This window comes from Carcharhinus amblyrhynchos, chromosome 15 (assembly GCF_965287045.1).
Source record: "Carcharhinus amblyrhynchos chromosome 15, sCarAmb.v2.hapA, whole genome shotgun sequence".
In the NCBI taxonomy this organism is placed as follows: Eukaryota; Metazoa; Chordata; class Chondrichthyes; order Carcharhiniformes; family Carcharhinidae; genus Carcharhinus; species Carcharhinus amblyrhynchos.
Window position 1 is genome coordinate 43,882,982 of NC_137338.1, and position 288,358 is coordinate 44,171,339.

The 288,358-nt window shown below is 41.5% G+C and overlaps 1 protein-coding gene across 1 annotated transcript; it reads left to right on the forward strand.

The window, feature by feature from the left end:
• The first annotated feature begins 5,339 nt into the window (after positions 1-5,339).
• On the forward strand, positions 5,340-231,402 carry gap43 (growth associated protein 43). The gene is made up of 3 exons (XM_080203899.1): positions 5,340-5,473; positions 83,887-84,481; positions 227,400-231,402. The coding sequence occupies exons 1-3, from the start codon at positions 5,444-5,446 to the stop codon at positions 227,486-227,488; spliced, it is 714 nt and encodes a 237-aa protein (XP_080060025.1). The 5' UTR covers positions 5,340-5,443; the 3' UTR covers positions 227,489-231,402.
• The last annotated feature ends 56,956 nt before the right edge of the window (positions 231,403-288,358 follow it).

Below are 288,358 nucleotides of genomic sequence, written 5' to 3' on the forward strand. Positions count from 1 at the left end.
TCTACTTTTATTTCCACCCAAGAATTCCACTATGCTTTGCAGCAGTGACTCTTTTGACTAAGGAACCCTACACATATTGTGAAATTCTGTGGAAACCAGCATTCTCTCCTTCCTCCCGTCCTATATCAAACAAAAATGTAAACAAAATTGTGTTGAGTGGTTATTTTTCATATCTTGACAATTTGAAACATTTGGTACAATTTGAAAATTGCGTGGAACTCCTTAATGATGCAAGGGGAACTCCTGGGTTCTGGGGAATCTTGATTGAAAAACACATATATAGGGTCCTGAGGGTTCTTTCACTTCTCTTCAGATCAAACTAAATTGTGTCACAGCTTTTGGTCTCCTCAATATTTCTGCTAACCCTCAAGGTTTGAGATTCCTTGGGTAGTTCCAATAGCATCTATTTTAGCTATATGGTTGCACATTGCATGTGTTACCTTGCATTGTTTGGAATCATTGAGCAGAAGTAATCATAGCTTCAATAGATTTAACCGTCATCCTCTGACATTGTACATTCCTCACAAAATCACAGAACTGTTACAGTGTAGAAAGAGGCCATTTATCTCATCATATTTGCACCAGCTATCTGAATGTGCAATTTAACTACTGCCACTTCCTGCCTTTTCCCCATAGTCCTCCACATTGTTCCTTTTCTAATAACTGTCTTACTCCATCTTGAATGTCTCAGTTGAACTGTCTCCACTACACTCACAGGCAGCACATTCCAGACACTAACCGCTCACTGCAAAAAGGTTTTTTTTCCCGTATTGCTTTTGCTTCTTTTGCCAATTACTTTAAATTTGTGCCCTTTCATTCTTGATCCACTCACAACTGGACACAATTTCTCCTTAGCTACTCCACCCAACGCCTTCATGATTTTGTATAGCTCTATGAAATCTCCTCTCAGCCTTCTTTTCTCTGAGGAAAACAGTCTTAACTTCTTCAGTCTATGTTCAGAACTGAAGTTTCTCACCCCTGGAACCATTTTCACAATTTTTTTCTGCACTGTCTCTAATGCCTTTGTCTCTTTCCTAAAGTGCAGTACCCAGAACTGGACGCAATAATTTAGCTGAGGTGTAACTAGTGCCTTATACTAATTCAACATAACCTTTCACTCTTTTACACTATGCCCCTCTGCAAAAATAGGACATTGTATGCTTTTTTAACCACTCTCTCAACCTATATTGCAATGACTTCAATGGCTGATGCATATATACCCCCTGGTCTTCTGCTACTGGGGCGGTACAGGGGGTGAGCATGGTATGGTGTTGCTGGAGGATGGTGGAGTGATGAATGGACTTTTGCACTTATAGAAAAGAAGCCATAATGCTGTTGAGTGCACAAGGCCTGGTGGTGAGGTAGCTAACCTTCTCATCTTAAGCAAATCTGAAATGGATACCTTTGAACTGGAATGTGAGCAGACACTAATCATAAGTTACAGAGAGGCAGGCATCTTTGTGGGAGATAAGAGTCCAATGGACAGAAGTGGGACAGGTGAAAAATGCAAACAATGTAGGGTAGTCTCATCACACATGAGGGTTTCTAAACAGGAGTCCCTCATTATTCAGCAATCACAAATCTACCATGATGCTAATGATATCAGCGTCACCCGACTGCCTAGTGTGGACACTGACTCAATGATGAGTGATAATACTGATCTTCCTTCCTCAGATAAGCCATCCTCCAGAGCCAGAATTGCAATCGGAATGCACATCCAATCTCTTCTCATGCAATTTCACATTCTTCTGGGTCAGTCACATGCCCAAATATAATGTGCAACATTCTGGCCAGTGCCTTTGCAGTTGTAGCTGTTTGCTTTTCCTGTAAAAAAACTGAGAAAATCAGCCAATGGGTCTAACAATTAATATTCCACATTGCATACGACGCATCGTGACAGTTCACATAACAGTTTTAGCAAACAATACATCAAAAATAAATTTTAAAAATTTCATCCTTGTGCATCCCCTTAGTGCCAGTCTTGCGGGTATCCTGATCTGATCCAGTATTCCTACTTGGTGCAATCCCAATGGTTATAGCATGGTGGATGGGAAGCCTTTGAAGTAAATTTTATTTATGAGTCACAAGTAGGCTTACATTAACACTGCAATGAAGTTACTGAGAAATTCCCCTAGTCACTACACTTCGGTGACTGTTTGGGTCAATGCACCTAACCAGCACGTCTCTCTGATTGGGAAGAGACTAGAGTACCCATAGGAAATCCACACAGACAAGGGGAGAACATGCAAACTCCACACAAACAGTTACCCAAGCCAGGAATTGAATCTGGGTCCCTGGCGCTGTGAGGCAGCAGTGCTAATCACTACTATGCCCCCAGTGCTGCCTTGGAGACAACCTTGAGCTCATGGCCTGGAGCACTCAGCTTTGGGCTGCAGGATCTCGACACGGACAGCAGTCTGGGCTGGCTGACCGAGAAGAAATAGCAAGGAAAATGGCAGCTTGACAATGGTGGAAGCACAAATGATGTCTTTCTGAGAAATGATAGGAGATTCATGTTCCACAAAGCCTCTGCCATACCCAGTGAATGCCACCTCTGCACTTCTCATAATCTGCTGGAGCACTGATTGCTGGACAGATGTGAAGGCTGGTATGTACCTTTGAAAACTGAGATATAAGTCTATAATGACAACAGTCAAAACTGCTGGAACAGTCAGGGATTTCCTGACTTCTGTCTGAACTTCTACTGAGACACTGGACATCAGCACAACTCTCTGCCTGTGCTGTGATGAATGCTGAGACAGTGCTCATCACGCATATCATCACTGATCAGTCTGCCAGTGCTATCATTTTCACAATCGAAAGAATGGGGTCCAAGCTCTGTTCATCGTCCTTTGCCATGGTGCAACCAGGCTTTGCATGCTCTTAGCCAGTGACTGTTATTACTTATCAGATCTGCCCAATCATCTCAGTCTGCATGTTTATCACCACTTTCCTTTTATTCACTCCAAAAGGCTCCTCACCTGTGCCCTCAGCAGTAGAATTGATGTATGACCCTCACACTCTGGGAGTTCATATAAATATTGACTTCTCTTGCCCTGTTCTTGCTGTAGACTGTTTATGCTTGATAGCTCACCATTTGTAGATCCCAACTGTAAACTACACTGTAAGGTGACAGTACCAGCATCTGAACTGGTGGTTGCAAGTGTTGGATTGAGTGATGGTTCTTCTTCCTCAGAGCTCTCTTCCTCACCCCCCTTTTGACATGAGGTCATAGGGGTTAAGCAGCTGGCAGTTCCTATCTAAAAGCATAAAAGGAGGGTAGTGGTGAGGGTTGGGGAGGGAAGCAGTGGGTTCATTTTCATAGCATGCACCTTTCAGAATGAGTGGACAAAGTGCATCATTCAACAATTTACCATCTTCCAGGTTGCCCTCAGCAGTACAGGGTGCCATGATTGGCAGGTACGTATGGGTGAGATGCAATACATGGATACCAAGAGTCAGTCCTGAGTGTCAGGGTGTGATACTGGATGAGCGATGGGACAGCAATGTGATGGACAATGTGACAGGCATATGGTGTGATGGGTGAGAGTTCTGTGGTTCCGATGCACTCACCCATCCTGACCACCAGAATGAGGTCACTAATTTTTTGTGGCATTGCTGCCAGATTTGTGGTGCGATACTTTAGCATTCTTTACCCTCACCACCTGTGCCAATCCTTTCACAGAGGTTAGCCTGGAGGAATTTCTGTCTCATGTCAGAATCATAGCCTCCTTCATCGTATGGACCTTTCAACAAAGTGTGTACAGGGCAATATCATAAATTCTGGGATCCCTCTCTTGTTTTGTCAATGCTTCTCTCTCAGTGGCAAATAGGAAATAACTAGCAATCAAAAGCCTGCAATCAGCTCCTGAGATGTCTGAGTATGGAAGCACATGTTTAACTATGATTTGCCCCCCCCCCCACTCTGCTCGCTGATTGGTTCCTTGGGTCATGTGCCCCTTACTCTGCAGATTGATCCTTGAAAGGATAACCACCACTTTTTCATTAATCATTTGGCATTTCTGTGGAGTCCTAGTAACATTTGAGACATTTAAACATAGAACATTACAGTACAGTACAAGCCCTTCGGCCCTCGATGTTGCGCCGACCAGTGGAATGAATCTAATGACCTTCTAACCTAAACTATTCCAATATTATCCATATGCCTATCCAATGACCATTTGAACCCCCTTAAAGTTGGTGAGTCCACATCTGCTGCAGGCAGGGCATTCCACGCCCTTACTACCCTTCTAACCCCCAAATAATAGCACTTACTACATTTTATTGATAAATTGTCATGAATATTTCTGTGCTCTTTCTCAGAACTTCAATGTTCCATGTTCACAAATCTACTATTATTTTTTGTCAGAAAGTAATGAATTAGCTTACACTCAGATTTGTTTTAATATAATTTGTATAGTTCATGTAACACAGTTAATGGGAAATAATTTTCTTCTTCACCTACTGTTTGATTTTTGTGCCCTTATTTGTAACATGGAGTTGGGCTGACTGGATAGTGCAGGATTTTCTGTGTTGTGAATACTATGATGTTTTAAAAAGTGCAGTGTAAAATGCTACTGTGGCCATGCTTTGATTTATAGTCAATCTGCATAAAACCAGTGGAGGGCCCTTTTTTGAGGAATGATATTAGAGGTTATCTGTTGCATTCCTTTTTATTCTTTGTTGTGTATCAGGCATTGATTGCTTTGTTGGAGGCTAAAAATCTGCAGCGTTATAAGGGTTAATGTATGGTGACGTTACTGCATCCAATCACATTTGGTTGTTCAGCAGCTGGGTTGGGAAAAAAAAGCATTCATGAAGCAGAGTGCAAAGAAATGCCCCAGTCCCTGCAATTTACATTATTCATGAGAGGGGTAAAATCAATTTAGCTTATCATAGTAGCCCTACGCAGCACCATAGTTTGGGCGTGGCACATCATTTCATTAATTATAAGATGGATTTAAACATCTTGATACCGTTTCAAAATATATTGCAAATGAAATATTTTGCTTATTTTTATGAGCATACATTTGGTAAAGAAACGTCCATAAATCTACAATTTATGCTTTCTAATATGGTATTCTGACTATGCAGAATGTCCTTGTTATAAATACTGGTGAAGATATTTGAATGCGAACCACAAGATATCGAAAGAAATTCAGTACTTAAATTGTTAATACTCCAGAAACGTGCACACTTAGACAGTGGCCACTGAGGGTACGGAAGAGACGCTTAATATTTAATGAGCTGTCTGGGAGTGGTGGCACGGATGGGTGGGGAGGGAGGGGGAACTGGTAGGAGAGTATGCTGATCAGCAGCAGTTGACTGTGCAGCTGTCGGCAGTGCCTGTGTGAGCAAGAGAGGGAGTGAGAGACAGGGAGAGGAGTGAGAGAGGAGCAAGAAAGAATAGGCAGGAAGAGAAAAGGAAAGGGATACTGGAATCATGTTGTGCTGCATTAGAAGAACTAAACAGGTACATTTTTTTTTCAGTTCTTGGAACAGTTCTGCAGTGATCTTTTCACAAGTTGAAATTGAAATAGTTTGAGAAATATACAATTTAATATAGCGTTTAAGCCAATGATTGACTTAAAATTTTGGGACTCCCAAGATATGAAATATTTGCATGAAAATGTAGGGAGTTGACCATTACTTAACTGCATATCTTCCATTTCACATTTTATTCTACAGTATTTTTATGCCATGATATTTTAAGCTTTGATAAGACCTATCCTAGATTAATGATTTAATACTTTAATGACTAATGAATTGAAAGATTGTTATAATTCATGTTTGGCTCTGAATTCATGACTGATGAATTTTATTTCTACAGCTTAAAAGAGTTAAAATACCTGAAAGCATCAGGTTCAGTACAGCATTTGGATTCAGCCAGTGTTCCATTTGAGAATACCTTTTCATTTGATATTCAACAAGCATAATTCCAGATCTATGGGAATTTAGCCAGTGCCCAGTTTAAATTACATTTTAGTTGAAACAACTATGCGATGGAGCAAATTAACCTAAAAACAGTCACATATTGGTGCATAAAGGTCAAGGCTGCTGGATTTATAAAAAATAGAGTAACAGTTACTACAACAGTGAGCTAGAGTGTTGATAAGGATGAATAGCCATTTAAAAAAATGGCCAGTTGTCAGTTAATTAATCGAGTCTTGCCCACTGGAATTTCAGCTTGTGATAATCGTATGATTTGGCTGCAGAGGTAGAGCTTTGGGAGTGGCACCTCCTATATAAGGCTAGCTAACACAGAACACTGGTCCTTGTGGTGGAGTCTTTCTGAACTCTCCTTTGTGTGCTGAATATATTTTTAAGATGGAGTTTTCAATTATTAATAAAAGAAAAATGCTTTAAATTTGAACATTAAAAACCTTGGTGGATAAATATAAATTGAACATTGATTTTTGCAGTGTGAATAAAATATTTAACAAAAATGTTCCAACCTTTAATATGTTTTTGACACAGGAGGGGGGAAAAAAAAAATTCTGTCATAAAGTAATTTTTTTTGCAGTAAATCTTATGGATAATAAGGTTTTGGAAAAATGCATCTGGTGGATAGGTAACCAATGCCAACTTTATAATGATGATTCGAATGACTGATCACGGCATGAGCAACAACCTTATGTCTCAGTCTAGTTATTGGATTGGTGGATGTAATGGCCACATATGACATCCAATTATTGTATCTTGTTTACAATAATTGTAAGGAAAGTGAAGAGAGATATTGCCGAAAAGCCCAACTTGCGATTTTAAATGGTGTGGATATTCTGATTGTTAAGCTACAAATTAGAACTGTTGTTTTCCGATTTCCCTTTTCAATAAATGTGCATTTATTAGAGAGCATAACAGAAGTTTCATTAATCAATGTAGCCATAATGGTATAATTGAGTTATAGTACAATTTATTTTAAACTGATGGATAAGATGAAATTAAATTTAGACTCTGATGCTGTCAATATAGTTCAAGGTACATCCATTACCTTGCCCCTAAATTTGGATGTTATCAGTGAAATCAAATTTGCTGAGATAGATGCATTACTGTACAGATATCAAATCTCTAAATCTTTCCTTTCAAACCTGAATTGTAAATTGCTGGATGAACCTTTTTACCTAAAGAAAATGAAAATTACAACCAGATAACACAAATTTTAAAAAATGCATAATACTATCTACTAATTAATGGGTCTACCACTAAATGGGAACATAAACATTTTATTGTGCATTGACTTTGCATTCTACATAATTAATAGAAATTATTTGAAAACATGTATTTTGCTAATCATAGAGTATTACCATAAAAAGGCTTTGACTGCAATAGAGAGTGTATGCTGGGTGGCTGGTCTTTCCTTCATGCCTGAATTAATCTTAGTATTTATTAATCATCAATAATGCACAACAGTGCGTTCATTAGTTTCTAATTCAATTCATCCCCTATGGTTTGGCCTGGACTCATTTCAGGTGGTTGAAATGTCCAACACTTAACTGCCCTAAGCATTGCCAATCCATCTTTACAAGAAAGCTTTATTCTGAGTTGAAAATTCCTTTTGATTGCTGTCTCTAAACAGAGAAAAACAATGTTAGGGTGGGGAGTTATATTAGTTTAAAGCAGCCAAATAAAATGATTAGTGAATTTTTAAGCATTCCTAATATCTACAGTTCTCTAGCAGCAATGAAACAAGAAGACTTGATTTAAGCAAAAAAGGTTTAATGATTATTTATTACATAGTTGCAAAATGGGAGCATAACCAGACAATAAAGGGCTAACTTCTGGGCAATCTTAATTATACTACAGGGTAATTGTCATTCCTGTTAAGACTGAGGATGGTGGGAGTGCCCTCTGTATCTGAAGAAAGTGGGTTGCTAGTCCTCTAGAGAATTTACATCATTTCTGAATCATGCTGATGATGTAAACCTTTGTGCTATGTGGTGAGCTTTTGTTACACAATAGACCTAACTTGTTTATTGTAGATGCTATGTTAGAAACTAAAATGAAGTGCTGCTTGTAAGGAAAAAATAAATGAATTATTTTGTCAGCGTAAGCTGTATTCCAGGCCAATGAGAAGTGAAAATATCTGATTTCCAATATATCATAGTATGTTGTTCTGTATGATAGGTCAGGGTGATGTAGATACAATATTTATCATTGGAACCTTTGCTTCAAGGCACTCGATTGCTTAAAGTCCATCAGGATTGGAATCGTTAAACACTTGCAAAGTTGTAAACCTATTTTGATCCTTAGTAGTTATCTAGGAAGCCTTGGTCCACTGGCAGACGGGAGTAATTGTCTCTTTTTTTTCCTCATTTAGCTGAATGGGAGAGGCAGTCTAGTATGTCCCAGCACCGAGATTGAGTCAGACTTTCAACAATTTTAAAATAATAATTTCAAATTTATTTCCTCTTGGTTATTTCTCTTGCAGTTATGTAGCTAACTATTATCAGTGTTTACTTTTGTGATGTATTTCAGCTGCAATCTTCCAAAAATAAACTGACTCATTAACCTTATAGAAAATATAAAGACAATACACACACTATCATGCATCATTGGATGGCCATTCACAAAAGTCAACCTTTCACTAAAAAGGTAGTCATAAAAAGAAAAGCTACTACTACAATAAAATCTGTTTTATGTCTCTGATTTCTAATTATATTGGAAGGCACATCCCAGTTGAGGGCAGACGCCTCCCTGTGGGAGGGCAAGAAAAGTTGGTTGTGTGCCTTTTGGCAGACAGCCAAGACGTACATTATTGGAGATCTGGAAGCATACTGCTTTTTAAGGTGTGTCCCCCAGTCAGTTCTAATAGAGGAAAAATATTAGGAGGACAAAGAGTAATGAAGCTTTAAGATGGTGCACACTCTTAATGGGGGGGTGGAAACGATGTGCATTTCAAAAATGGTTAATAGAAAAACATGTCAATAAATATGTAATGTTAATCTAAAATAAATGGTGTATTTTGATATTGGTACTATTTTAAACTAATGAAATCCATCCCTCCTCCTCCTCCTCCAAAGCTGCCTGTTTCTTATTTCATAAATCTTAGATTTTTTTTTAAATTCAAAATTCCTTGTTCAGATACATTGCTTGAACTGTATTTAAATGTTTGCAGAACAAGATGCACCTCGGCGATTGCAAAAGACTAAATTGCAACATAATGCATTTGGAAGAAAGCCTTAAACTGACATTTGTCTCTCTGTTAAATGCGACTAAGCAATTCTTAGCAGGGTTACGGTCAGGATTTGCTAAATAATTCAAGCTTGTGCCAGGATGAAAACTGTTCCTCTACACTTCCCTACATACATGATTAAGCAAGTTCTATGTCTTTATCACTATTGTAATAAATTTAAGCTTCTAAATTATTTTCTTGATCTCAGGCTCTGCAAATGATACCCTGAGCAGATGCTTCCTGCAATATTTAAAGCAAGCAAATTCTAAATTGCTCATGATGGACCCTACAGACCCCACTGTCATTGAGACTTTTTTCACTACTCTGTCTGATCATGATTTAAACTGTAATACTTGTAAAACACCAGATCACTCATGATGTCACAGATATATCTGATGAATACTTGGTATCTTGTGACTTCCAACTTTAGAGTCCAGAAAGATGCTAAACATTCACCTCTAGTCTATTCCATCTGACTTCAACTCAATCCAACTCCACTCTGCTAGAACAGCCACTGTTCTTTTCTCCCCCATTTACTTGTGATGTGCCTCTTCACAGTTAAGGATTGATCCTTTTTTTGTTTTAGCTGCTAGGGTTCAAACTTGTTCTACACCCACTCAACAAAATGTTGGAAGGAAACTACAGCAAAGAAAATATTTGGGTTAGGCAGACAGTATCTAACTTATTAGAACACGTGCTTCTAGTAAGGAGACACTCATTGGTATTCCAAAAGTAATCTAATTTCTTTCATATATTTGTACAAGTGCAAGAACTCCTCATTGTCACTTTACCTCTTCACATTCTGTTTTATGGTGAAAGTATCTTTTTTGCAAAAGATTTCCAGTATATAAACTATTGCCTTTTGTGTTTTGATTTTGGGGCTGTGCCTGCTAGCTTTGTTTTTGCCCGCAAACTTGAATGCACTGCACTTGTTGCTTTGTTCCATATTATCAGCTGATAATAAGAGACCAAAAATATGCACATTACCTTCAGCATCAAGCAATGAAGGCCTGGTAACATTTGACGCTCTGGTCTTATCATAGAACAGAATCACCTTTGCACAGCTGAATAGTGAATGATGATGGTATTGCAAATTACATAGAAACTCATGATCCATTCTCACTTGTGCTAGCTAAAAATGTGACAGTTGTAATGATGGAATGCAGAAATCAAATTTGTGCAAATGTACTCAGTTTCTTAAATAAATGCTATTAGAAAAATAATTTGATTCCAATTTTCAGTAAGTGAGTTGATGTATGGATTAGGGATTCACCGAAGCTCCAGAAGTAAATCCCAAGGTTATAACTTCTTGGCCTCCCATCCTATTCCAGTTGGGGAAAATCATGTAACCCATTAGCTGCATGTCAGCAGCAAGTCGTTGGCTGGATTGTTTGTGGATCATCCTGCAGGGCTGCCATGATTGAGGAGAGTTGAATCACAGCTAAGGCCTTTCCTCTTCTAACCCAATCAACTTTGTGTGGGGAACACTATCACTTGCCATGTAGGCTACCAATTAAACATTACAGGTTCTGTTTACCTTCAATATGCAAATTGCATCTGTCTGCTTTGGATGGGTATTTTTGCCATCTGCTCAGGAGACTAGGTGAGATCTGAATCCAGCAGCTCCGGGTGGCCTTTGGTCAGGTAAGTAACATGGAACCATTAACTTGAATGGTTTGTCAGGTGGGTAGGGTTTAAATCACTCTTTTTATCTTTGAGTACAGAATAAATTCATCGTGTAAGTTGAACATTACTTTTCTTTGACAACCTTCTCCAATTTGCAACTACTCTTACCAGCCCATCTACAATCATGTATATCATGATCATCTGTCTTGTGCATCCATTGTAACTTGTCTACGAGCACTCTGTGTTGTCCATCATCCAACTACACTTAAGTTGACCCTGCTTTCTGCTGCTCTCCACTTTGCCCTAGTTTTTTAGCTCTGACAAAATGGCCAAAATACTGACTTTTTCAAGATGTCTCCAATTCCTATTACTTTTGTAATTTCAAGCAGCTTTTAATTTGTCTTATAGTCTGCATATTAAATGCTAAGATTTCCAACACTGAGGCAAAAGACATTCCAAGTAACTTCCTGAGTGAAGTGTTTTCATGTTAGATAACACTTGATCAAAAAAATCTGATTCATTTTTGGAAAAATCTGACTTGAGCAAACCCAAGGTACCATTAATTCAACATGATGGATATGTAATGGGTAAGATCAATAATGACACTAGTCAATCCTCAAAATCAAGACATTAAGATGCACTCTTTGTTAAAGTTAATCACTTCATAATCTTTCCCCATGGACACTGCAAAGCATAAAGATAGATCCTCAACAGACCTGAGCTTTGCCAGAATTGTCAGCCTCGTGGAGATGCAGGGTATGATGTGCTTCACTGGAAGAGTGTCGAGTCTCTATATATATATATATATATATATATATATATATAAAAAAAAAATTTTTAGTCACTCAACGTCCAGCTGTTGTTCTGACATGACTGTGCAACATGGAGGTTTCAACATATACCAATTTTCAATTCCTCTTCTCGCCACGTTCTCTACAACAGTTGATGTGAACTCTGAAGCAATATTACCTTTGGGTGATGGTGTAAAACAATACATGAATCAATGTCATCTATTACACTCTGCTGCCAAAGTCAAAATTATCCATTGTCTGTTTGAGATGATCATAGTAGCCTTGGCAGCTGCTGAAAGTACATAATGATATGAAGTCCCTCCTCCAATGCAGGTTGTCTTCCTGGCAAAAGGAAGAGAGCCAGTTAGTTCATAGCATACTGGAGAGTTCTGAACAGCTGCATGTGAGGGTAAAAGAGTTTGTGTAGGTAGTACTTGGCAGACTTTGGAAGTGGCAGCAACAACAACAGGTGTCATTGAAGGTTGCTACAATGAGTGGGTGAGGAGAAAATGAGATGGGTTATGGCAAGATTTTAATTGCGGTAAATTGATGGGAATGGCAGTCTCGCTTCAGATCATTCAACATGACATTCAAGTCCAAGGGGTTAAAGTAAGGCATTGATGTGGTGGGGCACCCTTCTCCCATTCTTTGGAAATGAAATATTCCTCTTCCTCGTTTCCACTATTGAAGGCTCCAGGATGTTGACAGATTAGTTTCAGCTGAGCTCCACAATAAGCACTCATCATCCTCTTTGAGAAGCCAGCAGTAAAGAGATGTTCACTCACAACCTTTCCCTCAATGGACAAGTTGTCTAATAACCAATGTGAGGCAGAGCCTTGAGAAAGGCTTGTGTTGACATCACCATCAAGCATCAAGTTAGTTATAAGAACGCCAATATCTTTAATTTTCTAATTTTTTTATTTGTTATTCCATGGAACTTGTTTAGATCCATTCTAATATTCATGTTACCATCACAATGATGTACAAACTATTTAATCAAAATTAGATAAAAAGTGTAATATTGCCTGTTGACAATCTTTTGCAATAAGGCAACCAGGTTAAATACCAGTCCTGGAAATGAACATGTAATCTCGGCTCACACTTCAGTTCAGTACTTAAGTGGCATTTTACAGGTGTGCTCTGCTTCGTGAAGAGTAGGGAGCTTTCTGAAAATCCTGGCTACCATTCAGCCCTCCAGAAATGTGATTTTTTTTTTTGTTTTAAGTACAGATAGGCTAACTGTTCATCTCACACTGAGACTGTGTGCACATTGATGTTTTATATTACTTTGTGGAATGCAGCTGTCGCTGGCAAGGCCTGCGTTTGTTGCTTCATAATTACCCTACATTTACCTACAAAACAACCTGTGACAGCATTTAAGTATCTTTAGGTTGTCTTGAGGATGTGAAAAGCACCAAATAAATCTTAATACAATGATGAAGCCCTTCCTGGTGTGCGCTCACAGCTCTGACATTTCCAGGGAAGTAATTTTCACTTTAATGCGCAGAGCTGCCAATTATTTGAAATGTTAGAAATGTAAATTAAACAAGTCAAAACTGCCTACGTTCTAAATTTTAGAATATAGTCCCTGGGAGTTGAGCTTTGGTTTCAGGAAGATTTCTCAGACCATCAGGGGATTCTTACCAACTTGTAAGTATGTGGTAAGTATTTGGTAATGTCATTTAAAGATGTATCTATAAACGTGTGTGTTAAAATGATGCACCATCTAGTCATGGTGTGGGGATGATTTTCCCACCTTTCTGCACCTGGTGCAGATTGCACCAATCCAAGAAAATGGCATGCTGGCCTAAAACGAGCAGCTTTGTACCCACCACCAATGTTCTGGCCTTTTTTCTAATGGCGCAAACTGGATTGTGTACATAAAGGGTGTGAGGCCTATTAGCATAGTTAAAGTAGGATTTTAAATGTGCATAGCCATTCAACTTCCAGCATGTGGGATCTTCCAGCCTTGGGGCATGTCTGAGAATGGCACAAATCACTGGTGTGATGTCTACTCTGGGGGCTTGGAGGCCATTGAGCCCCTGGATGGTGGTGGGGGATGGTCACATAGTGCTCACCTGGCGGTGAATGCTGCCAGTGTACCAGAGACTGTACCAAGGGGTGGGGGCCTATTGTACAGGGCTGGATCATGATTTGGAGGGAGAGGTGTGGGCATGTCAGGGGTCTGGCAGGGGATCCATCTGCAGGGCCCCAAATCTCCTGCCCCAATGCTGGCAACCCATGTAGGGGAACATCCTGCCAATGAAGGAGCGTGTCCTGATATCTGTGGGATGGAGGAAAAGTCTCCTCATGCACTGAGATCAAGGCACCCTTGTGAAATGGCATCCAAGTGCCCTGAAGTCAGATGCAGTGGCATGTCTAGGCCTCTTTCTCTCTATCTCTTGCCCCCCCCCCCTCCCCCAACTCCAAAAAAGCGCAATGCAGAGCGTGCTTGAGACTGCCATGGGCTTCACTTTTTGGGGTGGGGGGGGTGGTGGTGGAGGAGGACAACGCCTGTGATTTTTCTCAATGGACATTTTATTTCTAGATAAACAAAATCTAAATAAGACAATGGAACAGGGATGCTCCCAGAGAATCTTTTCAATGAAACAGGAGGGAGGAGAATATCTGGAGTCTCCTGAATAATTCAGGAGGAATGAAGTCTTTGTTTAATTTTGTGGTATCCTTTAAGGGGCTGTTTTCGACTTGCTTCTGGAGGCCTAAACCCAAAATTCCTTTCAATTGCTCAGCCCCCTTTTTAAGTTGTGGCAGGGTGTGTTTCTGCTTAGCAGCAGTGCAAGAATTGAGTTGTCATAGCAACCACAGTAGTGCAGGGAGAGGGTGCAATCAGACAATAGGCGTATGATCAGCTAGCAAACAGAATCAAAACCTCCAAAGTAAAGTTCATTTGCAATGAGACCAGGGTGTATTTGTGGTCTGGTTGCATTTAAAGGATCCGAAAGAGCACCATGGTTCATCTGTCTGATCACAAACGTGCCAATGAGTCGGTCAGGATTTCACCATGGTGACATCAAGATGCTCGGAATACATTTCATTAGTAGACATGGCCAGGTGTTGTCAGTCATGTAAAGAATCTGCTTGCAGGTAACTTGGGTGGGGGAGGAGTCAGGGAAAAGCATACCCTTTACAATAAAAGTATGCATTATAGCAATGAGAGGAGCTTTGCCAAATCAGTAAACTGTAGGATGGTGTTATAACATCAAACTTCTTCCCCTGTGCCGCTGCTGCTGACCCCGCCCTTCCCAACCCCCCCTCCACCCAAACAAACAACCAAATTGTCTTTATGTTCTGAATCGCTGTTCAAGTCCATTGTGATTTGCAATCTGTACCTGAAATTATTTGGGCGTCTGTGAGGCACTGTGGGCTATTAGCAGCAGCAGAATTATAATCTATAACCTCCATAGCCTAGCAAATCCCTCACTTTGCAATCAGCATCATGTCACAAGATCAAGTCTGGCACAATTTAGCACAGCAGTGGTTAGTGCAGTTGCCTCAGTGCTATGGTTCCAGGTTCAATTCCTGGCCTTGGTCACTGGAGTTTACACATTCTCCCCATGTCTACATGGGTTTCCTCTAGGTGCTCCAGTTTCATCCCACAGTCTGAAAGACATGCTGGTTAGGTGCATTGATCCGAACAGATGCCGGAATGTGGCAATCAGGGGAATTCACAGTAACTTTATTACAGTGTTAATATAAACCCTACTTGTGACTAATAAATAAACCTTTAAATATTAAATTAGCAGCGCAGAAGAGCATGCCAGGAGCAGCACCAGGTATAACTACTGAGGTACCAACTTGATGAAGCTACTACAACAAAATGTGCATTTATTTAGTGTCTTTAATGCAATTTCCCAAGTACTTTCACAGGAGCATCATAGCTCAAAATAAAATCATTTCAAAATTGTTAAAATCTGGTACCATTGGCACCAGTACTCTTAGAGTTTCATGTTCAGGTGTACAAGACCAGTTCAGTCAGTACCAGCCATTTCCCAGTTAGAGAAGCTGAGGGGTTTTGGAGGGGGCGGGGGAGGGGGAACTCAATTCTAGAGCTTCAGGCCTATAAATTTAAAATATGGCTGCTAATGGTAGAGCAATTAAAATTGGGGATGGTCATGAGGCTAGAGTTAGTTGAGTGCAAATGTGACGGTTGTGGGGCTGGCGCAGATGAGAGATAGGAAGTGGGGGGGAGTTGGGGGAAGCCATGGAGGAAATTGAAAACAAGGATCAGAGTTTTTAAATGGGAATGTTGCTTAACTGGGAGCTAAAGTTTGTTGGTTGGTGATAGAGGAATGTGGTTCAACTAAGAATATGAGCAGCAGAGTTTTGGATGACCTCAAGTTAACAGAGGATAGAATTTGGGAGGCGAGCCAAGGAGGTGTATTGGAATAGTCACGCCTGATTGAAAAAGGCATGCGTTAGAGTTACAGCAGCAAATGACCTGAGGTAGAGGGGCAAAGTTGAAGGTAGTAATAGGTCTTATTGATAGAGAAGATGTGTGGTTGAAAGCTCAGCTCAGTGACACCAAGGTTCAAACATTTTTCGTTCAGCTGCAGGTATTTGTCAGTGAGTGGACTAGAATCGATATCTGAAAAATAGAATGTAGAGCAGGGATTGAATCAATGGCTTCAACCTTTTCCAATGTTTAATACAGGAAATGTCTCATTATTCAATCCTGGATGTCAGAGGCAGTCTGATAATTTAGTCATGAGATTGAGCCAAAAGTCCACAACATTCCTATGCATAGGAATACATTCAAGCCAATAAAAGTAATGTGCTATAGAAGGAGCTAAGTCACCTCACATCCAATCATTCAAAGCTTACACTTTGTTGCATTCAGTTGTAAATAGTGGTGACAGGAAGCAATCACATCCCTTTAAATTAAGGTTCATGCAAAAGATAGTGGTTAAAAAATAAGGACTCTAACTGAATGCACAATGCATTTGTAACAAGATAACTGACCCAGTGGCACAAAAACAGCTAAATGGGTTTGATGTAATGGTTGTTTCAGAGTCATAATTGCAAAGTGACCAGAGTTGGCAAGTATTCCAGGATACACAATATAGACTGAAAAATGAGGAAGAGTATCACTGATAAAGGTTAGCATAAGGACAGTAGTAAGGATCTCAACTCAACAGATTAGGAAATAGAATCACTTTGACTGGAGATTAGGAATAACGAAGGTGGAAAATGATGATTGGAGTGGTTAATAGGTCATTGAACATTTTTTTGTGGTAGTCAGGAAGTTGAATTTGCTCAATGTTTTCATGCCTTATCAAGAAGCATTCTGGGATAAGCTATTTTAGATTGAGCATTGTATACGTAACAGGGTTAATTAATACATTCAAAATTGATTATATAGATGTGAACCAGCTACAGTTGATTAGGCAGATAGACTGAAAGGTATGGTGGGGAAAAAAATCAAACTTTTTAAAGAAATATTTCAATGTTCAATGAATCTACTTCCAATTTAAAAATAAAATCTGTGATAATCCAACTAATCGTGCTGGTGAACGAAAAGCTTATGTTGTGAAGAATAGTCAGCCTGAGAATTGTAAAGCTTCAGCAAAGGGCATGTAAAAGATTTCTAAAGAAGAAAATAGAATATGGTGATAAAGTAGCCAAGGATGTAAAAACAATTTGTAAACATTAGTCCCCATAAAGGAAAGACAGGAGAAAACATCAAGGGGAATGAAGAAATAGCAGAGACATTGAACAAATATTTAGTGTCTGTCTTCACAGTAAAGTACACAAGTCACGTACCTGAAAGAGTGAAACCAAGAGGCTAACAAGAGTGAGAAACTCAGTCATTAATGTAATCAGGGGAAAAGTATTAAAAACTGAAGAAACTAAAAGCCAACAAATCTCAGTAATTTTCATCAGTGTTTTCTGACCCTTGTTGTTCCTAAGCTCCACCCATGCTAATTCAACATCCTGATCTTCTGAGTCAAAGTCCTTTCTTACTGTTGTAATGGCCTACATCCTAGGGTTCTAAATGAGATAGCTGCAGGGATAGCGGATATATTGGTTATGATTTTCCCAAATGCCATGGTTCCAGAATGAGTGTTCAGAATTGTAATGCTGCTATTCGAGAAGAAGAGAAAACAGCCAGACATCAGTTGTCAGGAAATATTGAATCTATTATTAAGTGACCCTAAGAAAATCATAGAATGATCAGACAGAATCAACATGAGTTGATACAAATTAAATCGTGTTTGGCTTTTTTGAGGATGTAATTGAAGGGTATTCAGTAGATGATGTATACTTGGATTTCCAAAAGACATTTGATAATTTCCCACATAAAAAGTAACAATCAAGGTTCATGGACTTGCAAGTAATATATTAGCTTGGATAGATAATTGGTAATAGACAGGAAACTGAGGAGGAATAAGCAGGACACTTCCAAAGCTGGTAGGGTTATAACTGCTGGTGGGCCACAGCTATTTACAATCTAAATATTAATGACTCAGATGAAGACTCTAAGATGTATCTAAGTTTGCTGATATACAAAGCTATGCTGGAAAGCAAGCTGTGAGAAGGATTCAAAGCGATACATAAAGGGGGAAAAGGTGCTGGATAGAGTATAACATCAAGTATGAAGTTATTAACCTTGGCATTAAGGGTAGAATATTTTTCAAAAGGTGTGAAACCTCAATATTCATGGTCAGGGGAATTTGTGTCTCCTCGTAAAAGAAACACAATTAGCATGCAGGTGCAGAACTGGGAAGGCAAATGGGATGTTGGCCTTTAATGCAAGGGAGTGAGATTACAAGAATACCTTGCTAACATTGCATAGAGCTTTCAGAGTTCTGTGCATAATTTTGGGGCAGGATTTTCTGGTTGTACTTAACCCAAGACTGCAAAATCCCACCCCAAAGTCAACAGACCTCTGCATGTTCCACTCCTGCCCACCTCAATTTCCATGGGAGGCAGAATGGCAAAATTCTGCTCTTGGCCTCTGTTTTTGAGGAAGGATCATTAGAATTCACAGAATCCTTAGTGCCATTTGGCCTGTTGGATTTGCAGTGACCTGAGTCATACCCAGACCCTATTTTTGTAACCCCACATATCCATAGTAAGGTGCAATTTAGCATGGCTAATCCACCTAACCTGCAGACCTTTGGACTGTGGGAGGAAACTGGAGCACCCACAATGACAATGTACAAACTCTATGCATCACCCAGTGCTGGAATCAAATCTGGGTTCCTGATACTATGAGGAGCAGTGCTAACCGCTGCCACCATTCTGTCCCTATATAGGATATGCTTGCATTGGATGTGGCACAGCAAATTCTCTAGATTGGCTCTTGTAATGAAAAACTTAATATCCCAGGAGTTTACAAAGATGAGAATAGGTTTCAATGAAATATGCCAAAGGGGTTTCACATTGATGTGGAGACACAGAGAAGTTGTTTCCTCTAACTAGATAGTCTAGAACACAATGTCAGTCACATTAAGAGAACAATTTACGATTGAAATGAGGAACAACTCCTTCACTCAGGATTGTGAATCTTTAGAAGCTTTAGAATCTTTGAAATTCCCTATCTGCTATCCCAGAGGGTTTTGGATGCTCCTTTGAGAATATCCAAGGCTGAGTTAGATAGATTTTTGCTCTCCTGGGGAATCGAGATATGGGGAATGGGTGAGAAAATTCCATTTTTCTTATGGCAGATTTGCCATGATCCCATTTCAAATGTTGGAAGAAGTTCAATGGGCCAGCTCCTACTTATTTTTGTCCTTGTGACAAGAGGTTGCATGAATTTGCCCATCCTTGATGATGGAGCCCAATAAATTGAATGAGTTGCAACACTGGAATCTATCCAACAAAGCATAAAGTTATCCAGGTTTATCCTGCCTGGAAGAAGTGTGATAATTCCAAATTGAACAACGACCACATCAATGTAAAATGGATCATCAAAGGAAGAGAAGATATTGTTGGCGTTGTTACCAAGTAGAGAATGGTGACATATTTCCAACGCAAAATGCTGGAAAATCTCAGCAGGTCTGACAGCATCAGTGGAGAGAGAATAAAGCCAAATGTTTTGAGTCTGGATGACCCTTCATCAGAGCTAAGAGCAAAGAAAATCAGATGAGATATATGCTGAGGGGTGGGGAGTTGTGGGTGGAGGTAGTGCTGTGATCAGACAAAGGAATATAAATGATGAAGGCAGCTGAGATAAGTGCTGAAAATGTCCGGTAAGTGATCAGATTGTCTTACCAGTCACACACAGGTGCAGATTGTTAAGGGACTATCTGAGGAATGTAGCAGTTGCCCTGAGGTTGGTGTTGGGGGTGTGGGTTTGAATTCAAGATGGAGAGCGAGAACAGAGAAGTGGAAAATAAGTGAGAATGAAGGGTCATAATGGATGAATGAGATGAAAAGAAGAAATAAAATAAATGAATGGAAATGGGATGAAGGTGGAGGGGAGAATTCATGCTCTGAAGTTATTGAACTCAACATTCAGTTTGGAAGGCTGTATGGTAGGACCCAGACCTTCCTGTTGCTTGCCACGTCAACACAACACCCTGCTCTCTTGTTCACATTCCTCCTTGGCCTGTTGCAATGCTCCAGTGAACCCCAATGCAAACTGGAGGAACAGCACCTCATCTTGTGATTGGGCACTTTACAGCCATTTCACTTCTTCTATTTTCCACTTTTCCATTATTGTCTCAACGTCTCAACTCCCCACCTCCCCTTCAGGGCAGCTGCAATATTTCTCAGGTAGTCTCAACAATCTGTACCTCTGATCAGCCATTCACACATTCTTAACGCTTAATGGACACTCTCAGCCTTCATCGTTTACATTCCCATTGTCCTATTATAGTCCCTCCCCCTGCTGGCCCTCATAGCATAAATCTTGTCTGATTTTCTTTGCTCTGATGGGTCATCCAGACTCAATGTTAGCTCTATTACCTCTCCTCAGATGTTGTCAGACCTGCTGAGATTTTCTAGCATTTCCATTTGTGTTTCAGATTCCTGCTCCCACAGTATTTTGCCTTTATCGACATATTTCCAAGTTAGTGGTGTGTGACTAAGGGGAAATTCCAGGTGGTGATCCCACTGTTTGCCACAATTGTCCTTCTGAATCATAGAATCTGTACCCACCTTATAGTTGGTACACACTGCTGCCCCAATGTGTTGGTGGGGTGGAGGAAATGGATGTTTGTGGATGGGATGCCAATTGAGTGGGCTGTTTTTGTCCTGGATGACATTGAGCTTCTAATGTTGGAGTTACACTCACCAAGGAAGTGGAAAATATTCCATCCAACTGATTTTTTTTGTCTTGTAGATGTTGGGCAGGCTTTGGGGAGTCAGGAGGGAGTCATTTGCCACAGGATTCCTAGCCTTTGACCTGCTATGGTAGGTGCAGAACATACGGCCAGTCCAGTTTACTTTGATCAATGTTAAGTCGTCCCCCGCCCCCGGCCAGGATATTTGGTACTGGAGAATTCAGCGAGGGCACTGCCAATGAATGTCTAGGGGAGGTGGCTGGATTCTCATTTTGGAGTTGGTCATTGCCTAGCACTTGTGTGGCCCGCTTGTTACTTTGAATGAATTAAAGATATACTTTCTAGCATCTCGAGTTGAATGCTCCTGTTTTAATACAATGATATCACTTACATTAATAAAAATCATTTCAAGCTCTCCAAGATGCCCCAAAGTGATTAACTGCCAAAATAAGTGCAATAGGCTCGACAAACAATCTTAAACATTGCAGTGACATTGTAATTACTTCGAGATTCTAGAGAGCATGTGTAAATGAACTCTCATAATTTTAACATTATTTCTTCCACAGTATAGGTCTTTCATGCACAATGAAGTATAGAATTGGGAACAATGGGAGTCAATAAAATCGTCATTATTTTGGTCTGCTCTATTGCTACAGAATTGACGTGGATGTTGCATGTTTATTTCCTAGGCTGTCAGACAGGTGATGAGGAATTTATTTTATACCAGACTTTAACCACACTGGAGCTGAACAAATTACTTTGCACACTTGACATTTAAGTGGTGAACTTTTCATTTTGTGCTGCTAATTTGCCATCCTAAAGACCTGCTCTTTTTAAATCCTGTCTTTAGAGGTAAACCCTCTTAAAGAAATTCTGTCGAGAGTGAATCATGGTGGCTCCTGCATGAATTAAACAAGTTCACAGTTTGGAAAAGTGGCTTTCAATTTCTTTCTATGCTGTTTTCTAAAGTTTGTCTCAAGGGGGGAAAAAGAGTGGGTGTGTGGGGAGGTGTGAATGTTTGAATTGTTTGTAAACTTTGTTTTCATGTGTTTGTATGTTAATATGTGTAAACATGGGGTCATAACTTCCTCAGTGGTAATTAGCATTGGATTGACATTGTTTCCAATTATTTATGTGAATTTTCTTTTGCGCCTGTCTCGCCTGGTCTTCCAACTCAGGCTGGACATGATCCAGGCAGCGCAGCAGCCCTCGCAGCCCGGCTCCACTTTACAGCATTAGCTGCGATTAAACCAGGTAGTTTAAATGTTCATTGAAATTGACAGACCAAGGAGTAGGTAAATGGATAGGATTTGCAAGGTGGGGAGTATCAGAGGCCAGACAAGGTTGGGATGGGGTGTTGAGCGGACTAGGATATCAGAGGTCAGACATTGGTGCCGGAAGCATGGGGAATGTCATGGGGTGGCAAGTGGAAGAAATCCCATGTGTGGGGAGCAGGGGGGAGAAAGTAGTTGGATGTGGGGAAACCAAGTGTGGGAGGATTCCCATTTGGGAGAAGTGATCAGTGACCAGAGGGGTCAGGGATGGGGAGAGGCCCTGCAGTGGGCTGGTACTGAACAACAGTTACCTAGCAATTAGTTTTTTTTGAATAACTATGAATTGCACCTAGAACAATCAGAAGTTTGTGATTTTAAATCATTTTCAGATATTTCTGAATGCAGGGAAGTTTACACGTCTGGGCAATCACCTTGCAGATCCTTACCTTTGTTCCCTGGAGAGGGGATTCCCTAGTGCATCTTTTGAGGCATGTATTTTCATACGTGGTCTGAGCGTATGCATATCTTGGGGGAGGGGGCAAGGAAGTGCTGTGTATTTGTATGTGTGCAAGGATTGTGTATATTTGTGCCTGTGTGCATTTGTGAACATGTCTAATGCTGTTTTGTATGTTAGTGGGATATATGTCTTCAATATACAGGAATATATGTGAGATGAGTGTTGAGAAGTCTTCCTCTGTCATATCTGTGAGGACTGTTCAATAGGGCTGTTCAATACTGCCTTGCCTCCTAGACTTGGCTGTTATTTGGGGTGAGGTATAGTAGGGATTGACTCTAAAATCATCATGCTATGAAGATTGAAATAGGACACTCAATATTTTATGTTCAGGGAGAGTATAGAATACAAATAAGATGTTATTTGGTCTTGGCAATGGGTTTTATTGGCGGAAGCCATTTGTTAAATATTTCATGGCAGGAAAATTGAAACGCAATAGGGACTCTCTGAAACTCCATTTGAAGGGAAATTCCAAAGAGCTCAGCAGAAGTCTGCCTGTTCAAGGAAACATTAAACGTTTCTTATCTTCATTCAGACAGGCTGCCTTCCTGTCAGACTGACTCAACCCCAATCCCCCCACCCCCTTTACCCAAATTCCAAAGAATAGCCTTTTAGTCTGCATACAAGTACCTTTTTTGCTGGGATCTCTCTGAATCATTGCCATTTTCAATATATAAACTTAACAATCGTGAGTACTCACTCTGAACCTTTAAGCACTGAATTCCACTTTGCACATATTTTACATTTGCAAAATTTGTTCATGATGATGTAGCATAACTTCTATGGAATTATAATATTTTAAGTTTTCATTCCTAAATTTTTCAGACCTTTTTTATTTTGGGGACCATAAAGGTAATTTGAACCCCCAAGATTAATAATTGCCACATTTTCCTGTGAAAAAGATGAAACATTCAAAAATCTGGAGTCTGGCCCTAATCCACCTCCAACTGTCCAATTTCCAGTTTCAGTGGAGGCCATTTGACTGAGAGAGGGGTTGCAGATGACTAATCCTCCACACATGATGGGATTCCTCTGCAATTGGACATCCCTTGCAACTGGATCATCCTTAGATTGAACTGTTCAATGTTAAACTCCTGCCTCAATCTCATCTGAAACCACCCTCCCTTGCTCACCAACTGTGGCCAATATCTGCCTATTTCCATCTTGCCCCCTATTCTGGAACCTAGCTGCTGTCTCACCTGACAGTTAACTAGCCTCTCAGTCTGGCTGACTGTGACTGAGAAACCCATATAAAAGCTTGAAACAAGTTTTATTAAATTTGATGGAATTTCCACAAAATTTGTATATCCAGTTTTCTCAGCCACTAAATCTGACACATGACTGGTTCCTGTCTCACACTTGTTATCAGGACCCATATAGCTGTCAACGTTACTGCAGAAAGTAAGAAATGCTGTCAGAAAATGAGAGAAAAAATATTTCAGCAACTGTCAAACACCTTCTCAAATGAAACATGAGCTTTTTGTGAATTGGTCTGTTTCTTTGAATATTTACAATAAGAAGTCTCAACGCCAGGTTAAAGTCCAACAGGTTTATTTGGTATCACAGGCTTTCGTGGTGCTGCTCCTTCATCAGGTGATCAACTGATGAAGGAGCAGCACTCCAAGCTTGTAATTCCAAATAAACCTGTTGGACTTTAACCTGGTGTTTTGAGACTTCCTACTGTGCCCATCCCAGCCCAATGCTTGCATCTCCACATCTATAATATTTAGGCAGCCTGATCATATTTATATACAATAGAGATTTGTATATAGATTAGAATTTATTTGCAAGATGTAGAAGAAACATGGAATAGTCCAAGCATTCTTAAACTATTGGTGGTTTTATACCAAAAGTGCAAATCTCAACTCCACACACAGTCAACCTTGTTACAAGGCTGGCTTGAAAAGGAGTAAAATGCTTCCCAATATAGTTGAGGTTTTTTTTTTGTAAGGTTCAGGTTGACACCTCCAAGCATAGCAGAAGTTGGTTCACACTGCATCTGATCTATTTTAGCCTGGTCATATTTGTTGCTAACAGACAGAGAATGGCAAACCTCCAGTACTGAGATTTTTCATTCTTCACTTGTGGAAACAAATGACTGGTTGCTACACAATCTTTACCCACACTAATTGTCACATTCTATTTCATCTAAATGACTGCCTAATTTGTTAATCCAGATACTAAGTGCTGGCAATATATTTGACAGTGGGATTAGTTACAGCAAGGCTTGATCATCATCTATAATGTACTATGCCCAGAGTGATGGGCAGGAGCCTTGGCTGAATCTATTGTGATGTAGAGATGCTGGCATTGGACTGGGGTAATCACAGTAAAAAGTCTCAACACCAAGTTAAAGTCCAACCAGTTTATTTGATAGTAATCCCACAAGCTTTAGGAAACAGTGTTCCTTTGTCAGGTGTGTGGAAGGTTCTGATCAGAGAAGAGCATATTAAAAATCAGCTTATAGAATACTGATTTAGAATGCAAGTCTTTGCAGCTAACCTGCTATTCAAGTCTTAAAGATGAAGACAATGTGAGTGGAGATGTGTATTGTCTCCAGACAGGACAGTAAGTGAGATTTTACAAGCCCAGGCAAGTCATGGGGGTTACAGTTAGTGCAACGTGAATCCAAGATCCCAGTTGAGGCTGTCCTGTGTGCAGAGCTTGGCTATCAGTCTCTGTTCAGCGACTCTGTACTGTGTTGTGAAGGTTGCCTTGGAGAACACTTACCTGAAACTGAGACTGAATGCCCATGACCACTGAAGTGCTTGCCAACAGGAAGGGAAGATGACCTCCTGACTCACAGGAAGTTCTCCAAGATGACCTTCACGACACATGACAGCGCAGAGTCACTGAGCAGAGACTGATAGCCAAGTTCTGCACGCATGAGGACAGCCTCAACTGGGATCTTGGATTCATGTTGCACTATCTGTAACCCCCATGACTTACCTGGGCTTGTAAAGTCTCACTGTCCTGTCTGGAGACAATACACAAGTCTTTAACCTATGCTAATGCTACCTCCACTCACATTGTCTGCATCTTTAAGACTTGAATAGCAGCAGGTTAGCTGCAAAGACTTGCATTCTAATCAGTATTCTGTAAACTGTGTGTGACTTCATGATTTTTCAATAAACCAGTTCTATCTCCAAAGGGGGAAAGCCCAGTGGCAGAAGTTGGCTAACTCAATACAGACACAACCTATGACTTTGAGTGTATCTTGTTTTAGCACAGTGCACTTGCTAATTGAGCCATTGAAAAACCTGCTTTACACCTTTTTTAAAATGAAATAAAACTTAACACTTCCTAATAATAATGGTAAACTACTTCCATTGACTTCAATGGGAAAGCGAACTTTCATGAGATGTAAAAGGGGGGTTGGCCACATTGCCCACTTTAACTCCCTTGCCAAAGTTGATTTGTTATGGTGATATTCCAGTTGAAATATGATGAGGGTAAGTATTAAAGAACCATGAGGTTTAAATCTTCTCCCTTGCCTTGAGAAATCCTACTTAAAATTCAGTAGCCAATTTAAATATAGATCGTAATAATCGCATAGGGAAAAGGGGCTGATGGGTATGGGGTGTGATGTAACTGAGTTGGAGCACATCTCCAGTCTATAATAAACTTTTGTTGGATTGTCTTTGAATGGAATATAAGATAAGCTACTGATGCACTGAAGTCAGACAAATTTCACCCCCAACAACTCTACAAAATTTCTTATCAATTTACTGCCTTACAGTTACTGATTATTGCAGTGACAAGCAGATTTAAGAAGCACTTCACATCAGTATGTGGCTCAGAATGATAGATTAGAAATGCGTAAGCAACTATGTATACAGATTTAGTCAGTTATCTGACACTAAATAGCACTCTAGACTTTGAGTCAGAAGGTTGTGGTTCAAGTCCCAACCCAGACTTGGTACAAAGATCTAGGTCAAGACTCCAATGCAGCACTGAGAGCTCCACTGTCAGAAGTTATGTTTCAAATGAACAGTTAAGCCAAGACCTTATTTGTGTTCTCAAGTCGGGGTAAGATATACCATGGTACCGTTTTGAAAAAGAGCTATGTAGTCATTATCACATTAGTAGTTTGTGGGAGCTTGCACTACCCAAATGAGCTGCCATTCTTGATTACAGTTCAATACGTTCAAGGCTGAGATGCACAGATTTTTAAGTACAGCACAGAATAATCATTCAACATGTACATAAGGAAAAGGTCAGCACATGTGACAAATGGTTTGGATTATCAATTGCAATTAAGCGTCAGGGACCCAGGTTTGATTCCCAGTTTGGATGACCATGTGGAGTTTGCACATTCTCCCCATGTCTGCATGGGTTTCCTCCCACAGTTTGAAACGTGTTAGGTGTTTTGGCTATGCTGAAGTCTCCCTTGGTGTGCCCGAATAGGTGCCAGATCATGGCAACTAGGAGATTTTCACTACCTTAATGGCAGTATTAATGTAAGCCTGCTTGTGACACACAATTAATATTTGTTTATTTGGCACCTCCCTTTGCACAGATAATGAGAATATTACAAAGAGTGGGAAATAACAGGATTCAGCCATGAACATATGACACTTTGAAGCAGACCCATGCCACAGTATAGCAAGGGCCAATCTGCGCAGCGTTAAGGAGACAGTGTGGGGTCAAATTCTACCAATCAGTGCCTAAAACTGCACTCCAAATCAGCACTCCAAATCCTTCACACATTCAAAGGAGACCTCAGAAAAAAGGGTGCATCAAGAAGTGGCATTACAGTGTATATTCTCACAGGATAACAGAAGCAGAGCTATACAGCCTCGCAGGAAAAGTGCAGATAAATCAGAGCCCAGGTATCTAAACTTCCCCTCAGGCCTCCACTTGGAAGAAGCAATCACAGTATGGCTGAATTTAAAATACAGACAGAGCGTGAGAAGGTAAAATCCAATACCAGTGTCTTATGCTTAAAGGAAAATACAATGGGATGAGGAAAGAATTGGCTAAGATGGAATAAGAGCAAAAATTTAATGGTGGGACAATTGAACAGTGGCAGTCTTTCACAGTGCTCAACAAAAGTACATATTGGTGTAAGGAAAGACTGTAGAAAAAGATAATCAGTCATGGATATCTAAGCAAATAAAGGAGGGTATCAAATTGAAAGGAAATGCATACAAAGTAGAAAAGTAGAGGATTGGGAAATCTTTGAAGGTCAACAGAGCCTCGATAAAGCTGTTAAAGTAAGATGGACTAAGTAAACTAGCTCAAGTAGCAGAAGTTTCTAATATAGAACAAGAGTGGCTAAAGTAAACAATAATCTCCTTGGAGGATGAGAAGGGGGATGAAAATTAGGAAATGGCTGAGGTATTGAACAGCTATTTAATGTCAATCTTCACAGTGGAAGACACATATAACATGCCAGAAGAAGGCTAATGGCAGGTGAGGACGTAGAAACAATCATTATCACTAAAGAGGCAGTATTGGGCAAATTAATGGGGCTGAAGGTAGACAAGTCTCCTGGACCTGATGGAATGCATCCCAGGGTACTAAAAGAAATAGTGGGAGAAATGGCAAATGCACTAGTGGTAATTTACCAAAATTCACTGGACTCTGGGGTGGTTCCCACAGATTGGAAAACAGAAAATGTGTTGCCACTGTTTCAAAAAAAAGTAGGTAGACAAAAGGCAGGTAACTATAAGCCAGGTAGCTGTTTCTGTAGTAGGAAAAATGCTTGAATCCATCACCAAGGAAGAGATAGTGAGACATCTGGAGATAAATTGTCCCTTCGGTAAGATGCAGCATGGATTCATGAAGGCAGGTCATGTTTTACTAATTTCGTGGAATTCTTTGTGAACATTTACATGGGCAGTGGACAATGGGGAACCTGTGGACGTGATGTATCTGGATTTCCAGAAGGTATTTGACAAGTTGCTGCACCAAAGGCTGCTGCATAAGATAAAGATGCACGGTGTTATGAACTATTAGTACGGATAGAGGATTGGTTAACCAACAGAAAACAGTGGGGGTAAATGAATGTTTTCTGATTGACGATCAGTGACTAGCGATATGCCTCAGGAATCAGTGTTGGGACCGCAATTGTTTACGATTTAGACCGATGGTTTGGAGTTGGGTACCAAGTGTAGTGCATCAAAATTTGCAGATGACACAAAGATGAGTGGCAGAGCAAATTGTGCAGAGGATCTGAAAGTCTGTAAGGGGATATAGATAGCCTAAGTGAATGGACAAGGATCTGGCAGATGGAATACAATGTTGGTAAATGTGATGTCATCCATTTTGGTAGGAATAACAGCAAAATGGACTATTATTTAAATAGTCAAAAATTACAGCATGCTGCTATGCGGAGGGACCTGGTGTCCTTGTGCATGAATCAGTGTTAGTTTGCAAGTGTAGCAGGTAATGAAGAAGGCAAATGGAATTTTGTCCTTCATTGCTCGAGGGATGGAGTCTAAAAACAGCAAGGTTATGAGGTGCTGGTGAGGCCACATCTGGAGTACTGTGAAGTCCTTTTCTCCTTCCTTGAGAAAGGATATACCGAGGGGGTACACAGGCAATTCATTAGGTTGATTCCAGAGTTGAGTATTGACTAATGAGGAGAGACTGAGTAGACTGGGGCTATACTCATCAGAATTCAGAAGAATGAGGGGAGATCATATAGAACCATATAAGATTATGAAGGGAATGGATAAGATAGATGCAGTGAAGTTGTTGCCACTGGCAGATGAAACTAGAGTAAAAATCTCTCAACACCAGGTTAAAGTCTAACAGGTTTATTTGTAGCAAACACCACTAGATTTTGGAATTAGCTGTTCTTTTGTCAGGTGGGTGGGAGTTCTGATCATAAACAGGGCGTATAAAGACACAAACTCAATTTACATGAGTAATGATTGGAATATGAGTCTTTACAGCTAATCAAGTCTTAAAGGTACAGATAATGTGAGTGGAGAGAGCATTAAGCACAGGTTAAAAAGATGTGTATTGTTTCTGGACAGGAAAGTGAGATTTTGCAAGTCCAGGCAAGCTGTGGGGGTTACATATGGTGTGACATGAGCCCAAGAAACTAAAACCAGGAGTCATAACTTCAAAAGAAGGGGAAGCAGATTTAGGACTGAGTTGAGGAGGAACTTATTCATACACAAGGTTGTGAATCTGGAATTCTCTGCCCAGAGAAGCAGTTGAGGCTACTTTGAATGCTTTTAAGGGAAGGATAGATATATTTTGGAACAGTAAAAGAAATAAGGGTTTTAGTGAGCAGGCGGATAAGTCGAACTAAGTCTGCAAAAAGATAAGCCACAATTTTATTGAATGGTGGACCTTCCACTAGGAGTTCCATTTCCATACCTTTCAAATATGAATTTGCAAAGTAGCTGCTAGCCTTCCCTCCCTCAGAGGAAGAGATACTGAGAAAGATAAAGCTAAAGATGCTCACGTGTTTGGCCTTGCAACAAAACTACCCTCACTCATTCATCTCCAGCCACACTGGAGATGCCACTCGAGCCACACCATCAGCTAGAAAATGTAATTCATTTTCCACTGAGGAGAAGAATTGTCAAGACATGCACAAATGGAATATCTTGGAATATCCTCCTGATGAGGTAAACCCTGGAAGACTAAATACAAACAGGTAGGAACCTATATCAGCACCTCACTAACCAAGAGAACGAAAGCAAACCTTGGGGTTTCCAGCTGGAAATTAACAATGTTTCCTTAATCCCAAAATACCAAAGAAAAACAGAACACTATTAGTTCCAAAGGAGATTTTCCTCACCCACTATCATACCCCACTACCTCCATGCCAAACTGCAACCCACCATCCTTCTGTGGTGTTACTCATATTATCTGTAGTTAAAGTAAAGGGTACTATACAATGTAAATCTCCATTCGAATATAACCTAGAATAATGGATAAATACTGCACAACCCTGATGCCATTCAAACATTCCAGCATGTGCCCCAGTAGAATGATGGAGATCCATTATCAGCCTACAAACGTAGGACCTGAGGGATTTGAATGTTACATGGCCAGAAGCAGAATGTGCAGAATCCCTTACTCCCTGCTCCTCCAGTACCACATGGAAAGACCACACTTGAATGTAAAGTAACACATCTTAAACTAAGGTCCTCTTCACTCCACTGCCAGGGCATACCGATGGATGAATTTCGTTAGAAATAAATGGATATCCTGGCTTTGAAAGGGTGATAGGTGACTTGTGCCTCAGTATTCATGTCAGGATAAAAGATAGCATCACAAAATCAGGATTATAATCACAAGGGGAGTTCAGGATTAATGATGAACTGCGGGATAATATAGCCATCCACAGAGCTTGAATAGCCTTGATGGGATTGTTGAACAACATCAGAAATCCATCCATAGTTTCATCGAGGTCTCTTCACCTCCATTGTGTTGTCACTAAGAAGCCCCAGTGATCTGATGTCACATGTCCGGCCACCCCAGCCTTTCTCAATGTCTTGACCTCGTTCAAAAGAACTGTAAATGGGGTGGATAATGAACCCCAGATCTTGACTGGATACAGCATGCCTGTTCAAACTTGAAACGCCAAGCCTTCAAATCAAGGTTATGAAAGCAAGGCAGCCAGTTCTCAGATCCAACTGGGAATTTATCCTTGGCTCCTGTTGGGTGTTTAGATGCACAGACACTCTTGCTGTGCCCTCGTTTTTCCAGATCAACCATTCAGCAGGACTAAAGGTGAGCCCCCACCAAGGAAACTGTCCTGTCACCTAACAAGATTATTTCTTCCACTTCATCATTCATCTTTTGATGAGCTGCAAGGTATCCAATGTAATTTGCTGGCGTGTCATCCACAACTTTGCTCACAATGGCAGAAATCATCTCAATTCCTACAACATCACCAGAGCTTGATTTCTGCTCACCAGTTGAACTGCTGTTGTTCACAATGTCCTGGCAGTCTCTGAACCCTTTTAAACAAATGAGGATTTTCTTGATGTTGCTTGGCTCTCCATCACCCAAAGTTGGCCAGGAATTTCCAGACAAACAGCATGGCGTATATACTTCAAGATTAGATTATTAAGGGTTGTGCATCAAGATAACAAAGGACTAAAAGATGAGTAGCAGCCTTCCCCATGCTTACATTGTGACTGATTTTTAATCTGTAAGGGAATCAAGGGTTATGTGGATAGTGGGGAAAGTAGAATTGAGGATTATAATATCAGTTCTGACTTGAATCTTGGAACAGACTCAATGGGCTGAACGGCCTACTTCTGAATTTCAAAATCTTAATGTGAGTAAAATCAAAACTTATAAAATCAGCGAGCACTCCACTTTTTCCTTACACAAAAGACCAAAGAATAATCATGCTCTTTGGGCTCTCAATACTATTTTAAAAGCCATAAGATAAATGTCTTGCAGTCTATCTGTTAATCAAAAGGATTAAAATTGATATTTACTGCAGATATTCACCATGTATTGTGTTCTAATCAGGTTTTCAACCATTCACTCCTCCAACTATAGTCTTTTTTTTGTAAACACCCTACCATCTGTTACTTCAGATCTATGAACTGGCTTGAACTGAATACATTGGATTACCACTTCAGCTCTTGATGTCATTTAGTGACTTTGAGAATTGCATTATAGGGTCATAATTTGATAGACTAAAAGCTTTAGATCATGTGGTAAAATAATTTCATTCTGTTCAACAAATTATTTCCTTTCCTAGATGGGACCAATGGTTTACAATTTCCTTGCCTATTTCAAAATTTACAGTTCAAGTCATAATAGGTGCTATTTTCTTTGTGCTTTCATCATACTGACATGGGCTTATTTCTAGCTTTGCACATCTTTGTTAGAATTTGGTGATCTTAAAGTTTTGCTAAAATCCAAGTGGCCTGCAGTTGAAATGACAACAGGTTGTGAGGATGCAATATGCTGAAACCTACAAATAATATTAAATTTTACACTCCTGGATGTTAGTATTGCACTAGTGCTCAGATATAGTTCCCTGACTGAGCACAATTTTGCAAAAAAAAGTCACAACAGAGTGATCTGTGCTGGTCCATCAAGTGTGTTCTGCACCACAGTGTCCCCCACAGAATCAGGGTGGGGGGGGGAGCAGCTAACACACCAGTGAGCCCCGTTGCAAAGCGCTCAGGCAATGTTTCACGAGCAGACCAATCCCTCGGTGCACTGGAGAACCCCTCCCCAGTGGCGGCATGTTCCCACACCACCTCCCTGACACAGGTTGCAGGCATTGGGGCCCTCCAGTGGGTCCCCTGTCATGACTCCATTCATGACCCACTCCCTTGACACTGCCTCATTACTGCAGGGCTGTCAAGTGGGCACTGTGGGATGTGCCCAATGAGCATTAACTGGCCATGGCCCTGCCACCCGCAGGTTTCAATTATTTCCAACCCACTCCCCGGCATGACCATCATGCCTGATCTCCTCTTGTGGAGACCTGTACTGATTCACACCATTCTCGTGCTGCGCCCAATGGTTGGAAGATCCTGCTACCTGGGAGAATCTGGGGTCAAACAGGTTATGCAATTTTAAATGCAACTTTTAAATATGCTAATCGGGTTTGGGTCCTTGTGCCATCCAGTTTGCACCATTAGAGACCAAGAAGATTGCAAACTGATAAAAGCAAATTACTATGGATGCTGTAATCTGAAACAAACAGAAAATGCTGGAAAATCTCAGCAGGTCTGACAGCATCTGGGGAGAGAGAATCGAGTCGATGTTTTAAATCTGGATGACCCTTTGTCGGAGCTCAGATGCAGCTCTGACGAAGGGTCATCCAGATTCAACATTGGCTTTATCCTCCCCGGATGTTGTCACAATTGCGAACTTTGGCACCGGGTGCAGAACTAATATTTAGGCCCATGTTATTTTGCAGATAGGAGCAATTCATGCCAGGCACAGTGAGATCAGAAAATTAGCCCCTATAATGGGAATGTATTTAGCCCCTAAATTTAGATTAAAAATTCAAGGACTTCAAAGGCTTGAGGAAAAGGAGAGATTAGAGGGAACTTTGGCCAAAGAGAGTTTTTAAAATTTTTATTTGTCACATGTAGGCTTACATTAACACTGCAATAAAGTTACTGTGAAAATCCCCTAGTTGCCGTACACCGAGGGAGAATTTGGCATGGTCAATGCACCTTACCAGCACATCTCTTGGACTGTGGGAAGAAACTGGACTGCCTGGAGGAAACCCCCACACGGTGATCCAAGCCCAGGTCTCTGGCGTTGAGGCAACAATGCTAATCACGGAGCGATCGTGCTGCCTGGGTAGGGAGGTTTGCGGGGGTCCTGAAGTAGGAGCAAAAAATGGTTCAAGACGTTGGTTCCAGAGACCACGCAATTGATGGACATAGCGTGGTTATAAGGCTAGAACATTGCAAAGATGGGAACAAATGAGATCTTTTTATATATTACAATCATCGAGAGTTAAATGGCTTAGCACTGATTTAATGTCATGCTTGATTTCATTTTGGAATTAAGGAATATAATGAGGCAGTTGTCATATTCTTTCTCAATAAACAGTAAAAGTCCATCACTTTGACAAATAGATCAGGAATTTTCAGAAGTAATTATATCCCTTCCTGTTGAATATTGTTTGAGTTTGCTGCCTTTAAGTTGGTGACCCTGATTTTAATTAGAGGTTAGTTTTTTTTAAAAGCTTGTTTATTAGTGTCACAATTAGGCTTACATTTAACACTGCAATAAAGTTACAGTGAAAAGATAAGCTGAGGTGTGAGGCAGAGAGCAGAATTTTCACCAAGAATGGAGGTGAGTGATGTGTAACTTTGCACTGTCTGCCATTGGTTGGTTTGTTGTCAGCATCCTGTCTCACACGCACACTTCCCCCATAGTTGGGGATTGGGGCAGCAGGTCTAACCTTCTCGCAAGCAGTGGCAGCCAGTTGAGTAAGCCAAAGTCAATTAAGACCAATTATCAGAGGTTAACTGGGCATTGGCAGCATATTAGCTGTGTGGAGGCAATTCTGATGGCTGACTGGGGAGGGGGGTAAACCATTATTCCAGGCAGTCTCTCTGTCCCACCTTGCCTATCTGATCATGGGTGCAGCATAAGGGTGCCTGAAAAAAATGTTGCTGTTTACTGAGATCGTCCAGCAGCTGTGGTCATTTTTCATTTTTCTCTCTTTTTTAGAAGTTGCTGAGAGGGCACCTAAAGAAAAATAGAGGCACCTTCTATCCCTCCTGCCCTCTGCAACAGCAGACTGCAGTTCTTTCCATGGTGGAGAGTTTCTAATTGGACCTCCAGCTTTTGAGAACTTGCCTGTCATCCCTAATTGATCAATGGAGGCAAAATCACTGCTGGTTGACTGCTTCTGATGCAGTGCAGAGTCACATCCTCCATTTGATCCTGACATCAGATTCCTAAACTGAAACACATACTCCTGCTCTGAAATGCATTTGAGCAGGTGAAAATCCAAACTGGCCCAGCTACTGTCATCTGCTTCATGGCAGGTATGTAGCTATGACAACTAGTTCCCCACCTGTCTGCTTTCCATTTACCTGAGACCTGCATTGTTAAGTGCACTTGTAATTAAATCTTAATTGTTGTCATACCAAAATAAACTGAGTAGGAATTTTTAGCTGCAAGTCATGATTGTTTGAAACATCTGTCCAACTGTATCACAGCATGAATCATCTTTGAATATTTAGACCTTGAAGACTTTTAGAACATTTTTCAGTCTTTATTTGTTTAAGTTGATTCATTTGAGTAGCCAATCACCAAACTCTGAATTAAATTTATTGATTTTGGTGTGGTACAATTATTCTTAACTAAGCATGTTTCTGATTGGCCAGCTTAGATACTTAGCTAAGAGCTTCACTTCAGCTATCATTTTAATCAGTATAACTGTCGCTTGAGATCTTATTCCAGATTCTTTTGCTTCATAAGTTTCTTCTGACACGAGTTGAGAGTTCCTTAGTTTGCATATTCTTTCCTCTCCTCTGGGTGAGCCCTGCATCATGCAACATGCCAGCCAGATTTAGGTGCTCAATGAGTGACCCTGTATCAGACTAATGTTTGTCACCAGCTGATAACTGAAAACTTTATTTCCTTCAATGACTGAGAGAAAGTACTTCATTTTTGTTAAGCACTTCATATAGCTACAAGGATGAAATCAGGAATTCACACTGAGGTGAAGTTTTTTTTACCTCTTCCTTTTAACATTAGATAAAACTTAACAATTTGGAATCGCTCTGAACAGGCAGATTAAAACATTTAACATATCTGAGCAGGGTTTCATGAGAGAGGGGAACTGAAGTTGGTCAGTATTAGTAGGGAAGTGGTATTGGGGAAATTGAGATTGAAGAGTGATGAATCTCAGGGCCCGATGATCTACATCCCAGAGTACTTAAAGAAGTGGCCCTAGAAATCGAGGATGCATTGGTCATCTTTCAAGATTCTACAGACTCCCTATTGGTAAAACTTTACTGTTGTAAGAAAAAAGTTAGCTACTTTATCTAAGATGAATGTGTTCTTTTTAAGGGTAATATTTTTAAGATAGTCACAAATACTGACTGATGCCAGAAAATTGTCACTTTCAAAGGAAAAACATAAAATTGATGTAATTTCAGATATTGCCTGGCTTCTCCTAAGAAGAAAACAAAACAAAAGGATACTTGCTACCTTAAGTTTGAAAAATGCTGTCATGGCCCTGTAAGCTTGACGTTGGGTGTGTAAGCCTCCTGAAAGACATAAGTAATTGCTTGATCCCCTGTGTATTTGGAAAATCATATTTAAGGTTGCTGCAGTATTGGCCTGGATTTTGGCCCAGAGGTGAGCTCCAAGGAGGAGACGCTGGTTTGAAATCAGGAAGAAGGGTTTCCTGAATGTCTTGTCTTGTGATCTTTAATTGCAGGGTTCCTTTAAGAAACTTCTGTCAATTTCCTGCCCATAGCTTGATTTGACAAGCTGGAGGCCTCTCAAATTAAAATCTGCAATGCCACAACTGTGAAGATCTGGGTGGAGGGGGGGGTGTTGTGGTCTGAATGTCTGGCCAGGGTGGGTCCAATATTGGTTGGAGTGGGAACAGATCATTGGTGGAAGGGAATATATGTGGTGTTATGGAAGGTCTGATTTTGGGGTCAGAGCAGACAGCTCACGGAGATTAGGGCACATTGGACCTGGAAATGAGCTATAAGAACTGCTGTAAATCCATTACCTTTTGCTTCAGCCTTTTCACCTTCCCTCCCAATGCTGACATTGTGTTTTTTTTTAAATTTAAAAAAAACACAAAGGTGGAATTTTACAAGTTTTTTTTTTCCTAAAATGTCAAGCTAGTCTGAAAATGGGGAGAGTTCTAGTTCTACTTCCCTTGGGTGTGAAAATTCGCCCAAATCTTATGCACTGAAAAGATGGGCTAGTCAGAGGCTGTGGGTGGGGCTTAACTCACCAGAGTCTTTTGAGGGAGAGAGTGCGCATGTGCAGACATCAAGCTGCACATGTGAATTAACAGTAACAAGGGTCTGGCAGACAGCTGTCAGGCCCCTGCTACTGCAGGCAGCCTCAGCTAATTCCCAGCCTTCTACAATCTCGGGGCCCATGGCCCAAGATGCCATCCCTGCCATCCAGACTGGCACTGTTCCCCCTTCTCGCACTGATCACATGCAGAATGGCAGTGGGCATTGCCATGTGTCAGGGTGGCACTACCAGTCTAGCACTGCCCAAGGGGCACTCATGCTTTGCACTTGGCCTCTCTGGAGGGCCTCAAGGGCCTCTGGTTCCAGTGACGAGGCCAAAACAACTATTGCCTGGTCGTGGTGTGCAGGTGTTTTCCTCGCCAGACAGAATTTCTCCTGGCAAGGCCATAAAGACAAGCGAGTCCAGATGATTGAGGGCTGGGATCACTAAATACATAGAAATTAACATTTCCACAAATTAAATTAACCAGCTTCTCACCCAGTTCTGATGAGAGGCTGACCATGTGGAAATCCAGGTATCATAAAATCGTGATTGGTGTCATTAACATTATCCACTTCATGCCCATTTTTAAAAAAAATTTTAAGTATTTTCCCACCGCAAAATGGCGTGAAACAGCTGTAAAATTTCACCACAAAGGTAAAATTTTAGCTTTCAGAGAAGTCTGGTGGATGGGAAAGTTGGCATCATTCCTGCAGAATGGTAGGGTGGGTAAGCACATGCAATCTTCCCTTTTAGCTTATTTATTAATTATACATCAGTGAGGAGCTTGGTGAATCTTGTGATGGGCAGGAAGTCACCAGTCCCACTATTATGTCATAGGACCGAATGTTCTGGCTCCATTTTTAAAGGACACCCAGGCACATATTCATTCTTTGCAAGACTGGAGTTCTGTGTTTACTCCTCCCAGAGTCCTTGTGGCTGCAGCTTGTAGTGAAAAAGCTGGCAGATGTGAGCAATTGCAGGATATTTGAGGGAACCTCCAGCATCAACTTTCGCTCATTTCTAGATAAGAGCACGTACAAACTGTGGTCAAGCCAGTGTTCATCATGACAGTTGTCCAGCTCTGGACTTTTTGAAGGCCTTGTTGCTTCTTGCTGCTCATGCCCTTGCTCCTCTTGACACTGACATTTGGTGATGGACACCCCTCATCTGTGCGCTATTACCAAGGTAGAGTTGCCTGTATCATCAATGCCTCAGTTTGATGTGAGTGGTTGGCGAGAAATATTAACAGGGTTCCCTCCATCTCAAAGCTAGCAAGTTGGTACTAAGCCATTCACTTGGTCTCTGTCAGGACATGGCATCTTCAACTCAACTCAACCCAACCCTCCCAGGTAAAGGACATCCTGGAGGACCAGAAGTGGGTATTTTCTCCTGTTCATACACAAGTGTATGGAGACATTGCTTTGTCCAGAGTAGAGCCATGGACTTGCCAGAATTGTGAACCTCAACCAAATTAAGTTCCCCTCCAGCAAATAATTAGAACGGTCTGTTTTGCAAGTGGTGTGCATTTGGTTAGCTTTACTTATGACTGGCAGGTCAGTTGGCACTGTATTTAACATTAACTGCTAAATATCTCATGCCTGTTGCACAAGCTGTGCTAAAACTGGGTACAGAAGACCTCTCCACAGGAGAGGGGTAAGTGGGGGTATGATGGAGACAGGAATTGGGGGGGGGGGAGGCAGGAAGGTGAGAGGGGAGGCTAAGATGGAGATATGATTAGAGTGAGGGTGAGAGAGAAGGATGGGGTGGGATCAACAAATAGTGAAAGACTATCCAGAAGGCTCAGACACCATTCTGGGTCTGAAGCCAAGCTACTGGGGACATATTTCAGTGGGAGGAATATAGGGGGTGATTGTGGGAGTTTGGAAGCTGGTTGCACTTACAAATGTGCTGATCACTGCAAACATGGTGTTCAATGATGCAGTTGGAAAAAAATCAATATTGAGGTCTCTCGAGGCATGTGGAAGGAGTTCAGTGCAATAATTTTGGGCTGATTGAAAGGGCACACTATTAATATCCTGCTCAAACCATGGAGAACATGGTTCAGCTGAGTGCTAGACTTGTGTTTTGCACAATGAACAAGCTTTGCTTCTTTACTAATGGTGCACACTCATGAGAATCCATTGTGTTTTAGTGCTACAGTGCAGTTGGTCTGAATGACAACCTGCTCTTCATCAAGGAATATGAAAAGGGATCAAAAGCACCATAGCTGCAGCTCAAGAGCTAAATGGAAACTACAAGCCTCAGTATTCCCAATGGCTTGAAAGACACCATGCTACAGTCATGATCAAAGTACAAGGATTGATTATTGATAGTTGTCTAGGTTACTGTGGACATATTACAATGGCCCGACTGATCATTATAGCACAGAGCCTATTGAGCCTGATGATGCAGACCCTCATTGTAAATGTGCAGTTACACCTGAACCACTCATTGCGGTCTGATTCCTGACTTTGTGATGGAAATAGAGGGACATCATTCAAGCAGAATGACCAATGATTGCTCAATTCACAGGTACAAGGAAGAGTGAAGGCTGCAGGCAGTGCTACCTTGTGAATAACTGATTAGAGTGAGGTGAAAAAGAGCATGATGTTTGACACAGCTTGGGAAGACCATCACCTTGAGGAGCAAAGCCAGCAATGCCTCATGAACACCCAGATGCTGGTGAAGAGGAGCAAAATCCATGATATTTGGCATGACAAAGGGTCTGTGGAAGATGAATTGAGGACAATGTGACAGATGCTTTTATTGTCCAGGGTTGTGGTAACTCACATTGCCACACTTGTGAAGAAAACACGCCACATAGGCTTGGAGGGCACTCAAATTCAGCTGCTTTGTAGGTGTCAACCACACTGAATTGTTTTGCCAGCAGATCATTCCAGTGATCCACTGGGGACTTCTGCAGAATCTCACAATTGGCAACATACATGTTGCGGAGGTGACATATGCCTTACTTGATAAAGCTAACCATTGTGTCCCATGTGGATGACTTGACAGGCTGCCAATTATGGTTTCCCATGACTGCAAGGCCCCATTAATTGCACACAAGGACATGAGAGCTCTTTGGCAGCAGATAGCAATTTACTAATAGGAAAGGAGTTTGCTCTTTGAACATCCAACTGACTTGTGATCTCAAAGCAAATCATGCATAATTATGCTATACGCTTGGGCAGCTCACAGCTCTTATTTTGACCCACTTTAGAGGTCTCTCAGATCTTGTGTAATGGTAATGAATTCCATGAACCCTCTGGCTGAAGCAGTTTGTCCTCATCAGTTCTAAAGAGTCATCCCTTCACTCTGAGGCTGTGTCATCAAATTCTAGTCTCTCCTACTAAAGGAAACATCTTTCTCACACTGACTCTATCCAGATCTTCCAGTATTCTGTTGGGCAGAAGACGACAAATGCTACATCCATGATCAGGAGATTTCTGACCTTTCCTAAGATGTCCAAGCTAAGAAAAAGTGTTGGTGCATCCCTTGCATTGGAGACTGAAGAGAAGAGAAAATTTGTCTTAGGTTGTCACAGGCACATCTGGCATAATTGCATCCTCATTTAGCTAACGTGAATCCTCACCCTCTGCAAAAACATCTCTTAACATGCTCATCCTTGGTTTGATTTATTGTCATGTCCCATGTTAGTATACAGTGAAAAGTATTGTTTTGTCTGTATAGAGCACAAGAAACATTCTGTTCAAAGAGAAAAGGAGAAAGTGCAGAATGTAGTGTTAGTCATAGCCAGGGTGTAGAGAAAGATCAACTCAGTGCAGGGTAGGCCCATTCAAAAGTCTGGTAGCAGCAGGGAAGAAGCTGTGCAAGTCAGTTGGTACGTGACCTCAGACTTTCGTATCTTTTTCCTGACGCAAGGTGTTGGGGTACATGGAATCCTCGCTTTATGCTGGCTGCTTTGCTGAGGCAGTGGGAAGTGTAGACAGTCAATGGATGGAGGCTATTTGCAGGACAGATTGGGCTACTTTCACGACTTGTAGTTCCTTGCAATCTTGGGCACAGCAGGAGCCATACCAACCTGTGATACAATCAGAAAAAATGCTTTCCATGATGTGTCTGTAAAAGCTGGTGAGAGTTGTAGTTGACATGCCAGATTTCCTTGGTCTTCTGAGAAACTGAGAGTTGCGGGGGGGGGGAGAAAGAGAAACCAGGACAGGTTGTTGGTGATCTGGACACCTAAAAACTCAAAGCTCTTGATCCTTTCTACTTCATCCCTGTTCGTGTAGACAGGGACATGTTCTCTTCCACACTTCCTGAAATCAATGACACTCTCCTTCATTTTTGTTGACATTGAGGAGACATCTTCATTGGTGTGGAGGCAGGTCACTGAGTGTATTTAAAACAGAGAGGGTCCTTATCAGTAAGGAGATCAAAGATTATGGGGAAAAGGTGGGAGAATAGATTTGAGAAACCCATCAGCAAATGTTGAACAGTAGAGCAGATTTATTGGGCAGAATGGTCCGATTTATCTTACGACCTTGTGATGGGATCATCCTTGGCATGGTAGCCTTAGCTGCTGTGGAATATAATAAGACTAGAAACCACTCCCCTGCCAAGTGAAATTGCAATCTGTCAGAAGGGTCTATGCACACCAGTTTCTGATGGGGAGAAAGGAAAAGGAAAATCTCTGCTGCAAGACTGAAACACCGCAATAATTCAAAAGCTTGTCAGGTGCCTTGGGGGCATGAAGATTAAAGTGACCTGAGTGCTTCAGAATTTTCACAGCCAACAAGCAGGAATGCAGCTATTGATCACCAGGACTGTCTGACGTTGCCAAACCAGGGATGACCTTCAGAGCTAGAAGAGGCAATCAAACCACAAGACCCAGACCCCCATCCGGCAGAGTGGCAAGATCATCCTCCACCACCACCACCACCACCACCCACCCCCCACTTATTCCCAGTCTGAGCCCACCCAACCCCCAGGATCCTTCAGGGACCCTTCCTCTGCAGCCTGGCAACAGCAGAGGTCCAAATAGCCATTGGACCTACCTCCTTGAGCCCCCTTGGGGCCCAAGGTTCCAGACCAGGGTGCAGTGCATTATTGGCACTGCCAGTGTACATTGCCTGCAGGGAGATTGAATGGGGGTGGGTCTGAGGAGGGCTGGATAGGGTTTTTGAGGGGAGGGAGGTGTTGAGTGGAGATTGAGAGGGAAGGGAGAGTAATTAGGGTTTCTGCATGAATGGTGACCTGTGATTTGAGTTGTGGAGGCAAGATTGCCTTTCTTTTCTGAAGGGTTGGTTGTGCTCCCCTGAATCTTCTAGATCCAGCATGTCATGTCCCCACTTGTGGGTAACACATGTAAAGCTCTACCCAGTGCTGTTCCTGCAGGCTGGGTCAATGGCAGGAAGCTGGTGAACTGGCTGGTCAAATCCAATGACATTCAAGTTAATGGATTTGCATAATTCAGGTTGCCATCAGTTCTGGGCAGGAACACAATTTGGACGGGCAGGGCGAGAACCCTCATGCACATTGGGACTCCCAGTTTTTGTCCAACGTCCCATTCACTGGGACATTGGGATTCCTGTGGGCCACCTGAAGAGTTCGAAGAATGGGGCCCTTTTGACTCTACAAGGGAAAATTCTACCCAGAATGTAAGTAACTGGACTGCGTGGAGCAGAAGTTCCAGGTTTCATTTCTTAGCACCCTATGCCTGGTCTCATGATTTTTTGATTTATAGAAGGGGGGGAAAAAATCGTTACAGTTCTCCTCTTTAATTGTTTTTCACTGACCCCTACTCAAATACACTAGCACCTGGATATGAAGTGAAGATGTGACCAGTTTTGGTTATAATGCCCTTCACAGTTGTGAATTGCTGACATTGACACAATTAAGCTATCATCTGAAGAATGAGATACTTAGACAAGATAGCAGAGAGTGTGTTTTGCACTGTGGAATTGCCCCACAGCAGGATTTGCTGTCACCAGGAGATGAAAAACTGTCCACTGAACGTTATTACCGTACTCGAGCTCAAAAGAGCAGTTTGTTCACTTGACACATAATCCAGGAATACACATCCTGGGATGGGCACAATTTAGCAACACACAAACTTGGATGCTTTTGGCATTAAACACATTGTAATGGCTGGGCATGGGAAATGGGGCCACAGATGGAGACATAGATGTTTTCTATCTATGTACAAGTACAGAATTGCTTTGATTTTTGTCAGTTAATTTCCAATCCACATTGACCCTAATTAACCAGCTTTGGGTCACATAGAATCAAATTTAAAATGTTTCAACTTTGGCCACATCTGGTCTCCGATTTCAATCTGTTGCTCATTCTATTTCATTTGTTCTTTTATTTAATTGCATTGGAAGAAAAACTTTTCACTCCGCAGCTAGAATTGTGGACCCTTCAATCTCCTGTCACTTGAGGTTATATATAGAGCAGCTGAGGAGTCCCCTTGGAATCGGAAAATACACTTTTTAAAAAAAAAGTTTTAAAAAGCAAGAAGTTGAATGTTTCTGCGTTATATCCTGCTTTATCTGATTGTAGCTAAATTCAAATTGCAGCCAAATGATATTTTAACAAATAAAATGATATGACAGTGCAAATGAGAGGAGATAGAAAGCAAATATATACCTGTGAAAGAAAAATAACTTGTATTTATATGGTACTTCATGTACAATTAAATACTTTTGCTAAATCAAATCCACAGTATCAAATGACTTCCCACTGTGTTGAAGTGAGTCTAAGGCAGGATTTGGGGTGGCACGGTGGCACCGTGCCTCTCAGCACCAGGGACCCAGGTTCAGTTCCCGGCTTGGGTCACTGTTTGTGCAGAGTTTGCACATTTCCCCCATGTCTGCATGGATTTCCTCCAGATACTCCAGTTCCCTCCCACAGTCCAAAGGTGTGTGGATTAGGTTGATTAGCCATGCTAAATTGACCCTAGTTCTGGGGGGATTGGCAGGGTGAATATGTGGAATCACAGGAACTGGGTGGGGGGGTTGTCAGTGGGCTCGATGGGCCAAATGGCCTCCTTACTGTAGGGATTTCATGATTTTTGTCTCCTCTCCACCCTTCCCCAAACCAGTGGGATATTATGGTCCTGCTCAAGTTTTTGGCAAATTTTAAATGGCTTACTGCATCTGCTGGGGAAGACGCACTATGGAGGCCATAAAACCCTGACCCAAGTATGGTCAATAGTGTAAATGAAGGCAATCACACTGGATAATCATGACCCACAAATATCAAGTTCCATCATGGCCAGTGAATCTGCTTTCAATGCTGTTTTGTGGGATATATATTAGTGCAAGTTATTGGGAGAATTCCTTTGGTCCTCTTCCAATAGTTGAATTATTTAACACCTACCTGCACTGGCAGGAGATTACTCAGTTCCATTGCTCACCTGAAAGATGGATTGATGTCCAGATACTGAATGCTGTGTCAAAAATGATTTTTTAAAAAATGTTGTATTCACCATTTTTTTTTTGGTTTTGTTTCAGGGAGGTTCCAGCAGCTCCTAGGATTGTTTTATTATAAAGGCAAAATATTACAGATGCTGGAATCTGAAACAAAAACACAATGCTGGAAAATCCCAATAGTCTGACAGCATCTAGGAAGATTCTTTTTATTACTTTTCCCCAAGGAAAAATCATTTAAGGATTTTCAGTAGGTTTGGTACTGCCAAACCAAATTTGGTTTGAATTGAAGGATCCTACTTGCTGCTACGGGAGATGAGTATTAATGTGGTGGCTCCTGGTGAACATCTGAAATAAGGATGCTAACCTCAGAGTATTCTTATAAATACATAGGTAGCCCTACAAAGTGTTTTATTACAGGTGGCAGTTGACTGCATTATAGCAAAAAAAATTAAACAAAAAGTTTACAATTAGCACCCCTGGACATCTTTCCAAGTGATTTACTTGGGTGTCGTCGTCTTTTAGTCAACCCTGATTTATCCTTAGTCTCAGTGAAGTGCTAGAAGGGATCCCTTCACTCTAACCTTGAGTATTCAGCCAGCAAAAATTAATCAATGCTGAGAAAAATAAAGATGTGTTGTTTCTACTACCTATAGCTACATTGACATGAGTAAAGGGACCAATTAGCTAAGTCAGGTTGCCAGTTTAAAAGGGATGAATCACCAGGAGATCCTGACTGGCAGTGAGAAACTTCTGTTTACACATACTCGCACACTGTGATGTTGATCGCACTCTGGCTTCCAGTTGGGGCAGTTCAAAGACAAAGCAGCAACAGTGAGAACCCAAACTATCTGATAAGAACAGCTCAATGATCTGATCTCAATCTCACTTGCCAGCATGTGACTTTTCCTTGTCCATAGGGTAACATGCCTACCCAGTGATTTGTTGTTTTTGCCAGGAATTAAATACAATTCATTCTCTCCTCCGCCTCCAACTGAATATTCAGAGGAAACACAACATATGTTCTGCTATCAAACAGCTCAGAGCTGAGCTTGGGTCCCTCCCTAGACTGGAAAAATGAATAAATTGTTCAGCTTCTATCCCTTCAGTCACGAGTTTTTATAAATTATTCTAAAGAATGTGAGTGTCACTAGCAAAGCAAGCAATTGTTGTTCATCCCTAATTTTACCCTTGAGGGTGATGTGAGCCACCTCCTAGAACCACAGCAGTCAATCTGAAAGCTGACGGCAAGAGCTTCTGGCAAATTTGTTTCAATCCATATGCACAAAGAAGCTTTCTATACCTCTTCACATGCATGCTATCTTTGGTTTTGCATTGAGGGGTGGAAAACAACCTCTATTCAAATATTAATTTTTGCTCATTTCAAGGACCAATGGATTACAAATTAAGGTTTGCTCTTTACTTCTACTGACAAGAAGGTTCTCGCACAATGGCCCATTCTATTCAAAATATTTTAAACAGATTCTCTTTTTTATTTATATCAAGTAGTCCATCTCTGCTGTTATGTCCAATTTTGTACAATATATGTGTTCATACTGAGAATCAAATTACCCTAAATACAATCACTACAATAGCAGCTGAGGCTTTCCCTGAAAAGTGCACTCCCTCCCCCACTGTGTCTTCAATAAGTCGCCAAGAACTCTGACAACCTGCAAATGAATAGAACTCCCAGCAGATCCTAGCCTTTTGCAAAGGTTTCCATCTGTGATCCTGAAGATGTGCAGATATCTTTCTTTCTCAATTTGGCCATTTTTCTCTAAGTTAATTCTCTTCTGACAATATTGGATCCTTGGCCAAAGACAATCAATCAACAGCACCACAATTGAAGCGCCTGTCCTCAATCTTTGTTTAAAAATGCTGCGGGGAGATAGTCAAGCTTTCCTCTTATAGGTCAGATTATATTCACGTCACATTCATTGATTTTCTTTAAATCTATGAGGGCATGACATTTTAAAATATCACAGTTCATACTATGGGCCTTTTTAAAGGTTGTTTTGGTCACAATAAATGCCTGGGCATTTTAATGTCCATGTTTATTATAATTTAGGTACTATTATGTACAAAATGGTGTTTCTATGCACTTACTAAAGCTTTACTACAAATATTGTTTTCCTTTTTGCGGGGAGGGGGGGGGGAAAAGCTGCCTTTTTGGCTTTCAGCTCATCTTTTACAAGGATCAGTGATTTTTGAATTTGCCTTTTGAGTTCTTTAAATAGACACAATTGTGCTTTTTCTATAAACAGTGAAATACTTTTAGATTTAACATACCTCTAATCATGTATTAGGAATGCATTTTGCACATGGACAAGCCATGAAATGAAACTCAATCAATTATTTCTACTGTATGGTTTGATTTTTTTTAAAGAAACAAACGTGCAGCACATCAGTACTGTTAGGAGGAAAACACCACAACAAATTAGTTGGAAAAGTGGATTTATTATGTTGGTTTATAGCTTGGAAACAGGGCCTTTTTAGCTCAACTTGTTCATGCTGCCCAGTTTTTAAGCATTAAGCAAATCCCAATTGCCCATATCCCTCTTACAAGTAATACCCATCTTACCCATGTTACTGTCTAAATGCTTTTTAAAAGACAATTGTACCTGCCTCTACTACTACCTCTGGCAGCTTGTTCCAGAGACTCACCACCCTCTGGAAAATATTGCTCCTTATGACCCTTTTTGTATTTCTTCCCTCTCACCTTAAACTTGTCCCCTCTGGTTTTAGACTCCCTGACCTTTGGGAAGGAATGTTGACTATCTACCTTTTTTTATCTATGCCCCTCATTTATATAGACCTCTAAGACCACCCCTAAGCCTTTCATGCCCCAGGGGTGAAAAAAGTCCCTGGGTACAAAATAAGGAGGAAATAGAGTGATATGGACTGAGTAAAACCAGAGGATTTTTTTCCCAAGTTAGAGCATCATGATCAGCACAGGCTTGGAGGGCCAAAGAGTCAGGTCCCATGCTATATTTTTCTTTGTTATCCAGCATCTCCTTACAACTCAAAGCATCAAGCCCTGGGAGCATCCTAGTAAATCTTTTCTGTACTTAATTTTTCTCCTAGTTTTAATATCCTTTCTATAATAAGGTGACCTTAATTGCACACAGTATTCCAAGTGTGGTCTTACTGATGTCTTGTACAGCTTCACTAAGACATCCCAACTCCTGTATTCAATGTTCTGACCAATGAAACCAAGCATGCCGAAATGCTGCCTTCACCACTGTCCCCCCCGTGATTCCACTTTCAAGCAGCTATGAACCTGTACCCCTAGAATTATAGAATCCTTGGTTCTATGACTCTCCCCAACACCCATTAACTGAGTAAGACCTGCTGCTATTAGATCTACCAAATGCATCACTTCACATTTAACTCCATCTACCATTCATCAGCCCACTGGCCCAATTGATCAAGATCCTTTTTGCAATCCTAGATAACCTTCTTCACTGTCCCACTATGCCACCATCTTGGTGTCATCTGCAAACTTACTAACTGCCTACTATATTCTCATCCAAATCATCATTAATATAAATGACAAATAAGTGAATCCAGTACCAATTCCAGAGGCATATTGCTGATCACAGGCCTCCAGTTTGAAAAACAACCCTCCTACAGCCACCTTCTGTCATGAAGCCAATTTTTTTTATCCAATTGGCTACCTAACCCTGGATCCCATGAGATTTAACGTTATGCAACCTTCCATGCTGTACGTGATTATACAATCTTTGACAACTAGAAATGTTGTGTGAATATACTTTTGTACCATTTTACAGCATTAAAAATGAATTCCTTGGATACCATGAAAGTGACTTTAGTAGTTTGCTATTTTTTAAAAAAGGTTTTTCAAGTTCAAATTGAATCTTGGTGAAGCTGGAGCTGTCAGAATTCATGGTGACTGTTGCACAAATTTAGGAAACAGCTCAGAGATCCTGATAAATTTTACATTCTAAGGTCTGAAATGCTGCACGTTCCCACCATCGTGAGGGAACAGCCATATTGCCATCAGCCTTATGGTGAGGAGGGTGTGCAGGAGGAGGAGCAAGGGAGTAGACCATTTAGACAGCCCTCTTTCAGGCAAGACCATCCTTGAGAAACTCGCTCAACTGCTACTGCAACAACAGTAACTGCAAACCCTGTCACTGAAATTCACAACACACTGGATTTGAGGTGTGGTATTCCTTGATTGGTTGTAAGCTCTGTACTGCCAAGATTGTGTGGCAGCCACTGCTAGACTATAGGCAGTTCCCAAAGAAGAAGTGGGGAGCCTGAACGTCAAGGTAAGTAAGGTTTTGGATGGATCTGGCTGGCCTCTAAGTGGCATGAGGACCCATGCAGTAAAAATTGCCAGGCTACCCACATTGCCTCTACATTCCCCCTACTGTGGGTAAAATAGCAGTGGAGGTGGAATGAAACCCTTAAATAGCCAAGAAATCAGACAGGTAAAACCTCAATATGCCCAAGGTAAGGTGGGCTACACTTTGTAATATGGGAAGGCATTGAATACACAAGGGTAAAATCTAATGTTTCCTTGGCCATGGTACAAAAAATAGCCACTACACAGTAAACATTCCAAACTAAATTTATAAATTCAATCTTGTCATGTTACTCACAAGTCAACTCACAGTTGATTGCCATAGTGCTTTGCTATCGTCCCTTTGCATATCTTAATCATAGTGCTACTCTGGCAGCTAGTGCAGCACTGACTCAGTGGAGAAGACTGCAGATGGCCTTGGAGCAGCACTAGAAGCCTAGCCGTTGACGACTATCTCACCTGGACAGCAGCAATATGGGCTGGCTGAGAAGTGTATGGGTGCTGCCAAAGTGACGGGCGCTGCCAAAGTGACGGGTGTAGGTAGGTGGATGCTGACTTCCTAAGAGGGGACAGCAGACTTATGGCATATGGAGCCACTGCCATGGCCCATGGTGTTATCTGTCCCATTATCTTTTGGAGGATCGATTGTTGGACTGCTGTGAAGTCCTGTTGCTCATTGTAATCCATGGTGACAGCAGCCTAAGCTTGTGTGGTACCAAGCTGACAGTACGATGGCAGTCTGAGCCTCTGCAACACAGATTTGGGTGACTGCTCCTTGTGCAGCAGTGGAAGCTAACACATCAGCTACCATATGCTGCATGGTTGTTGGATCCACAAATGTGCAAACTTTCACACTGGAAATAATGAGTTCCAAGTCAATTCTGGACTCCGTGCTCCTTGAGATTGATCACAGTTTTACTGGCAGGATTACCAATGCACCAAACATTTTGGTATGAAGATCCACCCATAAGTGGTGTTCTGATGGTTGCCCCATTGAAGTGCTCAGCAGTGAAAGCCATGGGTGACTTTGCCCTCTTCTCTGGCAACCTATTCATGCCCATTTGTCTCACCACATCCAAATGCCATTTCTAATTTCTCCTTGAAGATATAAAGTGTCAAAATCTGAGCTGGTGGCAGAGAGCGAATTAAAAAAAAAAATGTTGCCATGTCGTCTTCAGTCTCTTGGTATTCCTCCACTTTTCTGTGCAAGTTGGGAATCTAGGATAAATGAAAGGGAAAAGGCTCAAGAATATGTTTGTAGTGGCAAGGGGGGGGAAAGGTAAATGCTTACATTATCTGCATCTTGTAAATGAGGAAGATTCTCCTATCTCTGCTGTTATAAATAACTTGAGCTCAATCCCTTCCATCAGGATATCAAAGCGGAGATGCATGGCTTGCTGTTTCCCTCAGGTGGTCCTTCTCTATTGTTCCTCAAGTCAGCAAAACACTTTTTTTTTCTATTAATCTAAGCAGAGGGAATGATGTGGATGACTGATTTAACCAGAGCTAGCAAGTTGTAGTATTGACACTACCTGTCTCACCCAACCTCCAGCTATTTCCAACTCTCCAGTGATGTATATAGTCAATAAATGATGCAGTCAGTGCTGGCTACACATTACAATCATTCAATTGATCAAGCAGAACAAAGTTGCTGTGTGACCTGTAGCATTTACATTGAAGAGGTGCAAGCTAATCATACATCAGAATCTTCATGCATGTTTTTGGCCTTAGTATTTGCAGGAGACTAAACTATCACTCTAAAATTATTCGGCTCTGAATATTTCATAGAATCATAGAAACTCTACTGTGCAGAAGGACGCCAATTGGCCCATCGTGTCTGCACTGACAACAATCTCACCTAGTTCTTATCCTGGTAACCCCACAAATTTACCCTGTTAATCCCTCTAACCTGTGCATCCGAAGCACTAAAAGGCAATTTAGCATGGTCAATGCACTTAACCTGCTCATCTTTGGACTGTGGGAGGAAACTGGAGCACGCAGAGGAAACCCACATAGACATGGGGAGAACATGCAAATTCCACATCAACAGTGGTTAATGTGCAGCTTCAGTCAGCAGTTAAAGCAAATGCAATGTTAACATTCATGTTGAGAAGGCTAGAATACAAGAGCAGGGATTTACTTCTAAGGCTGTATGAGGCTCTGGTCAGACCCCATTTGGAGTATTGAGTGGTTTTGGGCCCTATATCTAAGGAAGGATGTGCTGGCCTTGGAAAGGATCCAGGGGTGGTTCATAAGAATGATCCCTGGAATGAAGAGCTTGTCATATGAGGAGTGGTTTAGGACTTTGGGTCTGTACTCGGAGTTTAGAAGAATGAGGGGGGATCTTATTGAAACTAAGAAAATCCTGCGAGGCTTGGGTAGAGTGGATGTGGATAAGATGTTTCCAGAAGTCGAGGAAAAACTAGAACCAGAGGGCACAACCTCAGGCTAAAGGGCTGATCCTTTAAAACAGATAAGGAAGAATTTCTTCAGCCAGTGTGGTGAATCTGTGGAACAAGGCCACAGAAGGCTGTGGAGGCCAGATCATTGAGTGTTGTTAAGACATAGGTTCTTGATTGATAAGGGGATCAGGGGTTATGGGGAAAAGGCAGGAGATGGGGGATGAGGAAAAAAATTAGCTATAATTGAATGGTGGAGCAAACTCGATGGGCCAAGTTGCCTAATTCTGCTCTCATGTCTTATGGTGACCCAAGCTGCAAATCGAACCAAGGTTCCTGGAGCTATAAGCAGCAGTGCTAACCACTGCCACCCATTTCTGCTGGCATTTTTCACAAATTCTACTGAAGGCAATAAAATAGTAAAGTTACATGAACAAATCAAATGGATGTGGAAACCAGTCCCGTTTTCAGCAATCCGCTTCTTTTGTAGATGGGTTTTCTTGTTAGCGTAACCTGTGCCCTTACCCATTTCTGCCTGCTACATATATTGATCTTTTAGGTCCTGTGAATGGTTATAACTGCATGTTACCAGACAGATCTCTGCCCAACCATGCTCACAAGGAAAAGTAACCATCATTCTCTGTAGGAATCAAGCAATTGACAAGAGCATTTACATACAGCATTCTGCTTCTGGCAGCATATCTGATATAAGTCAACATTTAATCAGCCTCCAGCTCCAAAATACTGAAGAAGCCAAAGGGCAGTAAATTGAATCTCCATGAAATAATTCCTTTTTAGTTTTAAGAGGGTTTGCGGCATATATGTCTGGTTACTGATTGTCACAATAATGGTCATTGAATTCTCTATATACCAAGCTAACATGAATAGGAATGACCATAATGCTTAAAGGTATAAGGTGTGACAGCAACCTTTGCGCCTTTCAATCATGTGGGAAGCAATTTTATTTGGCTCCATGCTTTCTCTCAGATTCAGTGGCATTCTCTCCCTTGCCCAATATGAAGGGTACACCTTTCCTGCTCAATGTCAAACCAAATGATGATGTGATGCGAGTTGTAGCAGTGCTGTTCTCAAATATAGCATTTACCCAATCAACTGAGTCAGTTAGCCGTTGTATGTGCTTGTATGCACCCACTTAAATGAAATTGTTACAATAGACGGAAACCACTTTGCATTATTGTCATGAAGAATTCCATATTCTGTGGTGAGAACTGAAGACCGTACATAAGTCAATTTCTTCACTGACAATTTATGACAGACAGTAAATTCCACTTGGGACTACTGTGATTTATTGCCTCAGATAACCATTGATCCAACACATGTTCAAGGATAGTTAACAAGATAAAATTGCTGAGATTTCTATGTAATAACATACATATATTAAAGTGGAAAATGATCATTTGGAAATGCAAAACCATTCCATCCACTGTCTGTGACACGTCTACACTCGCATTTCAGTCAGGCTCTCAGCAGGTTGAGAGCTGGATGCTGCTGCATTTCTTTACTTGTTTAGTTATCCAGTGAGCTGTTCTTTAATAGTGTCTAAAGCTATAGTTTAATGCAATGATGTGGCACACATGGCAATTCCCATGAGTATTTGCCAAATTAAAAATGCAATGATATTCAAGCTGTGTAGCAGGTTAAACAACATGGACCAGAAAGACACAGATGAGCAAACTAGAACTAATCAAAATGGATGGATCGTATTTAGGAGAGACAGTGGTGCAGTGGTAACGTCATTAGCCCGGGCCTCTGGATTACTAGTTTAATGTTCTGGGGTCATGGGTGCACATCCTACAACAGCAGAAATTTAAATGAATAACTTGGGATCTAAAGCTAGTCTCAGTGATGGTGACCAGGACCATTTTATTGTTGCAAAAACCCATTTGGTTCGCTAAGAGGGAAATCTGGAAACCTTACCTGGTCTGGTTTTTGTGACTCCAGGCCCACAACAACTTCTGCTGCCCTCAATGGTAGTGGTCATAGGTTTGGGAAGTGTTGTTTAAAGCGCCTTGGTGAGTTCCTGCAAAGCATTTTGTAATGGTACACATTGTCACTATGTGGCATTGTTGGAGAGAGTGAATATTTGTGGAAGGAGTGCCAATCAAACAGGCTGCTTTTGCCCTGGATGGTTTCAGCTTTTTGAATGTTGTTGAAGTTGCACTCATCCAGGAAAGTGGAGAGTACTTAATCATGGTCCTGAGTCTTGCCTTGTAGCTGGTAAAAAGGCTTTAGAGACTCAGGAGATATGTTAGTTGCTGCAAGATTCCAAGAGAGATTTTCTGGTTCCATCTGCCACAGGAATTGTAACAGGTAGGACAGAATGTCTGTAGATCATTTTAAAGCTCTATTGGGCTCAGGCAGGAATTCCCAGTCTTAGGGGACACAACCTGAAAATCCCACCCTAAGCCTCTGACCTATCCTTGTAACCACAATATTTTTATGGCTAGTTCAGTTTCTAGTCAATGGTAACACTCAGGATATTGAGTGGAGCATTCAGCAATATTAATGCCATGTCATTGCTTGGCACTTGTGTACCATGTATATTATATCCCACCTGTCAGCCTAATCTGGATATTGTCCAGGTCTTGCAGCGTTTGGACACGGATTGCTTCAGCATGACAATCACATGAATCACAAATGGGGCTGAACGTTGTGTAATCAACAAACATTACTACTTTCTAAAGGTCAGAAGTGGCAATGTCATTGAAGCAGTTGATAGTTAGTCATAGGACACTACCTTGAGGAACTCCTGCCATGATACCCTGGAACTGAGAAAACCACAAGCATCTTCCTTTTGTGCTGGAATGACTCCAACCAGCAGTGGGCTTTCCCTCTCACTATCATTGATACCAGTTTTACTGAGCACCAAATTTTCCATTACATAAAAACATAAGGACTAGGAGCAGCCATTGGCCACCTGGCTCCTTAAGCCTATTGTGTCATTCAATAAGATTATGGCTGTTTTTTTTTTACTTTTGTGCATTCAGCTCCACTTACTTACCCACCCACTTACCATAATGCTTAATTCCTTTACTGTTCAAAAATTTATCTATCCTTGCCTTTAAAACATCCAATGAGGTAGCCTCAACTGCTTCACTGGGCAGGGAATTCCACAGATTCACAACCCTTTGTGTGAAGAAGTTCCTCCTCAACTCAGCCCTAAATCTGCTCCCCTTATTTTGAGGCTATGCCCTCTAGTTCTAGCTTCACCCACCAGTGGAAACAACTTCCCTGCTATTTTATTTATTCCCTTCATAATCTTATGTTTCTATAAGATCTCCTCATTCTTCTGAATTCTGATGAGTATAGCCCCAATCTACTCAGTCTTTCCTCAGAAGCCAACGCGCTCACCGCTGGAATTCTCAGTGGTAGGCATGGATGTGATTTAGCGAATCCTGCCCCATGTTTTTTCAGAACTTCAGTCCTAGAGCAATAACAATGATGGAAATCCTGTTTTTATTCGGAGAAGTTTCTACCAAGGTTACAGCAGATCAGGAGAGATTCTGAGAGAATTCCCAGTGTATGAGTTATGTTGCCCAGCATACTTGCTTCCTTCACTGTGCACCACCCTGCTGCATACATTTGCCTGGGTTTTAAAATTCTGTTTTTTTTTTCAAAATGTGCCCATGGTCTCGCCCTTCTGTCTATACTTCTGTAATCTCTTTCAAACAAAGCCCTCCTGAGTCCTTGTTTTTCCCTCTCCCTGCCTGTGCCACCCCCAAGCATTCCTGATTTTGAGCATTCCATCATTGGCAGCCATATTTTCAGCTGCTTGGGTCCCAAACCTCTCCACCTCTTCCTCGTTCTCTTGTCTTCTGAAACACACCTGAAAATGCCTGTCTCTGACCAAGCATTTGAAGTGCCTTGGGATATTTAAAATAGCTTGGTCTTTTATCTGTCCTGATTTGAGATCCCAAAATGGCGTGGCCACAGTGTTGTAGAGCAGTTAAGCGGTGTTCCCTTCCTCAAATCATGATATGCAAAATTAAAAATGCTTTGCATGATTATAGCGGCAAACTTTCTCATTCTGCCCGCTACAAGAATCAAAGCAAGCAAGGGGCAGACCATGGAATGGTCCAGTTGGATTTTCCAGTTTCAGGATGAATGCGGCTAGAAAATGTTGCCCCAATAGCTCCTAATACGGGGAAGTAGTTGACTGGAGACATGAGGTTTTAGTGGAGATTTGTCAACCTAGTTATGTCAGTCCTTAATTCAGCAACTCCTGTTTGAGTTCCATGTGATTTTTACTTCTAATACAAGTGCTGCATGTTATGGAGAAAACTCTCCCCACAATGTGGCATTGCAATTGACTGATGGGGCAAATTATAGCAATCAACTTTCAGAGGCCTGAACTAAGCTTAACTTTGTATATCGAAGCGCTAACATTGTTTAATTGCACTTATTTTTCCCAATCTGTTGATTTCATTGAATAAAGTTTATGTTGTGGAGTTGTGCCCTACAGGATCTAACTTTACTTTGCCAAAACACATACTGTATAAAACTCGAACAGCTGACATTAGGCACATTTTCATCCCATTTGTCTGGATAGATGTGAATCTAGATTCCGGATGTAATAGGACTGTAGTGAAATTAACAGGAACAGCTGCAAAACCTGTTAGTTAAACTACCTTCACCTTCAGGAATAAAAATAGTCATTTGACTTGTCCTTGGTGTCACATATCATTTTGAATAGTCAATTTAAAAGCACAGTAATATGTTTAGTGGCCTGGATTTTGTGATCCAGTGCCAAGGTGGTGACACTTGCAGTTGACCTCGAAGAAAGCTGCCATCGAAGATCTGACAGTCTGTGCTGACAGTTTCACCTGTACCATGTTTATTTAATTCTGACATCTAACAATAGGGGATCTTTGATTTTCAACAACAGTGATGTTATTAAGCAAGCTAAGTAGCTAATCATATTGAAGAATTCTCTCAGACTTCAAACAAGGTGGTGTATCCTTTATTTTCAATTATTTAGCAGAGTGAAATATGTAGGTTAGGATATAATCACGAGATTAAAATAGAAGCTGAAATATCAAACTATATAAAATTATTTTAATAATCAAAGTTTGACAGTCCTCAAACATAATTAGTTTCCAAGAACAGTGAGGCTGTTGAGCAATAGTTATAACAGCATGGTGTGACCTATATTTATCAGTGTCACAAAGTAGGCTTACATTAACACTGCGATGAAGTTACTGTGAAAATCCTCTGGTTGCCACACTCGGGCACCTTTTTGGGTACACGGAGGGAGAATTTAGCATGGCCAATGTGCCTAACCAACATGTCTTTCAGACTGTGGGAGGAAACTGGAGCACCCAGAGGGAACCCACGTGGACACGGAGAGAACATACAGACTCCGCACAAACAGTGACCTAAGCCAGACATTGATCCTAGATCCCTGGTGCTGTGAGGCAGCAGTGCTAACCACTGTGCCACCCATTACACCTAAGGCAAAACTTTATCAAGTGTTTTTACAGCAAGATCGATCATGCAATAGTACAAGTTCACATCAATTCATGTGATTTCTAAGATTCCCACTAGTAGGGACTTCAGTGTGTCCTGTGAAGCATTAGGGTCCGGCTTTCCATGTTTAACATTCATGCAGTCACCAGAGGTTGCTGTCAGTTATCAAGTGTAATGATGTTGAATCTTATCATCAAGGCCAGAGTAAATCAATACTACATTACTACAAATTGTACATCATATAGCTTAGTTTCCAAAAAGCATAGCCATTTCCAATCAAATCCACATTGTATATTTCAAAGTCTTTAGCAGCAAGTCTGTTTTCATTACATATGAATTTAAAGGGTAATGAATGCACAATCAATATTAAGGTTCTGCTTACTTAAAGTGAAGTCAAACATTAAAATATTCTGATTTCTTTGGAGTCATTAATTAAAGCCTGAATGATCTGTTTGGGCTATAATTGGATTACACCCTGTGTTGGATTTTCAGATTATGAAACACACTACCAGCCTACATTCATTGCCTTGGAGGTAGACATGCAGATTTGATGCCGTCTCCTTGTTTAACTGATTGTAGCATTTATCGGAGTTAGAGACCCGTGCTGCTGATTGGCTGAGCATTTGTCTGGGTCACAAAAGTTTAAATATGCGCGTTCTGATTGACAGCACTCCAAGACAGTACTTCCTTACGGTGAACAGAAGTCCCAATTACTTCCAATCATAAAAACTAGAAGCAGGATGAGGCCATTCAGCCCTTTTTGGGCCTGCTCCGACTTTCATTTTGATCATAGCCAATCATCGAATTCAATATTTAGCCCTAAGAGCTATATATAATTTCTTCTTGAAATTCGATTTTAACATTTTGGCGTCAATGATATTCTGTGACAGTGAATTCCGCACATCCATCACCCTCTTGATGAAGAAATTGCTCCTCACCTCAGTTCTAAAAGATTTTCCCTTTATCCTCAAATGATGACCCCTAGTTCTGGACTCCCCCACCATTAGGAACATTTCTTTCTGAATCTACCCTGTCTGTTCCTGTTAAAATTTGGTAAATTTCTGAGAGTTCCTCTTTTCTAAAATCTAGTGAAAATAATCCTAACTGACTTGGGGTCTCCTCATATATGACAGACCTGCCATCCAGGAATCAGCCTGCTAAATCTTTGCACTCCCTCTGTAGCAAGGGCATCCTTCCTCAGATAAGGACACTAAAATTGTGCATAATACTCCAGTGGACTCTCCAATGCCCTGTATAATTGCAGCAAAACATCCCTATACACAAATCCTTTCAATATGAAGACCAACATACCATTGTCGTGTTTACTGTCTGCTATACCTGTCCACTTACACTGTGACTGATGCACAAGGATGCCAAGGTCTCAATCAAATGTGAAACGGCAGTGAACCTGCTGGAGTCAGCAGTTACATGTGTGCCAACTCGGGGTGGTGAGCACTCCATTTGCTATCCTGAACATTCAGGCCCTCCACTCCAGCAGTATTTCATACCCTTCACTGAGACTCGTGTCTTAACAATACTTAATAATCTATGCATCTTTGTATATATTACACTTACCAAGTATTCATTACATAACAGGTGCCGAAAGGATCATTGCTTTCATTCTGCTAAATGTTAGCTGGTCTTTGGAAACAATCACTTTTATCTCCTACAGTGCAACTTTCAGCTTTACTTCATTAATTGGAGTGCAGTATTGCCTTTTATTTCTGAGTGTAAGTTTGAGTGGCAAGTAAACGGGTGCTAATTCATGATTGTCATTGATTTTAATAGCAGGGTGCGGAAATATATGATAACACTTTGTGGTTTGTCCAAGGATAATAATAGTGCAGCACAAATAGCCCAAGAAATGTTGGTGTGGAGTCAAATGTAATGTAACTTATGCTGTCATTTCCGGTAGCTTCAGCAATAGAAAAACATTGTGGTAAATATGTCAGTACAATACTGGAAGTTTTTAAGAAACTGCAGGTTGTCAGTTCAATTTTACAAATGAATTTAAATGATCTCTTCATGGCTGAATATATTTTGGAATCCATCTGGTCATTTGTCCAGTTTTGGACTTGGGATGTGATTGCCAAATTCAGACTGTTGCCCCTGATGACTGTCAACAGCATTGTCCACTATTTTAATCAAGTTCTCCTTCAGGAGACATGTCAGGAAGGATTTGATTCCAGAATGTGAAGCTGCAATGTGAGAAATCCCATGTACAAATTGTCCCTAAATTAGTCTCCCCTCAATCTGGTTTCCAAGGTAGAGTGCCATAAGCGTAGACAAGGGTGATGGGTGGAAGAGGGAACTCGCAATGTTAAAATAGCAATGCGGGCTTGTTGGGCCGAAGGGCCTGTTTCCCATGCTGTTGTTCTTTGTTCTTTGCAGTTTGCACCATTTTGCGTACAAAGAACAAACTCTGTGGCCCACTTTTTCTTGTGTTTTTATTCAGTGGTACTTGAGAGAGAAACATCCTGTTCTTGCAGAGTTCAGGATAATCCTGAAGCCAACTATTTTATCAAACATAGGATGTTACTGAATTCAATAATGTTTTTTGATTTTAAGGATCTCCAACCTCATTGGAAGTTTGAAAACAAATAAAGCAGCTGCTGTTTGCATACCCATGATTAACCATAATTGTTGGCAGAATTATATAACTGTACGTGCGAAGTGCCATGATGTCTAATTTGCTCTTCTCCTAGTGATCATTTTAAGAAATCAGGTATTGCAACAGCTTTGGAGACCATCTTTCTTATCACAAGATTCACATCTTAGACTGAACAAACTAATTCTGACAGTAAGGCACTTTGTTATAAAAATATAAAGGACAAAACTCCTTCATATTAAAACTTTTCATCCGTAAAACACTGATATCATTGCTAGGCCTGCCACAAATGCAAGTTTAACAGCATGGTTATTGTCGTAGTCACTAGCCTGGATTTTCACTGAGTTGCAATGACTCAGGAGCCCTTTCTGGCGTTCCTGACTGTTCTGGCTGCCTAATTATCAGGAGTGCCTTTAAAGAGTGGTTTCTGTCAAAAGCCCACTTCTGGCTCTTCCTATCTTGGCTGACTTCAATATGGAGAAAGGTATCTCTTACTCCCCTGTAATTTTCACGGGATCAGGCTGGGTTTTAAAGAGTTATAATTCATTGCCCCTCAGGAATTGTGAATGTTAACCTGTATGAGGAATCCTCTTGAAAGATAAGTTCAAAAGGTCTTCCTTCTGCTCCCCATGCCAAACCTTGTCCTTCATCCAATCCTTTTATGTCCCCTCTGTTGAGCTAATGCACTTCTATGTCCAGTGACCCACTATACACTGTCTAGAACCAATAAATCCTATAGCGACAGTAGGGCGTGTTTAAAACAACCTTTTGAAAAACTAATTCGCTCAAAAGAGGAAGTTGGTTGAAAAAAGTCATTTTACTGCATGCTAATAAGTGACAATCATCCAGACCCTTTGAAATGTCAAAAATTATAAACTCTTGAAACCCCTTAACATTGTGAATTTTACAATATTTATTTACACAACAGAGATCAGTTAGTCTGAGCTGTTTTCTCTGGGGCACAAGTGCTTCAGCAAGAATACTGTTGTCTGGTCCCTCAGCCAAGCAAGCGTAATGACACTCCAACTTTCTTTCCATTACATCTGACCATGAATCCCACCCACTCTTACTGCCTGACATTAGCATGTGTTGGAAGGATTTATGGATTAGTAATTAACTTGTTTGGCCACAACACCTTCCTTGGACATCAAATCCTGGGATAGGACTCAAAACCAGAATTTCTGGTAGAGTAATGGTATTAGTAGAGTGAGGGGTATGCTAAGTTCTAAGAGTTATAAATTGTGGTTGAATATGTTCCTGTTGCTGCTGACAGCCCCTGACACATCACACATGCCTAGTTTGAGCTATTCAATTTGTTCATAAATCTATCCTGTTCAGCATGGCGGTGCTGTATAAAATGTTGCAGAATGTCCTCGGTGTGGAGATGGAATTCATCTCCACAGGACTCGGCACTCTTTCCAATACTCTTAGGAGATGTGTCTGATAGGCCAGTTGGCAAGGGCATGGTCAAAGAACAGGCCAAGTCTAGCAGCTATGTTATATTGATCGACATCAATGTCACCCACCCAGAGAATATTCCGTGTTCTTGTTATTCTTTAATGCTTCCATCAAATGGTGTTCAGCATGGAGCAATAATTCATCAATTAGGGAAGCTGGTAATCAGCAGGAGGTTTTCTTGCCCAGATTTGACCTGATGCCATGCAATGTCGTGAGATCTGGAGGATGCTCAGTGTCACTGGACAATATATCCGCTCTACTAGTGGCACAGGACGTACTGTGATGTTGGCTGTAAGTTATGATTTGGTGTGACTGACTATCAGATGTTACTTTGGGACAAGATCTCTAAGGGCCAGTTCTCCAAACAATGGCACAAGTCTCCACATGTTTGCAGGATCGATGGGGATTTGTCATCTGAATCTGATGACTAGGTTCAAACTTTATTTACTCTATTTATTATAATTATACCTTGTCACAGCTGTTTGCTACCACTGAGTGGGTTTCTAGGTCATTAGGTCAAAAATCAGCTACATTACTGTGGATCTGCAGTCATATATAGACCAGAAGTGCATCAGTCTATGTAGCAGATGGATTTTTATGACAATCTGCTAGTTACATGTATAGCTTTTTATTCCACATTTATTTAATTAAGTCAATTGAAATTCTCCAGCTGCCACAGTTAGATTTGAACTTGGATCTCCAGATGATTAACCCAGGCTTTTGGATTACTAATCCAGTAACATCAGCATTCCTGATATTTGTAATGGTGAACCATTTGTAGCAAAGGCAGAGAGAAGAATGAGTGTTTTTAGTAAACCAAGGGGTTGCTTGTTCTGCAATGTGCTAAAGCTGAGTGAAACCAAGACAAGGATATGAAAATAATAAGAATTGGTGAGCAGACAATCATCTGTATTTTTGAAAGCTGAGAATTTAATTTTGGTACTCAAGGTTTTCCGATCAATTTGATTCTCTGTAATAATCTTTGCTTTGCTTTAATTGTTTATTTAAGGTGGTATTTTACAGGTGATTTATTAGAATAATTTAATTCATTTGAATATGTCATTTATTTTGATTCTCCTCCCTTTTCTCTGGCTTCATTCTCTAAGAAAAACAACATCAATTGATTTTATGATTTACAAATTCTGGAGAGACCTCAAAACAGAAGTTGTTCAATTGAGTTAGAGTTAAATAACTATAAAATGAATGGTGATATGCATTCAAAGAAGGACAGTGTGCGATGTGCTCTTTTTGTTTTCTGAGCATTTGTTTCCATGCATGCATGGCCACAGAAACTTCTGTGACCTTTTTTCTACTGTAATAAGAACATAAGAACATAAGAAATAGGAGCAAGAGTAGGCCATCTAGCCCTTCGAGCCTGCCCCGCCATTCAAAAAGATCATGGCTGATCTGTCGTGGCTCAGTTCCACATTCCCGCCCTATCCCCATAACCCTTAATCCCCTCTCTTATCAAAAACCCATCAACCCGCTTCTTAAAAATATTTAGCGAGGTAGCCTCCACCACTTCAACGGGCAGAGAATTCCAGAGATTCACCACCCTTTGAGTGAAGAAATTCTTCCTCAACTCCGTTCTATACCGCCCCCCCCCCCCCCCCCCCCCCAGCTTTATCTTGAGGCTGTGCCCCCTAGTCCTACTGTCCTTTCTGAGCGGGAAGAGTCTCTCCACCTCTATCCTATCAATCCCATTCATCATCTTATACGTCTCAATGAGATCTACCCTCATTCTTCTAAACTCTAACGAGTACAAGCCTAGTTTATTCAGCCTCTCCTCATAGCTCAACCTCCTCAACTCTGGCATCAGCCTAGTAAACCTCCTCTGCACTCCCTCCAAGGCCAAAATATCCTTGCGTAAGTACAACGCCCAAAACTGCACACAGTACTCCAGCTGCGGCCTCACCAATGCCCTATACAGCCGCAGCAAGACCTCCCTACTTTTATATTCAATCCCCCTCGCTATGTGGGCCAGTTCTGGTCCCCACATTACAGGAAGGACGTTGAGGCTTTGGAGAGGGTGCAGAGGAGGTTTACCAGGATGTTGCCTGGTATGGAGGGGAGGTCATATGAGGAGAGACTGAGGGATTTGGGGTTGTTTTCGCTGGAAAGAAGGAGGCTAAGAGGGGATCTTATTGAAACATATAAGATGATTAGAGGTTTAGATAGGGTGGATAGTGATGGCCTTTTTCCTTGGATGGAGAATGCTAGCACGAGGGGGCATGGCTTTAAATTAAGGGGTGGTAGTTATAGGACAGATGTCAGGGGTAGGTTCTTTACCCAGAGGGTGGTGAGGGATTGGAATGCCCTGCCTGCTGCGGTTGTAAATGCGCCTAGTTTGGGGGCGTTTAAGAGATCTATGGATAGGTTTATGGACGAAAAGGGATTGGTTTAGATTAGTGGGTCAGTTTTTTTTAAAAAAACTGGTCGGCGCAACATCGTGGGCCGAAGGGCCTGTTCTGCGCTGTAATGTTCTATGTTCTATGAAGGCCAGCATCGCATTCGCCTTCCTGACCACCTGCTGCACCTGCAAGCTGGGTTTTTGCGACTCGTGCACAAGGACCCCGAGGTCCCTCTGCACCGTCGCCTGCTGCAGTTTTTCTCCACGTAAGTAATAATCCTTCCTACCATTATTCCTACCAAAGTGGACCACCTCGCACTAGCCAACATTAAATTCCATTTGCCATTTCCTGGCCCATTCGCCCAGCCTATCTAGATCCTTCTGTAGACTCTCCACACCCTCCGCGCAATTTGCCGTTCCACCAATCTTGATGTCATCAGCAAATTTCGACACCATACACTCGGTTCCCTCCTCCAGATCATCTATATAAATGGTAAATAGCTGAGGCCCCAGCACCGACCCCTGGGGCACTCCACTAGTCACCAACCGCCAATCCGAATAGCACCCATTAACCCCCACTCTCTGCCTCCTATTTGACAACCAATCCTCTATCCACGCTAACACCCTACCCCCAACTCCATGTCCCCTGACCTTCTGCAATAACCTCTTGTGAGGTACCTTGTCAAACGCCTTCTGAAAATCAAGAAAGACCACATCGACCGGCTCTCCTCTTTCCACTGCCCTAGACACATCCTCATAGAGCTCCAGTAAATTTGTCAGACATGACTTCCCTTTAACGAAACCGTGCTGCATCTGCTCTATCAAGCAATTCCCCTCAAGATGCCTTGCTATTTCCTCCTTGATGACGGATTCTAACATTTTACCTACAACAGACGTTAAACTAACCGGCCTATAATTCCCTGCCTTTTGCCTGCCACCCTTCTTAAACAACGGCGTAACATTAGCCGTTTTCCAATCTTCCGGCACTTCCCCGGAATCCAGCGACGTCTGGAAAATAACCACCAAGGCATCCTCTATCACCTCCGCCATTTCTTTCAGACCCTCGGATGCATTCCATCTGGTCCTGGCGACTTGTCCACAATCAGCCCCTCCGGTCTGTCGAGCACCGCCTCTCTAGTAACAGTAATGTCATTGAGACCCTCCTGTCCTACCACCTTTCCATCTCTAACACCCGGCAAATTATTCACGTCCTCCTCCGTGAAGACCGAAACAAAAAAGTTATTCAAGACCTCAGCCATTTCCCCATCCTCTACCACTAAGTCCCCCTTCTCATCCTCTAAGGGTCCAACGTTCACCTTAGCCAGCCTCTTCCTTTTTATATATTTATAAAAACTCTTGCTACCCTTTTTTTATGTTAAGTGCTTCATAGTTTAGTATCTGCCATTCTGTAATTGGATTGTAAATACAAATGACCATCTTTACTAATCAGCTATACCATTGTGATAAAAGCTAACCTAAACTGTTGTAAATGCCACTTGTATGTAATAGATAATCTGTTCACTTACATAGCTTTGTTCACTGAACCATGCTTGGTGTATTGGATCTTAGCACCACCCCGCCACCTCTCCCCGCCCCCCCCCCCCCCACCCTCTCCGTTATCCATTGGTTTGCCACAGGCTATCCTGTTAGGCTTGATCAAAGAAAGCATTTCAGTACCATATTCTAATTTTCAAAGACATCACTACATTCCAACCAAACGTGCATAAAAAAGACTAACTGATAGCTTTGTGTCAGTACCTTTCTGTACTATTTAAAATCATCTTGTTAATTTCAATAGTTTGTGAATTTTAACTGTTTCTTTTACCACTTCTATTAAAATTCTGTTGTACTTAAATGCCACAAATAATATGAAGCTAATCTTATAGCTTTCTCTTCTATCTAAAATTAACCTTTGGAAATTACTCAATATATCTAGGATTACACATACTGTTCTCTTGTAATTTAAACATACTTCTGATTGTGCAAGCAGACAGAGCTGGTCAATAAAACACTGTTTGCTGTGCCTAGTGGCTACATGCTATTTACCCAAGTACACATTCTGTAATCTTGATCTTTTTAGTTTGTAATAACGTTTTATACATTGTTTTGGCATGCTGATATGATGTTTTCCATTTATTTGGACACTACTTCATCAGCAGCAAGCAAGAGAAGAAAACAAAAATATATAGTTCCATTAATAAAATGAGAGCAAGGAGATTTAGGAACTAAATCAGGAAGCAATTGTTTTACACAATGGGGCAATGTTGGATTTTTGGATGGATTCCAGTTCACTGATAATTCATTTTAACTCTTCAGTATAGAACGAGACTTGAAACACACGATAAGGCAATACTCTTCAGATAGTGAATTCAAGGAAGTTTTATCCAAAGAAAAATAGTACAGAGTTGTAATATAGAATTATGTAATTATAATACACAACTGGTCAAGTCAAAATATGTTAGAGTCATAGATCGATACCATTAAGCATTCTCGTGAGTACATTCTTTGTCTTTCGACACAAAACTAATTTCAAGTACAGCACCCAAAGAACATAAGCATATTCATCTTGTGCAAAAGACCTCCACTGCTTTCCATGGGTGATTATTTCCATGCAAATGTGCATCCTCCTCTTCCTTTTGAATGAGTATCTTCAGTCAGATTATGGATAACTAATGGAGTCCTGGAGGTGGGATTTTTAATCCTTAGAGAAGGTTCAATACCCCCCTCCTTAATGGGAGCTTGTCACCCATTGACTGACACATTCTTTAATTTGAGTGGTCTTGGTTGTTATGCATAATTAATCTGAAAAATCGGACAATGAACTTGTCCGGTATGTTCTCTTAATCTTACTTCAGATATGTGACTTTTATATTTTGTCTAACCTTTTGGTTTCTATATTTATAATCTGACCCAGGTGCATTCTTCTGTAGTCATTGTGCGTCTCCACCTTAACTTGAGTTTTATAAGAAGACTCCCTGCTGGTGTAAGATAACATTAGTGGGAATTCCCATTGACAATGGCAGGACCAAAGAATCTTGGTTCTAGGCAACAATGCCCCACCTCCCGCCAACGGGAAACACGCCTGGGAGGTCGGACAATTCCGGCCCCAATCTCTTTAGGAACGTGCCTAACAGTAACCTGTCTAAGTTTTTAAAGGCCAATCTTGTGATTAAAACTATTAATTAATTATTTAATTATAACTGAGGTTCATTCTTAGTTTTATTTGGGCTGGACTCCAATTTATTCAATGAGTTGATGGATCAAGAGCTCAGTTGGCCTTCTGTTGTTTCCAGTGTTATTTACATTCTAATAATGCAGATTTGTCTTATTTGTTTCCAAACTACAAAAGTGATTCTAGCGAGTTAAGCTTACTTCAAAGGCAATATGACACAGCTAAATGTATATACCAATGAAAGGTGAACTATCAATGCCAGTTCTCTCACTGATCAAACGTTAAATCTGATATTACAAGGCATACTGCTTATAATTTTGATATTAATGGCTTATTTTTCAGTGCATTGTAAAACATTGTATTTTGTAAGGTATATGTGGTAATTATGCTGAAATTAAGGGAAGCTTTTTGATACTTGTTAAAAGACAGAACAGGAAAATTCTGTACAGTATGTCAAGGGAACCATTGTGGACAGGACTATGCAAAGCTCTGCTGACCTCGGGTGGACTTTTCTGCCCCTTGGGGGCAACTGTGGCTAGAAAATCCTGCCCTTTTTTAAGAGGTGTATTAATGCCATCAGGCCTTCGATAGAACGTAGAACATAGAACAGTATAGCCCCTCCGGCCCTCAGTGTTGTGCCAAGCTACGTCCAAACCCAAGATCAAGCTGTACCACACCCTATCATTCTGGTATGCTCCATGTGCCTATACAATACCTGTTTGAAAGTTCCTGTGGTGTCCAACTCCACTGTTGAAGCAGGCAGTGTATTCCACACTCCAACCACAGTGAAGAATCTACCTTGGACGTCCCTCTATATCTCCCACCATGAGCCTTTTTGTAGTTATGCCCCCTAGTAACAGGTACATCAACCCAAGGAAATAGCCTCTGCACGTCCATTCTATCTATCCCTCTCAAAATCTTATAAACCTCCTAAGTCACCTCTCATCCTACTCCGCTGTAAACAGAAAAGCCCCAGCTCCCTCAACCTTTTCTCATAAGACCTACCCTCCAAACCAGGCAGCATCCTGGCAGATCTCCTCTGTGCACTCTCCAATGCTTCGACATCCTCCTTTATAGTGAGGTGACCAGAACTGAACACAATACTCCAAAAGTTGTCTCATCAACATCCTGTATAGTTGCAGCATATTCCCACAGCTCTTAAACTCAACCCCCTGTTAATAAATGCTAACACACTATAAGCCTCCTTCACAGCTCTATCAACTTGAGTGGCAACCTTCAGAGATCTGTGGATATAAACCCCAAGATCTCTCTGTTCCTACACATTTCCTCAGATCCCTGCCGTTGACCCTGTAATCTGCATTCAAGTTTGTCCTACCAAGATGAATCACCTCACACTTATCAGGGTTAAACTCCATCTGCCATTTCTCAGCCCAGCTCTGCATCCTATCAATGTCTCTTTGCAGCCTATAACAGCCTTCCACCTCATCCATTACTCCACCAATCTTGGTGTTATCAGCAAATTTACTAACCCACCCTTCAGCCCCCTCTTCCAAGTCACTGATAAAAATCACAAATAGCAGAGGACCTGGCACTGATCCCTGTGGTACACTGCTGGTAACTGGCCTCCAGTCTGAGAATTTTCCTTCCACCACCATCACCCTCTGTCTTCTATGAGATAGCCAGTTACTTATCCAGTTGGCCAAATTTCCTTCTATCCCACACTTCCTTATCTGCTTCATGAGCCTACCATGAGGAACCCTATCAAACACTTAGTAAAATCCATGTATACGACATCAACTGCTCTACCTTCATCTACACACTTAGTTACCACCTCCAAAGAATTCAATCAAATTTGTGAGGCAAGACTTACCCCTCTCAGTGTGCTGATTATCCCAGATTAAACTGCATCTTTCCAAATGGTCATAAATCCTACTTCTCAGGACCCTTTCCATTTAACTTAGCGACCACTGAAGACAGACTAACTGGCCTATAATTACCAGGGTCGTTCCTATTTCTGTTCTTGAGAGGGGAACAACATTTGCCACTTTACAGTCCTCTGGCACTATCCCTGTGGACAGTGAGGACCCAAAGATCAAAGCTAAAGGCTCCCCAATCTCATCCCTTGCCTCCCAAAGTATTCTAGGATGTTTCCCATCTGGCCCAGGGGACTTAGCAACCCTCAGGTTTTTCAACATTGCTAATACATCTTCCCTCAGAGCATCTACGTCCTCCACCCTATCAGCCTGTATCATGCACTCATCCTCAAAAACATGGCCCCTCTCCTTAGTGAACACTGAAGAAAAGTATTCATTCAATGCCTCACCTACCTCTTCTGAATCCATGCACAAGTTCCCACTACTATCCTTGACTGGCCCTAACCTCACCCTGGTCATTCTTCTTTTTCTCATGTAAGAGTAAAAAGCCTTGGAGTTTTCCTTTATCTGACCCGCCAAGGACTTCTCATGCCCCCTCCTAGCTCTCCTAAGCCCTTTTCTTTAACTCATTCCTAGCTACCTTGTAACCTTCAAGTGGCCCGACTGAACCTTGTTTGTTTTTTTCATCTTTACATACACTTCCTTTGAGGCTCACTATCTTAAAAATGATCTGTTACCAGTTTGTTTAACTCATTATCAGTATAACAATATTTAAACTAATTACCATCAAGGAATCACATTATTTTTAAGACAACTTCCATTGGTCATGAAAGCTCAGGAACTCCATTACCATAATTTAAAGATGCTTTATAAATGCAAGTTGCTGTTGTTCCAGATCAGCTATGATCTAATCAAATAGTGGAAGAAGCTCAAGGAACTGAATGGTGGCAAACCATAGATGCTTAAATAGGCTCTCTTAGCGCTCACTTTAGGCCGATAAGACTTGCCCAATTCACAGGATATACCAGCACTGCTAAGCCCTTTTATACTATCTCGTTGCAAAGAACATTAAACATGATCTTATGTCTGATAGCTCCTTTTATTTTAGTTGTTGGCAGGCTATTTGAATAATGTCCAAATAACACAAAAGATCTCCCCATTCTGATTTGAGAGTTGTAAGTTAGTCTTATTGATCTAGGATTATTTCAATTTGATGTGATTTCTAAAGTATTTTAGAAAAAGAAAACTCCAACTGATGCAGACTGGATTTTTGTCTTGTCTAACCTTTATTCATTTCTGATGGCCAAAATTAGGTGATCATTCTCTTGATTCTTTCTAGTTATCAGAAATTTATCAACTGAGGTTCTTTTATGTACATAGTGATTTAAGATCTTGATACTTGGCACCTGTTGCTTCTGTAAGTATACTATTTTATGGGAGTTAGCTCTCCTTGTGCTATTATATATTTAGGGCCATTTAACTACTGCCTTGTAATCTATGCTGAATATTTCTTAATACTAACAACCAGTATGTGTAGTATGCTGTGGCTTTTTTAGAAGCTAAAATGTTTAATCGTTCACTTGTAAACAATGTTTACCTCAATCAAAAAATATAGTTACTGGAAGCTACTGTTGTTCATAAGGGAAAAAAAAACAAAGGATATGAAAGTCTTGATGGTGTTGTTTTGGTTAAAGGGTTATGTACGACACCGTTCTATTGTTAGCTTTGTAAAAATGACTCGGTCTCACCAATGAAATTTGAATATTGTGCATTTGCAGCATTTGTATGCTATGAAATGAAATCTCAGATATTTAAGGATGGTAATTAGTAGTGTAAATAAGCTTTTAACCTGATAACTATTAATTACCATGCAACGTTACTGATACTGAAAAGTAGCCAATATAAGTGTGGAGTCTCATTCTGTCAACTCTTGAATTTTTCGTGGAAATTTAGAATTTGTTGGATTTTATTTTATTTTTGCTGTCTCATCTCTCTAACTTTTCTTTCTGTTTATTTTCACTTGCCTGATTTGACATTGAATTTGAATTTGTCCCCTTTAATTTACCCTACTATATTTTCTCTGTTTGTTTCCCAATCCTTAAATCTGGTGGCACAGTCGTTAGCACTGCTACCCCACAGCCCTGTTTAAATAAGTTTAAAGCACTTTTGTAGTAAGAACTTACCTTGTAGAACTGTTTAAATCATTTAAAAGCATTTTTGCGGGCTTTTTGTATTTACCGCTTTAAGAATTCTAAGGGAGTGGATAGCAGGGAGTTGTGGGGGAGCAGGCTTTAAAACAGCGCCAGGTTTAAAAGGAGGCCTGGTGTAGACAGCGGGAAGCGGAGTGAGCTGTTAGGGTTTAGGATCAAAAGGCTAGGGAGAAAAAGGGCCAGGTAAGTTTGTGTGGAAATTTTCAACACTACTACAGTGAATAATGGAGGGGCATGTGATGTGCTGTTTCTGAATGATGTGGGAGCTGGTGGACCCCAGGGTCCTTCCCAGTAACCATGTCTGCAGTAAGTGCAGGTTGCTGGAGGAGCTCCAGCTCAAGATAGATGAGCTGGCCTCTGAGCCTCAGTGTCTGAAGCTCATCAGGGGGAGAGAGGGTGCCATTGTCAATGGGGTGCAAGAGACATCCAACCCCCCCCCCCCCCGCCCCCCTAGACTGGCTAACTCTAAGGGTCAGGAACAAGAGGGGGCTGCTGAGAGGAGGAAGGAGGGTGGGGACCGGAGGAAGGAAGGTGGGGACCTCAGCCTCTCAATCTGCATAACAGGTTTGAGGTTCTTGCTTCCAGTGTGAACGAGAATGAGGGAGGTGAGGTTGGTGAGCAAACTGCACACAGTACAGTGATGCAGACGCAGGATATAGGCAAAGAGAAGGTGATAAGGAACGTAGTAGTAATTGGGGATAGTGGGGTTAAGGGTATTGACACTGTCCTTTGTCACAATGACAAAGTGCACAGAAGGGTGTGTTGTCTGCCTGGTGCTCGGGTCCAGGATGTCACATCTGGGCTGCAGAGGAACCTGGAATGGGAGGGTGAGAATCCGGTCGTTGTGGTACATGTGGGTGCCAACGACGTAGGCAAAATGCAAACTGAGGATCTGGGGAGGCAGTATGAAAAGCTGGGAATGGAATTAAAAAGTAGAACCGACAAGGTGGTTATCTCTGGGCTACTGCCTGAACCGAGTGCAGACGGGCGTAGGGTTGATAAGATTAAGGAAGTGAATGGGTGGCTCAGGGATTGGTGTGGGAGGAATGGGTTTGAATTTATGGGGCATTGGCATCAGTATTGGGGTAGGCGGGACCTGTTCGGGTGGGATGGGGTTGGTCTGAACCGTGCTGGAACCAGAGTCCTGGCGAATCGTGTAAATAGGACTGTAGGTAGGGCTTTAAACTAATTGGAGGGGGGGGGGGTGCGGAGAGGGAGGGAGGGTGTGAGGGTAGGTGACGTTACGGGGCCTAAAGTTAAGGAGAGGGTACAAGTAAAGGAAGAGGCCGAGGATGTCTCAATAATAAAGGGAGTAGGGGGCGGGAGTATGGTTGGTGGCGTTCTGGCAAATAGGGTACAGGTGAAGGCTGGGATGAAGGCACTTTATCTGAATGCACGAAGCATTCGGAATAAAGTGGATGAGCTGGTGGTGCAGATCAGCACAAATGGATATGATCTGGTGGCCATTACAGAGATGTGACTGCAAGGTGACAGGGACTGGGAGCTGAATGTCCAGGGGTATCAAGTGTTTAGGAAGGATAGGCGGGAGGGAAAAGGGGGGGTGCGTGGCTTTGCTGATTAAGGATAGCATCAGGGTGGTAGCAAGGGATGATATAGGAACCAAAGAGCAGAAAGTGGAATCGTTGTGGGTGGAGATTAGGAACAGCAAAGGGAGGAAGACGCTGGTGGGTGTCGTCTATAGGCCCCCAAATAATAATCTGGAGGTGGGGCGGACTGTTAACGCGCAAATAAATGCAACGTGTAGGAATGGAATGGCGATAATTTAATTATGGGGGATTTCAATCTACATATTGATTTGGCTGACCCATGTCGGACGCGATGGGCTCGAGGAGGAGTTCTTGGAACGCTGCCGGGATAGTTTCCTTGAACAGTGTATGTTGGAGCCGACGAGGGAGCAAGCTATCTTGGATCTGGTGTTACGTAACGAGGCGGGTAGAATTAGGGACCTTGAGGTGAAGGATCCTCTTGGGGAGAGTGATCATTGTATGGTGGAGTTCCTGGTGCAGATGGAGGAGGAGAAAGTGGGTTCCCGGACACGCATCCTTTGTTTGAACAGAGGGGAGTACAGTAGGATGAGAGAAGAATTGGCGAATGTGGACTGGGGGAGCGCGTTGGAAGGTAGGTCTGCTGAGGAGCAGTGGAGGATCTTTAAGGAGATCTTTCCTGGTGCTCAGCAGAAATGTATTCTGATGGTTAAAAAGGACCGTAGGAGGAGAGGTAACAAGCCGTGGATAACGAAGGAGGTGAAGGAAAGTGTTAAATTCAAAGCGGAGGCGTTTAGAGTAGCTAAGAGTAGTGGGCGAGAAGAGGATTGGGAGAGGTTTAAAAGTCAACAAAGATTGACAAAAGTTGATAAAGAAGGGTAGGAGAAACTATGAAGCTGGGCGAGTGCTTAATATAAAAAAGGATAGCAAGAGTTTTTATAAATATATAAAAAGGAAGAGGCTGGCTAGGGTGAACGTTGGACCCCTAGAGGATGAGAGGGGGGCCTTAGTGGTAGGGGATGGGGAAATGGCTGAGGTCTTGAATAACTTTTTTGTTTCGGTCTTCACGGAGGAGGACGTGAATAATTTGCTGGGTGTTAGCGACGGAAAGATGGTAGGACAGGAGGGGTCTCGATTACATTATTGTTACTAGAGAGACGGTGCTCGACAGACTGGAGGGACTGATTGTGGACAAGTCCCCAGGACCGGATGGAATGCATCCGAGGGTTCTGAAAGAAATGGTGGAGATGATAGTGGATGCCTTGGTGGTTATTTTCCAAACGTCGCTGGATTCTGGGGAAGTGCCGGAAGATTGGAAAACAGCTAATGTTACGCCGTTGTTTAAGAAGGGTGGCAGGGAATTATAGGCCGGTTAGTTTAACGTCTGTTGTAGGTAAAATGTTAGAATCCGTCATCAAGGAGGAAATAGCGAGGCATCTTGAGGGGAATTGCTTGATAGAGCAGACGCAGCATAGTTTCGTTAAGGGAAAGTCGTGTCTGACAAATTTATTGGAGTTCTATGAGGATGTGTCTAGGGCGATGGATAGAGGAGAGCCGGTGGATGTGGTGTTTCTTGATTTTCAGAAGGCGTTTGACAAGGTACCTCAAGAGGTTATTGCAGAAGGTCAGGGGGCATGGAGTTGGGGGTAGGGTGTTAGCGTGGATAGAGGATTGCCTCCTATTTGACAGCCAAAGAGTGGGGGTCAATGGGTGCTATTCGGATTGGTGGTTGGTGACTAGTGGAGTGCCCTAGGGGTCGGTGCTGGGGCCTCAGCTATTTACCATTTATATAGATGATCTGGAGGAGGGAACCAAGTATATGGTGTCGAAATTTGCTGATGACACCAAGATTGGTGGAACGGCAAATTGCGCGGAGGGTGTGGAGAGTCTGCAGAAGGATCTAGATAGGCTGGGCGAATGGGCCAGGAACTGGCAAATGGAATTTAATGTTGGCAAGTGCGAGGTGGTCCACTTTGGTAGGAATAATGGTAGGAAGGACTATTACTTACATGGCGAAAAACTGCAGCAGGCGACGGTGCAGAGGGACCTCGGAGTCCTTGTGCATGAGTCGCAAAAACCCAGCCTGCAGGTGCAGCAGGTGGTCAGGAAGGCGAATGGGATGCTGGCCTTCATAGCGAGGGGGATTGAATATAAAAGTAGGGAGGTCTTGCTGCAGCTGTATAGGGCACTAGTGAGGCCGCAGCTGGAGTACTGTGTGCAGTTTTGGGCGCCGCACTTATGCAAGGATGTTTTGGCCTTGGAAAGAGTGCAGAGGAGGTTTAATAGGCTGATACCAGAGTTGAGGGGGTTGAGCTATGAGGAGAGGCTGAATAAACTAGGCTTGTACTCGTTAGAGTTTAGAAGAATGAGGGGAGATCTCATTGAGACATATAAGATGATGAATGGGATGGATAGGATAGAGGTGGAGAGGCTCTTCCCACTCAGAAAGGACAGTAGGACTAGAGGGCACAGCCTCAAGATAAAGGTGGGGCGGTTTAGAACGGAGTTGAGGAGGAACTTCTTCACTCAAAGGGTGGTGAATCTCTGGAACTCTCTGCCCGTTGATGTGGTGGAGGCTGCCTCGCTAAATATTTTTAAGATGCGGGTTGATGGGTTTTTGATAAGCGAGGGGATTAGGGGTTATGGGGAGAGGGCTGGAATGTGGAACTGAGCCACGACAGATCAGCCATGATCTTATTGAATGGCGGGGCAGGCTCGAAGGGCTAGATGGCCTACTCCTGCTCCTATTTCTTATGTTCTTATGTTCACCAGGGACTCGGGTTTGATTCCTGGCTTGGGTCACTGTGTGCAGAGTTTGCATGTTCTCCCTGTGTCTGCCTGGGTTTCCTCCAGGTACAGTTTCCCCCCACCATGATCTGAAAGATGTGCCGGTTGGGTGTATTGGCCATGCTAAATTCTCCCTCCAGTGTACCGAACGGGCATCGAAGTATGGTGACGAGGATATTTTCGCTGCAACTTCATTGCAGTGTTAATGTAAGCCTACTTGTGACACAAACTTTAAAAAATCTAATTGATTACCTTGTTCACTGAGATCCAGGTACTCTGTAGCCCTCGCTTGTTATTTTCAGCTTAACGCTTCTGGCAACTTTGAACAAATTGATTTGAGGTGTAGGACAAACTGACTTCTAATGAATGTCAGTTCCTATGAGTAGCCTCCCATTTTGGAAAAATTGGTCACTGTTTGCATCCTGAAATAACAATCAGAATGTACATTCAAATCTATTTTGCCCACAGAATACTTCCATTTAGAAGTGGAGACACCAGTTTAAGTAGAAATGTTTCGCTATTGAGTTGGTAAGATTTCAAGATCAAATATTTTGCCACTTAATTTTTTTTCTACATAATAATGCTTCAGCACTAGTCTAAATGCATTAAGTTTTACTGATTAAAAATATTGTTCTATGTTAAGATGGAAATTACTATTTTTGAGACTGGAGCAATAATGAGATCCTTGACGATGAGCATAAAATAGTTAATGATGTAATTACCAGTGCCTCTTGTATGGAAATGAAATAGTGGTACAAAATTCAAGTAAGTTGAGAAAATAACATGAGGAATAATTGCCTTTATTTTCCATTCCAATGTGGGAAATACAGAAGAAGATAGTGACTGCTATCCTGATATTTAATGAGGATGAGCATTCTTTTATGGTAATGAAATGCATATGCTCTGTAATGCCCCTCTTGTGTTTATCGTTTCTTTAAAATTATAAAATGGGTATTTTTAAATCTAATATGTAAACTTTACTGTAGCAGCATAACCTTCTGACAATAGACATTCTTGTAGTGTCACTTAATGATATAATCTAGTTAATACTAAGCCAGTTGACGCTTGTAACAAATGAGCACTTCATTTTAAATGAGTTAACTACTATGTTAAGAATGCAGGCAGGAAGTTGAGGCAAATTAAACTATGGAATAAATTTAGTGCACAGAGGAAGTAAAAAACACAAAGGGACATCAAGATGGGATTAGATTTGAAAGCCTGGTGTGAAAATTGAAATCATCACTCGAGATCAATAGCAGTGATGGCACAATTATATTAGCATCATGTTGCAGATACAATTGATGAACTTTTGGAGCGGGATATGTAGGTTGTAAAATTTGCCTCCATAGCACAGGTAGTTTTGGTACTATGGGTTTAGTAGAAAGCTTGCAAAAATGGTGTTTCTGCCCACTTCTGACATGGTTCATACTGAACATCATCTTGCATTAGTTTGAGCATGAGTAGGTGGAGTGGGCAGATTTTAATATCAGTTGATGTCTAACACTGATTTGATGCCTATTATCATTTTGGACCTTGATGTTCTATTTAATGTCCTCTGTTAACTATGCACAGCAGAATATGCATTAGCGGAAAAAGGCATCCAACCCTCACCAACAACCATTTTTATTGTGGTGCTATGTGTGGGGAAGGCATTGGTTGCTACTGCAAGGATGTACCACTTTCTGTCATTTGGGCTATAGTAGCAGATCCCCTTGAGCTGCAGCAGATCCCCTTGAGCTGCAGCAGAAGCAGCAAAGAAAATGAGCAGCTTTCCAATGGAGGAAGAGGGTGAGAATAGACTCAAAGCTTTGCACAAAGCCCTATGCCAAGTCTTTTTAGGTAGGTTTTTTTATGATTGGCGAATGGCAGGCAGCTCCGGCCTCTGCACAGGTTATTCATGCAAATGTCCGAACATCAGGATGCTTCCCATGTGCTCGATAGCTATCTGTGCAGGGAGCATTGTGAGTTGCAGTGGCTTGAGCTCCGGATTTCAGAGCATGGGCAGCATCTGGTATCACTGCATCATGCAGTGGTCAAGGGTGCTGTGAGTTGCAGAGCACTTGAAGAAGGGAGGGTGAATAGTCAGCAGTCATGGTCCATGTCAATATCAATGACACGGATAGAAAGAGAGATGTGATCCTACAGTTGAACTTGTGGAGTTAGGTAAGAAATTAAAAACGAGAGCTCTCAAGTAGTAATCTCCAGATTACTCTCACTGCCATGTGCAAGTGAATATAGAAACAAAGATAAAACGGAAGAATGCATGGCTGGAAAGATGGTGTAGGAGGGAGGGCTTTAGATTCCTGTGATATTGGGATTAGGTCAATTAGCAATAAAGCCAAAGGGGTTAAAACTAAATATAGCTAGGACCAATTACCTTGTGGAGCATTATTGCTATTGGGGACAGTTTAAACTAACTTGGCAAGGGCATGGGAACTGGGAGGTAATACCAGAGAGGCAAGAATACTGGGAGGAAAGACCGCACTAGAGTAGGAAATAGGTTGGACCCATCTATTAACCTTCCGCCTTAGTAAGGTATCAGGAGTAATTGGTGCATATATGTGAACGTATGGACTGTCGTGATGAAGTTGGTGAATCGCAGGTGCTGATAGCCAAGTAAGATGTCGTGGTGATAATGGAGACCTGCCTCAAAGCAGGACCGGGCTGAGTATTAAATACAACTTGGATATGAGTTGTTCAGGAAGGATGGAAAATGAAGGCATTAAGAGCGGAGGCAGTATAGAAAGTTGAACATTCTTTTGTTTCAGTTATCTAGGTGTTTGCACAGGGGCAGGTAAATTCATTTTAGTGTAGACTACGTCTGATTGGATTGACGGAGTCAACAGGAGATGATTTTTCATTAAGCCTGCATTTTAAGCTGGGAAAATATTAACATTATCGTTCACCATATGGAATGTGAGCTTGGCTTAAGTTTGGTTTGGAATTCATGCGAGGAAAAGAAACCATAAATTTGCCTAGCTCCATGTTAGAAATTCGGAGCTTTTTGGCAGTAGGCAGGTTGTAGTTAGCTTGGAAGCAGTTGACTTGGCCAGTCAGCTTGGATCCGACAATTAGAAGTCATCTGCCAGGTACTACAATAAGCTGTGGGACCAACAACTGTATAGAAGCTGTAGGAGCATTGAGATCCATTCAGAATCGGCAGTGTTCTTGATGTTTAAATCCCTGGATAGGAAGCTGATGTTTGGGCTCAGAACATAATTCCTTTCTAACCAACATGATTAGGAGGGGTATCTAGGCAAAAACTAATGGAAAGATTCCCATGAAATTCCATGCCTTGGACAATAGCTGGGAAACTGAGGAGAAATCATAACTACTTGTGGAGGACTGTGGCATGCTATTAGGTTGGTCCCAGGAAAAGCAAATGGACTTTCAAGAATTTTGTGATGTGTAAGAAAGCTGGTGGGGAGGGAGGAACAAATGGAACTGAGTCTTTATAAAATAGTGCTGCTGGTGGTGCTTGTATTGTTTAATTTATTTTTGTGTACAATAAATTTTGCTTTTGTCTAAGTGTGAAATTTAGTGTTTTGATTCTGTCAGTCAATTACCGGATGCTTGGATTATTCTTTAAACATGAATGGTCATGAACAGGATTGTGACACCTGCATCATTTAGTGTGGGATAATCACAATCCTGTACCTGATTATTGAGAGTTTCAAATTTTTCCCCCTCACTCTTATGCCAGGTTGCTACAATTATAAGAATGATCTGAGTTTTGTAATCGCTGTTACAAAAAATCGCTCCATTTTATAAATGGATTTGAGTCTGATCCAGAAGAGCATAGCCTTTTAAATCTTCCAATGTAATGACCTTACCATGAAAACATAACTTCTCAGTTCATCATTTCCACATTGCTTTGAATATGAATCATAAAAGGTATGGAACTGATATTGAAAATTGAAACCCCAACAGTGTTTTTATTCTCCATGGAAGTGAAGATGTGAAACTACTGACTGCACCGCTGTTTAACCAATGCAACTGTCAGTGAATAAAAAACTGAAGATCCTTTTGCAGCTACACAACAGGTCAACTGTGTCTCTAAAGCATAGTGATTCCAATCTAAGAATAGCATAAAATAAACATTAATTATGTTACATTAAATGAGCATAAATAAGACTGAAGTCTGCGACAATCATTTCCACATACATACTTGCTAGAAAAAGGCACCTCTTAATTTAGATCAGAAAAAACTTTAAAATTATATAGTCTGATAACTGATGAAGGTGATTGATTCTTAGTTTTGTGCTGGGCAAACACAAATTAAAGCTTACAATGTCATCTGAATCAGACTTGACCAGATATGTTGACGTGGAACTGAACTGAACCAGCCATATAAATACTGTGGCTACAAGGGCAGGTGAGAAGTTGGGAATGCTGTAGTGAGTAAGTTGCCTCCTGACTCCCCAAAAATTTGTCCACCAGCTACAAGGCATAAATCGGGAGTGGGATGAAATGCTCTCGACTTGCCTGGATGAGTACAACTCTATCAACACTCAAGAAGCTTGACACCATCCAGCTCAAAGCACTTTGGCACCCCCTTGCCTTCTGGAAATCTAAGTACTCTACTTGAATTTCCAGAATGCATTTGACAAAGTGCTGCATAGAAGACTATTGCACAACTTCGGAGCTCATGGTGTAGGGATAACGTATATTACCATGGATAGAAGATTGGCTGGCTGGCAGAAAACACAGACCATAAAAGGGTATTTCTCTGATTTGTCGGATGTGAAGAGTGGAGTCCCACAGGGGTCTATACCAGGGCCTCAGCTTTTTACAATTTAAATTAATTACTTTTGAGGGAAGCCAAGGTAGCTAAATTTGCAGGTGACAAAGATAGATAGGAAAGGATGTTGTGCTGAGGACGTAAGGAGATTGCAGGCAAATATAGATTGAGTGAGCAAAAATCTGGCTGATGGAGTATAATTGGGAAAAAGCAGAATGTTCATTTTTGACAGGGTGAATTAAAGTGGAGTATTACTTAAATGAAGCACAGCTGCAGAATTGAGGTGCAGAGTAATCTGGAATTACAAGTCAATTAATGACCGTGAAACGATTGTCCATGGTTGTTTAAAAACCCATCTGGTTTACTAATGTCCTTTTTTGGAAGTAAATCTGCTATCCTTGCTTGGTCTGGCCTACATTTGACTCTAGACCCACAGCAATGTGATTAACTCTTAACTATCCACTGAAATGGCCAAGAAAGCCATTCAATTCAAGGGCAATTTGAGATGAGTAATAAATGCTGGCCTTGCCTGCAACGGCCAAACCCCGTGAAAGAATTAAGAAAGAGTTGTGCTTCACTAGTTGGTGAGACCAGGGGTGGGATGTTCTGGTTGCGCTCGCCCAAACCTGGAAAATCACGCCAATGGATCTTTTGCATGGTCCTCTCCCCTCCTGCTACAATTCCCATGGCAGGTGGACGTGAAAATTCCAGCGCACACTTCAAATACTGTGCGGTTTTGGTCTCCTCATTTAAGGAAGGATGGAAATGCAATAGAGGCTGTTCAGAGCATTTCCTAGATTGATAGCTGGAATGAGTGGGTGGTCTTAAGAGGAAAGGTTGGACAGACTATGGTTGTTATCGTTGGAGTTTCGAAGAGTGAGGTGTGACTTAATTGAAGTATATTAGATCCTGGATGGTCTTGGCAAGGTGTGCATGGAAGGGATGTGGGTGAGTTCAGAATGAGAGGGCACTGTTTTAAAATTAGGACTTGCTCTTTTAGGACAGATGAGGTGATTTTTTGAGGATTCTGTGACTTTGGAACTTCCTGCCTCAGAAATGGGTAAAGGTGGATTCTTGAATATTTTTAAGACCAAGGTAGGTGGGATTCTTAAACACAGAAAATAGGAGCAGGAGTTGGTCATTCAGCCCTCCAGGCCTGACCTGCCATTCAGTGACTGATTCTCTCTCGGCATTATCCCTCCACCAACTCCCCATGTTCCTTGATGTTTCGAGTCTGGAAATGTATCTGTTTACTCCTTGAATATATTCAGTGAGTTGGCCTTCACAACCTTCTGTGGTAGAGAATGCCAAATTCACCATTCACTGATAGAAGGAATCTCTCCTTTGCTCATCTCTTCTATCCAGCTAGAGGAAAAAATATCCCTACATCCTGTTTGTTCAACCCTGTAAGAATTTTATATGTTTCAATTAGATCACCTCTCTCTTCTGAATTCCAGTGAATACTTGCCTGGTTGACCACATTTCTTGTATGCAAATCTTGTCATTCCAGCAATCAGTTTGGTGAACCTTCACTATACTCTCTCTGTGGCAAGTATATTCTTTCTTGGGTAAGGAAACCAAAACTATACACAACATGCCAGATGTGGTCTGACCAGGGCCCTGTATAATAAGGCATCCTTGCTCTGTACTCAAGTCTTCTTGCAATGAAGACCAACAAACCATTTGCCTTTCTAACTGAATGCTATACCTGTGTGCTTGATTTCAGTGACTGGTGTACATGGACATCTAGATCCCTTTGTACATCATTTGTCAATCTCTCACCACTTAAATAACATAAGAACATAAGAAGTAGGTGCAGGAGTAGGCCATCTAGCCCTTTGAGCCTGCCCCGCCATTCAATAAGATCATGGCTGATTTGAAGTGGCTCAGTTCCACATTCCCGCTTTCTCCCCAAAACCCTTAATTCCCTTGCCTACCACAAACCTATCTACCCGTGTCTTAAATATATTTAGCGAGGTAGCCTCCACCACTTCGGGCAGAGAATTCCAGAGATTCACCACCCTTTTTGAGTGAAGAAGTTCGTCCTCAACTCCATTCAAAACTGTGCCCCCCCCCCCGAGGCTGGGCCCTCTAGTCCTGTTGTCCTTTCTGAGCAGGAAGAATCTCTCTACCTCTACCCTATCCATCCCCTTCATTATCTTGTATGTCTCTGTAAGATCCCCCCTCATCCTTCTAAACTCCAAGTACAGACCCAGTCTATTCAGTCTCTCTTCATAGTCCAACACCCTCATCTCCGGTATCAGCCTAGTGAGCCTCCTCTGCACTCCCTCCAAGGCCAAAATATCCTTGTGCAAGTGCAGCGACCAAAACTGCACACACTACTCCAGCTGCGGCCTCACCAATGCCCTGTACAGTTGCAGCAAGACCTCCCCTGCTTTTATATTCTATCCCCCTTGCTATAAAGGCCAGCATCCCATTCGCCACCTTGATCACCTGCTGCACCTGCAGGCTGGGTTTTTGCGACTCATGCACAAGGACCCCCAGGTCCCTCTGCACCGTAGCATGCTGCAGCTTTTCGCCCTTTTAAATAGTAATCCCTCCTACTATTATTCCTGCCAAAGTGGATAACCTCACACTTGCTAACATTGTACTGCATCTGCCAGGTCCTTGCCCACTCGCTCAGCCTATCCAGATCCCTCTGCAGACTTTCCACACCCTCTGCACAATTTGCTTTTCCACTCCTCTGTGTCATCAGCAAATTTCGACACCCTACACTCAGCCCCCTCCTCCAGATCATATATATAAATGGCAAATAGCTGAGGCCCCAGCACCGATCCCTGCGGCACTCCACTAGTCACCAACCGTCAACCAGAATAGCACCCATTGATACCAACTCTCTGCCTCCTATTAGACAACCAATCCTCTATCCATGCTAACACCTTACCCCCAACTCCATGCCCCCTAACCTTCTGAAGCAAGCTTTTGTGCGGCACCTTATCAAACGCCTTTTGAAAATCGAGAAACACCACATCCACCGGTTCCCCTCCGTCTACCGCACTAGTCACATCCTCATAAAATTCCAATAAATTAGTCAAACACGACTTCCCCTTAATGAATCCGTGCTGCATCTGCTCGTTCAAACCATTCTTTTCTAGGTGCCTCGCTATTTCTTGTTTGACAGATTCAAGCATTTTTCCAACAACAGACGTTAAACTAACCAACCTATAATTCCCTGCCTTTTGCCTGCTACCTTTTTTAAACAGCGGCATAACATTAGCCGTTTTCCAATCTTCCGGCACTTCCCCGGAATCCAGCAAAGTTTGGTAAATAATCATTAAGGCATCCACTATCACCTCTGCCATTTCCTTCAGAACTGTGGAATGCATTCCATCTGGTCCTAGGGACTTGTCCACCATCAGTCCTGCTAGTCGATCAAGCACTACCTCTCTAGTGACAGTAACCGCATTCAGGTCCTCAACTCCTGCCATCCTTCTATCTTTAATATCCAGCAAACTATTTGCGGCCTCCTCCATGAAGACCAAGGCATTCTGCCTTTCTATTCTGCCTTTGTATTTTTCCTACAAGTAGATAGCTTCACATTATACTGCATCTGCCATGTATTTGCCCGCTCGCTAAACTTGGCTAAATCACCTTGAAGCTTCTTAACATCCTGCTCACCATTCACATTCCCATCCATTCAGTTCTCTATTTGCTTGCTAAGCAAGGCAGCTGGAAAATGAAAGCATCTATGAAAAAGCTGGGGGTTCTATGTACTTACATGTGAAATACATTTTCTCAGCTCATCCTAAATAAGATGTGAAGGGATCCATTTATAACTTATGAATAGTTCTACTGAAGTTGATGCAATATGTAAGCACACCTTGTTTTTACTGGAAATATGGAGGCGAAGGAAAAATCTGATAGAGGTCTACAAAATCACGAAAGGCTTGGTTAGGAGGAAACTCGGGCTTTTTCCCAGGGTGGAAGTGTCAGGTGGGAGCACAAGTTCAAGGTGACTGGGGGAAGTTTTTAATGCAGAGTGTGATGGGTGCCTGGAACGAGAAGAGGTGGTAGAAGCAGGTATAGTAGCAACATTTAAGAGGCATCTGGATGGCGACATGAATAGGGGAATACAGATAAAGTAAGGGCAGAAGGGTTTTTAGTTTTAGTAACAGCATCACAATGGGCTTGGGAGGCCTGTTCCTGTCTGTTCTGTACTGTACTGTACTTTTTTTTAATCTCAATCTCCTACAGCAGTCTTGGCATCTCACGGTTTTAGTGCCTCAGTCTCTTGAGTTATACTAACACACTTCAAGTGACGCTCAGCAAATGTACATTGCATTTGTTAAAATGGAAATATATCTACAATCTATTTCTTTTCTGGCACTTAAGCTATTAATGCTTCTATTTACCGATTTTTTTTTTTAAAAAAAGAAATTGATAGTGACTTAAATTTTCTCGACAGGATTGCAAAGTAGGATAAACAGTGGCTTGAAAACAGACAAAATCTGAAGCATAAAAATGTGCTGGGAACAATGCTAAGGGTATATAACACCAGTGACCCAAAGAATGTTTCTGCTATGACTTCATGGCTCTGTTTTCCTGTCACTTTGATTTCTAGGCCGAGAAGAATGATGAGGCCAATGCGAAAGCTGAGCAAGAGACTACCAAACCTGAAGACAAGGCCCACAAGGCTGCCACCAAAATCCAGGCTAGCTTCCGTGGCCATATAACACGGAAAAAGCTCAAGGGGGAGAAGAAAGGAGAGTCAGCTGTGGCAGCGAAGGTGGAGGGTGCAGAAAAAAAGGACGACGCTAAAAAAACAGAGGCTATTAAGGAGGAGGAGGCAACGGCAACAGAACCAGCCGCATCTGGTTCTGAAGGGAAAACAGAAGAGGCAGCAAAGCCGGTAAGCAATCCTGAAGCAACCCCCTCCGATGCTGAGAAGGCCTCAGAGGCAAAGGAAGCTCCCACGGAAAACTCGGAAAAAGCAACGCCAGCAGCGAAAGATGAAAAGCCCGCAAATGGTGAAAAGGATGTCAAGGAAACAGGAAGCGCCGCAAGTACTGCCACTGAAAGTACCCCATCTTCAAATGTAACCTCCAGCCAGGAAAAGGAGAAGAAAGCAGTGGAAGCACCTGCTGCAGAGGCCAGTGAAGCCGCAACAAAGGCCCAAACTGAGACAGCTGCGAGTAGCACAGCACCAGAGAAAACAGGTAAGGAATGTACATAGTTTTTTAAAAACAAACACCTTTTAATATCCAAACTGTTTCTGCAACTAGAGTGGTGAAATATAGGTCTTCTTGCCATTTTACCCTATTTATGTTGGTTCACGTTAAAATTATAAATGACCCAGCAATTTTAAATGCCTTTGAAATTTTCAATGTAGAAACACGCAAGTGAATTTCTTGATTCTACTGCTAATATTTTCATCAATAATAATTCTTTCTTCAAGAAGCCAATCATCAGAACTAAACGAATTATAAAATTGTACAAAAGCTGCTGACTGTTCAACATTGAATAATGATTATAAATTTAAATTGCCAACCCTACATCATGGTAAGTGTATCCATACAACAGTCTTCTTGAATTTTTTGAGTCCACCTCAACTGTGGAGTATGTGAGAAGGAGGTGTGTATGTATATAAACTCCCATACTGTAACAACACTATTGGCTTTAATTAAGGATTCCTAGTCCTGTGCCTCTTGCTTCCAGTCTACTGTATAGAGCAGATCAGTATTGAAATGCAAAAGCTGTCATTTATTTTGAAATGTTTTCACAAAATGTCCAACACTAGTAAAAACAATGCAAAAATCAGCTAAGGGACAAGCATTGATATGTTATTATCAAGACCACCAGCTTGTTTGAACAGTAAACAATGCCTTAAAGGTTGTCCATGAATCACTTATGATACTTCAGAAGCTGGTTGAAATATGCTCCTATGAGAATCTGAAAACCTCCTGTCAGTGAAGATCTCTAACATTTAGCCATTATGTTGTTCCTATTTCTTGTGACCATACTATTAATCACACAGTACTTTCTCATTTCCTCATGCAATATCAGCCATGCTTCAGCAACTGAAGCATGGAAAACAAATTTGTGTGTACAGTATTCCAGGAATAACAAAGATTTGGGGTATCCAATTAGATTGGGCCTTCGGCAGATACGTGAGTAAATACAGCAGAGTAAATTCAATGAGGAAAATCAACATTTGCAATTCACCCTGGCTGTTTAGCATTCTCCATGTAATTTGGTACCATTTGAAATCCAAAACTGCTTTTGTAATTTTTGATACTGAGCTGGCAAATGACAGAAGTGTGCATCGCTTCTAAATTCAGATACCATTTGTGGAATCCTATCATTTTAGCATGTATTTTGTTCCTTAAAAATACATTGGGCTTAAGCAGACTTCCATACTTAAAATTGTTTGTCAGAAATTCCAAAGAACTCCACCTTGTTCAGACTGCGTCCTTGAATTAAGGAGACAGACAATTGCAAAAGGAACATCTCTGGCAAGAGATAGTAATACAATCTGATCTGAGGCCAGTAACCATCTAGCTGCAGGTTGAGACTATAAATCTCTGCCAAGGCAAAACATATTCTGCCAACTGTTAAACCAAGATGTGCACTTGCACATAATTTTTGAAAAATGCAATTAAATTCCACATGTGAGCAGGAAAGGAGGACAGTGGTGCTGTGGTGAATAAAATTATGGTGGATTTGAAGAATTTTAGCATTGGTGCACTCTGTAAATGAACTTTTAAGCATTTTGCTACATGAGTGGACAGTGGGAGATTTGTTTTTGATGATAACTGATTCTGTGCAGCTGGTTTTCTGAGTTGAGAATAATTGACCACCTGTTTTTTTTAAAGACTGTTACCAGCTGTCACTGAGAAATAGGTACTTTTTGTTTTAATGTTTTAGTGACATTGCACACAAGCATTTTTTTGAGGTTTTAAGGTTCTTATTTCTGAATAAAGCTGTTTTTTCAGAGCCACTTTAAGAGATCAGAAAGGTCTAACAGAATTACTCTATCAAATGATGATTTTAAAATGAGTGGAAGTATATTGTCAGAGCAAACAGCACAAAGTAATGCAACAATTCTTTAGTTAAAAAACTGTTCTACAAAGGCTGCAGTCTGAGCTAGCAATAGTCGTCTTCAAAGGTCATAGCAACAACAAAAAGATAGCTTTTGCAAGCTCTGCATATAAATTTATCACTGTTCCTTCACTGTCGCTGGGATAAAATCCTGGAACTCCCTCCCAATAAGCACTGTCGATGTACCTGCATCTCAGACTGCAGTGGTTCATGAAGGGAGCTTACCACCACCTTCTCGAGGGCAGCTAGGGTTGGGTAATAAATGCTGCTCTCGACAGCGATGCTCACATCCTATGCATGTTACTTGCCAGGCGGGGTCAATTAGCTCAGATGGTTGATTTATGATGTGGGGAGACACCACATGCGTAGTTTCTCCCATACTTGCTGAGAGATGCTGCACGTTCTCAACTTTGCCTCTCACCTGTGATGTAGTGACCCTCAGGTGAAATCACCACCAGTCAGCTCTCTCTCCAAAAGGAGGAGAGCACCCTATGGACCTCTGTGACTTTGCCAACTTTGGTTATTTGTCAGGATCCTCGATTTATTTATTTTCATAGAATCCCTACAGTGTAGAAGGAGGCCATCGAGCCTGCACCAACAACAATCCCATCCTATCTCCCAATCCCACGTATCTATCTTGCTAATCCCCCCCGCAACTAGGGTCAATTTAGCACAGCCAATCAACCTAACCCACACATTGTTTGGACTGTGGGAGGAAACCGGAGCACCCTGAGGAAACCCAGGCAAACACGGGGAGAATGTACAAACTCCACACAGACTGTGACCCAAGCTGAGAATTGAACCCGGGTCCCTGGTGTTGTGAGGTAGCAGTGTTTGCCACCTTGCCACCCCCCTCTAGTTTTGTAAAATTAGCTGTCCTTAAAACTCCCAAATGAGATACTGGGTAGAATCTGCCCACCAGGGAAGAAAGGCATGAAGGCAAAATTTAACTTCACAACATCGGGTAAACTTTAGCATTTAAATTCTCTGAATTTTAAAGGCGAGTCTAGCTTCCTAATGCTACATGTTGGGAAATCTTTTTATGTATTTGCATGATCATTTACAAGCCGGCTCACCAGAATCAAGTTACGCCTCTGGATTCTGTAGCAGGCTATGATTGTGTTTGGGTGTCAGTTTCCAAGGTGACCAAGGGAAGGAGGATGGAGTCTTTAGGACAAGAGTGAGGGAGGCTGAACATGGGAGGCAGGGTCAGCAGAGAAGGATGGAGCTTGGACCCGAAAAAGGCGCAAAGGTAAGCAGGGCAGAGTGAAGGGTATATGGGGAGGGAACCAGGAAGAGAGGCAGGCTGTCACAGGCAGGGAGGGGGAGCCTGGGAGGAAATGATGACATGGGAAGTAGAGAAAGACCTGACATGTTGGGTGGGAGGGAGTTTATGGCAGGGATGGTGGGAGTCAAGGTGGGTTTGGAGCTGTCTATGGTGGGTCCTGGAGGTTGAACTAATCATACTGAACAGTGGATGGAACAGTCACAGTGAGAAGGGTATGTGGGATACTGTAGGGTGACAGGTCCAGAGTCATGGTCAGGTAGCAGATTGTCCCCCATGAGGCTAAGTAATGGACAAAACAGGTGGCATGGTGAACAGGAATAGTCAGGATCAGGATAGGCATGGGTTAAGGATGATGGGGAGAAATTGATAAGTGACTGGAGTGTAGAATATGGGAAGAGATTGATAGGTGACAGATGAGTGTAGAAAGTGGTGGAGTGGGTCTGGATAGTTAAAATTTAAAATGTTTTGGTAAGACCCAATTATTCTGAAAGCGCAATTCCTCAAGTGGGAGAAGGGATGTCTTTTGAGGGTAGAGGTAAGGGTGAGCACAACTGGCTGAGTGTAAAGGGACACCCTGTAATCATGAGTCAAATAGATGAGGACCATGCTCAGTTCTGTTTGCCTCTGTGGTGAAGTCTATATGGCAGCCTGATCTCCTCATATTGAGATCCCAATAGGAACTGCAGTAAAATCTTTACTAAAGGACAGTTCAAGTTGACCGAAGGTGAGTTCAAGGATGTGGATGGCAAGAGTTGCAGATCGAGGAAGTGAGGCAGGGCTTAGCTCCTTTTGTGCCTAGTGGGTTGGGGGTGGTGATGAGATGTCAACAAACGTCCTAATTTATTTCTCGGGTGTCCCAGATCTTAGTTAGAAATTGATTGATATACTAGTTGAGTATACTTGGGGCAGGGAAGGCTTTGTCATTATCGGGTGGAGAAATCCAAACATTGATACCTTCTATGTGTAGAAATTCCTACACACCTCAGTCCTAGATAGCGTAGCTCTTACTCTGAGATGGTGTCCCCTTGTTCTGGACATGGAGAACATCTAGGACTGGGATGTGTAAGAATTTCTACACACATACAAGATATCGGTGTAGGGCAGTGGAGGCTTTGCCATTAACTATACTCAACTAGTAGGTCCTGCAGAGCCCCTTCAAAATCTTTTTGCTTCATGTAGGTAGTTGGTCAGTCTTCTGCACTCAAGAATCCACGGCCATTCTTCTCACTTTCATCTGATAAAATCCCACAGTCTGAGATAAATCTGGTGAACCTTTGTTGTGATCCCTTAATGGGAGGTCTATCATTGCCAAGCTAATAAGACAAATAGGACACTTCTTAAGTCCTATATTCAATCCCTTTTGCAATCAAGAGCAATTTGTTGTCTTGTTATTTGCTGTCTGCACCTACATGTTGGCTGTCTATACTTTTTTTATCACAACCCTGCGGACAGATGCTGGTTTTCTATTCCTTAGATCTCAGTGGCCAGCCTCATGTTTTTAACCCTTGTACTCAATCAGTCCTGTTTTTGGCCATTTGCTTAGTCTGTCTAACTCTCCTTGAGGCCCCTTTGCATCCTCCTCAAATCTCGCATCAGGACACCAGCAGGACATGCAATGACATGGCTGTAAATGCTGAGGGGACAGCATTTTGAGGGCTCAAGACTGTGATCAATACCTGCTGGGTTGCCTGGTGCCACAAACACATAAATGATGGCTAATAGTTAAATATACTGCTGCGGGATTCTCAATACTGACAGGACTGATGATGTGGGACAATAAATTGTATATTGGTATTACCACACCATTGGAATCTGATGGTGAATGAAATTCAATGCCTTTAAATCCCAAGACCAGTGTGGCAACTGGTAACATAATGAGAATATAACAAACTTAAACACTGTGCAATTAAACCGTTGTAAACTATGTACAACAATTGGACGTTTCTTTGTAGCCCCATTACCCAGAGCTGAGGTGGAGGCAGCCAACTGATTGCTATGCCTGTGACTTTGATCCTGGAAGGCATCCCTCATGGTGTGAGGCCTAGAGGGCTCCAGCCTGCTGAGGGTCACGTGCACAGATGCAGATCTACCTTCCTCGGGCTGACCTGCAGGAGGCAATGGGGTCATTGGTAGTGGGGAAGTGAAGGAAAAGAACAACATCCTTTTTTGAGTTTTTCTTGGATGATATTCCACCCACCACCTCCCCCCCCCCCCCCCCCCACAAAGAGTGCCTGGCTGGCACTTCTCTATATGGGTGCCCAAATGCAGCTCTCTGACTCCTTCAGGAGAAGGGGCACCTGGAGGGACACTGAGGTACTTTGTGCCCCTCTTTCCTTGCCATTAATACCCTGCACCCATGGTTGGAAAGAGGGAATGCAAGTCCAAGCAAACATCTGGCAGCCACAGTGTGTTCTGTTGACTTGGGCCTCCAAGACATTTGCCACGCTTTCTATGGAGACAGCTCAGAGCTCATATACTGGAGTCATGACAGCAGACAGATCATGGATGGACTCCTCCATCAAAACTAGGGACCAAGGGACTTAACCTTCCATACGGTAAGTAGTCTCAACACCAGGTTGAATCCCTCACCTGATGAAGGAACAGTGCTCCGAAACCTTGTGCTACCAAATAAACATGTTGGACATTAACCTGATGTTGTGAGACTGCTTACTGTGCCTACCTCAATCCAATACAGGCAACTCCACATCATGGCTACCATATAGCCTACAAGAATATTTGTGACAGCTTGTTGCAGACTTTAGCACGCTATTTGAAAATGTATATTTGGTGAAAACATACTAAAAATGGATATTGAAAGATATGTGCAGCTTTGTTTATTTCAGGCATTCATTGGCCCAGTATAAGAATGAGGGGAGATCTCATTGAGACGTATAAGATGATGAATGGGATGGATAGGATAGAGGTGGAGAGACTCTTCCCGCTCAGAAAGGACAGTAGGACTAGGGGGCAGAGCCTCAAGATAAAGGGGGGGCGGTTTAGAACGGAGTTGAGGAGGAACTTCTTCACTCAAAGGGTGGTGAATCTCTGGAATTCTCTGCCCGTTGAAGTGGTGGAGGCTGCCTCGCTAAATATTTTTAAGACGCGGGTTGATGGGTTTTTGATAAGAGAGGGGATTAAGGGTTATGGGGAGAGGGCTGGAATGTGGAACTGAGCCACGACAGATCAGCCATGATCTTATTGAATGGCAGGGCAGGCTCGAAGGGCTAGATGGCCTACTCCTGCTCCTATTTCTTATGTTCTTATAACTCATCTTACTGTTGACAACAGCTCAGTAACCTGATTTGGCAGTGCTTGTATCCTGTATATGATCTTTAAATTACCAATTTGATAAATCTGACAATATTATGTTGAAATGTTTTTGCATTATATTAATATATAGTAAAACATACCTTTAAAAGAAGAACAATTTACTCTCAATGATAAAGTATCAAAATGTAATTAACAGAATGGTGAAATATACATCTTGGGTACTGAATTGCTGGTGTTTAGTATGTTGTTTCTCATTTTAGTGTGAAATCTCTTATTATTAAGGTTAACAAGCATATGCATGTTTGAGTGTCTTAATCAACATGTTACAGAAGTTGAATTTGAATTCAGTCATTAATATTTTATCCTTCAATTGGAATTTACTTTTTGCCTGTTTTAATCAGCCCACTAAAATTATTTAGTCGATATCAAAGAATGAAAAAGGACAAATTCATGCATTTGTTGAGGAAAAATAACAAACATCTTGGTAGAAATTATTCACAGTTTTTTCTTTTAACACAGCAGGAAGAATGTACTGCAGGAGTGCTATTTTTCTTAAATTGTCTTGCTATGCATAAAATTCACAGTTTAGTGATATTGAATTTCTATCTTAAATTGCAATTGTTCCCTTTGGTGACCAGTTCCATAACTTGAGATTCTGGATAATATAACAATATTTGTAAATTTAAAAGAAGTGAGGAGACAAGAAAGGTATGTATTTTCATGGTGATAGTAAACCATTACATACAAGCAATAGTTCATCTTGTGAATATTTGATGCTGATTATTTTTGAATAGAAGCCAGACCTTTTTCTAACTTAAATATATTTTGTAATCTCTAATTCCCAGCAATGAGTGTAATCATTTTGTACTAAGTTTCATGTTCAGATGTCTGAACATTGACATTGTTTGAAATATTTGTTTCTCTTTGAATATTGGAAACTGTTGCAAAGATATAATGTTGAAAGTAAAATAAGAGGCTTTAAAGAAAGGAATTACATACTAGTTGGGACCGGGTCGATAAAGGAGGCAAAGAGGTCTGTCTGACCTTGAATCATGGTTTGTGCTGACACTGGGGCGGTCTGATTGGAATTGCATAGTTATTCTTACCTGGTAAATTCCCAATTAATCCTCTAACAAAGGGATAGTGCAGAGGACTGGCAGACAGCAACTCTTCAAGAAGCTAGAAGTTGTCCGGGGAACTAGAGGTCACATAGTCGATCACCAATGGGAACAAAGATGCAAGAACCTTCCTAAAAGACTGAGATTAACAAAAAACTGGAAATAAAAAAAAGAATGATCAGCATCTACTTATAAAAGGAAGATTGCTTATCCAACCTATTTCAAGTAATAATAGAAACAATAGATAACAACATTCAGATGTTTGAAATATATGGATCCTTGATGAAGAAACCCTTCAATATTTGCCACCCAATATATCCATGACTCATGTCAGAGGCTAGGGTGCAGAATGGATTGCAGGAAGGCTACAAAACCAAAAACAAATGACAAGGTAAGGGAAATTCCTCTGACTGATGGAATTGGAGATTTACTTAAGAATCCAATCTGGGATCATTGCTGCATTCGTCAAAATGATTTTGGATTCCAAATTAGAGGTATGGTCATAAAAATTTGCAGATCTTGCCAAATTAAGTGGCATAGCTAATCATAAGTAAAACTCAAACAATATAAAGAAAGACATAAACAAGCTTGACATCTTTCTCTGAAAGTTGGTTGTTCTGGATGCTATACAATGGAACCAGGCTACAATTCCATTGAATGGACAAATGGGCCTCTATTCATCCATTGGGTTCATCAAACACCATCACATTAGAAATGCACATAATTCTTTTCAAGTGCTCGTTATTGAAAGACTCATCATCATAGTTATTACCGGAAGTAGCACTATTCCAGAAATAGCAAAACACCTTGGGTCAAAACTAATTAAAGCTTTGCTTGAGATAGTTGAACGACTCTGTTTAAATACCTCCTGAAGCATATATTTAAGTACTTGTATCACAGGGAGGGAGGGCATTAGCATAAATGTCTGAAGTCAGAATTAACAGCAGCTTTTGCATAGCATTTAGTAGTTATAGAAATCTACAACTACTTCCAGAACAAAAGACTGCAGTGACCAAGAATCCCTTGTTTGTTTTGTTCCAGAGGTGTATGACTAATCTGTTTTGGTAATCTTAGTTGAGGCGTGAATGGGACCATGGGATCTTGTTTGTCCAGGTGAACAGGCAGACAGAACCTCTGTTTCATTCAAAAGCTATCAGCTCCAACATTGCAGCACTCTCTCTAAATCGTACACAGTGTGGGCCAAGATTACCTCCTGATTCAAACTTGAGTGCTACCAATTGCACCAAGTTCATGTTTCTAAATTATGTATGTTTTTGCATTTCCATATTTTTGCATTAATTTTCTTTGACAATATTCTCTTTTCACATTCTTCAGGCATAGTAGTGTATAAAAATTATAACACAAACAGGTCATTCATCCCAATCGGTTTGTTTTGATGTTTATTCTCCACTTGAGCACAGTGTTAATCCCATGTGCCCATCCTGTTCCCATGCCATTTGATCTAAATGCTAAATATTGACGATCTCTACTTCAAACATAGCACATTGCAACATTACAATCCTTTCATAAGTGTTTGTCCTTTTTTTGTTTTGCTGTTTTGTTATTCTGGTTATTGATAATGGTAATGCCTATATCATTGGATCCATGGGGTGTAGATGAATTTGATTTAATTGATTGTCACATGTATTAACATACAGTGAAAAGTATTGTTTCTTGCATGCTATACAAGCAAAACATACTGTTCATAGACAAAGAAATGAGAGAGAGCGGAATGTGGTATTACAATCATAACTAGGATGTAGAGAAAGATCAATTTAATGCAAAGTAAGTTCATTCAAAAATCTGACAGCAGCAGGGAAGAAGCTGTTCTTGAATCAGTTGGCACGTGACCTCAGACTTTTGTATCTTTTTCCAACAGAAGAAGATGGAAGAGAGAATGTCCTTAATTATGCTGGCTGCTTTGCCGAGGTAGCGGGAAGTATAGACCGAGTCAATGGATGGGAGGGTGGTTTGCGTGATAGATTATACTACATTCATGACCTTTTGTAGTTCCTTGTGTTCTTGGGCAGAGCAGGAGCCATACCAAATTGTGGTGAAAGAATGCTTTCTACGGTGCATCTGCAAAAGTTGGACAGAGTCCTAGCTGGCGTGCCAAATTTCCTCAGTCTTATGAGAAAATAGAGGCACTGTAAAAGTAGAATGCATTTCATAGAAAGCAAGTTTAGCCATCCTTGGCTGAATCTGGTTGGAAAAAGAACATTATTGGCCCTTGCATTCTGAAAACGTTAGGCTGAAATTTAATTACTTCAGATTCAAACTGGACAACAAAGACCTGTGTTTTAAAGGAGGATGCATCCTTCATTTTCATGTCCCACAATAAGTACGCATGAGTTCATAGGCTCCTTTATCACTGAGATTATTCATTCAGCTGCCTCTGCTGCTTCACCGCTTCACCCCTTCCCCTTGTCTACTAAGTCAAATCAATCCTCGGGCTTTTCTCTGAGCCATCCATTATTCTGCGTCCTTTTCCAGTCAGCGCAATCATCTCCCGTTGGTTCTCTTAATCCAATGAGATGTTGTTTATACCTTGACCAATACTGTAACTGCCTGCTATGAGAGACACTCAGCTGATGTAAACAAAAGAATGTTCTACCCCATAGCCCATTTCTATGACAACAGTGTTTCAGCTTGGGGTCTCAAATATCTTAACCTCCTATCTATATGTTGCATTACCAAAATTAAAAGTTAATTCTAAAACATGAACTTTGAACTGTGTTTTAACAATTGTAACCAGTGGAGAAAATTCTGACTTTCTGTATAAATTAAAATGAATAATATTTCAAATGCCTTCAACTTGGTGACCTCAGAATTCACTGGGGTTTTCAATGTTCTTGCACTATCTGATGTTCATTTTTATGCAAATATTAAGACTTTCAGGAAATTCTGATTTGAAATATTACTGCAGGAAGTCAATGGGCTATATGACTTTTAGAATAAAAGCAGATAATTCAAATTTTGATTTTGAAACAAAATAAATAGGAATTTTAATTCATAACTGACTTTTTTACAGCAAACCTAAAGGATTGTGTTTTGTGTATGTGTAATATTCCATCAGGACCACATACCTATGGTGATCAAATAAGTCATGTAATCTTGAAAGAAAATTATACCGGAAGTTTAAATGCATATTATCCATACATAACTGATTTTTTATAACAAACCTGAAGGGTTTTATATGGCGTATATCATGGCTATTTAACTGTGGTGATTAAGTAAATCAAATGCCATCACGACACATTGTAAGGAAGATATTTTTAGTCGTATTTTTAGACTCCACTGGTGTGACGTGTATAATTGTGTGCTAGCTATATATCAATATCCTTGATTACTATCAAACTTTTTTGTTTTGAATTTTAACTTGCAGAATAGAGGAAATGACATTGAACAGCTACCAGCTTGATAGAGAGGGTGTTTCAGTGCTGTCTTTAATAGGAGTGAGAGTTTGGGGAGGTATGATTTTTGTAGTGATGGGTACATAGGGCTGGGTTTAGGACTAGATGCCATGGAGTGTGGGAATAATAATCAAATGGTATTTAAGGTTAAAGAAAGTTATTCTGTAAAATAGGGAATAAGTTTGAAACTTTTTTGATATTCAGTTTCTTTATCTCAAAGGACATCAGTGCTAGGTAATAACCTATTTTCATATCATTAACCTAAAGCTTATGTCAAACACATTCTGGTCAAGTGCAAGTTAAAGGCAAAGCTTCTTCTCTCGCTATTACCAGAATCATGCCTTAAATTCAACCTCGAGCAATACACGCAGTGTGATTTATTTACTCTCCATGGGAATCGTTTTCTGACGACTTTGAATGAACCCTTCTGAGCTGTAGTTTCATCTAATTTAAAATTTACATCTGTCAGTTTGCAAATCCTTTAATTATCTTGGGCTGTGTTGAATTCAAACTCACATCCCAAAGTGGTCAGGCAATGTTCTTGTCATCCAGTCCCAAAAGTTGTGTCTCAAATTTCAGACCAGCACATTCCAACCACAACATCTTGTTGTGGTGCGATTTTATATTTAATTATCATTCCAGTATTGCACATTCAATTTGAAATGGCAGATGTATTTCTTTGATTTGCATTGGGTGCTTCTTCTAAGTTGAGGTGAATGTTGACCCATGTTTCAGGATTTGCAGCCTAAAACAAGCCATCGTACCTGTGGAATAAGTGATATCCTGCTGATTTACATCATTTCTAAATATAAACTTCAGAAACATTAATTCAGGATTATGAACTAAAGTGACAAGACACTAGAGATGGTCAGGTTGTGTTGTTTAACTTTGTATGTGGCTGTGAATGTCTGGTAACTAAGTAGATCAATGGCAAATGCTGTAAATGTCTAGTGTTACTGTATTCATATCAACCATTTTGCGAGTCCTGTGTATGGTTCGATGTTACAGCTTTGACCTTGTAAATCCAATGCCTCCCAGAAGATACAGTAAGAAGTCTCAGAACACCAGGTTAAAGTCCAACAGGTGCACCTCATCCTCCTGGGAGTTGTATGTTGGCTAATCTTTGCATTGTTACTAGTTTTCCTTGTACAGTCCCCAAATTATCTCCTTCCTTACTTGGTGTAAAGTAAAATTATTCCAATGTTTAGAAGTTACTTGTAGTCCAATAGAAATTGTCAAATATGATTGGAAGTTTTCTTGGGAAAATTCTGAACAACTTTTGCACGTCAATGTTTCATTGTTAAATTTGAGAACTTTCTCCATCTTGAAGGTGTTTTCCTATAAATTCTTTAACAAGGAAATATTTAAACTGTGAAAAATACGATGAGAACAATACAGCACAGAAACAGGCCCTTTGGCCCACCAAGCCTGCACCAATACCGTTTCACTCCTTCTGTTGACCACCTTATCCATCAGTGTCGCCACTTTCAGGGATCTGTGGACCTGTACATCCCTCTTTGTGTCAATGCTCCTAAAGGTTCTGCCATTTTACCGTATAAGTCATTACCTGAATTTGATCTTCCAAAATGCATCACCTCACATTTGTCTGGATTAAACTCCATCTGCCATTTCTCTGCAATCTATCTATATCCTGCTGCATCCTTTTACAATCCTTGTCACTGTCTGGAATTCCATCAACTTTGTGTCATCCACCAACTTACTAATCAGATCACCTACACTAACCTCCAGATCATAAAATATATACAAACAACAAGACAAACATACTTAGTCATAATTAACATTCTAATTATGTTCATGAGATTGTCAAGCTGTTTATAAGTGAAGAGAACCTCATCTTTAAGTGGTACTGTAATTGAACCTTGCACATCCTATAAAATCACTTGTTTTATTTCCATGCAACTATTTTCCCTCCATTATGACTCCCCTTGAAGTATATATTCCATATGCAGCAATTGCTCTTTGATATCCTTACAAAGTGACCATGATTCTTGTGTGGATTTTGATTGCAAGTAGCAGTGGATATTCAATTGAAGAGGCATTATAGCAGATTCTGTTCCTGTCGTCAACTGGTGTCCAAGCATGTTTTGGTTACTGAGCTCACACCTTCCCCAATCCTTTCAACTTCCCATTCTTCATTTAAGGCCATTCTTAAAACCTGCCTCTTCAGAAGAACACACTTCACCCAATCTCTCCTTTGGCGTGGCATCTCCTGCTCCTGTAACCAACTCGGTCTCTTGTGATGTATCTTGGGAACATTCTTTTCCATTAAAGTACTATGTAAATATTTGTCTGAGGCTAATAATGTTTAAGGGTATCCAGATCAGCTGGATGGGCTAAGATGTAATAAAATCATTTAATGCTGAATTTAATGTATAATATGTATACACAGAATGGATGTCTGGGAAGGGATTTGCACAGTAGATGGTCTCAGAACACCAGGCTAAAGTCCAACAGGTTTATTTGATACCACAAGCTTTTGGAGCACTGCTCCTTTATCAGGTGAGTGCTTTGTTTCACAAACAGCATATATTAGATACAAACTCAAGTACAAGATAATGGTTGGAATGCCAGTGGCCTGAGGCATGGTACATTGGCAAGACCATGCAGAACACCATGACTATGGATAAATGGACATCTCTCGACAATCACCAGGCAGGAGTGTTCCCTTTGTTGTGGAACACTTCAGTAGTCAGGGCATTCAGCCTCTGATCTTCGGGTAAGCATTCTCCAAGGTGACCTTCATGACACATGACAACGCAGAATCACCAAGCAAAACTGATAGCCAAGTTCCCCGCACGTAAGGACAGCCTCAACCAGGATCTTGGGTTCATGTCACACTATCTTTAATCCCCATGACTTGCCTGAGCTTGCAAAATATCTCTAATTGTCTTGGCTGGAGATAATTCACACCTCTTTAACCTGTGCTAACCCTCTCTCCACTCATATATTGTCTGCACCTGTAAAGACTTGATTACCTGTTAAGGCTTGCATTCCAACCATTATCTTATAATTGAGTTTGTGTTTATATATGCCCTTTTGTGAAACAGATACTACACTCATCTGATGAAGGGGAAGTGCTTTGAAAACTTGTGCTACCAAATAAACCTGTTGGACTGTAACCTGGTGTTGAGACTACCTACTATACTTCAGTCCAATGTTGGCAACTCCACATCAAGGAAAGGGATTTAATTTGGGTTAAAATTCATCAAACATATCTGGTTAATACAAACTGTTATCATCAAGGCTGATCACGGACAGTTATAGCTGTAGAGCATTTGGTTGCAAATGAATGATTTTTATTTAAATAACACCTTCAGAGTTATGTTTTTGAGTCTAACATAGGCTATTAAACAACAAAGAAAAATAAGTTTTGCACTCATTAGCATGAGACAATTCCTCCATCTGGAATACACGGATGTTGGATGTGATGGAATTAGGTTGAATGTGATGCCTTCTACAGCTGAATAACCTGTCAGGATCAATTGTTGAGGCAGATCCATGAAGGGTTGCTACGTGGGCGTGGTGTCAGGACTGCAAGTGCTCATGAACTCGTACCCTAGTATGGGACAGTTATAGTGATCATGGGGGACTTCAAAATGCAGGTGGACTTGGAAAATCAGGTTGATGATGGGTGCCAAGAAAAGGAATTTGTGGGATGACTATGAAATGGTCATTTTTGCAGCAGCTTGTGGTAGATCCTACTAGGGAACAGGCAATTCTGGATTTGGTGATGTGTAATGAGGCTGATTGGATAAGGGAGCTTAAGGTGAAGGAACCCTTGGGAGGCAGTGACTATTGTATGATAGAATTCACCCTTAGGTTTCAGAGGGAGAAGCTGAAATCCGATATAACAATTGAGTAAAGGCAACTACAGAGGCATGAGGGAGGAGCTAGGCAGAGTTTGATTGGGTGAGGAGCCTAGCAGGAAAGATGGTGGAATAACAATGGCAAAGTTTCTGGGAGCAATTCTGGAGATGCAGCAAAATATTATCCCAAGGAGAAAGAAGGAGCATACTAAGGGGAGGATGAAGCAACAATGGCTGAAAACGGAAGACAGAGACAGCATTAAAGCAAAAGAGAAAGCATATAATGTAATAAAGATTTAATGGGAAGCCAGGGGTTTGGGAAGACTTTGAAAACCAACAGAGGATAACTAAAAAAGAAATAATGTGGGAGAAGGTGAAATATGAGGGTAAGCTAGCCAGGAATATAAAAGATGGCTTGAAAATGCTGCTGGAGAAATCATAATGGGGAACAAAAATGGCGAAGGAATTGAATAGATACTTTGTCAGACTTCAAGGCAGAAGACACCAGCAATATACCAAAAATTCAAGAGATTTAAGGGATTGAGGTGAGTATGGTGGCCATTACTAAGGAGAAGGTGCTAGGGAAACTGAAATGTCTGAAGGTGGATAAATCACCTGTACCAGATGGACCACACCAGAGTTCTGATGGAGAAAGCTGAAGCAATGGTGGCAGTATGAGTACTGATCTTTCAGGAAATACTGAAGTTAGGGGCGGTCCCAGCAGACTGAAAAATCGCTCATGTAACATCCTTGTTTAAAAAGGAAGGGAGGCCAACATGAGACATTACAGGCCAGTTAGCCTTACCTTGGAAGTTGGTAAGAATTTAGAGCCCATTATTAAGGATGATATTTTGGATTACTTGCAAGTGCATAGTAAAATAAGACAAAGTCAACATGGTTTCAAGGTGAGATCATGCCTGAGAAATCTGTTAGAATTCTTTGAGAAAGTAATGAGCAGGTTTGACAAAGGTGAGCCAGTGGATATTATATCCTTAGATTTCCAGAAGTCCTTTGACAAGGTGCCACACAGGATACTGCTGAGTAAGATAAGAACCCATGGTGCTGGAGGTGAGGGACGAGCATGGATACAAGATTGGCTGACTAGTAGAAGGCAAAGAGTGGGGTTAAAGCGGTCCTTTTTCAGTATGGCAGCCGGTGACTAGTGGAGTCCTGCAGGGGTTAGTGTTGGGACCACAGCTTTTCACTCTAAACATCACTGATCTAGATGAAGGAACTGAGGTCATTGTGGCTAAGTTTGCAGATGATACAAAGATAAGTGGAGGGACAGGTAGTATTGAAGAGGTGGGGAGGCTGCAGAAGACTTGGACAAGTTAGGAGAGTGAGCAAAGAAGTGGGAGAATACAACATGGGAAAATGTGAGGTTATGCAATATGGCAGGAAGGGTAGAGGCGTAGATTATTTTCTAAATGGGGAGAGAATTCCGAAATCGTAACTGTAAAGGGACTTGGGAGTCCTAGTTTAGGATTCTCTTTAAGGTTAACTTGCAGGTTGAATTGGTAGTTCAACGTTAGCATTCAAATTCAAATGTTCTCAGTCATTTTGAGAGGACTAGAATACAAAAACAAGGATGTACTGCTGAGGCTTGAGAAGGCTCTGGTGAGACCACATTTTGAATATTGTGAGCAATTTTGGACCCCGTGCCTAAGGAAGGATGTGCTGACCTTGGGGAGGGACCAGAGGAGGTTGATGAGGATGATCCCAAAAATGAAAAGCTTGATATGAGGAGCATCTGAGGACTCTGGGTCTGTTCCTGAGGGAGGATCTCATTGAAACTTAGAGAATAATAAAAGGCCTGGATAGAGTGGAAGATAGTGGGGAAGATGTTTCCATTAGTAGGAGAGTCTAGGTTTTTAAGGCACAGCCTCACATAAAGGGATGACCATTTAGAATTGAGATGAGGAATTTCTTCAACCAGAGGGTGGTGAATCTGTCGAATTCATTGCCATAGAAGACTGTGGAGGCCAGGCCATTGAGTATATTTAAGACAGTTCTTGATTGGTAAAGGGATCAAAGGTTATGGAGAAAAAGTGGGAGAATGGGGTTGAGAAATTTATCAGCCATGATTGACTTTAGGAGCAGACTTAAGGGGCCAAATGGCTTACTACTGCTCCTGTATTTTAAGGTCTTATGGAAGGATGAAAATATATAAAGGACATTGAAATGTTGATTATTCTGGAGTCTTATGCTGTAGGTTGTGAAGAGAATCATTGAACGTTAGTTTTATTTATTAGATGACGGGATGTTGGCAGGAGATCAGTCTTGATTTTCACATTTGCAATCCCAGCAGGTACATCTATCAGGAGCACAATTTAATAAAATCAGTTTTCTGATCCAAGCTTTTACATGAAGGAAGAATGTTATCTGGAATATCTGGTATGTGGTCTTGCATGTGGAGTCTTCAAAGGTACATGATGCATTTCCCCTGAAGCCATGATGGGCACAGGCACCAGTTAGTGTAGAATGAATGCAGCATAGGAAGTACCAGACACGCTTACTGAAATGGCAATGCAAAAACAAGTTATTTGCTTATCATCCACACACATGAATATAAAATTAAACAAACTTCTATGAAGAAAAGGTTAGGAGAAATCAATTGCCTTACTGAATAACTAACTATAAGTAGTCTCTTAACACCAGATTAAAATCCAACAGATTTATTTGGCAGCATGAGGTGATGAAGGGACAGTGATCTGAAAGCTCATCTTATCAAACAAAGAAGGACTGTAGGAGAAGGGATAACCAGCCGTGGTTATCGAAGGAAATAAAGGAGAGTATTAAATTAAAAGCTGATGCGTTCAGAGTGGCTAAAAGTAGTGGGCAATTAGAAGATTGGGAAAAATTTAAAAAGCAACAAAGAATGACTAAAGTTGATAAAGGAAAGATAGACTATGAAGCTAAACTAGCACTAAATATGAAAAAGGACAGTAAAAGTTTTTATAAATATATAGAGAAGAGGAGGCTGGCTAGAGAGAATGTAGGACCCTTAGAGGATGAGAGGGGGGATTTAGCGGTGGGAGGTGAGGAAATGGCTGAGGCCTTAAATAAGTTTTTTTGCCTTGGCCTTCACTAAGGAGGACATGAATAGTTTGCCGGATCTTAAGATAGAAGGATGGTAGGAGTTGAGGGGCTGAATGCGATTACTGTCAGTAGAGAGGTAGTGCTTGATAGACTAATGGGACTGAAGGTCGACAAGTCCCCAGGACCGGATGGAATGCATCCCAGGGACCTGAAGGAAATGGCAGAGGTGATAGTGGATGCCTTAGTAATTATTTACCAAAATTCACTGGATTCCAGGGAAGTGCCAGCAGATTGGAAAATGGCTAATGTTACACCGCCGTTTAAAAAAGGTAGCAGACAAAAGGCAGGGAATTATAGGCCGGTTAGTTTAATATCTGTAGTTGGAAAAATGCTTGAATCCTTCATCAAAGAAGTAATAGCGAGGCACCTAGAAAAGAATGGTTTGATAGAGCAGACGCAGCACGGATTCGTTAAGGGGAAGTCGTGTTTGATGAATTTATTGGATTTCTATGAGGATGAGACTAGTGCGATAGAGGGGAACCGGTAGATGTGGTGTTTTTAGATTTTCAAAAGGCGTTTGATAAGGTGCCTCATAAAAGACTGCTACAGAAGGTTAGGGTGCACGGAGTTGGGGGTAAGGTGTTAGCGTGGATAGAGGTTTGGTTGTCTAATAGGAAGCAAAGAGTTGGTATCAATGGGTGCTAATCTGACGGCTGGTGACTAGTGGAGTGCCGCAGGGATCGGTGCTGGGGCCTTGGCTATTTACCATTTATATAGATGATCTGGAGGAGGGGGCTGAGTGTAGGCTGATGAAATTTGCTGATGACATGAAGATGATTGGAAAAGCAAATTGCATGGAGAGTGTGGAAAGTCTGCAGAGGGACCTGGATAGGCTAAGTGAGTGGGCGAGGACCTGGCAGATGGAGTATAATGTTAGCAAGTGTGAGGTTATCCACTTTGGCAGAAATAATAGTAGGAGGGATTACTATTTGAAGGGCGAAAAGCTGCAGCATGCTACGGTGCAGAGGGACCTGGGGGTCCTTGTGCATGAGTCACAAAAACCCAGTCTGCAGGTGATCAAGAAGGTGAATGGAATGCTGGCCTTTATAGCAAGGGGGATAGAATATAAAAGCAGGGAAGTCTTGTTGCAACTGTACAGGGCACTGGTAAGGCTGCAGCTGGAGTAGTGTATGCAGTTTTGGTCGCCGTATTTGCACAAGGATATTTTGGCCTTGGAGTGCAGAGGAGGTTCACTAGGCTGATACCGGAGATGAGGGGGTTGAGCTATGAAGAGAGACTAAATAGACTGGGTCTGTACTCGTTGGAGTTTAGAAGGATGAGGGGGGATCTTATAGAGACGTATAAGATAATGAAAGGGTTGGATAGGGTTGAGGTAGAGAGGTTCTTCCCGCTTAGAAAGGATAGTAGGACTCAAGGACACAGCCTCAAGATAAGGGGGGGTGGGGGGCAGTTTAGATCTGAGTTGAGAAGGAACTTCTTCACTCAAAGGGTGGTGAATCTCTGGAATTCTCTGCCCGTTGAAGTGGTGGAGGCTACCTCGCTAAATATATTTAAGACATGGGTAGATAGGTTTTTGACAAGGGAATTAAGGGTTATGGGGAGAAAGCAGGAAAGTGGAACTGATCCATTTCAAATCAGCCATGATCTTATTGAATGGCGGGGCAGGCTCTAAGGGCTAGATGGCCTACTCCTGCTCCTATTTCTTATGTTCTTACGCCTGTTGGATTTTAATCTGGTGTTGACATTACTTACTGTGCCTACCCCAGTCTAACTCCGGCAACTTCCCATTGTGAATAACTATTGAGTCTTCAATGACATTGCCCGTGGTGATAGACTTTTGTATAATGACACGGGCATTCTACCAGCTATCAAACATATCAAAATATAGTTGATTTCATGTAACATTGTTAATGGACCAAAAATAAATCTGTCCTTTCCTATCACCATCTCTGCATTATTCCTACTCTCATTCATTCTTTTTGTATCACCCACTCTGTCTTCCAATCTTTCCTTTTTTATTTATTTCTTGCTCTTGATTGCTGACACATTTTTCTACTACGGTAAAGGCAACATTCAGTGTGATTCCTTTTCTTATTGTTACAGTCTTATATTTTGTGTGTTCCTTCTGTCTCTTTCTTTGCATCTATTTCCATAAATTGTACACATTTGTTAATACAGTGAACACACCACATACTTGGTAAATAATTTTTTTTTAAATCAAGAACATGTTTAAAAAGTGGGAGGCAAAATGTACTGAGATGAAGGGAAATGAGAGACTATTGGCGAGGTGCTGAGGGACTCCGCCATTACACCAGTCCTGGTTATGTGCTGTTTCACAGAGCACAGACCTATCATAATAGGTGGTGGTGGCATTGTAATACGCAGTTAGGAGGGACAAGGGCACAAAATATATTCATGGGTATGAAACTTCAATGTCCATCACTGAGTGGCTCTTTAAGACCACCAGTGACTGAATCTGGTTCCACAGCCATTGATAAGGGAACCAATAAGAGGGAAAATCCTACTTGACCTCATCCTCATTAATTAGCCATTGCAGATGCATGAGTCCATGCTAGTATCAGTAGGAGTGACCACTGCAAAGTCTTTATGGAGATAAAGTACCGTCTTCGATACTCTCCACCATGTGTGGTACTATCAGCATGGTAAATGGGAGAGATTTTTAACAGATCTAACAACTCAAAACAGGGCAACTGTGTGGCAACCACAATATGTAACCTCTATATCCCCACTCTACCTTTATCATCAAGACAGGAGATCAACCCTGGCTCAATGAAGGACGTGCCAGGAGCAGCATCTAAAAATAAGGAGTAAACATGAAGTTACAACAAACGGCTACTTGCATGCCAGAGAGAAAAAGCAGCAAACGGTAGGCAGCACTAAGAAATCCCACAACTATTGGATCAGATCTGCACTCTGCACTCTGCAATGCTGCTACAGCCCAGTGTGAACAATGTTGGACAATTAAACAACTAAAAGGAGGATATCCCCATCCTCAATGATGGGGTAGCTTGCACATCAATGCAACAGACCAATACTAGAATTCTCTGGCTATTTAGGCTGGTGGAATTCTCTTGGTCCCAGTGGCAACACATCCCGTGCTGCAGATTTCCTGGTGGGATGTCATGATTTCAATGGGAATTCTCTGAGAAGAATAAGCCTGTATTTCTTTGGAACCCCGCAGACAGCTTTGTCAGGTTTGCCATAGAAATCTCCCAGGGTTTCATTGTTGACATCCAGAGCTGGAGCATATACACCAACCACGGAGGTGAAATGACTCCTTGTTTGTTTGGGATGAAAAATCAAGAGGTGTTTATTTCTTCCAAGAGTAAACTCATGAAACTAGTTCAAAAGTTTCTGCCTGGTGGAAAATCCAAGTCTGATCTTCTAATTTTCCTTTCCAAAAGAAAACCTCGGAGTTCCTTAAACTGTACCTCTCTGGCTTGTCTGGTCTCTCTTAGAATAGCAGTGTTGATGGCAAGCTTGAGTGTTGGATGACCATCTTATAACTAACATTCCTGTGCCAGATCATGACTAGAAGCTTCCAAAACAAAACAATTCTGCTACTGTTGCCATTTCCTAGCCATCGAAGAGCTTGGGTGATGTGCAGGAATCTCTCTGAGTACATGACATCTCTTAACCTGAAGAAACCATTGCACCCCAGCCTTAACACCATGTCTTGAGAGATTCAATGACAATGAAACCAATACAACTGGAGATTTTGTTTTTTGGCAACATTTGTCTGCCAGAACAATGGTTGAGATATTGCAGAAGACACATCTTCCTCCAGCTGTTCTACTGAGGACATAATTGGTATATTTCCTGTTATTTGTTACTATAGGAAATGTGGCAGTCAATTTGTGCTTCCCTTTTTCCTTTTGAACAACTTCAGTGGAAAATAAACTGAATATATACAATGAGCAGCCAATCTGCTGTACCCTTAAGTTTGACTTTATTTATTAGTGTCTCAAGTAGGTTTATATTAACATTGCAATGAAGTTACTATGAAGATCCCCTAGTTGCCACATTCCAGTGTGTATTTGGGTACATTGAGGGAGAATTCAGCATGACCAATGCACTTAACCAGCACATCGTTTGGACTGTGGGTGGGAAACTTGAGCACCTGGAGGAAACCCACACAGACCATGGGGAGAACGTGGAGACTCCACACTGACATTGACCGAAGCCAGCAATCGAACCTGGGTCCCTGCTACTGTGAAGCAGCAGTGCTAACCTGGTTTGATTATCTGGTGTAGTTGAAAGATTCTTCCATAATCTTTACTATTTTGACATGGAAAAATAATAACCCTCTGCTGTCAGGATTTGAGAAGGCTAGAAATTATAAACGACACTGAATTATTCTCAGTTGTATTGACAGGCACGATTTTTGATCAAGACTCAAGGACTCATTGAAAACATCAGCGAGTGATATGAACTGGTGTGTAACTGACTTGAATGGGCATTGATGACCTGTAGCAATTACCTTCCCCTTGCCAGGTTGATGGAAGCACAGACAGCTGTAATGTTGCAAAATGTGCAAATTATTCTGTGGTTGACAACAAAATTGACTAATTGTTGATTCAAAGTTAAGCTTCTGAATTTCTGCAGTGGTAACTAAATTAACAAATAAATTTGCTGAAATACAGAAAGGTTAAAGTCATCTTCTGGGATACAGGGTTTCTTGAAGTTTTTTTAGAAGCTAATACAGACATTCCAATCTGAGGTCTCCCACACATACAAAAGTCTGAGTCCAGGTGCATAGAGCATAGTGTATTTCTTGAAATATATTTTCAGTAATGGGTCCAGACAGTCAGCCACAGAGTGCTGCTTTTGAGTGCTAAACGGTCTTCTAAAACTCCAAAATGGTGGACAGGAAGCTCATAATTATGAGCTGGAGGTGCGCTGCCCAATTTTTAAAAGCCTTGGCCCTCTTTATTTGTAAATTGCCTTGTGCATATTTCAGAACTCTACTGCAAAATTGGCTTGCCCTCGTGCAGCTAACACTGCAGCAGATTGCACATCAGAAGACTGGATCTGTATCTGGCCAATAGACATTTTCCTTTTAGGCTTTAAGCAACAAAATAAGTTTTTAATGTATACTCACCTGAAGTGGACTGATTGGAGTATGAATGTTCCTTCCAATCCACTTTCAAAGAACATGTGCTGCTGCCAAAAGTGGTGAACCCCCTCCCCTTCCCTATCTGTCACTGTTAGTTGACCCACGATTCATTTACCTCTACATCCCTTATAATTGATATCCCTCAGTCATCGTTGATATCTATCATCACTTCCTTCCTGACTCAATTGTCACTGTTTTGCTCCTATGGCATCACTGCATGCTTACTGACATCAGTGATTTAACCTTTGATCCTACATCAAGCAGCTTGCCACTTCTTTGGTAATAAGGCTCACTTTTAGGTGCACATCCAACCTCACCATTCTACAATTGGAGCAATCCCTTAAAAAATACTGATCTTTTATTTGCTCATAAGATATGAGCATCACTGGTTAGGCGAGCAACATGTTTCATTGCTCTTGAGAAAGTGGTGGAGAGCTGCATTCTTGAACCACTGCAGTCTATGTGGTGTAGGCACACCCAGAGTGCTGTTTGTATCAAACTTGTGCTGTGCCACGAACTGAAAAATGTTATTTTTTCCAAGGACTGAAATTAGAGGTGGAAAATCTGTTTAACAACCTGCTGTCAGATTTGAATTCACTTGGATATTAATAACCTGAAGGCCACAAATAACCATGATGAAATCCTTTAATGTTTTGCAATTCTACCACAAGACTGTGTGCACCCAGTGATCAAACTTCCAGCCAACAAGAACTAGAGCGAAAACACCAGCTGTGTTGAAGCAGCTCATCAACTGTCTTTTTCACAGGTAGAGACATATTTCAGATTGGGAGAAGCATCAAGCCAGTGCTTCTGAACAATAACAATACGTTTTAAAAAAAAGTCAGATTTTTGGCAAGTACAAGTCTCTTTTCTACAATCTTGCCCTCCAGCTCCATGGGGCTCTCATGACAGTTCAACAGCCACTTCACCACTTACCTGCTGGGAGTGAAAGCTTCAAGTTCTGTGATTTTTTTTTCAATCTACTACCAGGAAATCTGATGCCAGGAGTCAAATGAGGTTGATGCTTGTATTGAACGTCAGTATCCACCCAGTGCTGCCAGAGGAACTTCCATCATCAAGTTATTGTTTACTCGAGAATTCAGACAAAACTCCAATAATGGGAAGAGGGCGTGTTGATCTCAGAAAGCAAATGATATTCGAAAATAAATAATTGCGCAGAAACACAGAAGAAACAACACAGAATGCACAGAGTTGATTTGAAGTTGGTTTCTTGATGCCAGTGATCCCTGCTCAGCAATCTAGTAACCAGTATCTAAACATTGTTGAGGAGACTAAAAATATTTTTGCTCATGAGGAGCACCCTGACTGATGATAGAATCCCTACAGTACAGAGAGGCCATTCGGCCCATTGAGTCTGCACTGACCACAATCTCTCCCAGGAACTATCCCCATATTCCTACATATTTTACTCATTCATCCTTCTAACCTACACATCTCAGGACACTAAGGGCAATTTTTTAGCATGACCAATCAACCTAACCTGCACATCTTTGGAATGTGAGACAACCTGTGTGAAGAGCACACTGCTCTGTGCTTTTGAGTATATTACAGATGCTTTTCTTGCCAGATTACAGACTCAGACTTGAGCAGTTATTGTGAATCAGAAAAAAAGTGTCACTCCAAGGACTCTGAATCTACATTCACATTTGGTTTTGTCACGCTGATACCAGCTCCTGATACATGGGCCCTGCAAACCAGTGTGTGTGGAACGATGCTAGCTGTTTAAAAACCAGACTTTACTTCTGTGTGAGCCAAGTCCAGTATGCGTGCAGAAGCTTTTCAAATCCTCCACTATGTACTGGAATGCTGAACTCTAGAGTGGGTCTCATAGCCCCATTAAAGAGCAGCCAAAAATTTTCAGTAATTCAGTAACTGCAAAATTCACTAACGCCTGACATTGGAGTGGAATCTGGATTTGCCAGATTGCTGCCCTGTTTATCCATTTATGTGAAAAATCAAGCCTGTCATAGGCTTAATCTGTAATCTTTGTATCTCAATTTCAATTATACTTAAAGTTGCTATGCCAAATATTTCCAAAGACTCCCAATACTTCGTACTCCAAACTTTTTTTTAAATGCGTCCACTTGTTCTTCAAAATTATTTTAGGAAAAGCTACTGGGTGATGATCCAAGCACTGACTGAACAGTACTGAGGAATTCTGGGAAATTAGGCAAGCTCCACATGCTCAGATTGTAGAACAGCTCTGAGCAAAATTATCAACATTCTAGTAGCATCGACCTTCGAGTAAAGATTTTAAGAAGGCAACGTTGCTTTTCTTTTTCTTTCATGTGTTTTAAGGTTTTGAGTTTGTTAGTGTCACGAGTAGGCTTACATTAACACTACAATGAAGTTAGTTTGAAAACCCTCTAGTCGCCTCACCCTGGCACCTGTTTGGATACACTGAGGGAAAATTTAACATGGCAATGCACTTAACAAGCACGGGCATTTATTGCCCATACTAATAGCCCTTGAACTGAGTGGCTTCTTGGGCCATTTCAGAGAACAGTTGGATGTAGAGCACGTTGCTGTGGGTCTGGAGTTGCATGCAAGCCAGACAAGCTAAGAGTGACAGATTGCTTTCTCTCTCTAAAGGGCATCAGTAATTTTTTTTTTAGTAACAGTTAATAGGTTTATGGCCACCATTACTGAGTCTAGCTTTCAAATCCAGAGTTAAGTTTCACCCACTAGAAACCCATGTTCCCAGAGCATTTGCTTTGGCCTCTGGATTACTTGTCCATTACTAGCATGCATCCAACTCCTCATTATCCAGAGGGCACAAAAGTGGATCGGTTTAATCATAATGGATAACATGTCTGAATGCTTTGGATGTATTTAGCCTAAATTGATGGGGCATTCATGAAAGGCATTTTTGAGCAAGCTACCAAAGACTTTACAACATGTGCAATGTACTGGTGTATTCTCTTTTTGAAAAATGCAATCTAAACTCAGCAAATGGAGCAGTGTTTTGAGGTGGTTATACCAGTATCCAAAATAACATTTTCAACCCTTCCCCCTCCCCGAGACTGTCAGAGGTGAATGAATTATACTACTATTTGATTTAGTTTCAAGATTAAAACTCAATCCAATGTAAGCATGTATCTTCCTTCACAGTATTGAATTAAATTTAAGTTTATTTATGTCACAAGTAGGCTTACATTGACATTGCAATGAAGTTACTATGAACATTCCCTAGTCACCACATCCTGACATCTGCTTCAGTACACTGAAGGAAAATTTAGCATGGCCAGTGCACCCAACCAACATGTCTTTCAGACTATGGGAGAAAACCAGAACACCTGGAGGAAACCCACACGGACACAGGAAGAACATGCAGACTCTGGAAAGTAACCCAAACCAGGAATCAAATCTGGGTCCTTGGTGCTGTGAGGCAGCAATGCTTGCCACTGTGCCAGCCACAATTAGTATTATCATTTAGATTGATGTCTGTCTGCATTACTTCCACCTTTTGAATCAGCCATCGTTCAGTTGACACCTATTCTGCCTCTGAATTAGAAATTTGTGAATTCAAGTTCCATTCCAGGACTTGAACACAACAGTCTAGGCCAACGCTCCAGTGAAGTACAGAGGGAGTGTTGTAGAGCTGCCACCTTTCGAATGAAATATGAAACTGAGGTTGCCTCCTTTGTCTTATCAGCTGGTCTGGTGAAGGATTGAAAGTGGTTGGGGCAGGGGTCAGCACTACAGTTAAACCAGGTATTCAAAGTGATTTAATTCATCTAATTTTTCCTGGGTAACGAAACCTGTTATACAGTCAGAACCATCCAAACTTGGTGATTTAAATGGAACTTTTGGATGATTTTGTTTACTCAGCAATTGCCCAATGGAAGTTTGGATTTCCAAGAGCTTGCATGGCAGACTTTTGGAAAGCTTGCCATGCAGGCTTTACTTGGGGAAGTCCAAGAGAGATTCCTCAGTGAATCTTTAGGATACACCCCTGTTCCGCTCTGCCCTTGGTTCATAGGCCCTGGAGGCTGACAGTGACAGCCCAAAATCTTAGACAATCCAGTGCAATCAGGCAGCCTTTTCAGACATAACTTAAACATTGCCAGAGAAGCTTTTACTAATACAGGCATATTACTGTTAATTTATCTAAAAGGTATTTTCATCAGTTTCTAGTCAGTCTGCTGTGTAACATGATTTCACGTAATTGAAAATTACTTTGGGGGGGGGGGGGGTGGCGCAAGAAACTACACAATCATTTGAGTTTAAAGGTAAAATGCTGGAAAATCTCAGCAAAATCATTTAACAGTTTAATTTGCTTACAATGGTTTGTTCCTTAGTTTTTTTGTAAGCTATGCCTAAACATGTTTATTTCTCAGTGTCTTTTCACAGTCCTGCAAATGGATGCAATTAGTGGTAAGTCGCAATGGTATTTCGTTTACCCCGAGACTGTGGTCAGTTTCGGGGGCAGGGCCAGCTTTCGGTAAATTGTTTTTAATTAAATTGGTGCAAAAAAAATCGTCATAACTTGGTTTGTGCTGCATGTAATTCACACTTCAACTTAGTTGATTGGACTGGTTTGACTGATCCCAGGCAAATAGTGTAATCTAACAAACTCCAAACCATTATCTAAAGACAATGTGTAGTGTTTGAAAATTCTGAAAGCATTTTGAGGCTGAAAATATCCCTTCACTTTACTGCAATGCTTCCCTTTAATTATTCTCACCCCTGCCAGTTTCACTTATTATCAACCTTTCGCTCACAACTTGTTTGCTCCCTGTACCTGTCCAAATCTACTGCTGGAGTGTGAATCATTATGCAAGTGAACTGATCCACAAACATGAGTGGTATGGCCACATCATTGTGTTGATGGGATTAGGAACTGCTCTTAAACATTCCCAGCTGATTTGCATCACTTGACGAAAATCAGGCCATAAGCATCAGAAGTGTTAACAGAGTATGCCCCACATTTCTTTGACACAGTGAAATTGCTCTAGATGTTCCTAGTTATAATTAACAACAAATTTCTTTCATAGGTTCTTGTTTGTTATTTCTGCTGTGCCTTGGGGTTATGCCACCTTTTATATAAGAAGTTATGTGCACAAATATTATGGACAGGTGACCGACTACAAGTCTCATTGTGTTCACTTCTTGTGATATATCTGCTAATTGCTGTACTGTTGCTGGCAGTAGTCATTCTGAGAATTGTAGCCATTATGAGGGTGTACAAAGGAAAACGAGAACAATGTCGTAATTTCAAGTTAACTTGTGACAAAATGCAAACTTAGAGGCCAAAGACTGGGGAGATATTCTATATTTTGCACCTTTCATGGAGCAAATGACTTTGAGGCACTTCATTGGCAGTCATTTGCATTAATGTATTCTGTTGAATCTGGGACACAACAATATGCTGGAGTGGAGCAGTCTTGTTTTTTCCAACATTTTATAATGGAAAATTTCTGGAGTTGATGAGCCCTGTGGACTGTTCACTGTATTTTCCATTGCACAGAACAAGATTAATCATTCCCCCACTTAACACAGGTACACTGCAAAAAATTCCACCAGTTCAGCCCTCACGTGGAACATGGATCTTTCTACTGTGATGTGGATTACTTCACGTTTGGTTGACATCACTGGGAAGAAAGAGGGTGTGTCTGTCTGTAGTCAGAAGAATAAAAGCCCAGTATTAAGATGGAGTATTAGCGTGGTTAATGGTAGTGATTTCGATGACCAAGCACGTGGCCTAGATGATTTTAACTTTTGAATCTAATTTAAATTTTCCAACACCGACTTGCACTAAGAAACTGGTGCAAGTGGCACCATGGTCTGTGGGCAAAAGTGTAAAATCCAGCAGGTCAGGTCTATACAGGTCATGAAGGAAATAATTCCCAGCGAGGTTTAATGACTTGGAGTTCAAAACTATAGTCAGCGAGGAGAAGCTCAGAGCACACATGGTTACCTTTTGGATCAGAAGGAATGCCCTGTACAAGGCAGAGGGAGCAGTGTATACATTTGGAGACATGGAAATAATTTTCACCTTCATTCTCCAGGCAGTGAGCTGGTAGAATGATTTATCTGCTCATCAGAGAATTAACCTGTTTTTTTCTCATTTGAGTTTAACACATGGGCAACCCAGTTCACCAGATTGCTATATATGTGAAAATTTACCAACTAAGTAATTGAGGACAAACATATTCTTTTTTTTCTTCTAGTGTATTGCTGATTTGTATGCTGACCCAATAAATATTTTGTGAACAGTCCCCCACACGTAGTGACTAAGTGATGATTTGTGCAAGGTCTGCACGAGCATATCCAGGTTGTTGAGGTCTGCAGCTTAAGTGGAACATTTCTGAGGGCAAGAGGGTATTGATTAGGCAATGAAATGGCAAGAAAGGGACAAATGGAATTGAATGTCCGTAAATTTTTGGGGCTGGAGGGGTGGGAAGTATAACTTTTTTTCCTGGGCTTTGACAGCGAGACCAATAACAAACATTCAAGTGTGTATCAGCTTACAAGGAATTTAACAGTACTCCCTAAAATTTTCTGCGATTTAACTGTGAATGTGTGGACTCCAGAAGTTGCTTCAGTTTGAGGAGTAATGACAAACCAACAGTTTCAGACATCACCAGCACAAACTTCATGCCCACACTTCTGTGATCTCCCAGGACACCGGAAAAATCCATGCATCATTCAGTGTCTGAATCCACCAGTGTAATCCCCATTTGAAACATCAAAATATGCCTAAGGTGCCTAGAATTATTTAGATGGGAAGAGATGTGTCAACATAGACTTCCTGAGGTTTCAATGATTGTTGTGCATCGTGCTGCTGCTTCACTCTTCTTAGAATCCTTACAGTGCAGAAGGAGACTGTTCGGCCCATTTGAGACTGTACCAACAAAGATCCCACTCCAGGCCCTATTTCCATAATCCCACATATCTACACTGTCAATCCCCCTAATACCAAGCGGCAATTTTAACATGGCCAATCCACATATCTTTGGACTGTGGGAGAAAACCGGATCCACCAAGAAAACTGACGCAGACACAAGGGGAACATGCAAACTCCACACAGCCAGTCTGCCAAGGCCAGAATTGATCCTGGGTCTTTGGCCCTGTGAGGCAGCAGTGCTAACCACTGTGTCGCCACTTGGAAGAGAGATCCAATCAGGGGTCCAAGTATTCAAACAAAGAAGAACAGGAGGAGGAGGAACTAGAAATATCTGCGCTTTAGGACTTGATTCTGATTATAAGAATTTAGGAAGTTCTTGTACAGGGGATTGCTCCTTAATTGAGAATACAGACACTTTATTAACAGCCCTATTCCATCAGAAATTTGCCCTCACCTGTAACGTCTGAAATCATATTAAATCCACAAATATTACATTGTTGCCACCTAATGAAAAATGCTTCCAAATCTCTACAAGAACATTCTGCACTCACACTTATAATACAATAAGATTTTCCATGTCAAATGGTGTGTGTGTGTGTGTGTGTGTGTGTGTGTGTGTGTGTGTGTGTGTGTGTGTGTGTGAGAGAGAGAATGACGAGTGTTTACTTCCACAGTACTACTTGGTGACAACGTGTGATGACTACACTCTTAATTCTTGCCTTATGCTGCTGCTTTCTAGTTTGACAGGGTATGAGAGGTGGCTGGCAATTAAATGTATATATGATCCTGTTGGAACTGAGACAGCTCTCGAAAGATCAATCATAGAGGGTGGAGAGGATAATTGCTGGGAGGATATTTCCCCTTATGAGGAAATCTAGAACTAGGGACCACTGTTTAAAAATAAGAGGGGTCTCATTTAAGGTAGAGATGAGAAGGAATTTCTTCTGAGGGTTGTTCATCTTTGAAATTCTCTTGCCCAGAGAGCAGTGGAGGATTGGACATTGAGTATATTCAAGCTGAGTTAGACTCCCTTGTCAATCAAAAATATGTCTATCTTACCGAACGGTGGAACAGGCTCAAGAGGTCATAAGATCTCTTGGCAGTTGAATCATAAAATAGACTAAATTCAGGATGAGCTACTCTGCTACTGCATGGATGAACAAACCTTCTGTGCTTTGTCACGTTGGGAGGCATCAGGATCTAGATGAGTTGAAGTAGGGAAATGTATATATCCCTATGTGTGTCCAACTATCTTAGAAATCATACCTCTTAGTGATTCAAAGTTTGCATTTTGAATTAAGAATACTTATCCAGTATCCCAGCTAAAACCTGATACCTCCCCCTAAATGAAGCTTCACCACCTGGCTTTACGTTGCCCCCCCTTTCCCACTAAGACCATTGTGGTGGCAGGGTAGCTCTTGACGTTATGGTATTATATCTTCCTTTGTCATCTCGCCTGATTCCTGTCACCCCTCATTTAAAATCATCATTCTCTACCAGCCACCCAAGTACCATAAACATTTTCTCAACTAACTATTGCCACTAAACCCCCTCTCAGCCTTTGCACCAAGTGACTTTTCAACCTTCCTTCTCAATTCTTTGTTCTCTCTCCTATGAGTTTATTGTGATCTTATCCTCCCTTAATCATTCCCTTCATGTAAACTCCCCAGCCCATGTTATTGGTCATGCTCTTGACATCACCATCTCATGGATGCTACTCCCTTGATATCAACCACTGAATAAGGCTACTTGTAACCACTTTGTTATATTGCTCTCCATCCCCATCCCCTTTCCGACTCCCAACCCTACTTTATTCTGTTTATCCCAACCATAATTTATCTCCTCCCATGGGGAGGAAAAAACATTCCAAGTTCCCTTTTTAAAATTAATGCTTTGTTCACCAGAAGATTTTTGCCGTTAGATTTGATTTACAGAATGGCAAAGAACTTCAAAATGGCATGGGCAGACAAGTAGCAGATGAATTTCAATGCAAAGAAGTGTGAAGTGACTCTTTGATAGAAAGAACATGGTATGGCAACACAATATAAAGGTACAATTGTAAAGGGGGTGCAGGAGCAGAAGGACCTGGAGAAACAGGAAATGTGCATTAGTCATTGAAGGCGCTAAGACAGGCTGAGAGTGTTGAATAAAGCATATATCCTAAGTTTTTAAATAGGGGCATAAAGTATAAGGCCAAGGAAGTTATGTTGTTTAAAACACTACTTTGGTCTCAGTAGGAGTATAGTGTCCGGTTCTGGGAACCATATTTAGAAAAGATGTGGAGGCATTCGAGAGGGTGCAGAGAAAAATCATGAGAATGGTACCAGGGATGAGGAACTTGTTATGTAGGTAGATTGGAGATGTTTTCCTTGGAGAAGAGAAGGTTGACAGGGGATCTGTTATAAGTGTGCAGAATTGTGAAGAGTGTGTAGCGAGCAAACAGGAAAACTATTCTTTCTGGTGAAAGGATTAAGGATGAGGGCACCAATTTAAGATAATTGGCAAAAGAAGCACAGGGTATATTTTCATGTAGATAGTAGTGATCTGGGCTTTGCTTCCCAAGAGCAGCATTCAAGTGAGAATTGGATCAAAAAATCTAGGTTAGAAGATGGAGGGATCCCTGCAGGGATCTTGGGTTCATGTCACACTATCTGTAACCCCCGTGACTTGCCTGGGTTTGCAAAACCTCACTCACTATACTGTCTGGAGACAATACACATCTCTTTAAACTGTGATCAGTGCTCCTTCCACTCACATTATCAGCCACTTCAGGTCTTGAACAGCAGGTTAGGTGTAAGGATTCGCATTCTAATCAGTAATCTCTAAACTGTCTGTGCTTTATATGCTCTGTCTGAGGCCAGAACTCTCCATTCACCTGACGAAGGGGCTAACCCCGAAAGCTTGTGAGTATATTATCAAATAAATAGGTTGGACTAAAACCTGGTGTTGTCAGACTTTTTACTGTGTTTACGCCAGTCCAACGCCGGCATACCCACATCATTGAGCCTGAGATACAGAGAAGATATTTGTCCCAGAAAATGAGACATTGTACAGATGTGGTTTTCTGTCCCAGTCTTGTCAGTCAAACTGACATTGATAAATCATCACTTAAATCCTAGTATGTTTAATGGGAATTCCTTCCCTTTTCTGGAGGAGAAATTTAATATTCATCAAGATGAAGATGCTGCTACTGAGTGATGGAAAATCTTTCCACGATTTGCACTAATCAGCAACATTTCAAAACACTGTATAATTCTTGCTGGTGTAGGAGATTCAAGTATAGACTTCCATTTTGAAACCAAATTTTAAGTTTTGCTGCAATTCCACTTCTCTTTTATCTCTACCATTATTCCCTCTCTAGGGATCTCAGTATGCTGTTGTCCCTCTCTACATGCCCCAGTATGCAGTGTCACCTCCTCCCATCACAGGTCCTGATGTACCATACCCTGTTTTGCTGCTGTATATGACCCGGGCTCCATTTTGCTGCCATTTCTCCACACTTCTTCCCTGTTCTGGATTCAGTGTGTTACCTTTTTAATGTTTCCCATTTGACTTGTTCTTATATTTGAAGTATTCTTCCATGCTGCTTTCATTCTGTTTCATCACTGAGGAACTCTACGGACTGCCACCACCTGTACCATAACTATATCTGACCTTTCTCTTATACATGCTAGTTCCCTAATCTCTCAAACTTTGGAGACCCAGTCAGTTGAGGGGAGCTGCATATTTAGAATGGCCAGCCCAGTGTTGCTCACCAGTTAGCTCAACATCGGATAGTCCAGAGACTAACACATTCAGATGTAGTGTAAGAGGGTTAGTGTTAGAAATGTCATTTTCATGTGGAGCCCAGAGGAGTCATTCTGCATTTCTTGCCCCACAATTGTTATTCCACCAACTACCTTTTCTAGACCACATCTGCAGTTCACAGAGTTTACTCAGTTGATGTTCCATGATGGATGCTCTTTCCTGTTGGAAGAATGGCAGTGGGTTCATCAGCACTTAATTGGACCCTGGTTTTTATGAAATCACAAAATTCTTGTTTCATTTAGGCCTTTGCAACCTCTGAATATATAAGATGAAGTTTATTGCCTCCTGTTTATTGCCAATCAGTCCCCCACCAGAATGTGAATACTACCTTCCCATCCAATTTTTGCTAAGTGGTCAGAGCTAAAACGAACACCATAGTAAATATCAATCCCAACCAGCATTTAAGTAGAGTACACCTTAAGAAACACAGACCATCTACGAAATTTAATTGCAATACGAAGATGTTATCTTTCAGAACAAAGACAATGAACCTTTTTTTTTACATTTCAAATATTATTTAGTGAGCTATTTGTTTCCAAACCAAAACCTTGCAATTCTTTATAATATTTGATTGCAGTAACTCACTACTAAATGCTTCACATGGGAAATTATTAATAAACATTGTTATTTTGATTTGCATCAAGACTATGTTGGGGGTGACCTTGAGTCCGTGTTTGTTGTCCATGTGAATGCCAGCAGGGACTCAAGATCCTGAAGTTTGAGTTCTGGCTGGCGAGAACAGATTTTTGGATCTTCTCCCACTCCCTGGCCAGTGACTGATTCGAATATATTTTAAATATTGACCCTCCCTTTTATTGACACCATGAAGGCCTCATGACATTACATGGGCATGGTTTGTAACAGGTTCACACAGATCTGCCTAGGGGCACACGGGTAAATATCTCCCCAAGGGGAGAAGGACGTGGCCCAACAGTTGCCTGGCAATGCCCCTTGGCACTCCCACCAACCTGTGCCAAAGGGTGGGCCCCAGTGAGCCTCATGGGAGAGGGAGGGATTCATTTCGATGAGGTGGCAACCGGAAGAGGACATTGGAGCTGGAGATGCTAGCATTGGCCGTTGGGGGCAGGGGAGAGAGGTGGGTGCTGGCTCTCAGGGTGGGGTGGGGGAAGGGACTGATTAATTGGAGGGAGGGGCTGATTCCAGTTGGGAAAGGGGAGCCTCTGAGACCTCCATGATGTGTGGGGTGGGGGAGAGAGAGAGAGAGAAGATTTATATAGGTTCCGATAGGGGCAGCCTTTAAAGATGCAGCGGGATTTTGTCAGTGTGTTGACGCCCCATCCCTATGTATGACTGAGTGAAACACACCCCTTGATTTTTTTTTGACAGTGTATCAAAAGATCTGGAGAGAAAACCATCCAGTTTCTCTGGAGAGAAACATGTTGATTTTCTCGCAGGAAACAACATACTGCCATTTTTTTGGTAATATTTAGCCTTCTGACTTTCCCATTTTATACTTGAAAGTTATAATTTAATGAGGATGTCCTTCTGATTGATTACCTGATGCTACAGAATCGGTTTATACATCAGAGGTTGTCAGCTTCTCCTTTCTTCTAAATTAAGGCCTTTGCGAACATCACAATAGGATAGTTTAATATGTTGTTGGTAATCAAAATTTCAGTTGATTGCATAAAAGCACAGAGATTGATGTTTACAGGGAGGGAACAGAGGAGTGATAGCGCTGGGAAAACCTAACAAGGCTAGGGATGCAAAGGGCCTGCCAAATCTGAAGGTAGAACTTCATTTTCTTTCATCTGGTTCTAATCTGTTAAGTACCCTGCTGGGTGGAACTCTCCCATAAGAAGCTATATAAAACAGCACTTGAGTGGCTGTGCCTCTTAAGCCCATTAAAACGCTGCTGAAACTGAATAAATTTAAATCAGGTTACCAATTACACTAGGAACGTCTGATTTTTAAATAAAGAATCCCCCCACACTGCCCCTGCCACCACTTGCATGGACAGAACACTCTCTCATGCACGCTCCCACCATCATAAAAAGCAAAAGGCTCATGTGAGATGCAATTCCACTTCTCTTTAATCTCTATCAACATTACTTTTCCCTCTCTAGGGGTCCCAATAAACTGTTGTCCCTCTCTACAGGCCCCAGTATGCAGTGTCACCTCCTCCCATCACAAGTCCTGGATTTGGAACATGTTCCCAGGTTTTAAATTTTTATTCACCCCCTCCCTCCGCTTGACCTTCTCCTATGCCCAGACTGTAGAAACTAATATCAAGTTTGCAAATCTTAAACACAGGAACAGGCTTTAGAGCCAACCATCCTGTTCTTCTATCGTCCTCTTTAGAGGAAAGTTGTTCATAGAACTTGTTCATTTCTTGCAGTCAACCCTATTTCATGCTAAGATTATCCATTGCCGAAAGACAAAACAAATAGATGTCTGGCAGCATGATGCTATTTGGGACAATATTTTCTTTGCAAACTGACAGATTCTTAACCCTTGGATTTAATAACTCATTCTGGATGCAGTTAACATTTTTGAAAGTGTTCCGCAAGAATGTTTTTCAATTGTTCGTATGAATGAAGATTGTCAAATTATTGACTGTTATCATGGCACATAAGCAAAATGGAAATACTATAAATGTGTGCACTTTTTGACAAGATGAAATTTCTAACTGTTGAGTACAATAGTTCACCTGTCAGTCAAGTAATACTTGTGAAGAAATTGCAGCTTTCAAGAGCAAGACTAAATGGATCATTTACAACCCATGTCTTGTTAAAACAGTGGAAAGACATTAACAAGTGCATCCAGCAGAAGCTGCAGCATCTTTTTTCCAATGCAAACCATACTGCACTAATTAGCCACGTAACTATGGTGCAATCAAGGAATGATGTGGAGATGCTGGCATTGGACTGAGGTAAACACAGTAAGAAGTCTCAACGCCAGGTTTTAAGTCCAACAGGTTTATTTGCTAGCGCAAGCCACTAGCTTTGAGTGCTGCCCCTTCATCAGGTAAGTAGGAGTTCTGTTCTCAAACAGGTCATATAAAGACACAAACTCAATTTACAAAATAAGTAGTTGGAATGCAAGTCTTACAAGTAAGATCAGATGCCTTCAAACAGACCATTGTCCGCAGCAAACTACCCAGCCTTCAGGAGAACGGTGATCATGACACCACACAACCCTGCCTCAGCAACCTCTGCAAGATGTGCCAGATCATTGACATGGATGTCATCATCTCACGTGAGAACACCAGCTACCGGGTACTTGGTACATATGCTTGTGACTTGGCCAATGTTTGTCTACCTGGTACGCTGCAGGAAAGGATGACCCGAGCCATGGTACGTTGGGGAGACACTATGACAATGAATGAATGAATGAATGAACATGACTTGACAATCACTAGGCAGCAGTGTTCCCTTTTCAATAGGGGAATACTTCAGCGGTCATGGGCATTCAGCCTCTGATCTTCGGGTAAGGTGTTCTCCAATGTGGCCTTCACAGCACATGACAATGTAGAGTTGCTGAGCAGAAACTGATAGCCAAGTTCTGCACATATGAGGATGGCCTCAACTGGGATCATGGGTTTATGTCACACTATCTGTAACCCCCACGACTTGCCTGGGTTTGCAGAATCTCTCTCACTGTCCTGCTGGAGATAATACACACCTCTTTTTAACCTCTTAATCCTCTCTCCACTCATTGTCTGTACCTTTCAAGACTTGATTAGCTGTAAAGACTCGCATTCTAACCATTATTTTGTAAATTGAGTTTGTCTTTATATACCCTGTTTTAGAACAGAATTTTCACTCACCTGATGAAGGGGCAGTACTCCAAAAGCTTGTGGCTTGTGCTACCAAATAAACCTGTTGGACTTTAACCTGGTATTGTGAGACTATGTGCAACCAAAGAAATCAGTGATGGCCATAGTTCTTATTTATAAACTATTTTTCAATAAAATATCCCAGGGCACTTCTCAGGAGCATTCTTAAACAACTGGATCACTTGGGGATGTCACGAAAGATGACCAAAAGCTTAGACAAAAGTCAGTTTAAAGAATCCCCCAAAAAGGAGGAAGGTCAATTTTAGGTAAGTGGTTCCAGAGCTGCAGCTACCAACTGTGGGGAGATTGTAATTGGTGATGGTCAAAAGGCCAGAATTTGATGAACACATATCTGGAAATGGAGACGATGACATACCTAGAGGAACAAAGCCAAAAACAATCGAGGCATTGGTTCTTCTTGACTTTCTGCAGGTGAGTGTGATTGGTGTGATTTAGGACATAGGCAATAGAGTTTTGAATAACTTCAGTTTCATGATCAGGAATGCATTGGAATGATCAAACCTACTGGGCATTAAGGCCCACATTATTACATATGAGGTTCACTTGATTTCACTCTTTTGTTCATCAGTAGCCAGAAAGACGCTTTCTTTTCCTAGCTTGGCACTGTTAGTTGTGGAGTCCCCCAGGATTTATTCATAACCTCCTGCTCTTCACTATATGGTGCCTCTTGGTGACATCATCTTCAGATATGAGATCAGCTTCCAATTGTGAATTAATGACTCTCAATTCTATCCCTCTATTACTTCTCTCAAACTTTCCATCTTGTTTCAGTTGTCAGGTTGTTTGTCTTGCATTCGGTCTTGGATGAATCTGCACCACAATCTCCACTACACATCTTGTCCTTCAGCTATTTCATTCCCCCTCCTCCTAAGTGTCTCAGCAAGATTATGAACAATTTGATTCAGGCTGTGTAATTAGGCCCTGAACTTCAGAATCCCATTCCTCTTGATCATAAAGCCACCTCCTACCTCCAAAGCATTATCCATTTGCCCCTGAAGCAGCCTAGATGCTGTTACAACTTTCTTATCTCCAGCTTCAGCAATTCCACTGACTGCTCTCGTATTACCCACTGTTCGTAAACATCAACTCGCCCAAATCTCCGATACCTATCCCACGTTACATCCTGCTCAGCCATAACTCCAGTCTTTGTTCATCTATGTTAGCCCTCAGTTTCCAGTGCCTTCAATTTTAAATTCCCATTCAGTTGTAAGTCATGAATGGATTTAAACAAGACCTCTCATCACCATAACTACTTCTAGCCCTACAAACCCGCTCCCTTGGCCTCCATATTCCTTGTCCCTGACATTGAATTCTAGTGCGTTCCACCTTTACTTCAACCAGTGATTGTGCCAATAATAAGCCGAGATCCTGATCTCTAGAATTCTCTCTTCGAGAAACTTTTGGTCCTAATATCTCTTTCCTTGACTTGACATTCATTTAGCCTTTATCCTCCTTGAAATGTTGTAGGCAATATATAACTGCAGGCTGTGGTTGCTAATAGGGTTAAAATTACATAGCTCCATGATTAGCAGTGGTGCCTCAATGTTGATAAATTAAGGATATATTGTTTTAGACTGATCTGCAAGTTTCTGATTTGTATCTCTGGAATTCAGACCACTCACCCCCCACCTAGTTTTCTTCCTTTTGAGGTGCTCTTTGAAACTTACCTGTTTGATCAAGCTTTTGGTCATATGACCAGAAACTTCCGTAAGTGGCTTGGTGTCATGCTTTATTTTTGTGAAGTGTGGACATTAATTTGTAATTCCAGCTATGGCCAAACACTTAATTTGCTTTGTTCTGCAAGATTAAAGATGCTGATTTCAAATAAAGCACCATGAGGTTGCTGGAACTTATGAAACTATAGTTAAAAGCAGTTTAAAAGCTGTGATACTGCTATGGAAAAATTAAGTTACAATAATTGTGAAAATTAAAGTTATGACAAACAACTGTCAAGTAATGGAGAATGCTTATTAGCAATCAAGTCCTTCATATTCGGGTAAGTGACTAATCTAAACCTTGCGTTAGTTTCATAAACTCTGTTTCCAGCCTTGGCCAAAGAATGAAAGTAAGATATTTTCAATAAAAAAATTCCAAAGAGCAAGATACAGTGAACTATAATTCTTTATGTTCTCTGTATGAATTGACAGTGAAATTCACTGTCTGCTCTCCTTGCTAGAGGGTAATAAAAGCTCAAAAGATTTGAGTACTCACTATGCATTGCCTAGTTAATGCTCAACAGAAGCATGGTGTGATGTTTTAATACGTTAAGGATGTTATATGTATACAAATTGTTGTTGGCTAGTTCAAAATGCCATTGCCAGCATTTTGTTTTTGAACCATTAAATTGTTTCAGGCTGGCTGTGCCCATAACAATTAACAATAGAAAAGTTGACAAAATATTGGATGAGATGCTGTTGAAAAGAATAAAGCTGTCTGAACAATACACATCCTTATCCCACATCACATCCTGCTCAACCATCATTCCAATCTTTGTTTACCTCTACTAACCCCAAGTTCAGAGTCTTCAATTTAAAATTCCCATTCAGTTCAAATCTATTCATGGCTTCCAAGTTCCCCAGTCTCTCCTCCCTCCAGCCTCTCAACCCCACTCCTCTAGCCCCCTGTCAATTGCAAATCATCACCAATTGGTGACTAATTTGTGCCATGCCACAATTGGCCCCTCTTGCTCAGATTGAGTAGAATCAAGTGTGGAATCTCATCCCTTAAGATCATGGATTGGCTTAGATTTTTAACAAGTTAGATTTTTAATTATCTTTTCTTTCTGCCTCTTTCCTCCCTCTTCCTTAATCCAAATTTACTTTGTATTTATTTCTTTGTTGTACCTGATTTGATTTTGAATTCACCGACTGTAATTCACTTTCCTTCTCAGTCTTCCTTTTTTATTTTTCAATCCTTAATTCTCATTTGGTTAAGGAGAGACTGTTTGTCCCATCAAGATCCCAGCTGTCTCCTTGTCCTTGTCAGTCCATTGCCACTTTGGACTTCCATCAACTTTGTGAGCAAAACATGTGTTAACGAGGCATGCCGCCTTGCTCTAGCAAAATCTGGCTCATTAATCTTATTCCTGGAGCATAATTGGAGTTAGTTTTATGATGTGCTCCATATTTATAGATCAACCACCTATATACATTTCAGATGAGTGTTTGTATCTTACGTGCAATAAAGAACAGATGAGCAGCAGATTTTCACTGGGCACAAATTGTTCACTCGGTAATTTCATTTGTGTAGACGTTAATTTCAACCCAGACATTTCATACACTGGATTGTGGCTGAAAATTAAGTGTTTGTCATTTATCTTTAAAGTATTTGAAAATATTTATCTCAGTGGTCCAGAGAATAATATTGTCTTATAATATTAGCATTTCTTCAAGAGGAAGTTGCATGAAGGCCCTCAGTCTTGTCAGCCGTTTTGACAGGCAAAAGAATATTCATATACACCATCAACCGGTTTAAAAATACTGGCACTTGCAGCAAACAAAGCCGCTTTTATGCCCATTTGCACAGCAGGTTCATTTTTGCACCATTTTGCTTTTTAAAAAAAAGTACCAGGATGTTTCAGCAACAGCATTGAATCATTTTGTGCAGCAGTACTATTATTTTAGTAAATTCTTGTTTTATTTTAAGTTGATGAATAATTTATATTTTATTTTCATTTTATGCAATTAATAACAATTCTGTAAAAGCTGTTCTCAGGGGAAATACAGTGTTCCGAGCCTTAAACTATCTGGCCTTGATTTATTTTTTAAACAGATTTTTCAAGGCAATTAAAGAAAGCTCTTTTAATTCCACTGCTATTTGTGCTCATTCTACCATCTCTCCTTTACAGAGCTTTGGTACCAGTCCTCTTTGGTAAATTAAAACAGTTTGCCAGAGCGGTATAAACAAAAGTACAGGCATACAACACAAATGTTTCATTGTTATCTTAATAAAGTCAAGTATAAAGTATGTACAGTATTACAAAAAACATCCAGCACAGAAGAAAGATTATTTCTAACAATGCTGATCACTGACCAAGTGATAGTATACCAACTGAAATTTTGCAAAAAGCATGTCAGAGTCAAATCTCTGCATGAAACATTATGACATAGAAATCAGGGACACAGCCTGGGAGCAAGAATTGATCTTTATCATACAAGGGGAAGGCTCAATGCTCTCATTATATTGAGGTTTAGGCTTTATTTTCCCCAAGTTTCAGATATCTTCTGGGTATCCCCACAACCAAAGGTTATTTGCATTCTGGGGCACTGCAGGTGATGCAGGCAGGTCTTGTGTGATGATCCTCAAAGAAACTCAACTTTTAACAACAGAAATTCCCCAGTAACCAACAGAAATGACTGAAGGAGAAGATGTCACATGTTTTAAGACTTTTACTGTAACAAGCAAACTAAAATCGCATAGACTAAACATGAACTAACAGACACCTAATGCATTAAATTAAAAGCTACTTTCCTAGAACTAAACAACCAAAATATTCTTCATGACAATTCTTTTACGTTACATCATGCATCCAGCAATGTTGCCTTAAAGATATGCTCTCCCAGCTTTTCAGCAGACTGCATTCTCTCTGCCACACTAGGTCAATCTTGCTTTGAAAGTCATTCATCTGACTATCTCAAAATGGATTTCTAGGCCCATTTTGTTCCTAAAATTGCCAGAAGTCCCATCTCTTCAAACAGAGAATCAATTCTCACTAGCATCTGGCTTGGTGGCTAATGCAGATTTTTTTTTTTCCCAAAACAATGCACAACCTGTTGGTTGATTTTCAATGGTTTTCAGCTACACATCACATAGGCCTGTCTCCAGGCAAAGTTAGTACGATCACTTCCTCCTATTGAGGATATTTAACTGAGAGACAAATAAAGACATCACTGCCATGTAAAGACCCAGATTTGTAAATCTTGTGAGAGAGAGATAATCGGTAAGGGGTTATGACAGAGTTTGGGAAATTGGGTCAGCAATGCCTGGCATTGGAGCATGATTTTCAAGTGAATCTCTAAGGAAAATTTACATACCTTCTGCTCTACATTCTGTGAATAGTTAAAACCCTTTTGGCAACCTACCACAATCCATTTAAAGACCTCTGCTTAGGCTGAATGTAGACCTGATTTTTCTTTTAAATGCAGCCTACCTGATACTGGATTAAAAATAGTGTCTATTTCAGGGGCGAGCCTAGAAATGTTCCGTTTGGCAATGCCTTCCGGTTCAGAATTTACCTGTGTACACTGCCCACTTTATTGGACACTGCCTGTTTTATGCCTATAAAATTAATATGGCTTTATCAAATTTTCTCAAGTTTGAGCCCACTCTTAATGAACAATTGCACCATTGTAGTATATGGTACATAGTTCTTAACATTTTGCGTTTTCCACAAGGTTTGTTTACAGGATATCAAATTCTAATTTAAGTTAATATCTCCTCGGTGTCCCCCGAGATGCATGATAATCCATTAAGTGTGTTTGCATGGCTGTTGTATATATTAATGCAGTATAGTTGCATTCTTCAGGATTAATAAATGTCAGATGCATTGGCCTAGTCTACTACTTTGAGTGTATATTTGAACAAGATTGAAGAGGTGTCGAATATTTGTGAATTAGTCAACCCTGTAAGATTCTGTAACTGGCATTGGCCGAAGTGTTCAGATATTGCCCATTTATACATCTGCCCCATTGTTAAAATCATGCATCTTTATGGAGTATCTGGGAAAGTGGATTAGATAAATAAAAAGAATCAACAGTCACTTGAGTTGTTAGTTTGTGTTAACTCCCCTGCTGCTTTGTGTGCAAGGGAGAATAACACTACTAAAACACTTAGGTAATTTCAAATGTACTGCAAACATACACCTTGCAAGACTTCTAACATGCTCTATGCAACTTTTTGTAGAAGATTGGTATTTTTATCTTTGCAATCTGATATGCTTATATAAAAGTAGGTCAACTGGCTGGGTTTAGTCTATAGAAATTAAATTTAGCAGCTCATACATTGTCAGAATATGAATTATAAGGTAAATACAATAGCTTATTTTGTTTCATAAATCTCACTGCTTACTGAACAGGAAGCCTTTAAGCAATTAGTGCGACACAGCAGTTGGAAGTGGAAATCCAGATATTATTAAGTTTATGGCAAAGCTTGGTCTTTGTATATTTTTCAAATGGTACACAGATGCCTTTTAAATAATTCATTTCCTATAAAGGTTTTGATAGATTATTGTCTTGTTTCATAGTACTACAATTGTCTTCTCCTTTTAGTTTACACATTTTAATACATTATTTTTGTTTGAAATATATTGTTGATTAAAATATGCATTTTATTTCACAGACTTGAACAACAATGAGCAGTAAGCTATCTCCAAAATAATACATAGCTTGGCTACAATTTTGGAATATTCATTTCATCATAATGAGCCTTCCTTCCATTTTCATTTACATCAATAGCTTACATTGATATACTTTTAAAATATATATTAATAAATGGAACAGTGCTCATCATTTAGGAACATAGAACTGTAGGAATAGGAGTAGGCCTTTGAGCTTGTTGAGCCTGCCCCGCCATTCATTTAGGTCATGGCTGGTCATCTACCTCGCCACCATTTTCTCATGCTATTCCTTTGATGTCATTAGTGTCCAAAAGTGTAACAATTTAGGTCTTGAATGTGCTCAATGATTATGTTTCCATGCCCAGAATTCCAAAGGTTCACCAGCCTCTGAAGAAATTTTTCCTTATCTCAGTCCTAAATGGCCTACCCCTTATTTTGAGACTGTGCCCCTCATTAGCCAGGAGAACCATCCTGTCTACGTCTACAAGGTCACACCCTGTAAGCTGTTTTTAAAGTTTCAATGAGATCACTTCTCATTCTTCAAATCTCTTGAGTTTCCTCAGTATTCCTTTACATTCACAGGCATTAGTCTGGCAAACCTCTGCACTCTCTCTATGGCAAATATATCCTTTTAGATACATAGTAGCGGTCTCCCCAAGGCATGATACGATTACAGCAAGCCATCTTTATTGCTGTACTCAAATCCTCTCACAATGAAGGTCAGCATTCCATTTACCTTCCTAATTGCTGGCTGCACCTGCATGCAAGCTTTTAGTGATTCCTCCTCAAGGACATCCAGATCCCTTTGGACATCACCATTCCCCAACCTCTCGCCATTAAAGAGATACTTTGCTTTTCTATTTTTTTTCCCTACCAAATGGATAATTTCGTATATGTTCACACAATATTCCACTTGCTCTTTCCCATTCGTTCAGCCTGTCCATGTCTCCTTGATGCCTCCTTGCAAGTTACGTTCCTGTCTAGTTTATGGGGTTACCAAAGCTTTTCAACCACTTCAATTGATCTATTACAATCTTTAAATTATTTTGTTACCCTCAATTCCTGATGGGATTATGTGCTGTGAGGAATGTAGATTTGCTGTAGACCATGTAATAATATTTTGAATACTAACCATTGCCTGTCTACTGTCCAATTTGTGCAGGTGTCACCTGCCCCGATGCCCTCCCTCCTCCTTCAATTCTCTAGCCACGTTCAGTTGCTCAGTCCATCTATTCGTGTGGTCACTGGCATGAGGTACTAGGAGTAATCCTGTGATTACCGTTTCTCACATCATGCTTTTGAATTTCTTTCCTAACACACTCAGATCTGCTTTTGGACCTCATTCCTCTTCCTACCTGTGACATGGTTCATATAGGTAGAATATAGCCTATATTCTACCCTTATGAACCATGGCCTCTGGCTGTTCACCCTTCCCCAGAAGGATGTCCTGCCTTGACATCCTTGGCCTGGCAAAGTACCATCTTGAAGTCACATCTTAGTGTTGAAACACCTGTCTGTTCCCCAATGCAATACATTTCCCTATTCCTCTTTCTCCCTGCCTCAACTTCTGAATCACTTTTGGTGGCATGGATTTGGCTCTTGCTGTACTCCTCTGAGGCACCAACATCCTCATGAGTATCCAAAATGGAAAATCAGTTAGCAACTCAGCGGACTTTTGTACTACCTGCCTGGTTCTTTTGGACTACTTGATGGTTACCCATTCCTCCTTTGCCTGCATACTCCTAACCTGTAGGGTGACCCCTTTTTAAATGCAAAACACTTGGAAAACAGTGACAGGATTAGACAGAGTCAGCATGGATTTATGAAAGGGAAATACTGTTTGACAAATCTACTGGAATTCTTCGAGGCTGGAACTAGGCTCGGCTCGGGTCACTCTGTGTGGAGTTTGCACATTCTCCTCGTGTCTGCATGGGTTTCCTCCAGGTGCTCCGTTTCCTCCCACAGTCCAAAGATGTGCAGGTTAGGTTGATTGGTCATGTTAAAATGTCCCCTTAGTGTACTAGGATGCTTAGGTTAGAGGGATTAGCGGGTAAAATATGTAGGGATTTAGGGGTAGGGCCTAGGTGGGTTTGTGGTCGGTGTAGACTCGATGGGCCGAAGGGCATCTTTCTGCACTATAGGCTTCTATGATCCTAAGATAGTTGATGAAGGGGAGCCAATGAATGTGGTTTATTTGGACTTGCAGAAGGCTTCGACATAAGAGATTAGCGTGCAGAATTAAAACACATAGGATTGGGGATGGTGTATTGAAATGGATAGAAAACTGGTTGGTAGACAGGAAACAAAATAGGAATAAATGGATTGTTTTCCAAATGGCAGGTAGTGACGAGTGGGGTACCACAGGGATCAGTGCTGGGATGCCAGTTAATCACTACCTATTAATGATTTTAGATGAGATAATTAAATATAACATCTCCAAATTTGCAGATGGCACGAAGCTGGGTGGGAGGATGAGCTGTGAGGAAGATGCAGAGATGCATCAATGTGATTTGGACAAGTTGAGTGAGTGAGCAAATGATTGGCGGATGCAGTATAGTTTGGATAAATGAGGTCATCCATTTGGTGGCAAACTTTGGAAGCAGATTACTATCTGGTCATAAATTAGGAGAAGGGAATGTGCAAGAGACCTGGGTGTCCCCATGCATCAGTCTCTGAAGGTAAGTATGCAGATGCAGTAGGCACTAAAAAAAGGCAAGTGGTGTATTGGCCTTCCTAGCAAGAGGATTTGAGTACAGGAACACGGATATCTTGATGCAATTATACAGGGCCTTGATGAGGTCACACCAGGAATATTGTGTGCAGTTGTAGACTCCCCACCTGAGGAAGAATGTTATTGCTAGGGGTGCAGAAAAGGTGCACCATCTGCCATAGGAGGAGAGATTGAGTTGATTAGGAATGTATTCACTGGAGTTTCAGAAGGATGAGAGGGGGTCTCATTGAAACCTATAAAACCTTGACAGACTAGGCAGACTAGATGCGAAAGGATGTTCCCAATGGCTGGGATGTCCAAAACCAGGGGTCACTGTCTAAAGGTACAGGGTAGACAGTTTAGGACTGAGGTGAGGAGAAATATCTTCACCCAGAGAGTGGTCAGCTTATGGAATTTGTAAATACAAAGCAGTAGAGGCAAAAGTATTGAATGTTTTCAAGAAGCAGTTATATCTAACATTCGAAGAAAAGGTGATCAAAGGATATGAATAGAAAACAGGATCAGACTATTGTTTGGATGATCAGCCATGATAATGAATGGTGGGGCAGTTTCAGAGGGCAGAATGGCCTCTTCCTCACCCTATTTTCTTTATTTCCATGTTTCTACCTCGCAAAATATGCTATTCACAGTTTTCAGCTTCAAGGCTGCATCATAGCAACTCCAACTGCAGCTCCAAAATCCATCTTCCTGCAGCCATAACAACTTCATGCTCACGTAAACCTGGTGTAAAACAGCACTGGCATGACATCATGCCAGCCTTGCTGAATATCCGGTGAGGGTGGAAATCCCAGAGAGTGTGCTTGATGATGACATGTCAATTTTATTAAAATGAGCACTGGTGTTCCGTGGCATGTTTCACTCCACTCCAACCCCGAGGGGCTTGGAAACTTGCTGGCATGAATTTCAGATTTTGAAAACACCCCACCATTCCCTCAGATGAGTGAGAGCTCAATCATCCCCATAGTGTAGCACATGCGTAACTATACAGCTGACCCACCCACCCTGACTCACTCTCGATTCCCCCATACCCCCCCCGCCTTACTAATCCACCTCCAAAATCCTCAATCATCAACTCCCCCATCACCACCTGACCCACCTACCACCCTGCTCATAGTCTGACAATGATTGCTATTTCTCCAAAGATTCAGCCCGTGAATTCCATTATTATGTACAAGGTAATTTTTGGGTCATATGTTGGCCCTAACATTAAATTCCACCTGCTGGTTTGCCATATTCCAACAAACTTGATTCTCCTTGCGTACCTTTGTCAGTGAGAATTCCTGTTGATCTTGCAGACTGCACAACAGTGCACTGTTCTGTCAGCTACATATGTCAAAGAGGAACAGTCAACTGGAATTTGAATTGTGCATTTTTCCACCCCACCCTCCCACGTTATTCCATTGTATTGGTATGAGTTTGAAACTTCTTTTCTTTCAGAGGAGATTTTTAATAATACAACTTTCAATTGCAGACCTAAACCATACAGCACTTGAATATGAAATACCCTTTAACCTAAAGGGCTTGGAATAATATCTGCTCAGCAGCAATAGTGAACTTTGTCTTATAATCTACTGTTAAACTCAAGGAGTTGGTTTGCAGGTACAGCAGGTAAAGAAGAAGGCAAATGGAATTTTGTCCTTCATTGCTAGAGGAATGGAGTTTAAAAACAGCGAGATGATGTTGCAGCTGTAGAAGGTGCTGGTGAGGCTACACCTGGAGTACTGTGTACAGTTTTGGTCTCCTTAGTTGAGAAAGGATATATTGGCACTGGAGGGGGTGCAGAGGAGATTGATTCTGGAGTTGAGAGGGTTGGCTTATGAGGAGAGACTGAGTAGACTGGGGTTGTACTCATTGGAATTCAGAAGAATGAGGGGAGCGCTTATAGAAACATATAAGATTATGAAGGGAATAGATAAGATAGAAGCAGGGAAGTTGCTTCCACTGGTGGGTGAAACTGGAACTAGGGGGCATAGCCTCAAAATAAGGGGAAGCAGATTTAGGACTGAGTTGAGAAATTTTCTTCACAAAAAGGGTTGTGAACCTGTGGAATTCCTAGGCCAGTGAAGCAGTTGAGGCTACTTCATTGTATGCTTTTAAGACAAGGATAGATAAATGTTTGAACAGTAAAAGAATTAAGGGTTATGGTGAATGGGCAGGTAAGTGGATCTGAGTCTATGAAAGGATCAGCCATGATCTTATTGAATGGTGGAGCAGGCTCAAGGGGCCAGATGGCCTACTCCTGCTCCTGTTTTCAACATAATCGTACTTACCTGTGGTAAGAACTTTATGAAAATGTGTCATTCTTTTAGTGGTGCTTCCTGTAATCATTTAATGTCGGCTAACATTGGTAGCTTTTCTTTCACTAAGTCACAAGCTTGAATCCCATTTCAGCCAGCCCTAGTGACTGGATATGAGAGGTGTGGTCACTGAATGATGGTGTTGCTCCAGTGGAATACTTAGGCCAGATTTCTAATTGCTGACACGGTCAGGAATGTATGATTTTAAAAATTATGTTCCTGGAGTGTGTCTCTGGATCTCAATGCCTCTGGGATGTGCTGAGATTTCTGATAGTAGAGCAGGGGTTGGGGAATGTGGAGTCTGCCCCTCTACAATTAATAGCCCATTAAACTGCTTGTGGACTGATTAATGGGCTGGGGAATTTTCAGTTGTGCATGCAATAAATCTGAGCACGGTAGTGAATGTTAATATGGAGAGGAGTGTGAGTCATTTCTACGTGATGACATCTCGGGATTTTGGGAATTTTGGCTGGATTGTATACTTAACTTTTTATTTGGCCATATGGCCATTTCTATGTATGTTTATGCTCCTGGCCTTCAGGGAGCTGAAATTTTTGAAATGTAAATGCTGCATTTGGACCTGATTGATGCTAAGCATCTCCTAGAGGGAGGAGCTTTTCAGCAAGGCAAGCATCATGACTACATTTGCCTTTCCACTTGTGCTCGACAGGCAATTTCCTTCCTTCTTTCCTTACCAACCAACCAACCACTAATTAGCCGAAATAGGGTATCTATATTTCAAAATAGTATTGCTGTCTACAATGAAAACCCAGAAATTATGCAGGCATTGGGTTCCTAACTCCATTTTGAAAATCTAGCCCTGATGTTTAATGCTACTGGAGTGGTGACCCCTTATTACATCTAGCTCATTCTCCCAGCAGAGAATGAGAATCTTACCCACATTAAAAAGGTGATTTGCAAATTACTTGAAGCAGAATCTGCTGTATGTTACATAGCAGAAGTCGATAGTCTTAGTCTTATTCCCGCAGGCACAGAAGAATTAAAGTACATAGGTTAACTCCACATAGAACTCCTGTTTTCCTTTCAGCAGGAACACAAATGTTGTACTGTGTTCTTATAAATATAACAATATGATACTGGAACAGGAACATTGAAGTCACAGCTATTTTTGAAAGCATCAACTAGTATTTATGTAGCCTCTTTAAAGCCATCATAAAATATTCCAAAACTGGTCCATAGAAGTGTTACAAAATAAATTGGACACTGAGCCACTCAAGGAGATGGTAGAGAAAATGACTAAGGATGGGATTTTCTGGCCACCCTCGCCCCAAAATCAGAAATTCCCACCCAAAGTCAATGGACTTCTGCATGGTCCACCAAATTTTCTGTCCCATCCGCTACCATTCCTGTGGCAGGCAGGACGAGAAAATTCCAACCTAAAAGTTTCGTTGTAAAGGTAAGTAGTTTTAAGGAACATCTTAAAAGGAGGAAAGAGATAGAAAATTTTGACAAGTGATTTCCAGAGTTAGGCCCATTGGCAGCTGAAGGTATGGTCACCAATAGTGAAGCAATTAAAATTCATCTTCGAGAAGCCAGGATTGGTAAAATGCAGAGATCTTGAAGGATTGTGGGGCTGGAGGAAGTAACAGAGATAGAAATTTGGCTATGGAAGTACTGGAAAACAAGGATGAGAATTTTAGAATTGAGACATTACTTATTTGGGGACAAATGTAGATCACTGAACAAAGATGTGATCAGTGAATGTGGCTTGCTGTGAGTTAGCACAGAGGCAGCAGAATGTTGGTTTTTCTCCAGCTTAAGGTAGGGTGGAATGTGAAATGGCAGCAATCGTTACCTCTAGACTTAACGATTCTGATGGAACAAAGCCACAAATTGTGATTTCAGAAACTGTTGAGCTGAGATGGAGGAGAAGTCAGGTAATATTCCAGAAATGGACATTTTGTTTTACTGATGACACACTTATGTGGTAGGGAGCTAATACAAGATTTCAGTTTTACACCACAGTTGTGAACTATTTGGTTCAAACTCAGATCATTGCTAGAAAGCAGGGTGGAGTTGTTGGACAGGAGTCCAAAGATGTGCAGGTTAGGTGAATTGGCCATGCTAAATTGTCCCTTGGTGTCGGGGGGAATTTGGCAGGGTAAATGTGTGGGGTTGCGGGGTTGGGGCCTGGGTGAAATGGTTGTCGGTGCAGGCTCGAAGGGGCCTCCTCCTACATGGTAGAGATTGAGTTGGTCACAGAGATGAACGATAATGGTTTGGGACCTGAAGAGGATCTTTTTAAATTTATTTCTTTAAAGGTCCCCTCGTGCAGATTATTGTTCATGAATCCTTTACTCATGGAGTCTTTAAAAATCTGGTTCAACCCCATGAAAATTGCAGAGCAATAGGAGCAGCCTATTTTCCCCCCAATGGAGCCAGCTGGGTCACGTGTGCCAGATGCAGGCTTTTGACTGGAACTAGCATGCACCCTTCAAAGACACTACCAAAAATCTTGCAGCTCAGAATTGGATGGGGAATCCCAAAACTGGGACCAGCCAGCCTCTTCAAGGAGTTCTAAGCCATCTCGACTCAGTGAAAGTCGAGGCCAGTGGGCAAACTAGATTATGATGTGGGTGTGCCAGCGTTGGACTGGCGTAAACACAGTAAAAAGTCTGACAACACCAGGTTTTAGTCCAACCGATTTATTTGATAACACTCACAAGCTTTCGAGGTTTCCCTCTTCGTCAGGTGAATGGAGAGAACTCTCCATTCACCTGACGAAGAGGGAAACCTCGAAAGCTTGTGAGTATCAAATAAATCGGTTGGACTAAAACCTGGTGTTGTCAGACTTTAAACTAGATTAATCAGTAGGTTGCATAAATGGCCCTCCTTTATCTCGAAATTAAAATCAGGCATGTTCACTTGAATAAGACTGAATGCATTTAATACATGCTAAATATTTCACAAGTTATAGAAAATGTTTAATCATTCATATGTTCATAGAATTGTCAATTTCAGTTGGTTTATGCAGAGGGAGCGCATGGCTCTCTCGGTCAGTGTTGTATACAGTGAGCACACACCTCACTTCACTTGCCCTTGCTTTACATTTGTATCACTTCAGTTATACTGGTAGGAAAAATACTACAGGGATGGAAACCTCCCAAGAGGATCCCTCACAGAAGATCCCTAATTCTACCTTCCTCGTTACACAGTACCAGATCTAAGATAACTTGCTCCCTCGTAGGTTCCGTTACATACTTTTCAAGGAAACTATCCCGACAGCATTCCAAGAACTCTTCCTCAAATACATCGTGTCCAATTTGAGTAAACCAATCAATATGAAGATTAAAATCCCCCATAATTATTGCCGTTCCATATCGGCCGATTAGCTTAAAAATGCTAGAATCCATCGTCGAAGAAGAAATAGCAAGACACCTAGAAAAGAATGGTTTTATCAAGCAGACGCAGCATGGATTCGTGAAGGGGAAGTCGTGTTTAACGAATTTACTGGATTTCTATGAAGTTGTGACTAGTGTGATAGACAGAGGGGAACCAGTGGATGTGGTGTTTTTAGATTTCCAGAAGGTGTTCGATAAGGTGCCTCACAAAAGGCTGCTGCAGAAGGTTAGGGTACACAGTTGGGGGTAAAGTGTTAGTGTGGATTGAGGATTGGTTATCTAACAGGAAGCAGAGAGTTGGAATCAATGGGTGCTATTCTGGTTGGCAGTTGGTGACTAGTGGAGTGCCGCAGGGATCAGTGCTGGGCCTCAGCTATTTACCATTTATATAGATGATCTGGAGGAGGGGGCTGAGTGTAAGGTAACAAAATTTGCTGATGACACAAAGACGAGTGGAAAAGCAAATAGCGTGGAGGGCATGGAAAGTCTGCGGAGAGATCTGGATAGGCTGAGTGGGTGAGGGCCTGGCAGCTGGAGTATAACGTTAACAAATGTGATGTTATCCACTTTGGTAGAAATAATAGTAGGAGGGATTATTATATAAAGGATGAAAAGCTGCAGCATGCTACAGTGCAGAGGGACCTGGGGGTCCTTGTGCATGAATCGCAAAAATCCAGTCTGCAGGTGCAGCAGGTGATCAAGAAGGCGAATGGAATGTTGGCCTTTATAGTGAGGGGAATAGAATGTAAAAGTAAGGAGGTCTTGCTGCAACTGTACAAAGCACTGGTGAGGCTGCAACTGGAGTACTGTGTGCAGTTTTGGTCCCCATATTTGCAGAAGGATATATCGGCCTTGGAGGGAGTACAGAGAAGGTTCACCAGGCTGATATCAGAGATGAGGGGGTTAGCTTATGAAGAGAGATTGAATAGACTGGGCCTGTACTCATTGGCGTTTAGAAGGCTGAGGGGGGACCTTGTAGAGACTTACAAGATAATGAAGGAGCTAGATAGGATAGAGGTAGAGAGATTCTTTCCGCTTAGAAAGGAAAACAGAACTAGAGGGCACAGCCTCAAAATAACAGGGGGAGGGGCAGTTTAGAACAGAGTTGAGGTGGAACTTCTTCACTCAAAGGTGAATCTCTGGAATTCTCTGCCCATTGAAGTGGTGGAGGCTGCCTCGCTAAATATATTTAAGTCATGGGCAGGTAGGTTTCTGATAGACAAGGGATTTAGGGTTATGGGGAGAAAGTGGGAAAGTGGAACTGATTCGCTGCAGATCAGCCATGATCTTATTGAATGGTGAGGCAGGCTCGAAGGGCTAGATGGCCTACGCCTGAACCTATTTCTTATGTTCTTATGAAACCAGCAGAATGTGGCAATTCTACATATGGGCAACAGTCAACAAAATGTCTTGTGGGTTGCACTCAAAATCCTGATGGGCTGCATGTGCCACCCCCAGGCTGCAGGTTGCCCATCATTGATCTAGGGTCAATAGCTCACCAGGCCTGGATCAGGTACGTCCAAGAGTACTGAAGAAAGTAAGGATGAAAATTGCAGTATCACTGGCTAAAACTTTCCAATCTTCCTTGGATACAGGTCTGGTGCCATAGGACTGGAAATATTATACCCTGTTTTTAAAAAAAAAGGGGAGCGTAAGTATCAGCCAAGTAACTATGGGCCAGTCATTTTAACTTCAGTCCTGGGGAAGCTTTTAGGAATGATAATCCAGGACAAAATTAACAGTCGTTTGGGCAAATGTGGATCATTTGATGAAAGCCAGCACAGATTTGTTAAAAGAAAATTATCTTTAAAGTAAGTAAAGTTGATGAGTGAGAGCAGGAAACAGCTTGGAGAAAGATGTGAAGGAGTGGGTCTGAGTAGGACTAGAACAAAGAATGTTCCACATATCTCTGAGAATGGCAAGCATAGCTAGGAACCATGTGTGTACCCATAGCAACACCTTTTATTTGGAGGAAATAAGTGGAGTTGAAGTTGTTCAATGTTGGCTTGGGGGGGTGTGGAGTGGAGTGGGGGGGCAGGGGGGAAATCTTCAGCTAGGCGGAAGAGGGTGGTAAGTTGCCAGTATAGTTGCTGTGCTGAGTTGACTGCAGGCAGTACACTTTCAACTATGAATGCTTTCAGCAAATTGCCCTACGAAAGCATAAGGAAAGAGAACAGGCTTCTGGATTATCAAGCCCACTCCCAGCAGGTCATTTAAAATCTATCTAGATTCAATATACAATCCTAGGCTACTTAATCAGCTAAGGAAAAAGTCTGCAATATCTCTCCTCTCTCCAGCCTTCAGGACAGTGAAACAAAATCGTACAAAGGAAAAACAACCACACTTCGAATCTGGTTAGTTGCTTTCAGCAGATGTTAATGTGATGGTCCCAGTAGCACAGGAACTGCCACATTTCATCTTGCAGTATTCAAATGAACTGTTAATTGCATTCACGCACTTTGAATCTCACCGTGAAACTTGTGATATTATGTGCAAGCCATCAATGAAATACAAGTTGTATTTTTGAGGTAATTAATTAGACAGTTCAATTACAGATTTGAAGCACACATTCCTATGGAAACTGGCAAACTAAAGCAATGAAAAAAATTCCAAAGTATATAATTTTTTTTATACCTGTATTGCATTTTCTAACCATCTAGTTTTGGCTGAATTTTAAGTAGCTATGCATTAAAATTACACAAGTCCAAGTGAGACTTTCTGATATGTTGGAGTCACTTCATCAATCTTGCAATTTCATTTGGGAGCCACGCTCAAAGGCAACATTGATCAAAGAATTGGCATTTTAGTGTTGCAGCCCCATTTCTCCCATGCTTTTTTTCAAGTTAGCCCCCAGTTGAATAGGATCTTAATTTGACATGAACACTCTTGTCTCTGGGTTTATTGGTTAGTTTAAACTCTACTGTGGGACTTGAGCAGGTAACTTAGACTAATGTGTCAGTACAATATTAAAGGAGCAATGTGTTGTTAAAGGCACTGTCTTTTCAATGAGATGTAAAACCTAAGAACAATCTGTCCATCTGGGTGGATGCAAAATAACTTGTTACTCTTTGGGAGTTTTCTTGGTGTCCTGGGAAGTATTCCTAAATTAACATTACTTTTGGCAATTTTTTTTTTTTTTGCTCATTTGTTGACTGTGGTTGCTTAAGTATCTTGTGGAGTCTTTATACTGTTTAGGATAATGTACTCATATCGACTACTCGACCCGCCACTATGCCCGAGGGAAAGGATCTCTGTGTAATTGTGTTGTCCAAAAAATGGCTGCTCTGCCTACGAAACAAGACAAACTGATAAATTCATTTAATGTCTTAAATGGGAAAGAAGCCTCAGTTTAACAGTGAAACAATGATGCACTCACATTAGCCCTGAACGCTGATGCAGAATAGATGCAACCTCTATCGTTCTAAATTGGTTATTTTTCTGCTTGATTTGCTTGAAATAATTACAATGATGTTGCATATTGACCCTAAGCAATTAATAGTTTTAACATATTCTGTGATAATTGTAGAATCCCTACAGCATAGCAGGAGGCCATACGGCCCATTTAAGCCTGCACCGATGACAATCCTACCCTATCCCTGTAACCCCACATATTTACCCTGCTAATTCCACACCCCCTACCTGACAAAATTGCACTCAATTTAACATGGCCAATCAACATAAGCAGCGCTTCTTTGGACTGTGGGAGGAAACTGGATCATCCGGAGGAAACACACGGGGCAAACATACAAACTCCACACAGACAGTGACCCAAGTTGGGAATCAAACCCGGGTCCTTGGTGCCACCATGCCGCCCAATCCGTTTCAAATTTGAAAAACCCCAGTTGGAAATGAACAGGAAAATGTAAATTATCAATCAGAGCTAGAAGCCATAGTGTCCAATAAAATTCATTTTAAAGACATGAGAATATGTATTATATTTTAATCTGCACAGATTAATTAGGATGAAAGTCATTGCTTGAGGAAAGGAGCTAAACATAGTGGTGGGTGGAGTGGCCTTGTAGGTAGGTAAAGACCTACCAAATTACACCTAACACCATACAACACCAATTCAAAACCTCAGACAGAAATTAAAATCCTGGAAAACTAAAAGAGAAAAAACGTCAATAAAACATTCTGACCTGAAGAAAATCTCTAAGTGAATGTGGGGAAGGAAATCACTAGAGAAAAGCTCCAAAGAAACTCTTGGGGATTGAAAATCTAAATTAAATACCTCACTGCAACAGAAGAATCTCTTGAATCCTGTGGAAGTCCAGTTTAAATACTCAATGCGCGCAGGGTCAGTGGACAGAGCAAGGGTGAGCTAAAACATTTAAATTCCAGGGCAACAAAAATTCTGGGAAAAATTAAATATTGCAGTGGTCAGAAATTGACGTTTAAATCATAGCTAGGAAGCCTGATACCTGAGCCCTCATCTGGATGCAAGGCAACCGAGCTCACTGAATAAGAGAAAAGGAAGTAATAAAAAATGATAGCAACTGGGTAAGCAGCTTTAATAACCCATAAAATGTTCAAACCCTTGAACATTGTGTTAAAATGGGCAAGACTCTAACCAGTTGATTAAGGCAGCCAGTGCTGAAAAGGTTTAAATGCTGAGATCACAAATACCTCTGTGGAAGTCTGCCAAAACTAACAAGCACAGGAAAGTCTTTTGTGCAGAATCTTGCAGTGGTGCCATCTTGGATTTTCACACATCTCTTAAAACTGCACACGCAATTTGAAAATTTTAATTATGGATCAAAAATCCACTCTTCCGGATCAGTTTCAACTTATACAAAGACCAACCCTAGCTCAAAATAGGGATGCTTTGCTAAAAAATATAACTAGACCACACTTGGAATATTGTGAATAGTTTTGGTTCCCATATTTAAGGAAAGATATACTGGCATTGGAGGTAGTGCAGAGAACGTGCATTAGATTGATCCTGGATATGAAGGGATTTTGTTAAGAGGAGAAATTGGGTAGGTTAGTTCTGCACTCATTAGAGCTTACAAGAGAAGTGACCTTACTGAGATGCGAAAGATTCTCAGCAGGCATGACATGGTAGAAGCTCTCTTGTGGGAGAGTCTGGATCAGATGGCATAATCGGAATAAGGGGGTCACCCATTTAAGACAGAGGTATGGAGTAATTTATTTTCTGAGGGTAGTGAGTCTGTGGAATGCTTTTATCAGAGAGGAATGTAGAGGCTGGATTGTTAAGAATGTTCAAGGCTGAGATATAGATTTTTAGTCAGTAAGGTAACCAAAGGTTATGGGAATAATTTGGGGAAAGTGGAATTGAGGATTAGCATATCGGATCAGTTATGATGTTGTTGAGTGGTGGTGCAGATTCGATGGGCCAAATGGCCTACTTCTCTTACTACTTGTGGTCTCCTGGGGAATTTTTTTGAGTACTAGACTGCATCAGGTAGAGGCAGGAATCAGAAGAGGACTAGATTAATATATTGTTGAACTCTTTGGTGAATTTGCTGATGAATTAATCTTAATGCAATGCCTTAATGAAATCTCAACATCTTAAATGAAATATTAAAAGTCTTTGAGCTTAAAAGAGAACTGGAAAATCTGCTCAACCTACAGAAAGGCAAAATACACTACCCAAGCAAACCGTAGGATGACATCAAAGAGGCAGGGAAACTTCTAGAACCGGTGAAGATGTACCTTTCTGAAAATGCTGTCACGTTTCCCGAACTGAAACAGAGGTAGGAGTGCTGAGCCAGCTGATTATGGTCAAAGGGAAAGTTATAGACCATTCCAATGCTACAAGCAGATAATGATTCGACACGCAGCACCATTTATAGAACTGGAACATATTAAGACTTTACCAGAGGTGAAACCACAATGAATGACAAAGACCAAGCTCTGTGGCAGGTGGAGAAAGGAAAAAGCAGAAGATCAGAAAATATTTATATCAGCTAAAGCAGAAGATTTGAAACACAAGGGCTGAGATCTTCCAAAAAAAAGTCCCCAGTGTGCAGGAAAATGGCTTTTTAGCATGGTTTCCAGAATGAATCAGTGTCCTAGCATGATTCACTCTGCAAATCAGGGGGTGGAGCTTATTTCATAGTATAGCACCGAGCAGGCCACTGTGCACATGCTGACTGGTCATAGTGGAGACTGGCACACACGCGATGGCCCCACATTGCTGGCCAGCCTGATTACTTGGCAGCACCGCAACTCTCACCTCGGCCTACCGATCACCCCCTCCCCAACTGTTGGCCCCTCAGATCTCCCCGGGCCAGCCACAATATTCCTCCCCCAAGCATTGCCAGTTTTCCCCTTGGGCAGTGCCAGTGTGCCCAAGGGGGGGGGGGCATGTGTAGGGGCATCCCCTCTGCCCCTGACCTTCCGGGCATGCCTCAATGGCCTCTGTCCTCACCAGCGGGGTCGGGCCATCTTGTTCCCTGTTAGTGGGGAGCAGGAGTAAACCCTGCTGGAGGGAATCACTCCTGTGGAGGGGAGGAGAGAAGCTACCAGGTCTGGAGAATTCAATCCCAGGCCTGCTAATGAAATGCAAATAGCAATTTCCATATTGAAATCAGTTCGGTGCTGATTTCCGGCAAGGAGCTGATTAAGCTGGAAGTCTTAGGCTTGGAGAGTTGTGGAGGTCATGACACCCAGCGAGAAGCATACGAAACAGCCCCCACTGATGTTTCCTGGTTCACTGCGCTACTTGAGAAATGCAGTGGGCTGGGAGAATCACCCTGAAGATTCAAACTGCTTTTTAACCTTTTCGAAATGCACAATGAACTAAACTGTTGAAGATATGAACACATCTCTGAGGTGTCACAAAGATATGAGGAGGCTTTGAAAGAAACAGGTTGAAAGTTGAGGAAGAATTACTTATGCATCAGAATAGCTGCTAGAAAGCAGAATTGGTGACACTCCTGAACTTTAATCCAATCAGAATAACATGCAGAATTAGATGTGCAGTATGAAAGTACAAATCCAGACTTTAAAAGAAGTTAAGAAAAATTCTAAGAAACAGATTGAAGATCTAATGAATGAATAAAATGAAAGATAGTGAGGAACAGTCAGTGATCATAGATTCCAAAAGGAACTGAACATCCAAGCGAAATTATTAAATTTATATTAGATATGCGAGGATTACTCTTAAATAAAGACAACTGACTTTAACAATAGTTGCAGAGCTGAATGAAAGGATTTGTAAGTCAAAGAAGCAATTGAAAATACAAGAGTAATCAAAGTTTTGGGCACAATTGTGAAACAATTAGAAATGAAGGTTCTATTTTTTGAAATATCAGTTTCCATGTGCAGCTCGCTGAGCCCCACAAAGGAAGAAAAAGAAAACGCACGATGTACGAGTTGAGAGTGTGTTATTTCCGTAAAGAACTGAATAATCCCACAACATCTTTAGCAATAAAAAGCAAATCATCAAAGAACGATTCAACGCCAAGGAATGGAAAAAGATGAAAAGATACCCAGATGCTAGAAGAACCACCAACTCAAAGTTTACTTGCAGTGAAAGAGCCAACCACTTCTCGGCAACAGTAATGAGATATAGATACAGAATACCCTTCTGTAAGTTCAGACTCACTGAATTTGAGTTCGGAGACTTAGTGAGGAGAGGGGGGAGAATGGGATAATGACAATGTAATATAAAGGGTAAACTGGGATGACTTGTAAATATGTTGGATGAGGACTTGGGGAATGTGGAGTGTGTAAGGATCTGGACCATTAAAGGAGTGTTGTGGGACTAAGTGCAGTTCCATCCATGCAAGTGATGCAAGAGAAGACATGACCCACATCTAGGAGTCAGTTTAGTGTTGGCAGAGCCCTGTGTAGAAGCAAGTGTGGAGACTGCTCTTAGCTTGGACGTTTACTGTACCTAATAAATATTTACTGTTGAACTACCTAAGATTATGAATATTTTAGTAAGATCTTCCAAACTATGTCATTTTACAACAGTGCAGAAGGGCATGCCTATGAATCTGAATGGAATTCTAAAAATTATTTGCAGACAAGATTATTAGCAATGATTGGAACGTCTAGAATTGACATGGATTGATGATTAGTGGAGAGGTAGGAGTTAGCGATTAGGGGTATAGGGAATATTCTCTGAATGATGTGTGTGACAAGTAGCGTTCCCCTACTGTAGTGGTGTTCCCAACTTGCAGTGGTGTCACAGCTTTTCACCATAATTGTTAATTGCTTTGAAGAAAGAGTTACATCTCCAAGTTCCTGGATGGTACTAAATTAGGAGAAACAGTATAAATTGTGTGAATAGAAAATGCTTGCATTTTAAGTAGAGCGTTTCATGATTCTGGGTCACAAGAGTGCTTTACAGCTGGTGATGTACTTTTATTCCCTTTTGTCATCTTCCCTGTAATGTAGTAAATGTGGCAGCCAATCTGTCACAGTAAAATCTGAAAGGCAATGTGATAATGACTACACAATTTTTTTAAGCATTGCCTTTGAGAGATAAATATTGTTCAGGACAGTGCGGAGAACTCCCCAGCTGTTCTTTGAAATAGTATCATGGGATCTATTATGCCCACCTGAAAGGGCAAATGGAGTCTCACTGCGCTGGAGTTAGGTCTAGATTTTCTGCTCAAATCTCTGGAGTAGGGCTTCAATGGGACAAAAATGTATAAGGCTGACGGACTGAATGTGCAAAAGTCTTGAAGATGGAGTTCAATATAGGAAAGTCAAATGACATCAATTTTGGTTCTGAAAATGAGAACTTGGAATAGTTTCTTTCTGCTGAAAGGCTGTAAGCTGTAAAGAAGCAAGCTACTCAAAGCTAGTGCACAGATGCAAAAAAAGTATTAAAACAGATGACTGGAATGTTGACTTTTAGCTCAAATTTAAAAGCAAGGACGTGAAGCTGTGCCCTGCTACATTGATCACACATTTTAATCTCATGAAATGGGCAAACCATGTTTAATTCTATGATTCTGCAATCTTATGAATCTGTAATCTATATCCCTATGATTGTGGCCAAGTAAAGAGGTGAGTATTGGAGAAATCAATGCTGGAGTTGAGTAAAGCATGGATAGAGTTTCAGCAGCCGGTTAAAGGGGGAGTTGAGGAGAATTTTTATCACACAGTCAGTAGAAGGGGTCTGGAAATTATTGTCTGAAAGGATGGTAGAGGTAGAAACCCTCCTCATATTTAAGAAATGGGTGATGTGCACTTTAAATGATGTGCCCTTTAGGCTATGGGCTAACTGCTGAAAGTGGGATTAGGCTGTATAGCTCTTTTTTTCAGCTGGCAGATACTACACAATGGGATAAACAGCCTCTGTGCTAATGTTTCTGCATTAAAAGAGATGTAGCTGAGTAATACACAGGGTAAAGATCAGAGGAATCGTTGACTGTGTTATTATTCATGTCCTTTAAATGCTTCACTAGTTAAATGTATCACCAAGTATAGAACAAACATGGCAAAAATAATTTTCACAAATCAGCAAAAACTATATTTGGGAAAATGGTATAGGTGAATGTTTTCTAATGCTTTTCAAGAGAAAAATGATATTGCCAGATCAATGTGGTAATAAATCGAATGCCAGGAGTACCCTTACAGGCTGGGGACTGTGCTGACTAACTGCCAACCATCATGCTTCATGGGGAGGTTCCACTTTTATCTGCAACCTACAAGAGCTGGAGTGACTCCAGGGATGTAACATGGAACAATATAGTCTAGCATTAACTGGCAGTACCTAAGGCTTTCCCCAATTCATTACAGCTCATTTCCAACCACAATCAGCTGATTAATCAGCTAATGGAGACTCTGAAGTTATTAGAAGATTAACACAGTACGATGGCACATCATAGCAGAGATCACACTCAGTGGCACAAAGCAGTGGGATACCTGTTCAAACTTTTTGTTGCCAATGTCAGCTTGCTTGTATTGAATAGAACCATAGAATGTTTGCAATGCAGTCTGTGCCAGCTCTCTGCAGTTTGTCCCACTCCTTGGCCTCCCCACATTGGCCTGGAATGTTTCCCCTTCAGGTGCTTATCCAATTCCCTTTTGAAAGCCACAATTGAATCTACCTTAACCACATTGTTGGGCAGTGCCTGAATCCAAACCATGGACTACCCTTTTGCCAAACATCTTAGATCTGGTTCTCTAGTTCCTTCCTCCAATGAGAAGAGCTGTATACTCTTGTTTTGTCCTCTTATGATTTTGAACACCGCAATTAAAATATCCTCTTAAACCTCCTTTCTTAAGAAGAACAACCCGAGCTTCTCCAATCTAAGTAATTTTAATCATTCACCACAGCATCATTCTCCTGAATATTTTCTGATCCTCTCTAAAGTCTTTACGTCCTTTGTAATGTGCTGGGCCCAGTTGATGTGCGACCAGTGTTTCGTTAAAATGCATCATAACTTATTAGCTTTTCTACTCTGTACCCCTACTTAGAAAATTCAGGAGCCCATGTGCATTTTAACCACTTTTTCTACCTGCTCTTCAATGATATTTGCACATATGCCCATAGGTCTCCGTTTTCCTGTATATGTTTTAGAATTTCCCCCCTCCCCTTAATTTGTATTACCTATACTCATTATTCTGATCAAAATATATCATCTCACACAGCTTTTGCATTAAATATCACCTGCCACTTGTCTGTCCGTTGGTCTACTCTGTTTACTTCCTCTTAAAGTCTATCTCAATCTTCCACATAATTCACAATACCTTCAAGTCTGTGCCATCTGCAAATTTTGAAATTATGCTCTGGATACCCAAATCTAAGTCCTTAGTATATAGAAAAGAGAAGCATTGATCTTCATACCAGCCCACTCTGTACAATCCTTCAGTCCAAAAAACAACCGTTCACTTCTGATATCATCTGTTTCTAGTAACTCAGCCAACTTCCTACCCATTTGTCACTGTCCACATGTGCTACAAATTTCCTGCAAGCCTATTACATAGAAGTTTTTCACACACCTTTTAGTAGTCCATATACACGACATTAACTGCATTATTGTCATTAAATCTTTGTTACTTTTTCGAGTGTCGGTGGCATTTTCAAGGCTATGATGTGGAAATGCTGGCATTGGACTAGGGTGGGCACAGTAAGAATTCTCTCAACACCAGGTTCAAGACCAACATCATCTGATGAAATAACAGCGCTCCGAAAGCTCATGATTCCAAATAAGCCTGTTGGACTTTAACCTGGTGTTGAGACTTCTTACTATTTCCAAGGCTAGTTGTGAAGGAGATACTGAGACTAGAATGCTTTAGTGGAGATTGTTTATTGCTTGTCACAGAATTCCACTTGGTGTAGCTGGCTCTTGAACTCCTAGATTTTCTAAGTAGAAAAACAAAGAAGCTGTGATAAATTTTAATGAAACAGGTCACACCTAAGCTGGAATATTTGTGTCTAAATTTTGGCCCAGCAACTTATGGAAAAATGTGAAAGTTTTTAAAGAAGTGCAGAAAAGATTCACAAGAATGGTACCGGGGTGAGTGTTTCAATAATTTGGATAGATTGGAGAAGCTCAGATTTTGGTTAAAAATTTACTGAGTCATCAAAAAACTCAATCTAGCTAGTTGAACCCAAATTGAATTTAATATATACCTGCTGGATTTCCTTAAACCATAGCTGTCTGGGTGGGTGCCTGTCAATTTTAGCCTGGATCATTGTTGCTGAAAGCTTTCCAACCACAAGTTTAAATTTACTGGCTTACAGTTAATAGGTTAATCTTTGCATTATTTTTTTGAACAAGGGTTTAATATTTGAAATTCTCCAGTCCTTCAGCTCCAATTTTGTTGTTAGTATCATATAGGTCCTGTAGATGGATGCTAAATATCTATTAGTTCAAGTGAACAATGTTAGGTACTATAGATCATTGAATCCAGAAGGAGGCTTTTTGGTCATTGAGTCTGCACCAACCACAGTTCCACTCAGGTCCTGTCCCCATGACCACATGTATTTACCCTGTGAATCCCTCTAACATGAAGGGACAATTTAGCATGGCCAATCAACCTAACCTACACATCTTTGGACCGTGGGAGGAAACTGGACCACCCAGAGGAAACCCATGCTGACATGAGGAGAATATGCAAACTCTAAATAGACAGTCACCCAAGGCTGGAACTGAACCCACAGCATCTCTGATGCTGTGCCATCATGCTGCCCAGTTGATTAACTCATGCTAATTATGTGGGCAGCCATGGTAGCACAGTGGTTAGCATTACTACTTCACAGCACCAAGGACTCCGTTAGATTTCCAGCTTAGGTCACTGTCTGTGTGGAGTTTGCACAGACAGTGAACATAAGAAATAGGAGCAGGAGTAGGCCATCTAGCCCTTCTAGCCTGTCCTGCCATACAATAAGATCATGGCTGATTTGAAGTGGCTCAGTTCCACTTTCCCGCTTTTTCCCCCATAACCCTTAATTCCCTTGTCTGACAAAAACCTATCTACCCGTGACTTAAATATATTTAGCGAGGTAGCCTCCACCACTACAACGGGCAGAGAATTCCAGAAATTCACCACCCTTTGAGTGAAGAAGTTCCTCCTCAACTCCATTCTAAACTGTCCCCCCTTATCTTGAGGCTGTGCCCTCTAGTCCTGCTGTCCTTTCTGAGTGGGAAGAATCTCTCTACCTCTACCCTATCCATCCCTTTCATTATCTTATACGTCTCTATAAGATCCCCCCTCATCCTTCTAAACTCCAACGAGTACAGACCCAGTCTATTTAGTCTCTCTTCATAGTCTAACCCTCTCATCTCCAGTATCAGCCTAGTGAACCTCCTCTGCACTCCCTCCAAGGCCAAAATATTCTTGTGCAAGTGCAGCGACCAAAACTGCACACAGTACTCCAGCTGCGGCCTCACCAGTACCCTGTACAGTTGCAACAAGTCCTCCCTGCTTTTATATTCAATCCCCCTCGCTATAAAGGCCAGCATCCCATTCGCCGCCTTGATCGCCTGCTGGACCTGCTGACAGGGTTTTTGCAACTCATGCACAAGGACCCCCAGGTCCCTCTGCACCGTAGCTTGCTGCAGCTTTTCGCCCTTTAAATAGTAATCCCTCCTACTATTATTCCTGCCAAAGTGGATAACCTCATACTTGCTAACATTGTACTGCATCTGCCAGGTCCTTGCCCACTCGCTCAGCCTATCCAGATCCCTCTGCAGACTTTCCACACCCTCCACACAATTTGCTTTTCCACTCATCTTCGTGTCATCAGCAAATTTCGTCACCCTACACTCAGCCCCTTCCTCCAGATCATCTATATAAATGGTAAATAGCTGAGGCCCCAGCACTGATCAGTGATCCAAGCCGGGAATTGAACCTGGGTCCCTAGCGCTGAGAGGCAGCAATGCTAACCACTATGCCACCATGCTGCCCTAGTGACACCAAAGCTGGAGGATACAAAGCTACAAAAGTTTTGAGACCTTTCAAATATAGAGCCAAAGTGTCTGTATGAGAGAACGATTTGATGACAGAGACCCTTTTGGGAACTATAACAGGCAATTATGGAAGAAGGATGAATCTTGATAACAACAAAGAGCTGGTTAACAGGTACTTGTATCATTATGCATGATAATATTGCCCAAAAATGAAAAACTGTGTCTTTGAGACAACACATGACATGGAAGGATAGGACAACACTGACTAATTAGGAGGAATTGTGTTGGTCACCAGAAGCTTCAGTCCAGTAATGAGTTACAGATTTATTCTTTTGTATGTGTGTTTAGAGCTGAAAGGTTAAAATGCTGCATGGATTCTTCAAATAAGGCATACTGAAGTAAAGTCAGTTACAATCAGAGAGTTTATGGCACAGAAAGAGGCCACTTGGTTCATTGTCTGTCCTAGTCAAAAAGTGTGCCACCCAACCTAATCCCACATTTCTTGACATCTTAAGAAAACTTATTACAACTATGGATGGAAGTGTTGACATTGCTACAATGAGATTTCAGGATCTTGCTTTCATATGGTAAATATAACAGGCTGCTGCACTTGTTTAATTCTTTACTGCTTGTTTCGGATTCAGAGGTAGTAACGCGTTGAAATCTAAAGATGAACAATGCTGTGTAAAATAGCAGGGGTGAATCACTTTCTCATTGATGTGGTACCAAGTTAAACACCTTTTCTGCTAAGTAAGGCTTCAATGTAAAACACCCAAATGAAGTTGGGACATGGACCATGATAAAGAGGTTGTTTGAGGTAAATCTGTTGTGCGTTTTATACAGTTGAGGCATTATTGTAGGTTTTTTAAGGCCTATCATCTCAAGACAATGTTGGATAGAGATTTAGAGGAGAATAAACAAATTATTACCAAACTACATGGACGATTTGCATCTCATTTCAACCAATGACCAGGATTTTATTAAAGGAGGCAGAGGTACTGGATGAGGAATACATAAGACTTGTTGAGGATACCAGTGAAGAATGTGGTATTTGGTTACAGGGGGATGCCATCAGGACCAGTAATTAGTTTTCCATTGGTGAGAGACTTTAATGAAACCATTGTGATGGGCCTCTAAAGTATGAAGTAAAAAAAATGCTACATTTTATAGACGTAGCAACTAAATTAAAGGTAATCTTTAGTAAAGACAAAACGGTGATCATTAAGGTAATGGAAAGATGGTTAGGGATGGGTGCACCAGCTTATTATTAATGGACAATGGAGGGGAATTTTTCACTGGATGCAGGAATATGTGCAAAAATTTAAATATTGTAGCAATGCACATAACAGCAGAAAGTCTTTTTAGCAATGGGATATGTGAGAAATCACACTGACAAAATTCTCTATAACCAAGGAAGAAGTGAATCAATTAAAGTGATTAGTTGGGCAATTCAACTGGTTAGGTACAGAAACTGGAATCCCAGCTCTTTGAATCTCCCCTTTGCTCTCAATTTATCTCTGGCCATTGATCTTCTGGCACGCTTTTTGAATGCTTGTTTTGCTTCCGCTCTTTTGTCTCCTGATGCTCTCTTTTTGCAGTGGCTATGTGCTAAATGAATTGCCCTTTTCAGGAAAAAAGGCAAAGGGAACAAATTGGTGTGGGAGACTTTAATGAGTTGTTCTCATGATTTTCTTGGACACAGTTTACGTAAGATGCCCAAAGAGGGTGAAGCTCGTAATAGTTGGGGGATCCATGGGGATAAAAGAATAAGACAAAAATCCCTCCAATTTAAACACTGATCCAAATGACCTTTATTTAATATTAAGCTTGCATAATCCTTGTAGGTTCTGATTTAGGAAAGCTGATAATTTCTGCACCATGATTTAAATCTGTATGGTACAGTTATGGGAAATGCGCATCATTTACCAGTCAAGATCAACAACTTTCTAACTTGACAACACTCTATAGTCAATTATGGTTTCAGGCCTCTTTCTGTGAAACTGGATAGAGATGTTTATAGTTCAACATTTGTCCTCCATTTCTTGCTTTCATTATTAACCTATAAACAAGAAGAGTCTTTGGAGGGTAACTATTTAAACGTGGGTTCTACAAGATGCATAAAGGAATAATTTAGAATTGTGGCTTCATAATCAATTAGCTTGATTTAAAGAAAAATAAAAATCACTGATGTTTTGAAATGCCAAATTTGGTTTAGACTTGGCATTTATATGTGACTCAATTTTGAAGCCATTACACAGGAAATAAAGTTTTTGCGTGGATATAATTTTTAGTCACACCTTTGTCAGAGCACAAACCTATCACTACTTTTCTCCCTCCAAATCAAGTTACTGCAACAGCTACATTTTGTCTATTCACTTAAAATAGAGTGCTTATCCTTTCCGCAAGGAACACCTCCTTCTTAATGAGTGCACAGAGCTTTCATGCAGGTTGGCAAATGCATAACCTAGGGACCTTGAAGCACATTTATTTCTTTCCAGAAGCAACATATTCTCCAAATGGGATGCTTTTTGAGCCAGCCATGTGATGAACAACAAAGCTGTTATTGTTGCTTCTGCTATCACTTTCATATCTGCACCACTCCACAAGTCTCTTTCTTCCCAACCTGAAAATTCACTGAAATTATTAAATGATGTCTCCCTTCAAATCATAGGGATTACAGCCCATTTCCTAGATGTGGTTGCAATCCTTATGACAGTGCTCAGAAAACCTCGGGGATTGTTAATAATTTTTCTGGCAGATATCAGTTGATTTGTGCATCAAAAATTTAAATAAGATGAATATTTAATTACTTAAAATCATGCAGATAAAGTAGTTTAGAAAACCCCCCCATTGATTAACTAGCTTTGACTATTCCATCCATGAGGGCATTGCCTTAGTGGATTATCTCTTATCTGATGGCAAGAACTCCAGCACCCCATAATAAGCCTCCATCTGCAGCATCTATTAGATTACAGCTGGGCAGCTGTAATCAACATAGTGTGGGAGAGGAAGGGACACACAAGGGGATTTAGTAAATTGCCGAGAAAGGGCAAGGCGATAGCGCTGAGTACCGATGTAGGTAATGATAAGCAAGTGTGATTAGAAGGGATGTGATAGGATCCATATAAAAAAAATCAAGTGATGAGTTAATGAAGAGATAGTGGGTTAAAAGAAAGGATTTGATTTTATTAAAAGATAAAATATAACTCTCGTCCCATTGCCATGGGCCTCTGCATGAAAAGATTTGTCCCTCTCTGCAGTAAGAGAACCCCCAATAAGAGAGATGCACATCCAAAGTCTGAGTAAAATACTTTTCTGCAAACTGAGGCAAGTTACCATAGTGTAGTGTATGATGTATTGACAGTACATAGCCCCAAACCACAATTAATTGACTTCTTTATATAAAGCTAGCCTCAATACAAACTACATTTTAAACTTAAAGGACAGCCAGATGGTTGTTGAAAATTGGCCATTACGTGCCCCCTCAACCTGGCTTCCTTTAGAATTGAGGAGGAACAGACCTTTGCTGGAAACTAATAGATAAAGTTTGATAGAAATCAGAGGGCCGCATCTTTCAAGTGATCAACAGTGATCCAAATTTACTTGGGACAAAAGCTGAAATTAATTAGAATTAAGACATGAACCCCATTCTAAAAACTTAATTATGCAGCCTCAAGTTGCACTAAATATTGAGAGCACATGAGAATTTTAGATTCACTGAATTTGACTCAGAATCTCACAATACAAATATGGGGACTTGGAGATGATGATTCTCTGCCGAACTTGGACAGAGTCATCTTGCTAATTCGGTTGTCTGTCCTGGGGGATTAAGGTAAATGCTACTTTAAAAATTGGTATGCTTCATAAAATATTTTACTGTGACAATAATTGAATTTAAAAACTGGATACATCACTCAAAATAAGATTATGGGTGGAATGTACTCGACTGGACTCTGAACTGCTCCCACCAGTGGGAAAATTGGGATTCTCCCACATTTATCTTTTAAAAATATGCATACTGTGAAACACACCTGCCGGTCCAGAGAATTGGGAGCCCCAATCTTAACAATTGGCTCTAATTAATGTTATAGACTCCAGATGTTAAATAACCTCTTTAAAGTGGCCATGTAAAAAGGATCTGTCATTTTACCAAGAAGATCTGCATGCTTTCTCTCGTAGGGCCCAGGTACTCTGAAACCTCTTTAAATTACTTTCATGGACAGCAGGCTCTTGGATTCGGAGGGGAAATCCCTTTTTAATATTGAAAGAGCTACATCTGCTGCCTGGCCACTTTTGAAGTACTTTGGCAGCAGGGATTGAGTTTTGCCGTGGAGTTCCCCTTTTCCCTTGCAAAGAGCGTCATCTGATATCTTGTCCCTTTTGAAGTGCTTTGCTTGCTAAGTTAAATCAATTACCCACTAACCAGGAGCTTTGTTTTTCTTTCCCTTCATGGTTGAATGCACCTCAAGTGCTTTGTGAACATTGTGGATAGAAAAGAGGAAATGAAACCTCATGGCTAGTGGGTAATTGACCTAACCTGTCAATCAAAGCATTTCAAAGGGGCCTGACAACAGATGTTACTCTTTGCATACCCTAGTCAAATGCCTTGATGTCAATCAAGGGTAGTCATTTTCACCTCACCTCTAGGTTATAATAAAGTTAGAAGCCGAGTGCCTTGACAGAATGCAAATGGTGTTAGTGAGCAGGTCATTGTTGAGTAAGTGTCTCTTTATAGTGTTGTTGATGACCCCTTTCATCAAATTACTGATGATTGAGATTATGCAGATGGGGCAATAATTGGCCAGTTTGGATTTGTCCTGTTTCTTGTGCATAGGACATAACCTGGCCAATTTTCCACATTGCCAGACACATGCCAGCTAAAGGCATGGCAAGTTCTGGAGCACAAGTGTTCTGAACTAATGCTGGGGATGAATTAGAAATGGTTGAGAGTTTCAGGTTTTTAAGTGTCCAGATCACCACTAACCTGTCCTGGTCCCACTGTGCAGACAGAAGTCAAGAAAGCCCACCAATGCCTCTAATTACTCAGGAGACTAAGGAAATATGGCATGTCTGTTACAACTCTCTCCAACTTCTATTGATGCACTGTAGAAAGCATCCTTTCCAGATGTATCACAGCTTGGTATGGCTCCTGGTCTGCCCAAGACTGCAAGAAACTACAAAGGGTTGTGAATGAAGCACAGTCCATCACACAAATCAGCCTTCCATCCATTTCCTGCTGCTTCATAAAAGCAGGCAGCATAATCAAGGATCCCATGCATCTCAGACATATTCTTTTCTACTGTCTTCCACTGGGAAAAAGATACAAAAGTCTGAGAACACGTACCAACCAACTCAAGAACAGCTTCTTCCCTGCTGCCATCAAAACTCTTGAATGGACTTACCTTGTGTTAAGTTGATCTTTCTCTACACTCTAGCTATGACTATGTCACTACATTCTGCATTCTATCCTTTATTTCTCTCTATATATGGTATGCTTTATCTGTATAGTCACAGAATCACAGAATATTACAGTGCCGAAGAGGCCATTCAGCCCATTGAGTTGCACTGACGCGTGAAATTCCCTGACCTGCATGCCTAATCCTACATGATAGCACTTGGCCCATAGCCTTAAATGTTATGGCATGTCAGATACTCATCCAGGTACTTTTTAAAGAATGTGAGGCATCCCACCACTTCCATCCTCCCAGGCAATACAATTCAGGCCATCACCACCCTCTGAAAGGTTTTTCCTCAAATTCACCCCCCCACCCCCTGCCTAAATTCCAATCTCTCACTTTCAACTTGTGACTCCTCATAACTGATCCTTCAACTAAGAAGAACAGTGTTTCCTATTCACCTTGTCCATTCTCCTCGTAATCCTGAACAGCTTGATCAGGTCGCCCCTTCGTCTTCTGAGTTCCAGTGAAAACAAGCCAATCCAGCCTCTCAACTTAATTGTTCCATCCCAGGCAGCATCCTAGTAAATCTTCTCTGCATCCTCTCCAGTGCATTCACGTTCTTCCTATAATGTGGTGACCAGAACTGCATATAGTACTCCAGCTGTGGCTTCACCAAAGTTCTATATAACTCCATCATGACCTCTTTGCTTTTGTAATCTGTACCTCGATTGATAAAGGCGCAAGTGCCACGGTAGCACTGCGATTTCACAGTTCCAGGGACCTGGGTTCGATTTCTTGGCTTGGGCCATTGTATGGAGTTTGCACATTCTCCTTGTGTCTGCGTGGGTTTCCTCCAGGTGTTCCGGTTTCCTCCCACAGTCCGAAGATGTGTGGATTAGGTTGATTGGCCATGCTTAAAAATTGCTCCTTAGTATCCTGAGATGTGTAGGTTAGAGGGATAAGTAGGTAAATACATAGCGATGTGGGGGTAGGGCCTGGGTGGGATTATGGTTGGTGCAGACTCGATGGGCCAAATGGCCTCTTTCTGCACTGTAGGGATTCTATGATTTACCTGCTTTCCACATTCAGAGATATATGAACAAACATGTTAAGGTCTCTTTGTTCTTTGGAACTTCCCAGTGTCAAACCTTTCATAGTGTACTTCCTTGTCAAATTACTCCTTCTAAAATGCATCACTTCATGTTTTTCAGGGTTAAATTCTATCTGCTACTTATCTGAGGATTTGACAATCTCGTTTATATCCTTCTGTAATCCAAGCCACACAACGTCACTGTTAACCACCTGGCCAATCTTTTTTTGTCATCGGCAAACTTTGATCCTACCCCCCACATAGTCATCTATGTCATTTATATAAATGATGAACAACAATGGGCTAGCATGGATCCCATGTGGTGAGCCACTGGTCACGAGCCTCCAGTCATTAAAGCAGCCATTTGTCACCATCCTCTGTCTCCTACTGCTAAGCCAAATATGAATCCAGCTTGTCAGATCACCCTGTATCCCTTGTGCATTAGCCTTCTTAATAAGTCTCCCATGTGGGACTTTGTCAAAGGCTTTGCTGAAATCCATGTAAACTACATCATTCACACACTTTGTTACATCATCAAAAAAAATTCAAATCAAATTTGTTAGGCATGACTTCCTATTGACAAAACTATGCTGACTATCCCTGATCAAATCTTACCTCTCCAAATGGAGAGAGATTCTCCCCTTCAAAGTCTTCTCCAGTAGTTTCCCAACTACAGACATGAGACTCACTGGTCTGTAGTCCCCTGGCTTGTCTCTACAACCTCTGTTAAATAGTGAGACCACGTTAGCTATTCTCCAGTCCTCTGGCACCTTCCCAGTGATGATGTGGAGATGCCAGCGTTGGACTGGGGTAAACACAAGTCTCAACACCAGGTTAAAGTCCAACATGCTCTGTTTGTGATCAGAACTCCCACTCACCTGACAAGGGGCAAACCCCGAAAGCTAGTGACATTTACTACCAAATAAACGTGTTGGACCTTAACCTGGTGTTGTGAGACTTATTGTGATCGCCCCAGTGGCCAGGAAGGAATTAAAAATTTGGATCAGCGCCCCTGCAGTTTCATCCCTCGCTTCCCACAACAGTGTGGGACACAATTCATCCGGACCCGGAGATTTGTCCACTTTTAAGCCCGTCAATACCTTATCTCTCCCTATGACAACCTTGTCACCACCACTACTCCTCCTCCCTTCCCCCTGACTCTTCCCACCCCACACACACACACACACAAACATTTGAATTCCTCGTTTTATTAGATTGTTAGGGAGATCTTTCTCCATGCTTTGAAAATAAGTTCTATTGTTATCCTATGACTCCTGAGAACTGTACATAACGATGAGATGAATGACTATGAGGGATGTAAATTTTGCCTAGGTAACCTGAAGGGGCATCAGTGTCGTGGGAAATGAGGGAATGTGGAGTGGCATGGGGAATATGAAGAATGTGGGCTGATGTGAGGGAATGAGAGGCAGTGGTATGTCATGGGGAAACGGAGGTTGGGTGAGGGTATGGAGGATGAAGGTTGAAATTTAGGGGGCTTTAAAACCATGTTGGAATTTGGACTGTTGTGTTGGAGAGCTGAGGTGGGCCTTCTGAAACCAGTCATCCACACTTCTCACGCAGTCCATCGTGGTTTTGCCAAATACACTAAACTTGACCAGTAGATGAAAAGACAAAAATCCCTCAAAATCACAGATGAATTGGATGTGCATTTCATGAGCTATCATGTATGCAGGTCAGGTTTTCCCAAGCCTAGGTGAAAATTTGGCCCAGAGTTCTTAGTTCTGTCGCTTCATGCCTTTCTCAGAAAATTATCTATCTTTGGACAACACCAGGCCTTTTCAAGTAAAATACTTTTTGCAAAGAAAACTGCTGTAATTAAAGCAAAAGTTATTATGAATTGGAAATTCCTTGAAGCTGCTCCCTCTCTGCTCTTGTTACTTCACATATTGTAAATGGAGTAGTCAACAATGTCTGTAATGTAAGCCTTAGTGGAACAGGGGCAGCTTGAAGATGTATCTGATTAATGGCTAACCTATTCTCTCAAAATCTCTGCATAATTCAGTCTTCAGTTTGCTTGACAAAATAAAACGTTAGTGAAAAGGATTGAAGTAGTCCTGGGTTGAATAAAAAATTATAGCTAAAATATCTAGTGCTAAACTTAATTCTCTTTCAGTGCAGAAAGCTGATTATTTGAACAGTCCTTATTTGTCATTTTAATTTAGAATATCTCAATTATGTAATAGTGGTGCAACATCAAATTAGATATTAGAACGGTAAAGCGATACCAAAAATGGTATTTAATAATACTATAGGAAGCATGTGAAATTTAAAATGGAGTTGCCATTTTGTTGGTACCTTTCATAACCTTAAGATGTTCCAAAGCAGCTCGTAGCCAATGAAGTAATTTTAAAGTGTAGTCACTGTTATAATGTAGGAGCACAGCAACCAATTTGCACACAGTGAAGCCTCTCACAGAGCAGTATGATAACGGTTTATGTTTTGTGGCAGCGTGATATTTAATGACATCTAATGACCAAGCTATTGGGTAGCTTGGTGCCTGCAACCTTTAGCTCAAAACATTTTTTTTGTCCAATTAGTTGCTATATGAGCAAGTGCATAGCATTGAGGGAAACATGACTTCTGGGAGCCTCTGTGAAGGACAAGCAACTGAGTACCTCTAATCAAACCAGTTGAAGGATCGAGAAGTCAGTTGTACATGGATTAAGGCGAGTGAATCCAACAGCAAGTCAGATTTCTTTTTAAAAAAAGGCTTGTTGGTTAGAGGCAGAAATAAAAAGTAAAATCTAAAAATTTTTTAAAAATTTAAATATCCCAACAATTAGTACTGTATCTGAAGGAATGTGACCCTGACGCTACTAGTTTTTAGAGCCAAAGGGATTGATTGTCAGTAATTAACAATTAACTAGTTAGGCTTATGTTTGAAATTAGTACAATTAGTACTGTATCTGAAGGAATGTGACCCTGACGCTACTAGCTTTTAGAGCCAAAGGGATTGATTGTCAGTAATTAACAATTAACTATTTAGGCTTATGTTTGAAATGACGAGACTTAACTTGTCGTAAACTTGTATCCATTGCTCAAATCCAGGAACTTCATGATAGTCAGTTCATTGTAATGGTGAGGGGAAAAAGTGAAAAGCTATTTTCGCAAAGCTAATAGTGCAGTAGTGCATCTTGCACAGTAACCATTGGATATTCACACTGAACATGTGCATCTATTTCTCACTTGAAGTTGTACAATTTACACAAACAACAGAGCTCCATTAGGTTCTCAAAGCAAAATCTTAATTAGAAAACAAAGGGTGGAACTTTCCGCAAAAAAATTATGAAGTAAACCACGCCTGTGTCTCAGGTGCATCCCACATCCCAATCTTCAACTTCAGGCCATGAACTCTCCCCTCAATCATCACCCCATTTCCATTTATTTCATTTATTTTCACCTTACTCATCTATTTTTTTCACTTTTTAAATTATTTTTCCACTTCGATAATCTTTCTCTCCATCTTGTCTCCAACCCTCTCCCCTGTCTTTGCCGCCGCACCCCCCCGCCCCCGCCCCCCACTTTCCAGGGCCAACTGCCACATTCCTTTGGTAGTCCCTCAACAATCTGTACCTTCTGCCACTCCACTAATTCCAATCTCTCAATGGACGCTTTTAGAACCGTTCTCAGCCTTTATCATCACCATTTACGTTTCCTTTGTCCAAGTACAGATCCCCAACCCAACCCTCCATAGTATAAATCTTGTCCAATTTTCTTTGCCTTCAGCTCTAATGAAGAGTCATCCTGACTCGAAGCATTGGCTCTTTTCTCTTTCCACAGATGTAGTCAGACCTGCCGAGTTTCTCCAGCTTTTTCTGTTTTTGTTTCAGGTTCCAGCACCTGTAGTATTTTGCCTTTATCAAGCGATATGGAAGTCTTGCATCTGAAAATAGCTAGAACTGAAGAAAATTAAAATAGTCGTGAAAGGACTGATATAATTTTGTGGGGTTCCAACAGAAGTACGTAACTCTAAGATCACTGGGGGGAAAATAAAAAGCAAAACTGAGTGCATAGCATGTGTTGTTAGAAAAATGTTAATAGTTCAGTAAGTCTTTTACATACTGATCCTTCCATGCCGACACTATATTTAATAAAGCCCACCAAAGCCTCTACTTTCTCAGAAGACTAAGAAAATTTGGCATGTCAGCTTCGACCATCAACAACTTTTACGATGCACCACAGAGAGCATTCTTTCTGGCTGTATCACAGCTTGGTATGGCTCCTGCAATGCCCAAGACTGCAAGGAACTACAAAAAGTCGTGAATGTAGCCCAATTCATCATGCAAACCAGCCTCCCATCCATTGAATCTGTCTACATTCCCTGCTGCCTTGGAAAAGCAGCCGACACAATTAAGGACCCCACACACCCCGGACATTCTCCCTTCCACCTTCTTCCTTCGGGAGAAAGATACAAAAGCCTGAAGTTCTGTACCAATCGACACACGAACAGCTTCTTTCCTATGGCTGTCAGACTTCTGAATGGATCTGACTTATATTAAATTGATTTTTCTCTACATCCTAGCTATGACTGTAACACTACATTCTGCACTCTCTCGTTACCTTCTCTATGAACAGTATGCTCTCTGCATAGTGTGCAAGAAACAATACTTTTTACTGTATGTCAATACATGTGACAATAATAAATCAAATTAGAATAAAGTTTGCTTTTGTTTAAAAATGTGAAATCTTAGGGCATAGTTCTAGTCAATTAAAATTAGCTGCTCAGATTTCTCCTTTAAATTTGAAAGATCCCAGTTGGATTGTAACAGTGAACCCACAACTTTTATATTAATAAAGGGCAATTTAAAAACTGATAATGGTAATATAAATGAAAATGAGGAAATGTTAAATAGGAACTTCCTCTACAATAAATATTGATGCAAAGAGGATAGCATGTCAAACAAGGAAACTAATACTGAATCAGGGACACAGCCTCATTTGAATTAGCAGTCAAATTGACAGTTATAGCATATGAAATACAAAACATCCCTCAATTCCTTTCAGTGTCAATAATTCTAAATATCGAAGATTCAAATTTCTGAGAAGAAAATTCTTATTGCAGTCCAAAATGGCTGACCCCTTATCCTAAGCCAAGTTCTGCAGCTGGGGTAAACAGTCTATCAGCATCATGTTTCATTGCACCTTCGCATTCTTCTAAACTCAAAAGAAACAGGCCCATCTACCTAATCTTTCCCCAAGAATAGCCCTTTCACCCCAGGAATCAATTCACTGAATTTTCATTGTAGCCCTTCAGACCTTTTCTTTCCTTGGGTAAAGAGACTAAAACTGCGCACAGTACTCCAGATATGGGGCAGGATTCTCCAGTAGTTGATGCCAGTGGGATTTCCTGGTCCTGCTAGCAATGTACCCCTGCCCACATATTCCTGGCACCATGAGGTCGCTTCAATGGGAAATCCCAAATGTCAATCTGGATCTTTTTAGAAGATGATTGAATAATACTGGCAAAATTTATGGGCACCAATTTGCTAAATTGATAGAAAAGAACAAAGGTCAAGACTGAGTTGCTGACTGTATGCTGAATTGGCGCAGACATTTCACACAAGTAGCTATTCTTATCCAAAGGGAATGCATTTTTGACTTGCACTGTGATGCTGATTGATTCAATAGAAGATGATTAAGAATTAACCAAGCCTTATTTCCTTAATTACAAACAATTTGCCATGACCCACTTGCAGTAGAAAAGCTACTGAGAATGCAGACATGATGCTGACACATTTAATGCATTAGTATGAACAATAAGAATTCTCAAAGTAATTAACAAGATTTTAGTTTACATTTCTCCAGCCACACCCTAGAAAATGTGTTTAACATGTCAGTTAGACTGCAGAGGCCCTTTTGAAAGCAAATCTGTAGAGATTTGCTCCTGCAGGAAGAACAGAGCTGCTTTCACCTACAGAGGTGAGAAGTGGATTCCATCAACTATCTTACCTCCTGCCAAATATAATCTCTCACTTCTATGCCATCATAAAAGTGCATTAAAGTCCATTTGCCAGCACTTTGCCAAATCCACTTAACAGCTGAGTTAAAGTTTGCTTGTTAAAATTTTAATTAAAACTTGTACATATTAACTGAAGTGTGAATGTATTTTGTGACATTTAAAAACGTGATTTTAGCTATTGCTTATAATAGTATTAGGAAATGAATTACATAATGCTTCTAAAGTTATTTAGTAGCAAGAAAAGGAGCAGCTTAAATTAAGTGGACTAATAACACCTTGCTATTTGCCACCAAAATTTCCCTTTTCATCACTAGTCTATTTAGAGCAGTGAGAAATAAAGTCAAACTTCATGTTGGTGGACAAAGACTTTTGGAACAAAAACTTCACAGAAATGTTTATTCTTAAATTCTGGTCAGGCCCAAGGATGGGGAGCGATCAACGCCTAGCAATAACTTGTTTCCTTGGATTTCCCCACACTTCCCTATAGGCCTCCTTCTGCCTATGCCTCATTCCATTGGAGTTTGTACCAGGATGGGTGATCCTGGTCAAATGAGAAGAATTTTCAAACATGCTGGTTTAAGACTTCAGCAAAACATGCAGCCAACAGCTTGTGTGATTCTTATTGCAGCATCCTGAGGGGTGAGTCTAACTGTTCAGATCAGTAAATAATGTGAAATGTGGTCATATCCTCCTGCTCATCAATCTTGGCATGAGTGTAGAAACTGCCCAACAGGATACAACTATCAATTAATTGACAGTGTATCCAAGGTCAGGTGAAATTCCTTATTTTAAATTTTCATGGCAGTGCCCAAATGAGCATATCTTGCACGCCAACCTTGTAAATGGGTTGATTCCTCAAAGATGTCAGCCTTATCTTTGCTGGGGAGAAGTCCAAAACAAGCCAGGGCTGAACTCCAGATGGGCTCCACTTCTGATAAGAAAACCTATCTCTTTTCATTCAGAATATCAGCTACCTGGTGAACCCTGTGACATGGGAGACCATTTTTTTTTTGGTAACATCAAATAGAAACACTCTGATACCAAAGTATATCTGGACTCCAGCCTGATTCACATGCATCTGTATTTTGCCTAACTTGGAACCAGAGATACTTAGATGTTCAGGGCCAACATATAGGTAAGTATGTTAGACTAGTTTTCTTTTGAAATTTGACATACTCATCCAGAAATGCCTGGAAAACAGGAGTCATGCTGCACATACTCCCTTGAGGGTGGCCAGAACATCCAATTGTATGACTTCAGTGTGAGCAAATTGGGCATAAAGTCATTGGAGTTAGAAACAGATCATGCATCGTTTCTGCTCTCATTTGCTACTGTAAACAAGATATTAGTTTACTAGAGTTTTGTGAGAAATATTTTTTAGATCTCCATATTGTTGTGAGACTGGAGTAAGACTAATGCCCTTTGGCACTGGAATGAGTTTCTACCAGTTTTATTTTATTAGAGGAAAGAAATGGCTGATCAACAATAGCCCCATTCCAAGACCTGGTGCAAAGGGAAGCAATATATTCAATCAATTAGCATTTCTACCATGCTTAATAAAACAACTGAAGAACTGGCATCAAATCAGACACAAATTAATGTCTGTCTTTGTTAAATTTACCATTTGTCATGTGGATTCAAGTAAAACATACTCATGTTACTGCAAACATCAAAAGAGTACGTAAGGGCAGAATTTTCCCAGATATTGGCAAAGGCTGGTAGCAGGTGGGAAAAGCACCGTTGAAGCCACCGGCAGCAATAGCAACTTTATCTAGTGTGATGCAGGTAGGGCAAGCTCTGATCCCAAAACTACTACAGTGAATAATGGAGGGGCATGTGATGTGTGGTTTCTGTATGATGTGGGAGCTGGTGGACCCCAGGGTCCTTCCCAGTGACCATGTCTGCAGTAAGTGCAGGTTGCTGGAGGAGCTCCAGCTCAAGGTAGATGAGCTGGCCTCTGAGCTACAGACACTGAGGCTCATCAAGGGGAGAGAGGGTGCCATTGTCAATGGGGTGCAAGTGACATCCACCCTCCCTAGACTGGCTAACTCTAAGGGTCAGGGACAAGAGGGGGCTGCTGGGAGGAGGAAGGGGGGGGTGAGGAGCGGAGGCCTCAGCCTCTTAATCTGCATAACAGGTTTGAGGTTCTTGCTTCCAGGCTGGACGAGAACGAGGCAGGTGAGGTTAGTGAGCAAACTGCACACGGTACAGTGATGCAGCAGGACATAGGCAAAGAGAGGGGGAAAAGGAACGTAGTAGTGATTGGGGATAGTGGGGTGAAGGGTATTGACACTGTCCTTTGTCACAATGACAAAGTGCACAGAAGGGTGTGTTGTCTGCCTGGTGCTCGGGTACGGGATGTCGCAGCTGGGCTGCAGAGGAACCTGGAGTGGGAGGGTGAGAATCCGGTCGTTGTGGTACATGTGGGTGCCGGCGACGTAAGCAAAATGCAGACTGAGGATCTGGGGAGGGAGTATGAAAAGCTGGGAATGGAATTAAAAAGTAGAACCGACAAGGTGGTTATCTCTGGGCTACTGCCTGAACCGTGTGCAGATGGGCGTAGGGTTGACAGGATTAAGGAAGTGAATGGGTGGCTCAGGGATTGGTGTGGGAGGAATGGGTTTGAATTTATGGGGCATTGGCATCAGTATTGGGGTAGGTGGGACCTGTTCGGGCAGGATGGGGTTGGTCTGAACCGTGCTGGGACCAGAGTGCTGGCGAATCGAGTAAAGAGGACTGTAGACAGGGCTTTAAACTAATTAGGGGGGGGGGGGGAGGGTGCGAGGGTAGGTGATGTTACGAGGTCTAAAGTTAAGGAGAGGGTACAGGTACGGGAAGAGGCCGAGGATGTCCCAATAATAGAGGGGGTAGGGGGCGTGAGTATGGTTGGTGGCGTTATGGCAAATAGGGTCCAGGTGAAGGCTGGGATGAAAGCGCTGTATCTGAATGCACGAAGCATTCGGAATAAAGTGGATGAGCTGGTGGCGCAGATCGACACAAATGGATACGATCTGGTGGCCATTACAGAGACGTGGCTGCAAGGTGACAGGGACTGGGAGCTGAATGTACAGGGCTATCAAGTGTTTAGGAAGGATAGGCAGGAGGGAAAAGGGGGGCGCGTAGCTCTGCTGATTAAGGATAGCATCACGGTGGTAGCAAGGGATGATATTGGAGCCAAGGAGCAGAGGGTGGAATCGTTGTGGGTGGAGATTAGGAACAGCAAAGGGAGGAAGACGCTGGTGGGTGTCGTCTATAGGCCTCCGAATAATGATCTGGAGGTGGGGCGGGCTGTTAACGCGCAAATAAGTGCGGCGTGCAGGAATGGGACGGCCGTAGTTATGGGGGATTTCAATCTGCATGTTGATTGGTCGACCCATGTTGGACGCGGGGGGCTCAAGGAAGAGTTCTTGGAATGCTGCTGGGATAGTTTCCTCGAACAGTGTGTGTTGGAGCCGACGAGGGAGCAAGCTATCTTGGATCTGGTGCTATGTAATGAGGCGGGTAGAATTAGGGACCTTGTGGTGAAGGATCCTCTTGGGGAGAGTGATCATTGTATGGTGGAGTTTCTGGTGCAGATGGAGGAGGAGAAAGTGGGTTCCCGGACACACGTCCTTTGTTTGAATAGAGGGGAGTATGGTAGGATGAGAGAAGAATTGGCGAATGTGGACTGGGGGAGCGCGTTGGAGGGAGGGTCTGTTGAGGAGCAGTGGAGGATCTTTAAGGAGATCTTTCTTGGTGCTCAGCGGAAATTTATTCCGATGGTCAAAAAGGATAGTAGGTGGAGAGGTAATAAGCCGTGGATAACGAAGGAGGTGAAGGAAAGTGTTAAACTAAAAGCGGAGGAATTTAGAGTAGCTAAGAGTAGTGGGCGAGAAGAGGATTGGGAGAGGTTTAAATATCAACAAAGATTGACAAAGAAGTTGATAAAGAAGGGTAGGAGAAACTATGAAGCTGGGCTAGCGCTTAATATAAAAAAGGATAGCAAGAGTTTTTATAAATATATAAAAAGGAAGAGGCTGGCTAGGGTGAATGTTGGTCCTTTAGAGGATGAGAAAGGGGACCTAGTGGTAGGGGATGGGGATATGGCTAAGGTCTTGAATAACTTTTTTGTTTCTGTCTTCACGGAGGAGGACGTGAATAATTTGCCGGGTGTTAGCGATGGAAAGGTGGTAGGACTGGAGGGTCTTAATGACATTACTGTTACTAGAGAGGCGGTGCTCGACAGACTGGAGGGGCTGATTGTGGACAAGTCCCCAGGACCGGATGGAATGCATCCGAGGGTTCTGAAAGAAATGGCGGAGGTGATAGTGGATGCCTTGGTGGTTATTTTCCAAACGTCGCTGGATTCCGGGGAAGTGCCGGATGATTGGAAAACGGCTAATGTTACGACGTTGTTTAAGAAGGGTGCCAGGCAAAAGGCGGGGAATTACAGGCCGGTTAGTTTAACGTCTGTGGTAGGTAAAATGTTAGAATCTGTCATTAAGGAGGAAATTGCGAGGCATCTTGAAGGGAATTGCTTGATAGAGCGGACGCAGCACGGTTTCATTAAAGGGAAGTCGTGTCTGACAAATTTACTGGAGTTCTATGAGGATGTGTCTAGGGCGGTGGATAGAGGAGAGCCAGTGGATGTGGTCTTTCTAGATTTTCAGAAGGCGTTTGACAAAGTGCCTCACAAGAGGTTATTGCAGAAGGTCGAGGGACATGGAGTTGGGGGTAGGGTGTTAGCGTGGATAGAGGATTGGTTGTCAAATAGGAGGCAGAGAGTGGGGGTCAATGGGTGCTATTCGGATTGGCGGATGGTGACTAGTGGAGTGCCCCAGGGGTTGGTGCTGGGGCCTCAGCTTTTTACCATTTATATAGATGATCTGGAGGAGGGAACCGAGTGTAGGGTGTCGAAATTTGCTGATGACACCAAGATTGGGGGAACGGCAAATTGTGCGGAGGGTGTGGAGAGTCTACAGAAGGATCTAGATAGGCTGGGTGAATGGGCCAGGAAATGGCAAATGGAATTTAATGTTGGCAAGTGTGAGGTGGTCCACTTTGGTAGGAAGAATGGTAGGAAGGACTTACTTACGGGGAGAAAAACTGCAACAGGCGACGGTGCAGAGGGACCTCGGGGTCCTTGTGCATGAGTCACAAAAACCCAGCTTGCAGGTGCAGCAGGTGGTCAGGAAGGTGAATGGGATGCTGGCCTTCATAGCGAGGGGGATTGAATATAAAAGTAGGGAGGTCTTGCTGCAGCTGTATAGGGCATTGGTGAGGCCGCAGCTGGAGTACTGTGTGCAGTTTTGGGCGCCGCACCTGCGCAAAGATATTTTGGCCTTGGAGGGAGTGCAGAGGAGGTTGACTAGGCTGATACTGGAGTTGAGGGGGTTGAGCTATGAGGAGAGGCTGAATAAACTGGGCTTGTACTCGTTAGAGTTTAGAAGAATGAGGGGAGATCTCATTGAGACGTATAAGATGATGAATGGGATGGATAGGATAGAGGTGGAAAGACTCTTCCCGCTCAAAAAAGACAGTAGGACTAGGGGGCACAGCCTCAAGATAAAAGGGGGGCGGTTTAGAACGGAGTTGAGGAGGAACTTCTTCACTCAAAGGGTGGTGAATCTCTGGAATTCTCTGCCCGTTGAAGTGGTGGAGGCTGCCTCGCTAAATATTTTTAAGACGCGGGTTGATGGGTTTTTGATAGGAGAGGGGATTAAGGGTTATGGGGAGAGGGCGGGAAAGTGGAACTGAGCAGCGACAGATCAGCCATGATCTTATTGAATGGCGGGGCTGGCTCGAAGGGCTGGATGGCCTACTCCTCCTATTTCTTATGTTCTTATGTTACTCCCTCAAAGATCAGAGCACCATTTTTAAAGGCTGCCCCAGCACGTGTGTTTACCAGGAACAGCTGCCATGCACCTTCCCACCTGCCAATGCCAAGGGCAGTGCCTGGACAGTGCCCAAGCATGGTGGTCTTCTCAATGCACTCACCTGAGCTTCTCTGCGAGGTCTACTCACCAGGAAAATGCACTATCTTACTGACCAAAGGAGGGGGAAATCACCCGTATGTTCACATTAGCTTGAAATGTGATTTGGATTTTTGAGTTTTTTTACTCCTGCTGCCAAACTCTCCTGACAATAACAGGACTAGAAAATCAAAACATGTAATAGAAATTCAGCACAGCGAATGGTCATTGGCTTAGGGATACTTGGAGTATAATCAAATGATGATTAAAAGTGAAAAGATGAAGGTAATTATTATCAGAAGAGAACTTAATGGAATAAAAGCTGACAAATCCCAAGGGCCTGATGGCCTACATCCTCGGGCTTAAAGAGGTGGCTGCAGATCTAGTAGATGCACCAGTTGTGGGTTTTCTAAAATTTGCTAGACTCAACAACAGTCCCAGAAGGTTGGAAGCTACCAAACATAACACAACTGCTCAAGAAAGGAGGGAGAGAGAAAACAGTGAACTTCAAGCAAGTTAGCTTGACATAAGTCATAAGGAAAATGCTGGAAGCTGAAACTAGTACACTTCACAAGCAATTCACCCTCCTATATATAGAAGTGTTGACTCTGAAGGAACAGCATGAATAGGTAAGAACTGGAGAGTAGTGCATAAATAACACAGAAATCCCAAAAGCTTAGTACATTCTGCACCCTTTTTGGACAATATTGTCAGTCTATTAGTTAGCCAGGATATCTTTCAATCTCACACAGATTACATTGATGTATTTATTATAAATACAGCTACAGATTGCTGTTGTGGGAAGAATGAAGCATGACCATGATATGCACTTATTGATGTGGCAAATAAAGAAGGATTGGTGTTCAACATTCTGAAATGTAACACAACTGTGATTTTCAAAAATGCCCAGTTCTCTCTCTCATTTCTTGTTTCCCAATTGCACTCAAAAATCTTCCATCACTGAGGGTATTGTTGAGAAATGATGTGCTTTCTGATGGCACTGAAGACCACCACTAAAACAGTCATTATCAAAAGCATCAACATTGTATTCCTAGATTGTAAAATGACAATCACCCTGGAGATAAATGCCTCATAGGTTGCAAGTATGCATACTACAAAAAGGCAAACTTATTGCATTTGCCTCAGAATCTAACACAATCCAACCACAACATTGAGCGGGAAACATTAGCTTTAGCGTTTCGAATCATGCATTTTCATACCTTTCTATTTGGTAATAGATCTGAGGTAGAGACCAACCACAAGCCACTAGAGATCATTTGGCAAAAAACAATTGTTGAGTGCACCACCAAGATTTCAACGTCTCTTGATAGAGGTTTAAATTTTGACTGAGATTAGGTACAAGCCAGGTAACTTGAGCACCACTTTGGATGCTCGCAACAGATTGCTTAACCCAGTGAAGACAGAAGATGTATCCTGAGAACTACAAGTTAACTTCTTTGACGTTGGGTTTGAAAATGTTCTGCAAATTAATCTGGTATTTTTTTTACAACAGAGATGCCAGCAGCGACAAGAAAAAATAGCAAATGATTCTACACAACAGAAACTGGAAAACCATCATCAAAGGATGGTCTAATCCAGCATGCCCATGAACATGGGAGACTATTTGGCCTTACTGTGATAAGCTGGACATCTCTTACAAAGTCATTTTTTTACTGGAATCTTTGCAGTCTGATGTCCTTCAGTAACTTCATCACTCTTGCATGGGCTTAGATCAGACGAGAAGACTCCCAAAATTCTGTTGGCTGGATATAAACAAAGATATTCAAGTCGCCATTGAAAAGTGCAAGGCATGTCGAGAACGTGTACCCAGTCAGAACAAAGCATCACTGATTCCATATGAATTTTTTTATCCATCCTTGGTCAAAAGTCACATCCAACCTCTCATGTCCATGTCGCTGACTTCATTGTTGACTAATCTACCAAGTGCCCCATCATTTGATGATTGCATAATATGTCAAGCAAAACTGTCATGCACACTCCCAAGAGCTATTTTCCACTTATTTAGTGTGCTTAGAGAGATCCATATGGGTATTGGCTAGCAATTTATTGGTAAGCCACTTCATGATCTGAGAGAAGTGGAATGTTACCTCTTCTCATTGCCCAGATCTAACACCTAGCTGAAGGAATAATTCCCATGTGAAATCCCCAATCTCAATGTAGATAGACCAAGCAAGATTTAGATATCACAATCAGTGTGATACCTTCAAATGCAACTATTCCATCACCAGCAGAGATTGTTTAGCAGGCCCGCAGGTATTCATTTACCTACGGTACCTGGTTATTTCAATTCACAAAAAAAAACTTTTTAGGGAAAGCTTGGTTTCAGTTCGAATGTTTTGGAGGGGTATTTTGTTGTTTTTCATCATTGCTGTTTGTTTTAGAGTAGAACTAACATTGGGGAAAAAATAGTTTGGCAAATTCCTTTTTGTGATTCCGAACAAGTGGCCAGTTGCACAGAAAGCAATCAATTGTTGCATAATTGAACTTGACCAATATACACGATCAAAATGAAGGTACGTAATTGCCAAGCATACCATATGGGACAACATATTCATATCAGGATCCCATGGAAGACAAGTGAGAGCCAGTCACAGTGACAATGTTTTGCTCAAAACGGAGGTCCATTGAAGTCATGACACACATGGGCACAACAGTGATGTGTAACCAAGTACAAATTGGATCCATTCCAGATCCTCAACCACCATACAGTACTATTGCATGTAGGACAAGATCCCAAATGCAATCAGAAACAACATCCAATAATGAAAATCCCACTGATCACTGAGCAATTGAAGAAACATCAAGGTAGGGTTACCATGTCAAGATCTTAGCAGATTACCTTTACACTTTAGAGGCTCCCATTGTTTCATCAGTTGTGCACTAATAAATTGAACATGTATTGTGAATAATTATTTGGAACAGGGAATGCCTCTTTAAAAAGAAAGAGGGATGCCTCTATCGGGATACCAGCATGAAAATGGAAATGTCATCTGATCCAGGCTTTGTTTTCTCTGCTGCTTAAAGCAAAAGTGAAACAACAGAGTGTTTTAGGCTTTACAACAACGTAAGACTGTGGGTGAATTTATTATAACTAGGTCAAAGAACAATGTATTTGCTGAGTCCTTATGAGTGATTTGGTGCCTTGTGTATGACACAGCAAATAAACTCAGGACTTGAATCATTATAAGAACATGACAGGTTTTGGTCATTCGTTTTTATTAAATATGTTATATACATCTGCCAGTCTCTGCCTGTTATCAGCCACGAGGATGGGACGGTCTAGGTCAAAAAAAAAGTTTCAAGGCCTGTATCAGTGGAGATTATAGTCAGCTTATATAAATTGCATATCTTTGATTTTAGCTTTTCTGCATCTTTCTTCCAACAAAGGTCTGATGTGGTAAAGTGGCATCCTCTATTCAGTGGTCTATCTGTGAACGGTTGAAACTCAGCCTATAATAAAATAGAATGATTCCCCAGATTAAGAAGTTGTTTTTGGAATCAAACTCAATGTGTTTATTTAGTTGTGTTTCCCTTATAAATATTCTCCTTTGCAGATTGTGATGTAAATCTTGAAAGCTTTGCTTTGCACAAGTGCAAAATATCGACATAGGTTTAAGGTTAATGCAGTCCTTGAGACATCGCACAAATCTGTTTATACTCCTTATGTCAATGATGATGATTAAGCTAACTTGGAACTACAGGATAACAGCAAGATCCCAGATGCATTTGATGTTCTCTTGCTCACATTTCAAGAAACCTTCTCGGCTCTAACTGCTTCCTGAAGTATTCCCCAGTGTTCTTTTACAGATTGAGCCACCAATTCAGAGCATGTCAAATATATGAAATCATTTAGGAAGAACCGCGTAGTGCAGTGAAGGCAAGAGAGATTTTTTTATATTGTGGAGGCAGCAATTTAATTTCTTGAAGCTTTAGAAGATTTCTCTTGTGTTGTTGTCTGATGTTTTAACTCCAAAGGCTCCAGTTACAACAAATGCTTTTTAGGTTATTCATCATGGTGAAGGCTAAGAACCTCTTCACTATTATTCTGGAGATGTGTGTGAACCTCAGTGGAGGCATACATACATATTCATATCAGCTGAGAAGGGCTGAAGTTACCAGATGGTTGTCATAATAAATATACAATATATACAGATGAAGGTCCAAGAAATGAGCCTTATTACTAGTATAAGTAAATTGAATATTAGAATAGCTGCAGGGCAAGAATTCTAAGTGCTAAATCTGGCATATAAGATGAAGCATCAAAACTGCTACATTGGCATTTTGACCTAAAGTGCTGATGTTTCTGGAGACACACAATCTTGAAATATTTGAGTTGTTCCTTAGGCAAAATATCATTTACCTGTGTATTGTTGTGTGACATAGATATATATTCTGATATGCTGAAAATGAAAGCACATTTTTGTTTTAAAATCAAAATTAGGTCTGTACTTTTGTTACTTTTTCCAATTAAATGTAACGTTACACAGTTCCCTCAAACTGCCAGAAAAATTCTCCCATTTGTTGAATTATTTCAACTATTCATTTTAAATATTTTACAAAACAAGTATTTTATTGTAGTGTATTCAGATGAAATAGAAGGGGCTAGGGATCAAATGTGAGAAGTTTATGGTATATGAAAGTAGAGACAAGGGGTGTGGAACATGGAGATTAAAGTGACCTGGCCACTTCAGAATTTGCACAACTGATAGGCAGGAATGCAGAAATTGATTACAGGGCTGCATGAAATCACCATGCCGAATGTGATCTTCAATTCTGTCAGGAAGAATGGTAAAGTCAGCCCCTGAGCCCACCCAATCATCAGAGCAACAAAAGGGCAGGTGGCCACTGGACCAAACTCCTTGAGCCCCCTTGGGGCCAGAGACACCAGGCTAGTGTCAGTGCTATGGGGAGTGCACTGTGGGCACTGCCAGGGCACATGGCCTGAAAAGGGGCTGAATAGGAGGTCTGAGGGGGAAGGAGGGGCTCAGAGGGCTCAGGTCAGGTCACACTCATGCCTACATGATGTGGGTGAGGGGTTGATCCATTATTTGAGTGGGGGCAAGGATGCCCTCTTTGAGGGGTTAGTGGTGCTCCCCTGATCAGTGGAGGGGGTCTGGGACACGATTTCATTTTTTTCGGGGGGAGGGGGATTGTTCACCGAGGGTGGAGATCAGGTGCCTGGTCTTGGATGGTTGGCTAGTGGGTTGCTCAAAGTGTGTTTGCCTGCATTGTACAAGTGGGTAAATCCTATCTGAAAAACGCTGCCAGCACCAGTGGAAAGCATTCCTGTTTCCCGCTGACATGGGCACTTAACCTTGAGACGGGAGAGTTGGGTCCAAGGTATTCACTTTGGCAGGATGAATTAAAAAATGGTGAGAGATTTGCAAAGCTTTTGCAGAAGGATCTGTGTATCCTAGTGCATGAGTCATGGAAGGTTAAATTGCAGATGCAACAATTGAAAAAGTTAACAGAATGTTGTAATATATTGCTAAGGGAATTGAATGCAAGAGTAGAGAGGTTATGCTTCAGTTACACAGGGTACTGGTGAGGTAACAAAAGTATTGTGCACAATATTAGTATCCTTACCTAAGGAAATATGTAAATATATAGGAAGCAGTTCAGAGAAGGTTTACTAGATTAATACCTGGAATGGACGGGTTAAAAGAGTAAGAGGCAACTTCACTGAAACAAGGTTGTGATGGGACTCAACAGTGTGGTAGTGGAAGAAATGTTTTATCTGTGGGAGAATCTAGAACCAGGAGTCACTATTTCAAAAATAAGCAGTCGCTTATTTAAGACAGCAATGAGGTAAAAGAAAATCTGAGGGTTAAGAGACTTTGGAATTCTCTTCCTCTAAAGATGGTTGAGACACAGTCTTTGAGTATGTTTAAAGCAGAGCTAGATAGATCCTTGATAAGCAAGGAGGTGAAAGGTTACCAGGCGTAGGCAGGAATGTGGGTTAAGGTTAAAATTAGATCAGCCATGGTGAGTTGTTCAAGTGGTCTACTGATGCTCCTAAATTGTATGTTCGTATGAAATATATGCTCACAGTTGAGCCACTGGTTCTTGGGTAACAGTTGTGCATTCACTCAGTTCTATGTAATTGCATATCAGTTAGAGCTAGTCCAGTTTCTCTGGAATCAGCTCTGTAGGGGGTTCAACTAGTCTCCTTTTTTTAAAATTCATTCGTGGGACATCGGTGTCGTTGGTTGCACCAGCATTTATTGGCCATCTATAGTTAACTTGGGAGGGCAATTGAGAGTCAACCACATTGCTGTGGCTCTGGAGTCACCGTAGGCCAGACCAGGTAAGGACATTAGTGAATCAGATGGGCTCTTCTGACAATCGACAATGGTCTCATGGTCATCAGTAGATTCTTAATTCATGATTTTTTTTGTTGAATTTGCCGTGGTTGGATTTGAACTGTAGTCCCCAGACCATTAGCTGAGTTTCTGGATTTACAGTCTGGTGGTGATACCACTAGGTCATCACCTCCCCTACTACAAAGGAAACCGACAGCCAATTGCAGTAGGCTCTTAGCTTTTTCAGGGAATTTCCTATTTGCCTTAAGGGTATAACCTCAGCCTGCCCACTGCTGTCAAATGGTCAGAGCCAGGGTGGAATGTACACTCCTTGAGTTCCTGTTCCTATTTAATCAGTATCTGATATGTCCAGTCAGATGTCAGCATGATGGATGGAGGCCCATCTGTGGGTTTTAGAAAATGATGTGGATATGCCGGCGTTGGACTGGGGTAAACACAGTAAAAAGTCTGACAACACCAGGTTTAAGTCCAACCAATTTATTTGATAGTAAACTCACTAGCTTTCGAGGTTACCCCCTTTGTCAGATTCACCTGACAAAGGGGGTAACCTCGAAAGCTTGTGAGTTTACTATCAAATAAATCGGTTGGACTTAAACCTGGTGTTGTCAGACTTTTTACTGTCTGTTAGAAAATGACCTTGAGTACCAGGCACTCTTGTTTAATTTTATATTTTGTTAAGGATCAGACTAGAAACTACAATGTATAATGCAGTTAGTCCAGACTCCAAATGTTGCTTTTGATTTTGGTATTAGGATGTACATAACGTGTTTTATTCCAGGTATGATTCAAGTGACCCACTAGGAAGATTTTATCACAACAAATTTTCTTACCTTTTATCAATCAAAATACTTGGACATGACAAAATGTAACAGCTAACTATCATTGTTGTTCCAGTTTAAAGCAATACCCCATAGACAAACACCCTTTTGTTAGAATTAGCTGGCACAGAAACCAAAGATACTTGATGTTAGATTTCCAGCCTTTTAACACTTTTGGATAGAGATCCAGACGGCAGTTTCCAGAGAAGGATATATCCTCAAAACAGTAAAACGTCAGAAGTAAACCTAGTCTCTGGCAGCACCCAATCTCCAGATTTCAGAGACAAAGGAGAAACACTATTCACTCTCAAATCAAAAGCAGCACCTAAAAATGGCAACAGAGCTGGAATTCTCAATGTCAGCCTAGTTTCACCCTGTCACATGGCCATACCTGTCAATCATCCCAAATCAAGCCCTATTCTGCAAAACCCCAGGAAAAAAAAACAAAATGGCAAAATAGCATTAGTTCAGATTAAAACAAACATTCGACTAATTGGAAGCAATTATGCTACTGCACCAACAATACAGGCTACCAGCTGTAGAAAAAACAGCTCCAACTACATAGAACTGTTCAAAAAAGATCCTGAACAAAAACATCACTCAAATATGTTTCTTACAGGTATAGTATTGTAACACTTTTTTAGGTACAGCTTACTTACTCAAAGGTCTAAGGGAAAGGTGGCCAGGATCTGGATTTGCACCATTGCTAATGGCATACAGGCATTGAAATTTCTGGCTACATGGGGCTGTGGGACATCAATTTATTGCACATTAATTAATATCCTCCCACTGATTCTGAAATTCTGGTGGGTTAGCACTGAAGTTGTAATTCCAGTGTAACTGCTGGGGTGAGAATATTAACCTCTGTAAAGCCTAAAAATGAGGAGGCTCCTCTGTAAGTGACATAGAGTTAACAGGTCAAATAATCTTAAAACCAAATTGTGTCAAAATGCAAATTACTGCTGATCCCAAATGTTACCACTTCCATTTTAAAATATGAAAGTGAAGCCTATTTTAGAGAATTTCAGCAAATTCCTTGAATGTTGGACTGAAGTACTAGCATGACAAACATTAATTTTGCTGCCGAACAGCTGTTATGTGCTGCGAGTTATGACTGAGCTCAAGTCCTCAACGTTCTCTTTCAAATTATCAGAACATCAAAATCCATATGTGTTGTGAATAAAAATTATATTACGGTAATGCCTCAAAATTGAAACCATCTTTGATAAGTTGCAATGACAAAATGCACTGTTTTTATAAGACTACAAGAACTACAGAAATACTCTATGCTTGATTATGAAAGCATACACAGTTACCTAAATAGAAATGCTAAAATCAACAACAGTGTATTATGGTAATTAGTTCCACTTCTGTTAGCTGGCATATTTATGGGGAGACGGTGGCATAATGCTAATGTCACTTGACTACTAATCCAGAGATCCGGGGTAATGCTCTGGGAACCTGGGTTTGAATCCCATCATGGCAAATGGTGAAATTTGAATTCATTAAAAATATCTGTATGATGACCATGACACCATTGTCGATTGTCATAAAATCCCATCTGGTTCATTAATGTTATTTAGAGAAGGAAATCTGCAGCCTATGTCTGACTTGGCCTACATTTGACTCCAGGCCCACAATAGTATCGTATAGACTCTTAAAATGCCCTCTGAAATGGGTTGACAAACCACTCAGTTGGAGAGCAGTTAGCAATGAGCAATACGTGCTGAACTAGCCAGCGACACTCGCGTCCCATAAATGAATAAAATAATTTGGGACACAGCAGACAACTTTTTAAAAATTAACTTATGGGACTTGGGTGTTGCTGGCTGAGCCAGCATTTATTTCACATCCTTAGTTGCCCCAAAGAATGTGGTGGTGGAATGCTTTCTTGAACCTCTGTAGTCCCTGAGGTGTAGGTACACCCATAGTGCAACAACAGTCAGCATCTCAGGTGTTTAATATTATCGTAGCAGTTGTTGGGATCTACAAAGGAATTAAAGAAATATACAAGGAAACAAGGCATTAACCAGTGATCTCTGTCTTAAAATCTTTGAATATATACCAGAACCTTAGTTCAGCATGTGACCATTTGCAATAAAATTGAAGTGAACAAAGGATTACATTCAAGGCAGTTACCCCTGGAACAGTGTTTGAACAACTGGAGATGCAGCAGATGCATGTACATGGCTGCTGTGCTGTGAAGAGATTTTTACACTGTAAATGCTACATCAGTCTATCACACATTAAGAAACTCATGAAATTAAAACATTAGATATGATCTTATGAACTGAGCTGATTCAAGTAATTGTTATGGTTTCTGGAGATTTCTACAACTATATGTCATCAGGTGAAGAGAAATTAAAAACAAAAACAACATGCTGGAAAATCTCAGCAATTCTAATGGCATCTGTTGAAAGAGAATAGAGTCAACATTTTGAGTCTAGATGACCCTTTGTCAGAGCTGCTGTGATGAAGGGTCACCTAAACTCAACATTGGCTCTATTCTTTCTCTACCAATGCTGTCAGACCTGCTGAGATTTTCCAGCATGTTTTTTTTCAGATTCCAGCATCTGCAGTATTTTGCACTTACTGAAGAGAAATTAGAATTTGCTATTTTTCTCTCTTGGGGACTGTGATGGGGGTTGGAGTGGAATTGCACCTTCAGGCTTTTTATGGTATTTGAATTAAGTACTGGTGGCTAGAAAAACTAAAATTCTGGAAGACTACTTTTTCTACCACCTTCCTTTCACAATCTGCAATTAGCAATCTGCTCCAAAATAAATTAGCTTTCATTACAAGTCACAGTGCTTCCACAGAATTGATAAGCAGCTCCTTCCTCCCCACAAAGCTGCAAGGAAAAAATACTTGATGTACGTTTCTCAATAGTTTGCTTAGTAGGTTTGTTTGGCAATAGATTTTTGGGTTTCCCAGCCCAAAAATAGCAGGAAAATCAGCAGAAATTAAAAGCACACCAAAATGGAATGCATCACTAAAGCAGGATAGGCCAACAAATAATAATTGTATGTTAAAATATTCTCACCACTTTTAATGTCATTCCTTGGCCAATGACGCAAGCTTTTCCAGTGGTAGAAATAACACCATAAACTGAAGGATATTTTTCCACATGTATTTATTTCCTTACTGTTTTAAAGGCATCTTTGCTTATGAATATTGTGTGCCATTGCTACAATCTGTTTTTTCAGTGCTTATCTTCTTTTTGAGAAATTGGGATCATTAGTATCTGTTTTTTGGGCTCTATAATTAACCTTCAGAGTTCCGAAGTGCCATCTGTGGTATGCCGATATGCTTCTGGGACAAATTGTGCAGGATGCCATATTACTGAACGTGGTAATGTATGCTTACTTAATGGCTACTGAAAGCAGTCAAAGCAGACAGATCATGATGTCCATCAAAGTGCAACACTAACATAAGTTGGCCATTATGAAACTCAGCTTCAGCTGATGCTCTTTTATAATCTCACAGAGCTGAACACATGTTTAGCAGCAGGTTGGACCGGGTTTATGGAATCATAGTTGTACAGCACAAAGAAGGCCCTTCGGTCCATCAGATCTGCACAGACAACCACCACAAGAGTCGTGCCAATCCCATTTTCCCTTATCCCATATCCTTGAATGTTATGATGTTTAAAGTGCTTGTCCAAATCCTTTTTAAAGGTTGTAAGGTTTTGGTCTCCACTATTTTCGCAGGCAGTACGTTCCAGATTCTCAACACCCTCTGAAAATTGTTTTTTCTGAGATCCCCTCTGAATCTCCTGCCCCTTTTAACGTAAAACTCTGACCTCTTGTGAATGACCTCTCAACCAAGGAGAACAGATGCTTCCTATTCACCCTGATTATACCCCTCATAATCTACACATCATATTCATGACCTCCTACCCCCCCACCCTACTTCCCCACCCAGCCTTCTCTGCTCTAAAGAAGACAATCAAAGCCTACCCAGTCTCTCCTTATAGCTCAAATCCAGACAACTTCCTGGTGAATGCCCTCTTTACCATCTCTCGTGCAATCATATCCTTTCTATGATGAGATGACCAGAACTGCACACTGTACTCCAGCTGTGGCCTAATCAATGTTCTGTACAGCTTCAACATAGCCTCCTTGCTCTTATACACTATGCCACAACTGATTTAAAAGCAAGTGTCCCATATACCTTCTTAACTACCCTATTCATCTAGTCTTCTGCCTTCAGGGATCTGTGATTAAATACCCCAAGATCCATTTGTTCCTCTGGAGCCTCCTTGTGTCCTGCTATTCATTAAATACACTTTTACAGCGCAGTACATTACAGTGCAATACAGGCCCTTTGGCCCTTTTTGTCTTGTCACTACTTCCACGTGCATCACCTGGCACGTATCAGGGTTAAATACCATCTGCCACTGCTCTGCCCATCTGACCAACCCATCTACATCTCGTAACCTATGACCACCTTCATTATTAATATGATTAATAGTGAAGAAGGTCACCAATATTGACACCTACAAATATTGGTGTCATCTGCAAACTTACTTATTATTCCACCATAGGATTATCAACAACACTTGTGTATATAACAAATAAGGGTCCCAGTACTGAATCTCACAGTACGTCACAAGATACTGGCATCAAGCTACTCGACCAGCCTTCCTCCTCCACTGCCACCACCAGGGCAGTTTGGATCTTTCTCACCAAGTTTCCCTGAATTCCATCTGCTTCTCTATCAGTCACCCATGTGAGACCTTGCATGCTTTCCAAAATGAATGTAAACTACATCAACTGCACTTAATCACTTTTTTGAAAAATTCTTTCAAATTTGAGGGGCATGACCTCACTCTATCTCTAATCAGCCCATGACTTTCCAATTGGAGATTAACTAACTCTCACCTTCAGAATTTCCTCCAGTAGTTTCCCTATCACTTACGTGAGACTCATCGGTCTATAATTTCCTCGTTCATCTCTACCACCCTTCGAGAAAAGTGGAGCCATGTCTAGCCTGCCGTCAAACTGACGTTGGATGACAGCAGTCTAAAATGGTTAGCACTCTGCCTGTCAGCACCAGCGACCTGGATTCAATTCCAGTTTTGGATGACTATCTGTGTGGAGCTTGTATGATCTGTGTCTGCATGAGTTTCCTCTGAGTGCTCCAGTTTCCTCCCACAGTCCAGAGATTTGCAGGTTAACTGAATTGACCATACTAAATTGTCCCTTAGTGCCCAACAATGTATACGTTGTGGGTGGGGGGGGGGGGGGGGGCTGTTGGTGGTGGTCAGCAGGGTAAATATGTGGGGTTATGGGGAAAGGGAAAGGTTTTGGGCATGGCCTGAATAAGATGGGGGTGATGCTCTTTCACAGAGTCAGTGCGGACTCAGTGGGCTTTGTGGGGTTTCTGTGATTCAGCACTGCAGCACTCTGACATTGGGCAACAGCTACTTGTGCTGCAATGATAGGTAAGACATTGTCCACCCACTGGCATTGAGTTTGTAAGTGTTGTGAATTACTTGCATGCTAGGAAGGATGGGCGTCAAGCCGCTTAAAACCTTGTAACAAATTTGTGCTGGATGCCTCTGTGCTATTTGATATTGACTGCATATTTTTAACGCATAAAGCATTTTCTTGCACAAATCCATCAGCCTTCACATAAAGGCTGCCTCATTGAAGTACACATCCAAGTCCTTGAGATGGAACTCTCATGTAAGACATCTTAAGCTGGTCCCTGCATTATCCTTGTTGTATGCCTTGGTTGCAGCTCACCAGTATCTGGTGTCTCACCATCCTGTCTCTAATTACCCTTTAAATCATGTATAGTCATGCCTAAGCTGATGGCTGAGTGTGAGTGATGGCATTTTTTCTTCAGCGCTGTCTTCTTGCTGTTCCATTATTGCCTGGCCAGGTTGCAATTTTTGAGATACATAAAAAGAAAGAGGATCAAGGGAGGTTTGTAGTGTAGGCAGGGGATGATAATAAGATGTGCATACGTGCAACTTTGCAGCTGATAAATCTGAAGAGTGTGGGATGAGGGGGAGGTAGTGTGTGAGAAGGAGGGTTAGATGTGATTAACTTCAATGATTTTTGCTCCATTTAACTCTGGGGGATCTCCTTTCTTAAAGGGTATTAATGGGTTTTTAACAACAATCGATAATGGTTGTCAATTCTAGATTATTAGATATTGAATTTAAATTCCTTCAGCTGCTGTGATAGGATTTAAACCCATGTCCCCAGAGCATTAGTCTGGGCCTTTGGATTACTCATCCTGTGACATTATCACTACATCACCATCTCCTTTTCCTTGGTGTACTTGATTGATTTTACCATAGGTTCTTATTACTACACTGACACAATAATTATTTAAATTCATCGTGTTTTCAAGGATTGAAAGTGTGTGGGGTATTAAGATCAACTTGCCACTCACTACAGACAGTGCATGAGAAAGGGCAGAAAGTCAATGATTGTGTTGCACCGTGTTTGAGTGATGAGCCTGTCAAAGCTGATTAGCTGGAGGTACGTGGTTGCAATGGGAACTATAAGCAGCCATCATTTGGAATGTACATGACCAAGTATCTAGATATCAGAGTGCCATTGGGTGAGAGGTGGAGGTGTGGTGCATTGGCCAGAATGAGACACTGTCGATGTGAAGAGTTGAAGATGTCAAGTCAAGATGAATTCACAGACTATCTGCATGAGTCATTAGACTTCTTGTGCTGCCAGATCCTAGGACCTAGGCCAATTCAGCTTTGTAACTAGATGACACCCCAAAGGTTCCCATGAAGGCTATGCAAATGTTTTTTTCAAGTTGTATCACGTGTGCAATAGTATAAAAAAGTTAGAGACCAAATGTTTAAACTAATTCCCCAAGCACTCTGTTATGATCCTGTTAGAGACCATGAATTTTTTTTAGAATATCTTTGACACTGGGGAATAATGGGGAAGTGCTGGAAGAATTCCCCAGCTGATTTATCAGCCCTTTGAACCATGTTGTGAAAGAACACCTTCTGTGGCCAACAAGACTGCCATTGAAGTCCGAGCTTTTGGACTAGAAGTAGGGGCATTACTGCTGTGCCACAAGGCCTCCTGGTGTCCTAGTGAATGAATCTCAAGATTAGTATGTAGGTACACCAATAATTGGGAAAGCTAATATGCTATCAATCGTTGTTAGGGGAATTGAATACAAAAGTCAAGAGGTTATGCTTCAGTTGTATAGCACACTAGCAATCCACATTGGGAATACTGTACAGCATTGGTCACCTTATTTATGGAAGAATGTAAATGTGTTAGAAGCAGGTTTGAGAAGGTTTACTAGAGTAATACCTGGAATGGATATGTTGTCTTATGAGTAAAGGTTGGGCAGTTTAGACTTGTATCCATTGGACTTTAGAAGACTAAAAGGTAACTTGGTTGAAAGGTCTTCATGGTTGATGTGGAGATGATGTTTCTTCTTGTGAAATAATCTAAAACTATGAATAACCCTTTAAAAATAAGGGGTCTCCTATTTAAAACAGAGATGAGGCAAAATCTTTTCATTTGGAGAGTTGAGAATCTTCAGATCTGTTTTCTGAAAAGGTGGTGGGAACAGAGTTTTTGAACATTTTTAAAGCAGAGCTGAATAGATCCTTGGTAAAGAAGGGGATGATAAGGTTTTTGAAATATGCAGGATGCAGATCTGAGATTACAATCAGATCAGCCAAGATTTTATTGAACGCCGGAGCAAGCTCGGGGCCAAATGGTCTAATCCTGCTCCTTGTCCATAGTTTGTAAACCCACAACTGCCTCTGTCTGTTCCCAAGCTGAACTGCTCGCTTCTATCAGTGAATATATACAGATAAATTAAGCAAGTGAACCTTCTAACCCCAGCAGCCAATCTCTATAGCTTTGGGTTGTTCCAGAATAGAAATGCAAACCAATTGTTTTACTGGATATAATTGCTCTCACTCCACACTCCCCAGCTCGACCAAGAATTTGAGATGTGTTGTGCAGTCTTTTCACATTTCCAACTTTCGCAATTCCAACTCTGACCTTTAAAGACAGCAAGTTAATTGTCCATTTCTCTTGTGTTTTCTCTTTAATTCCTAAACCTAAAAGTTGTATTCTAAAATATATAAATTATGGATTGGAGATTCACAATAATTCCAGTAGAAAATTAGAGGCTGCATTGGTCCAGACAGAAGGAAATGACCTTACTGGCCATTTGTTCCTTATCGCTTTTGAGAGTTGTCTTTGCATGCTGCTGCCTCGATCCCCTCTGTTATACATTAGTAGGGTCACAAGATCCTGCCCATCTTCACCATTAAGGCCTTCAGCACCATATCTCTGACCCCCAATTCCCCCTATTCCTTGGTATTTCATTTTTATTATTTAGAATTGCAGCAACCCTTGTCATTGAATACAGATCCTGTTTTAAAGGGACAAACCACCTGTAAGGAGGCTGGCTACAATACTTACAAGCAGCTCAACGCCACCAGGTTCTCTACCAAACGTAGAGGTACTTCACAGCATGGAAGACCTTTGGCCCAGTGCTACAATCATGTAAATAACTTGCCAGACATCAAATCCGGGTGCTGCCCACCTTCACTGGAGCCAGTGGGGGCAGAACCAAATTGTGACCCTTGCACTCAAAAAAAAATGATTTCAGGTTTTAACCCCATTTCTTACAGAAAGGGAATTCAGAGAAGGGTGCATAATAAAATTAGAACAAAGCCATTTGCTGCGAGTAACTGAGGTGGCTGCACAGAAGGGGAGCCAGTTGACTTTCAAAAAATGCTGGACAAATTCAACAAATCAGGCAGCGTCTGTGGAGAGAGAAACAATTAACATTTCAAGGCCACATGACCTTTCTACAGAACTGAAAAGAGATAGAAATGTGATGAATTACATACTTGGAGAGGGGTTGCGGTGTGAGGCAGAATGGTAAGTTGGTGATAGTTTGGAGTTGAGGAGAGATTGATAGCTGTGTCAGGGGACATGAAACAGAGGGCCTGTTACTGGTGCCCCTACTTATCCAATTGTAACCAGCTGATTGCAACAGAAAAACAAGGTGATCACCTCTACCCAATGATAGCACTGGCAGCTGTTTATCTTTGCTGCGAATAATGCTGTGCTCCAGCAATGCCAGAAAAATATTATTTTTCAAGTGGCATTTCGTATTGCCTGAGGCAACAGTGCCACACTTACATTCCTGCTCTTGTTGGGATTGTGTCAGTGCTGTAATGTAAAAGAAGATTAATATATTAAATAAATAACTGAAGTTTCCACCCCTTTTTTAAATTGATTATACAAAATGCTGCAGTTGCCCAGTACAGTTTTTCACATATATAGTGACTGTCGTTTAAATATTGTCAATATGCTGTATATGAGAATTGTGTAACTTGTTTAGATATTATGCTTTTGGTCATGCATTGTACTGTACTGTTAATAAATTTTAGTTCCTTTGGTTACTGTCAGCCAATTTAATAGTGTTAGGGCCTTATTAAAATGGCTATAGCCATGAAAAATGCATAAAACATGGGTGAATATTACAGCCTCCTGATTTATTTTAATGCAGGGGGCCAACAAATGGTCTCACTGCCCACCTTAAACTTGTGTCTCATGTTACAGTGGGTGGATAAGGTATCAAACAGCCCTTCTCATAGACCCATTGAGGCCTTTAAGTGAACAATTAACTGAATTAATGGCTTAATTCTGCCTCAACTGTAAGTTTTTTTTTGTCTATGGGGAAGGCAAAAATAAAGCAGGCAGTCCGACAGCTTGGGCTACTGTCAGGCAGGAAGTGAGGTACCTCTCTTGGGCAGTTCACTCTGCCTATCAAAGACAGCCCACCCCAAAATGTTACCCTCCACCCTCTTTCCACTGCCACCCCGCCCCCCCCAAACAACCCCAGCAATCAACAGGCCTTTTTAACCAGGCCACCAACCTATCACTTTCCCTTTTTGCTGGGGTTCCATGGTGTCTGTTTGAAAATTTGCAGAACCACCTGAAGTCTAGCAGCCATTTTCACTTCTTCACAGGGACTGGTTGTAGTCAAAGAACAAAGAACAACCCAGCACGGGAAACAGGCCCTTCGGCCCAACGAGCCCGTGCCGCCGCATCACCCTACACCTATTCTACCCTGCATGTCTACAAATGGAACCCCTAACTTAGCCAGATTCAGGGGAAAATAGTGTCAATTTGGTAAAACCAATCAGCCTAAGAGCACATCTTTGGGGTGTGGGAGGAAACCGGAGCGCCCGGAGGAAACCCACGCAACCACAGGGAGAATGCGCAAACTCCCACAGACACAGGCCCAAATCCATGTATCCGCACAGCTAGCAGTGCTAGTCACCGAGCTGTTGCGGTGCCCGTCTACCGGTCCAGGATCAAGCACACACACCGACACGAAGTACTAGGCCACTCCCGGAACTTCCAAGAGCAGCCCACGCACGACCCACTGTGTGCATGCCCCTCGTTTGACACAAGGTGGACCTCCACCTGCGGAATGAAAAGTCCTACCTGATTTGATCAATAGCCATCTAAGTTGGGTTTCCTGTCCCTGAAGAGCAGAAATCCCACTCTACACTCATTAATGCTGTCCCACTGTAATATCACTTTTGAGCAACTCCTAGAATCGGGGATGGGCAGGGTAGATGACCCATTGTCTTCATGACCATGTTCTCTACACCATGATTTATACCCTAATGACACAGCTGTACCTGATAAATGCAAACATGATGAATATATAAATGATGAATAGATAAATCAATTGCAAATAAATTGGGATCAATATTATAATTGACTTGGAGCTTGTATGTTATGAGAAATAAATAGGAACCATACCTGGGAATTTGGATTAGTTATGTGCTTAAGTAGACTCTGCCATCTGTCTTTGAATAATAGATCCAGTATTAGCTTTGTAGGTAGTTAGAATATTTGTAATACAGGACCGCATCAATTCATTTCTTTAGTCCAACAACTCAAACTGCAGAATAAATTCATTTCCATCTGATATGAAATAAGTTTTGATATACATTTCTAGATTTTATGTTTGAATATTGTGGGATGGTACAGTGGTTTGTACTGTTGCTTTACAGCGCCAAGAACCCAGATTCAGTTCCAGTCTTGGGTGACTGTCTGGAGTTTGCACATTCTCCCTGTGCCTACGTGGATTTTCTCTGAATGTTCCGATTCCCTCCCACAGTCCAATGATGTGCAGGTTAAGTAGGTTGGTCACGCTAAATTGCCCCTTAGTGTCCAGAGATGTGTAGGTTAGGGGAATTGGTTGGGTAAATACGTGATGTTGCAAGGATAGGGCATGGGTAAGATGCTCTGTCGGAGAGACGGTGCAGACTCAATGGGCTGAATCGTCCTTTTCTGCACTGGAGAGATTCTATATTCATGTTTGGTCAAAGCTTCCAAATCTTTTGAATCTCTTATCAAGTTAGAATATTCAACCAATCTCCAACATACACTTTATATTAATCAAAGTATTATTTCTGTATCTTGCACATCAAAAGACTTGAAAGCCATAAAAATTACATGGAGTTGAGAATTAGGAACGTCATTTCAGAATTTGTTAAAGATGCAATATCCTGGTTTTACACCAAGGTTTGGCAAACGGCTATTAGGATAGAAATATGTTACCAGAATAGCAGAGGGATTTTAATACATTTTAATGTAGATGTGATGAATTTGTGGAACTCGCTGCTCCACAACGTGCTGGAGTCTGAATCATTAAATGGTTTCAAAAAGGAGATAGATATATTTTTGATTAAAAAATGGATTAAAGGGATATGGGGAAAAGGTGGGGAGGTGGATTTGAGACCATGGAGAGATCAGCCATGATTTGATTAAATGACGGAGCAGGCTTGAAGGACTGAGTTACCTATTTCTGTTCTTAATTCCAACGTTCCTATGCGCAATAGTGTGTGGGGCAAAAACAATCAAGGAATGAATGATGGGAAGAATGTGGATAAACAAAGTTAGGGGATCATCCTCTACCTTATTCAATTTGCAAGTGCAAATAGATAAAGCAATAAGAAAAGACATAAGACTTTGGATTTTATGAACTATATCAAAGAATGTACAAGTTTAAAAACTGATAATACCCATTATCAAAAGGACATTGAAGTCATCACTAATGCATGACCTGGAGCTTCCAGTTCCCTGTCATTTCAATTTTTTCATGTGCTGCTGCCCTGACCTTTTCTGTCCCTGATCTGCTACAGTGTTCCAGTGAAGATTAACGCAAAGCTGGTGGAACAGCTTTTGACTTGGCACCAAGTCCTTCCGGATTCAACACTTGAGTTCAACAATCTGGGGTCATAACCTTTGTCTCTGTTTCTGTTTTATTATTGGTTTGACTTTGTCAAGTTTGTTTCTTTCTTCAATCACATTGATTTGGATAGCTATTGTACCATGAATGATGAATTGATAATACAAATAGAAGTGGACGAGCCTGATAGGATAGTTATTTCAGAGACATGGTTGCAAAGTCACTACAGCTAGGATTTGAATATTTGAGGACAATTTGGAAGGACAGGAAGAAGGGAAAAAGAGGTGGGATAACTGTTAATGAAGAATGTGATCAGGACAGTAGTAAGAAAAGATCTTGGTTTAGAGGATCAAAATGTAGAATCAGTTTCATGGAGATAAATAACAAAGTCCCTGGTAGGAGTGGTTTATAGTCCCTGACAATTGCACTATAGGACAGTGTATAAGGAAATAATGAAGACTAAGAAAGATGCCGTATAAATTAGACAAATCAAATTGGTAAAGCCGGCCTGGAAAACTTAGTTTTTTGATTTGATTCATTATTGTCACAAGTATTCACATACAGTGAAAAGTATTGCTTCTTGCGCACTGTACAGACAAAGCATACTGTTCATAGAGAAGGAAACGAGAGAGTGCAGAATGTAGTGTTAGTCATTTTTGGAATGTTTTTTGAGGACATTTTCTTTTGAGCTATGAACCAATCGGGGAACAGTGTATTAACACTTAATACTGAAGGAACCTCTAGGTAAGAGTGATAATAAAATGATAGAACTCCACATGCAGTTTAAGGATGAGAAATGTGGATCTGAAACCAAAGTGAGATGGGGAAAAGATCATAAGACTGTAGAAAAATAGTGGTGGACATTCAAGGAGATATTTCATAACTTTCAACAAAAATACATTTCATTGAGAATGAGTGACTCTAAGAGAAAGAAGAGCCAATCGTGGATTACTAAGGAATTTATGGATACTATCAAATCAAATACAAAGACTAGCAGTAGGTCAGAAGATTGGGCAAGTTTTAGAAACCAGTAAAGGAAAACAAAAAAAAACAAGGTATTGGAGTATTAGAAAAATCTAGCAAGAATATAAAAAGAAATAGTAAAAGCTTCACACGTATGTTTGAAAAAAAGCGTAATGACATTGAGTGTTAGTCCCTTACAAGGTGAGACTGGGAACTAATAATGGGAAACGAGGATATGGCAGAGATTTTGAACAAGTAATTTTTTAATTTATCTTCACTGTGGAAGGCACAAAAAGCACCTCAAGAATGGCAGAAAAACAAGTGACAGAAGGTGGGAGGAGTACAAAATCTCAATCACTAGAAAAAAGTTAGAGGAGAACTAATGAGACTTGAGGCTGACAGCTCCCTAGACCTGTTGGCCTGCATCTTGAGGTCTTAATTGGAATGTGGCTGCAGGGATGATGGATGAAATTGTTGTAATCTTTTGGAAATTTTCTAGGTTCCAGAAAGGTCCCTGCAGATTAGAAAGCACTAAATGTAATACCAAGAAGGGAGGAAGATAGGAATCAGGAGACTATAGGCCATTAGGCTAACATCTTAGGGAAATGATCAAACCTATTACTAGGAAGACTGTAGTAGGACATTTAGAAGTACATGTTATAAGCAGGCAGAGTCAACACAGCTTTGTGAAAAGGAAATTGTGATTGATAAATGTATTGGAGTTCTTTTGAGGAAGTAACAAGCAGGGTGGATAAAGAGGTACGAGAGGTTGGATTTCCAGAAGGCAATCGGTAATGTGGCACACTAGGAACTCTTACCTTGTGCATTTTCAATGTTTGGGGTAATAGGTTAGCATGGACAGAGGACAAAGGCGTTTGATAAGGTGCCGCACAAAAGGTTGCTTCAGAAGGTTAGGGGGCATGGATTTGGGGGTAAAGTGTTAGCGTGGATAGGGGATTGGTTGCCTAATAGGAGGCAGAGAGTTGGTATCAATGGGTGCTATTCTGGTTGGCGGTTGGTGACTAGTGGAGTGCTGCAGGGATCGGTGCTGGGGCCTCAGCTATTTACCATTTATATAGATGATCTGGAGGAGGGGGCTGAGTGTAGGGTGTTGAAATTTGCTGATGACACAAAGATGAGTGGAAAAACAAATTGTGCGGAGGGTGTGGAAAGTCTGCAGAGGGATCTGGATAGGCTGAGCGAGTGGGCGAGGACCTGGCAGATGGAGTACAATGTTAGCAAGTGTGAGGTTATCCACTTTGGCAGGAATAATAGTAGGAGGAATTACTATTTAAAGGGCGAAAATCTGCAGCATGCTACGGTGCAGAGGGACCTGGGGGTCCTTGTGCATGAGTCGCAAAAACCCTGTCTGCAGATGATCAAGAAGGCGAATGGGATGCTGGCCTTTATAGTGAGGAGGATAGAATATAAAAGCAGGGAGGTCTTGCTGCAACTGTACAGGGCACTGGTGAGGCCGCAGCTGGAGTACTGTGTGCAGTTTTGGTCGCCGCACTTACGCAAGGATATTTTGGCCTTGGAGGGAGTGCAGAGGAGGTTCACTAGGCTGATACTGGAGATGAGGGGGTTAGACTATGAAGAGAGACTAAGTAGACTGGAACTGTATTCGTTGGAGTTTAGAAGGATGAGCGGGGATCTTATGGAGACGTATAAGGTAATGAAAGGGATGGATAGGATAGAGGTAGAGAGATTCTTCCCGCTCAAAGGACAGCAGGACTAGAGGACACAGCCTCAAGATAAAGGGGGGGCAGTTTAGAATGGAGTTGAGGAGGAACTTCTTCACTCAAAGGGCAGTGAATCTCTGGAATTCTCTGCCTGTTGAAGTGGTGGAGGCTACCTCGCTAAATATATTTAAGACACGGGTAGATAGGTTTTTGACAGACAAGGGAATTAAGGGTTATGGGGAGACAGCGGGAAAGTGGAACTGATCCACTTCAGATCAGCCATGATCTTATTGAATGGTGGGGCAGGCTCGAAGGGCTAGATGGCCTACTCCTGCTCCTATTTCTTAGGTTCTTATTGGTTAATGGACAGGAAGCAGTGTGTAGATTTTCAAGTTATCAGGCTGTGACTAGTGGAGTTCGACAAAGATCAGTGCTGGGGCCTAAGCTACTTAAATCTTTATTAGTGACTTGGATAAAAAGACAGTCACTGGCCCAGATCACCCAATGTCCAGGTGATCACAGATCGGATGTTTGTTGGAAAATGTGCTACAGTCCCTTTTGGAGATCATTATGCAAGCACTCTTTCGGAAATTTTCTTGGGAAATTTGTACTTTGGGCAATTTCCCTGTTCTCTGAGCTTGTAGAAAAGTCTCCAACTCTGAGTTAGACTTGGAGGTTTTGGAGAATTCCAATTTAATTACCTGGCTAATTACCCAGGATACGTTGGACAGGATCCCTCAACTGGTCTCTCAATAACTCACTGATCCATGCCATTATATGTTCTTACCCAGTTACCTCTTCTCTGTAGCTTTGAGAAAGCTTTGGAGCATTTTATTTGCAGAATAAGGCAGCGAGTGCAGTAAAAGAGGGTGTGACTTGTCTTTTGCTCCGGTGTTACAAAGAAGCCCTTTGAGACACGCATATTCTGCATTTTTGGAGAAACCAGGATCTGAAAAGCTGAAGCTTTAGTGTGGAGAACAAAAGTTGGAGCAGAATGGAAGTCTGACTCTGCCACTCATCAGAAGATTCAGGTCAAAGTATTCAGGTTTTCTGATAATACAAAGATGGTGGAAATAGAAGCTGTGTACTCGTTGGGGTCTTTTAAGAGACTTCTGATGAGTACATGAGATTTAATGGGATTGAGGTTATGGGTAGGCCTAGTAGGTAGGGATATGATCAGTGCAATTTGTGGGCCAAAGGACCTGTTTGTGCTGTAGTTTTCTATGTTCTAAAAGCTGCAAAAAATTAGGTTAAGAGTGGGCTAAATTTGCAGATGGAGTATAATGTACTAAGTGAGAGGTTGATAATATTGAACGCTGTCTCAATGGGCCCTGTGGCCTTTGCTTGCTCCCATTTCTTATGCTGTTAGTTCCAACAGTTCCTGTTTTCATTTCAGATTTTCAGCATCTGCAGTATTTGCTTTTCTGTTAATATTCAGAAGCCAATAAGGTTAATGTAATAGAGGGTTTGAACAGTTATAAATGAACTTCCTAGTAAATAGGTAGAGATATTTCCTCTGATTACATGTTAGTATCGAGAGGTTATTCACTTTAGAATTGTTAATGTAAGGGCCGTTAGGAGAAATTTGTTTGCACAGTGAACTTTTGGGAATGTGGAATGTCTTGCAACAAGGAATTGTTGAAGAGGAGACAATTCCATCTTTTAAGGGAAATATGGACAAATATTTGAACCATATGCTGATATACAGCTTTGAGAAGAGTTTTAAATTGCTTTAGCACATAGCCAACACAGATATAATGGTCCAAATGGCGGCCACCTCTCCTAAAGTATTTCTGGTAATCTCAATTAAATCATAACAGTACAAGTGCAGCTGGTGTCGAAAATAGCATTTAATGAAGTGTTGACAAACAGCAAATTCGACCCATTCAATCCAAGCACCTTTTTTCATGAAAATTTTTTCACATTTTCCCTGACCATCAATAAGTTAAGATTAATGCCACAGTTAGAATTACACATGACCACCACAGAGATTAGCATTTGGGTGTTTTAGTGCTGTGCATTGTCTGACCTGTAAGTAGTGTTAACACTGCCCATCGACTGAACTGTGGGGTGTGTTTCTGTGTATTGTCGGAACTCAGGAATCTTGCCTGCAGTGCTACTCAAGTTATTAACTATCTTAACAGAGCTAGAAGGCTACATTCCCAGCCAGCAGCCTAACTGACATTGACTGGAGCAGATTATATATTCCTAGCAGAATCTGGGTGATGGATGTTTAATTACGCTTTCCACTTCCTTGAGTTGTCTATATATCTGTGCACTAGAAGAATGACATTGCTCAGGGACACATTCTTTCTTTTTCAAATAGCTCTTAACATGGCAACTGTTGAAAGGCTGTTTTATTTTCAAAATCAACAACACATCTTAGTTTGAGATAGCTTGAAGCATAGAGTTTCATGACCACCTTGTGTCCTAAATTTTTTTTTGTTGCTTCCATACTGCCTTCTGATTGAAACATTCAACACAATGAGAGGAACTTTGACACCCTATATCAGGTCAGTTAGAGTTAGGTGGGAAATAAATTTAAAATATCTTTAAGTTCGGATCTGCCACCATCTGCCCCTCCCCCACACCACTGCCCCAATTTTCATATGAGCCAATCCTGCCCTGCCCATGATTCCTGCCCCACAAACTGTCTAAACCCCTGAAATCAGGCCAAAACATTTTGCAAATAGCCCCCTTGTAATCCTTGTCTTCAAGCGCAGGAAATCCATTTGTTCCTGGGAGGCAGTCTCTACTGCAGTGTTCCCAACCCAGGCAATCAGGTTGGCTTCCAAGTGGAAATAACGGTGAGAAAAACTATTCATGCTGTGGAGTTAAAATTCTACAGCATGACCAGAACTCTTCCCTGCTTTGTTTTTTAAAAAAAATTAGGGCTAATGTTTCATTGTTGAAGGGACTGCGCCACAATTTTAGGTCATATTTCAGTCCAATATTATGCTCTTCAGCCTCAATGTGGGAGTGGGGATGAGAGGGCAGTTTGAGTCTCCAATTGGGCCTGCCTAAGGTAATCATCCACACATCTGATTGGACATGCTTTGGATGTCTGCCTTTTCCATGGCACATGCCCAAAAAAGAGCACCCATTCAGGACACTTTTTAGTCCTACCAATCCCATCAGTGCTGAAGGTCTCAAACGCATTGTCAAAAATATTCTGATTTAATTTACTTTTATTTGTTCTGTTTATTGCTCCCTACTGAGAAGGGGGCACTTGTTAAAATTATTTTTGATTTGGGTTGATGACATTCTAGCCAGCCTGACTTGACAATTAAGACTTGTAGACACAATGCATGGGCTTTTGGGAAAACATTCCCTTTCAGGAAAATAGTCACTAACAAAAATATATTTCCACTAACCATAAATAGAGTAGATTTACAAGCCATGTGCATTAAAATACAGATCTGGGCTGCATGATATAAAGAGATAACATCTATATAAATAACTTGACGGCCAAATGGCTGGTATTTAGTGTTACCTTGGTAACAAAGCCTATGAATATGTCAGCAACACCTCATGGCAGATGCTTCTACTGTATCTTTAAGATTAAATTTGAAAACTAAATGAAGCACCCAGTCTCTAGAGACTCCTTAGCTGCCAACCAATGGTGTTGTGTCACCATGGAAACTGCACTGTCTAGCCAGTATGAGACATAGACTGCAATTAAACTACAGTTTCATTCCCTTACTGCCTTGCTTTCTGATTTATTGCTAAGATGTGCAGTATAATGGTGTTTCCAGACAGGGATTATAGAGTACTTCATTTCAATTCAAAATTACACCTCCGGGTTTCCCCAAAATCAAACTAGTTTCTGGAAATAAACTCAGGAATTCTTTCATGCTATTTGAAAGTACATTCCAAAGATGAGATTAAATGCTGTCGACTTAAAATAATGTTTTGCAGTCAGTCGCACATTTCTTACTGGGCATGGTAGGATGATAACGGCATTTATCAAACTCCCATTTCCTGATGTAATTAGCTTGCAGTCTGATAAATGGCATGATCTTTAAGATTTGAATTTAATACTGCTAAATCATCAACTTCACCTTCGTTTTTTAACTGACTGTCATTTCCAATGTGATCACAATGGATTGTTTGGTCCTTAAAGTCTTAGGATCACAAAGGTTCAATGAAAATAAATGGTATTTAATACGAAAGCAATTTTAATCCCAAAATACTGTCAAGAAGACCATGTTTAATTGGAAGAAAACACAATCAAGTGACCTATTTAGATCAATAATAATTACTGAAGATTAAGATGGGCTCCATGGTTTCACTTGGATGGGTTACTCCTCTCCAGCTCATGCATCTTGACTCACCCATAAACTCTAACTCTCGCCTAATCTCTCAACCCTCTTGTTTAAATCCTCAAATATGGCAGCCTCACAGCTCCCATGGGTAATCTTGCGTATAACACCAAGACCAACCAGATCAGAGTCATCAATGATATCCTCTGTGGGTGTGGCCAAGCCACTGGGTTCCTCCCGACCTATCTTGCAGTATTCAATATGATTCATCAAGCAGTGTGTGTGCTCCAACTCAGATTGGGAAGTAAAAAACAGAGAGGATAAGGTAGATCTATTAGTTAAAGATAATACAATGGCAGTTAAAGAAAAGCGTGTAATTGACATTAAGATACAAACCACATGCAATGAGATAAAGGATAAAAAGGATTGATTAGGTTAATAGGGTTAATTTACAAAGCACTCAGTAGTGGATATAAATTAGAATAAACAAGAGAAATCTGAGATGAATAAAAGAGATAAGTATGGGAGATTTCAACTACCTCAAATTAACTGGCAAGACAAAGGGAAAATGGTGGAATCTTCAGAATATGTTTTAGGATGTTATCTTTATCTAGAAAGTCAGAAGCCCAAGAAGAGAGGAATCAATGCTGTGTCCGGTAACACGAGAGCAGTAAAAGCTAGCAAATGCACTATTGCAGGTTTTTAAAACAACTAATTATAAAAGAGAATTGTGCCCGAGGACTGGCAGACAACTAATGTTAGTCCTAAATTTAAAAAGGGAAATAGAACAAGTCAGTGCTTGAAATTAAGTGGAATCTTTGCTCAAAGATGACATTGAAAAGCTTTAGAAATCAAAAATAAAATAAAACCAGGTGGCATGATTTCTAAAGGGAGTGCAAGATTTGATGAACACTACTGAATTCTTTGAAGGAGTAACAGTTGTAGTGGACAATAGTAATTATAATATATTTGGATTTTTGGAAACTTTTTGATAAGGTATCACATTGTCAAATTGTCTAAATTGGAATCAGGGGACTGGAAGTAAAATGAATAACAATCTGTATTGTAACAAAACAGAAAACCAGTGCAAGGATAAGAGGAAAACGAAAAATGCTGGAAAATCTCAGCAGTCTGACAGCATCCATGGAGTGAGAATAGAGCCAACATTTTAAATCAGGATGAGCTTTGTGCTCTGACAAAGGGTCAGCATTTTCTGTTTTTGTTTTCCTGTTTCAGATTCCAGCATCCACAGTATTTTGTCTTTTATCTTGGGGATGAAAGGTATTTAATCTGACTAGGAAAAAGTGAGGAGTGGTGTTTCAGGGATTGGTGTTTGGACAACTGTTCACACTTTATATTAATGATTTCAACCCAGGAATTAGGAAGTGATTTCAAAATTTTTAGACAACACTGAATTGGGAGATATAGTTAATACAATGCAGTAATGCAGCACCATAGAGGAAGAAATTAACCAACTCAGTAGCACATAATTGGCAAATTAATTTCAGTACAGATAAGTGTAAGGTAATGCATTTTGATGGGAAAAATAAGGAGGTAATTTAGAAGTTGGATGATAATCATCTGAATGCAGCAGAGGAGCAAAGAGACCTTGGGGGTACAGCTAAATAAATCATGAAATGTAGCAACCCAAGTTAATAAGTCCATCAAAAAAAGTAAGCCAAGCACTTGATTCCTTTGTAATGGGATAGAACTATAAAGCAGAGAAGCTGTGTTAAGCATATTAAAATTTGGTTAGAATACAATTGGAGTATTGCACATAATTCTGGTGCCCTATATTATACAAAAGATTCAGAGACACTTGGTGCAAAAATGATTTATAGGGATGGTGCCAGAAATCAGAAGATCTTCTTTTTAAAATTTGTTTAAGAAGATGTTTCCCTAGAAAAGAGAAGACTGAGTGATGACCCAAGAGATATTGAAGGCAACAGAAGGGTTTATTAGGATAAATAAATCAAATTTGGAAATTCCGGAGAAATAATACCTCTGGAATGGCAATCTAGGACTCATTACCACAAAAATAGCAAATGGATGCATTAGAAGGATGTTAGGATAGTACATGGGAGAAAGGAATATAAAAAAGGATAGCAAGAGTTTTTATAAATATATAAAAAGGAAGAGGCTGGCTAGGGTGAATGTTGGTCCTTTAGAGGATGAGAAAGGGGACCTAGTGGTAGGGGATGAGGATATGGCTAAGGTATTGAATAACTTTTTTGTTTCTGTCTTCACGGAGGAGGACGTGAATAATTTGCCGGGTGTTAGCGATGGAAAGGTGGTAGGACTGGAGGGTCTTAATGACATTACTGTTACTAGAGAGGCGGTGCTCGACAGACTGGAGGGGCTGATTGTGGACAAGTCCCCAGGACCGGATGGAATGCATCCGAGGGTTCTGAAAGAAATGGCGGAGGTGATAGTGGATGCCTTGGTGGTTATTTTCCAGACGTCGCTGGATTCCGGGGAAGTGCCGGAGGATTGGAAAACGGCTAGTGTTACGCCGTTGTTTAAGAAGGGTGCCAGGCAAAAGGCGGGGAATTACAGGCCGGTTAGTTTAACGTCTGTGGTAGGTAAAATGTTAGAATCTGTCATTAAGGAGGAAATTGCGAGGCATCTTGAAGGGAATTGCTTGATAGAGCAGACGCAGCACGGTTTCATTAAAGGGAAGTCGTGTCTGACAAATTTACTGGAGTTCTATGAGGATGTGTCTAGGGCGGTGGATAGAGGAGAGCCGGTGGATGTGGTCTTTCTAGATTTTCAGAAGGCGTTTGACAAAGTGCCTCACAAGAGGTTATTGCAGAAGGTCGAGGGACATGGAGTTGGGGGTAGGGTGTTAGCGTGGATAGAGGATTGGTTGTCAAATAGGAGGCAGAGAGTGGGGGTCAACGGGTGCTATTCGGATTGGCGGATGGTGACTAGTGGAGTGCCCCAGGGGTTGGTGCTGGGGCCTCAGCTTTTTACCATTTATATAGATGATCTGGAGGAGGGAACCGAGTGCAGGGTGTCAAAATTTGCTGATGGCACCAAGATTGGGGGAACGGCAAATTGTGCGGAGGGTGTGGAGAGTCTGCAGAAGGATCTAGATAGGCTGGGCGAATGGGCCAGGAAATGGCAAATGGAATTTAATGTTGGCAAGTGTGAGGTGGTCCACTTTGGTAGGAAGAATGGTAGGAAGGATTATTATTTACGGGGCGAAAAACTGCAGCAGGCGACGGTGCAGAGGGACCTCGGGGTCCTTGTGCATGAGTCGCAAAAACCCAGCTTGCAGGTGCAGCAGGTGGTCAGGAAGGCGAATGGGATGCTGGCCTTCATAGCGAGGGGGATTGAATATAAAAGTAGGGAGGTCTTGCTGCAGCTGTATAGGGCATTGGTGAGGCCGCAGCTGGAGTACTGTGTGTAGTTTTGGGCGCCGCACCTGCGCAAAGATATTTTGGCCTTGGAGGGAGTGCAGAGGAGGTTTACTAGGCTGATACCGGAGTTGAGGGGGTTGAGCTATGAGGAGAGGCTGAATAAACTGGGCTTGTACTCGTTAGAGTTTAGAAGAATGAGGGGAGATCTCATTGAGACGTATAAGATGATGAATGGGATGGATAGGATAGGGGTGGAGAGACTCTTCCCACTCAAAAAAGACAGTAGGACTAGGGGGCACAGCCTCAAGATAAAGGGGGGGTGGTTTAGAACGGAGTTGAGGAGGAACTTCTTCACTCAAAGGGTGGTGAATCTCTGGAATTCTCTGCCCATTGAAGTGGTGGAGGCTGCCTCGCTAAATATTTTTAAGACGCGGGTTGATGGGTTCTTGATAAGAGAGGGGATTAAGGGTTATGGGGAGAGGGCGGGAAAGTGGAATTGAGCCACAACAGATCAGCCATGATCTTATTGAATGGCGGGGCAGGCTCGAAGGGCTAGATGGCCTACTCCTGCTCCTATTTCTTATGTTCTTATGTAAGTACACAACTGGGGTCAGGTTAAAATGGATGAGAGGGGGTGTGTATGAAGTAAATGTGCCAGTGTGGACCAGGTGAGATGAGTGGCTGGTTTGTGTGCCCTCCCTGGTTGCCCTATGATGCAGGTCATCCAGATTAGAACTGTTAGCTCTATTATCTCAACAGATATTGTCAGACCTGCTGAGATTTTCCAGCATTTTTGCTTTGGGCTGGTTTCTGTGCTGTACACTTAATGGCACCTTACTTCTGTAGTCAAACCTAGTATATTGTTGTTGTATGATTCCAATCCCAAACTGTCAGTGCATTTCCAGCAATTCTTGCTTCTGCTGGAGGATCAACATTTGGAACTCCTCAAAGATCTATCCTTGACACTCCCTTCCTCATTTATGCGCTTTCCTCTTTGTTTCAATACCTGTAGGCATTGGCTTAGTTGCTACAGCTGATGCTATCCGACTCTTTCTTTATGGCAATCATTTCCGTGACCACCTGTCTGATATTAGATTGTGAGTGAACCAATATTCATTGGATCGTATAGGCTCTTGTGTTTTGTCTCTGCTCAAATTTCTGCACCATTTTGCCATCAATTCCACCCCCTCCAAGTCTGTTCTCTCAAAATGAACAAGACTATATTCAATCTTGGTCTATTTGTTGTTCAGCATAGAAATAAGCTTCAGAACTTGTTCTAGCTGGTATGATGATCAATTATTTCCTTATTTGCATTATGTCTTGCCTCCCCTCCTGCCATTCATCCACTAACCTCCTGCATTCCTAACATCCACATATTCCACATCTCTTAAAACATAGCCACCTACATTTACCCCACAGTAAGTCTCTCAAACCCATTTTCCATATGCTTGATAACTATATTAAATTCAGTCCGCCAAGAAACTAAAATTCTGGGCCTCAATTAAAGATTCCTTGGCCATAATGTTATGGGCATTTACGCAGGTGGGATTTTTCCATCCTGCTGCAGTGAACGGAGACTTGGCTGGGTGTCAAATTTTCTGACCTCACTGCAGCGGGAGCCTGGAGCGAATGGCCAGTAAAATGATACTCCTCCAGGATATTACTGTATGTATTTGAAATATTTTCTAACCATATGTCGACTTTTGTGCTCTCCAGTTCTCTGGCCTACACTTTCTATAAATTGACATCCTCTGTTTTGAAATGTAGGGACATAGGCATAGGAGCAGGAGTAGGCCATTTTGCTTCTCGAGTCTGCCCCACCATTCAACTAGATCATGCCTGGTTTCCTACATCAAATTCATTTTTCTGCATTATCCCCATCTCCCTTGGTGTCTTTATTGTTTAAAATCTATCAATCATTGTCTTGAATATACTTAATAACTGAGCCTCTACAGTCATCTGGGGTATAGAATTCCAAAGATTCACAGCCCTCTGAGCAAATCAATTCTTTCTCAGCTTAGTCTGAAATGGCTTGCCCCTTTTATTCTGAGCCTTGGTGATAGATCCCCAAGCATGGGCAAAAATATTTTCTTCTTCTGCTCTGTTGAGTCCTGTAAGAGCTTGTGTTCCAATGAGATCACTTCTCATTCTTCGGAATCCGAGAGAATAGAACCCTCCTCAATCTTTCATCATTGAACAATCCAGGAGTTAGCCTGGTGAACCTTCACCGTAATCCCTCTATGGCAAGTAAATCCTCGGATAATGAGACCAAAATTGTACACTATATTCCAGTTGTGGTCTCAACAAGGCTCTGTACAATTGCAGCAAGACATCTTTACTCCTGTATTCATATCCTCTTGCAATAAATGTCAACATACCGTTTGTCTACCTAATGTGCTTTCTTCACCTGCATATTAGCTTTCGATGACCCATGAACAATTACACCGAGGTCCTCCTGGACATCGAGATTGCCCCAACTTCCAACATTTAAGAAATATTTTGTGGGCCCGATCCTACCCGAAGTGCTAAATTGGTGAGAAAACTGGTGTTAATAATGACTTTCTTTTTTCAGTGCATCTCCAGACCCGAATCTCCCCACTCTGTGCAATGCATAGGTCACAATTGTGAATATCATTTAAAAGCTCAGAGGTGGAACCTGTTCAGACCAGAGTTTGACAGTTCTGGGCCTCTGCAGCAGCCCTGATCTGTCAGGTCACAGTTTGCTGTCCAACGCAATCAGGAATTGCATGTGACCGCCCCCCACACCCTCTCCACTCTGACAGATCGGTGACAGTGTTATGCTGCCGGCCACTCCAGTAGAAGTAGGCCCCGCCCATGGTTTTTTAATGAGATTCACGCTAGTGTACTGCAGGAAACAGTGTAGGAGAAAACAAAACAGCAGGATTTACTCCAGTTTTTGTGAATTCAGCATGTAGAATTTTTTTGGGAGAATCCCACCCATTGCATTTGGTCCTCACATCCAAACCATTAATGCAGATTATGAATAGCGGGAGCCCAAGCACTGATTTTTTTTTTGGTTGCACCCCATTAGTCACACCTACCAAGCTGAGAATGAACCATTTATTCCAACTCTGTTTTCCGTTGTTCAATCTATGCTAGTATATTCCCTCCATTTCATATGCACTAATTTTGTTTATTAACCTCTTGTGTGGGACATTATGGAAACCATATCCACTGGTTTCCCTCTTACTTATTCGGCTAATTGCATCCTCAAAAAAAATCTCCCAGCAGGTTTATCAAACTTGATTTTGTAAATCCATATTTACTCTATCCAATCCTGCCATTATTTCCAAGTATCCAGTTATCACATCCTTCATAAACAGATCCTGGCACTTTCTCTATTACTGATGCCAGGATGGTAAGTCTTTCACCATTTTTGGCACATCACTTTAGAATGGCTCCACTAAACTTGTTTTTTTTCCTCCCCACCTTTTTAATAGTCTTGTCAAAAGACAGGACTTCAATTTAGCGTTTGGTTATCTTGCCATTCTGCTCAGTAGCTGCTCCTCCCCTATGAAATGTGATGGGACCTTTTTTCATGCTAAAAGCATTAGCTAGGAACTAGCTGGGAAACCATTTGTCTCCTTTTTAGGATTGTGAATATGTATTTAAATAAAACCGCAAGTACTCCAAGTAAAATAACTTATTTCTTCCATTGAATACACCTTCTGGGAAATATATGATTGACGGACCTCAAGTTATGCATCCAGTGAGGATAAGTGGTGTGAATGGGGTATGCTTTTGTGATTTTGAGCAAAAAGAATTAAATTGGGGTCCCAAGCTGTGGTAACTGAGTGAGTAATTTTTATTCTCCTGTTAAGTAATACATGTGCAGAATATGAATGATTTGGCACTGGTCCTAGATTCTGCTTCATTCCCATTTGACCTGACAACTGACATGGGTTTCAGAGGCTGCAAAATTCAATCATTTATCATATATAAAATGTTAGAGGTATTCAGTCTAATTTTAATGGAAAAGGCACGTTTAATTAACACTTAGATCATTCTGTTGTTATATTTTTTATAAAGTTAATGTTCATTGAAATGAAGGACACTGTGAAATCAGCTTTTCTTTAAAGCTCTGGTTGTCATCAAACACTTCCAGATGCAGCGTAGTGAGTCAAAAGTAGTGTGAAAACTATATTATGACACCAGGCAATCTCAAAGACACTCCTACACCACTAGTAAGATAATTATATGTCCCACACAAACCGGATTGTCTCCCTGAGTGAAATTTAGCAATTAGTGATAAATGATTGGCAGTTTTGTATTTTGGATGTATGCATATGAGAAGGTATGTTGAGACTATCCAACTCATTTTGCTCAACAGTTATTGCTGACAGGAGAAAAGAATTTCATCCCATCAGGCTTGGTTAGATTTAAACTCTTGCTCTCAGGATCGCTAGAAAGGTGCTATGACCAACAGGACCACTCAATCCCATTACCACTGTAAATGCTTTAGTCCACTAATTTTACATCAACTATGTGAACAAGGTATGTTTGTGAATTCTGTGCTAGCACTGTTAGAACCCTAAAGCATGAGTCCAACATAGTTAGCTGCAAACCAAATGTAAAAGTCACTGCAACCACCAGTCAGGAGCAAGATGCTTTTATTATCTGTTTGCTGATATATGTAGGGAAGTGGTTCCACAAGGCTGGTAATAGGACCACGGCTGCACAGAGCACGTCAGACAGTTGCTTCATGGCAAATTGGGCATAGAAGCCTGACGTCTTCAATGCTGGAAGCATTCATCATGCTTCACTGAAGGCAGTAAACTCAGACATCTGAAAATCTGCACACCAGTTATACACAAGGTTCATTAGGCAGTCAGTAGCCCTTGACTAGCTGCTAGGACCCAACATGATGCCTTGGTTTATAAAATGTATGCTCAGGAATTTCCCAATCAGTGATTTTTAATGATTATGAATGTATTTTCATCTCAAAAAACCTAGAAATGCAAGACAGCTGAATTAAAACAGTCAAAGTGACAGAACTGCTAAAGTTTACTGAATTACCAGCTATATCTATATAAATATTTACTGCACGATAATCTTGCCCCTTAGAGAAAAGGGGATGTGCATGGGCCGTGGATCCCAAACTCAGCTCAGGTAATCTCTAACCCATGCTATTTTATCATGTTGACTGAATAATCCAAATTTTTCAAATTTTGCCATGAAATTTGCACCAAAATAACCTGGATTGATTAGATATTAACTGATGTAGGAAGATGTTTCTGCATGGGCAGCTTTACTTTGTTTTAACTTGCCTTTGGCATGTGGGAGATCTTTCAAAAATAGGTGTGGTCCAATTCAATACAATCCATTCAGATTGCCTTTGGAGTGACCTAAAAGGCAGAAAATTCTCTCAGATAAATAGACATCGTAGAGGAATAAGACATTTTTAGGGAAGGTTCTTTATTGTTTCATTTTGATAACATTTACATATTCTGCTGTTTAAAGTACAAACTAGTTTGATTACCTTAACCCTCCATAATAGGAATTCCATCGTTTAATGTTAGGATTGCACTCGTATTGGTACCAAATAGATCACATACCATTATTGATCAATTATTGATCAAATAATCAATTGTATGCAAACTGCATATTCTACTTCTACCATACATAAACTGTTGCATTCACAAAGGAGATTCTGGTGGTAATTTCTAGACCAAACATGAGTAGCAAATGGAGATCTTAAAAAAAAAATTGTAAGTAATGTAAATTGGCATTACAAGAAAAATAAAGCAATAAATTAGATTATAATTTTATTAGACTTCAGTTTCTAGACAACAGTGAATGTAAAAAGACCTTTTGATAAAAGGCAATATTCTGATATAATATCTTATTGTGTAATTATATTGTTGGCATAGAACACCAGTAAGATTTTGAATCATTGTGAATGGCTAGTGTAGAAAGAACCATGAGTGTGAATTTTACAGTTCCAGGTACAAAGTGTCATTTGACAGGAAAGAAAAGAGTCAAACATGAAGGGCAGGAAGTCAGATTGAAGATGGTCTAGACTTTCCAGCCATGAAAATTAATCCTGAGAGATTGGCAGCGCAGTGGTGAGCACTGCTGTCTTATAGCACCAGGGTCCTTGGTTCAATTCCAGCCTCGGGTGACTGCCTGTGTGGAATTTGCACATCCCTCCCTTGTCTGCGTGGGTGCTCCAGTTTCCTCCCACAGTCCAAAGCTGTGCAGTTTGGGTTGATTGGCCATGTTAAATTGTGCCCAAGTGTCAGAGAGATTAGCAGAATAAATACGAGGAGTTAGAGATAAGGCCTGGGTGAGATTATTGCTGGTGCAGGCTCAGATGGGCCAAATGGCTCCCTTCTGCATTGTAGGGATTCTGAGTTCAGGAGCAATGAGCGTTGGATGTGTTGGTGTTTGTACCTGATTCTCGTGTCTACAATAATATCAAGAAGGACTTTAAATTAGGAACAGATCCCCTAAAATTGTATTTGGTGTATCTGGTTTGCACTTTTAAAATAGCGGATAAAACATTCCTAAATAGCTTAGCAAATATTTTCCAGTATTTTATTGGAACCTGAAATTATGCCATATGCTATTATATGTAAAGGCTTTTCTCAGAAATTTCTCTCTCCACTGCTCTAACAAGAGGCATCTATTTCAAATGTGTTAATATTTTGCTAATATAGCAGAGAAAATTAGAGTATTAAACATTTATAGAGTAATGTTTCATGCTAGGACTTCAAGGCATTGAAGTTAATAAACTGTTTGAAAAATTCTCACTAGATTGGCTGAGACAGGAATATGCATTTAGGAAAAGATATTTTTGTAGAACAGCTCTCCCTTAATTATTGTGTCATCTATATGATAATGCAACATTATTTTGTACATAATTTAATCAAATAGTATGGGCGTTCCAGAAAACTGAACCCACGTAAAATACAAAACAAGTTGGTTTTCAAGAATCATATTATACGTGTGTCATACTCACCTTGTTTGTCTTTATTGTATTTCTTGTAGCCAATGTATATTACAGAACTACTCTCTGAAATTGTTCCCCTGTGCTGGCTCCCTGCCCTGCTGCTGTGGGAACCACTTATTTATATTTCATGTAGACTTTATAATAGCTGAGGTGGAAGAGATAGCTCAAAAATTATGCACAGTTGTCCCACTAATGTTGGTTTCTGGTTTCTCTAATTCCTTTTCCAGTGGTTGAGAGAAATCCATTATAGGCCTTGGCAAATCTGTTTTGAGGAGAATAAACGCTTTCGCATCTCAGATCTGTACAACTACTTGTATGCAATAACATTGCTGTACATAAATCAGAAATTTACTGTAAATAACAGCAATGCTATTGATGGTATTTTCCTGGTATAAATGTGGTATCTCATTTCAAAGCATGAAACAAATACATGCCAATGTAATTTATCTCCAATATTCTATAGAACAGAAAAGGATGGAGAGCAATGTCATTAGCTTTATTTCTGTCTATACTTGGTTACTTTGTGACTCAATTGCATTATAAAACATGAGTACAGATTCAATGTGTTATGATTGCTGCAGAGGCTGAACTTGTAAAAATGTATTTGAACATCTGGCAACTGACTGGAAAGATCATACTAAACTTCAAGTCTTAAGACTTTAATAAGCAAGCTCACAATTTTTGTCAGAACTTTTACTTCAAACTGCAAAATAGAGCCCACATATGACTTTTAACATGATGGACAATGCTTTGTGAACTCTGTCCTTTTGAGCAGGCAGTTGATTCTGCTAGATCCAATCCAAAAGTATTCTTTGGCCTACTTCATTTTGCCTTTCCCAGCCAGGTAATCCCAGGACTGATTTTCGTGGTGTGGGTTACCCTGAAAATTTCTCCTTTTAGCCAAAGCTAGGCATATCTTTCAACCTTGCTCCTTCAATCTGTATGAGTTCCCACCCACCTATTTTCCATGTGGTGAATAATAAAGGCATAATTCTCTCTGTTTCAGATCATGCAGGACTGGCTGTCTCAATCTGTTGTGTCTCTGTGTGTCTCCATTCCCTTCCCTCCCCTAACTCCTCAGATTCTTGCATAGTCCCTTGTCTCTGAATTTTGGGGATATTTTAGAAAAACACTAATCCAACACATTTCTGTAGACCCTTCCTGCCTCAAAGCTCATCTCCATGGCAACATTAATCACGTGGGCCTCATATCAAGGTAGAAATTATAATTACTCTGGATACCTCTGCACCATTCTATCTTGGAATTAAATGGACAGTTTAAAGCATAACCATTTACATGTCTTGACTTTTGACTTTGGCATCAATCTGATTAGATGTATGCCTCTTCTGTATTGAACATTCTGTTGTGGCTATGAGGTCAATTCACGAGTGGCGGTCCCTTCCATTTTTGGCACAAATGAATAGCATTGTACTGAGGTCAACTGATTTTTTTTTTCAATTTGGGATTTCTTTTCCACCACCTGGGCAATTCTTTGGTCCCTGCTTTTTTCATGCTCTTCCTGACTGCTTGTCTCTAAGTTCGGAAGTCTGAGCTTCCCATGCTATATTCCCAATCCAGTCAGTTTGAAGTCTTAGTTGCAGAAATCCTGGTTTTGCAGATATGGCCAATCTAACTGCTGGTTTTGTTCCAGTAGCAAGTTCCCCATACAGCATGTCTTTGGGAATGCAGCCATCGGACATTTGACTCTCATGACCCAGCCAACAGAATCAGTGCTGATTCGAGAGGGAAAACAAGGTGGAGATCCTTGCATGCCAACATACTTTCATATTTGGCAGTCTATCTTGCCTGGGACTGCTATTGTGCCTGAGGCAGCAGAGGTGGAAGCTGTTCAGCCTCATTTCCTGCGTGCGTTATATTTGTTTCATGACTGTAAAAGCGGGAGCTGAGAACACAACCCCTGGTACACATAAGGAGCGTTGAATTTTTCATTAGTTTGCTGTTGGTCAACATTTGGCTTCTCAACTTTTGACACATGGCTACAGCCTTGGCCATCATGATGCTGATTTCAACAGCAAGGGAGTGGTTGCTGGTAATTGTTGATACAAGATTTGTGAAGCTGTCAACGAGTTGCAAAGTGAGATTGTCAGTCGATTTGATTGCCTGTTGACTGCACTTTTCCTGTAACTGTCAAATTGAGAAAATTGTGTCAACTGTGGATCTGCCAGCTTTGAAGATGCACTGTGACCCTGGGTAGATGCGTGATGGCAAGATCTGCAATCTAGTCTGAGTAATGTAAGCAATGACATTGTCAACAATACCTAACAAGGACATGCTTCTGTCACTGCGATCCCCTGTTTTTGTACAGGTTGACTATTTCTTCATCTTGAGTTACAGGGCTTTCCTTCGAGCAGAAGTGCATAAGTCCACAGAGTGCAGCAGTGTTTTTGATTATTATTGCAGAGTTTCAACTAGTATTGATTGGCACAATGCAAGCAGTCTATTGAGACTTGATTCAGGCATCTCTGAGAGCATCTAGTTTTTGTTTGCTGGATCTTGTTTGCAGTTCATAAGGGCTGTCCTCTTAGTTATAATAACTGGTTCAATTTCAGTCCAGTAAACCTCAAACCAGTCAGCATGCCTCTGATTTCTTTTCCCATATGCAGTGATTCCAGAGTTAGCGATGGTGTTGTATAGCTTATCCCACTTTGGCACTGCATTCTGCCTTGAATGTTATTTGGAGGAACCTGTTTGAGGATATTGGATTCTTTCTGGGTCAGTGCTGAAGCAAGTGTTGATCTGAGAATGACCTTGGAGTGGTATAGTTTCCTTGGCTGAAGCCACACTTGACCACACACTGGGAAGTGGTCAGTGTTACTGTCAGTGCTGCGATAGCTATAAGTGATGAGAACACCTTTTTGAGGGTGGTTCATCTGGTGGTGATAAAGTCTAGCAGATGCCAGTGGCATGATCTCAGATGCCTCCAGGACAACTTGTGGCACAGATTGATTTGAAAATAGCTGTTCCTCACACTGAAACTATGGTCACAGCATAACACCAGCAACCTCTGTCTACTTCCATTTGCCTTCTCAATTGTGTAGTCGATACCCACCTTTGCACTGAAGTTCCCTAGAAGGTACAGTCCCTTGGTCCTGGGAATTTTACTGATGGCAATGTCAAGTGTTTCCTTTAATTGACCCCTGATATCTATGGTGGAGGTGAGTGTTGGGGCACAGATGCATAGGAGGTCAATTGGCCCCATGCTTGAGGATGATCAAAGTTTGGGGAGTGTCTTTAAGCTTTCCATAGTGTACAGAACATCCTCTCTCCACAGCCTCTGCTCCATTTCCCTGTAGTGCTGCAGACCCAGAGTGTGTCTCTAAAGCCCCCATATCAGTTGCAGCCTTTGTATGGATAGCTCACTGAATTCTCTGCCCTTCCTATGAGGATGCAGTAACAGTCTGCCAAATCCAGCAACTCACCACAACGCCTTCAAAATCGCTTCAAATTACTTTCAGAATCCTTGCAATATCTTAATTTAATCTAACTTACATTATCTGCAAGCTGGATGCCTGGGCCTTTAAATAGTGCTCGTGACAGGTCCCTTTTGTATCTATGTGAATCTTCTTTGGGTGATAAGTGAATGCATTGAATGGACTTGCATAGCTCTTGTTTGTACGTAATGCATCAGATCAGCTGAACAGCTGTTTGACTTCACAATCTGGGAAGTTTCTGGTGCCCATCTTACTGTGTGCCCTTCCCAGCATAGTCTGCAGTGGAAGCACTGTGCACCGCAATCAGAAGGTCTTTAATATCTGGAGCACTGGCCACAATGGCATATTAGAGCTGAATATTTCAGCCAGTAATTCCTATCTGACAAGTTGATTGCCGATTATTCATAAAGTAGCCATACAGAAAATGAGAAGTCCAGAGTCAACAAAACTCAAAGTGAAATTCAGATCCAAAGCTCAACTGTAAAAGAATCAGTCCTCATTTCAATTTTGATCACAGAATCTCTGCAATGCAGAAGGAAGCCAGTTGGCCCATTGAGTCTACACTGACTCTTACTCAGATTTACTCCATAATCCCATGTATTTACCCCACTAATCCCTCTAATCTATACATCTTGGGACACTAAGGGGCGATTTAGCATCATCAATCCACCTAACCTGCACATTTTTGGACTGTGGGAGGAAACTGGAATACCTGGGCAACACCCACTCAGACATGGAGAGAACATACAAATTCCATACAGACAATCACCCAAGGCTGGAATCAAACCTAGGTTGTGGTGCTGTGAGGCAGCAGTGCTAACCATAGTGCCACCGTGCCATCCTGTTTCCAGGTTTTATGATTTTCATCCTCATTTGTGTTTTGTGCTGTCCTTTTTTTATTATGTATTCATTCAAGCACTGTGTGACTCTCTCAGGATTGGTCAGCATTTATTGCCCATCCCTAATTGCCCTTGAAAAGGTGGTGATGTACTGCTGCAGTCCATGTGGTGTAGTTGCACCTGCAGTGTCATTTAAGGAGGGAGTTCCAGGATTTTATCCTAAAGAGACTAAGGGATTTGCCATAAAATCTTATAGGAAACAGGTAGAACACAATATACCCCATTCCTGTAAAATTGGTGGCAGTTACCAATAATTGCTATAGTGAATTCCAAACAGCTGATCCATGGCTTTGGACTTTGGAATCCCAATGAGATGGACGGGATTTTCTGACCACCTTGTGGCGTTTTTTCTGGCGGCAGAGGCAGCTTGCGTTTGCCACCAGCAGGATCTTCTGGTAATGCCTACAGCATTTTGTGTTGCTCACCAGCTATGCTGGTGGCAGGGTGGGGGTCACCTCTGGCATGACTGCAAGATCCCACCGGTGGGAATGGCAGCAATGTTCTGCTCGATTTGTATAAATGTACCTCCCTCGGAACAAAAAATAAAGCTGCTGCAAAAAGCATAATTTAGTTACTGAGCAGACTGACACATAAAAACAAAACTCTCAAATTTTTGATAGTATAAAGAACTTTTTTTAAAGCCATTAGTCTTAATTCCATTGTAGTTGCTTCAAGATATATGTGAGACAATGATGGAGATTGATCTTCATTAGACATGAAATGAATGCCAATTTTTGCACAGCACACATTCACTCTTGAATAGACTGCGAATATCGCAACACTGTGATCAGCATTGTTCAGTTCCCACAGCATTCTACATTCTTCCCACATCCTAGGATGCAGTGTTGATTTATCTATCTCGGATAAATGAAAGGATGACTGAATTCTTCTGGGATTCAAATCCAAGATTTTCACATCCTAATCATGATCCCCAAGTACCTGAACTATCTAACCTCTGAAATGTTCGTGACCTCACCCGCCATTGTTTGTGAGAATGGAGTGATGTTTGCTTTCTTTCCTACCATCAGATGTGCTACAAGAATTAAAGTACTAAATGGGTATTTTGATTTTTTTTTGGATGACATATTTCTGCCTCATAACAGAAAACAACTCAGCTTTCAGAGCACTGCTCCTTCATCAGATGAGTGTAAGGGATAGTGTAGGGGGATATCCGATCAGAAACATTTGGGATCAAGACTTGCTCACCTGATGAAAGAGCAGTGCTTCAAAAGCTCATGATTCTAAATAAACTTGTTGGATTTTCACCTGGTGTTGTGAGACCTCTTACTGTGCTCACCCCAGTCTAATACCAGCATCTCCACATCACTAGTACAGACATAATCACTCTGTTTTTACTGATATTCAGCACTAAACTACCAAGAGAATTAGGTTCATTGTTGCTTATAAACCACTTGATGTACGAAGCTTGACCACTGCCTTGTACTATTCATGCAAATCCCCCAAAACATGCCATACACCAGCACACTGTACTTAATGAACAACTGAGTATCAGATGCATACCCATCTATAAATCACCAGGAGTTGAACATTTATAACTTACTGTTGCTGGGTAACAGAGATGCAACCTTGAACATTGCAATCTCTCAAAATACTACTGAGGGGTGATAGATTGGCATGTCATGTCCAGGGAGGGTGTGGGAAAAGGCATAAACAGCCAAAAAACCTGGTGAGGCTGAGGCCCTCCATAGCAGGGCATCAATATTAGGGTTTTTTTTGTTCTATTTCTGACTGGCTGCCAGATAAATTGACAGCCCAATAATTGTTCCTAAGAATGGAGCAGGGCCTGAAGGCCACAGACTTCAGCAATCATGGTAGATGTGAGAGAAGGTATGGGATGATGTAGGGGGATATCTGATCCAAAACAAGTGGGATCAAGCCTTAAGGAACTCGAGTGCTTCTGCCAATCCTGACCCACTGGAAAAAGCACTTATTTCATGGAGCAGGCAGCTCCCTCCTCCCTTTCACTGCAGGTTTTCCTGAGCCCTGGAAATTCCACACAATTTTAAATGGATCCCCATATGCAATGTGGAAGCGCAATTTAAGTATCTTAATGAAGTGACCCACCTCTTCTTGTCGTGACACTTGGACACCCTAATCTCTGCTGCTGTTTTTAACAAAAAAAGCATCTGAATGGGGCTGCATTCAAATACACAATATTCGGCTGCATTCAAATACTCTGGACTACTGCCTGAACCGAGTGCAGACGGCCGTAAGGTTGATAAGATTAAGGAAGTGAATGGGTGGCTCAGGGATTGGTGTGGGAGGAATGGGTTTGAATTAATGGGGCATTGGCATCAGTATTGGGGTAGGTGGGACCTGTTCAGGTGGGATGGGGTTGGTCTGAACCATGCTGGGACCAGAGTCCTGGCAAATCGTGTAGATAGGACTGTAGACAGGGCTTTAAACTAATTGGGGGGGAGGGTGTGAGGGTAGGTGAAATCGCGGGTCCTAAAGTAAAGGAGAGGGTACAGGTAAGGGAAGAGGCCAAGGATGTCCCAATGATAAAGGGAGTATGGGGCGTGAGTATGGTTGGTGGCGTTCTGGCAAATAGGGTCCAGGTGAAGGCTGGGATGAAGGCACTTTATTCCGAATGCTTTGTGCATTTAGATAAAGTGGATGAGCTGGTGGCACAGATCAGCACAAATGGATATGATCTGGTGGCCATTACAGAGATGTGACTGCAAGGTGACAGGGACTGGGAGCTGAATGTCCAGGGGTATCAAGTGTTTAGGAAGGATAGCGGGAGGAAAAAGGGGGGGGCGTAGCTCTGCTGATTAAGGATAGCATCAGGGTGGTAGTAAGGGATGATATAGGAGCCAAAGAGCAGAAAGTGGAATCGTTGTGGGTGGAGATTAGGAACAGCAAAGGGAGGAAGACGCTGGTGGGTGTCGTTTATAGGCCCCCAAATAATGATCTGGAAGTAGGGCGGGCTGTTAACGCGCAAATAAATGCGGCGTGCAGGAATGGAACAGCGATAATTATGGGGGATTTCAATCTACATATTGATTGGTCGACCCATGTTGGACGCGGGGGGCTCGAGGAGGAGTTCTTGGAATGCTGCCGGGATAGTTTCCTTGAACAGTGTGTGTTGGAGCCGACGAGGGAGCGAGCTATCTTGGATCTGGTGTTGTGTAATGAGGCGGGTAGAATTAGGGACCTTGTGGTGAAGGATCCTCTTGGGAAGAGTGATCATTGTATGGTGGAGTTTCTGATGCAGATGGAGGAGGAGAAAGGACATGTGTCCTTTGTTTGAACAGAGGGGAGTGCGGTAGGATGAGAGAAATTGGCAAATGTTGATTGGGGGAGCGCGTTGGAAGGTAGGTCTGCTGTTAAGGAGATCTTTCTTGGTGCTCAGCAGAAATTTATTACGATGGTTAAAAAGGATCGTAGGAGGAGAGATAATCAGCCATGGATAACAAAGGAGGTAAAGGAAAGTGTTAAATTAGAAGCGGATGCGTTTAGAGTAGCTAAGAGTAGTGGGCGAGAAGAGAATTGGGAGAGGTTTAAACGTCAACAAAGAATGACAAAGAAGTTGATAAAGAAGGGTAGGATAAACTATGAAGCTGGGCTCGCACTTAATATAAAAAAGGATAGCAAGACTTTTTATAAATATATAAAAAGGAAGAGGCTAGCTAGGGTGAACGTTGGAATCTTAAAGGATGAGAGGGGGGACTTAGTGGTAGGGGATGGGGAAATGGCTGAGGCCTTGAATAACTTTTTTGTTTCGGTCTTCACGGAGGAGCACGTGAATAATTTGCCGGGTGTTAGCGATGGAAAGATGGTAGGAGTGGAGGGCCTGAATGACATTATTGTTACTAGAGAGGCGGTGCACGACAGACTGGAGGGACTGATTGTGGACAAGTCCCCAGGACTGGATGGAATGCATCCAAGGGTTCTGAAAGAAATGGCGGAGGTGATAGTGGATGCCTTGGTGGTTATTTTCCAAACTTTGCTGGATTCCGGGGAAGTGCCGGAAGATTGGAAAACGGCTAATGTTACGCCGTTGTTTAAGAAGGGTGGCAGGCAAAAGGCGGGGAATTATAGGGCGGTTAGTTTAACGGCTGTTGTGGGTAAAATGTTAGAATCCGTGATCAAGGAGAAAATAGCGAGGCATCTTGAGGAGAATTGTTTGATAGAGCAGACGCAGCACGGTTTCGTTAAGGGGAAGTCGTGTCTGACGAATTTATTGGAGTTCTATGAGGATGTGTCTAGGGCGGTGGATAGAGGAGAGCCGGTGGATGTGGTCTTTCTTGATTTTCAGAAGGCGTTTGACAAGGTACCTCACAAGAGGTTATTACAGAAGGTCAGGGACATGGAGTTGGGGGTAGGGTGTTAGCGTGGATAGGGGATTGGCTGTCAAATAGGAGGCAGAGAGTGGGGGTCAATGGGTGCTATTCGGATTGGCGGTTAGTGACTAGTGGAGTGCCCCAGGGGTCGGTGCTGGGGTCTCAGCTATTTACCATTTATATAGATGATCTGGAGGAGGGAACGGAATGTATGGTGTCGAAATTTGCTGATGACACCAAGATTGGTGGAACGGCAAATTGTGTGGAGGGTGTGGAGAGTCTGCAGAAGGATCTAGATAGGCTGGGCGAATGGGCCAGGAACTAGCAAATGGAATTTAATGTTGGCAAATGTGAAGTTGTCCACTTTGGTAGGAATAATGGTTGGAAGGACTATTACTTACGTGACGAAAAACTGCAGCAGGCGACGGTGCAGAGGGACCTCGGGGTCCTTGTGCATGAGTTGCAAAACCCAGCCTGCAGGTGCAGCAGGTGGTCAGGAAGGCTAATGGGATGCTGGCCTTGCTACTTTTATATTCAATCCCGCTCGCTATGGAGGTCTTGCTGCAACTGTACAGGGCACTGGTGAGGCCGCAGCTGGAGTATTGTGTGCAGTTTTGGTCGCCGCACTTACGCAAGGATGTTTTGGCCTTGGAGGGAGTGCAGAGGAGGTTTACTAGGCTGATGCCGGAGTTGAGGGGGTTGAGCTATGAGGAGAGGCTGAATAAACTAGGCTTGTACTCATTAGAGTTTAGAAGAATGAGGGGAGATCTCATTGAGACGTATAAGATGATGAATGGGATGGATAGGATGGAGGTGGAGAGGCTCTTCCCGCTCAGAAAGGACGGTAAGACTAGAGGGCACAGCCTCAAGATAAAGGGGGGCGGTTTAGAACGGAGTTGAGGAGGAACTTCTTTACTCAAAGGGTGGTGAATCTCTGGAATTCTCTGCCTGTTGAAGAGGTGGAGGCTGCCTCGCTAAATATTTTTAAGACGCGGGTTGATGGGTTTTTGATAAGAGAGGGGATTAAGGGTTATGGGGAGAGGGCGGGAAGGTGGACCTGAGACACGACAGATCAGCCATGATCTTATTGAATGGCGGGGCAGGCTCGAGGGGCTAAATGGCCTACTCCTGCTCCTATTTCTTATACACAATATTCTTTTATTCCCTGTATCCTTCTAGTATTCCAATTGCAAGATCACTTCCAGGCCAGAAAATTACTCATTCTGATGATACAGTTGGAGAGGCTATATGTGTAATTGACCTGGACAATGTCTCCCACCTATGCGTCAGTGATGTGTTAAACCACTTGTCTGAGATTACCAGTCTGTCTGCTCAGCTGACACCACATTCAGTACTGAAGGAGTGCTGCATTATTAAAGGTACTCTCTCTAACCAAGTCCTGAACCAAGATTCTACTTGCCTAATAGAATCCATACAATGCAGAAGGAAGCCATTCGATATATCGAGCCTGCACCAACAATGATCCCTCCCAGGCCTTATCCTTGCAAACCCATATATTTACTCTGCTAATACCCCTGACATTTAAGGGGCAATTTTGCACGGCCAATCAACCTAACCTGCACTTTCTTAGACTGTGGGAGGAAATTGGAGTACCCAGAGGAAACCCACGCAGACGCTGGGAGAACAATCAAACTCCAAGCAATGACCCAAGGCTGGGACTACACCTGGGTGAGGCAGTAGTACTAACCACCATGCTGCCCTTATTCAAATGAACAAAACAGAACCTATCTGAAGACGATAAGAGTTTTCCATAATCTGGGTTCACGTTCATCTCTCGACTAATGTCATTAAAAAATTGATTAACAAGAAGAAGTTGAATTATTTAGCGTGCTTAAAATACAGAAGGTTCTTGACAGAAGTGCACTTGAACCAAGATTAGCACCAAGTCAAAGAAGAAAAGACATGCATGTTGCATTTATATAGCACCTTTCAGACCTCAGGCTGTCTCAATGCATTCTCAAACTGAAGAAGAAATTATGTATTGCTGTTGTTGTACTGCAGGAAGTCTGGCAGCCAGTTTGTGCACAGCAAGCTCCTACAAATAGCAGTGTGATGATCACCATTATAGGCAATTTTTATAATGTTGATTGGCTAAATATTGGGCAGGGCAGCTGGGATAATTTCCCTGCTCTATTTCAGAATAATGCCATGCACTTGTTTATGTTTACCTGACAGGACTGACTTGGTAAAACATTGATTTACTCTTCTGAAAGATGGTACTTCCAACAGTGCAGCACTTTATCAGGAGTACATTGGGATGACAAACCTAGCTTTGTGAGCTCAAGTGGGCTTGGATAAGATGTTCTTTCAGACAGTATGTGCAGACTCGATGGACCAAATGGCTGTCCCCTGTACTGTAGGGATGCTATGATTTTAACACGGATTTATGAAAAGGAATGATGCCTGGAATCTCAAGATGATGACAACCTTGACTACTGGCTGGAAAATTGGCGAGATCCTTGTGTCACTTTTTTCTGGAAATACCTACTGGATGATGTGCCACTGAGGCACTTGACAGGCCAGTACCGGCTTTTTCCCTCTCATTACGGATCCCAGTGAGTGTGGAAATCCCACCCACTGAGTTGCCAGGTAATCAAAGGCCAGCATCTGTATTGAATGGCAGTGGCTATTGCTGGTATGACACAAACATAAGGACTAGTAGGATCATTTGCTAGATCCCACGCCGTGGGTGGGTGATGGTGGGAGAAGGAATTGTGGGATAGCAGTCACAGGAGAGCTAGGAAGGAGACTAGCAGCAAGGGCATGGGGCTGATTATCAGCTGGCTGGTTCCCTCAATCAGACACTGAGTGCCTTTGAATGAGAGACGCCCACCTGCCCCTCAGGAACCCATAAGCAACCTTGAATGGGTTTCCTTGTTATGTTCCCCCACATGGGCAGACACCCACTAGTGGCAGGATGTGACCCCAAAATAGCCATAATTGGCTACTTAAAGATCTCTGGCAGGTGGGAAGGCCTGCTGTGTTGCCATGGGCCCTCCCACCAGGGACGTAATCAACTGGAAACAGGAAGATGGCAGTACCCCCCCCCCCAAAAAAAAACCTCCACCCACCACGCCACCAAACACGCCGTGGAGCACAGTAGATGGTTCCACCTACAGTTTCAAAAACTTGTCAAGCTTTCGAGGATCAATCATGGAAAATTAGATTGTGCCCATGGTCCCAAATCATGATAATCTTATAAATAAATGATATAGTCCTGAAATGCAATAATCATAATCTCAACTGTCTGACTATCTCCTGCACCATTGTTCCCACCCACTCCCCTCCTTGTCCTCACTTTTCACCCTACCAGCCTCCACATTCAAAGGATCATCATTTGCCATTTTTACAAACTCCAGCATGGTGCCACCACTAAACACATCCTCCACCCACTCCTCCATCTGCATTCTGCAGGGACTATTCTGTCTGGGATATCCTGGTCCACTTCCTCCATCACACGGCACCTTTCCATGCAATTGTAGAAGGTGCAAAACCTACCCTTTTACCTCCGCCTTGCTCACCATCCAAAGGCCCAAGCATTCTTTTCAGCTGAAGCAATGTTTCATGTGCATCTCCTTTAATCTGGTCTATATCATTTGTTGTTGCCAATGTGGTCTACTTTCCATCGGAGAGACCAAACACAGACCAGATGACCGCTTTGCAGAACACACTCTCCAACTGGACACTGACCTTCCTGTCTCTTGCCAATTCAAGATGTCCATCCTTGTCGTCATATATTCATCCTTGGTGTATTGCAATGTTTCGGTGAAGCCCAACACAAACTGGAGGAACAATACCTGAACTTCCAATAAGGCATTTTACAGCCTTCTGGACTAAAAATGCTAACTGCATTTTACAGCCTTCTGGGTGGTATGGTAGCAGAGTGGTTAGCACTGCTGCTTCACAGTGCCAGGGACCTGGGTTCAATTGCTGCCTTGGATCACTGTCTATGTGGAGTTTGCACATTCTCCTCATGTCTGTGTGGGTTTCCTCCAGGTGGCCCAGTTTCCTCCCACAGTCCAAAGATATGCGTATTAGGTTGATTGGCCATGCTAAAATTGCCCCTTAGTATCCTGAAATGTGTAGGTTAGAGGGATTTGCAGATAAATATGTAGGGAAATGGGGTAGGGCCTGGGTGGGATTGTGGTCGGTGCAGACTTGATGGGCCAAATGGCCTCTTTCCGCACTGTAGCATTTCTATGATTCTATGAAAGTTGAGTTCAACAACTACAGAGCACATACTCTCTCCTGTAGGCTGTTTTCACAGTAAATTCATTGCAATGTTAATGTAAGCCTACTTGTGATGTTACTGCCATTCCATTTTATTTATTTCATTTTTCCTTTTTTAAATTATTTTCAATTTTAAAATCTTCCATCATTTCATTTGACACTTCTTAAAAAGCTCACTTTCTATCTTGTTTCCCCACCCACCCTACTCTGGCCATTTGTCACTTGTCGGGTTGTCCTTTGACATGCTGCCTTTTGTTCTGCCGTTAACACAATCTCTTAATGAGCTGCTGTCAACATCCTTCTTTAAGTCCAACTGATTTATTTGATAGTACACTCACTAGTTTTCAACCCCGAAAGCTAGTGAGTGTACTATCAAATAAATCAGTTGGACTTAAACCTGGTGTTGTCAGACTTTTTACTGTGTTTATCCCAGTCCAACGCCGGCATATCCACATCACATCCTTCTTAACCATGATCACAACTATTTCCATTCCCTTTGTCCTTTTTGTCAATGACACATTTGTCACTTGCATCCCATCCACCCCCCCACCCCCCTCCCAATCCCTAGAGTATAAATCTTGTCCTATTTTCTTTGTCCTCAGCTTTCATAAAGGGTCATCCAGACTCGAATGTTAGTTCTGTTACCTCTCGAGAGGTGCTGTCAGAACTGCTGAGACTTTCCAGCACTTTTTTTTGTTTTTCTCTCCATACCTATTTTGTCAGTCCCTCTTATCATATTGTAAACCTCAATTACATCTCCTTTCATTCTTCTAAACTCCAGGGAGTATGGGCCTAAACTGCTCAATCTCTCTTCAAACAGACAAACCCCTCGGCCGGAATTTTATTACCCCCATCTGCCACAGGAATCGGAACGGGCGACAGTGGGAGGGTCATTGACCTCGGACAGGATTTTACAGTTTTGGGACAAAGGAGGCTGTAAAATCCTACCCCTCATCTCTGGAATCAATCCAGTGAATCTCTTCTGAACTACATCCCTCATCAAGTAAAGGGAGCAAAACTGTACACAATAATCTAAGTGCAATCTCGCTAATGCTTTGTATGGTAGCAACAACACTTCACCATTTTTATATTCTATTCCTTTAGCAATAAATTCCAAAATTCCATTTGCCTTCCTTATTACCTGCTGTCCTTGCATACTAGTTTTGTGATTCATGCTTGAGGACCCCTTCTGTATCAAAACACTCAAGTTTTTCTCTCTTTAGATAACTTGCCTTTGCATTTTTCCAGCCAAAGTAGATAAACCTCTCACCTGTCTATGTTAAAACTCCATCAGCCAAATTTTGCTCCATTCACTTGACATATCCATATCCATTTGTAAATTTTTATTTTCATTATCGCAACATACTATCTCACCTATTTTAGTGTCACCTGCAAATTTGGCTATGGTACCTAGTATCCCTACAGTACCCAAGCACTGAACCCTGTTTCACCCCACTAGTTATATATAACCTTCACAACTATAATACACCAAAGTGTTAAATGGCTGCATACCTTTAAATCCCAGCAACTGCTCTCTCAGGGCTGCCAACATGTTGTACATTCATGTACTCCAGTTTCAGCAAGCCTTAAATGTGAGGCCTAATCCACAAACTCATCTTGAATATTAAATGAAGATGCAGCAAGTCTCCCATTTCCATAATGTGAACGTACAAACACTCACCCTTGCATTCATCCCACAGCCTCAATAAGCAGAAAATGTACTCGTATGTGGCGCCTTTGAGAAAGTGTTCCAAATTATTTTCTGGAAAGTTTAACTAATATTAATGAACCTGTCAAGTAAGGAATATTAAAATTGTTTATTTGGAATGGAGAATTATTTGTTTATAAACCAAAGTTGATGAGAATCTATGTTGTAATTATTTTTGTTAGAGATGAAGAAGGAAATAAAGTGGTTTATTCAAGAACTTTAAATATTATTGACGAGGGATTGGATTGTTTCATTTTTAAGAATAAGATTTGTATGGGAAAAATGATGAAATGATCATGGTCCAATTCTACAGATGTATCGGACACATACCAGAAATAAACTTTTAGACGTACCAATATTCTGGAATGGTAACCATACGTCATGCCAAAAAAAAGTACATTGTATCTGGCTCCTCTGTAAGAAACTACAGGCTGTCACATCCAGACTGCAAGGCATCATATTCATAAGCTGGAGGATCCCTTTCAAATGTTCAGAGGAATTGCTTAGAGGTGCAAACTTTCCCAGGGTAATTGCCCTGTGCAGAGAACAATCCAAAAATGATATTTGAATCACAAACTTCAGATGGTTCAGGATGGTTTATAAATCGTTACCCACAAAAAGTTAGAAGGATTAAAACCAATTCTAATTTCTGGACAGTTATGTCACAGTCTCCCCCAAATCCACCCTGTTCCCCCTCCTCTTCTCCCACCACCACCACCGCCACCACCACCACCACCCTTCAGAACTCTCCCTACCCTCAGGAGATGACAATGTCCAACAGGAACTCTCAATCCTTTGCACTTTCCATATCTCAACTTAAATACTTGCCTACCTGAACTCTTCGCCTCCCCCAACCACCTTCATCGGCCAAGATCAATTCTCACAAACCCCTCGGTTCAGCCCCCGCCCCCCCAAAGGTCCAACCTGACCTGACCTGACTGCAGACCACCCCCAACCACCACCACCTCTCAGAATCCACATCCCCAAATCCCACTCACTTACGTTCTCCCTGACCTGTTAAGGACTTTTGAACTTGGCTGGACCTTTAAATGTCCTTGGTTAATGGCAGCTGGTGACATAGAAAAGGAGGCATGGCCTCTTTGCCTTCAACAGTTATACATGATGCTTGGCCCTTGGGACATGCTGCACAGCCCAGATCTCATCAGGCCTGAATTGGAAGGTTGGACCAGGCAGGATGGAAAAATAATTCCAGTTGAGAAAAGTAGGAGCGGAGTGGCAATTTGACAGATTTCCATTCCAAGGAAGCTCTGGCCTGATATTTATCACCTCCTCCATACCAAATATGCTATAGTATTCTAATAAAATTGCATTAGAAGCCAGTATTTTTAAAAGGATGTTGTGAATGACAAATTCTATCTGGTTATCATTATCCAGGTCCTGCGTAATCAATACAGCATAATATCCCAATGGGCAGCTGCTTGCTAGACTAATTGTACTAATATAGCTTATTATTGATCAAACTAAATGGCCAAACTAATTAAAGTACAGATATATGAAACATAATAAAATTTTATAGTGACAGATTAAAGGATCTCAGCAATTTACTGCCTGTCATTTTTTCCCCAGGTTTTACTTACTCTTTCAGGCCTTCTCAAGTCGGAAATAGTTTTTTTCTAACATTTCTGTTGTGATTGGTTGCCTAGTGTTGCAGTTCCTGTTAAATACCATTTATGTAATCTATCTCTCTACCACCTCTTGCGCTGAGGTTTGCTGAAAAAATAATTAATCGTCACATGCTTTGCTGTTGAACAAATTCCCCTTAGATTTAATTCTGCATAAAATATGTACGCAGTCTAATTTCAGTGATCTCATTCTTGATACATTAGCAAACAGAGAGTTAGTAGTGAGCACATTGCTATACACCTTTTTAGTTGGAGACATTTAAGCCCTGAAGGACTATTAAAATGCTGTATAAGGCCATGGAGCGCTTGATTCCATCATTTGATGTCAGGAAGATTCTTTTTGCAATAATTAGCATACTGCCTCAAAACATTTGGATTGCAGAGGTTCCTGCGTCACTTCTGGCAAAGAAACTTTATTTCAACCACACAAGAATACTACCTGCTGCATCAGCTATTCTCTTTAATGGTGTAAAAGTAACCGTATGAGCAAGGCGATATCATTGGTGCCTTGGGATGTTTCATGAGGCAGCTTGCAGTGATTGCAAAACATAGCTTTTTAAAAAAATATAAAATATAATTTTTTTCCCCTCCTTCCCTTCCTCTCCTCTTCTGCTGACTCCTGGCTCGCATATGGCACATAAACATCATTTGCATCCTTCACTCTAGTCACTATTATTTGTGACTGACCATTGACAAGGAAAGTGGGCAGGTTGTTCAACAAAGGGGAATAGAGAGGTCTCAAAAACAAATCTAACAAGCGAAGAGGGCACTAGTAGGACATGTTTTTATGCTACACTGCGTTAACATGATTACAATTATGTAGCCCTTCCTTGAAGTGTTTCCCTACCTGTTTGATGCTCTGTAACTACTAAGCTGAATAAATACTTTTTATAAAGAGTTTCCTTCTTGCTAAGGAGGCTTTACGTCAATCCATGTCCAACAACCTTCTCTGAAAACTCTGCTCATGTTTTGAAAGCTGTGACAAATTCTACCAGAGACTGAGATAAACCTTACCATTCTAAAATTATCAATGAAAACCATTCAACAAAAATGTAGAGGGGCGGGCGGCTTCCCCTAAGGACTTTCAGGTGGGGTGTGTGTGTCCATGTCTGCATCCACGTGTGCACGTGTGTCTGTGGCCATGTCCCAATCTCAGCATTTCCAGCCCCGCTCTGCCAGTGTGAGCCATGCTTGCAGTATTGTTATGCTCAAAGTGCTGCACAAGTGCATCTGGCCTGTTTTCTCACCTCAGCCTCTGTTTTTCTCACTCTGTGCAAACAAGGGAAAATTCTGCCTGTTATGTGTGGCCAAACCGACTAAAGGGGTGACAACATTACTTCTACCCATCTTCCCTGAGTGGAAGTAATTATCAGGGCCCACTGTATAGTAATGATTGGCAATTTTGGCTGAGTTTCCCCTCCTTAACCCAAGGGCCCTGGGACCAAAACTAAAATCTGTCACTCTTGCTTATGATACCAATTTAGCATACACTGTGTGGATCATAAGAACATAAGAACATAAGAAATAGGAGCAGGAGTAGGCCATCTAGCCCTTCGAGCCTGCCCCGCCATTCAATAAGATCATGGCTGATCTGTCGTGGCTCAATTCCACTTTCCCACCCTCTCCCCATAACCCTTAATCCCCTCGCTTATCAAAAACCCATCAACCCGCGTCTTAAAAATATTTAGCGAGGCAGCCTCCACCACTTCAACGGGCAGAGAATTCCAGAGATTTACCACCCTTTGAGTGAAGAAGTTCCTCCTCAACTCCGTTCTAAACCGCCCCCCCCTTTATCTTGAGGCTGTGCCCCCTAGTCCTACTGTCTTTTTTGAGCGGGAAGTGTCTCTCCACCTCTATCCTATCCATCCCATTCATCATCTTATACGTCTCAATGAGATCTCCCCTCATTCTTCTAAACTCTGACGAGTACAAGCCTAGTTTATTCAGCCTCTCCTCATAGCTCAACCCCCTCAACTCCGGCATCAGCCTAGTAAACCTCCTCTGCACTCCCTCCAAGGCCTTCTGCTATTGACTAGGTAAATTCATTGAGTACATCAAAGATGGTGCTGACAGCTCAGTCTGGTCCTGATCACTTTGCAAACGTGGGTAGGATGTAAGTACTTTAAATCAAAAAACTCTTCAAAAAATGTAGCATGTGCACTGAGAATTCTCACAATCTTGTAATTGCACAAAATTACAGGGTAGGGGTTCTACTTCTGGTACAATCCGTGTTTTGGCTGAAAACTGCATCCATTTTGAGAATTAGTTTTTCTTAATTTATTGCTAGAAATTTGAATATCATCTGACAGGAAATCTGTCGTGAGCCAGCACAGTCACAGTTTTAGAGCATAGGTTTACAAATATTACTTGATATATTGAAGAGTGGTAACCTGTGAAGCTTTAATTAATAGTTGAAAATGGGTTTAATCACAAACAACATTTTGAATAGCCCTTAATTCACCACCTATCACTAATATATTTTAAATTGTACAAAATTTCTTTTTCTTAAAAAAAAAATTCGCACCTATTTTCCAGTTAGATTGGGACAGAGTATTTGGATACATGGGCTAGAATTTTCCAGCTGTGCTGCATGGCAGGGCTGGAAAATGCATCATGCCAACCAAAACTCCATTGACTTTGGCGAGACCAGAAAATCCTGCCAGCATCAAGGACATTAAAATCCCGTTCATTGAAATATTTCTTCAATTCATATCATACAAAATGTACACAGTTGGCAGGATTTTCCGAGTTTTAGGCAGAGCAGCACAACAGGTGGGAAAAAGCAGTGTGGAAACCAATGGTGAGTTGGACTGGACCTTTTCCTGCCATGGGTAAAATAGAGGTGGAGTGTGGAATGGGACAATTAGGTGGCCTCCTCAATGGGCCTTGAGCGTCAATAGGGCACCTGATACCTCCACTTCAGCCCGTAAAATAGGAGACAGGTCAGAATGGCATTGAAGGAGGTGATGATGTGGAGGTGCCAGCATTGGACTGGGGTAAACACAGTAAGAAATCTCTCAACACCAGGTTAAAGTCCAACCAGTTTATTTGATAGTAATTCCACAAGCTTTCAGAAACGATGTATCGTTTCCGAAAGCTTGTGGCATTACTATCAAAAACTGGTTGGACATTAACCTGGTGTTGTGAGATTTCTTATTGAAGGAGGTGGGCAGACCACACACTGCATTTTATGAGCTCCCACCTTCCAATACGCTGGTGAAGAGCCAAATGATCCAGCTCCTTTCCATACGCCAGAATTCCCACATTGTTTAGGGGTAGGTGCATATTACGTTAGTCTGCAGATGGACAGGCAGATTGATATGTCAATTGAAATCATTGCATCCAATGTCAAGTTTTCCAGGATCAGCACTCAATGCTGACTATAGGAGACCCTTGACATTTCTTGACATGGATATTCCATAGCCTACATTTTCCAAATGCAGAAGATCACACAGCAATTGATTCAATCCAGATCTGACAAGGTTTAAAATAGCACTTTTTTTTAAAACAGCGCAATGGGCAGCCTTGTGCTGTGTCAAGGCATAGCAATGTTGTTCCACTTGGAAAGTGGAATGGTCCAACCTCATCCACACACTCTACTGGATTTTCATGCTTCCATCTGTCAGACAGATGGGATATCAAATGGTGGATGGAATATCTGTCCCATTTTCATCATATGGGATTTATTGCCACTGGGATAACAGTGCAGGAATTAATCCTACCCTTGTTTGTTCCATTGAAGGCATGAGAATTTTAGGCCATGCAGTCAAGCATTTTATCAGGAAACATGATTTGTAACAACTCAGGAGTTGTGCGCTATGGGGCAATCCAGGTCTGAAATTGGGATCCTCTTGACAATTAAGTTGAAAAGCTGTTGACAATTTCAGATGTCATAATGTAATGGTGTATGCTAAATTAAATGTGTTTTTATTTATGATTAATGATATGGCTTTGTTCAGAATTATAATTGACCATTAAATTGAATAGCAATTATGAAAGTATTCAGGTGCATTAGAGTATTGTGTCTTCTTGATAAAATGCTCTTTTGCGTTCAAGTATTAAGATTAAAATTTTAATAGATCAATTCCCTCAGTGATTTAATATTTTATTGACAGTCCAGTCATTTGCTTAGCCTTTTGAAGCAACAGAGTAGATAACAATCTGCTTCACTGCTTCAAAATGTTTTAATGTATTTGGCTCTGGAGGTTTTGATGTGCTTTGGATTCTAATTATGAATGTTTGGCATAGTTCCAAACTTTACTAATGGATTCAGCTCAGCATGGCTTGTTGATGCAGTTGATTGGGCAACTTGAATATTGACCCAGTGTAAAAGATGGAGAAAATGCAAAACAAGTAATTTGGAGTATAACAAAATTATGTTGAAAATTATTTAATATTTCATACTGGTTTGTTTGCACTGAAACCCATGCACTAATCCAGTGGAAAAAAGCAAAAACTCCAAGGCTGGTATTGCTTCCCCTCCTGACCTCCATATATGTGGGAGCCTTGGCTATCAGTGGGATTTTCTGCTTACACCAGAATCTGAAATTTTGAGATACTTGCCCACCCCATCCCAGGGAACCCTAGCAAGGGTCAATTTCAATGGAACTGGCAGATTCCACCAGTGAGAGAGGCTGGAAAATCCCAGTCTCTGCTATATAAAGGATAGCCCAGATTAAGAGGCTTCAAGTGCAAAACATAAATTTTGACAATGAAATAATGTATTTTTGTGAAATTGAAATCACCTTTTGCTCCATGAAATTTGCAATATCCAATCTTTCAAGGTAAGTTTAAATAATTTGGCACAAGGAGAGATTCTGCATGATTTTGATTTGAATTAACAGATTATTTAAATTAAGCAATTTTGAATTAAGAGTAGACTTGTAATTTGTTAATCTTATATGATGTGTGAAGAAACTAATGTTCCATATCACTCTGAAGGGAGTTTCAGGCAGGAGGGTGGTCTCACTTATTTCTTTTTACAACATTTCTTAAATAAATGAATTATTAATGCTTTATTGTTTTCTGATAATGTAAGATTTAAGCCATTATTGCAAAATATAAACTGCTTTAATTTACAATTTCAAAATGACTAAGAAGAAGAAATGGTCAGTAAACAAGGGTAGCTTCCCATATTATACGTTATATTGGATGTGGAGATTTTGTTTATGTTCAAGACATCAACAGTCTGAACTCATCAACTTTTTTCAATTTATTATTGTTACATATGTTGGTGTATATAGTACAAAGTATTGTTTCTTCGGCCCTATATAGACAAAGCATAGGATATTTAGGGGAGAAGGAAAGAAAGGGGTGCAGAATATAGTGTAACAATCATAGATTGAGTTTAGGGAAAGATAAATATGGTCATCGCTGGCAAGGCCAATTTTTGTTGCCCATCCCTAATTGCGCTTAAAGTAAATACAGTAAAGTCTCAATACCAAGTTACAGTACAACAGGTTTATTTGGAATCACGAGCTTTCAGAGCTCTGCTGCTTCATTCAGGGGTGGGTGGGTGGGTGGGTGTGTGTGTGTGTGTGTGTGTGTGTTTGGGGGGGCGGGGGGGAGGTGCGGGTGGGGCACTCGCCTGATGAAGGAGCAGCATTTTGAAAGCTCTTGATTCCAAATAAACCTGTTGGACTTTTAATCTGGTGTTCTGAGATTTCTTACTAGTCCAATACCAGCATCTTCACATCTAAAACTAAATAGCTTGCTTGGCCATTTCAGAGAGCAGTTCAAAGTCAATGATATGGCTATGGATCTGAAGTGACATGTAGGCAGATCAGGTAAAGATGGCAGATTGCCATTAACATTGACCAATGCAATTACTACAAAGCCACCATCTCCTCCCACCACTCATTTCATAAATATCAATGAATACCAGCAGAAAAGAAGTGTACCGTAATCAATCAATGATTTAGACATTCATGAAAATAGATGATAGTGTTTTTCTCATTGTAAATAATAAAATTGTATTGTTTCATATTTTCAGTTCTCAATGACATGATTTTAGTCATTATAAATTTGTCCTTTTCAGATTCTGCAGATGAAAGTAAACCTTCCGAAAGTGCCCAAAACGAAGAGGTTAAAGATGATGAAAAGAAGGCCACCGAGGAAAATGCCTGAAGATGTAAGGTCCCCAGCCCCAGCTATTCTCTCCCCTTTGATGTGTGGACCATTCCCCATATGGCTAAAGGCGGGAAAGTTTTCCAGTCAAACCGTGTGGCTTAATTTAAATGTTCTTGGTGTTGTTCTGGCAGTTTGATGACCATCATTTGGAATTCTTGCACTGTACAAAATTTCTCTGGCTCTCTGTTTCACTGTATGCAATGTTATTTTAAGAAGTAAAAATGTAAGTGAAAATGGTATCCTTTAAATGTGATGGGAATGAATATACATTTGTTTTGAGAATAAAGCAACGTGCCAATTATTGGTGGGTAAGGCCTCATTGTGACCCCAACCTTGGGGTTGTTCTTTATCTTAAACACTATCTCCATTGAATTGATTCAAATATTTAATATTTAATTGCAGTCAAAGTAATCAAACCTTATTTTAATTTATCCAATTATTCATGTATATTTGATTGTCATTGTCTCATAACCGTAAACAGAATTGTACTGATGACATGTTGCATGACCTTTGGCAAAATTACATTACGCATTAGGGAGAGAAATGCATTGATCATTTAATTACTAACCAACTATATTCTGCAGCTATAAACTTTTATGACCAGCTGACTTGTATATTCCTCTTTCTGTGGTGTTTTCTGTGCTGCCCTATATTTTGCTGCAGTCTTCTTGTTGGTCCATCAGAGAATTTTCACAATTGATCTTCACTATTTAGATCTGAATTAGAAAAATAATATTTCCTAACATTAATGGCAAAGGCTAACATTCCCCCCCACTTGTGTTTATCAAGAGAAAATGTCACACTTAAAATAGAAGTTCCTATGAATTTTATGGGAGCAGATTTAAAAAAAAATAGAAAAAATGGCAGCTAACAGGACAGGACAAAATTCAAGTACATTGGATAATTTGACTATTTTACATTGTTGTGATTGATGTATTATGGGATTTTTGCATGGGTTGTACCCCATTTTACATATACGTATTGCCTCTGTGCATCAAATGCCAGTCAAACTGCATGTTTTTCCAGAGTAGTGCATTTCATTTTATTAATTGGGATTCACACTTAAAGATTGCACTCATTGTGTGATGCTTGACAAGGCTATAAATCCATAAAAATATTGTTCTTTGCTATTAGATCTTGTGTTTCCTAAATAGGTTTCCAATTCCAGATATTCCAATACTTAAATTTACTACACATTCCAGAAGATAAAATGTGCATTTTCTTATAACAGTGCTAACTTGTTTGGAAACTGTCTCTTGTAATATATTGCAAGGAAGCTGATTCACAATGCTGCCTTAACTTCAGGTCCTCACATCATTCCAAAGACACATTCATCATCACATGCAGCATGTATGAATGAATTAGTAAGAGCACTAATCTGAACAATGGGAAAGAGGGTGCTCTTCCTTTCACAGACAGGTCAACCTTTACTGAGTTAAGTTGCCCACCCATATGAAACTACCAGAAGTCAATGTGAGGCCTAAAATCTAAAATTATGTCTGTGTCTAAGAGAAAGCTAGTCACAAGTCAATCCATTTTGTTTCACCAGCCATTACCCTTCATTATCTCTGAAACCACCTGCACTTACTGATATGTAAGATTGGAACTGCCTGGCAGGGCTGCTAGTGACGAATGAACCAGTGCATGTTTTTACTATATGTGTTGTGGCACTTGCAATAGTATTCACTACATTATAGAAATATTGTAGTTACAACCTTCATTCACAGCGCTCTCATATTGAATTTTTGTACTTTTTCTTCAAATTTGGTCTACACTGCCATCTGAAAATATTTTGGCACAATTGTGTTCGGCAGCTGAGAATTGCTGATGATGATTAGAAAGTAAAATGTTACAGTTAGGCTTGATAGAACACTTAGGTTTTCTTTAATATAAGGTTGTTTTTGTGGTTTGAGCATGTTGGGGAAATGTACTAAAGCAGTCACATGACCAAACATTTTTAGCATATTCGGGTCTTTCCACTAACTCAAAGATGTCCTTAAGTAATTCCTTTCACTTTTATTCACATCAAAAAATGGCAGTGAAATGCAAAGTGACATTAGAGAGTCATAAACCCTGCGTTAAAGTGATCAAACAAATTAATTACAGATGTCAGTAAAACAAAACAATTCAAATTCCTAAGCATTTAATCTGTTACATTACATGAGAAAACATTTTTAATTAATACACATTGATTATATTCACAATAGATGCTTTTGCGATGGAAAGTTAATTTCAAATTCAATTATTTTGCCAAAAGAAATGGTTTAGTTGCAATACCTTCACATGGCTCTTACTATGCAATTGTGAATGTAATTGTAACATTAATCTGGCTGTAATTTCACTTTAACAATGTAAAGACCACGAAGTACAAAAGTTTTTTAAAAAATGTGCAGTGGGATAACAGCATTTAGCTAATGTGTGCAGCTTCTGAAATAATGGTTACTCTTGATTGTAACTTGTGTGCAGAACTAATTAGGGATCCTTATATTACCTCAAATAATGAACTTTTAATCTAAATGAGCATCTTTGTATAATGTGCCTTTCCACTTCATTGAAGTAAGCTCGATCGCTCGTGTGCCACTTTCTGACAGCTGCTGCCATTGAAATCTTAAATTGTAGCAAAGTGCATTAGAAAAAGCTACCGTGTCACCTTCACAATTTACGCTAATTACACATTATAAAAATTAGTGATTTTTTAACCATATTTCAAAATGCATAAACATTAAACAAAGAGCATGCTGTGCAAGATAGTTTGTTACTCACAACCAATATGTACATTGTGTAAATCTGTATTTTAATGACCATTCACCTTAAGCATTATTATTACAGATCCAAAGGTCTCCTCATTAAATATAGGTATCATACAGAGAGAATTTTAAATTATCAATGCATTAAAAGAGGCAGGAACTAGCAGTCCACTTCAAATTCTGCTCTACTTATCACCACTTAATAGAAGCAGAAAACTCTCTCGGCTTAGATTGAATACTTTCCCAACAGTGTGAACTTTACTTGGATGAAAAATAATAACTGAGGCTAGCAGTTTGGTTACAGTGATCTTAACTGTTAATGAATAAAATTAAAATCAAAGCACAACTCTCATTAAGGAAATTGAGAAGTAACTTTTTTTTAGTCATCAGTGACTTCAGTGCAAAAAAGACGATTGCTAAAATATACCCCCATTTCTCTCCAAGCTAAACCATTGCCTGTTGGTGTTTGAATTTGCTGTCCAATAATGCTAAGGCAACTTATTCAGAGAGTGACATTAAATAGTCAGAAATGCTCACTACATTATAGATATGACATTCTAAAGCAAATTCTTGATGGCCAGATTCTTTAATCTGAGAAGTGTTCCTTTTCTGACAACACAAAGATTGTGATGCAGTTCCTGCAAAGCTGTGCAAATTATCTTGACTGGCAACTAGCAATTAACAGCCAAGGGATTTAATTTTTTTCAGATTTACACAGGAACACATTCACTTTTAGTTTAGAACAACAAAAGCAGAAAATAAACTTCACTGCACAGGATGGATTTCTTTTTCAATAATGAGCAGCTGTTAAATTCTTGTATTAAGCACAAAACAGTCAATCTATTTTTGGCTTTGTAAACTATAGGATGGAGATAACATCTGCGGAGGACTTCACAAAATATTACATTAAATTGAAAACTAATTGAAAATAGATTAATTTTGTGTTAAGGTTGACCATACAGATAAATGCAACTCTCAGCAACTTTGGAAGTACTGTTGGGATTATTTCATCAGACATCATAGGTTAAATGTTGTGATAACTTTGTACTGTGACCTTCAATCTCCACATTTTTGTCAGGGCTGTGGGATAATGAAGCGAGAAAATATCACATTTAATCAAAGTGCAGCATAAAAACATAGATCCTTGTCCCGACCAAGTGATTTTTTTTTAAAAAAATGGATATTGGAATATTAAAAAGCTGAAAAATATCTGGCTAAAATTCTCCTCCTCAATACTATTTGGCTAGAAGTTATTAAATTTAATGCCCTTTAATATGTTTACCATCATACTCTGAAATCATGCATTGTCTATGATGCACATTGGCAACCAATAGTTACCATCTGACATAGTAGTTGGATTTCTTGTAATTGTATGTTTCTAGTTTGTATTGACAACAAAAAGTTGTGAAATTATTTTTTGTTACCAGTCCATTCTTTAAGCAAGATTGAACATAGATAATTCTTAATTAGTTAATGTCCTCCAGGTTGACTGTGATTATGTGCCATGATTACAACCAAAGCTGTTGCCATATTGTCCAGTTGCAAAACTGGAAAACTAGCCTGTCACTTTGAACATATTGTCAAACTTTTCGAAACTGTTCCACTTTTCTATTGCATCTATAACTAAACATGATTGTTTTATGTAGCACTTGTCAGCATTTTGAACCACGTGTATTAAAATGCAATGAGCCCTCTGGAAAAAAAACCCTATGTAGGCCAGCAAAGGGTTACTGTCTAATTAATTACTGTCTATAAGAAATGTAGAAATTTTAAGTTAAAAGTCTTGAAGGCACAACACAGTCTGCTTTTCTTATATCGGTAACATAGGTAAGTATTGAAAGCTTTGTTGATCTTAGTACAGATAGGTTTTTTGATTATAATGGCAAGCTTATTGTACTTCAGCATGTAGGCAGACATCACTAAATCACCAGATCTGTTTTATACGTACCACCAAAAGCTTTCACTTTAAGCAATCACTTGCATTTCAGTATGTGTCAGACCTTCAGTAAGATGGCATTTATTTTGTTGTGTCCTTGGTGAAATAATGTCATCTACTTGAATATTTTCAGTGCTTACTGTTATTCAGTCTTGCTTCAGAGAGGATGGTTGTTCCTAATATCAGAAGTGAATAGCTTTTGTTTGATTGTTCTGCAAGGTCTCTTGCTGAAGACTGTTGTTTACTAATTAGATTTGATAGGGGATTGAATTAGCGGGAATTTCAGCTTGTTTTAATAATGATTCTTGCCCGAAAGTAAAAGTATTTAATACACACACTGGTACGGTGTGATTTCATATATCACACCAAACAACAACATGGCTATTTAAAAAGGATGTTTTTAACCTACTGTTTTTAAGATGAACACAAACCACAGGAAACATTTAATATTGTTCTTGAAATGACTTTTTATAATGCTGTATCAATATTCTCCTAATTATCAATGTGAGCATGTTATGCCTTGCCATTTGACAGACTGCAAGCTTTTGCCATACCAAAAACTACTGCATTTGATGTCTTCTTAGAATGATATAGTTACAGAGCTAGCAAGAACTAAATACAAAAGAAACCTGTATTATTAAGTGACTACTTTCCAATTTTAATCATGTGGTCTCTTAATCCTCACCAAGATTGAATCTTTTTCATGGTTAGATGACTAGAAGTGGGTGTATTTTGTAGCACATATATTTCTATTAGTCTAAGTAGCAATTTTCAGGTTTTACTCATCAAAACAGAGCAAAGGGGACCACTACAGTTATAATAGTGTGCAGCCATTAACCATATTAGTATGTGATTGCTTAATAAAGGCTTCACTCGCCATACATGTGGAAAAAGTAGTGGGATTGGTGAAACAGGCCACTGAATGCAGGTGACTGCTTAACAGAAAAAACTACTTGTTGGGGAGGGGGGTTTTAAAATGGGGACACATGCAGGCCTGTTTTAACTGAGTTTAGAACTCTTGGTCACTATCTTTTTTAACTGTGCTAAGGGAGTGTCCAGATTCTTTATGCATGCTGGTCATAGGTTTCAAATTGTACTAATGTTGTATTTGCTGGAGCTGTACTTTTGACTTGGAACTAATTGATGCTTGGGCTAAAAAATTTTTTAAAGGCTGCATGTATATTTCCAACTATCTTGCCAGAAAATGAAACTCCAGTAGACAAAACCTGTTGGCAGTGCAATTGCAATGGTTCATTTTTCAATGTTGCCCTTCTTATGGATATGACAGGTCTGAAGCAATTAAATGACAGGTGGAAGCCATCATTAGCCACCTTATATGTCAAATAGTCAATTTTACCTTGTCTCTGTAATTGTGTTTCATAGGATGTCGTCATATTGCACTGGAACACTTGGTATTTCAAATCCATTGCAATATGGTGCCAATTAGGCTTCAAAGATATGCAAATTGAAGTACAGTGAATGGTAGTTCATGAATATAATGAAAAGAAAGTCTGAGTGCCCTGGGTTTTGGTAAATCTAATTGAGCATCATGAATATCAATCCCAATCATGCACGAGCATGAAATCGCAGACAAAGTACAACTGTGTTTTAAATGTTGACCATCCTCCGAGCACGAAGTTTGTAGTTGGAAGCATACATTTCTTTCAGCCTTACAATGCATTTTTTGATTGCCTTCCTGCCTACTTGATTGGCCACTGCCTTACGCAATCCTGATCTACTTGCTTGGTGCTGTTGAGTCCTTGTGATGTTCTGTAGTGCTTGATTGCTGGTATTTTTGTACTGGTAAATTATTTTTACTCAGCAGTAATGATATTCTGAATTTGTGAGTGTGTGTAATTGGTGTGGCATCTAAGATGGCTGATGCAGAATGTGGCCTGCCTTTTTTCACAAAATGTCAGAGAGACAGTGGGGAGAATGAAAAAAAATAAAAGTCACCAGTCTTCACAAAACTCAAGTCTTTGGTGTTTCCTTTTCATTATGACTCCTTAGTAGTTTATTTAAGAGTGCTTGATTGCTATAAGAGTATATATTGATCAGCAAAAAGGTATATTTGTGTCAGTAAAATCCATTTAACTTCTGTTTAAATTACCCTTTATTTCTGTCGCATGATGAAAAGCTGAGCAGACAAACTATGGAGTTGATTATGGGACTATCAGCAATAGCAGATCCACAAAGCTAAACTTTGTATAATGGAAGCTAAACTTGTATGAGACTCTTTGCCCCTTGCCCTTTCAACTAAATTAACATTCTCCCTGCCAGAGCTCCAGATACCAAGTCAACTGATCTGGTCAGTTTGTCAACATTTCAAAAGAAAATCCAAAGTTATCAATGTGGCATAATTAAATCAGTTGGAACATAGGACTGAAGTTTATTAGAAAAAAAATCAGTCAAATGCTGTTTGTGCAAGAATTTTAAGGAAAAAAAGCTTGATGATTTTTGAGACTTCTAAAAACAGTGCATTTTTGTTCAACATTTGTACTGTCACGCCCATCCTTTTCTCCTTAAAGAAACAAAGAAAATTACAGCACAGGAGCAGGCCCTTCAGCCCTCCAAGCCTGCACTGACCATGCTGCCCAACTTAACTAAAACCCCCTACCCTTCCGGGGCCCATATCCCTCTATTCCCATCTTCATGTATTTGTCAAGATGTCCCTTAAAAGTCACTACTCTATCTGCTTATGCTGTCTCCCCTGGCAACAAGCTCCAGACACCCACCACTCTGTGTAAAATAAAAAATCTGCCTTGTACATCTTTTAAACCTTGCCCCTCGCACCTTATATCTGTGTGCTGTAGTAATTGACTCTCTGGGTCTGGGAGCCCAGAGCCTGGAAAAAGCTGACTATCCACTCTGTCCATGCCTCTCATCTTGTAGACTTCTATCAGGTCGCCCATCAACCTCTATTGTTCCAGTGAGAACTTTCTGGAATATCCAAACTGCTGTATGTAAATGTTCTGTCACTACGTGCGTGGGATTGCTAATGATTCCTCAGAATAAGGAGAGGGATTGCAGTGACGATGAATGTAAGTGCCATTGCATCTGAAAATAAATCTGATAAAATGACTTCTTCACAACAGCGTAGGTGTCAGCCAAAGTCTTTTGAGACACTTATAAAATTGCTTTGAAGTACAACTGTTCAGGAATTTTAAACTTGAAATGCCAGAGAACAAACATTAGCACAAGACGGACATTAGAAATCGAAACACTCAGCCAAAAATAGTGCCAAACCAATTCTTTTTAAATATTATATTTTGATTATCATTCGCAACAAAACACTCATTCTTTGAAGGAATTGGCTCTCCCTTGATTATGTATGCCTCTCTGTGGCGTAGCTATGGGTAAGTTAATGCTTTGGCATAATCAATGGGAGAACTTATCAATCTAATCAATAAACCTCACAATTCATGCTCTTTGTTGCTTACATTGCAGAAATGATCCATTTTTTGAATCACATTGGGAGGTAATAACACATTTTGAGAGTTTGAATATTATGGCTGGGATTCTCCTTGAAATATTCCAATTTGTAGGAAAATGGAAGTAACTCCTGCTGTTTTGATTTTTAGGCGTTATTTCCAGAGTGAGTCTCTGACACTGTGCATCACGGAGTGCCCTATCAGCATTCTCCCTGAAAATCTCTGGGTGGGGCCTATTCTCAACCGAGATGCTGGCAGTGTCGCATTGAGTGGGCCACTCCGCACGTGCCGATCAGCGCGGAGATTGGCACGTGTAGTGGCCCTGCATTGCCGGCTGATCACTGGTCAGCCCTGCAACCTCCCCCATTGCTGGACTTGCAGACCCCTTTGTGCCCAGATCGCTGACCTCCCCAAGCCAGCACCTGATCTCCACAATTTTTACCCTCCCCCCACCCTAGCAGCCCCAATCCCCACCCAGATGGCCTCTCACCGCCCGCTACCTACAATCCTGATTGCGGAGTGGCAGCAGGACCCTACCCTCAGTGATCACCCACCCAATTGGCCCTGCCTCCAATAACCCCACCCTCGGTTAGTCCTGGGCCCACTAATGAAATTTAAATTCCAATTTCCATATGGTAATCAGTTCCAATTTCTGGCATGGAGCTGATTACTCTGGAAACGTTAGTCGCAAGACTCACGGAGGCCATGGCACCAGTAGGAAGCCTGCAAAATGGCCTCAGCTGATGTCTTCCCAGCCCACAGCAGGCAGGGTGATTCTTCCTATCTACATGGGAACTGAGAAAACGATCAGAAGCTGATATACAGCGTCATAAAAATTGACACAGCCCAAAAGGATGACAACTCATAAACTTGCCTCATCATTCCCAGACACATCGTGAAAAAAAGAGATTGAAATTCTGTGGGGATTCTGTCCTTCTCCACTGTCATCAATTCATTGGGTGAAGATCCTAGAGAAATGCTATAAATAAGAACACAACAAATTAAGGCACAGGAGCACAGTTGGCCATTTTGTCCACTCAATCATTCGGTTTGATCACGTGAACATTTACATTAGCTCCACTTTTCTGCTCTATTCCCCATATCTCATGATATCCTTAATATTTGAATTCAAACTTGAAAGTACTCAATAAGTGGAATTCTCTGTCCCAGGGAATGGATATTCAAAACTGCACAACCCAATGAATGAAGAACTTTCCCCTTATCTCATTCCTAAATGTTCGATGATTATCCCAAGGCAACGGCTGGAATTTTACTGCCCTGCCTGTCATAGAAATCAAAGCAGGTGGGGGGGGGAGTGGGGGGGGGAGTGGGGGGGGGAGTGGGGTGGAACATAGAAAGATCCATTGACCTCAGGCAGGACTTTTGGAACGAACAAGGCAGCTGCCCTGCGTCTATGACATTTATTGAGTCATAGAGGGATACAGCATGGAAATAGGCTCTTTAGCCCAACTTGTGCATGCCACTTTTTTTTAAACCATTTACTTAGTCCCAATTGTCCTTATTTGACCCATATCCCTCTATATCCATCTTATCAATTGTAAAAGCCTAAATAAATGTCTAAATGCTTTTTAAAAGACAAAATGTACCTGCTTCTACTACCACCTCTGGTAGCTTGTTCCAGACACACTCCACCTTCTGAGTGAAAACATTGCCCTCCTGGACCTTTAATATCCTTTCTAAAGTAGGGTGACCAGAACTGTACACAGTATTCCAAGTGTGGCCTTATCAATGTCTTGTACTACTTCAACAAGATGTATTCCTGTATTCAATGTTCTGACCGTTGAAACCAAGCATACCAAATGTCGTCTTCACCATGCTGTCCATCTGTGACTCCATTTTCAAGGAGCTGTGAACCTGTATCCCAAGATCTTTGTTCTATAACTCTCCCCAATACCCTACCATTAACTGAGTAAGTCCTACCCTGGGTTGATTTACCAAAATGCATCATCTCGCACTTACCTAAATTAAACTCCATCTACCATTCATTAGCCCATTAGCCCACCAGCCCAGTTGATCAAGGTCTCATTGCAATCCTAGATAACCTTCTTCATTATTCACTATGTCACCAATCTTGGTGTCATCTACAAACTTATTAACCATGCCTCATAAATTCTCATCCAAATGGTTAACATAAATGACAAATAACAAAGACCCAGTACAAATCCCTGAGGTGCATCGCTACAACTACTCTGTCTCTTGTCATCAAGCCAATTTTGGATCCGTTTGGCTGCCTTATCCTGAATCCCCTGAGATTTAACCTTACACAACAATCTACCTTGTCGAGTCCTGGACTCTACGGTCAGGAAAATAGCTTTTCTGCATGCATCCTGCCAAACTCATTATTACAGGAGTGTTTTTCTGCTGCAGCCAGGATTGCTGCTGGGCTGTTGAATCAGGCGCTTGGGCCAAAACTGGATTCTTGCTGGGCATCAAACCCATTGCATGTCTTCTTGCTTGCTGTACAGGTCCCGATCAGATTCCTGCCCAGAACAGGCACGACCCTGTCATTTCAATAAGAGGCTGGCTTCTTGAGCCTCTAATTATGCTCCTGCCTCTGTAATGAGAAGGCTGGTAGGCACCAAATAGTGCAGTTCTAATAACTGTTGGTCTGTCACCTTGGACTCGCAAAGCGGTGACAGTGAAAATTATATGCTGTCCTCCTCCACTGTTGCAAGGCTGCAGAATGATGGTACCCCAAGGGACCTGGGAGTTGGGTGGGCTTGGGTTGAGGAGAAGGTGGTTGACCTCAGAACATCCCCGGAATGGGCAACCTGTGGCTGGATTGATCTTTCAAGCCCTGGGAAATGTACAGGTGACTCTTAGCTTGGTGATCTCGGGCAGCTTTCAGTTAAAAAAATCTTCACTCTTGTCTACATACAATGAAACCTTTGAATGGGCCTGGTCATTTTAATATTCATGCCCTCTAGATACCTGGACTCACAGCAGCATGCTATTCTATAGAAGGGGTTGCCCTTGTTCCCTCTCCAAAGTCCCAGATATTTAAGTCCCCTGACGGACAGGAGGTATCAGTTTCTTGAGTAGGAGGCCAGTTGGCTCATCAAACTTGCACCAACAACAATCCCACTCAGGCCCTAACCCAGTAACCCCACATATTTATCTTTCTAATTCCCCCAACACTAAGGGACAATTTTTTTAGCATAGCCAATTAACATAACCCCGCATTTTGGAGTGTGGAAGGAAACCAAATCACCCAGGGGAAACACTTGCAGACATGGGTAGAATGTGCAAACGCCACACCGTCGCCCAAGTCTGGAATTGAACCCAGATCCCTAACACTGTAAGGCAGCAGTGCTAACCGCTGTTACCGTGCCAAGCATTTAGCAAGGCTCTCACCTAAAATAGCATGGAAATAGTTTGTGCAACCCCACTTTCCACATCATCTGAAGGTCAAGAACAGAGGCCACACCATCACCAACTAAGGAAACACCATTTTAAGTTAAGTATTGTGTAATATGGCAGGATTAATTAGTAATCTCATGATGAGCGATCATCTGGAAAAAAAACTGATAACACAGCTGAAATCCATGTGAAGTTTGAAAATGACATACTCAAGTTCAAAACACAAATCTTAAACTTAAGTAAAGCCAATTGCGCAGGTATGAGGATGGAGCTAGTTATGTTTGACTGGGTAAAGTGAACAAAATTTATTGTTGTAAACAGTAAGTAGGAAATATTTAAAAACATAATTCAATATTTTCAAAAAAAAGTTCCATTAAAAATAAACACCACAAAAAATATATATCTGTGGCTTACTAGGGAAATTAAACATCAAATTACATTTTTTTTACATTTATTCAGTCATTGGAAGTGGTATGCTGGCTAGGCCAACATTTATTGCCATCCCTAATTGCTCTTGAGAAGTAGGCGGTGGTGAGCTGACTTCTTGAACCACTGCAATCCGCACGTTGTAGGTACTTTCACAGTGCTATTGGGGAGGAAGTTCCAGGATTTTAACCCAGAGGCCTTTGGAGGGGAACTTGCAGGTGGTGATGATGTTCCCATATATCTTCTGCCCTTGTCCTGCCCAATGGTAGAGGTCATAGGTTTGGAAGATGCTGTTGAAGGAGCCTTGGTGGGTTCTTGCAGTACATCTTGTAGATGATGCACACTACTCCTAGTGTGTGTCAGCGGTGGAGGCAAATTGCAGAAGGTTTGAGAATTGGGAGTGTTAATTTTCTGGTTCCATCGGCAGCAGACATTATGGCAGATGGGACAGAAAAATACAGATTATAACTAACACTCAGTATCCCACTGACGTAAAAATGGAACAAAATTTTCCGTTCCCGGGTTTCGTGTCAGGGACCATATTTGCATTGATTTGAACATCATGAATCATGAATACTTATTAAAAAGATCACCAGAATTACGCCTGAACTCCAGGTCAAATGGCCACGCAGGCAGCAAATTAGACTGGCTGATTCACAAGTGGATATGAATGATGTGCACCTGGCAACCATGACTTCACTCCTTTCCTTGAGACATGTTGTCGTACCTTTCATTGCACTGAATTCAGTGTTCTGCACCAAGACTGCTCAGGCAAGTCCAGCAGAAACTCAATTAGGGGTCAGAGCCGAGGCTTACCATGCCAGACAAGGGGGAAAGCAGGTTGGGTGGAAGGTACTGGAGACAAAGGCTTAACTGGGAATGGGGTTGGCAGGGAAGGGCTAGAGAATGAAGGCTTGGTGAGGGGCTGGGGTGCTGTGTCTAGACATGTCTAAATAGAGGCAAGAGAAGAATCTGGAGGGTAAAGTCTTGACTGGGGAATGATCAACAGAAGAAGGGAGCACAGAGACACATAATTGCAGGCAGGGGTGAAATAAATTGGCTCCAGAAAACAAAGGCGTTCCTGGGCAATAGAGCAATGGATAGTTGGGGTCAGAAAATGTAGACAGTCCTGTGGATCTGCACCAAAATTTATCAATCTGTTCTTGGCTCATCCTTCCCAGTCCCAGTCCAAGAAGGGGGAGAGCCTGTCAGACCTCTGCCAGCCATCCCAGCCTGGTGGGCAGGGCAAGGCCAGTTCCTCATATGCGTTGGTCCTGGGGGTTGATGGCTTGATACTGGGCAGCTGATGGCACAATCGTAGTCAAGACAGTTACCTGCAGCCTGTAGATGGGGAACTGATAATGTGGACAAGATCTTGAGCACATATTCTCTGTGTGTGAGATCGCTGCAGAAAGCTCAAACTCTGCTGAAAACTGGAAATTGCAAATCTGACATTATGAACATTGGCACACACCCATGATGGGAGTGAACTTGATTTTAATACATGTCAATGAATTTAAATACATTTCCACCAAATTATCCCCATCACTAAATTTTCATACCTCACATAGAATCTCTCCTGTGCCATTTGGCTCATCGAGTCTGCATCGATTCCTCAAAAGAACATTTTGCCCAAGCCTCATCTCTCTGCCCTATTTCCATAACCCTATGCATCAACATAACTGACATGTCATTGGACGCTAAGGGGCAATTAAGCATGGCCAATACGCCGAACCTGCATGTCTTTGGCGTGTGGGAGGAAATGAGCATTCGGAGGAAATCCACACAGAATCATGGAGAAGGTGCATCTCAACACAGACAGTCAACCAAGGTAGGAATTGAACTGGATCCCTGGCACTGTGAGGCAGTAGCCCAAATATTACCCTGACGAGGAATCCCTCTTGGGGTGCAAAGGTCAGTATAACCCCCAGGGAAAGGGTATAGCCAGGCAGTGCTCTGACACTGCCTCTTGGCACAGTCTGCCACAGCTGGGTTGCCTATGACAACCTGGCAGTGTCAATTTGTACTGGGGACAGTCCCATGGGGTATGGCCTAAGGAGAGCCTCATGTGAAGGGAATCATCTTAGAATCATAAAATCCCTACAGTGCAGAAAGAGGTAATTTGGCCCATTGTGTCCACACCGACTCTTAGTCAGGCTTACCCCATAACCCCATGTATTTACCCCACTAACCAATAAATCTTAGGACACTAAGGGCAATTTAGCTTGACCAATTAACTTGCATATCTTTGGACTGTAAGAGAAACTGGCAGAGCCAGAGGAACCCCAGAGAGAATGTGCAAACTCCAATGCGTGGCATGGTGGCACAGTGGTTAACATTGCTGCCTCACAGTGCCAGGAACCTGGGTTCAATTCCAGTCTCAGGTCAATGTCTGTGGCGAGTTTACATGTTCTCCCTGTGTCTGCATGAGTTTTTCTGGGGACTCCCATTTCTTCTCAGACTCCAAAGATATGTGGATTAGGTTGATTGGCCATGCTAAATTGACCTTTAGTTTCAGGGGGATTATCAGGGTAAATACGTGGGGTTACAGGGATAGGGCCTGGGTGGGATTGTGGTCGGTGCGGACTCAATGGGCCAAATTGCCTCCTTCTGCACTGTAGGGATTCTATGATTCTCCATGCAATCACCAAAGGTCAGAATTGAACCCACTCCCTGGCGCTATGAGACAGCAGTGCTAACCACGGTGCCACAAAATCTGCCCCATTTATGATGGAGGGGGAGTGGACACTCAGGGTGATGGGAACGATTGAGGGGGTGGGGATGGATACCTCCATGGTGACTGTGAAGGGGGTGCAAGGGAAGTTTATTTTCATTTGTGATCGGGGTGACATTTGGTGATGGCATTCTGATCCCAGTGGAGCCTGTTCTCAACTCTAAGAATCCTCACCCCACCGTACTGATGGTGCAAACCATGCCCACTCTTATTTTTTAGATCTCAAACAGTTAAGGTCTGGAGAGAAAGCGGACAAGAGTGTTTCACATGAGTTTTTCTCACCAGAATAACAGTTTGACAAATTCTGGTAAGATCACTCCATGCATGCATGCGTGTGTGTGTGTTTGGGCAGTGTGGGGGAAACACTCGATGGTCTCATGGGGCCCTCAATAAGTTACAATACAATGGACCTTAAAGTAAGATGGGGAGCAATCAGATCCATGTGGAGTATCAGGACATCAATATCAAATGGTTCAGAGGGTAAGCGAGAGATTTCCAGGATGATAGTAATCAAGTATTAGAAGGGGAGGAAGAAGATGATTGAGGGAGGAAAACCTGTGCATGATGGGATTAACAGTGAGGCAGTAAAACCTCAGCATCATCATTTTTTAAGCTAATCCCATGGTGCAGTTAAAAAGAAGCCAAGAACAAAAGTGTCAGGGGAGGGCCGTCAGGTCTTGTGGGAGGAGTCGATTACTGCACTTGTGGGCCAATTGAGCAGGTACCCTTCTCATTCCTGTTTTACTAAATGGAGAGGAAGGCACAGCTGAGACATATTAGGGAATGTAACATGCAAATTTAAGGAGAGTAGCCCCTTAACTCATAAAGCACATTCTTGCAAGAGTACAAAGCCCATTGGAGGATTGACTTCTGTCCCCCCGGTGGGAAAGTGTCAGAAGAAAAAAACCTGAAAAGGGGCTAGTTATGCAAATGCAGGTGCCTAATAGCTTGAACAACTCTAAACATTGCAGCAGGCAGTTCAAGATTTTGAAGGCTCCCTCCCCCAGAAAGCTCTCATAAGGTGAGTGAAAGTTAAGCCAGTTCGATCATTCAATAGATACCATCAGACAGTGCCTTGAGGCTTTTCTCAGCTGGCAAAGCTCCATCACATCAAGCTCCTGTTTTAAAGCCGGGGAGAGGGGAGAGGGGAGAGGGCCATGGTGGGGATTAAGAAGTTGTGTGTCCTTGCAATGGTGGTGAAATAATAGTTACGATGAAAGTGATCTCTTGTCTCCACAATGCTGTCATTACATGGATAGACTGGTCAGACTGGGCTTGTTCTCCTTAGAAAATAGAAGGCTAAAAGAAGACTTGACAGAGGCATTCAAAACCATGGCGAGTTTTAATAATTAGAACCGTGAAGAACCATAGGATGCTAATGTAAAGTAATTGGGGCAAGAGCCAATGGTAACATGAGAAAAAACACTTTTACACATCAAATGATTTGGACCTGGGATGCACCAGTTAGGAGGATTGTGGCAATAGATGCAATCACTGCTTTTAAAAGATAATTGGATGAATGGCTGAAGAGAAAAAAAAAGTGCAGGTCTGTGAGGCAGAGGAACTGAGACTTATTGAATCACTGTTGCAGAGAACTGGCAGAGATATGACAGGCTGCCTGCTGTGCTGTAACCATTCTACAAGTGTGTCAGTCCTCTGGCACCATTTTCATATCTTAGGAGCTTATGGCCCTAATTCTGCAATTTCACCCTTATTTCCTTCAGCAACCTAGAATGCATCTTATCTGGATCTGGTGGCCTATTTACTTTAAGCCTGTTTCTTAGATTCGCAATGGAGCCTTTCTCTTATGTTCAATGGAGGGCATAAGGGTAGGAATTCTCAGGGGAGCCTAGTTATATCTTTAGTTATCCCTATCAAAGTTGTCTGTAGACCTAAGGAGAGAAGAATTAGCCCCAGATTCCTAAAACACATTACTTGTCACAGCTTGTTTGGGGGTAGAAACCTTTTCCATGGATTGCCACCTTGATGTGGTGGAGAGTCTTGTGTACTGTTGATGATCCCTTAAAGAACTTGCTTGATGGTAGGGCAACCCATGGAGGAAAAGTTGGTGGGGGGTGTGGGCTGAGGCATGCCAGACAAAGTGTGGTGAAAATGTGTTCAGCAGCAGAACAGGCAAAGGAAAATTGTACTTTCTCCAGTTGCAAAGGTGGAAAAAGGCCACGGCAACAATGAGGGGCACAATTCTCCCAATCCACCCACAACAAGTTTAATGGTAAGTGGGAGAAGTGAATTGAGCAGGAGCCTAAAAGTCGGAAATCCCACGATGTAAGAACAGTTTGAATTTTTCCCAATGGTGGGTGATTGGCAGTTTGGTTTTCCTGCTGCATAGTAACATGAACACTATTTGCATTCATTTGCACCTCATGAATGTTCACTAAAACAGCTGCCTGCTGAAATCTCCCCCTACCTTCCAATCCTTTTCAACCAGCAGGAAATTACATTGGCATCAAACCTTTTTGCAAACGAGTGGCATGCGCAAGACAGAACTCAGTTCACTTATGACTTTGAGGTGAGCGCAATATACAGAGCCTGTCTGATCTATATACATTTCAGTATTCTACATGATATTGTACTTCTGCTTTCCTACCAGTCTCAGTTATAGAGTCATAGAGGTTTACAGCATGGAAACAGGCCCCTCGGCCCAACTTGTCCATGCTGCCTTTTTTAAAACCCCGAAGCTAATTACAATTGCCCACAGTTGGCCCACATCCCTCTATACCCATCTTACCCATGTAACAATCTCACCATTTTTAAAAGACAAAACTGTAGCCCCCTCTGGCAGCTTGTTCCAGACATTCACCACCCTCTGTTTTAAAAAAATTGCCCCTCTGGGCCCTTTTTCACTCTCCCCTCTTACCTTAAACCTATGCCCCCTAGTTTTAGACTCCCCTATTTTTGAGAAAAGATATTAACTATCTAGCTGTTCTATGCCCCTTAATATTTTATAGACCTCTACAAGATCACCCCAAAGCCTCCTATGCCCCAGAAGAAAAACGTCCCAGTTTATCCAGCCTCTCCTTAAAACTCAAACCATCAAATCCTGGTAGCATCCAGTAAATCTTTTCAGTACTCTTTCTAGTTTAATAATATCCTTTCTATTAATAGGGTGACCAGAACTGTACACAGTATTCCAAGTGTGGCCTTACTAATGTCTTGTACAACATTAAGACGACATTCCAACTTCTGTAGTCAATGTTCTGACCAATGAAAGCAAGCAAGCTGAATACCTTCTTCAGCACTCTGTCCATCTGTGACTCCACTTTCAAGAAGCAATGAACATGTACCCCTAGATCTCATTATTCTGTAGCTCCCCCAATGCCCTACCGTTAACTGAGTAAGTCCTACCCTGGTTCAATCTACCAAGATGCATCACTTCACATATATCTGAATGGAACTCCATCTGCCATTCGTCAGCCCAGTGGCCCAATTGATCAAAATCCCCTTGCAATTGGAGATAACTTTCTTCACTGTTCACTATGCCACCAATCTTGGTGTCATCTGCAAACATATTAATCATGCCTCCTATATTCTCATCCAAATCATTAATATAAATGACAAGTAACAGTGGACCCAGCACCAATCCCCGAGACACACCGCTGGTCACAGGTCTCCAGTTTGAAAAATACCCTCTGGCTTCTGTCATCCAGCCAATTTTGTATCCATTTAGCTCCCTCACCCTGGATCCTGTGAGACTTAAAATTATGCAACAACCTACCGTGCTGTATGCTGTCAAAGTCCATGTAGACACATCGACTGCACTGCCCTCAATTACCTTCTTGGTTACCCCTTCAAAAAAACTCAATCAAATATGTGAGACATGATTTTCCACTCACAAAGCCATGCTGACCGTCCCTAATCAGTCCTTGCTTCTTTAAATGCTTGTAGATTCTGTCTCTCAAAATACCTTCCAACAACTTACCAACCAAAGATGAGGCTCACCGGCCTGTAGTTCACAGTTTCATAGCAATGTGACCGCACCATAGTTACATCAGTAATTATATCAGCATCAGATATTCCTGATGTTAACCCTTTACTCTACACCTCTTCCCAAATCTTTTTCCAAGCAATATATATTCTCCTTATATGTATATGAGGAGATACATATCCTCATATCTCCCCACAAAAGTCTCAGGTTTCACATCGTGGGTGGGATTTTCCAGTCACGCTAACTCCAAAACTGGAAAATCCGACCTAAGGTCAATGGACCTTTGCAAGTTCCGCCAGTCCCCACCTGCTACAATTTCTATGGCATGTGGGCCAGAGAAAACGCCCTGCTGTGAGTCTCTGTGGTGCCTTGATCTCCATGTCAGATTCTGAGTCCACTTTGAGGCTGAGAATAAACTGCACTCTCTCGTCATTCACTTGGAATGCATACAACCTGGGTGGCTGTAGTCCTACTTGTTTCTGGCTCCGTGTCTCCACCTGGATCTAAATGGTATGTCTAAGGTTTGATTGGTTTTCTTCCTAATGGCATCAAGATGCTTCAGTTCCTTATATTCCTCTGGTCTGTCTCAATTGTATAAGGTCTCAGCTGTGGAATTTCTTCTATTACTGTGCGTTTGCTTCCACACTCTGTCCCCATGCTGTAGCACTTTCAGGTCTCAGGCTCTGTGACTGATATTGAAGTTATGAGCATGACTGTTTCTTTGTTACTCTTCTTACTCCCTAAATTTCTCTTGAATCTAAGATAATGTTAAGTTGTAGTATTTGTTGTTCAGCTGAAGCTATGTTCACAGCTGTCCTCCCATCAATAGGATGGTGAGAACATGTTTTTCAGCAATCAAGTTCTGTAGTTAAGGAGAGCTGAGCTATCTTTGTTTTTTTCATCAATTCCTGGATTGTTTGAGCTCTTTCTGAATTGAGAACAAACATGTTGCCATGTGGGCTTCACCATAGAGGTGAGAACAGAACTTAGTGCAGTTGATATCCAGTTTCTCATAATTATTTGGGTTTCACTCTATTTGTCCACTTTTGTTGACCTTGAACTCCATTCAAATGAAAAACTCTCCTTCAAGAGATTTCACTTACTGACAAACTGCATGATCAAGGTCAGGTTTTAAAAATAGGGTTGTGCGTCACCTTCCAGACTTCATCCACCACCTTCTACCCCCACCCTGTCACCTACTAACCCGCCCTTGACCCATTCCTCTCCCCTTTGTCACCTTTGAACCTCTCCCCCATTATGATGGACATTGCTACAATATTCAGGAAATCCAAGTATACTATATCTATTTCATCTAAGCTACTGTTACATGCTCAAAAAAAACTCCAATAAATCTGCCAAACAGGATTTCCCTTGCGTAATACCATACTAACTTGTTATAATTATACTATGTTCTCACAAATGCATTGTTAAGACTTCCTTAATAATAGATTCCAGCACTTTCCTGGTTACTGATGTCAGATTAAGTGACATGTAAATGCATTCAAATTAGGTTCCCAAGGACCTGACACTGACATGGGGAGGGCAATCATGTCATGTTTTCATGCTGATGTAAAATGCAACTTTGCACTTTTTTTGATTTTGATTTATTATTGTCACATGTATTAACATACATGAAAAGTATTGTTTCTTGCGTGCTATACAGACAAAGCATATTATTCATAGAGAAAGAAATAAGAGAGCGCAGAATGCAATGTTACAGTGGTAGCTAGGGTGTAGAGAAAGGTCAGCTTAATGAAAGGTAAGTCCATTCAAAAGTCTGACAGCAGCAGGGAAGAAGCTATTCTTGAGTCAGTTGGAACGTGACCTCAGACCACTATCTTTTTCCCGACGGAAGCAGTTGGAAGAGAGAATGTCTGGGGTGTGTGGGATCCTTAATTATGCTGGTAGCTTTGCCAAGGCAGCAAGAAGTGTAGACAGAGACAATGGATGGGAGGCTAGTTGCCGTGATGGATTAGGCTACACTCACGACCTTTTGTAGTTCCTTGAACTCTTGGGCAGAGTAGGAGCCATGCCAAGCTGTCATACAATCAGAAAGAATGCTTTCTATGGTGCATCTATCAAAGTTGGTGAGAGTTGAAGCTAACACGCCAAATTTCCTTAGTCTTCAGAAAATAAAGGTGTTGGTGGACTTTCTTAAAAATAGTGTTGGCATGGAGATACCAGGATAGGTTGTTGGTGATCTGGACACCTTAAACTTAAGCTCTCAATCCTTTCTACTTCATCCCCATTGATGCAGGCAGGGGCACGTTCTCCTTTGTGCTTCCTGAAGTCAATGACAATCTCCTTCATTTTGTGGACATTGAGGAAGAGATTATTGTTGCCGCACTGGTTCACCAGATTCTCTACCTCATTCCTGTACTCTGTCTTGCCATTGTTTGAGATCTGACCCACTATGGTGGTGTCATCAGTAAACTTGAAAACCAAATTGGAGGGGAATTTTGGCCACACAGTCAAAGGTGTATAAGGAGTATAGTAGGGGACTGAGAACACAGTCTTGTGGGGCACTTGTGTTGAAGATGGCTGTGGAGGAGGTGTTGTTGCCTATCCTTACTGATTGTAGTCTGTGAGTGAGAAAGTTCAGGATCCAGTCACAAAGGGAGGTGCCAAGGCTCAGGCCATGGAGTTTGGAGATGGGTTTTATGGGAATAATGATGTTGAAGGCTGAGCTGTAGTCAATAAATAGGAGTCTGATACAGGTGTCCTTGTTATCTAGGTGTTCTAGGGTTGAGTGCAAGGCCAGAGAGATGGCATCTGCTGTGGATCTGATGTGGCGATATGCAAACTGTAGTGGATCCAGGTGGTCTGGAAGGCTGAAAAAGATTTATGCCATGACTAACCTTTCGAAGCACTTCATAATGATGGATGTCAGAGCCAACAGTTGACAGTCATTGTGGCATGCTTCTTTGTTTTTCTTAGGAACTGGGATGATGGTCATCTTCTTGAAGCAGATACAGACCTCATTGTTGTAAAGAGAGGTTGAAGATGTCTGCAAATAGTCCCACCAGCTGATCCGTGCAGGACCTGAGTGCTCGTCTGGGTATCCCCTCCAGACCAGTCACTTTCTGTGGGTTGACCTTCAAGAAAATTGCTCTGACATCTGCAATGGTGACCCCAGATGCAGGTACATCCAGGGCTTCCAGAGTAGAGGGCATGCTCTCGCTGACCTCTTGCTCAAAATGGGCATAGAATGCATTGAGCTTATCAGGGAGGGATATGTTGGAACTGGCGATTTTACATACCTTCATCTTGTAGTCTGTTATGTCTTGCAGACCTTGCCATTGTTGGTGGGGATCAATGCGGCTAGCCTGGGATTCTAGCTTGGTCCGGTTCTGTCTTTTGGCATCTTTGATGGATATTCTTAGATTGTATCTGATTTTCTTGTATCGGTCAGTATCACCTGACTTGAACGCCTCAGACCTGGACTTAAGTAGTGGATATTCCTGTTTGTCTGTGGGGAACACATTGATTTGCTTCTTTGGCATACAGTCTTCCACACAATACTAATGAAGTCAGTTACTTAGTGGCATACTCGTTCAGGCTGGTCGCAGAGTTTTTAAATACTGACCAGTCCACTAATTCCAAGCAGCCCCATGGGAGATCATCGATTCCTCAGACCAACATTGCACCACTCTCTGATGGATTCTCCTGCTTCAGTTTTTGTTTGTAAGACAGCCCTGGTGGTTTGATTTGCCAAAGTGTGGGTGGGTGACAGAGCGGCAGACATGTCTGATATTTGTGTCACAGTGGTCTAGGACATTTGCACCTCTGGTGGAACAGGAGATGTGTTGGAGGTAACTTGGTAGTACGGTCTTGGGCTTGATCGAATTGAAGTTCTCAGCTACAATGAACAAGATCTCGGGATGTTTTAGCTCAAGGCTATTTGTAGTGGTGTATATTTCATCCAGCACAATCTTCATGTCCTCATGGAGTGGGATGTAAACTGCCATCAGGATAACAGAGGTGAACTCCCACAAAAGGTAGTAGGGATAGCATATCAGTTCATGTGATATATTCTGTTCTATTGGTGATATGAATGACAGTGGAAAATTTCAGCCTACGTGATGACAACAGAAGTGAACTATGCCTCCCCATTCTCTTCAACATAGCCCTTTTAATAAAGAACCATCCATACAATGACTTCACACTGTCATCCTGGTTTTATTCTTAGTCAGCTAGTCATAGCCAGAGTACCACTTGCAGTGATTTCTCCTTCAGTTCTCACACTTGATAACTCCCACGATCTATCCTTGAATCCCATACTATTTCTCATGTATGTGTTGCCCTATGGCAACATCACCTCTACCTCACCATCAAATTTGCTACGAGTGCTAAATTATCTGACTGCTCATTCATCATCCAGTACTGCATCAACAGAATTTTCTCCAACAAGATATTGATTAGATTGGAACCATTGCTTTTTAACTACCATGATAAATATTCTTCCCTAACTACCCATTCCCCTTGGCAACAGACCTAGACTAAACCAGTCTGTTTACAATCTTTTCATCTTATTTTGACCCCAAGATGAGGTTCTGACCACATATATCCTTACCATCATTAAGCCAGCCTATTTCCAACTCTGCAACATTGTCCAACTTCACCTTGTTTCAGCTCATCTGCTGCTGAGCCCTCCTTTATTACCTCTAGATTTGACTACTCCAACATACTCCTTGCTCATCTCCATGTCTTATCTCTCACCAGGACATTGAGGCCGCAGCTGGAGTACTGTGTGTAGTTTTGGGCGCCACACCTGCGCAAGGATATTTTGGCCTTGGAGGGAGTGGAGAGGAGGTTTACTAGGCTGATACCAGAGTTGAGGGGGTTGAGCTATGAGGAGAGGCTGAATAAACTAGGCTTGTACTCGTTAGAGTTTAGAAGAATGAGGGGAGATCTCATTGAGATGTATAAGATGATGAATGGGATGGATAGGATAGAGGTGGAGAGACTCTTCCTGCTCAAAAAAGACAGTAGGACTAGGGGGCACAGCCTCAAGATAAAGGGGGGGTGGTTTAGAACAGAGTTGAGGAGGAACTTCTTCACTCAAAGGGTGGTGAATCTCTGGAATTCTCTGCCCGTTGAAGTGGTGGAGGCTGCCTCGCTAAATATTTTTAAGATGTGGGTTGATGGGTTTTTGATAAGAGAGGGGATTAAGGGTTATGGGGAGAGGGTGGGAAAGTGGAACTGAGCCACAACAGATCAGCCATGATCTTATTGAATGGCAGGGCAGGCTCGAAGGGCTAGATGGCCTACTCCTGCTCCTATTTCTTATGTTCTTATGTTATCTCCTTCTCTTCTAATACCTCACCTCTTTCTATTCTTCCGATCTCAGTAATCTCCTCCAGCAATCTCCTCCAGCCCCACAATCTGAGATATCAGCACTCATCTTTTTCTACCCTGTTCAGCATCCTGATTTTAATCACAGCTCCACTGGGGGCTGTGCCTTCAGCTCCTTAGGCTCTGTGCTCTGGAATTCCCTGCCTCCCTCCCTTGCTTGCTTTCCTCTTAAGAGATTCATTAAAACCTACCTGTTTTCACCAAGCTTCTATCATCTGATTATCATGCACTATTTGTTCATGTTTCTTGGTGTTATTTTATTTTGTAGTACTCCTGTGAAATAACTGTTTTATTATATTTTGTCAGCTGAGTTATCCAGATTCGAAATGTTGGCTCAATCCTCTTTCCACAGATGCTGGCAGAACTGCTGGTATTTCCCAGCAGATTCAGACTCCAACATCCATAGTAATTTTCTTATGTTTTATTATATTGTTGTTCTCATTGGTTGTCCTGGTCCCTCACCACTACCCCTCCCTGCAAACATACACACACACCACTCCTCCTCCATCTTAAATAATGGAACAGCATTTGCCATTTTCTAATCCATTTTCCAAACCTTCAGAGCTTTAAAAAAAATACAGCCACCATATATCCTATTTCCCTTTAAAGTGAAAACCTTCAGGTCCTGTTGATTTATCTATCTTAATTCCAATTATTTTCTCCATTATCATTGGCTTTACTTATCTTAACTCTATTAAGATCATCTCATTGACTTAATGGACTGCTGGGATTTTGTCTTCATCCACTGTGAAAATGGATACAAAGTTATTCATTTAACAAGACTACAACTTTCTTATTGGTCATTATAGTGCAATCTGCACCTGCTTTTAAAGACCCAAGTTCCTCTTACCATTCTCTTTCTCTAACATTTTAAAAAGGACCATTATCTTTATCTTTAATATTGGCAGTGAGTTTTTTTCCCCCACTCTTGTGCCCAGTGTTTTCTTTTTATCCCTTTATATTTCTCTCCCAAGAGCCTGGATTTCCTATTTGCCTGTGACTTTACTTTTAGCTTGATATTGTCTTTTGTTTGTTGACCATGGTTAATTAAATAGATCAATTGAGCTTTTCCCTCTTCTGGATTTGTATTGTGCCCAAAACTTTGTATACGTCTAACTTTTGTGGATTTATCTAGTAATGAGTCAATCCAGCTCATTACAGTCAATGACTAATTAATTTCACATCACCTTAAAATTTGCTTACCTTAAACTTAAAACCTCAGTTTGACTCAATTCACCCAACAAACTGTACATCAAACTTAATTGTATTATGGTCATTATTCACAATTGATCTATGAGAGACAGAAGTCTGGACAAAATCCTGAAGACAAATTCAAACTGATGATTTCCAGCATTTTCTGTTTTGTGTCAGATTTCCAGTATCCACAAACTGCTTTTCAAACATGATTGCTTGACTTCTGGAAAAAGAGGTAACACATCAAATGAAAGGGATATCTAATATCGTTCTGGATATTAATTAATAGCTATAGGATTTGACTATCCATGACTAATGGGGTTTTTTTTTAAAAGGGTCAGAAGTAGTTAATAACTGTAGTTCTGTTGTATTTTCCAGGAGCTGGGTGAGGGAATGTTGGTACATAAGGATGAAATTAGATGAAGTTTGGTGTGGGTGGACGAGCATGGGTGACTGATGACCCCATCTTATCCTGGATACACAAACACACTTAACTGTAACTAGTAGTTACACAGCTAAGTTTTATTGAAAATGTTTTTTTGAATATAGATGTTAACTATTGCTCATCCCTAGTTGCCCTTAAGAAGATGGTTCTATAACTGGATCTTTCCTGACCTGGAGCCTGTGAGGAGGTTTTTCTGCATTATTGTGCCTGGATCTGCTGATACAATTAGTTCCACTGTAGCAGATCCAAACAATTCCAGTTCTAGTGTGACCTGATTTCCCTGGCATGTGGTTGTTGGCCTCTTTAGTGAAACCTTATCTCACAAAGGTATGTTTAATTGAAATCAGTGTACCTTTAACAGTTTACATCCTGACAACCCATATTAAAGTGTCAGCTGTCTTTAATGTCCTCTTGAATGCAGCATAGAAACTTACAGGGAATTTAAAGCTAATCTAATGCTCTTGTTTGCTTGTCTTAGCATCTGTACAAAAGCAAATAATAGCAGTAGGAGACTCAGAATGGTGCTGCATTTCACATCTGTACATTCACACCAGCCTGGAATGTTTTCTTAGCTGTCATTTCATTAGAAATCAAGATCAGAATTCTTTTGAGTGGAGTGACCTTAGATCCACCAATGTTTTGCCCCATAACCTTCACTATCCACAAATACAAGCAAAATACTATGGATCTAAAATAAACACATTAAGTACTGGGAAAACTCAGCAGGCATGGAGATTTGTAGAGAGAAAAGCAAAGTGAATGTTTTGAGTCCAATAGGAGTCCTTGAAGAAGAGACATATTGGATTCAAAACATTAACTCTTTCCACTGATGGTGTACCAGGAAAACCCAGTTCTTTCATGTGTCACCACTGGGCCAAAGAGAAATTGTTTCTTTGGTGCAGCCTGTATAAAACTGCAACTATTTAAGGGGTGCCATCACTTCAGGTTAGAAAGCTGCCTCAGACATCAGCAGCTGGAAGGAACTTAGGATTTCCAGTGCATCAGTAGGGAAGGCCCTGTCCCTCACTAATGCTTCTATCACATGAAAGATTGTTAGGCTTTGTCTGAGGATGCACAGAGTGCATTCTCCATCACCTCAAGACATGTCATTGTTAGGAAACTAATGTAGTTTCAAGGAATTTATATTTTTATTGGTAAATATTAGAAACAAGACATAATTTTAAGTGGGTTTAATTTAGTGTTTTTGTGTAAAGAAAGGTAAACTTAGATTTATGCTGGGCAAAGGTGTTTGTAAGTGTGGTGCTTTTGGTTTCCATTTGAACTGTGCTTCTATTGTGCATAGAGAGGCTATGGTGTGAAGAGTAGATAAAAGCTGGCAGAAGCATGAAGTAATTGCTTACTAACTGGGCACCCTTTTAAGGTGAGAAAACTTGAGTTTAGTTTTAGCTGATTTGATTTGCAGTTGGAGATAGAACACCAAGATGTGAACATCTGCCAGAAGACTGGAAGGACATGGGGGCTGGGAAAAAGTAGACTTCTAAAAGAAGAAGATAAAGTCCAGACAACCAGGGAATTTGGACAGAAAGAATATCTTAGGAAGACTAAAGTTAAGAGAACAGACTAAGAGGCTGAATAGTTCAGAAGAATTCAAGGGAAGATCAGGTGACATGTTTTGAGTTAAAGGGACATCTGCAGTACCCAGATTTAAAGTGAGAAAGCAGACTTCAGAGGCAAATCAAACATTTGGTGTCATCTTAATATGCTCTGGGAATCGATAGTTAAAGTAATTGTGAAGAGTTTGTGTAATAGTCAAGAGAAATAAATCCTGAAGGAGATGCAAAATCTGGACACTGGCTTCCTTATTAAAAGTGGAGAAGCTTTGTTTGAAAGAATAGTTTGGAAAACTTGGTGTTTTTTTGTGTACAACCAAGTGAGGGAAAACATTGTTTAAAATAAAATTTGAAAGGGCAGCAGTGGTTAGCATTGCTGCCTCATGTCACCAGGGACCTGAGTTCAATTCCAGCCTTGTCAGTCTGTGGTGTTTGCACTTTCTCCCTGTATCTGTGTGGGTTTCCTCTGGGTGCTCCAGTTTCCTCCCACAGCCCAAAAATGTGGGTGAGGTGGATTGGCCATGCTAAATTGACCCTAGTGTCAGGGGGATTAGCAGGGTAAATGTGTGGGGTTATGGGCTCGGGCCTGGGTGGGACTTTTGTTGATGCAAACTTAATGGACTGAATGACCTCCTTCTGTACTGTAGTGATGCAAAGTGTGTGAATTTGAAATCGCTTATGTGGAATGTCAGACTGACCATTCCATACCATTGTTTCTCACCTTTCTCAGCTTCTCTGCAACCAGACCCCCCTCCATTGCAATGACTCACTTGATTGTTCTTAACATTGCCAAAGAAAGGTCACCAATCTGTGCCATCTTCCCACATGATGGGCATTTTTTCAATGTCAAAGTAAACCTGCACCACAAAGGGATGGAGGCTAAGTACTTCAGAGCTGAGAGCTTAGCCCTGGCAGCAAAATGGTGTCTCCTTTCCCAAGAAGGCAGCTCATTACTCATTGCTTCAGCCATATTGGTCTGAGGCTTCTGAGCCTCTAAGCTGGCAACATGTTTGCTGTCCTTCATCTGATGGCAGGCCAGAAGCCTGTCTGTGGGCTAGGACCCCCATCCCCTTGCACACACCACCCCCCCCCCCCCCCCCCCCGCAACAACCAACCACCACCCCCCACCTCTTCAGCCTCCCATTTAGTCCCAAAGTCATAACTTACCTATTTCTGGCACAGTCCTCCCCCAGTTAGTCTCCACCTTTCTATCCTTCTTTAAGCCTCTGTTTATAAACATCTGTTTGGCCAAATGAGCTGTTTTTGTACTGTAAACTCTGCTATATGACTGAACAATCTTCTAATCACCTTTTCTTCAGCTTGGTGTCTGTTGTCATTAAGTTTCCATGAAGAGGATGTTTTTTCTGTTAAACATGCTTTTTAAATGTACCTAGGGAAGTTGATGATCAGCCATGGTCAAAATGAATGGCAGAGCAGACAAAAGGCTGAGTGGCCTTTTCCTGCTTCTATGTCTTTGTTTCTATGAAAGCCAGAGTTCAGTTAGACAATGGGACTCACCTGGGGGATGTGAGGAGAAATCCACCAAGTAAGTGAGGCCAATATAGAACCATAGAACTCTAGTGCAGAAACAGGCCCTTTGGCCCATTGAGTCTGCACTGACCACAATCCCACCCAGGCCCTAACACCTATATCCCTACATGTTTACCCACTAATCCCTCTAAACTACACATCCCAGGACACTAAGGTGCAATTTTAGCATGGCCAATTAACCTAACCCACACATCTTTGGACTGTGGGAGGAAACTGGAGCACCTGGAGGAAACCCACACAGATGCATGGAGAATGTGCAAACTCCACACAGTGACCCAAGCCAGGAATCAAACACAGGACCCTGGAGCTGTGAAGCAGCAGTGCTAACCACTGTGCTACCATGCTGCCCTGTGGCCTAAGATATACTTTATAACCTGCATTAACCTTAAACTTTGTGTATATTTGTGGAGCTAAGGGAGGAATAAAGGTATATTGTATCATAATCAACCTTTTCATGCTCTGTAAACCTAATTATCCTGCAATTCTGTTCCTCCACATTTTCTGGAAAAAAGCAGAAGATATAAACTTTTGAGCTAGGGTGCCATTCTGGGAACTTCTCATGCAGTTATAACTCCAAATGGGACCATAACACCACACAATGCAGATAGAAGTTTAATGATCTCACAAGAGTTGTCAAGGTAAATCAGGACTGTGCTGCCAATCCACTATTCATGTAACATACTCATGAATGGAGACTGGAGGTATAAGTTGAGAAATGGCAATTTTCATTGGCACAGCATTACCATAGCTTCTAAGGTCTGACTGTTTTGGGCACAGTTCAAAATCACTTTAAAGATAGAGGGACATCGCCTGTGCTGACAACACCAAGATTTCTTGGGATCAGGATGTATTCCATGTTCTGTCGTTCAGACAGCTTTACTCAATAATTCTCTCAGAATCTGGGTAGAAGCAAATTCATTTCTGCTGTGGGAAACCTCAAAATCCAGACCATACCTTCAAGGAGGACCTATCAGGGAGGACATATATAGAGAGGAACTAGAATCCCAAAGGCTCGTCACCTATAGTTCCTGTGTTCTCAAAGTAAACTAAGATTGAGAATTGTATTGATTTTGAGTCTGTAGATTTTATTCTGTCATCACAGTTTAAAATGAAGTGGTTCACTTTTGACCTGTTTTTTGACATTCCCCAATTAATTGGGGAACAGGAAAAACAGGAGGGTGCAGCAGGGCTGGGAGATGTAAGTGGAGGCAGTGCAGCAACTTCCCCACTGGCCTCCACACACCTCCAGCCACTGGAATTCTGGTATAATCAGCTCCATGCTGGAAATTGGTGTGGAGCTGATTAAAATATTTATATTTGAATTTAAAAATTATTAGCAGGCCAGGGACTGAAGTCTCTGGGCCTGCTAGCCTCCTCCCACCCCATCCTAACCAGGAATGTTTCACTCCAGCAGGGTCAGGCTGCCAGCTCCCCTTCAGTGGGGAGTTGTTGTAAACCCTGCTGGAGAGAAGGAGTTGCCATGGAGACCCATCCAGGAGGTCAGGGTAAAGGGGGTGCCCCCAGGCATTGCCAATCTGGCATTGCAACAATGTCTAGAGGTACCTTGGCACTATCCACCAGGTACCATGGGGGCAAGGCTAGAGCCTAATGGGGCAGGACCTGTGGGAGAGATCAATGGGGTTGGGGGGGGCTCCCATTGCCACTCTACAGTCAGGATTGAGAGCAGAGGGAAGGAAGGGCTGATCAAGACTGGCCATTGGAATGTTGGGAGGGGGCATTGGGACTGCGAGGGTGGGGGGGAGGGATATGTTGGGACTGTGGGGGTCAGGGCTGCTGATGGGTGGGGATGGATCAGGAAATTGGAGTGTGGGGTTAGATCAAGGCAGGCAGGGGGAGGTGGTGGTGTGGGAACTGTGGCTGGCTCAGACATCTGGAAGGACATCTGGAATGGGGTGAGGGTGGTCACAAGGCCAGTGATGCAGGGTTGTGGGACTGGCCAGTGATTGGGAGGCCATCAGAGCAGGTCTACTGCACATGCACTGACCTCTGCTCTGACAGATAGGTGCATGTATAGTGGCCCATTCAGCACTGTGCTGCCGGCCTGTCCAGCAGGAATAGGCTTCACCTCCAAGTTTTCATTCACACTAGGGCTCTGATGCAGTGTGGGAGATTCATTTTGAAAGTCCTGCTGAAAAATGCAGTGTGATTTACTCCAGTTTACACAAATTCAGCACTTAGAATTTTTTTGGAGAATTCCATCCCAGATGCTTGATAAGAAACAAATTTATTATTTTATGTTGGAGTTGACTTGAATTGAGCTGAAGATTTCTCAATGGCCAAAAGATGGTTAGATGTTTGTTTAAGTCAGTTTCAAGGAATGGCTAAAAGAATGTGAACTTAGGATGACTGTTTAAACAAATCATGTATTTCTTTAATGGATCTATACCAGAGAGGGGACATTTACCCTCTATTATGATAAGCTGTCTAAACCATTAATTTTAATAGCTTTGGTGTGGAGCTTAGTTGACAAGAAAATATGACTGATTTTTCTGTAGGTAGAAGGAAATCCACATTTGAATGTAAACTTCTGGAGTTGTTAAAAAGGTGGAAGGAAGTGAGGTGAATTGCATCATATAGCCATGAGGAGTGAATTTGAACCATCAGCAAAAGGAAGGATTACAGGAGACTGGATGATAAAAGTTGAGAAATCAATTTTCATTGGCACAGCATTACCATGGCCTCTGGGGTATGACTCTTGAGAGATGAGAAACTTGTTTTCTTCACTGCTTCTTGTTAAGTATATGTAAAATCTTGCTTAGTGAATTCCACTTAATTCATAAATACTAGTTATTTACCTTGTAGGTCAAGCACAACTGAGGACCCTTGCATTATAAAAATTAAAATTCTGACCTTTTGAGTTTTTAATTAGTAGGGTTTTATAATTCAAGACCCTAAACATTCCAATTGCACTGCCCTTTGATCATTTGACAACTGGGTCTATGTATCCATGTGCTCAGCTGAACAAAGTCTTCTGTCTTTTATATTAGAGTATTTTGGAAGAAGAGGTTGGCCATTCCAATCATCACTTCTAGGAAAACTGCTGCAGCCACTTCATTATTTCCAGCTTAGCAGCTAACCTGCCAAACAGCAGTGCAGTGAAATGAGTTAGACAGAAACATTCAGCAGGAGTCATTGAGCATTAAAAATTAGGGACCAAACTATCAATCCAGAAGTCTACCCTAAACTAGCTTGCTATTAGGATATCATGAGCCAGAAATATGCCAGACCCTGTTACACTACATTCTGCACCCTCTCCTTTCCTTCTCTATATACAGTATGTTTTGCAGTGTGCAAGAAACACCACATTTCATTGTATACATGTAACAATAATAAATCAAATGATAAATAATGCATGCTTGCAGGCATCAGTTGCCTAGCATTAGACTACAACTCCCAGAGTGCTTAGGTGCCAATGAAATCCATGTTCCAGTGAAAATGAAATGTTTTTGAAAGATTTGTTAGTCTGCTTGCAATGAAGTAACCATCAGTAGTTACCTGTGATTTTCTGCAGGCCTTCTGCTATCCTATTCACATATGTATGTGGCAGATTGTTGCTATAGTCTGTCTTTGATGAAGTGGATCCCTGTTGACATATTTGTTTTGAGAAACTGCTGCTATTGCCAGATTGTTACAATGGCACATCTCCACTAATCTGTTTAATTTCTGTCAGCTGAAGTTTTCTGTACCCTTAATTCCACAAAGAATTTATGCAATGTTTGCTTAAAAATGAGAAGTTATATTGCTGCATCTGAAATTACTGAAGCTTAAAGTTCAACATATTAAATTATACATGCCTTCAAAACATGTCAAGCTCTGCTTATTTCAAATGTCAAATGACTATTTTACCATTTATGTAAGAAATTGCCATCATTTATCCAAGTACTGTTACACCTGCATAAACATGGGTGAGCTTTCTCTTTCAGCTATTATAAAATAGATTATAATGATTATCTTAAGGTAAAGCATAAGTAATAATTTGGTATCAAAGAACTTCAGCTAAAGGAATCCAGTTGCCTTATTGTATCTTTGCTGGCTCTTTAAAAGAGCTATTTCATAAATATCACTCCCCTGTTCTTTCCTCACATCCTTTCAAACCTTTTGCTTTTTAATTATAGTCAATCCCCTTTTGAAGCTGCTTATACTAATTATTCCTTCCATCTCATGCTTAGAGTCTTCTGATTGCTGGCCAGCTTCACAACCTCCATTGTTGGCCTTGCAATCCCACCTCCTCAAAACATGCCTGGACCAGCCTCAATGTGCCACCCTCAGCCTGCCTCAATGCTCCCACTGCAGCCCTGGTCTCATGATTTCCTCCCCCCACCCCATCCACTTCCCTCCTGCAATCTTGACCCCCCTCTCCCAAGCAGAGCCCCACCCTCCCACCCCAATGGTCAGCCCTGATCACTGCACCACCTCCTCCCCCCCCACCCCAAACACAGCTTGATTGCAGCATAGCAGTTGGACCCTCACCCCCACCAATCACTTCCAAGGCCCTGCCCCATTTCACACTACCTGATGCCTAATGAGCATTTAGAATAACTACAAAGCAATTAAAGGCAAAGTCAGTTTTCCATATTTTCATCATAACACAAAGTAAACTTGTTCCAGTACATCTAATAATTTATTGGTGCAAGTATCTCCATTAAACAGTTTGATAATTGGTGACTTGCATCCACCCATTTTCTTTGGAAATAAGAGAACAAAAAACAAAAATCAGCCTGGGAAACAGGCCCTTCAGCCCAATGAGCCCATGCTGCCATCTCAACACCACCAGTCCACCTCTACCCATGACCCCTGTCTAATGTTTTATGGCCATCCAGATTGAGGGAAACTGATTTAGGGACAATTTATTACTGCCAATCAGCCTAACAGCACATCATTGGGGTGCAGGAGGAAACCAGAGCACCTGGAGAAAACCCACACAAGCACAGGGAGAATGTGCAAACTCCCACAGACACCAGCCCAAATCCATGTGTCTGCACAGCAATCAGCAATAGTCACTGAGCTGTCATCTTGCCCAGTATCTTGTCCAGTTTAGGCACACTAATGACATGAAGCACTAGGCCAATCTCAAACAACCAAGATCAGCCCCAGTACAACCCATTGCATGTATGCCCCTCATTGGACATGAGGTGGACCAACTTAAAACCTGTGAATGAAAAGAGAAAAATCATACTATACCCATTTACATTACTAGGGACACCAATGCTAATGACCCTTATTTAAAAGGATCTCCTATATCCACCCATCTCCAACTCAGTCATGTGCCTGTCTAAGTTACTCTTAAAGGACTCGTGTTTGCCTCCACCACCTTACTTGGTAGAGCATTCCATACCCCCACTGCCCTCTGAAAAACCTCCCTCTAATGTGTTGTACCTCTCCCCCCTCACCTTAAGTCCATGGCCCCTTGTCCTACATGTCTCTATCATAGGAAATAGCTTACTTCTGTTTACTCTATCTATACCCTTCATAATCTTATATACCTCTATTAGATCCCCCCTCAGTCAGCATCTTTCAAGGGAAAAGAGGCCCAAGTTCTTCAATCTTTCCTCATACCCCAGTCCTTCCATACTAGACAACATTCTGGTAAACCTCCTCTGCACTGAGTCTCCACATCCTTCCGGTAGTAAGGCAGCCAGAACTGGACAGTGCTCCAAATGCGGCCTAACCAACATCCTGTACAACTGCAACATTAGACTCCAGCTCTTATTCTATACCCCTTCCTATAAAGGCGAACATAGGATAGGCTTTCTTCACCACTCTCCACTTGCACTGCCACCTTCAAAGACTTGTGCACTTACACCCCCTGGTTTCGCTGCGATTCTATACTCCTTATGGGCTTACCCTTTACCATATAACTTCCCCCCCTACATTATTCCGGCCAAAATGCATCACCTCACATTTATCCAGATTAAACTCCATTTGCCACATATCTGCCTGATCAACCAGCCTATCAATATTCCACTGTATTGCCAGACACTGCTCCTCCCTGCCTGCCAATCCAGCCATTTTGGTGTCATCAGCAAATTTGCTGATCACACCATCTACTCCCTCTTCCAGAGGATTTATATACACTAGAGGTCCCAGTACTGAGCCCTGCAGCACACCACTAGTAACAGACCTCCAGCTATAAAAAGACCCCTCCACTACTTCTGACTCCTCTTTGCAAGCCAGTTCTCTACCCATCTAGATACCTGACCACATACCCCATGAGCTTTAATTTTCTGTACCAATCTACCATGAGGGACTTTGTCAAACACCTTACTGAAATCCATATAGACGACATCAATGGCTTGACCTTTGTCAACTGTTTTTGTCACCTCCTCAAATTCTACCAGATTCGTAAGGCAAGACTTCCCCTTGACAAAGCTATGCTGCGTATCCTTAATCAGATCACAATGCTCCAAGTGTGCATACATCCTATCCCTAAGAATCCTCTCCAACTTACATACCACTGACATTAAGCTCACCAGCCTATAGTTACCCAGGCTATCCCTCCTGCCCTTTTTAACAATGGCACCATGTTTGCTATCCTCCAGTCCTCTGGGACCTCACCTGTGTCCAAAGAAGAGGCAAAGATTCGTGCCAGAGGCCCAGCAATCTCATCCCTCACCTCTCTAAGCAGCCTAGGATAAGTGTAATCAGGCCCTGGAGATTTATCGGTTTTAATGTCCTCTAAAGGCCCCAACACCTTTTCCCTCGTAATCGATAGATCTTTCAATTGGTCTACCACTCCCTCAATGACTGTACTAGACATCAAGCCCCTCTCCTTCGTGAATACCGACAAAGTATTCATTCAGGATCTCCCCCATTCCCTCTGCCTCTAAGCACAATTCCCCACGTCTGTCCCTGAGAGGACCGATTTTACCCCTAGCCACCCTTTTGTTCTTAAGATAGGAGTAAAACACCTTTGGATTCTCCTTAACCCTACCTGCCAAAGCCATCTCATGTCCCCTCTTTGCTCTCCTAACTGTTTGAGATCCCTCCTACTCTGTATTCCTCCAACACTGTTCCCAGCTGCTTAGACCTGACATACACCTCTTGTTTCTTCCTAACCAGGTCTTCTATATCTCTAGTAATCCACAGTTCTCTAATCCTACCTTTCCCATCCTTTCTCCTAACCGGCATATGCCTTTCCTGCACCTTTTGCAGTTTTCCCTTAAGACTCCCATATGCCTAATGTGGTCTTGCCTTCCAACAGCCTATCCCAGTCTGTATCCCTAAGCTCCTGCCTAATCCAGCTGTATCTAGCCTTCCCCCAATTTAGCACCCTCCCCTTAGGACAGCTCTCATTGTTTTCCATTCATATCCTAAAGTAGACAGTTGTGGTTGCTATTAGCCACATGTTCACCTACTGCAACCTCAACCACCTGACCCAGCTCATTTCCCAGAACTAAATCCAGTATCACCCCCTCTCTAGTCAGGCTATCTACATACTGTTGCAAGGATCCTTCCAATACACATCTTACAAATTCCTCCCCATCAGACCCCCCAGCTCTAGACACCTTCCAATCTACCCTAGGGAGATTAAAATCTCCCACTACAACAACTCTATTCTTCCTACACTTAATGTCCCTACATATACCCTCTTCCACTGCCCACAGGCTATCAGGCAGCCTATAGTACACTCCTAGCATAGTAATGGCCCCCTTCCTATTCCTCAACTTCACCCAGAGACTCAATTTCCAACCCCTCCATGTTATCCTCCCTCTGCACCACTGTGATCTGCTCCCTAAGAGCACCACTCCCCCTCCTCTTTTCAACCCTCCCCTATCACACCTAAAACACATACCCTGGAACATTTAGCTGCCAGTCCTTCCCCTCCTTTAACCACAGGTCACTGCCACCACATCTAAATTCCTCAAACATCAAGGCCCTAAGTTCATCCGACTTTCCCATCACACTCCTCACATTAAAACAGATACACCCGAGACCCTCAGGCCCTCTCAGATCCTCCTTCTCCTGGGGATTTTCCTATCATCTAGACTTACTGACCTCCAACTCACTCCCAGTGAGTGAGCTGTCTCTCTCCTCCCCACCCCCCCTCCATACTATTTAAACCCTGCCTAAACACATCAGCCAACCTCCCAGCTAAAATGTGTCCCCTTCCCATTTAAGTGTTCCCTATCCCTCTTATACAACTGCCCTTCCTTTGCAAAGACTTCCCAATGGCCAACAAAACTAAAACCCTCTGTCCTGCACCAATCCCTCAGCCACACATTCAGCTGCAGGATCTCATTATTTTTATCCCTGCTATCACTGGGCACTGGCAGCAGCCCAGAGATCACCACCCTGGAGACCCTGCACTTCAGCCTGGCTCCCAACTCCCTGAACTGCATACATATTTCCCCCTACTCTTCCTTCCTATGTCCTTCTCACCTACATGTATAATTACATCTGCCTGGGTTCCTTGGCCCTTCAAGATTCCCTCTACCCTCTCCAACACATCCTATACCCCTGCTCCAGGGAGGCAGACCACCATCCTGGAGTCCCACTTTTGCCCACAGAACCACCTATCAATTCCTCTAACCCTCCCATCCCCCACCACTATCTCACATCCAGCCCCCTTCCTTCCCTGAGGCATTTTCCTTTTCCCCCTCATGCCCTTTCCACCTCAATTGGTGCCTTATCCCTGCTATCTTGAGACACTACCCCTGGGGTAGCCTTTGGAACATTACTACTCTTCTTTTTCCCCTTCCTAACTGTAACCCACCTATTTCCCCCCCCACTTGACACAGATCCCCTCTTGAATCTGGCTCCTATTCATTAGTGCCTCACTTTCCCCTCACTAAAAATAAATCCTCCAGCCTCAACACCAGTTGCCTAACCTAGGCCCTCAAACACTGCAACTCCAGACATTTAGTGCAGATGTGGACTCTCCAGAGAGTCTGTGTCTCCAGGAACTCACACATATTGCACCTTACACAGCTGACACATCTCCCCATGGTCCCTGCCATTTATTTGACTACCCTCAGACCTATGGACACACTTTGGAAAACTTGACCAGTAACTCACCTTGCCTCACCAAAGTCCTTACAGTACTCACTCAGCACCCACCTCACTCCACTGTCTGCTAGCTACTGTGGCCTTGTTTTTATAGTCCCTCACTCCCTTCCCAACAGCCCTTGCACCTAGGACCCTCTATGGAAAGCACAAAGGGAAAAAAAACCCCACAACCCAGCAATGCAATTTAAAAATAAACACAGTACACTCACCAGCCACCAGTACACTGCTCCAGAGAGCAAATGAACAATCCCTCACTTTTCCACCATTTTCTTTATGCCACCCTTGGTCAATTGACCAATCTCTGAAAGAGAGCAGGTATCCACATGGCATTCAATGGGCAAACTACCTCAGATTGCTCTTGTCTGGATTTCCTTCAGCATATAAGATAAGTACACCCCATATTGATTGCTTTTACAAACACCAGTGTTTCAGCAGCTAAGGGGCTTTTAACTATCCTTTCTGTTTTCTCTGGCTCCCTGGCCCATGGACAACATTTATTGTTCTTTCCCAGCAATAATATGATGAACCATATTGTACTCGAATATCCATCAGGAAGATTGGCATGTGAAGCACTGCCACAAATGACTAACCTCATTTTCAGGATCACCCAAGGCTGGGAACTTGAGTGCATATTTCTCTGAATTTAGTTTATTCACTGATCTGTTTGTTCTCACAACTTCCTCAACTGTAATACATTTCATTATAATACTCAGTTCCAAAACATCATAACTAGCATTATGTTTAGTCTAACTGCCCAATCAAACTTCTTAGTTGGTCTGTTTCTTCCATGGATGGAGGATTCTCTTTTTATGAGGGCCTGGCCTTATTTACTGAAATGCAAATGACATTTTCTGAGGAATGCTGTTGATTCAAAATTACTCCCGACTTATTCTACTTATGATTAACCTTGCATCCCGAAACCTGACTTTCAATTTCAAATTATTTTATTTAATCGATCACCCATTGCTCAACTTGTGCAGAACCATCAATATGCATTAGAAAAATGTCTGCCAGTTTCTCCTTGTGATAGCAGTAGAACATTTCTGGGTCTGCCTTTAGCTGAATAGCACCTGCTTTCAACAAAATGGACTTAATGGAAAAATACTACATATTTGATGCATCATTCAATCCATAAACACTCCTGATCAATTTCCAGTCTCCCTTCTACGTCACCAGCTTTTTTAGGTGGTTTGAAAGTCATTTCCATGAAATTTCTCACCCTGCAAAAATGCAGCTTTTATATCAATCAACTTACACACCCAGGAAGATGTTGCTGAGAGCCAAGGAAGTTTTCAAGGTCACTTTTCCTGCACTTGGAGAGCCCACCCTGACATCTTGATCATCAAGATTTTCTTTGAAATGCTGAGCTATAAGTTTAGCTTCAGCCTTATCTTCCATCAGGAAGACGTCTTTCTGTGTGTAACCATTTGTGTGATAAGGCTGGTGGTCCTTTACTGCTATTTTAGTGTGTACACCAAATTTTTCCCAACTTCTGTTTTTGGCATCCTTTAGCAACTAATATTCTAATTTGCTGGTGGTCACTAACTTCTCAAACTTCCTGAGAGTGTAGTGGAGGTAGATTCGATCAAGGTATTCAAAGTGGAATTGGACTGCTATCTGAAAGGGGAGAACAAGGTTGTGGGGATAAGACAGGAGAGTGGGATAGGTAAAATGCTTTTTCAGAGAGCTAGTACAGCCCTGATGGGCCTTTGTAGGAGTTTTTCAGAGACCTATGTGTTATGCTGGCTTCAATGTGAGAGATTTCTCTTTTATTAAGTACAGCTCAGCAAACACAAAGAACTCACAAAGACAGTAATTCTGGTTGAAGGCGTACTTTATTGCTTAGGCCTGGTCCATGTGCATAGGAGAATGATTTGGAGAAGCCCAAATTATTCTAAATTGCATTGTTATCAGTAATACAATTATAATTTTGACTGGAGGACTATGCACTAATGGGGTACCAGCTGTTGCACATGAGTGGTCTGCAGGCACCCCACTCTGAACAACTTCCTCTTCTACCTAGTCTCTTGCCATGTCTTCCAACTGTCACAGCTGTCCCTGGACAATCCCACTCTGACCCTGCTGCTGCAAACTGTCATTCTGTACCCTCCTTCTGTCATCTTTGACCTTCCCTCTGTTACCTTCAACCGTCCCTCCATCAACCTTGCTCTGTTTTCAGTGATTCATGAACCACTCACCATCACCCTTGATCAAATGCTCTGTCAACCAACCACCCATCATGCTTCCCCTGCATCTGTTTCCCCCTCGACCTGCCTACCATCAAACATCGTCCTCAACCCTCCCTCCACCCTTGATCTGTCCTCAATTACCCTTGAATCTTCCAACTTCACCTTGACTCCAATCATTCCAGATCTCCCCTCTATAATGCATGATCTGCCATTGGTAGAGATTGATCTTCCGCGTGTTGGCAAGTTCCCTCCCTCTGTCCTCCATAACCCTTCTGAGAACAACCACAACCCGTCCTCCCTTCAATAAACAGCCATGCTCCGACCTACCTGGAAAAGGTCCACTTATCCTCCCTCAGACAGCAATGTCCTGACCTCCATAGACAGTCATTATCCCCATTTCCATGGACAGCAATACCTTGACCTCTCTGGACAACTGATACTGGAACTCAACAGAACAGTTCAGCATCCTTTTGCTTGATTCAGCAAAGTTTTCCATATTTAGTAAAGCAGCTCTTACTCACTCAATCAAAATTCACCATGAGGACTACTTCATCTGCTGCAACCCACCCTTCCCCACCCCTAAATAGTAAGGGTACAATTTAACCTGATGAGCATGTTTTAATAGTATGCAAGGCATGCTAATCCATTACAAAGAGGTTCCCACTGTTGGCCATTTGGGAACCCAATCCACTTTCAATCCAACACTGACTTAGTAGTCACCTTTATTATAGCTGTTGGGAAGCTGTGTTTTGGCTAGCCACACCATTAAGATTGTCTGCCTTGTTTCCCACTCCATCAATGTGTCAGATGTTTTTAAAAGAATTTATATGCAGAAGTATATTCTAAGAAATCTGAGAACATGTACAGTGGAAAAAAATCACACTTTTTCAAAATCCTTGCATTTGACTCCTGTCATCCTCGCAAAATAACATATACAATATATGACTGAACAATACAATTTAATGGACTGACTCAGATTAGATGGGGGAGGGGGAAATTGTCAAGAAGGATTGCAGACGATGAGGGCCTCGCTTCATTTCACTTACACATCATGCTTCACTAATGGGAGTGTCATTAATGAATGTTTTACATTGTGCCATTTCCACTCAAGGTTTTGAAAGCATCCTGCTATATTGGTCCCTGGAGTCATTTAAGAAGAAACTTGTCTCATGGAGCATATGCTGGCCCAGATAATAAACGCTTTCTCTGGCCACTTGGTGCACTGCCAACAGACTTTTGTCCTAAACCCATGAACTGTAAGTGTTTTGTGTACTAAGTGATGTTACACAGCACTTATAGTGTGGTATGGAATAACGGACAACTCGGGGGAATGCCATTCATTCTAATGATTTTTCACTGATGTTTGCTGATAGCTTTTATGTTGTATGGAAATCCATGGCATACAAAAAGTAAGTTTTGTGTTAATGAAGTAGGTTTTGAATTGTTTAAGCACGTTGATGGAATTATACAATGAATATACGACTCCTTCATTGTTTAGGATTGATCAATGAATTCTTTTTAAAAATGCAATTGATTTTTGAAACAAAGATTCATCTGCACTGCACTCTTGACATTCTTGGAATAGATTGAAGTCTAAAGGCAGTGACCTTGTGACTTCTGGCTGTAATATCACCTTGTGCTTTAGTCGGTTCATCGTTCCACAATCCAATCAAAAGCATGCTGGATCGTTCATCACAGTTTCATTATTGGCCCTTGATAAATCTTACTTTCTATATTTGCCGCTCATACACTTAGATGTGTTGTTGAAGTGCAATTATTTTCACTTACTTTAGACCAATATCATTGATCATCATCAACTGCAGTAAAATGCCACTGTCAGGTCAGTAGTAAACATGATTTGTACTTTGTTGCATTTCTGGTAATTTGGAGTTAATCCCTTGATTGAAAGGCGGAGGTTACTCGTTTGTTTCATAGGTTTTATGTAATTCATCCCTCAGTTTTCCAACTCTTAAACCCAGAGTACACCTTCCATTCAATGATTGGAAAAACTAGTCAGGTCAATGGATGTGTGTATATTGAACATGAGGCATCATTTTTAGGCCAAATCAATAGTAAATGGTTTGCTGTGCTTGAAGTATTTTTGTCTTTCCCAAGTCATTTTGGTTTATTTTCCATATACAGATGTAAACAACAGCAAATCAAGTCTTCAATGGTAAATCAAGGGGGAAAGATTCAATGGAGATGTGTGGGGAAAGTTTTTTACACAGAGTGGTGGGGGCCTGGAAGGCACTGCCAAGTGAGATGGTTGAGGCAGACACATTAGCGACATTTAAGACTTATCTGGATAGACATATGAACAGAATAGAGGGATATCGAGGGAATAAAGGAGTATTGATGCTTGGTCTAGATAGGACAATGTGATTGGCACAGGTTTGGAGGGCTGAAGGGCTCGTTCCTATACTGTGCTGTTCTTTGTTCAATATTTCTAAAAATGGGAGTGGAGATCAGAAGGGTGATTATTAGGAGGAAAATATTTTGATTTGATTTATTATTGTCACATGTATTAGCATACAATGAAAAGTATTGTTTCTTGCACACCATACAGACAGAGCATACATTCATAGAGAATGCAATTAGAGAGTGAAGAATATACTGTTAAAGTCAAACTAGGGCGCAGAGGAAAAGATTAACTTAATGCGAGGTAGGTCCATTCAAAAGTTGGATTGCAGCTGTTCTTGAGTCGGTTGGTGCGTGACCTCAGACTTTTGTATCTTTTTCCTGCTGAAAGAACATGGAAGAGAGAATGTCCGGGGTGCATGGGATCCTTAATTATGCTGGCTGATTTGCCAAGGCAGTGGGAAATGTAGACAAAGTCAATGGATGGGAGGCTGGTTTGCATGATGGATTGGGCTACTTTCATGACCTTTTGTAGTTTCTTGTGGTCTTGGGCAGAGCAGGAGCCATACCAAGCTATGATACAATCAGAAAGAATGCTTTCTGTGCTGCATCCATTGGTGAGAGTCATAGCTGACATGCCAAATCTCCTTAGCCTTCTAAGAAAGTAGAGATGTTGTTGGGTTTTCTTAACTACAGTGTCAGCATAGGTGGGGGGTGGGGAGAGGGGGGTAGGGGAAGAGACCAGGACAGGTTGTTGGTAATCTGGATACCTAAAACCTGAAGCTCTCGACCCTTTTCACTTTATCCCCACTGATGTAGACAGGGGCATGTTCTCATCTATGCTTCCTGAGGTCGATGGCAATCTCTTTCATTTTGTTGACATTGAGGGAGAGTTTATTGTTGCCACACCAGATTCTCTATTTCATTGAAGTGTCCAGAGTACAACGTCCTGTCAGAAGGTATTAGGGAAGCTAAAATACTGGCATTAAATAGGGGGGACATTAGGAGAAATTTTCAGTGGGCCATTAGAAACAAGAAAGATAAGAAAACATTGGAGCCTTCATTTGTTTCCAACATCAGTTAGGTGAAATGATGTTGAAAACTAACACAATGAAGAGAGGTTGTGAAGAAGTTGTAAAAATAAAAACAAAAAACCTCCTCTCCTCAAGGTGAACAACAAAATGTGCCAGAAATCCAAAGCAGGAATATTAACATCCCGAAATAATAGAAAATATAGGTCAACCTTTTAATAGAGACTCTCTCTGGTCTCAAACCTGCCGCTGTCACTGCCAGTGAGAATGCAGCATTTGATGCTCAGCAAAGTCTCTGATCACAGCAGCCGGGACTGGACAATCCCAGCCACGGGCGAGGTCAGGGAATTTTGACCTGAAAATCCTCCTGGTCTTATTTGTGTGGAAATGCTGGAGAAATAGTGTCAATCGGTATTTATGTTGTTTTCCTGGGATTTCTGCCAATCTTTTTCTCAATTTGAAGCTTGAGGTCAGGGACTCTGTTTAAAGATTTTACAACTATTTCCAAACTTTTGATGAAGGAAAGCTACCCAAAAAACATAAAACCATTTTTTCATTTAGGGGCATTCCCTAAGGACCATGTGGTCGGGTGGGACCCTATGGAATGTCAAAGTGCAAAGCTGAACTAATCAAGTGTGAGGGGGCATCTCCCAGGCCGATGGAGGATTGGCAATTGAAGCCAGGGCAGATTAGTGTTAAGTCACATTGTTATTCTGCCTGACCCTGTTGTCGATGCAGGGTGGGATTTTCCGGCTGCGTTTGCCCCAAAACTGGAAAATCTTAAGGTTCAAACCCAAGGGTAACTGACCTTTCTACAGTCCACCCCTCGCCTGCTACGATTCCTGTGGTGGGCAGAATGGCAAAATTCGCCCCATAGTTATTTGTTCATTGACAATAAAACCTGTTGTTCTTTGAGTCATCCTGGATTTATTACACTTGGTGATGAGGAAATACATTCGAAGCCCCTTGGGGATCTCAATGTACAGCTACAGGGGGAAGAGACTGGAGCATTGAAAATAATAAGAAGCAAATTGCAGGTGCATGGTAAAATGCCTTTGATTGGGAAATTAGGACAATTTGCCCCTGAAGTAGAAAACTAGGGGGCAGTGTATTGAAAGGCTACTTTAACTTCTTTGTAGTAAATGAGATAATAACTGAAGAAAAGTGGAAGGTTTTATTGCTCACATTTTGTGACCTACAGAAATCACAATCAGAAATTTAACAGCTTCTGATGCTTCAAACACCAAGGGTGTGATCGTAAACCTTGTCCTGCCCGTTGTTCAGCAAGACAAGCTGGTAAGATCCAGTGAAAGGTGAAAAATCAGGTTTTCTCTCAGTCTATCGCCTTTCCCAATCAATGTGGCCCAGTTCTGCCAATGGGTGCCAAGTTGATTTGAATACTTGAGACGTTTAACATGTCATTAATGAGTCCTGGATGATGTTGTCTCAGCTTATTTGTGTTAACCACCTTGCCAGTCAACCTTCAAGAATAGCGGCTGGTCTCTACCGACAGACTAGATCTGATCGCCTTGCCTGGATGATCAGGAGCCATTGAAGCCCCCGGCTGGTCATAAGAACATAAGAACATAAGAAATAGGAGCAGGAGTAGGCCATCCAGCCCTTCGAGCCTGCCCCGCCATTCAATAAGATCATGGCTGATCTGTCGCTGCTCAGTTCCACATTCCCGCCCTCTCCCCATAACCCTTAATCCCCTTGCCTATTAAAAACCTATCAACCCGTGTCTTAAATATATTTAACGAGGCAGCCTCCACCACTTCAACAGGCAGAGAATTCCAGAGATTCACCACCCTTTGAGTGAAGACGTTCCTCCTCAACTCTGTTCTAAACCGACCCCCCTTTACCTTGAGGCTGTGCCCTCTAGTCCTACTGTCCTTTCTGAGCGGGAAGAGCCTCTCCGCCTCTATCCTATCCATCCCATTCATCATCTTATACGTCTCAATGAGATCTCCCCTCATTCTTCTAAACTCTAACGAGTACAAGCCTAGTTTATTCAGCCTCTCCTCATAGTTCAACCCCCTCAACTTCGGTATCAGCCTAGTAAATCTCCTCTGCACTCCCTCCAAGGCCAAAATATCCTTGTGTAAGTGCGGCGACCAAAACTGCACACAGTACTCCAGCTGTGGCCTCACCAGTGCCCTGTACAGTTGCAGCAAGACCTCCCTACTTTTATATTCGATCCCCCTCGCGATGAAGGCCAGCATCCCATTTGCCTTCCTGACCACCTGCTGCACCTGCAGGCTGGGTTTTTGCGACTCATGCACAAGGACTCCGAGATCCCTCTGCACCGTTGCATGCTGCAGTTTTTCGCCACGTAAGTAATAGTCCTTCCTACCATTATTCCTACCAAAGTGGACAACTTCACGCTTGCCAACATTAAATTCCATTTGCCAGTTCCTGGCCCATTCGCCCAGCCTATCTAGATCCTTCTGCAGACTCTCCACACCCTCCGCACAATTTGCCGTTCCACCAATCTTGGTGTCATCAGCAAATTTCGACACCATACACTCGGTTCCCTCGTCCAGATCATCTATATAAATGGTAAATAGCTGAGGCCCCAGCACCGACCCCTGGGGCACTCCACTAGTCACCAACCGCCAACCTGAATAGCACCCATTGACCCCCACTCTCTGCCTCCTATTTGACAGCCAATCCCCTATCCACGCTAACACCCTAACCCCAACTCCATGCCCCCTGACCTTCTGTAATAACCTCTTGTGCGGCACCTTATCAAACGCCTTCTGAAAATCAAGAAACACCACATCCACCAGCTCTCCTCTATCTACCGCCCTAGACACATCCTCATAGAACTCCAATAAATTCATCAGACACGACTTCCCCTTAACGAAACCGTGCTGCGTCTGCTCTATCAAACAATTCTCCTCAAGATGCATCGCTATTTTCTCCTTGATCATGGATTCTAACATTTTACCTACAACAGCCGTTAAACTAACTGCCCTATAATTCCCTGCCTTTTGCCTGCCACCCTTCTTAAACAACGACGTAACATTAGCCGTTTTCCAATCTTCCGGCACTTCCCCGGAATCCAGCGATGTTTGGAAAATAATCATCAAGGCATCCACTATCACCTCCGCCATTTCTTTCAGAACCCTCGGATGCATTCCATCCGGTCCTGGGGACTTGTCCACAATCAGTCCCTCCAGTCTGTCTAGCACCGCCTCTCTAGTAACAATAATGTCATTGAGACCCTCCAGTCCTACCACCTTTCCATCGCTAACACCCGGCAAATTATTCACGTCTTCCTCCGTGAAGACTGAAATAAAAAAGTTATTCAAGACCTCAGCCATTTCCCCATCCCCTACCACTAAGTCCCCCCTCTTATCCTCTAAGGGTCCAACGTTCACCCTAGTCAGCCTCTTCCTTTTTATATATTTATAAAAACTCTTGCTATCCTTTTTTATATTAAGCGCTAGCCCAGCTTCATAGTTTATCCTACCCTTCTTTATCAACTTCTTTGTCATTCTTTGTTGATATTTAAACCTCTCAGGGGCAGTGCTGGGCTTGTTCATGGGATAGTGCCAGCCTGGAAGTGTCCACTGGGCACTCTGATACTGCCCAGTGGGCAGAAGCAAGCTTGTGGGGGAGGAGGATGGCAGGACAAACCCTCTCTGCCTGTGTGGGTATAGGAACAACCATGGTTCCCTGGAGAGGTCATCTTCTGAGACTGGTGGCTTGGCAGCAGAATCTAATTTTTCGTTGAATATTTTTTTTAAATTGAAGAGAAGACATCTCCATGTTAAAGCAGTCTTGCAATCCAGTCTGTTCTGCACCTTTCAAGATGAAAGGTCTGATTGGCACTTTGGCTTTGGGATCCTTAAATGAATAATTAACATCTTGGGGGTTACCATTGACCAGAAATCCAATTGGACTAGCCAATTGGACGACACCAAAGTTGGAGGAGTTGTAGACAGTGAGGATGGATGTTACAGTTTGCAGAGGGACATAGATAAGCTGCAGAGCTGGGCTGAGAGGTGGCAGATGGAGTTTAATACGAAAAAGTGTGAGGTGATTCACTTTGGTAAGAGTAACAGGAGTACAGAATATAGGGTTAATGGAAGGACTTTTAATAGTGTTGATGAGCAGAGAGATCTCAGGGTACATGTGCATAGCTCCCTGAAAGCTTCCCCCAGGTTGATAAAGTTGTTAAGAAGGCGTACGGTGTGTCAGCTTTTATTGGTAGAGGGATTGAATTTCGGAGCCGTGAGGTCATGTTACAACTGTACAAAACTCTGGTGCGGCCGCACTTGGAGCATTGCGTACAGTTCTGGTCGCCGCATTATAAAAAAGATGTGGAGGCATTAGAAAGGGTGCAGAGGAGGTTTACCAGGATGTTGCCTGGTATGGTGGGAAGGTCTTATGAGGATAGGCTGAGGGACTTGAGGTTATTTTCATTGGAGAGAAGAAGCTTACGAGATGACCTGATTGAGGCATACAAGATAATCAAAGGATTGGATAGGATGGATAGTGGGAGCTTTTTACCTCGGATGGTGATGGCTAACATGAGGGGACATAGCTTTAAATTAAGGGGTGGTAATTATAGGACAGATGTCAGAGGTAGGTTCTTTACTCAGATGGTAGTAAGGTTGTGGAATGCCCTGCCTGCAGCAGTTGTGGACTCGCCAACTTTAAGGGTGTTCAAATGGTCAGTGGATAGGCATATGGATAACATTGGAATAGTTTAGGTTAGAGGGTCATTAGATTGGTCCCACTGGTCAGCGCAACATCGAGGGCCAAAGGGCCTGTACTGCGCTGTTATGTTCTATATAAATTCTATAAGAATAAGTCATGTTCTACGGCAAATAACACCTCCTGACTTTCTAGAGCTTGTCCACCATCTACAAGGCACAATTCAGGAGTGTGATGGAATACTCCCCACTTGCCTGGATGGGTGTAGCTCCAAAAACACTTAAGAAGCTTAAAACCATCCAATATAAAGCAGCCTGCTTGATTGACACCCAATCTACAATCATTCACCTCCTCCACCACCGATGCACCTGGCAGCAGTGTGCACGAACGACAAAATGCACTGCAAGAACTCACCAAGACTTCTTAGACAGCGTCTTCCAAGGCCAAAACCACTACCATCTAGAAGAACAAGGGCAGCAGATACATGGGAACTCCACCACAAGGAAGTTACGTCCAAGTAACTCACCATCCTGACTTGGAAATATATATTGTAAAAAGTCTCACAACACCAGGCTAAAGCCCAACAGGTTTATTTGGTAGCAAATGCCACTAGCTTTCGGGGCTTTGCCCCTTCGTCAGTTAAGTTGGGAGAACTTCTTACTATGCTTACCCCAGTCCAACGCTGGCATCTCCACATCTTAGAAAAGTATCACCATTCCTTCACTATCAATGGGTCGAAATCTTGGAACATCCTCGCTAACAGCACTGTGGGTGTATCTACACCATAGGGACTGCAGCAGTTTAAAAAGACAGCTGATCACCACCTTCTCAAGGGCAGTTAGGCATGCCAATAAATGCTGGCCTAGCCAATGAAGCTCACAAACCCATAAATGAACATAAAAATGTTAAAAAAACAAAGCTGCCCTACGGCCAATAATTGGCTGCTCCAGGGAAAATCACTTGTGAATGACTATTTCCCTCTGGCGGTGTGTTCAGGACTTGCAAACAAGTCTGACCACTGCATCCTGCCTCTGGAGGGAATATCTGGCCCTTGAGCACATCATTGAAGGTGACATGTCAATGCAGTATTAATATGGTGTTGCAATTGCAGGGGTGCCATCTTTAAGATGAAATGCTATACCAAACCCAAATTTGTTCACCCAGGTAAAAGATTTTTGAAGAAGAGCAGGGAGTTCTTTTGGTGTCCTGGTCAATACTTTTTCCTCAACCAATATCACTAAATAGATTCTCTAGTCATGTATCTAATTTACTTGCTGCGCACGATTTGTTACTGGGTTTCCCCGCATTGCAACGATGACTACTCTTCAAAAGTACCTCATTTGCAAAGAAAGCACTTTGGGACATTCTGAGGTCAGGAAAAGCACTTTCAAGGAAGTGCTTTCTTTTCACCAATGTTTAATGTTTTATTATTTCCAATGCCAGGAATACCATTACAAAACAACAATAGGCTCAAATCTTCTGGTCTCTGGGTCATCCGAGACTGACCGTAGAACCCAAGACGTATGTTGGCACCTTTCGGAAATCCTGACATATTGCTGATAAATGTTTTTTTTTGCCCCAACTGCTCCAACAACAGATTTACTTGGGTGTTCTGTTAAACCATTACTTTGAATATTGATGGATATTCTTAATTTGATATTCACTGTGGCGTTGTATTTTTAACATTTTATTGGACTCTGTATTAGAGCTAAGACCGTGGTTTTTGTACCTTTTATAATTATTAATGATGCAATGTACTTTTTTTAAGTTTAAAGTTTATTTATTAGTGTCACAAGTTGGCTTATGCTAACACTGCAATGAAGTTACTGTGAAAATCCCCTGTGGCCACACTCTGGCACCTGTTCAGGTACACAGAGGGAGAATTTAGCATGGCCAATGCATCTAACCAGCACGTCTTTCGGGCTGTGGGAGGAAACTGGAGCACTCAGAGGAAACCCATGCAGACACAGGGAGAATGTGCAAACTCCACACAGTCATGCAAGGCTGGAATTGAACCCGGGTCCTTGACACTGTGAGGCAGCAGTGCTAACCACTGTGCCACCATATTCATCTACTTTAAAGTGTATTGCCTGTTATATTGTACTGGAATAAATTTGTAAATAAACTGGTAAAGTATAACATCTTTGATGGTTTTCTGCATGTATTATAAGAACTCACCTCTCTTGTATTTTTAAAAGGTGACAAGATACAGGGGGCAATTCTCCCAAAAAAAAACTCAGAAGTGTAAAATTTGTGCGAAAACTGGAATAAATCATAATGGATTTTCAGCAGGAGTTTAAAAGTGAATCTCCCACACCCTGTGCACTGGAGAGTGACTCAGCATAAATCCTGTTGAAAATCAGTGGGTGGGATCTATCCCCACAGAAGCGGCTGACAGCATAGCACTGAGTGGGCCACTGGGCATGTACTGATCTGTCAGCACTGGGATCGGTGCATGTGCAGTGGCCCCTGTCTGCCGGCCTCCCACTTGCTTGGCCTGTTCAATCGCTGGCCAGCCTCACAACCCCTGCATCACTGGCCTTCCAACACCCCACGGCCCAGCCGCTGGCCCCACAAACATTCCCGGGCAAAGCCTCGATCTTCCCCAGCCATCCAGCAGGCTCAATTTCCAACCCTCCCCCGTCCCCACTGCAGTGCTGACCCCATCCTGCAGCCTCAACTCCCCCACCCCGCTGGCCAGGTCTGAGTGCTAGTCTCCTTCCTTCCCTCACTGATCCCAGGTACAGAGTGGTAGCAGGACTCCCCGCCCCTTTGGTACAACCCTACTGCACCAATGTCCAGCACAGAGTTGACGGTGCTGGAAATCTGACACTAGGAGATGCGGTCAGGGCCAGATACCCAGCGTGAATTGCGCGATTTGGCTGACATGTGAATCTCCAGCCCACTAAACTAAAAAAAATCAATGCAGCGGGATGGAAAAAATTATGGTCATAATTTTTGAAGAATGACCACTGGACCCTTTAGTATCCAGGTCATTATAACTTAGTCAACAAATTATTTGACAGGCTATCTGGAAAAGATAATGGGTGCAATTTCCCAAAAAAATGAAGTGCCCAGCGGGCAGGGAACCAGGCAGCTCCCCCACCCGTTTTTTTTTTGTCTGAGCTTAGTTATGTGAATTTACGGCACTCTGTGCAGCACCGAGGCCATCAGCAGGTTTACACTTGTGGGGGAATAGAGGTGCGAAGTCTAATTCTGCCCGAGGGACTGGCATCAGAGTACTGAGGGAGCTAGTGCACAGGCTAAGCACCTATCCCCGTGCTCTCATGCAACCCGGTTACCAGCCTACCAATCGTTGGCCCCGAACCCCCGCACACCACCTCCCCCCCCCCGCCCTGGACACCGCCAGCCTCAGCCCACTCCCCAAGCCTCGGACATCGACCGCCAACCCGGATTCTTACCCCACCCCCCCAACCCCATTCTCAGACATTGCCAGCCCTGACCCTACCCCCAGATATCACCAGCCCTTATCTCCTCCCCCATCCCACCCCCCAGACCACCAGCTGTGACCCCCCTCTCCCACCTAATGGCCAGCCCTGGTCTCCGAATGCCAGCACACATCAGCCTCCATGCAGAGTTCCCCTTTTCCCTCCTCTCCTTTCTTCCTCTGCCCTGTCTGACCACACTCTCTGTTAAGCCAGACTCTCTGGCACAGCCCCCCTTGGCACTGTACAGTGCCTGTTGTATACTGTTAGTGTTATAGGCTGGCAGTGCCAGGGTGCTCAATAGGCAGTATTACGGTGCCCAGTGGGCTGTGCCAGGGTGCCAGGCTGGCTCTACCGAAGGGGCACCCACTGCCTCTGACCTTCCGGGAGGCCTCAATAGCACCTGGTCCCACCAGTGACACCATCACGCCTGCTGAGGACTAAATGTGATTCCTCGCTTGTGTACATCTTTACAGCCAGGGTCAGAAGCATTAGTGAGCCTGACAATACCAACCTCGCTAAAGAAATGTAAATCAGTATTTGCATATTGTAATCAACCTCGCACTATTTCCCAGCGCGAGACTAATTTTGTTGAAAGAAGTGGCTTAGGAGACTCACAACCAGCATCCGGCTGCGATTCATGTTTTTAGCCACCTGCTGACATTTCCCAGCTTGGGAAAATTGCACCCAATGTCTCTTAATAGTTGTTCTCTTTGGGAGAAATGTGGTTCACTTTCTCAGAGCTAAGTGTATATTAATCCTGATCTGCTCAACTTGTGTAGGTCTTCATCCCCAATTGCTAGCTAAATTTTTCTAGCTTACTCCTCTGGTTCAGGCTTACCTAAACCTGGAAATCATTGCTCTGTACATTGGATAAACTTTTTAAATTTGCAGAGTAGGTCAGCTACATTCTAATTCAAATTGGAAAATGATGTGGACATTCTGACAATATCCCTTTGACTTTCCTCCTTGTTTTATTCAATTTATTGTCAGCAATACCCATAACTATCTTGAAGGGGATTTTGATCTGAGCTCCTTGGATGATCATTCTCATTTAAGAACATGGTTGGAACAATTTTACAAGTTGATCAAATGACAGACACAGAGGCTTTCATCACACACATTTTAAATGCGTCTGAGGAACTTACTTAACTCTCCCCAAAGCTCGGGGATCATCAGAGAATATTTCTGTCCTCCAGATAGATTTTTAAACATGGATTATAATTATGTAGATATTGTAAGGATCCAGTCATCTTTCTACAGCGATGTGCCTCTCTACTGAAGAATGTATCTTCAATACAGAAGACTGGATGAGACAATATACTTTGTAAATTATATAATAATTTTTTAAAGAACCAAACATTCAATTCACTTTTAATGTAATTCAATCACACCACTGACAGTTTGAGGAAAAGTAAGTCAGATCTTATTTTGAATATAGAATCAGGTCTTATTAATATACAGAGATATATTTATGACATCTGTCAACATTTTAAGTAGTTTTTACCTAAATCCGTAAGGAGAAAGGTATAGACTCCAGCAAGATCTACCCCAATTATAATAACTCCACAGAGGAGAAAGTTCTATCACCAAGTTGCTTTATTTACATCATACATCTACACATAGCCAGTTACTCCCTGCTGAATGCAGGCTGGGAGTCTGACACACCTGCTTTAAATAGGGAGCATGAGACTCCCTGATCAAGACACATCAGGTAGCTCTTTTGCATACCGAACAAATAAATGAACTCAAATTAACTTAGGGGTTCATACTCGAGCAAGCCAACCTCATTAGACTGGCTGAAATCATCACACCAATTAAGGGGAGAACAATCATAATTACGCATTAGCAGCTACCTTAGCTTGAAAGACATGGAACTGAATCCGACAAATCTAAAAGTCATATTATGTAGTTCCAATATTTATACCTAACAGAGCTAAACATGGATAAAGCATGTTGAGTATTTATGTTGGAGAAAATCCATCAACATCCTTCAGTCAAACAAAATACTGAAAGGACAGACAGTTGTCATTTTATTTCAATGCCTAGTTTCCAAGATTCAGTAACTTTGGGGCACAGAAACATAGAAACTAGAAGAAGGAATAGACCATTCTGTTTTTCGAGCCTGCTCCACCATTGAATATGATCATGGCTGATCATCAATTTCAATATCCTGATTCCTCCATATCCCTTGATCCCTTTAGCCCCAAGACCTATATCTAATTTCTCCTTGAAATCAGATAATGTTTTGCCCTCAATTACTTTCTGTGGTAGTGAATTCCACACATTCATCATTCTCTGCGTCAAACAATTTCACCTCATCTCAGTTCTAAAAGGTTGACCCCTTATCCTCAAACAAGGTTTTAAGGTTATCCATTGTGGCATTTTACAATTTACCAACACCTTGCTGAGGTGATGTAAAGACCAGTTCCTGAATTTGTTTGAACTCGCTTGTGTTAGGATAGGATACCGTTGTCCTTGAGCAAACCTTTAAATCTTTGTCCAGTAGATGAACTCTGCTTTTAATATTTAATCTCTTTTTCATAAGGCAATCACTTTTTTTTAACCTTAAATCTCCTTATTATTAGCTGGATTCAGTTATAACTCTGTCTTGATTACTATATTCCTTTGCACCCGCATCTTGACCAGCATGAGTGCAGGCAATAAGGGTAGGAGATTTTAAGTAAGTGATGTTCACAAACGAGAGGTTCAACAGAGTACAAATGCCTATCAAAAAAGGTCTTAAGAGTACAATAAAGAATTTCAGTATGGTACTGTCTACAGTAAGTTAAACATGCACTACAACAATGCTCCTCTAAACCACTTCTAGGCTAATCTTTAGATTCAATACAAATCTTTCCACAATGGTGAGTGGGATGAAATGTCATGAGTCTGAGACAGCAAGGTGAATCAAGGTCACGTCTTAATGTCTGATGAACTCTGAAATGCATCTACAAAGGCTAACAAACAACAATTGAAAGCAGATAATGAAGTGGATGATTCAGATGAGTCTTGAATGCCTATTGGTAGGTTAACAACAGACTGTTCAATGTTGTAATTAGATGCCATTCTCAAATTTGAAGAAATCTATATTTTCAAAAAGAAAAATGTGGTAAATATAATGGCACTCATTTAACTGTTGATGAGAAATTACTGCCCTGTCCCCTTCAGGTGCTACCCTCTTGGCGCTACTTGGTGCTTAATAGGCAGTGTCAGCACTAGGCTGGCAGTGTCAGTGTGCCCAGTTGGAAATTCCAGGCTGGCATCACCCAGGGTGGCACTGCCCAATCCTATCCCCAATCATTCGGAGGGCTTCAATGGCCTCTGGTCCCACTGGTGAGGCCATCTCATCAGGTCCCTGTTGGTGCGGATCAAATGTGATTCTTGCTGGTGAGAATCTCAACCGACGCACAGCTAAGTGTAAGTGAGCCCGAACGATAGCATCCGAGACTCACTAATGATATTTAAATAAGCTCATAAATATTGAAATCAGCTTCCTGCCCTTTATAGGTGTCAAGCTGATTTCACTGGCAATTCAATGTCAGTGACATCGTGGGTGGCCACAAACCTGATTTTTTTTGTCTCTTGCGTGATTTTAGCAGCTCCCCACGCAGATTGACCGGCTGGGTGAGCTGGTAAGGTCACCCCCCCCCCCCCCCACTTCTTTTCACTCTATAGATAAGAGCTAAAATGTTTACCATAATTATGATTTCATGTTCTTCTGCTAAATTTATGCAAAGACATTAAGTTTTTTATCCCAATTGTGATTATGTAACAGAAAAGCTGTGATTTGTCTCTAATTATAAAAAGACTGAATATTCCTAGAAACTGGATTGCCTATTTATTTCTGGCATCGTAAACACATGCCCTCGCCCTTAAAGCCACGAATCTTACAATAGAAGCAACACATGGTGCCATCCCACTGAGTTCAAGCTTAATGAATGCCAAAAATGGCCAGCTGGCAGCATGATTACGTTCATACTTTAATTATATGGCAATTTACCTTGCTTAGACTGGAAAGAGAAAAATCCAACCAAAGTTAATATGGATTGGTTCAGCAAACAATTAATATGTCCAATCCCGTCTGGTTTAGTCTAGACTGCTGGATTCTATAAAACTGCAAAAATTGGATAGAGTGAATGAGCAGCACAATGAATATTTGCAACAGGTTTCACTAGTTGCTAGGTTACATAATCACAATACAGTGATTGCTTAAAACAGCGCTGACACATTTCCAGCAACATACGTCACAATTTCAATTTAATCCCTGCTATCTCCGTGCACACAAATTAATTTAGAAATGGGAATTTGCTAAAAGCAATACCCCAAATAAAAATCAATGAGCAGACGAACGATCAAAGCATAATTCTGGCAGGCCCAATAAAAGACATATGCTGAAGCATTAAAATTTGCCTTATTATGTGAAGAATGGTAACAATTTATCAGCGGGATATTTCTTTCTTTGCACCAATAAACATCAATGATAGTTTGTGCTCCCTGGTTCATTATTCCCTCACTAGCCATCGAAAGCTGCACCAATGCACATTGCTGTTCATCATTGTACTGTAGGATCCTTCCTCAAGGTAGAGACAAGAGATTAAATCATTTCATAATTTCATTGTCAAGATTATCATAAAATACATTAAAAACATATTTAATTTTAATTTGTATTCTTAATTATATAACGTGTTAGATCTAGATTTATTTACGTTAGTTGCATTTTCTTGTGTTAGGTCTTACTATTCTTTTTTAACACCATTAGACCTTCTCAGGATTGGAGGAAGCATGAGGTAGAGTGGTATTTTTTCTTTACTCATTTACAGGATATGGATACCACTTGCTACACCAGCAATTTTGCCCATCCCAAGTTGCCTTCAGACAGTGGTGATGAGTTGGCTTCATGAACTGTTGCACTCCCTGAGCTGTAGGTACACCCACAGCGCTGTTAGGGAGGGAGTCCAGGCATGTGACCCAGCAGCACTGAAGGAGCAGCGATATATTTTTAAGTCAGGGTGGTGAGTGAGTTGGAAGAGAACCTCAAGGTGGTGGTGTTCCAAAGTATCTGCTGCTCTTGTCTTTCTAGATGGTAACAGTTGTGGGATTATAAGATGCTGCCTAAGGAACCTTGGTAAGTTCTTGCAGAGCACATAGTAGATTCATTGATTGCGGGATTACGGAGCTCTGTCTATTACTTGTTGCTTGTGCTGCTTGACATGCAAGTAATACTGTCTTGACCAGATTGACACCTCATTTTTAGGTATGCCTGGTGTTGTTTCTGGTGTGCCCTCGTGCACTCTACATTGAACCAAGTTTGATCCCCTGGCTTGATGGCAATGGTAGAGTGGGGATGTGCCAGGACATGAGATTACAGATTGTAGCGGAGTACAATGCCTCTTGGATGCCCAGTTTTGAGTTGCTACAACTGTTTGAAGTTCATCCCATTTAGCATGTTGGTAATACCAACAACACAATGGAAGGTGTCCTCACTGTGAAGAGGGAGCGATAGTCAAATTATTTCTGAGGCAGCCAACAGCAGATAATTGCCAGCAACATTAAGCTCTGAGCAGACAAACTGAACTGTGCAGTGTGAAAAGGCAAACAATAGCACTGGTGAAATTCCGCCATGTTGGGTGATCTCAGTACATGGTCAGTCAGCTGATTAAATTTATCAAAGCCACAAGAAGCAGAGGACCCTAATTTAAATAAGTTATTCACCGTTTAAAATTCTTCTATGTGCACTGATGCCACCAGAGAAGCCCATTCCAATATGGTGGGCGTTGGATTTCTATGAGTTGCCTCTTGCTGGCCATGTAAAACATTTGAATGTTGTTCTGTGACCTGCACAATCTGTTTTCTAGGTTCTCATGGTCGTTTCATTCTTTTCACATGAAATAATAACCTAGCAGCTTTTGTGTACTTTAAGAAGTGCACCAGTGGCATCTACTGGTGTAAAACAATATTACACCATAATTCTTTGGTAATGCTTATATTGTAACATAACAGTCATAAATGCACAGAATACGTAATTCATAAGGTTTGAACGCATTTAAACACAATTTTAGACTGTTTAATTTACATAAATCTACATTATTATTTCATTGATCAAATGCATCAAACTATTGGAATTATAGTGCGTTATTCATTAGAATTTAATGCAATTTATTGAGCTGCAATGAAAGGTAAGTGGCCAATAAACTCATTTTTTTCAAATACGTATAGAAACCATCGATAGCTAAATTGACCTATATAATGCCCTTTTTTCTGCTATGTACCAAATGAGACCTGAGATAGAGTCGGAGACCTGTCTATTTATTTCTGAAGGAGACACTACCTTGGAAAATGGGATAATGCAAGCACATAGGCAGCATACAGAGAAGCAAAGTGATGGTGTGAAGCAGTGTGGAAAGCTGATTTGAAGCTGCCACTGTCATTTTTTAACTGCACACTTCAACCAATGATGTATATTAATCTCATATGACTGAACACATGTTAAACTCTCAATCGTGCTATTTAAGGGATCATAAATGATTCATGGATTAGTGGCTGGATTATTTCTTCTGATTCCTGGTGCCTCTGTGCCCATTTTTGGAGGTTTCCAGTGCTTGGTTGAAGTTTGAGTACTCTACACTTGACTCTTTGCGTAATTAGTTTTCCATTGTGCAAAGCATTGAGTTGAAAGAAGTTGCTTTCAGGTGGATGGACAAGTAGCTTTGTAGAGCTTCCGCTGGACATGAGTGGGAGATTAAGAGAGGTCATACAGAGCAGGATAAGCTGCTGGAAGATGAGGATAAAGGTGCCCAGTGTGGTCCTCTAATCCTGCTGCTCAGTTGGAGAACTGATTGATGAACTGCTGCAGTGAAGCCTCTTTGAAAAGTAGTATCCATATCCATAAATATAGTAGTCTGAGCTCAGAAAGCAATCGTCTACTACAGTGCTCATACCTCTGATGGATGCTGGGAGAGCTGCAGTGGAAGCGATTGGTGCTGCAATGGAACTGTAGCATCAACTATTAAATGCTGTGTCATGTTGGCTTGCATGGACGTGCTGATGGAAGCGATTACCCATTCCATGTTGGAAAAGATGAGCTGCAATCTCTGCCCAGTTGGAAATGGAACCCTCCACTTTCCTTGCTATTGTGGATGGGTTCCCAGTGCATCAAACTTCTGCTATATATCCATCAGACTTCTTTTGAAATACGGCCCATCAAAATCCTCATCTTACTCCTTTGCAGCAGAATCGTGGTTTAACCCTACCCTCCCATAAGCTGCCATTTTCATTATCCTTTCTCCCCTGCCTGGCTCCAGTACACTGTGCCCAGTGTGTCATCTCTCATTGATCCTACCTGCTAAAGTACATGCTGTACCAGACTCTGAACGGGTGGAGTGCAAATTCAAGTGATGGTGTCTCTCTTCATCCTCACTTCCTTCTTCCTTTTCCAACTGAGGATGTTCATAGAATCCCTACAGTGCTGAAGGAGGCCATTAAGCCCATCAAGCCTGCACCAGCAGCAATCCCACAAAGGCCCTATCCCCGTAATCTCATGTGTTTACTCCCCCCCAATCTCCCCTGACAGTTAGGGGCAATTTTGCACAGCCAATCCACCTAACCTGCACATCTTTGAAGTGTGGGAGGAAATCAGAGCCCCAGGAGAAAACCCACACAGAGAATGGGGAGAATGTTCCTGGGTATCTGAAATGAAAAAGGGACGAGATAGGAGAAAGGGAGAAGTGCATACTTACGCAATCTGCAACTCTTGAATCAAAAAAGATAGTGGATGAAGGCAAAATGAGAAGCAACAGGGAGGATTAGGTATGCAGGTAATTTCAGTATTGATACTTCCAGCATCACTGGTGGCTACAGTTTCAATAGTGCTCTTCCCATGATGGCCTGTACTTTGTTCTCTGTGGGGAGTAAAGTATGTGGACAAAATTGTCCTTCTCCAGCTCTTTGCTGCTGATTATTAACATCCTTCCCCTGCAAAAAAAAGGAAGAACAGCATCAGTACTTGTCATGCAATATGATTGGGTGATATGGCTGTTATGGTTGAATAGCTACAAGTTTGTGTGAGCTGTGAGCATGAGGCTTGTAACAAGACTAATTGTGTGAGGGTGAAGTAGACCATATGAATTGAAAGGTGAATAATAATTATTGACAAAAAGGTAATGGGGATAAGGCTAGCTGTATATGAAATGCCATTTGAAGATTGAACTCAGTTCCACTGAAAACCTGCATAAAATCATTAAACTTCCTCCTGCACTGTATCCATTTTTTTTGGAGCTGCATTCCTGTCTTGATCTCTGCCATTTCTTCTTCCCACTGCTTCCTGAGTAATGCCTGAAGGACTTCTGCCCTTCTTGAAGAAACAGGATGTCTCTCCTTTCCACCAAGACCTCTATGCATGATCAGAAAACCTTGGTGTACAATCTCTTTCAACTGTAATGTTTGACAGTACAAGTTCAGTTTCCGAAGGTCATTTTTCATAGCTACAATGCAATTGCCCTAAAAGAAACACGGACTATACTTAACTAACTCTAGATGTCTACAAAATGGGTTAAGCTGCAAAGCCAGTGAACAGCGGTAGTGATGGCTTCATGCAGTTAAAATCCAAAACCCAGCAGAGCTGTGTGCAACATAATGAGTTAATTATCTATATTAATTATCTATGTAAGTTCCCTAAACGTAAGTGTTTTTTATTCATTTATCAGATGTGGGCAAACCTGTGGTTAGGCCGGCATTTAGTGTCCACCCTTAATTGCCTCTGATAAGGTGGTGGTGATCTGCTTTGTTTAACCACTGCTGTTGTTGTGGTGTAGGTCCACCCACAGTGCTGAAGGAACAGCAAGATTGGGGTGGAGGCGATGGTGTACTGATGTTGTCATTGGACTAATAATCCAGACACTCAGGATAATGCTTTGGGGACCCAGGTTTGAAAATACAACGGATGGTGAAATTTGAATTCTAAAAATATATGATGACCATGAAATCATTATCAATTGTTGTATAAAATCATCTCGTTCACTAATGTCCTTTAGGGAAGGAAACCTGTCATCTTCACACCTGATCAGGCCCACATGTGAAGACAAACCCACAGAAATGTGGTTGACAAGCTGATCAGTTCAAGAATATTTAGAGATAGGCAATAAATGTTGGCCAAGCCAATGTGTGCCTACATGACATGAATGAATAAAGTAAAATGTGTTTCCAAGTCAAGAGGGTGAGAGACTTGGAAGGGAGCATCTTATGTATCAGGTGACCATGTTCTTATAAATGGTAGCAGTCATGGGTTTGAAGTTAGTCTAAATATAGTTACTGGAAAAATATTAGAATTAATTATTATGGCAAGAATAGCAATGCATATGGAAAGTCACAATTTGATCAAACAGAGTCAGCTTGGTTTCATGAAGGGGAAATCATGTCTGACAAATTTACGAGAG

Excerpts from the sequence above, each read along its gene's own strand:
- gap43 (XM_080203899.1), top strand. The coding sequence starts at position 5,444 with ATGTTGTGCTGCATTAGAAGAACTAAACAG. Across the intron at positions 5,474-83,886 it reads GCATTAGAAGAACTAAACAG|GCCGAGAAGAATGATGAGGC; the intron begins GTACATTTTTTT and ends TTTGATTTCTAG. Across the intron at positions 84,482-227,399 it reads CACAGCACCAGAGAAAACAG|ATTCTGCAGATGAAAGTAAA; the intron begins GTAAGGAATGTA and ends TGTCCTTTTCAG.